The 259,752-nt window shown below is 41.7% G+C and overlaps 7 protein-coding genes across 22 annotated transcripts; 3 read left to right on the plus strand and 4 right to left on the minus strand.

Moving 5' to 3' along the window:
- Positions 1-1,058: 1,058 nt before the first annotated feature.
- Positions 1,059-17,832, minus strand: NR1H2 (nuclear receptor subfamily 1 group H member 2). Of its 4 annotated transcripts, none has more exons than XM_081932524.1 (10): positions 17,710-17,832; positions 16,083-16,304; positions 15,220-15,436; positions 14,954-15,082; positions 13,149-13,418; positions 12,159-12,400; positions 9,817-9,996; positions 8,384-8,483; positions 4,250-4,458; positions 1,059-1,700 (listed from the first exon to the last, which is right to left on the minus strand). In XM_081932524.1, exons 3-10 carry the CDS (start codon positions 15,257-15,259, stop codon positions 1,554-1,556), a joined length of 1,317 nt encoding a protein of 438 aa, XP_081788650.1. In that variant the 5' UTR covers positions 15,260-15,436; positions 16,083-16,304; positions 17,710-17,832; the 3' UTR covers positions 1,059-1,553. The 4 variants fall into 4 exon arrangements, with proteins under 4 accessions (XP_081788650.1, XP_081788651.1, XP_081788652.1 ...); XM_081932525.1 differs by having other exon boundaries at positions 15,220-15,485; XM_081932526.1 differs by having other exon boundaries at positions 14,954-15,076; positions 15,220-16,304.
- Positions 11,726-39,687, plus strand: BCL2L12 (BCL2 like 12). 2 transcript variants are annotated; one of them, XM_081932528.1, is made up of 8 exons: positions 11,726-11,740; positions 23,859-24,038; positions 24,808-25,039; positions 26,567-26,934; positions 33,598-33,759; positions 34,426-34,532; positions 37,764-38,015; positions 38,761-39,686. In XM_081932528.1, the coding sequence occupies exons 3-8, from the start codon at positions 24,885-24,887 to the stop codon at positions 38,806-38,808; spliced, it is 1,092 nt and encodes a 363-aa protein (XP_081788654.1). In that variant the 5' UTR covers positions 11,726-11,740; positions 23,859-24,038; positions 24,808-24,884; the 3' UTR covers positions 38,809-39,686. The 2 variants fall into 2 exon arrangements, with proteins under 2 accessions (XP_081788654.1, XP_081788655.1); XM_081932529.1 differs by lacking the exons at positions 11,726-11,740; positions 23,859-24,038 and adding an exon at positions 23,621-23,681 and having other exon boundaries at positions 38,761-39,687.
- Positions 39,688-45,424: 5,737 nt separating this feature from the next.
- RUVBL2 (RuvB like AAA ATPase 2) lies at positions 45,425-61,747 on the plus strand. Of its 2 annotated transcripts, none has more exons than XM_081932522.1 (15): positions 45,425-45,547; positions 49,376-49,424; positions 49,970-50,025; positions 50,912-51,053; positions 51,209-51,338; positions 51,742-51,808; positions 51,997-52,103; positions 52,610-52,703; positions 53,095-53,218; positions 54,207-54,301; positions 55,004-55,122; positions 55,740-55,859; positions 56,002-56,131; positions 60,633-60,747; positions 61,434-61,747. In XM_081932522.1, exons 1-15 carry the CDS (start codon positions 45,521-45,523, stop codon positions 61,454-61,456), a joined length of 1,398 nt encoding a protein of 465 aa, XP_081788648.1. In that variant the 5' UTR covers positions 45,425-45,520; the 3' UTR covers positions 61,457-61,747. The 2 variants fall into 2 exon arrangements, with proteins under 2 accessions (XP_081788648.1, XP_081788647.1); XM_081932521.1 differs by having other exon boundaries at positions 45,426-45,547; positions 61,431-61,747.
- A 105-nt stretch (positions 61,748-61,852) lies between these two features.
- On the minus strand, positions 61,853-87,994 carry PNKP (polynucleotide kinase 3'-phosphatase). 2 transcript variants are annotated; one of them, XM_081932516.1, is made up of 18 exons: positions 87,842-87,994; positions 86,811-87,115; positions 85,570-85,709; positions 83,664-83,710; positions 83,083-83,511; positions 81,987-82,066; positions 81,046-81,103; positions 80,852-80,959; positions 79,378-79,449; positions 79,220-79,268; positions 78,702-78,772; positions 75,038-75,130; positions 74,215-74,311; positions 72,512-72,573; positions 69,751-69,860; positions 69,558-69,645; positions 63,618-63,679; positions 61,853-62,164 (listed from the first exon to the last, which is right to left on the minus strand). In XM_081932516.1, exons 2-18 carry the CDS (start codon positions 86,957-86,959, stop codon positions 62,044-62,046), a joined length of 1,836 nt encoding a protein of 611 aa, XP_081788642.1. In that variant the 5' UTR covers positions 86,960-87,115; positions 87,842-87,994; the 3' UTR covers positions 61,853-62,043. The 2 variants fall into 2 exon arrangements, with proteins under 2 accessions (XP_081788642.1, XP_081788643.1); XM_081932517.1 differs by lacking the exon at positions 86,811-87,115 and having other exon boundaries at positions 87,842-87,993.
- Positions 87,995-90,018: 2,024 nt separating this feature from the next.
- TRPM4 (transient receptor potential cation channel subfamily M member 4) lies at positions 90,019-123,933 on the minus strand. 5 transcript variants are annotated; one of them, XM_081932506.1, is made up of 25 exons: positions 123,830-123,933; positions 123,675-123,742; positions 121,740-121,917; positions 121,008-121,188; positions 118,942-119,108; positions 118,328-118,505; positions 116,922-116,986; positions 115,912-116,094; positions 115,565-115,664; positions 111,488-111,603; positions 109,556-109,900; positions 108,409-108,537; positions 104,994-105,123; positions 103,193-103,338; positions 101,762-101,874; positions 101,252-101,350; positions 100,465-100,818; positions 100,197-100,329; positions 98,946-99,120; positions 97,667-97,835; positions 96,630-96,811; positions 95,799-95,931; positions 94,270-94,342; positions 93,118-93,214; positions 90,019-90,981 (listed from the first exon to the last, which is right to left on the minus strand). In XM_081932506.1, the coding sequence occupies exons 1-25, from the start codon at positions 123,854-123,856 to the stop codon at positions 90,977-90,979; spliced, it is 3,546 nt and encodes a 1,181-aa protein (XP_081788632.1). In that variant the 5' UTR covers positions 123,857-123,933; the 3' UTR covers positions 90,019-90,976. The 5 variants fall into 5 exon arrangements, with proteins under 5 accessions (XP_081788632.1, XP_081788631.1, XP_081788633.1 ...); XM_081932505.1 differs by having other exon boundaries at positions 100,465-100,821; XM_081932507.1 differs by lacking the exons at positions 121,740-121,917; positions 123,675-123,742; positions 123,830-123,933 and adding an exon at positions 121,372-121,426 and having other exon boundaries at positions 100,465-100,821.
- A 38,794-nt stretch (positions 123,934-162,727) lies between these two features.
- HRC (histidine rich calcium binding protein) lies at positions 162,728-171,005 on the plus strand. The gene is made up of 6 exons (XM_081932520.1): positions 162,728-164,075; positions 165,070-165,146; positions 167,532-167,600; positions 167,714-167,765; positions 168,272-168,308; positions 168,616-171,005. Exons 1-6 carry the CDS (start codon positions 162,851-162,853, stop codon positions 168,650-168,652), a joined length of 1,497 nt encoding a protein of 498 aa, XP_081788646.1. The 5' UTR covers positions 162,728-162,850; the 3' UTR covers positions 168,653-171,005.
- Positions 171,006-173,604: 2,599 nt separating this feature from the next.
- On the minus strand, positions 173,605-245,776 carry PPFIA3 (PTPRF interacting protein alpha 3). 6 transcript variants are annotated; one of them, XM_081932501.1, is made up of 30 exons: positions 245,514-245,776; positions 233,947-234,250; positions 223,784-223,885; positions 222,199-222,363; positions 216,329-216,403; positions 212,640-212,720; positions 210,938-211,156; positions 209,156-209,302; positions 208,768-208,902; positions 208,506-208,589; positions 207,967-208,098; positions 207,227-207,289; positions 206,934-207,013; positions 206,320-206,464; positions 202,664-202,848; positions 201,614-201,836; positions 199,822-199,985; positions 196,799-196,944; positions 196,245-196,338; positions 193,203-193,284; positions 192,259-192,459; positions 192,048-192,110; positions 190,885-190,911; positions 188,313-188,488; positions 187,153-187,250; positions 186,798-186,973; positions 186,190-186,258; positions 185,950-186,103; positions 183,220-183,294; positions 173,605-174,980 (listed from the first exon to the last, which is right to left on the minus strand). In XM_081932501.1, the coding sequence occupies exons 2-29, from the start codon at positions 234,181-234,183 to the stop codon at positions 183,236-183,238; spliced, it is 3,582 nt and encodes a 1,193-aa protein (XP_081788627.1). In that variant the 5' UTR covers positions 234,184-234,250; positions 245,514-245,776; the 3' UTR covers positions 173,605-174,980; positions 183,220-183,235. The 6 variants fall into 6 exon arrangements, with proteins under 6 accessions (XP_081788627.1, XP_081788628.1, XP_081788626.1 ...); XM_081932502.1 differs by having other exon boundaries at positions 185,932-186,103; positions 206,320-206,383; positions 245,514-245,774; XM_081932500.1 differs by having other exon boundaries at positions 185,932-186,103; positions 196,817-196,944; positions 245,514-245,774.
- Between the last annotated feature and the right edge of the window lie 13,976 nt (positions 245,777-259,752).

Raw genomic sequence — 259,752 nt, forward strand, 5'->3', positions numbered from 1 at the left:
CAATATAAAATGACTTGTTTTGGCAAAAGTGTGTTTTGTAGACTCAACCCTATAGATCAGCGTTTCTCAACCTTGGCAACCTGAAGATGTCCAGACTTCAACTCCCAGAATTCCCCAGCCAGCGCTGGCTGGGGAATTCTGGGAGTTGAAGTCCAGACATCTTCAAGTTGCCAAGGTTGAGAAACACTGCTATAGATGAAAGAAACCACTGTCAATAACAAGGATAGACAATTGTATTTTAACTGAGGGCTGCATTTTTTCCTTCTATAGTCCTCGCTTAGCAACTACAATTGGGACTGGCAACATGATCACTAAGTGGGAAATCACTTAGTGACGGATCATGATTGAAGCATGAGCTTACTTCCCCTTTAGTCGTTAAGTGATATAGTCACTAAGTGAAAAGTCATATGAACGTGACTTATGATTTTATTTCCACCTTTCATACTGTACAATATTAACTGCTTATCACAAGTGAAAATTGCCCAATGGTTGCAAAGCACATGAATAGCAATCATATGACTGCAGGATACCGCAGCTGTTATTAAATGTGAGGATTGGTCACAAAAGTTTTTTTTTTTTTAGCATTGTTATAACTTTGAATAGTTGCTGCATGAGACACTCAATAAGGAGTGGAAAACTGTGATTGTTTTTTGCCTTATAGGGTTGCAAAGGGTATGGAGGACAAAACTGAAGAGTTAAGGCATGTGCTTCATGAGTTTGTATTATCTTAAATTTATAAAAAAAAAACAACAAATTACTCACATAGTTAAAATCCTAATTTTGTTGCCACTAGAATGTTTCAGTGACTCACTCTTGCTTTAGCACCCAGCATGTGACAGAGAATCAGCTATGGTGGAGTACTTGTGGGTGGGTGTACACACACACACACACACACACACACACACACACACACACACACTCTTTATAAGTGATAAGTGAACTCAGTCAAGTATTAAGAACTCCGCTTCCTTTCTCTTAAGACAAGGATCCTGGCTCCCCCCCCCCCCCCTAATTAACTACAAGGGAAAATTTCTCACACAGGAAAACCAGTGAGATGCTTTATTTTCATAACCAGTTTATTTCTTCTGGGTATTTGCCCCATACACCAGGTACTATATATGGTAACCCCCTCTTATTTTCACTGTAAAACTCTTTCCTCCCTAAGGAGAAACCATTCTCAGTTGTCTTGCCACTGTTGTTAAGTGAATCATTGCAGTTAAGTTAATGAGGCAGGGCACAGCTGCTTGCTGTTCACAAACGGGAGGGAGTGCAGTCTTTGGAGGAAAAGTGTTTTCTGTTTTTTTTTTTTACTTCTCCCTCTTCTCACTCCCCCACCCTCCCCCCATATCTGAAGCAATGGAAGAAAGATGACGACTGTTCGGGAAGGAGGAGAAAACAAAAGTGCTTAGTAGCTCACTTGACGCAATTCCTTTGGCAGGATCCCAGTCCAGCCATTGTAAGGCTTATGCTGAATCCAAAGACTCGCTATGGGGAAGCGTGCCTGCTGGTGCTGCTGGGAGAGGTCTGCCTCTTCCCCAGTCCATTCAAAAGGTCTATTCGTGGACGTCCCAGATCTCAGACAGAAGTGGCGGAAGCTTCTTATCTTGAAGGCGCAAAGCAAAGACCTGCTCTGAGTGCACGCTGCTCAACGTCCTCAGGCTCACTAGCTTCATCAGCATGCGGGGGAACATCAGGTGGTCCTGTGGAAAGAAATGGAGGGCAAAAGAGGTCTGGTGAAAGGTCTGGTGACGCCTTTAGTCAGAACTGTGTCGTTTGAGATTCCAGGGCTGCAGATGGTCCGGAGCGCTCAAAAAGCTGCCTTTAAATGTTAAGTGTCTTGAGTGGAATACAAATTGATTAAATACATGGCAAACAGTCATATAATCTAACGTTTAATTTTTACATACAGGTAGCCGTTGAATTATGATAGCAGTTGGGTGACTGGGATTGCTGTCACTAAGTGATCTGGTTGTAAAGCACAATGTTACACAACCGCACAGGGTAATCCAAGCAGTCCCAGTTGCTGTTGTAACCTGGAGACACACAGGGCATTAAGAAGGAAGCAGCAGCAGTCCCAGGTAAGGAATGAGGAGTGTCACGGGGGGACGACGGGGAGGCCCAGTGTAGGGTGGACATGAGTTGGGGAGGGAGGTCCTGTGGTCCAGAGGGAGGTCCTGTGGTCCAGAGGAAAGGTAAGGGGAAAAAGGGCCATGGTGTGTGAGAGAAAAGGGAGAAAGAAGGATGCAGTGCTTGTGAGCAAAGGGAAGGAGGAGAAGGACACTGTGTGCGTGCAGGTGGAGAATGCAGTGAGAGAGAAGAAAAAGTGGGGGAAGACCAAGTAACTGGTGACCTTTTCTGCTGTGTTCCCCTTGATTTTACATGGGAAAAGCCGTCAGAGAAGGTCACAAATGGCACCCTATGACATTAGGACCCTGCAACCATCCTAAATGCAACTTGGTTGCCAATCACCCAAATTTTGTATACGTGACCGCAGGGGGCATTACAACACGCAGAATTTCAAGGAACGATTTTAAATCCCTTTGTTGAGCACCATCATAACTTTGAAAGGCTGCTGAACAAATGAACTCTGGGTGAGATGGGTGGCCAACAAACATAATAAATAAATATATAAAAATGAACGTTGAATGAGGTCTGACTTACAACCATTAATTTAGTGACCATTCAAAGTTACAACGGCACTGAAAAAAGTCACTTATGACCATTTTTCACACTTAAGACTACTGCAGCAGCCCCATGGCCACGTGATCAAAATTTGGATGCTTGGCTGACATATGACGGCTGCAGTGTTACCTTTTGCAACCTTCTGACAAGCAAAATCAATGGGAAAATTAGATTTGCTTAGCAATCATGATATTAACTTAACAGTTGCAATGATTCATTTAACAACTGTGACAGGAAAGGGTGGTAAATTGGGAAACAATTCACTTAGCAAGTAAATTTTGTTTAGCAATGGATATTTTGAGCTGGATTTTGGTCATAAGTCAAGGACTACCTGTATCTGTAAATTGAAAGCTTTTTTTTTTTTTTAACTTAATCCTGCCCATCTATCTGAAAATAGTATGTACATAGACTATGTACATACTATTCATATAGACTATTCATAGACTATGGCCTATGAAAGATACATGTTTTACTAAGATAGAACTTGAAGGAAAAAAGGAACCGGAAGAATTGGGAAAAGAGAAGGAAGGTGCTATTGGCCTACTCTTAACATGCTGTACCTAGTGAAAGCAGGACAGAATTGCACAATCCAAAAATGTTTCAGGAAGAAACTTGTCTCCACACCCTACCATTCTTAGTCTAGTCATAGGAAACTGTTAGTAGAATTGGAGGCAATATTTCTAAAGATTTCTATCTTTATGGTTGCCGGGTGGTGACATCCCTGGATAAAGAAAGAAAGTCTTTTTTTTCGTTTGATAAGAGTGGGGGTTGAAGAAGTTTTCAGTTTCAGAGCTGAAATAAATCTATTGGAGACTTACCACACTTATTTTTTTATTTTAAATTAGAAGAAAACCATGCCAAAAATTCAGACACTTTGCCACTGATTTTTGGCATTGCAATATTGGGAAAGTCTTGGCAAAAATGAACTGAAAAAAGGCCTTCTTCCACCTCTAAACCCAGCATGTTCAATACATTTTGTGTTGTTATGCTTTAAGAAGTATTGAGTCTAGTCTAGTGTACTATGCAGTTCCAGCCAACTTTGAAGGAATATGCTTAGAACTGTACTCTTACTTGCACTCTTAGTATTAAAGGCTAATCTGAAGCAAACTTCCTTCGGGATTCAGAAAATTTATCCTTATGGCTTTGTGTTTTCAGTTCAGGGATTGTTCCACTCTACTGGAACAGAAAACCATCCCTCTCTCCCTTGCAAACAAAGAATTAGCACTTCCTCTGCCTAATCAACTAAAGTGAAAAGAAAAATGTCTATGCAATACAGCCTTCTAGACACTGAACTCCTACCATTCGTGCTTAGCCTAAAAATAGTCAGTGGAGATGACAGGTGTAGTTCAGTGGATGGAGCAGGCTACCAATTTCCCGATCCTGTCCTAAGATTTATCAGGGGCACCCAAAGTTTGTTGGCTTAAACCAGCTGGGGTCTTTGCAATCTAATAAAATGTGCTAAACCATAAGTTTCGTCTTGGGCCTTAGGTCAGGAGGAATATTATTTTTATCACTTTTCCTCCACCCAATGATGCTAATCTATCCCCTTTGCTCTATGGTTAAATACCTGTGGACGATTGAGGTGGATGTAAGAACTAAGAGCCTCAATATAGGGCTGCTGCAAGGCCTCTACCAGGCCATGGTCCTGCACATTTGGCCTGTCAGCAGAGAAGATGTTGATCGCAATGAGGAGGGCATATTCAGCATCATCCAGCTGCAACTCTCGCATGGCCCGAGAAAACTCAAATATGGGGTTGATGAATTCGACCTGAAGACCTTGTTTTGGAGGTGAGAGGATTGGGAAGGAGAGAAACAAAACATTAGGGAACAATAGATGTCATCTAACTTTCCATGCTCAGACCTCTAAGTGTATTTCTTGTTTGTTTGTTTGTTTTAGTTTTCTATCCTACCTCACTTCAGCTATTTTGCACTACTAAAACTTATGAGTGCTTCAAAGTATAAATGCCTAATAATAAATTAATAGTTTGGGCTGAAGGTTGAAAAGACTTTCCAGAAGTTGGCAATAGCAAACTGCCATGTAGATGCATCCATAAAATTAAGAGCTAATTCATTATAAAGTAACTATATTTTAAAAACAGAAAACAACATGATACATTCATTAGACAGTGGTATAACCTGAGCATGGTTAGTGGCACAAAATAATGTGAAACTTTGTCAGGCAAAATGCCTACCAGAATTTTTTTTTAAAGTCGGGCCGTAGCAAGTGAAATAGATTGACACAGATCTCCTAAAGAAATTCAATAATCAAAACAGCTACAAAATGAGGAGACTCGAGCCAACTTCGCGACGACAGAACATGCGGTCTCGACAGTCCGAGACCGCTGTTGATACTTTTATCGCTGCACAGTCCAAATGGACCTAAACCGTCCCGAAGAGACGGTGAACAGGGAGACAAATCCTTGCTGGTCTCAGGGACATCGCAAAGTCCCTGATTGACCCAAGGGAAGCTCTCCAAGTCGGCGGTAAACAGACAGCCCCAGGCTGACAAAGTCGGAGATGGCTCCAGAAAGAAGGCAGTGAAAGTGAATCCATTTGGTGAGATTTTTTCTTTGAGAATGACTGTCCAAAGAAACTTTTTTAAAAAGATAAATTAGTCCCTTAAATAAAAGAATAAAGCAGTGAAATTTATCTTTATTGGACTGCCTTAGAAAGTTTTTTCCCCCTTTCTTTGTAACGATGTTTTGTGGATTGAAGTGATGGTAACGTTTCCTGTTTCTTCTCTTAAGTGAACGAATTGATTTTTTTTTTCTCCTATTCTTTGCTACCTTATTTTTTGGCTGAACTAAAACCTTTTTTACTCTAACAATCCTCCCTACTATTGCTTATTAAACTTCATTAAAGACATTTAAAGACTTTTGCTTTCCATAAGCTTGAAACAAATAGGAGAAAATCGAATCTGCCACTCAGAAGCCAGAACTTGGTTTCCCCCCACTTTTGAAACAATGTATCCTTTGTTCTCTTTCCTTTGATTTTACTGACTCTGTAACTGGAGGGTTTGCAGCTTACTTGTGGAGACTGATAAGGAGCAAGGGCACGGATTGTTTTTTTTTGCAGGTGCCTTTGTGAAATATTTTGGCAAGGGAAGAAAAAGAAAAGAAAAAGATAGAACCCTTCCTTTTTGAAAAAATTAAAAGAACTTGTACACAAAAGAGACATTGAAGGCTAGAGTGGCAGTGGATTTTAGATTGTTTTTTCTTCTTTCTCCTCTCTTTTCTTTTTTTCTTCTTGGGAATATGTATCAATATGCAGATGAGGAAACCTTAAGTTTTCAAGATTTTTTGGTTGGAATTCAAAACATATTGGAAGGATTTGGGAGATTTGAGAAGAAGTTGGATAGACTATTGTCTTGTACAGCAAAAGATGAAGGGGTTGGAGCCCCAAAAATTAAAGAAGAGAATGAAGATATAGAAAATAAAGATAAGATAACAGATGAACTTATTAATGGAGCATTCATGAGTGAAAGTGGAAAGAAGGGAATATGGAAAAGTGAATTTGAAAATCTGGAGCTCTATCCCTCGTGTCAAGATATGGAATTGATGATGGAATTAAGAAGAGAAACAGTTTCAGAAATACGTATGATAATCAAAGATACGCTAATTTCAATACCAGTTCAAGGGCAACGAGACTACCCGAGAGATCTTTTAAGCAAAAAAGTGCGGAAAGAAGTTTTTAAAAACCTTATAAAGACGTTAATAAGAAAATTGACACAACAACTGGCAAAAGAGATAAGACTGTTTTGTTACTGGAAAGATACAGGTTGATAATGAATGTTGATAATAAAAAACTTAGTTAATTTTTGGTGATTAATAAGTAGGACTTTGCAGATGCTTTTAGATTGTTTCATTAAATGTTTATTCGTTAACGAATAATTCATTACGATAATAATAATGAAATAATAATTTTAACTAGTAAAAGCAACTTGGATATAAACTACAAATAGGGACCTGGGAAAAAGATTTATCAATTTTACTAATAAATTTTTGTTTCGATTTTGTTATAAAGATGTAATCTTTCTTGGGCACTTATAAACTCTATTAACAAATTTTTGTTTAGATTTTGTTATAAAGATGTAATCTTTCTTGGGTTGGATGAGAGGAGATGTGATATAAATAGTAAATAATTTTTAGCTAACTACAATAATAATAAGGAAATGTTAATAGATAATGTCTAACGATTTCTACATGTATTGGCATTGGTAAAAGCAATTAGATATAAGCATTAAATAGTGAGTTGGGGGAAAAAGGGGGGGAATGTTTAGATATCTTATTTATTGATTTTTTTTTCAGAATATGTTATAAAAGGGTAACTATTGGAGGTTTATTGAAATAGCTAATGAATGCCAGTAGATGGTTGTGTCTTTAAATACAAATGATTCCAGATAAAAGCACATTTAAATAATTCTAGTTAAATAAGAATGGTGGTTCATTGATAGTAAAATACATAAAAAATTTGATTTAAAACGTACAATTCAATATGAAGGAAGTATAAATAATGATTGTGGTAGTAACACATGAAATTTATTTGTAATTAATCGACACGCTTTCTACAAGATGTAATGAAGGATGATTCTTTTTTTGTGTTCTTGTTTAATTAAAACAATAAAAATTTTTCAAAAAAAACAGCTACAAAGTAAGTTTTCTCCTTAACTAACTTGTCTTGACTAGCAGTAAGGTACAATTCTTCAGCTGAATTCAGGATGCTGAAAGATTACTAATAAATAATCAAAATATCAGCATTTTGAACTAGGCTTAAAAAATTAACATACAGTACAACTAAGGCAACAAATGCTTACTAGAAAGTAACTCTGGTTATAGGCAAAAAGAAAATCAGTGAAGAACACTTTTAAGCTCCTCCAATACAAGTTGCTCCAAGCTTTCTTCCAACATAGAAAAATAAATTATATAATGCGACATGTAAACAACTGTTCCTTAACAGAGGAAGGAAGAAGGAAACTAAACTAGAGAGCCTGAACCAATACACCCTTTTCACTGCACAATAAAGATCCCAGAATCAAGACTAGACATGCAGAAGATACAAAGGACAATCTGAGTTGTTTCCAGATATTTAAGTCTTGCCTTATAGGTTCACCTCTTCAAAAGGATTAGAAACAAATGTAAACTCTTGTTAAATGTGAAAGCTCAGTAATCTTTATGACACCCTTTTCGTTTGAGATGTGAAACAAGGAATCGGGAGTAATCAACCAGAAATACATCACTGGTCTACCCTTGATTTATCCCTTATTAGTATCCTCAAATATATTTTTGAAAAATAGAATCTATCTCCAGTAAGAACTTTAAACAAAACACATATTTGAAAAATACAAATTATATATTTCTAAACAAAATAGTGATTCTGCTTACATTGAGATTTACTCAAAATATATAGATTTGACTGCAAGAATCTTCTCGATTGGAGAATGAACCAATATTCACATATGCTGCATTCTCAATTTCTCCATTTTTTTATCTAATGGGAGTCATAACGTGCTAAGAATCCAAATGCCAAATGTGTTTATATCACAATTCCCATCACTCACAGCCAGCTGATTCTTCTTGGGTGGGCCAGGAATTTTTTGGGGAAGTAGCCTCTACCATTTCATACACATTTTTTATTTCCCCCCCTCTTTCTGTCTGCAGATTTCTTCCCTGCACCATCTCATCATAATTCACTTTTCACTCACCTGCACGGTGAAAATCATCCTTGCTGTATGTAAAATCTTTAAGAAACGTAATGCACTGAGTCTCATGATTATAGCGCCTGGCTGTCTCTAATAACATGATCTAAGAAGACAAGCAAGTGTTAAAGAACAGCTATTACTCTTCTTCAAAAAACTATATAAAATGAAATATGTTGACACTGCTTATGATATATAGTTAAATAAGACAATATTGTTAAGTGCGGATAACCAATTAAGTAAAATGCTTGTTATATTAAAATGGAACTTTATGATATATGCTGCATATAGAAACTAGAAATAACAAATGGAAAATGAAATGATACATTTGGTATACTTTTTCCTGAAAGGGCAAAAAATGATTTTGCTTATTTGTTAAAAAATTTTTTAAACTCAAGATGGAAATATAGGAAGAAAACGTGGGGCCGAAATTTAGAAATGATAATGTGATGTAAAATTAATTATGTATAAGAGAGAATGTAAAAAGGGGGGAAAACCCGGACAACACTTGGTTTGTAAAGAGATTTTAAAATTTGTAACCCAAAAACAAAACAAAACACTGCATATAGAAAAAAAAACTATATAACATTCATGGTGCGTGTTTAGGTAGGTAACTTTATATGCCACTTATTAATTATGTGGAAAGCTAAACTCTCCTTCCTTTTCTCTGCTTAAAAGAAATTATATCCTTTCCCATTCTGAGGCCTAAAAAAGCAGAAGCAACACACAATGCAGTACACATTGCAATATAGTAAAAGCAGTGTAACAGCAAGTATCATAAGTAAATACCCATTCTGTATTCATAGAAAACATTTTAAAGTTCAGCCCAATTCTCACAGGCAACAGCCTTTGTACCTGGACTATAAAATTGCAGATACATGTTTTAAAATTCTATTAGAAATACCCTGAATAGAGAAATTATTGTTATTTTGCTTTAGGGTCTGGAGGTAATGATCTTGTATGTAGATGAGTATGTCTGTGTAATTTTTTTTGGTGCATCATATATTAATAATAGGATTGTTTATAGTAAAGGAATTAATTTGCCCAGCTGATCTAATATTGTGTCTATCAATGTTACTCAACCGTATCATCTTGAAGAAATGGACTTCATCTCCCAAAATGGCTGACTGGGGAATTCTGGGAGTTGAAGTCTACACATCTTCAAGCTGCTAAGGTTGAAAACATGGTCTGTATCAATGGTTGCAAAAATCCCTTTGGCAGAAAATCTTTTTCATCATTTGCTATCTGGTCCTCTTTTATTGGAAATATTACTGATTAATTTTGTTTGTGCAAAACATGTGATATGCCAGATTTCATGGAGTAATTACTACAGGGTGTAGGATCTTTGTCTACACAGATATTTCCAGGACAACAGCCCTAGCCAACATAAGATTTTTAGCTCTTATAGCTATGGAGGCAAAAGAAAGATCCTTGCTCACCTCAATGGTAGAAGCCTTTAGCAGTGCGATTTGGTCTTCCCGTGAGAGCTGCAGGAAGCCGGGTACTTGCTTGGCAAAATCTACAATCTCTTGCACTGAGATGATGGCTAATTCTGTAAAATGGGCAAAGCGCTGCTGGCGAGCCTCCCGGCTGTTGGGGTCACTGCTCATTGGCCAGGGCTGGGAAGTAATGGGAAAAATAAGAGATAAGGGACGAAATAAAAAGGGAATGATGTTTGTCCAGTACAATATATGGCTTATCCAGATTAAGAGAGTTGGAAGGGACCTTGGAGGTCTTTTCTAGTTCGAGAAAACCCTATATCAGCGATGGTGAACCTTTTTTGGCTCGCGTGCCATAAGGGGGGGAGGCGCAGGGGGGTCGTGTGTGGGCGTGCCGCACCCATAATGCAATGTGCAACCTTCCCAGTGCGCATGCGCGCATGAGGTGCTCCCCCCCATTTTTCCATGCTTTTTTCGCCCTTCCCAAGCTCCAGAGGCTTTATAGGAGCCTGGGGAGGGCGAAAACAGCCCTCCCTCCCCTCCCCAGAAGCCCTCCGGAGGCTTCAGGGACCTTCAGAAGGCTTCCCTGAAGCCTCCGAAGGGCAAAAAACGATCTTACGAGCAAACAGGAAGTCACTTCTGGTTTGCTCGGAGGGTCGGTTTAAGCCCTCTGGAGGCTTCAGGGACCTTCACCCTATGAGAAGGCTTCAGGGAAGCCTCCTGAAGGTCCCTGAATCCTCCGGAGGGTTTAAACCGACCCTCCGAGCAAACCGGAAGTGACTTCTGGTTTGCTCATAGGGTGGTTTTTAGTCCTCTGGAGGCTCTAGGGAAGCCTCCTTGTTAAGTTCAATTGGTGGCAATGACGGAGGCGAGACAGTGACTCAAGTAACAAGGCTTTATTACACACAGCTAACGCAACAGCAACTCCAGAACCAACAAGCATAGAACAGTTCCTGCTTGACAGCTATTTATAAGCAAGCTGTCAGCGGGGCAGCCAATCACTGTTCAGTAACTCTTTGAAACAACACCAGGCATGGGCATGGTTCCCGCCACAACCAGCACAGGAGCTCTGAGGTGATTTCTTCCTTGAGTGCCCTGCTCTGCCACCTGCCATCTTGAGGCGGTTAACTCCAGCCTCATCCGTGTCGGACAAAGGATTTTCATCCACCTCTCCCTGATGAATAGGCACAGTCTTAGTAGATGGTAGTGCAGAGGGCGCTGAGGCTTGAAACCTCTCAATCTCAGCAGAGGACTCATTGGACATCTCAGAGGCACGAGCCTCGTCTAATGCCGATTGAAGGCTAAGCTCTGAACGGGCTAACAATCGGCGACGAAGCCTCGAATCGGTCACACCGCACACAAATTGTTCAAGTAGGGAGTCATCTAGATTAGGAAAGTCACAGTGCAACACCGCAGCCCTGAGGCCAGCCATATACTGGTTCACAGACTCCCCTCTTTCTGCAGCTTTGTCGGAATGCATAGTGCCTAACTATGCGCAATGGAGCAGGGGCATAATGGTTTTGCAGTCTTGCCAGCAAGGTCTCCCATGATAGAGATTGGACAGGTTACGGCGCGGCCAAAGCCCTGGCTGTTCCAAACATTTCACGCCCACAAGCATTCAGAAATTGGGCTCTCTTCCTCTCACTGGGCAAGTTAGTCAGATTGTTTGCCTCGAGGAAACACTCGAAATGCTCAATGTAAGCCTCCCAGGACTCTGAGCCTGGCGCAAATGGTGCGAAGTTGTTTAAATTAGGCATCCTGAAAAGGACGCATTCTGAGGAGATTGCCTCAGCGATTAGCTGAATAGCCTTGTGTAAAAAAAATTCGTTCTTACGTGACCTTCCTATGCCTCAGCCGATCCCATCTTCGTTGCCAAATGTTAAGTTTGATGGGTGGCAATGACGGAAGCGAGACAATGACTCAAGTAACAAGGCTTTATTACACACAGCTAACGCAACAGCAACTCCAGAACCAACAAGCATAGAACAGTTCCCGTTCGACAGCTATTTATAAGCAAGCTGTTCGCAGGGCAGCCAATCACTGCTCAGTAACTCTCCTGCTCTCGCCGCGCACCTCACATGCCATAGGTTCGCCATCTCGGCCCTATATCATTTCAGACAAATGGTTACCCAATCTCTTTTTTATAATCATGGAAATTACAGTCCAACTTACCCAGAAAGGATTAGAAGATGAAAGCTGCTCTAGAAAGTCATTAAAACTATTGCCTGCCTTTGCCATAGGCCCTTGCCTTAAAACTAGTCAGGACTTAGGTCTCTCTCCCCACACACACACATACACACACACATGCGCACACACACACACACACACACACACACGCTTACTGTGACTTTGGGCTGATCGCTAAAGCTCCTCTTGTTACACTGCTGTTGGGCCGCCACCAACTGTTGGATCATGCCCTCCTGCTGTGGGGTAAGAGGAACCGGCTCAGGCTGAGATAAAGCAGGATCACAGAGCAACGGAGGTACTCGAAGTACTTCACCTCCATCTCTCTCCCCAGCTGGAACCCCATCACCCTCGTGCTTAGAGATCTTCTTCTTGCGGATTTGCTCTTCTGAAAGGACACCTGGAGACAGAGAGGGAGTCTGGCATGAAATGAAAAGATCTCAAAAGTTCAACAGAGAATTCCAGATGCACTTACCGTGTTTCCCCGAAAATAAGACAAGAGTCTTATTTTCTTTTGACTCCCCAAATAAGTGCTTGGCCTTATTTTCGGGGAGGTCTTATTATTTTTGAGGTGCAGGAGGCGGTGAGTGTGGCCACCTCCTGGCTGCTGCTGTGTTGCAATATTTTTGGGGAAGGACTTATTTTAGTGCATGAGCTCAAAAGTCCAATTGGGCTTATTATCTAAGGAGTGCTTATTTTCGGGGAAACAGGGTAGCATTTTAAAGAACCATCTTTCTCAACTGTGGGATGCACTGCCCAGAAAGATTTATTTTCTGCCTCACTATTGTTTTCCGTCAGAGTACAATCCAATCCTATTGACTCAAAACTTTGCACTTTCAGCAGCCTTTTTGATGTTTGTAACTTGAGGGTTTTCTTCCTGATAAGGATTATTCGGCCTATCAAATGTGGGCAGTGCTTCAACTCCCATCATTTCTCGCTATTGGCTATTTTGGCTTACTCTTCAGCGCCATCTAGTGGGCTACAGATTCCTCATGTCTGCGGCAATGTTTCTCAACTTTAAGGCACGTAGATTTTAATTTCCAGAATTCCCTAGCTGGATTTGCTCTGCACCAGGACAGTTCCCATTCCTAGCTGGGCCCTGATAAGTAACCTTAACTGGTTGTAACGGCTAAGATCCCATTACTCACATTCTTCCCGCATGCCTGCTTGTCGGCATTTTTTCAACCGGCATTCCTGGCACTTCCGGCGCATGTACATGTCCATGTGGCACTGCCCACTGCCCTTGCAGGTATACTGAGCTCCTTTGATGAGGCTGCGCCGGAAGAAGCCCTTACAACCCTCACAACTCAGGACATTATAGTGAAAACCCGAGGCCTTGTCCCCACATACGCTGCAGACTTCGTCCCCCAACATCTTGGGGGCAGGTCCCTTTTTGCGTTTGCGGGCTGGCTCCTCAGCTGCAGAGGAAGAGACAGAAAACCAAAAATAATTATTTTAAGAGAAATAGGGATGTCTCCACCCCCCCCCCCAACTTCTTAATTGCCAAGCGTTAATTTCAATGTTTTTAAAGTGCTCACATGCCTGGCTATTGCAGAAATAATGCATTTGGTTTATTCTTATCCCCTCTAATAATCTTCAGTGGCCAATCATTTGGAAGCATTTAACAAAAATAAGCAATCAGGAGTCATAATGGAACATATAAGACTGATAGGGAAGGGATTGCATTTTATTGTGGTTAGTGTTAAGCAGTGTTTTTCAAACTTGGCAACTTTAAGATGTGTGGACTTCAACTCCCAGAATTCCCTTGTCAGCATAGTTCCTTTAATATCCCATTAGACAGGCAAACTCAACCACTCCTCTTAACCATTTAACTTCTCTTTTTCAAGTGGTAGCTAGCTACAAAGTCAGACTGTTCATGAAAACATGAACTTTTGCCCTGGATCGTTTTATTTAGTTGCTTGGTACTAAACTAGACAATCTTTGAAAACACTTTTTCAGTTCTCCTAGGCTTTTACATCATGTTGCAAGTGTTTTGATGGTATTTAGTGGTTTGTGGCTTCCATATTCCTGTGAAAATTTGTGGTTATTATCTGCTTCTTTCAGTTCCCGAAAGTCTTGAGTGCAATCTTTGTAGTAGCTCTGTATGTTGCCACATATGGATTATAATTTGTAATGAGGCAACAATGGGCAAGTTAGACATTATAGTAACTGAACCAATTAAATAACCAATTTAAGTATTAATCAAATTTCATTTTTGACAAAAACAATTATTTTTGAGAATGATGCCTCAATGTGAAAAGAGTTTGGCCTTTTGTGCCACCCATACCAGTATAGTTGCTTAGTCATTTCCACTGGATGGAGGAACAACTAGTCAGGTCAGGCTACATAAGCACATTATCCCTAAAATAAAATAAAATTCACTGGAATCTGGCTTATTATTTCATACAAACTAGCCATTTTCTTCAAATTTCCATACCGAAAAAGAACATGGAAACATTTAAAATGTAACAGCACATGGACTTTTGCTCCGAATCCTTACTACACCTGTACGGGCAGTCCTCAATTTATGACTGGTTGCTTGGGAAATGTTTGAAGCTACGACAGACCTTCCCCCGCCTAACCACAAGACCATACTTCAGATGCTCAGCAATCAGGTCACATTTAAAACTGTTTACAGTGTCTTGCACTCATGCGACCACATTTTATGTTTTTGCCCAAAATTCTCATTTAATTTCAGTTTTCAGCGAAACCGGGCCCATGGTGAAACACTGCTTCGCTTAATGACTACGGCAGTCACTTAAGGGTCGGTGCAAAAAAAGGTTGTAAAATCAGGTCGGTCATGTGGCGACCTGATTTATGATAATCACAAGTTAAAACTGTGATGGGCATGCTTATAACAGTCGTAATTCAGGACTACCTATAATAATAATTTCCTCAATAATATTCCCCTTTCTAATACACTTCAGATTGATGAATTGTTTATTTTGCTCACCAGTGCTATGCGTAGAACTTTCGCCATCATCTGTGCAAATTACTTCAATTTTCACTGTGTTCTGAGACTCTGTCTTTGCCACTGACCATTCGTTTTTGATCTGTGAAGTGGGCTCCCCACAGTCTGTTTCTTTGAAGGAAAAGAAGGTGGAAGAAGAAGGAGGTGGAAGAAGGTGGTGGTGGAGGAGGAGGAGATAATTATTAAACTCTGAAAAGCTTATCTTACTTGTTCAGCAGTGGGCCTCAGGTAGATTTTATTAAACTTACCTTGTGATAACTGAGGTTCATCAGTGCCTGTTTTGGCCATCTCAGGGCATGAGCCACAGCAGCATTATATAGCTGGCTTTGGAATCAGAGGACAAAACAGTCCTTTGGAGCTCAGCTTCTTCAGTCCTCTTTCATTTCCTCGGGAAAGACAAAAGTCCTACCATTCTCTGTCTTGTCCTGGGAGACGTACTTTACCTCAAAAGTTGTGCTCTCCTGCCTGATAGGAAAAAGAGTCCATATGCACCCAAGTGCACTCTCAACCAATTCTGCCAACAACATAGGGAAACTATTGTCACGTGGATCAAAAATAACTACTTTCTGAAACAGAATTAAAAAGATAAGCCAGATTTACTGAGGACAGATCATCAAGCTTTTATCTATGATGGCTCCATGGAATATCCATATTTGGAGAAACACATCAGTAGATTCTAGATGCTGGCAGTAATAGTATAAATAAATTGTTTCTTCATATTTTGCTTGTGATAAGGCCCTTTTAGAAAATACATTACTAGATTGCCTTTGCTCTTAATTTAGCACGTCTTCTTCAACACCAATGATGAGGAAACTGTGTACTTTCAACTAAAGACCTCAGCAAGTAAGCAAATCACAAGCAAGGAATGTTTGCCTTTCCCACTGAATAGGAAACAAATGATGTAGAGATGGGGGAGGCAGAGAGGGATGGTGAATATCAAACAGAAAAAGGGAGAGAGAAAAAACTTCCACCTACATGTAACTCTTACTAAATTGAATAAGATTCACAAGATATAACTATTAATAAACTTTTCCCCACAAATACACAAAAATGAAAAAGTTCCCTATCTTCATCCTATATCAACAGCTTCTTTTTCAAAACTGTTACTCACCCTCATGTAGTTATTTGCTCTACATCAAACATTCCATGAAAACTTTATCCAAGGTCTGGAAGTTGTCCTTAAATTCTGTCCCACCTTTCTCCCCCCCCCCCAATATGAAAAGATATTCAGCTAATATACAACCATATAGCAGGACTTATGGAGGGGGCACAACGGCAGTTATTAGGAAGGAGGTACAGGTGACCAAATTACTGCCTGAAAGTAAAATGTAGCCTGAAAGAAGAAAGAAAAAGAAGATATCAGCAAATTCCCTTATTGTACACCATAATATATGATTATGTGAAGAGCATAAGGCAGTTTGACTCACTAATACTTAGTTTTGAGAATGTTGGTAAGGGTTTCCTCTTATATGTTCAGCAGTATTAAAATAAAAAAATGAGTAATCTGTGGCTCAGAGCCACATACAGAACCTAAAACCATTTTTGGCAACCTCAGATCTCAATTATATTACTGAATTTGTTTTCCTGCTCTTTCCTGAGATTTGAAACCCATAAAAATTATTATTGAAGTCTAAAAGAAGTTAAACAACATTTTTGAACCACTAAAAATAACAACAATCTTCTCACTCTAAAGTCCTCCCTGCAAAAAGCCAGAAGGAGTCCAGAGATAACTTAAATATTTAAAATTCTGGATAGCTGTGACAAAGAAATTTGAGGAAACAAGTTCAAACAGAAAAAAAACATAAGAATCCTTGTATATCAAATTAATGTATTTATTATATTGTTACCCTTTCTTTGTGACAAACATGAATGTAATCATACATCAACCAAATAAATCTTTTTTAAAAAACCTAATTATGATTCCTGTTATAAATGCTCTTTTAAAAACTGAACTTTTAGGAATTCCTTCTTTAAATCCAAAGGCAATTTAAACACAGGTATTCATAGCTATGATGCCCAGAATTCTCATCTTAACACACAATAGTCTCTGAATGAAAGCTGATGTAAAAGTTGTAATAGTTTTGTAACTTTCAAAAAGAGAGGTGAAATTAAAATCGGAGACCTCCGGGTTTCTAACTTAATCTATTTTGTAAAGGTTTTTCTTCTCCAATAACTTCTCAAAGCAAACTTCTAGGGAGGCCTGGCATTCCTCCAAGCTAATGATCTGCCACTTATTGGAAACTGACGTCTCCTCCCACTTGCTAGTTGCACTAGCAAACGGTAACTTTGGAAACATTCGGCTTCACACCTCTTCGCTCGCTCTTGATCCTCTCCTAAATTCAGGGCTAGGGTTTCACTTTCCCAAGTTCTTTGCTTCCCAACCCCCACAACGAGTCGGAGGAGTAATCTGGGGATCTCCTCCCTGCTCAAAAGCCCCCAAACCTTTTCGACACCGTTCCAGCATAGCTCAGAAAACCTTCCCTGACCCCACGGGATTTACCCCCCCGAGAAAACCAATACGGGACGACGGAGTTAACGGGATGCAAGCAGCTGGGATCTCTACCCGTCCGCTTAACCAGGGAAGAGTGGGGGAAGTGCAGCTTTTACATCCCAGATTTGTCCGAGATTCTGCAACGTAAGGAACCGGGAGACCAGCCACTATCATTCCCATCCTCGCCCGGGTGGGTATCAACGCGATTTCCCTCTCCCGCGTACAATACTTCGAGACCACTCTTTACCTTCTGCTCTCTCGGAGTCCCACCACTTGCCTAAGCCAGTGAAAACACTTCTTTCACATACAGAAGCAAGGCGCTTCCGGGAACCCTGGGCAGGCGTCACTTCCTTTCCAACGTGGGAAACCACCCCTTTTCTGGCGGGCGCGTCTGCATCTTCGTCGGGTCTGCGTTTTGCACCGCAGTGCTAGCGCGCTGTGTCGTGGGGATTGCACAACACCGAGCGGGGGTGGACCCGGGAAGGAGACGAGCTCTTTGTGCTTCCAGGGGAAAAGGAAAAAAAAAAAGGAGTTGTGCAATTCAGACTCCATTTAGCCACATCACAAGATACTGATTTGGCAGCCGCGTTTATTATCCACTTTGCTGAGTGGCAAGTGCGTGGATTTCACATGAGATTCTTGAAGCAGCTTCACTGATGGTTCGCTCTTCAGCCACGTATTTTTTTTCTCCAGAATTTTTTAAATTTTTGTTCTCTTACCTAGCATTTTAAGTATATATTCACATAATTGTTATTTTTCTATACATTTATCATTCTTATACATTTATTATTTCATTTAATAGGTTATAATATACAGTTTGGGTTGCTTTATTTACCATCCCTTCCTCCTGTTGTAACACCACCTTATTTTCCCTTTCTTTTCTCCCTCCCTCCCTTCTTTACTTCCTTCCCTTCCTTCTTCCCTTCCCTTCCTCCTACTCCTACTCTTCCCCTTCCTACCCGCTCTTCTTCTCCCTTCCATCCTCCTCTCGTCACCTTTCTCCTTTCCAGCTACTGGGTGTACTTTTTGTAGAATCTCTAGATTGCATTTCACAACTTCATACACAAGAATAGAGCCATTAATTTGGTAACTTCTTATAAATTAAAGTTATATAAGATGCTTTAAAGATAGCATTTACCACCTGCTGGGTTAGCCAAAATATTCAAAAATTTCTAATAAATGTTGGAGATGTAACCAGAAATCTGGCACATATCTGTGGTGGACTTGTGCTAAAGCAAAAAAAAAAAAAAGAAAAGAAAAGGGGGGGGGGGGGGGCAAAAATACACGTGGCTAGAAAAGATGTCAGGAAACCATGTAGATCTTAAACCTGGACCTTTTTTTTATTAGACATACTACCAGAAAACTTTGATAAATGAAGTGTACATTTAATACTGCATGTATTAACAGCAGCAAGGATTGTATTTGCGCAGCTTTGGGAAAATGAAGAAATACAACCAGATGAAGAGATAACTAAGTTATTGGACTGTGCAGAAATGGACAGACGTACATTGAAGATTAAACAGATAGAAGATACAGATTACTACCAAGCGTGGAATTTATTTTATCAATGGCTGGAAAAAAAGGGTAAAGATTAGGAATATAATTTGTATTGTTAAGCAAACAAAACAACCTAGACAACACGATGTTTATTAAGCACTAATTAAATGTAATACTAGAGAATTAATAAAACTTTATAAAAAAAGAGTAATGCCATTAATTAAAGTTTTGTCTTCCTAAGAAGCAAACTTGGGATGTTCTAATGGAACCCATTCTGAAACTAAGTCCGATTGAATTTTTTGGACTTCTTTTATTCTCTTGGGTTGTTATACATTTATGCAATTACAATTACAGACTTTATTTGGTCTTACATCAGAATTACATCAAACAACGGTCATAAAAATCCACGTAATTTGATACATATATAGTGAGTCAGATCTGTCGTGGACTGGCAATCATGTTATAGTACACCTTTATAGGTACAGGATGTCTAACTGCTAGCAGATAATTTACATATTCATCTGAATGCGCAGGAAACATTTTAATAAAGGAAAGAAGCTTCCTTTGTTTCAAATTAGAGTGAAATTCACAGTTTAAAAGAATACATTCAATAGATAAGATCTCACTTGTCCCAGATAGGCATAAGCTTTGTAATATGGGTGTTTTATTAAACATGCATTTTATAATTGTTCAGATTAATGTATATTATAACACCACCAAAAGGAATTTATGCAGCAGTTGCTAATGAGTACAGGTAGTCCTCGACTTATAACAATTTGTATAGAGTTACAACGGGAAAGTTTTAACAAAGTTACAACTGCACTGAAAAATGACAACCATTTTTCATACGACCTTTGTAGAATTGCCATGATCATGTGATCAAAATTCAGTTATTTGGCAACTGGTTCATATTTATGACTTGCTGTATCCCAGGATCACATGGTCACTTTTTTGCGAGAAGTCAGGGGAGAAGCCAGATTCACTTAAGAACTGGATTACTAACATATCAACTGCAGTGATTGAATTAACAACTATGGCAAAAAAAGGTCGTAAAATGGGGCAAAATTCACATAACAAACAGAAATGTTGGGCTCAATTGTAGTCGTAAGTGAAGGAGTACCTGAAGTTTAAAATGTAATAAACAAATCAATAGCTTTAAACAAGACAAGATTTTTGTTAACCATTAAATAGGAGCCAGCAGTGTGCAGCAGCTGCCAAAAAAGCCAACACAGTTCTAGGCTACATAAACAGAGGGATAGAATCAAGATCATGTGAAGTGTTAATACCACTTTATAATGCCTTGATAAGACCACACTTGGAATACTGCATCCAGTTTTGGTCGCCACAATGTAGAAAAGATGTGGAGACTCTAGAAAGAGTGCAGAGAAGAGCAACAAAGATGATTAGGGGACTGGAGACTAAAACATATGAAGAACGGTTGCAGGAACTGGGTATGTCTAGTCTAATGAAAAGAAGGACTGGGGGAGACATGATAGCAGTGTTCCAATATCTCAGGGATTGCCGCAAAGAAGAGGGAGTCAAACTATTTTCCAAAGCACCTGAGGGTAGACCAAGAAGCATTCAATCAATCAATCAATCAGTGGAACAGCTTGCCTCCAGAAGTTGTGAATGCCCCAACACTGGAAGTCTTTAAGATTATTTGGGATAGCCATTTGTCTGAAACGGTATATGGTTTCCTGCCTAGGCAGGGGGTTGGACTAGAAGATCTCCAAGGTCCCTTCCAACTCTGCTATTGTATTGTATTGTTGATGTCTGTGGAGATTCTCAATCTTTCAGGTCATGATTGTCCCACAGGTGCTTTTCAAAAGGCAACTGAACTTCCCCCCCGCCCCTTGAAAATGTTTTATTTCTCATCCAAGAAGCTTCTCAGTGCAATGATTTGCCTCCAAAACTTGTGGGTGCTCCAACACTAGGTATTTTAAAGAAGAGATGGACAATCATTTGTCTGAAATGGTATAGAGTTCCCTGCTTAAGCAGGGAATGGGACTGGAAGACCTCCAAGGTCCCTTCCAACTTTTCCTTTGAAAAGTACCTTTAGGGTTTTCATTGATGTTGTTGCCATAGATGAAATGTCTGTGCATTTTACTGGAGGGATGTGTTTAGAATGGGAGAATTACTGTGAAATAGTGTACGCTATGGCTCTCTCAAAAACCAATACCGTGTTTCTCCGAAAATAAAACAGGATCTTATTTTCTTTTGACCCCTGAAATAAGCACTTGGCCTTAATTTCGGGGAGGTCTTATTATTTTTGAGGTGCAGGAGGTGGTAAGCATGATTACCTCATGGCTGCTGCTGTGTTGCAATATTTTGGGGGAGGGCTTATTTTCGGGAAAACAGGGTAGTCTCTCTCTTCCTCACTCTCAAATGGGTAATTTCTGATCAAGATTGTCCAAAGCAAGATGGTCAAGGGATTAGGGAAGGATTTATTCATAATCTCTGCTGTTGCTTTAAAGTAGTTATCTTTATTGCAAAAATTGGTTTCTTATTACTGAATACACCAAAACTGAACTATAGACTCTAAAAGCTGTAAAGTATAATTCAACACTGGATTATCTTTAGGGCTGTCCTTAATATTTTGAGGAAACCAAGGTCTGCCTGAAAATGGCTCTGCATCTTATGTGGAAGTGGAGACAAATGTAGATATTTTTAATGCATGTTACCTCTTCTAGATCTATTTTAGAGCCTTGACTATAGTTTTCATTTGTTTCCTATATTAGAATGGCAGGAAACTACCTTCAGTTTTCAGTACTCATGGTCTACATTTTTTGTTTCTGATCATTTTGATCATTTTCTTTTCTCTGGACTGATTTTAATTTTTCTGAGTACTTCCAAAAGTGAGGTGCATAGAACTGGACACAATACTCACAGTAGGATTCAACTTGCATCATTAGCCTCTACAAAAATGCATGCCCCCCTGTTAATCAAAATTTGGTCTGTTCACATTTTATTGAGTGACAACTAATCGTACTGTCACTGGCAACATATTTTGTCAAAAATATTCTGGTAATCCAAAAATACAGTGTCAGCAGGTTAATTCCCTTGCTGATTCCTTCCAAGATCTGTATTTCTATATACCTGATTAATAGTCTTTACCTCTATATCCTAGGTGAAGTTGCATGTAATTACCAATATTCCCTTCCACTTGTCCATTGTTTTCTCTAAATATCCTGTTACATTTTACATCATCTCGGTTGAAGTTGCTGTGGTATCACACTCTTCAGATAATATCCATAACTGTCTCAGTCATCTTGAATATGAAGTTATCTTTATTGAAAATAAAAAGATACATTATTTACAACACTGAAACCTTATTTGGCATCTCATCTCAGGTTATATCTAGATAAACATAAAATGGAATATGGTAATGGCTACAACTTCAAAAGATATCAAAGGACATTGGATAAATACAAACCTAAAGATCTGCAAAGGCCTGAGGACCTGGCTTTGTGCTTGCAATCCTGCAGCCATTTATGTGCAATGAAGCCATTTTCTGTTTATGCTGAATGATAATTATTGCTTTTATAATTTTCTCAGCTGCTGTGCATTTTATATTTTTTGTATATCTTATCGTTTCATCAATTTTTAATCTTGCTAGCCATGCAGGGCCATACATTTTACATAGGCAGCCATATACATCTGTGAAATAAATAATTACATAAAATAGTTCCAGAGTCAAAAGTTTTCCAATGACTAACCCGCGCACTAGCAAAAATGAGCTTGGGCTTGGTGGCATTCTGTGGAAGTGGAATTCAAAGTGTGGTTTGAAGAGCATAATCCATCTTTTTAAAAATTGTATTCTATACAGGATAAATATTTATTCCTCCCATCCTTTGAAAACAGACTGATGAGTGAGGGAGCTATAAGATTTTGTCTTCCATGATGCAGTGTTTCTCAGCTAGGGCAGCTTGAAGGTGAGTGTAATTCAACTCCCAAAATTGAAATCCATGCATCTTCAGATTGCCAAGGTTGAGAAACACTGCAAGAGAGTCATTACAGTGGTAGCTTAAAAAACACGGCTAGATTCAAAATAAATCTTAGCTGGGCACAAAGTGCCCTGGATAGCCCTGTTGGTCAGGTAGTGTGTGTGGCCTATCTCAAATGCATCTCATAACAACAACAACAAATGATTAGGACACAGCCAGAGATTCCCTTTCCTCCTTATGGAAAAAAAAGTTAGAAATGAATATAACATACTATTTTAAGATGTCTAAAATACCCTTCAATTACACATTCTAGTTTCTACATACTTCCAAACTCAATTAACAGAATATGTATTTTCTCTTGTGCCACATTAGCCTTTGCATTTAATCAGCAGGTCCCTTCTGTTTGACATCTTCAATACGATTTATTTATCTTTCTGATGGTGAATTTTTTTTAAAAAAATTGCCTGATTGCTTCAGTCTAAACAATCTAGCTGTTTCCAGCTTTGACCGTTACAATAGCGACTCAGTTCCTAAGGGGCAATCTGTGGGTGAGGGGAGGAGGGGGGGGATAATCCCCGGGATACAGAACTTGCATGCATCCGTGGCTGCAGCCGTATACGAAGGTTGCAGAATCTAATTTCTTTTCGCGGAAGACCGAGGAATGAAAGTTTGAGGAAACTGCCACTTAGCAGCGGAGAATGATGGGCGCATGCGCAGACCGGTAGGGCAAACTTCAAGAGGAACTTTTTTGAAGGAGCTGGAGAATATTTCGGGCTGAGTAGATATATATATATTCTGCTCTAGTGGTTGTGGGTTAAATCTATCCTCTTGGGGAAGAGTGATGGCCTAGCGAGCACAGTCCAGCCTGAAACGGAGTTCTTTATCCCAAAATAGGGTGGGGAGGGGCAAAAGGTGGGAGAAGAGATTCGGGCCGAGAGAGGCAATGAATGAGGAGAAGCTAGAAATGCAGGTTTCATCCCGTCTGCTCTTTCCTTGAAATTCCGCCGGACTCATTTCAATTTACCTCTTTCTAGAGGTTGGGTTTAAAGTTGAATTTCAGTTTTAGACTGAAACTGAGTTGAGGATCTGAAAGTAAATCGAAAGATCTGATAAGAAAACACCAGTTCCGGGTATTGTAAGTATGATGTATTGTTGCGGTTTTGAGAGAGTAGGAATTATGGTGGCAGGATTGAATTGTAAAGGAAGTTTTAAGAAGCATATGAAAGAGGCAGAAGAAGAGATGTATTGGCTAGAGCACTGTTTCTCAACCTTGGCAATTTTAAGATAAAGGGATGTGTATGGACCTAAAACTCCCAGAATTTCCCAACCAAATGGAGGAATCTTAAAATTGCCAAGGTTGAGAAACACTGGATTAAATGGTTGGACTGGAGAGGCCTATGTTCAAATCTCCATTTGATCACAAAACTGTTTGATATTAACTCTTAATGTAGTTTACTTCCCATGAAAGCTGTGAAGATAAACAAAATTATGTAGTCCAAAATTATGTTTCCTACCTTGGAGAAAATACAGGAAATAAATAAAAATCCTAAAAGAAGAATATCATATGTGGAGCAAAGAAGTGGCTTTTTTTCTATTGTTCTATTGAAAGTGATGCAAGTGTTGTCTGAGTATGTGGGTTTGTTTGGCACAGCAACGATCCTAGCATGATTTGATTCTGGATCCCACGGGAAGGATGAATGTCGGTCGTGGCTACCATAACCCTCAATGTTCGACTTTGGGCGTAAGCTGAATAAGTTTCTTGCAAATTCAGGAGAGAAAGGGAATGTGATTATGGTGTGTTAAGAACTGTCCAGGGAAACAGTGAAAAAGCAGGTGCATGAAAAAAAGCTGGTGGCAGAGTAAAAACTAATACAGTATTTTCTGTGGGTTTGTTTCCCTTTCAGAGGTAATGGTAGTTGGGAGAAGAAAGGTCTCTTCCCTGCTTTAAAATACCGTCCCAGCCTTGCATAGTTCCAAGCTCATGGCTGGAAGTCCAGTGCCCCCTAGGAGGAAGGTGGTTGAGGAGACACGGCTGGTGCTGGAAGCATTCTTGCAAGGAGCATTAAACAGTGGAAAGGATGGGGCCCCAGGACATGTCGGTCGTGGCTACCATAACCCTCAAAGTTACATGTCCAGGTAATGGCTTTTACGGTTGAAGATTCGATTTATCTGCAAAGAAAGGAAATAAACAGATCAGGGTTTCTCAACTTGGCAACTTGATAATGTGCGAACTTCAACTCCCAGAATTCTGAGAAAGCCTAAATAATGTCAAGCTGCCATAGTTGAGAAACAGTGAAATAGTGGGATTTGAGCAGAAATCTAATAATCTATAGATGGCAAGGGCTTCCATAGTGTTGAAGCTTGAATTCTAGTCTTGGATTCTATGGGGTTAATTTTCTGGCCTAATAGGGTTTTGATTTTAAGTAGAAGTTTGAAAACAGAGAAACAAGAAGCTTAAATAATTTGACAAGAAATGCTATGATATTCAGAATTTTTTTTAAACACTTCTTCAAGTATCTCTGCCCTCATAGACAAAATAGCAATTTGAGACTCATTTTCTCCAGAACATTATTACCATATCCATCTCTTTAATCCATCCTTTTAATATTATATGGCTAAAGTTTTTTCCCTACCTCAATATTTATCCCTGCTTCATTTTTTAAACTAATTTCCCCAACCCTTTACCATATGTGTTGTTTTGCTGCTCCTCACAAACAATTTTATTACTTTCTTGTAATTTTCTCAATGGTGAAAAAAGTAAAGTTCTTCATTTAGGCAAGAAAAATAAAACACACAGGTAAAGAATATGTGGTACCTTGCTCAATAGTAGTAACTGTGAGAAGGATCTTGGAATTCTGGTGGACAACCATTTAAATATGAGCCAGCAGTGTGCAGCAGCTGTCAAAAAAGCCAACACAGTTCTAGGCTACATAAACAGAGGGATAGAATCAAGATCATGTGAAATGTTAATACCACTTTATAATACCTTGGTAAGGCCACACCTGGAGTACTGCAACCAGTTTTGGTCGCCACGATGTAGAAAAGATGTGGAGACTCTAGAAAGAGTGCTGAGAAGAGCAATAGAGATGATTAGGGGACCGGAGGCTAAAACATATGAAGAACCGTTGCAGGAACTGGGTATGTCTAGATTAATGAAAAGAAGGACTAGGGGAGACATGATAGCAGTGTTCCAATATCTCAGGGGTTGCCACAAAGAAGAGCGAGTCAAACTATTCTCCAAAGCACCTGAGGGCAGAACAAGAAGCAATGGGTGGAAACTAATCAAGGAGAGAAGCAACTTAGAACTGAGGAGAAATTTCCTGACAGTGAGAACAATTAATCAGTGGAACAACTTGCCTCCAGAAGCTGTGAATGTTCCAACACTGGATGTTTTCAAGAAGATGTTGGATAACCATTTGCCTGAAATGGTATAGGGTTTCCTGTCTAGGCAGGGGGTTTGACTAGAAGATCTCCAAGGTCCCTTCCAACTCGGTTATTCTATTCTGTTCTGTTTCATGAGGCTTTGCAGCTCTGAGATATCTCTTATAGAATAAGTGAAGAAATATGTGCAAACAAAAAAATGACAAAAATGAACCAAGGAGGTTGAGGAGTAGAACAACAGACCACGGTTCCCATTCTCAGTGTGCTTTCTTCTGTCTACAGGTCCCCTGCGGAACATTTTCCAGAGTGTCCTGCCTGCAGTCCTGTCCATGAAGGAAGTAACTCTGTGGAAGGGAAAAAACATAGTTTCCGCACCAACATTAAGCACCTGTTGCAGAAGCGGTCCAATTCTCGGGGACCCTCGGACAATCTGCCCTGCCCTGGAGACTCTTTAAAGAAATCTAAGTCAGGACCTGAAGGGACCCACCGCAAGCGCCACTTCTCCTTCAAGGGCTTCCTGAAGAAGAAGTCTGCTTCAGCAGAGATAACCGACCCCAATGCTCTCCCCAGGCGGCCTGACACTTTGCCTCTTGTCACTTGCTATTGCAAAAAGCAGGCAGCTGAACCAGAAGAGGCCCAGACAACAGGCAGTATGAATCTTTGCTCCTTATTCTGTTTTCTTCTTGTTTCTTTGTTTGTTTAAGCCTTGTTTGGAAGGATAGATGGGAATACTGTGTTTCCCTGAAAATAAGACCCGGTCTTATTTTCATGGGCCCCGGCCTCCATTTCGCCATCAAAACCTTCCAGAAAGCCCTCTGCAGCTGAGAAACAGGCTCTGGGTTGACGCACACAGCACCTCCTCACAGGTCTGAATCAATCCAGAGTTCTGTTATTGGCTGCAGAGAGCTTTCCAGAAGGCTCTTGACATTGAAACAGAGACCAAGGGCGATGCACGCATCAATCCGGACCTCATTTTTTGGTTGCAGAGGGCTTTCCGGAAGGTCTCTGATGGCAAAACTGAGGCCAGAGGCGACACAAGTGAGCTGCGACAAGCAGCCGCAAAAGAAGTGGGCCAGTAAGGTGAGACAGGTGTTGGGGTTTGTGAGGACTGGTAGGTAGGGTAGCTCCAACACCCCCAATCCCACCCTAGCTTAATTTTTATCAGTGTGCCTTGCTGCACCCTGGGGTGTGTGGGCTTAATTGGGGGGGGGGTAGAGCTTGTATTGGACGCACATGTAAAAACCAAGCTAGGACTTACTTTAAGGGTAGGTCATATTTTCGGGGAAACATGGTATATCTTGGCTTCTTGGAGGAAGAATGAGATAAAGTTATGTTTTATCTTTCCAATGTTCATTTTGAGCAAAGATTTGAGTCTTAGTGACTCCAAGATGAGTGTTGTGGTCATTATATCACATTGGGCTTATATGTGTTTATTTTTAATATATTAATAACTTTCTTGAAGTAATGGGAACTTCCTGACTCCGGGCTGGATGCGGCCCCCAGAGTCATCTTATTAATGCACTTAGTCCAAGGTAGAAGTCCTTCCCACTTTCCATAACCTATTTGAAAGCCACTTCAGATCATTTCATTGTTCTCTGCATATACTCAAAGTTCATCTTATTCTTGGCGCCCAAAGGAACAAGAAGTTACCTATTTATAAGACCTGATTGGCAAATTATTGACTTCTCCAAATAGTCACTTCAAAAAGTCTCTTAACAAATAAATTTGAAAGCAATTTCTATTGCTATTTTGAGGGCTTCCGTTGCTAGGCTATAACTACCGTGTTTCCCCGAAAATAAGACAAGGTCTTATTTTCTTTTTATACACAAAATATGGCTTGGGCCTTATTATGAGGGAGGGCTTATTGTTTTGGGGTTGCCGGGCGGCTGCTCTCTTGTGAGCGGGCTCCCAAAGAGCCGGGCACAGCCTCATGGGCGAATGGCTGTGTTGCGCTGTCGCAGCAGTGCAACACAACAGCCATGAAGTGACCACGCTCACGAGCAGCCACCTGGCAAACCCCTTTTCCAGCCGGGCACAGCCCCATTCACTGACCTAGGGGTATCGCCAAGCTGCATGAGTGCCTGTTCAATGCCGCTCGGCTCCAGCGGCTTGGCGCCTTCAAAATGCCAGTGAATGATGCTCTGCACAGCTGGAGAGGGGGGTTACGCGAGCGGCTGTTCTACTCTCGCTCACGTGCCTCCCAGCCTCACAATGCCCTAGCCCAGCTCTCCCTCAAGAGCCAAGGGACTGCCACTTCCAGCACCACCGCCATCCCAGCATGGCTTTTTCGGCGGCTTCCAAACCAAGTCTTCTGGCAGTGGCTGCTCTGGGCATACACTCTATGGTTGTACGTTCTGCTGACAGCCAGCCCACAACCATAAAGCATATGCCCAGAGCGGCCACTGTCGGAAGACTCAGTTTGGAAGCTGCCGAAAAAGCCAAGCTGGGATGGTGGCGGCGGCAACAGAGGTGCCCTGGCTCTGCAGGGAGAGCTGGGCCAGGGCATCATGAGACTTGGAGGCGCGGGAGCGGAACAGCCGCTCGCGCAACCCTTTTCTCCAGCCGTGCAGAGCGCCATTCACTGGCATTTTGAAAGCGCCAAGCCGTGAGTGCCGGGCGGTGGTGAACAGCCTTAACGCGGCTTGGCGACACCCCTAGGTAAGTGAGTGGCGCTCTGCATTGCTGGAAAGGGGGTTTGCTGGGTGGCTGCTGTGCCTGGCTCTTTGGGAGCCCGCTCGCAAGAGAGCAGCCACCTGGCAAACCCCCTCTTCAGCTGGGCACAGCGCCACTCACCAACCTAGCGGTATCTCAAAGGCACCAAGAAACGTGATCAACCCCCTCCCCCCTGGTTTCCGCGGCTTGGCACCTTCGGGATAGTGCTAGGTTGGTGAGTGGCGCTCTGCCTGGTCAGAGGTGGGGGATTCTCTTCTTCTTTTGGGGAAACACAGTATGTTTGCTAATTTTTTAAAAACATCTTAAACCTTTAAACCTTTTTTAAAAAAATATTGTCCTGCCTTTTTTCACACAGCTCAAGAACATTTTTCATGGCTTCCCCTTAGCTAGACAGATTGTAGGCCTCATGTTGTTGAGGTCAATTAAAATTGGACAATAGGTAACAGAATTCAAGAAAATGATATTCTACATTTTTACCCTGAAACAAAGCAGTTTTAAGACTTTGGATTGACTTTAGAATAGTAATTCCTCCACCAATCTGAACATTTGAATGTTCTCCCCATGCCCAACTGCCCATGCCCATGATCAAGCTAGAAAAATTAAGAAATATTATAGTCCTTGACTTACAACTATTTGTTTAATTTATTTGTATGTTTGTTTGTCAAACATGTACAAAATAACAAGGATAGATATGAACAATAAGCATGAACAGAGGAAGCAAAACAGATAAATGGTGGCAATAAGATAGGATCGGTAGGCACATTGGTGCGCTTATGCATGTTCCCTTTATGGACCTTTTAAGAATGAGTCAGGTCTATGGTAGACAGTGATGATGATTTAAAGTTACTGCGGCACTGAAAAAAAGTGATTTGCGACCAGTTTTCACACTTACGACATCCCCCCAGCCATATGCTGAAACCCTGGGTGCTTGGCAATCAGCATGCATTTGCAATAGTTGCAGCATCACAGGTTCCTGGGCTTGTCATTTGCAACCTTCTTAAGGAACTTCTGACAAGCAAAGTTAATGGGGGAAGCCAGATTCACTTAATAACTTTAATGGTTTGCTTGAGATTGTAAAATGAGTCATGACTCATTTAACTATCTCGCTTAGTAACAAATTGTGAATTTGGCTGTGGTTGTAAATTGAGGATTACCTGTAAATAAACTGTACAACCTGTAGCAGTCTAAAAATCTTTAAAATGCCCAATTCTTGTACTAAAGCAAGATTGGATAGGTGCTAAATATGGGTATTTCAGGAAACCTTGAGCTGCAAGTAATTCTGTTGGTAGGCAAAGAACAAAAAAAGTGGATTTACTCCCTAAATCAATGGAAAATATACAATATTTTTCTCTAGAAGAAATTAATTATTGGATTAAGGAAGTTATACTTAGAGCCGTGATGGCGAACCCATGGCATGCTGGCCAGAGGTGGTGCTCAGAGCCCTGTGTGTGGGCACAGTGCTGTTGCCAGCTGCTCTTTCGGGTTCCGTTGTATTCATGAACACTGGACAGCTGGTCCGGCATGCAGGTGCACCAGCTAGCTACTCTCTTCCGGGTTCTGGCGCACCAGTGCGCATGCGCACGCTCCAGTTTTGGCACCTGGTGCCAAAATGGTTAATCATCACTGACTTAGAGCATCTTGTCCTTCAATTTCAAGTATACCATTTCTACCTCTACCTCCTACTGCTTTCCTGGTGAAGCTCATACTTGGCAATACTAGTAGTAATTTATTGAGCAAATCTGAAGTCATTCAAAAATTCCAACTGTTTCTTAAATATTGAATTTCCCCTTGAGAATATTCATATAACTTGCTTTTTTTAACCCCTAGATCCCCAAACTGATAAGTCATGATGTAAAAATAACATTCCCATTCCAATATTACCGTAATATATTCTTACAATCACTTCCCACCTTAAATATACCATATTTTTCAGAGTATAAGATGCACCGGAGTATAAGACGCTGAGAAATACAGTAGGTAGGGAGGCAGAGAAAGAGAGAGTAGGTAGGTAGGTAGGTAGGTAGATAGAGGGATATATATATAGAGAGAAATACAGTAGATAGGGAGAGAGAGAGTAGGTAGGTAGACAGAGGGAGAGAGAGAAATAGAGTAGGGAGGGAGGGAGAGAGAGAGTAGGTAGGTAGGTAGATAGAGGGTTAGAGAGAGAGAGAGAGAAATACAGTAGGTAGGTAGGGAGAGAGAGTAGGTAGGTAGGTAGAGGGATAGAGAGAGAGAGAAATACAGTAGGTAGGTAGGGAGAGAGAGTAGGTAGGTAGGTAGAGGGATAGAGAGAGAGAGAGAAATACAGTAAGAGGTAGGGAGAGAGAGAGTAGGTAGGTAGGTAGATGCATTTGCCTTTCTTCCAATTCTTTATTTTCCTCAAAATCTCTTGCTTTCTAAACAGAATTCAAAATCTCTGATATTTAAAAGTGAAAATCACTTCTTCCAAATTACAATACGATACAATACAATAGTAGAGTTGGAAGGGACCTTGGAGGTCTTCTAGTCCAACCCCCTGCCTAGGCAGGAAACCCTATACTGTTTCAGACAAATAGCTATCCAACATCTTCTTAAAGACTTCCAGTGTTGGGGCATTCACAACTCCTGGAGGCAAGCTGTTCCACTGATTAATTGTTCTGTCAGGAAATTTCTCCTCAGTTCTAAGTTGCTTCTCTCCTTGATTAGTTTCCACCCATTGCTTCTTGTTCTACCCTCAGGTACCTTGGAGAATAGTTTGACTCCCTCTTCTTTGTGGCAACCCCTGAGATATTGAAACACTGCTATCATGTCTCCCCTAGTCCTTCTTTCTCTTAAGCTAAACATACCCAGTTCCTGCAACCATTCTTCATGTTTTAGTCTCCAGTCCCCTAATCATCTTTGTTGCTCTTCTCTGCACTCTTTCTAGAGTCTCCACATCTTTTTTACATCGTGGCGACAAGAACTGAATGCAGTATTCCAAGTGTGGCCTTACCAAGGCATTATAAAGTGGTATTAACACTTCACATGATCTTGATTCAATCCCTCTGTTGATGCAGCCTAGGACTGTGTTGGCTTTTTTGGCAGCTGCTGCACACTGCTGGCTCATATTTAGATGGTTGTCCACTAGGACTCCAAGATCCCTTTCACAGTTACTACTACTGAGCAAGGTATCACCTACATTGTACCTGTGCATTCCATTTTTGTTGCCTAAATGTAGAACCTTACTCTTTCACCATTGAATTTCATTTTATTAGATAGTGCCCAATGTTCAAGTTTGTCAAGATCCTTCTGTATCTTAAGCCTATCTTCTGGAGTGTTGGCTATTCCTGCCAGCTTGGTGTCATCTGCAAATTTGATGAGTTCCCCATTTATTCCCTCATCCAAATCATTGATGAAGATGTTGAAGAGTACTGGGCCTAAAACAGAGCCTTGAGGTACTCCACTGCATACTTCCCTCCATGTAGATGCAGTTCCATTGAGAACTACACGTTGAGTGTGGTTGGTCAGCCAGTTACGAATCCATCTAGTGGTGATGCTGTCTAATCCACATTCTTGTACTTTATCTAGTAGTAGGTTATGGTCTATCTTATCAAAAGCCTTACTGAAGTCCAAGTAAACTATATCGACGGCATTCCTCTGGTCCACTAATTTTGTCACATTATCAAAGAATGCAATAAGATTAGTCTGGCATGATCTGTTTTTGACAAATCCATGTTGGCTTTTGGCTATTACTTTGTTTGCTTCTAGGTGTTCACAAATTCGTTGCTTGATTATTTTTTCCAGAATCTTTCCTGGTATTGAGGTCAGGCTGATAGGTCTGTAGTTTCCTGGATCTATTTTTTTCCCTTTTTTGAAGATGGGAACCACATCAGCTCTTTTCCAGTCCTCTGGTAGTTCCCCGGTGTTCCAGGATCTCTGAAAGATATAAATTATCCCCTCTAAATGGAATTTTCTGTTTAAGTTCATCAGAAAAAAGTATTCTTTTCTCTTACATAATTCTAATAATAATTGGAATAACTTTAAGCGCAATTATTCCTGTAATAATCTATTATAATCCTGTTTTCAATCTATGGTTAAAATGCTGCTACAAAACTGGATCTCTAATCATCTTCCTGATAAAGTACAGAAGAACAAGCATTACATAGTTATTTGACAGATAATCAAGTTATCATGGCCTCAGTAGATGGCAACATTTAGCTGGTTTGGTTGATCTCAAAAGGCTTAGGACAGGGGTGTCCAAACTTGGGAACTTTAAGACTTGTGGACTTCAACTCCCAGAATTCCCCAGCCATGGCTGGCTGGGGAATTCTGGGAGTTGAAATCCACAAGTCTTAAAGTTCCCAAATTTGGACACCCCTGGCTTAGGAGCAGGCCTGCTTAGTTCTTGATAGCAACCTATCAGGACATTTAAAGTAAAATGGGAAGTAAAAAAGATCCTAGAAGAAAGCAATGGCCAAACACTTCCATATTGCTCTATCAAAACTATACAGACTTGTTCAGGTATTACTAGAAATTCGACTTGATTTGATGGAATCTGTACTTTTATCATGTTAGTACAGTACTGTTTTGCTGTTCACTTGTTTCTGTAACCTCCTTGATATAGGATTTGATTTTTTGTGTGTGTGCACTTTGCTTTAATAACTTTCCATTCGTTTTTCCAGATGGTGAAGCTGAGGATGCTGAGTTTTATACTCTGGTGGCTCAGAAACTAGATTACTTTGTGAAACACCAACAACGGATTAGCCCTATAGCTGCCAAAAGCTCAGTTTCTCCCAAAGATCCAAACATCACAATTTCCACAGACACTATCTCTGACAATTCAGGTACTACATTTATTTTCTTGTGTGTTTAAACTGCCTCATCCAAAAACTCTGGGTATATAACAGTGATAACACAGAAATCCCTTCTTGGTCTTTGAATCAGGTGTTTCCTGTGCTCACTGTAACTTTCCTGTTTTGTTGCGACTTTAATTTCTCAATATTCCAGCCAATTTTTGGCCAATACATGTGAAAAGCACCAGATTAGAGAACTAAGTTTTGGAGGAAGTACATATCAAATCATATGGAAAGAAAGATGACTCAGAATTTAAAACAATCTTTCCCCCTGAAAAATGAAGCTTAGATGAAACAATTCATCTCCTTTTACAGCAATCTTACAAATCTAAGTAGATTCCTCCATTTTAAATTAAACTATTAATTTAATTCCATTTATCTAAATTATTTGTGGGAAAACTAGTCTTCCCTTGATAAAGAGGTAGCCACAGGACGATAGGAATCAAATGATTACAAGTACATCTTGATATCATCACAAAGTGAAATGAATATTTCCTTCAGATCTTAAGATGCATCTGACAAATTATATAATATTTATGCAATGACTTTACAATACACATGCCGTCATTTTGACATCTATGTTGCTTAAAACTGATGACTGTTCTTTCAGAGAAATACTGTTTATATTTTAGAATGATAATAATATGTTTTACTCAGTTGCCTTGGAACAAGTGCCAGAACAATTGGATGAGAAACAGAAAGAACAAATACTTCAGAAGTTGGTTGCCCTTCTGGAAGAACAGGCTGTTGTCTTCAATAAAAAGGTACACATGCAACAAAGAGTTACTGCATAAAGTATTGACATTCAAAGTGCAGAGCCAGGCACTGGGTGTTTTGTGGCTGCTGTGTGTAACTTTACACTATGTTGGGCTACTTTGCCAAATATATTCCTCCTTTTTTTCTGGCTATGTTTTGTAAATCTTGGACTTTCCCCAAGTCTTCAAATAAGTTCCTGTTATCTTTAATATTTCTGTTTTGACTGCATTCATTTTTATTGTTTGTTTATAAAATTTATAGCCTGCCCATTTTACCTCAAAGTAACTAGGCAGCTTTTCGGGATATAAGGTTCCATACTCAGATCATTTGTTTTGTGTGATACATGAAGTTAACTGGTGTATATAAACTTGCACAGCTTAATCTACCCATTTGTTTTTCTCTGTTTTGTGATTTATTGAACTTAACTTTTAATTAGGTATGTGGAGTAAGGCAGTTTGGGGAATTTTTTTTGGTCATATTTTTGGCATGTTTTTTTTGGGGGGGGGGGACTGTGTAGTTATTCAGATTTGATTTGGAAGAAATGTTTCAGAGTGAGTCAGAATGCAGCATCTATCTGCAACTCATTGGAACAATCATGGAAACAGATACTGAGACTTTATTGAGTCTCGGACTTCATGCTTTTCTACACCCTCCAAAGCATTTTTTAAAATCAAATCTGTAAAATTGCAAAACCCTAATAATTATTTAGGGATGATCTATTCTGAAAAAAGTACAATTTACTATAGTTGCACTAAACAGATCATTTACCCCGCTGTCTCTGACTGAATGCTAATCTGTGCTTTTTAAATTCGCACTATAAGACGCACCCCCCCCCAAAAAAGTGGGTGGAAATCTTTGTGCATCCTATAGAGCAAATATTGTGGCGGGGGGAGAGGGTTGGCCCTATCAGCACTGCCTGTCGCTGCTGCCAGGGAACACTGGAGCGTTCGCTGCCAAGCAACTGATTAGCAGTTGGATAAGCCTCCTGGAATACCGCTGATCAGCTGTTCTAAGCAGGGGGGATCATGGTTTGCCGCCACCGCTTGTTGCTGCCAAATGGCAGTGAACGGCAGCTATTCCTGCTGCGTAGAACTGATCAGCAGTATTCTGGAAGGCCGATCCAACCACCAATCAGTGAAGGCTCCAGTGTTCCCTGGCAGCAGCTCAGCTTGGTTGATTGGTGGGCACAACGGAGCGGAGCCCTGTCGAGCCAGCTGCTAGGGCTGCGATAACTGAAACTGACCAGGCTGTTTGCTATTGCTGCAAGGACGCTAGCCAGATGAATACTGGATGGATGCTGGGAGGTAGAGGCCGATTTTTTTTTCTTGTTTTCCACCTCTAAAGCTAATGTGCGTCTTGTGGTCCGGTGCATCTTCTGGTGCGAAAAATATGGTAAATCTTCCAATAACTAGCTGAATATAGCCATATTAATTTACTTGTTCAATTAATATATTTTTCAGTGCTTTTTATGACTACAATCATCTCAAGATGGGAAAATAAAAAATAAAAATGCAATCAATTCAAGATGTATAAAATGTATACCAGTAGAAACAATTAAGAATGAGAGAATTAACAGAACATACATACATACTTTAAAAAGAAGCATTTGTGATAAAAAGCAGCAACTATCATAAAAGTCTTTCAATAAAATAGCTTACTTCTTATTTCTTAATCCAGATTTTCAGAATACAGGGCGACTTTGGTTTGCCTTAGGGTGGGGGTGGTTTTGATATAAACTGTTTCTCAATCACTTGGAGGGTGTGGTATTTATAAATAAATTAAGGTTTTACAGTATTTAATAAAACAGTGTATGAACAGATAACATGAAATGGCTTCAATTTAAAGAAACAAAACATCATGCTTATTTATAGATTGACTCTTTTTCATAATATTTATCAGTGCTTCTCTTCACATACTGTAAACTTTCGCTCTTAATTCCCCCCGCCTGTCTTTGCTTTTGTTAGTTTTCTCCTGTCCCGCTGATTATTGCCCGTCCCTCACTGCTTCTCTCTTGTAGTTCATATAGCTCTACTTGTCTAATAAAGAAATGCCCAGTTAAGTGTTTAGTTGTCCTACACTCAAGCAACAATATACCATTTCATCATATCCACAAACTTTATAAACCAGCAAATAGGGCACTTGAACTGAAGTTCTACATTGTATAGGGTTTGTATTTTTGCAAGAGACATTGTTTTATATAGCCTTTTCTCATCATTTTTAATAGTTGTAATATTTTCCAGAAAGGACCATAGAGGCAGATAATTCAAGATTCAGAGTTGGTTTATATACCTTTGCTGGAGCTACCGCAAATCCAAAGTTGCAAATCCATTATGGACACTCCAGTGTTCAAAGCATTTAGATAAAAAGTTTCTAGAACTGAATTACATATGTAAAACAAATATTTATATTTGTTGTGGTATTGATCAGCTATGTAATTGTGGAATCTTATGCTTTCTTCATCTCACATACACAATAAAAGTGTATCTTCATAGATAAAGATTCCCCAAATATAGGCTGATTAATTTTGGGATAAGTAACCTCTGAGAATGTGTATATACCACCTGAATTCTGAAACATTATAAAAGCAGAATATAATTGAAAATAGTAGGATTTATTGTATGCATGCTATCCAATTTCTTTATTTTCCTTTCGACTGATATGCTCAGGTTTTTTTTATTTGTGAAACCATATTTTCATACTCTCCAAGAAAGGAAAAAGTGTATCAATCAAAGAAAAAAACAAACAGCATTTCACTCCAGGACTATATTGAATTTTTTAAAATGATGACTCTGTTAAGTACATATTGTTTAATGAATATGCTCTTGAGTTCCATAAACTTTCTGAGGTAGAGCTTCTAAATGAAAGAAAAGCAGTAGTAGAATGTTCCTAAGAATAGAAAGTGGTCTAGCAGACAGCTGTCCAGCAATTATTTTTTTCACCTCTACCAAGTCATAAGTCTCTATTATCAATAAGAAAATGTTCCTATTGTTTTGTCTGTTCCTTTGCCATTGACATTCATTCAATTCCTATCGGCAAAAGAAAATAACTGTACTTCATCTTTGATGCAACAACATTTCACATATTTGAATGCTCCTATTAGGTTTCCTCTCAGATTTCCAACTCAGACGTTTCTTATCTGGGGCACAGTGAATCACCTCTCTTTAATTACGGTTGTCCCTTAAAAAGCTTCCTTTAACATTTAAATTCTTGCCATTCATGTCATTTTCTTTCATTGGCAGGTTGAAGCTGACCCACTGCTACGCAACACTATCTCCCGCCTCTCCTACCGCAGCTTTACTCACCTGGCTGAAGCCTTCACATCACGTACCCCACCTGGAGTTTCTAGCCCTCAGTTAGCCAAGCTAGCCCTTACCATGGAACTCACAAGGAAAGTGGCTGGCATCAACAGCCACACAGTACATACTCTCATGGGCTACAGTTTGCAGTATATGGATATGTTCATACCTTGGCTGCAGCAGCAAGGTGGTTGGGTATGTAGAGAAACATGTGTTTCCTTGGGTTTTATTTATGGTAGGCCAGATCACATAAAAAAGGGCCCCAAAAGTGAAACAGAAAATAAATCCTGATTATTTTGCTCAAAATATAATTAAGATGACTTGAGGTCTGATTAAATACTTTGGGGAAAAACAGTCATCTCTTCTGTAAATTGTCTGCTTTTGAGGGTTACAAAATTGGAATAAGACACCCTATTTAGCTGAATACATTGTCTAAATGCTGCAGCTAAACCATAAGCATCTTAGTTCTATATTAGATCTCTCTCTCTCTCTCACACACACACACACACTGAACTTGTGTTCTCTATCCCTGCATTATCAAGTACAATTATGTTGCAGAATGGCAGCTGACAATTTATTTTTTCCTACAAAAAAAGAGAAAAGGTTCATTATTATAAATTACTACAGGGATATTTTGTTGTGATCAAGAGACTACATTTTAATATTTTTGATATCCCAATGGAATAATAGTGATGTAATAGTATTGTTGCAAATACGTTGAGCCACTTTTTTGTCTTCTAAAACAAGAGGGTTTCCCACACTATATATCACAATTCTGTCTGCTGTCAAAGTAGAAGCATGACACAATGGAAAAGGAAAGGAGGGAGGGAGGAAGAAAGGGAGAGAGAGAGAAATAAAGAAAAAGAAAGGAAGAAAGAAAGAGAAAGAAAGAAAGTTTAACAGTGAAATGAAAATGGCTGTTCTTTTTTTTTCTTAATAGGAGAACATTGTAGCCCAGGAGGAGATATTTGACTTGCAACTTGACTGAACAAACTTCCGTGCATCCGTGGCAATGCTCTCATGATGAATCTTGTTTGCAGAAGACTGAGTGCAGGGTAGAGCTGCTAGCATCTAAAGATCTTTGTGTCTTTCCACTTAAGCTAAATCCAAAGGGACATTTGTTTTAGTAGCCATGACTGAAGCTAATTCTGAGATATTAAGAATTAGCAGAAACCAACTCTAATCTTCTGTGTTTGGAGTGAATTGCAAAATTTGACCACAGTATGCCAAATTTTATTGTCAAGTATTTCTGCAGAAGTATGAAGTAGTTACTCCCTCATAAACCTTTCAGTTGTTAAAGTATTTCTTAAAGGCTGTTCTTTAGAGATGCCCACCATCAGAGGCAAGAAAAGTGATGCCCTTGGTGACAGCCTCTGTTCTTCCAAGTAACGCTTATTGAGGAAGGTTTGATTTTTTTTCACCCAAGATGAACTTTCTTTCTTCAGATTTTATACTTGAGATTAAATAGATACACTCAAATCTTATTTTATCCCTATTTTGAGATAGATGGAAGGAAATTTTTGGACGTTCTGTTGCCTTGTTGAGATTTTTTGTTGTTGTTCTGAGGTGCTCTTGAGAAATTTTGGGATTTTAGAACAAGAAAAAGAATTCCTATGACTGATTCAGTTTCACATAGGAATTAATATGAGGAGACTCGTATTAATTTCAGTGGGACTCTGTATAAATAGGGGGAGAAAATAAACTTAATATAAAACTCAGGGATATGGAACCATGTTTATTTAACAGCAATAGCTTCCCTGAAGCACTGTGATTTTTTTTAAATAAAAAATTAAAGATTATATTTCGGTGTCAAATACTTTTCTTAGCATCTGTCACTTTTCTTTGGACAAGCCTATTCTAATGATTTGATGAAACAGAACCAACTCTTCTTTGGCTGTGCTAATATGGAACTGAAGTTTGGAAGTCCTGTTGGAAGAAATATCTAGGTCCAGTTCCAAGCTGGGAATAAAATGGAGGCTGATTGGAAAGATTCAGTTTATTGGTGAACAGAACCAATACACACAACGTGCAGTTCTGGGACAGATGACAAAACGGAGTTGAGAGAGGGTGGGTTTTATACCTTATTTGAGTTTCCCGTTCCTGTGCAAGAACATATCTTGTAATAGTCTAATGGCTGTTGTCAGATTCCTTTGGGGTCATGGCTGGCTGTGGAGACAGAAGGGGAAATGCAAATCCTAGGTTCAGTGTCTGAGTTAATCTTGTGGGCCTAATTGCTTATTTGGAGTTTCTACCTGGCCCAGTCTTTATGAATGGATTACCAAATATGCATTTCTAAAAGTAGTGTGTTTGTGCTTGGGGCAGGGAGACTGATGTTGGTTCCTGCCTCAATATTTTTTCTCTCCATTTCTCCTTTAGGGGAAATATTCTGTCCTGCCTTTTTTTTAATATTCCCCAAAATATTTTATTCTCTAGGAGGGTGGTTGGGTGCTGACTTTCTACAGTCCAAGGATAGCTTTAGTGCACCACATTGCAGAGGAAAAGTTAAACTGATCTTGTTAGATATTCACTCTAACTACCATGGTTTCCACCAAGGTCATCTGTTCCGGCGGGAACAGAGGTTCAATCCTATTGGTTGAGAGGTCTGACAGCTCCCTATAAAAGGGCTGCTGTCAGACCAAGCAGTTACTGGATTGTACATACTGTTCTACCGTTAATAAAGAGCTATTGTTGCTATAAGCCTGTGTCTGCCTTCTCAATACCCAATCTAACACTGGTGACGAAGGTGGGATTGGAAGGCAAATAGGCAAAAAAAAGAACAACGAATCCAGCAAGTAGATCCAGCCCAGAGCATCGGCGCGGCATCGAGCAACCATTTTGAGCAGCAACTTCAAATCGCCCTCTGTACGAAAATGGCCATGCACGCCCCACCAACTCCATATGACCCGGTGGCCGAACACTGGGAATCGTGTATGTTACAATTTGAATGCTTCCTCGAGGCAAACGACCTTACGGGTGTCCCTGAAAGCCGAAAGAAGAACCTTTTTCTGGGGTACTGTGGCCCAGAAGTTTTTGAAACAGCAAAGAACCTGTCGGAGCCAATCCCGCTCCAAGCGGTTCCCTGGGCGGCATTACAACAGACTTCGAAAAGTCAATATGCACCAAAACCATCAAGGCACGTTTGCCGCCACGAATTTAATATTAGGAAAGGGGCGAATCAATGAGTACGTGGCAGCGCTTCATAAGGCAGCAGCCTATTGTGAATTCCGTGACCTGGACGACTTAATATTAGACGGAATAATCTGCGGTGTGCGGGACATTAATCTGCAGAGAAGATTGCTTGCCAGATCAAATCTGTCTCTGCAGATTGCAATTGATCAGGCCAGAGCGTCCGAATCAGCAGACAAGACAATGGAGACCTTGCAACGCCAGCAAACCATGCCACAAGCCGCGCAGAAACAAACATGCGTCCACCATGAGGCCGCAGAGCCTGAACATTCTGACAGCAAGAAGATGACAGCTACGGCATGAGCGGTAGCCGCACGAAGCTGGCGTGAAAATTCAACTCGCGTTTGCCGCCTTGCAAAAGCTATGGAGGAGACCATGCCCGGTCTACTTGCCATTTCCGAGACGCAACCTGTCAGCATTGCGAACAAAAGGGGCACATTGCCCAAGTGTGCCAGAGCGAATTCCCTGCCAACACATGGCAGCTAAAAACTACTCCGAGCCGCCAACAGAGGCCCTCCCCAGGGCCCTGGCAGAAACCACAAGGGCGCCCAGAGAGAGAAACAAAGGTTACCTATCACACTGCGATAGGACAAGTCCACACTAGGCGGCCAAAAAAAACGAAGATCACTGTCCTCATAGAGGACGCTCCCTGTGAGCTCTAGATAGACACTGGATCGTCATTAACAATCATGTCATAGTCGACCCTGAAGCAAGCCATCCCGAGCTTGAAAAAACAGCATCTTCGCACCCCTGACATCAGCCTACGAGACTACCAGGGGAACCAGGTCCCCATTGTTGGCCAGGGCATGTTCCGGGTGCGAGTCAAAGAATCCTGCGCAAAGCTTCCCGTGACCGTAGCCAGCAACAACCTGCAGAGCCTCCTGGAGCTTGACTGGTTCCAAGCCCTGGGGTTGGAACCAGTCAACTCCATGAAGGAAGATGGCACCGAGGCCATCTTTAAGGAGTTCGAGGATGTCTTCGCTACCGGTCTTGGTAAGTATGTGGGGACGCCAATCTCCTTTAGCTTGGACGCCATCATAGCGGCAATAAGGCTGAAACCCAGGAGAGTACCTTTTGCTCTCCGCCCTAAAATTGACAGGGAAATTGACAAGGTCGTGAGCCAGGGAATCCTACAACCAGTCGACCATACTCATTGGGAGACCCCTATTGTGACCCTGGTCAAGCCTGACGGATCAGTCTGCATCTGCGCAGACTATAAATATACAATTAACAAGGCGCTATAACAAGCCGCATACCCTGTACCCATTGTACAGCACCTACTACATTCGCTCGGCCCATGAAAAACATTTGTGAAATTAGACACGGCGCAGGCATACCAACAGTTGCCTGTAGATAGTGCTACAGTGGAGGCTCAAACCATTGTGACGCACAGGGATGCATTCAAATGCCACTGCCTACAATTTGGTGTTAGTATCGCCCCGGGACTGTTCCAAAGCGTCATAGAACGATTTTTGCAGGGGATACCAGGAGTCGTCCCCTATTTCGACGACATCTTGGTATCGGCTGCAAACGAGGCACAACTTTTAAAACGAGTTCGAATGGTTCTGGCCAGAATTAGAGAAAAAGGCCTCCGGCTTAAAAAAGAAAAATGCAAAATTAATGTACCAAGGGTTGAATTCCTTAGGTACGTGATCGATGGCTCTGGGATTCATCCGACATCACAGAAAATAAAAGCAATCCAGGAAGCCCCCCACCCCACAATCAAACCGAGCTGCAGGCGTTCCTCAGGCTCCTTAATTTCTACAGCATCTTTCTTAAACAGAAAACCACTGTCGCTGAACCGCTTCACCGTCTCCTGGCCAAAAATGCAAAGTGGTCCTGGGGCAGAGCCAAGGCTACTGCATTTGTCGCGGTCAAGCAACTACTGACAGCTGACTCCCTTCTACTCCAGTACAGCCAGACGCTGCCATTAATGTTAACCTGCGATGCTTCTCCATTCGGCGTTGGTGCTGTCCTCAGCCAGTGCATGCCCAACGGCACAGAAGCCCCTATTGCTTTTTACTCGAGAACCTTGTCTTCCGCGGAAAGAAATTACAGCCAAATGGACCGCGAGGCTCTGGCTGCAGTGGTGGGAGTCAAAAGGTTCCACAAGTACCTTTACGGCCGGGATTTCGAACTTGTGACCGACCACAAACCGTTGCTGGGACTACTAGCTGGGGACCAACCTACTCCAGTATCGTTATCACCTCGCATGACCAGGTGCACTGCTTTCCTGGCTGCACACTACTACAAACTGATCCACTGCCCCGGCTCCACTTTGGGACACGCAGATGCATTGAACCACTGTCCCCTACCAGAACTTCTTGCTGACCCCACTCCCGAGACACTGGTCTTGCTCAATGACTGCCTGGACACTGGACATGTCTCATCCAATGACGATGCCCATCATTCTGCAAAGGACTCCACCATCAAACAAATTTTGAACTGGGTGTGGAGGGGGTGGCCCAAGGGGCCTGTTGGGGCTGATTTTAAATTGTATTTTACAAAACGCGATGAGTTGCCAGTAATCAATGGCTGTCTACTGTGGGGGGACCAAGTGGTTATTCCAAGCAAACTGCGCAGGGCAGTATTGGAGGCTTTACATGTGGGGCATCCTGGCATTGTCAGGATGAAGTCCTTGGCTAGGAGTTACTTGTGGTAGCCTAACATGGACAGGGAGATAGAAGAATGAGTGGCTACCTGCACACCGTAATAGGAGTCCAGACCAGCTCCCCCAGAGGCGCCCGCTAAGGAGTAGGAGCGTCCTCAAACACCCTGGTCTAGGGTGCACATTGACTTTGCTGGCCCAGTTCATGGCCAGACTTTCCTCGTAGTTGTGGACGCTTACTCGAAGTGGTTAGAGGTAGTCCTGATGACCTCCACCACGGTAGAAGCGGTCATCAAGGTGCTACGGAGACTTTTCTCCACGCACGGCCTGCCCGATGTCTTGGTCTCTGACAATGGGCTCCAATTCACGGCCTTACAATTCGAGACCTACTTAGCAAGTCAGGGAATCAGGCATGCCCTGGTTGCGCCATTCCACCCAATGGTCAGGGGGAGAGAGAATGGTGTGATCTGCAAAAGAGGCCCTCGCTAGGATGGGCCCAGGGGATTGGCAAACACGGGTTGATCACTATTTGTTAATCCAACACATCACGCCAAGTGCCACTACCGGGAGAAGCCCCTCCGAGCTTCTCATGGGTCGCCGGCTAAGGTCACTCTTAGACCGGCTACACCCAAACTATTCTGCCACATCACCCCCTGACTCCACAAGCAAGATTCGAAACGTTAGCGTAGGGGACTCAGTATACGCCCGCAACTACGCCGGGGGAATTCTGTGGATCCCTGCCATGGTGATAGGCATCACCGGGCCTCGCTCTTATCTTTTAGAGCTCGAGGATGGTAGAAACTGGAGGAGGCATATTGACCAACTCCGTGGCCGCCTCTCCAACTCCACACTTAGAACATCAGGCGCAACTCCTGAACAAATCAGCCAAAGCCCAACCAAAAGGAGCAACCACTCACTCCTTCTACAGCCAACTCAAGCTCGAGGGTACCGAGGGACTTATCTGAATTTGTTGCAGGCCCACAGCAAGCTCCAAATGAGCAAATCCCAGAAGCTCCAGCCACGGCCTGGGAAAAGTTCCAGGAGGTTCCACAGAGCGGAGCTGGAAAGTAGACAGGCCCGTCCGACCTGCCCAAAGAACCGGTTCCAAATGAACTGTGCAGGACTGGTAGGACTAAACAACCCCCCCCACCTGCGTGATTACGTGACCAATAGAAACATCCCAACTAAGAGGGGAGGGGCGTTAGATATTCACTCTAACTATCATGGTTTCCACCAAGGTCCTCTGTTCCGGCAGGAACCGAGGTTCAATCCTATTGGTTGAGAGATCTGACAGCTTCCTATAAAAGGGCTGCTGTCAAACCAAGCAGTTGCTGGATTGTACAGACTGTTCTACTGTTAATTAAGAGCTGTTGTTGCTATAAGCCTGTGTCTGCCTTCTCAATACCCAATCTAACAGATCTAATGATTTAAAACTCGTGAGATCTTTAAATATATTTTTTTTAAGAGTAAGGATTTTAATCTAGATTTGTTCTCCTGAATGACCCCTGAATTACTCCCCTGAAATTCATCTTTGGTGCGTGATTGCTGCTTGCTCCGTTCCTCAACTGATCCAAAACGGCATACGGAGCAGTTCCAATCTTTTTTTCCAGTACAAGCAGATCATATACACACTTAAGAGAAACATTATCGAAACTGGCCACGAGGGCGAGCAGGAGGCGGGTTGAACTCGATCGTGCCAGCAAAGGACCAATGAAAGGGTTTCTGCGCACTTCCATATAGAGGCGAGCTAGAGCGGTCGGAAAAAATCACATGGAAAGAGATCATAGAAGCTCGACTGCAAATTCAACCGAGGCACTTCCTGTTTCCGGCTTTTGCTCCCGGCCTCCAGTGACTTGGAGAAGGCGGAGCGGGCTGGGGCTTGGAAACGGCGCGAGAGGAGGGTTGCATGAATAGCAGCATGGCAACGGCCGCGGTGAGCAACAGCCTCGTTTTCGTTCTAGGGAGAGAGTCGGCTAACCTCCTTTTCCCCCACGCGAGGACACTCCGGGTCCCTGGTCGTCATTGAGCTTCTGATGGGGGGAGCGAGGCGGCAGAAACCCCCGTGGGATGCACTAGTGCTCCTCCCCATTCGCTCCCTTCTAGAAAATACGAGGGTCCTGCCTGCCTGCTTTGCTTAAAATGCATTGGATTACAGCTCCCATCATTTGCCGCCAGTCTACGTGACAAAAGTGGGAACAGGCTCTTTGGGAAGACAGCATTTTGGGGACTGGGATACATTTCCATGTCGTGTGAATTGCATTTATGTATATATAACTTTAACTCCGAGGAGTTTACCTAGTTCTGTTTCGCCACTTGCTAGTTTGTCCTTTAAACTTGTTAAGCTAGGTTGGGATTTCTGAAATATATAACAGCAAGATTCTTAGCGGTGCAATGACTTGTGCTGATCTGATTTCGTTTTGAGTTCACAAAATGTTAAATCAGGTGGTTGAGATTTAGCAGTAGTCTTTGCACAACACGTGTAGCTTGGCTAAGGTTATCCTAATACATTTTTGAAATTTAACAATGGTTTAGGGTATAGATTCTAAAGATACATTAATTCAGTTACTTGTTTAAGCATGTGTGGATGTAATATTGCCTTTTAGGGTGGACTTCAACTCCCAGAACTCCCTCGTCTGCATACTGGCTGGGGAATTCTGAAAACCCACTCATCTTAACAACGTCAAGCTTGAGAAATACTGTGCTAGACTATTTACTGCACATTCTCATAACTTTCATTTTATCCCCTTTCCTGAATAAATTATACCAGGGCTGCTAGGAGAGAGTTGATACAGTGATTAACTTGTCTCCCAATGATTCTAATTAGGATTTCTACTTCTCCACTATCAGAATGGGAAAGTGCCCCGCAGCAACATCCTAAATAGTCGTTTGATGGATATCTTGTTGCCCAGCAATTATGGAACCTATTAAACACCAGATACAGGATCTGAAAAATTCATGGCAGAAATGAGGATGGGGGTGGGGTGGGGGTCATGTAGTTTGCCAAATCATATTTTGAATTATTTAAGAGTAAGGATTTTAATCTAGATTAACTCTAACACTAAACTACCATGATATTCTAAGAACATTGTTTTTTGCTCTGGCTCTCATGTTCAAAAAGTCTTCAGTTTGTGTCCTTTCATTCAGTGACCATTTAAAGTTATGGTATTGATTTTTTTTTAATGTAGATCAGTTCTCAAAGTTCTGACCATTGACGGTCCCCTGTGGTCATGTGATCACAGTTCAAGCACCTGTATGGTCAGTTTATGGCAGGAACCTTGCAGGGATCTGTGGTCATGTGATCACCATTTGCTAGCTACCCTGTCAATTTCCCACAAATAAACTCAGCAAGGAAGCCAGCAGGAAAGGTCGGAAATCATTTCTCTCTTTTTCTCCCGCTCACAGCACTTCCCTGCCTTTGTACAGCCTCTCCTGGTCATCCTTTGGCCTCCTACAGCTCAAACAGAACATGTGGTGACCCTCCCCTGCCTCCTGTGATTTGTGTGCAGTCTGTGCTGGCCCGCCCTCAGCCTCCCCACTCACATTCCTTACCTGGAACTCATACCTCTTTCTGCTTAGTGATTTTGTGTACCTTGGAGTTAGGAAGTATCACCAAGCAATGCAGTCACATGACATTACACAACCACATTGCTTAGCAACAGCAATTCCAGTCCCAATTGGCATCATAACTCAAGGACTATCTATATGTGCATTCACACAACTACAACGTTTATACAAATGTATTCTATCATTCATATAACTACTGTACTGTATTCTTCAGTTTTCCAGTGTGACCTCATTCACAGTACAATGCTGCTTCAGCTTGTCTTTTCTATCTCTTTCCTCATCTTTCTTTTTTTCCTCCTTTGTCTCCATGTTCCAATTACATTTTATTTTGTTCCATCCATTCTGTTTCATTCCATATATACCGTGTTTCCCCGAAAATACGACAGGGTCTTATTTTCTTTTTACTTACAAAATATGGCCTTGGGCTTATTATAGGGGAGGGCTTATTGTTTTGGGGTTGTCGGGCGGCTGTTCCCTTGCGAACTGGCTCCCGAAGAGCCTGGCACAGCCTCAGGGGCGAAGCAGCCATGAGGTGACCAAGCTCACGAGCAACTGCCCGGCAAACCCCCTCTCTAGCCAGGCAGAGCACCATTCACTGACGGGGGTATCCCTAAGGCGCCAAACCACGTGGTGCTCTGCCCACTCCCCAGCTCCCGCGGCTTGGCACATTAGGGATACCCCCTAGGTCAGTGCATGGAGCGCTGCCTAGCTGGGTTGCATGCCTGTTCCGCCCCCAGCAGGCATGCCTCCTAGCCTCAACATGTCTGGGTGCAGCTTTCCCTGCAGCAGCAGCCGCCACTGCCGTGCTCCGAGCATAACGTCTTCTCCGGTTCCAAACTCCAAAACTTGGCTGCCGAGTCTTCCAGCAGCGGCCGCTCTAGGAGTGCCTTCTATGGTTGTGGGTCTTCCAGCAGCCAGCCCACAACCATAGATTGCACTCCTAGAGCGGCCGCTTCTGGAAGACTCGGAAGCCGAGTTTTGGAGTTTGGAACCGGAAAAGACGTTATGCTCGGAGCACGGCAGCGGCTGCTGCAGGGAGAGCTGGGCCCAGACATGTTGAGGCTAGGAGGCATACCTGCTGGGGGTGGAACAGGTGCGCAACCCCCTTTTCCAGCCGGGCAGAGCTCCATGCACTGACCTAGGGAGTATCCCTAATGTGCCAAGCCGCGGGAGCTGAGGGGCGGGCAGAGCGCCACGTGGCTTGGCACCCTAGCGATACCCCCTAGGTCAGTGAATGATACTCTGCCCGGCTGGAGAGGGGGTTTGCCGGGTGATTGCTTGTGAGCTTGGTCACCTCATGGCTGCTTCGCCCCTGAGGCTGTCCCCGGCTCTTCGGGAGCCAGTTCGCAAGGAAGTAGCTGCCCGGCCACTGCCCCCTCTAGCCAGGCAGAACGCCACTCCCCAAACTAGCAGTATCCTGAAGGCGCCAAGCAATGTGAGCGCCTCCCCCCCCCCGGCTCCTGTGGCTTGGCACCTTCAGGATACCGCTATGTCGGTGAGCGGTACTCTGCCTGGCCGGAGGGGGGGGTGTTGTCTAGGGTGTTTATTTTCGGGGTGGGCTTATATTTTTGCCCACGCGAAAAATGTGGCAAGGCTTTAGTTTCAGGACAGGTTGTATTTTCGGGGAAACATGGTATATATTGATTATTTTATCAACTGTTTGATTGGGAGTCATGTTGGACATTTTCCAACAACATGTGATCTAATTATATAATATTCTGTGTTTGGAGTGATGTGAGATGACAAGAGAGTTCACATTTGGTATCTCAGTAGCTCAGTGTCTATGAAGATTGTGAGTCATCCAGCTCATGTTAGTCCCAAAGGTTTTTTTTTTCAAGATATGTTTTTCTTTGACGACATTTCACTTCTCGTCCAAGAAGCTTTTTAATCTCTGACTGGATGATGGGGAATGAAAGGATTTATACTCCTTGCAAACAGCTGGCCATTTGCATTCTTGAAAACACCTTTGGGAGTATTGTAGTTCATTTTGTGTTTGGATGCCACACGGTTACAGTTTATATCACTTTATATGAGGTGTTTCCAAATGAGATACATGTTTTGAAGAGATCTAGAGAGCGATCTGTTCTATGTCTGTTTAGCTCAAAAATTCAGACCAAAATATGTTACTTATTTGAGATTTAGGACAGAAAAATTTTGATATATGAGCAACCTCATCATCATCTCTTTTTTTTCTCAGGCTACAAAAGTTCCTGAAATTCGCGATGTTACCCGGATTGAGCGTATTGGTATGTTTTCATTGCTGCCTCTTCCTAGAACAATTTCCAATTTTATTCCTATGGGGAAGTTTATTATTAAATCAATAATTATGTGACAAATCTAACAAATCAATGTGCTTCTGTCTGTATGGAAATGATTGCCAAATCAAAAGCTGTTGTAGAATTAGATGGCTTTGTAATTTTGATTCTCCTGGTATACAGCAAGGCAGTCAATGCTGAGTCTCAGGGCAGATTCTTTTATTCGTGACTTCCAAATAAAATGGACAAGAAATTATCTCCTTTATTTTGAGTAAGGAAAATGAAACATTTAAATAGATCTTTAAGTAGGCTTAACTTATTAACTGCAGATGTCTAATTAAAAAAAAATACTTCAAAAAAACCTTCCAAAACTATCCATCTACCTACTTGAGGTTGCCTCAACAACTTTGCATCATTACCTGTGGAAATTGCCCGCCCATAAAAAATATTAAATACAGCTTCCAGAAAATTGTCTGCTTCCAATATACAATGTCACCAACCTCTTTTCAAGTAATCTTTCTCTTTCATGTGCACAGGAGCCCATTCCCACATTCGAGGACTTGGCTTGGATGATACCTTGGAACCCAGACAGGTACTTGAGAAAATAATTTTCAGAAAGTTTTTGGATTTATTGAAGTTGGGAGAAGAAGCAGTTTGTTCAAGTGACAGAGTGGAATAATAGGTGCAATAATTGAGAGAGGTTTAGTGTTCAAATTTAAACTGCAAGAGAAGAAAAATTATTCATTTGCCAAATTATTCAGTTAATTGGCTTTATCTGTGCTAATGTGTTTTTCAGATAAATGAATTTCATTATAAATAAATTATCTTAACTTTTAAAGAACAAAAATATGTGGAACATATATAAATATTTATTCAGTTAAGGAAAAAGAAACATGTAAGTTCTTCAGACAATTGTATTATACATATCCCAATACTGCTACGGGGAGGGGGAGCTTGGTGTCATAACTTCGAATCTGAGTTGTAATAATCTTTCAGAAGGCCATTCATAATTTCAAATGGTCACTGAGTAACTGAACATAAGTCAAAACTCAATATCCACACCCCACTCCACGCACAAGGGAATATGAGATTATTTTTGTTATTAAGATAAAGACTGGTCAGCTCTGGATTAGTTTTTCTCTGATCATTTTTATTTACAAGTAAACTCAATACAATTTACTACTTGAATGTTTTCCAGGAAATTATTTATCTTAACTATCTCCTACTGTCATAGAAAACAAGCAGGAAAGATTAAGTTCCTGATTATAATTTTGCAATCTAAAATGCAATTAATATAGGGTTAAATATATAACCCATTATATGCAGTACTTGAATAGTGTTAAACTGCATTTAGGAGAGATTAATAGGCCAAGTGTCAGAAAGCAAATGTGAGAAATATGCTTTGTAAGGAGTGAAATAAAGGAAAATAAATATTTCCCAGTTGTCCATTTCCCTCCCTTTTTTCTCCTCCCTGTTAGGTATCCCAGGGCATGGTAGGACAGTTGGCTGCTCGTCGAGCTGCTGGGGTGATTTTGGAGATGATAAAGGAAGGCAAAATTGCTGGTCGGGCTGTCTTGATTGCCGGCCAGCCAGGCACAGGAAAAACAGCCATTGCCATGGGTAAGGGGAAATTCTAGAAACCAGCAATCAGTTGCTGATATCTTGAATGATAATGGGTCTATCAACATGAAGATTCCTCATTCTGAATCTCTTTTCTTGAATAATTCTGGCTGCATTCTCGTTATGTAGTAACCATGCTATTGTCTCTCTTACAGGCATGGCCCAAGCACTGGGTCTTGACACTCCTTTTACAGCTATTTCTGGAAGTGAAATCTTCTCTTTGGAGATGAGCAAAACTGAGGCACTAACTCAGTCCTTTCGGCGTTCCATTGGTGTCCGCATCAAGTAAGAAGTTGCCACGAATTTGTATTCTCCAAGGACTGATTAGGGTCTACTGCTCCAACAGAAAGGATCAGAGAGTTAAACAACATAAGGAAATGAACAACCAGACTTTTTACTATTTATATCTAAGCAATACTTATACGCTGATTTTAGCTTGTTAGCTGCAATATTTTTTGGGTTGCTTTCAATGACATTTGGGCAATTACTGTGCAATTACTCTGAATTAGCTGTAACTAGAGTTATGGCTTTAGTTGTTTAAATGGGAAGTAGAAACAAATTAATAAAAAGGTTTCTTGATTGACTTTGAAATTATATTTCCACTTTTTATGCAAAAGTAATGTAATGAGACATGTTAACCATATGTCCTCTTTCTTTTTCCAATGACCATTTTAATGATTTTTTACAGGGAAGAAACAGAGATAATTGAAGGTGAAGTTGTGGAGATTCAAATAGATCGTCCAGCAACTGGTTCTGTGAGTTGAGCTAGAATAGAATAATATGGCGAAAATGAAGTTGAATGCCTCCAATTGTCCAGTACTGAAATTACAATTTAATTTAATTAAATTGTCCAATTTAATTGGACAATTAAAACTCTCTATAGAAGCATCTTCATTAAGGTCATGATCACTGGAGAAAGTTGATTGGTCCCTTCCTGTTGCAGGGTGCCAAAGTTGGGAAGTTGACCTTGAAAACTACAGAGATGGAGACAATCTATGATTTGGGCACCAAGATGATAGAGTCACTGACCAAGGAGAAAGTGCAAGCTGGGTGAGTTCTGAGCAAAGAAGGGGAAAGAGTTGCAAGAGACAGCAACAGACACAGATGAAAATCAAGGGCTTATACTAGATAGGTAGTGGCAAAGACTTGAATTTTTTTATTTGTCTGGATTTTAGAAAGGCTTTGTGAAAATCACTCAGTGAATTCCATGGTCAAGTACAGATTTGAATGTCAGTCTTTCTGGTCCGGTGCTTTTAACTCTTCGGTGTCCGGTTCTCCAGCAGACATTGGGATGACTTATCACTGCTATCATTGTGGTTAATGGAGATCATACAATGAGAAGCGTATATGTGTTAAAGCAAAAAGGATATCAGATGGGGAACAGAAAATAAGTTCATCCTTTAAAAAAAAAATCTTGATTCTTCTTTCAAAAGAGAAAAGATAAATTAGCTGGTATGTCTGATGCCATGGGAGACACTGAGTTTCTTCATGAGATGTCTTTCATTCAATGTTGAATGCCAGGCCCAATCCAAAGTTACCTCTGTCTGTTTCTACAGGGATGTCATTACTATAGACAAAGCTACAGGAAAGATTACCAAACTAGGACGTTCCTTCACACGGGCCCGGGATTATGATGCAATGGGCTCTCAGGTATTGCCATGGGGCAGAAGGTAAATTTGTGGGAGGCTACAAAGAGACCCGAGGTTTATTATGGGGAGTGGGGAGGTAGGAATTGTGATCTTAGATGGACAGCTTTTACAGGCATTATAGACTGTGGCCAAGATGTGGAGGCTTTGCTTTGAAGGCAGAAGTCCCTGATAAATAATTTAGTCCCTGATTAAGAATCCTAGGAAGCAGGAATTATAAAGGCATCCATCCTAGCTCTAAGAGAGTAGATAGTGTTGGGCTTAGCTGAATGCTGTAATAGTTTTATAAGTATACATTTTTCAGATGCTTTCTGTCTGAGCTTCAAATTACAGGGCTGGGCTGGGAAGCAATAAGTTAGGGAGGATTCAAGTTTAACTACATCTGTCTGATTTAGACAAAGTTTGTGCAGTGCCCTGATGGAGAACTGCAAAAGCGCAAGGAAGTCGTGCATACAGTGTCACTACATGAAATTGATGTCATCAATAGCCGCACTCAAGGATTTCTGGCGCTCTTTTCTGGTAGGAAAATGAAGTGGGAGAAAAGGGAGAGTATCAAACTTTGGTGTTTGGTATTTTCGGTCAAGGAAGAGGTCGTAGCTATTACATTGGATTCAAGTTGCTAAGATAGCAGAGGAAATAATATGCATATTTATAAGAGACATCTTCTGTTAAGTGTCAATCTAGTTTTCTTTATGCCAGTGAGATCACATATCCCATTATTTTATGGTGGCTGGAGATTGTAGAAATTGTAATTCACTATAGCTATATGATTGGTAAAAAAGATCAATAGGTTTAATACAGGACAGCAGTTCCCGTATAGTTTTTATGTCCTGTAGGCCAGCACAAATAATAGCATTTCAGTATAATGTAAATTTTGAATGGAACAATTTGGGGGGGGGGGGGGGGAAATTCCATAGCTTGTAATTCTTCAAACTTTAAGCCTATGGAATTCAAGAAACATTATTTTAAAAATATAAAAATTATGTTTTTGGCACTTTATATGCGGAGAATATAGGGTTAGGGTTGTGATATTTATGTAATGATAATTAACAGTAAGATACAATGATATTTTATTGTGTATTTTAACAAGTATTGAAATTATATCAATAGTTAGATACATGGGAAATGTATGAGCTTCACCATTTACTCTTAATCTTTTATTTATTTATCAAAACATATTTTGGGTAGTATTTTCTGAAATTATAATCATTGAACTCTTATTAACTGAGAAAATATCTACCAAGCCATAAAACAGAAAATGGCTTTGGGGGGGGGTATAATTTTGCATTTCTAAAAAATTGCTTTTTAACATTATTATGTTAATAATGTTAATATATTTTAGTAAGAAAAGAAGTGAAATAACAAAGGATAAATGATTCTTATATATTCTCTCCACTCCACTCATAAATTAATATGAGGTATTTTTAGATTCCATCTACATATAGAGATGAAAAGTATGGGTAACAATGATTCATGTTTCCTCTCATTTCTGATCCTATATTTCCAGGTGACACAGGAGAAATAAAGTCAGAAGTACGGGAGCAGATCAATGCAAAGGTAGCAGAATGGCGAGAAGAAGGCAAAGCTGAGGTGATCCCTGGGGTGAGTTGTACATTTTAGAATGTAGATTAAATCTCCAGGCCATCTCCGTCATTTTGTAGTCCTTACTGACCATTTATTCAGCAACCAAACTAATGATGCTGCTGAAAAAATAAATTTACAGCCAATTTACGAGCATTTATGACTATAGTGTCCCTCAATCATTTCATGATGATTACCACCAGCATGCATTGTGCTTGACCTGTGGGGCGTTTTCCCCATTAACTTATAGAGCAGAAAGATTGGGAAAGAAGTGATTTCAAGAGAGTAAGCCTTTTATTCTTGTACACATTAAAAACAGTGCAATTGCACTAGCAGCAAGTAAGGGAAAAGGAAAGGTTGCCTACAGAAATCACTTGCTTCCTCATTGGCAGAACAGAAAGATTGGAGAGGAAGGGATTTCAAGAGACTAGGCTGTTTTCACAATAAGAAAGATAATAAGCTCCTTGAGCAGTTAGAAAGGCAGAGGAGTGGTTAGTAGGCAAACAAAAGCCAAAGGGCGAAATTGAATACACTTTTGGCTTTCAGCCAGAAAGCACAGTGCCAGTCATGTAATTTCCTACTTAGTAACTTCTTAATTTAGCAGAGGAGTTGCCAGTCCCACTTAGGAAGATTAAGTGAGGACTACTTGTATTTTATATCTGACTTAAAAGTTCTGGAAGAGTAAATCTCCCATGTAATTTTTCCTCTCTCCCTATTCTATAGGTTCTCTTCATTGATGAAGTCCATATGCTGGATATTGAGTGCTTCTCCTTTCTTAATCGAGCCCTGGAGAGTGACATGGCACCTGTCCTCATCATGGCCACCAATCGTGGCATAACCAGGTTAGTATCAGGTGATTCAGTGAGTGGTTGAAAGATTTCATTATGGACAAATCCATTAAAACCAGCTTCTACAATACCCAAATTCTCTGAACTCTAGTCTAGGCAGCAGTTCTGTTCTTTCCCCTGCATAATTGATTGCCTTTCATGAGTTTGAGAGTCGGCTCATTACGACTCTGAAATGATTGTAATGCCTATAAGGATCATTACTCCCTTTCAATGAGATTAAAATTGAGCTGCAATGAGATTTGCTCTATGCAGTAAAGGAAGGCAATGAAATATTGATAGGCAAGGATACAGTTGAAAGAAAGATTACATGTGATCATAGTGCATTGTTGAGTGGAGAATTCTTATAAACTATTAAATATGATGGGTGTTTTCAGTAAAGTCAGCTAAGATTGCACAGAAACCATTGTTCTCAAGTAGTGACTTTTAGTGGGATAATATCAAACAGAGGTGAATGTGACAACAAATGCTGAAGATTTACTTATGTTCATTAAAGGTGCAGAAGGAAAATCTGTTGTCCAAAGATGAACTCTTACCATTAGATCTACATGCTATTCTTTCTACTGGCTTATTAGTCCTGTGGACCCCATCAATTTCTTTTCCTTGCAATGCAGGATTCGTGGCACCAACTATCAAAGCCCCCATGGCATTCCTATTGACCTGCTGGATCGTATGCTGATTATTTCAACCTCTCCATACAGTGATAAGGAGACAAAACAAATATTGAAAATCCGGTGAGGAGCACATTGTATCAGCTTCTGGCCTGAAATATATTGCCTTTATCACAGTTTCCCCCTTCCCAACTACAACAATAGTTTATTTTTCTACTTGAAATGAAGCATTTTTATGCCGATTACCACCCGGCTTCTCTTTTAGGTGTGAAGAAGAAGATGTTGAGATGAATGAAGATGCATACACAGTACTAACCCGCATTGGTTTGGAGACTTCCCTGCGGTATGCCATCCAGCTCATTACAGCAGCCAACTTGGTGTGTCGCAAAAGAAAGGTAAGCTCACACCTGGTATGGTGTTTCAATGTATTCTGACAATGGACTATGCCCGTGATGGCGAACCTCTGCCACGCGTTGCCCTGTCAGCTCCAGTGCTCATGTGCACTAGCCAGCTGACTTTGGCCTTCATTTTTCGCCATTTTTCGCCTGCCTCCAGAGGGCAAAAAACAACCCAACACAGAAACCGGAAGTTCGGGAACCGACTTCCAGTTTGCATGTTGGGTTGTGCTTTGCAACAGCTGCGGGGTCGGAGGGAGTTTGCTCAGAGTGATGCCGGCGGGGTTGGAGGGAGGCATAGCCCAAGCTCTCTGGGACGGGTAAGCAAATGTGGGGAGACGAAGGGGAAATAGAAGAGAGAGAGCTGGGCAGGAGCCAAAGGAGAGGTAAAGCGGCAGCCGAGGGGGTGAGGAGATCCCGGATTGCACGCAAGAGCGAGGGCGCCTTTAGGCTTGCAGCTTTCTCAGCGCCGTTTCAAACCACGGCGGCCCCGATGCCCAGCACCTTCCATCCACAGCAGCTGCACCCCGCCGCCTTTGGAGGCAATAGAGGCAACCGCTTTTCTTGGTGGGGTGGCTTGTGAGACCCCCCTCCTCTGCCGGGCCAAGAGCAGCTGACATGTGAGGGTGCTGTTTCTCCCCATCATTTGCACGGCTAAAAAGCTGCATGAAACAGTCTCCCACCCCAGCTCGCATGTCTCTTTAATTCACTCCTCTTTGTCTCCCCCTGAAATGACCTCATCCTCAGTAGAAAGCAATTGGGAAAGGTGAGGGTGTGTTTCGGGGTGGGGGAAATAAGGTAAGGAGGAAGACAGAGGCTTCTCGGCTCGCTCTCACTTCCCAGATAGCAGAAGTTCTATCTATCTGTGTTGGGATGCCCTGCCTTTTCCTCCCTGAACTGCTGGAGGATGGGAATCTGATGTCTGTCTGGAGGCTGATGAGCCCAGGAGCAGTGCACGCATCAAGCCCAACTGGGCAAAGGGAGACACAGAGTCCGGGGGGTGTTCTTCCTCCTTATCTTATTCTCCTCCCCTCCCCCCGTCTCTCTCTGTCTCTGTCTCTGTCTGTCTCTCTCTCTCTCTCTCTCTCTCTCTCACACACACACACACACAAACAAATCCTTTCCCAATTGCTTTGTCCCGCTCCAGTCCTTTAGGCAAAGAAGCGTGATTTAAAGAGACAGGCGAGCTGGGGGGGGGGGGGAGGCGGGGGGCCGGAAGCAGCAATAGCCCTGGCACATATTCCTCCTTGCCCATCGTGGCTGCCAGGGCTTCTCCTTCATAATGGGCTCCAAGAGGAGGAGGGAACCCCATCTCCCCCATTGGGAGCTCTGCCAGAAAAGCCATTCAGGAGGCGAGAGTGAGCGCACATACTCCCTCCCTCTTTCTCAAGTCCACGGAGGGAGATTTCCTTCAGAATCAAAATGGCTGGTGGGATGCCTCAACCCAGCGTTGCTCCCTCCATGGACTTGAGGGGAAAGAAAGCCCCCTTTTTCCCCTTCTCAAATTGCAGCATGCCTGGAGAGAGAGGGAGGGAGGAAGAGCTCATGCCACCTCCAATTAGTTCTCCAAGCTCTGTTTCTTGCTGCCGCGGTCAGCACTTCATTCCTGGCTGATGCGTGGGTAACTGCGGCATTTGAGAGAAGAAACACACACAGTCCAAGGGAGCCAGAGAGAGAGAGTGCCTGCTCCCCCGCCCGCCTGCCGGGCCGCAGCTACGATTAGGGTTCAGGGGCAGATTTGTCTCTGGATAGCCAGTGCGCTCAGCGACTTGTTGAGAGGCACCACTCTCCCGTGTGCGATCTCTCTCTCTCGCCACACGCTGCGATTTGAGAAGGGGAGAAAAGGAGGCTTTTATTCCCCTCAAGTCCACAGAGGGAGATTTCCTCTTCATAATGAAAACGGCCAGTGAAGCGCCTCATCCCAGCGCTGCTCCCATGTCAAACGGGAAACACCCCCCCCCCCCGCTGGGCCGATCTCTCTCATTCCCCCCTCCCTGGGGAACTTGTTTCCCCACTGCACACCCTTTCTGCACCGGTGGAAGGCGCTGGGCATCAGGGGCATTGCAACCGCCCGCCGGCTCCCAGGGAGACCGCTGGCACTACCAGGTGCCTCCCAGTGCAGGTGAGCCGTGGTTGGCTGGGCGGGAGGGTCATGAGGCTTCAGGCCAAGACCACATGAGCACGGATGCCCCACCAAGAGTAGCGGTTGCCTCCGTTGCCTCTGAAGACAGCAGGGAGTGGCAGGTCCTGCAGGTGTGAGTGGAAGGTGCTGGAAGCCTCCGGAGGGGCTCCGGGGGAGAGTGTTTTCACCCTCCCAGGCTCCTAGAAATCCTCTGGAGCCTGGGAAGGGTGAAAAAACGGGACCACCATGCACCAAAAGTAGGGGGGAGGGCGGGGGTCACACGCTCATGCACGAGGGTGATGGTTGCATGCACATGTGCATGGGGATCTGCATGCATAGGATTATGAGTGTGGCACACATGCCCATGACCCCCCTGCCCTCCCCCCGCTTTTGGCACGTGATGCCAAAAAGATTCTCCATCACTGGACTATGCTATTGCTCAAGGTCTTTTGATGGCCAAGAACATACATATACACATACATACATACATATCAGGAACTACAGACAGAGTTATATCACTGTTTATGGATAGCTTTAAAAATTCCCCGATACATTGGTAAGATTAAAAGTTTATTAACAAAACTTTTTATTTATTAAAAAAATATTAATAAGAACTGACAATCATAAAACAAGGACAATTTGAAAATTTGGGGTTGTTATAATTTTGAAATCTTGATTGCATACTGAGTCCAGAAAACACATTCTGGCTTGTTACTTTTATCCAGAGATTCAGACATGTAGAAGGAAATACATGTTTCGGGGTGGTGTACAGTCAAATTAAAACACAAGGAATACATAAGAATAGATATATAAATACACAGATCCTTAAATACTTAGACGAGGAGGCTATAAAAAACTGTATCTTAAAATAAAGCAATTAAAAACAGTATTAAAAAATAACCCCTAAAAATACCCCAAAAGTTAAAGTTAAAATAATGACCTAGAAATTCCCAAATTAAAAAATATCTGCCAGGAGGTAAAATAAAACTATGAATGGGCCAAGCCGGCTAATCGAAACAGGTGAGTCTTTAGTTTTTGACGAAAGGAACGGAAGTCGGTGGTGGTTCTGATGTCGGGGGGGAGGTCATTCCAGAGGGTTGGGCCCATCACAGAGAAGGCTCTACTCCTAGGCGCCGCCCGTTGGCATTGCTTGGTGGACGGCACCAGGAGGAGTCCCTCCCTGTGAGAGCGAATTGGTCGCAGGAATGTGTGTGGCAGGATGCGATCCCGCAAGTAGCTAGGTCCTGTGCCATGGAGCGCTTTAAAGATGGTAATCAACACCTTGAAACGCACCCGAAAAACCACAGGCAGCCAGTGCAGCTCGCGCAAGAGAGGTGTTATGTGGGAGTACCTAGTACTCCCGGTGATGGCCCGCGCGGCTGCGTTCTGGACTAGCTGTAGTCTTCGGGCGCGTCCCAAGGGAAGCCCCATGTAGAGGGCATTGCAGTAGTCCAGACGAGACTCCACCAGCGCATGAGTGACCGTGCGTAGGGCATCCCGGTCCAGTAAGGGGCGCAATTGGCGCACCAGGCGAACCTGGTGGAACGCCCCCCTTGCCACGGCTGCCACATGGTCATCCATCGACAGCCGGGCATCTAGGAGGATGCCCAAATTGCGCACCCGTTCCACAGGGGGCAATTGCTCGCCCCCTATGGCCAGTGATGGTGTCAACTGGCTGAACCGAGGTGCCGGTAGCCACTGCCACTCAGTCTTGGAGGGGGTCCCTTTCGGGAGAGGGGGCGGTCTAGAAATTTAAAATAAAGTAAAGTAATGTTCACAATTTCTATTGTTTATGTACTTAAACTTAAATCTTCACTTTCCCACACATTTGTTATATTCCTACCAAACTGAAAATCTTACCAGAATAAGCTAGGTTTGAATGTCAAAAGAGTCAGTGTGGAAAATGTTTGTGATATCTTATTGATTGCAATGCTCCTGAAATCCAGATTCTCATGAATTTTATATTGCCCAACAAAGTTTGACAAATCCATCCATGTTGGTTGTTTCCATGTTGGTTGGTAGTTGTCTTACACCTCCCAGTACTGTGGGGCATTATTGCTTCCTCCACTGAACATGAAAACAGTGTTGTTTTGGGAACCCTTGTTCCTAACATGTCTTCTTCATAGTCATCAATGAGGAAACTTACTTTTTGAAAGGAACCTTTCTTGGCTGTTTTGTGAACAGTTTCATATTTTCCTTACTCAACACCAATACTGTACATGACATAAAACTATCCATCATCATTAACCTATGGCAATTATTCCATATCTTCACAATAATTATGGTATTACTATTTTAATGGTGCAGTTAGTGGGGGTCATTTTCATGTATTTCTACCTGTGCACCAGGAATATTGTCTCTTTCCTTTTATGTCCTCAGGGCACAGAAGTTCAAGTTGATGACATCAAGCGTGTATACTCCCTGTTCCTGGATGAGTCACGCTCCACTCAATACATGAAAGAATATCAAGATGCTTTTATGTTTAATGAACTCAGTGAGTAAAAGTATGAGCGAAGAATAATCAGAGCTCTCCCAGTCCCAAAATCATTTTCCCTTCTAGCAGCCATTTTCCTTAATGGCAACAATTATATACTGTGCTGTTGAAAAAAAGCAATGCGCTAAATTATGATCTATCAAAAGTACATTGTGGCAATATGTTATATGAACTAATTCTATTGAAATTAAGACTTAATCAGCAAGCATACAAATTAATTGCAAACAACTGAGCTCTCTAAATTCAGCCAGGCCGTCAAAGGTTAGGACTCAACATCCTATGTTTGTTGTTCTTTTATGGTAATGTGAATGATTGAGGATGTACCAAGCTTTTCCATAGCAAAAGGCCACCCTCTTATAGTTTGTCTGCCAGAAAGTATGAAAGCTGTTAAACAGAATATGAAATGGGAATATAGAACAAAATGATCCAAGATGCAGACTGACAACTATGGGTACTTTTGATTCTAGTGCCCTTTACTTGATCATTGGTCTCGATTGCTGGAAGCTTCCTAATATAATTTTGTAAAAAGAATTCTATGATTATGTGGGAACTTCATAGAGTTAAAATTTTAAGAACAGGTCCTCTTAAACAACATCCTTATTTATTGAGGATGATCTCCCACTCGTCCCCCAAATAATCTTGGCAGAGTTTCTCCATCTTGATGTTTTGTTTTTATTTTTCAGAAGGAGATACCATGGATACATCATGATGAGATTTAAATACCCAGAGCAGATGGGAGTGTGAATCGATATTCCTTTATGTTATTAGTTTTTTATACAAATAAAACAGAATTTACTGAATTTCTGCTTGCTTTGAATTGCGAAGCCAACAAAAATCACCATTTTTAGTATTTCAGTAACTGCTTCCTATATGTCTTTACTGCTTATTGCTCTGTAAATATGGTGCTTTCCTTAAACAGATTTAAGTCTTAAATTCTGCAAGCTTTTTTTCTGCGACACAACATTTTGATTCTCATAAAAGAATTATATACAATGAGGAACCAATTCTGTTGCTGGTATTATCGTTTTCTATTCCTTTTCCCCCCCAACCTATAAAATAGTCCATATTGTTGAGTGGAGAGATTTACAAGAAAAGACAACAGCAGTTTGACTTGCAAAATTTTATTTCAGATATCTTCTGGAAAAAAGTCATCATAGGAATGTCTCTGCCCCTTTTTTAAAGTTTCTGCCAATTACAAAATTTGATCAGCAGAGAGAACTTAGGCACTCCATAAATGTGCCTTCTCTGGCAAAGGCAGGACAATAAAACAACCATGTTCAATATTATGTTGTTGGTTCATCCTTCTGAAAACTGCCGGTAAAGTGATTCCAATTTGGAGTCTGTAAACTGAGGCACAAAATTAATCTTGAGAATTTCAGAGAAACCCTCCTCGAGGGATGGCTCCACATACTTACTCCTGTCAAAAAGAAAAACAATCATTAAGTAGTCCCCAGGGTTGGGGATATTTGCAGAGCTTTGTTTAACCATGCTATTGGATTTTTGCAAGGATGGAAAGTGCCTTGCTTGCCTGAGGAAAGCAAGTCGATGGTGACAACCCCATGACCTATTGGATAATTCTTCTTTCCATGACAGGTTTGCATCATTTTCCCTCCCTTCACAGGAGGCCCAGTCAAGTCACTTCTTTCTCGTCCTTGCAGGTGGGAGGTGGAACAAAGGGAACCAGGAACTGTGAGGAAAACTGCACCCCCACTTCTCATTCCAGTGTGTCCCAAATGGGCCCCTCCTTCCAGGAGTAAGAGGCTTACCTATCAACAGCTAGTGCTCCTAAGGCAATGCTCCCCCTCCCCTTAGCGAATCCTATCTCTCCAACAAACACCCAAGCTGTTCCCTTGTCTTTCCTCACCAGCCATCACTGGCCTCAGTTGCAAAGCAGCCAATGGCTGGTTGGCCGTAGAGACCAGAGGGACACAGGAAACAGGGTGGGGTATGTCTTCCCATCTTTCCTTGCATAACACAACCTGTAGGTTCATGGAAGTATAATTGGAAGGCATAGCACTGAAGGGATTCCAACTTCCCCAAATTTCATTATCATGGGGATCATGGATTCTGGCATTCTTGTATACTGGCCCATTAGAATTACCTTAGTTCAGTGGTGTCAAATGATTTCTTCGAGGGCTGGATCAGCATTGTAGTTCTCCATGGGGCAGCATTGTGGAGAGACGACAGATGCCTCCAGCATCCTGCCAGCCAAAAAGAGTGCAGAGGGGCCACGGATGGCCCCCCCCGCGCTCAATTTTCGGCCTGGATGGCCTCTTGCAGCATTTTGCCAGCCAAATGGTGTGTGGCTGAGCCGTACACAGCCCCCCACGCGCCTTATTTTTGGCCTCCTGCAGCACTTGGCCAAAATCAGGCCATGCAGAGGCCTTACGAGACTCCCACGTGGCCCATTTTCAGCCGCCCCAGCCTCCAGCAGCAGGTCCCCATGCGGCATATTTTTGGCCAGCAGAGTGCTACTGGAGGCTGGGCTGGCTGAAAATGGGCCAGATTTAAGCACTCGTGGGATGGATCCAGCCCACAGGCCTTGAGTTTGACACCCCTGACTTAGTTGAACAATTGTTGCCCTACACTTTCCAGTTTCACACACTTGAAGCTTACAGATATGCACATTTTATTTTTTTATAGAGAAATAAAGGAGGAATTTTACTCCTTGATTATATTTGGCAGGGCAAGCTTCTTGGTAACTTAGCACCTTAAAAACTGAAAATTAGCGTTTTGAATTCAGCTTTTGGAAATAATTAGCTAACTTTCTAAATCTCCAACAAAAGTAACTTTACTCTGGGAAGAATAGATGCCCAGGAAGGACTAATTTTCCATTCCTGTTCACCCCCTTAAGGTTTTCAGAAACTTACTTATAGGTATTCAATACAATGTTGTTGACTGGCACATGTTCTTTCTCTGTCATCTCTCGGAACTAAAATGGAAAAAGGGTTCTAGTCAGCAGGGGATAGCGATGGGGAAAATAAATTGGATAACACTTAGTTTTTAAAATAAATACAGTACAGGGAGTCCTTAGCTTAAGAGCACAACTGAGCCCGTTTTCTGTTGCTAAATGAGAAAGTGATTAAATGAATTTTGCTCCATTTTACAACCTTTCTTGCAAAATCACCACCGTTAAGTTAGCAACTAGGTTATTAAGGGAATCTGACTTCCCCATTGACTTTGCGCAAAACATGAACACATGATCCCAGGATACTGCAACATTCATAAACATAGACCAGTTGCCACACATCCAAATTCTGATCACATGACTATGGGGGTGCTGCAATGGTCGTGAATATGAAAAATGGCCATAAGTCACTTTTTTCAGCAACCCAACTTCAAACGGTTGCTAAATGACAGTTGTAAGTCAAGGTCTACCTGTAGTTCTCAAATTCCAATGACAATTGGGATCGGAATTTCCACTACTAAGCGATGCACTTGAAAAGTGCCATCACATTGTTTAGTGATGATAATCAGTTGCCACTGTTAACCAGGGCAACTTCCTGCCGGCTTCTCATAACCCAAATCAGTGGGGAAGCTGCAAACCCTAGGTGGCTCGCGTGCAGGTAAGTAGCTGCTGCTGGGCGAGGGGAGGGTGCAAGGGAGATGTGACAAGGGTCAAGGAGGGAGCAAGGGGATGTACAAGGGAGGTGAGGCGAGGCTGGGAGAAGGTGCAAGGGAGATACAGCAAGGGTTAGGATGTGCAGGAAGTACAGTAGGTTTTTAAGGGCAGTACATGGATTGGGGAGGGTATGGGAAGCAGTGAAGCTCAGGAAGGGTGTGCAAGGGGGTGAAAGTGACCAGTGCAATGTGAGTGTAGACAGGTTGCGCAGTTAGGGGACACTTGGTCAATCCAATCTGCAACCTTCCCAAGTCTTCCTTAGACATTTTGGGGAAGCCAGCAGGGAAAGTTGCAAATGGCAATCATCATCATGGAGCCTTGAAACTGGTCATAAGTATGAGTCAGTTGCCAAGTGCCTACAATCATGACCAAAGGAATGCCTGGAATTTTGAGAATATAACCACTATTTTCAGCACCATTGTAACTTTGCTCACTGAACGAAGAAGGGGTCCTTGAAGTTCTCTGAGCTTGTTTTCTTGCAGACGTTTCATTATCCAAACTAGGTAACATCATCAGTACTAGTTTTAACATTACCAGTAACCTAGTTAGTGCTAATCTAACGTTACCTATGAGTAATGAAATGACTGCAAGAAAACAAGGTCAGAGAGCACTAAGGACTCCTCATGTCAACTCTGCGCTACAAATATTCTCTTTATTGGAATATTATAAATCAAGGAGTACTTGTACATATAGAGAGGGACAACAGAATATCACTTATCTACAGAGAACCCAGGTACTAATTTGGCTTGTGGGATAAATAATTTTAGGAAGGGCTTTGTCAGGTCTTATTAAGACTGCAGAATCAGATCTTTCACCTTCAAAGACAGAATACTTGTACTAGAAGAAACTGCAACCTACCAACGCTACATTCATCTTTAAGCAAAAGTGCGATTTATAGCAAAAATAAATAAATAAATTACAGGCATGTACAATTGTTCAGAGTTAATATTGAAAAGATGTGCTGGGTACACCCGTGCCATCTGTCAATGTCTCTTGAAGCACCTTCTTCAAATCTGAACTGGCACATTTCTAATCTGTACTTGCAGCTCATCTGTTTCTGAAATGCCACAATTTATACATAGTTCTCCGAAGTAGCCTGTGGGGGGGGGGGAGTCACTGATGGGTTATTCTCATGTCCAATCTGCCCCGAGACTGAGTTTAAAGTTGAGGCCACTTCTCGATTTTAATCCCAGTCTCGGCCCGAATCAGTACTGTTTTTGCTTAGGTCTTCGAATTGGACTTGAGTGTTTGTTTTTTTCCTTCTTTGACTCTCTCACCTCCTAGTGTCTCTGTCTCTCTGTGTGTGTCTTGCATAAGCTGTGCTTTGCTACCTTGTGAGGAGCTACCGTACCGCTGGGCGGTTGTGGTGGGGCTCCAGGCCAGGCGCCGAGGGGCACTGGGAGCCACAATCCCCTATTCCATCGGGGTGGGTGGGTGGGTTGCTAGATCGGAAAAGAGGCTCCTGGAGAAGCAGCTCAGTGGAGTTGGCTTGGAGGCATCGGATCGTGTGGTTGGCGGTCGCCATTTTGCTGAAGGTGGCCATTTTGAGAGACGCACATCCTCTGATGTGCGGCTGCTGTAGGACATTAAGAAGCTGATGGTGGCTACCCAGTTTTTGGCAGACGCCACGCTGGATGCAGTTAAGTACTCCTCTAGAGCCCTGTCCTCTTCCATGGCATCCAGACATCTTCTCTGGTTGCGCAACTGGCAGGCAGATACCAGAACAAAGTGGCTGAGTATGCTGGGGACAAATTGTTTGGTGCTTACCTTGATCCCATTCTAGTGGAAGATAAAAATAAATGCAAGGTCCTCCCTTCCATGACCAAGCACTCTGATCAGCTTCCAGCCCCTTATCCCAGGAGGCCTCCAAACCGGCTTCTTGACCTACACTTCGAACAACAGAGGTATTCTTCCCCAGATACTCAAGGCAGGGGGATGTACAATAGGGTCAGGTAAAGGTACCAGCAGCCCTGTAAATGGCCTTTTCGAGGGGGCGGGTGGCCGTCCCTACCGCAGAAATAAATGATTCGGATTGGATCACCCAAATGGCAGTTGCCTTACCTTGTTCTCGGATCGCTGGGACTGCATCACCGCTGATCCTGGGTCCTTCAGACTGTTAGGTTTGGTTGAGGTTAGAGTTCCGCCTCCATCCTCCAAATAGATTCCGTCTCTTTTCTTCCTCTAGGAACCAGGTAAAACGTAAGCTCATGCACAAGACTATTCAGCATCTGATGGATATCTGAGCAGTGGAGCTGGTTCCAGAGGGAGAGAAGAGGTTGGGGTTTTATTCCAACCTGTTCGTAGTTCCCAAAAGTTCAGGGGGTTGGAGAGCGATCCTGGATTTGAAGGTATTGAATACTAGGTTAGTGTATTGTAAGTTTAAGATGGCGTCCCTGAAGTCCATCCTCGAGGGGATTAGACAAGGGGACTTCCTGGCATCCTTTGACCTCATGGATACCTCCATATTATGATATTCCCAGAACACCATATGTTCCTCAGGTTTTCATATAAGGGAATCCATTAACAATACAGGGCTCTCCCTTTTGGCTTGGCGTCATCTCCCAGAACCTTCACCAAGGTCCTGGCAGTGGCTGCGAGTCATCTCCGCTCTGTTCCGGTCCGCTTACAGTGCTACCTGGATGATATCCTCATCCAGGCAGTGACTTCGGACCTGGCTAAGGAAAATCTGGGTCGCACGATTAACACTTTGTAGACCCTGGGGTTCTCAATAAATTTCGTGAAGAGTTATCTGGACCCCACCACTAGACTTCAGCATTTAGGGGCTGTCATTGACACAGTGGAGTTTGAGGTGTTCCTTTCTCAGGACCGTAGGGACAGTATTTTGGGATTGATTAAGCAGATTTGCAAGGCACGCTCTGTTCCCATAATTCTTCTCTCTCGGCTCCTAGGAAAGTTCATCTTGTGCATCACGACTGTACCATGGGCCTCTGCGCCAGGGAGCTGCAATGGTTACTACTTCCCCACCAGAGGGACGGAACCAGCAATGCCCTCTTCAAGATTATTGTGCCGCCCCAGGTCTTCCTGTCCTTCCATTGGTGGATGTCCCCAGCGCTGGCCACGGGCTCCCTGTTCAGGGAGCCAGACAGGTTGGTCCTGATGACAAATGTGAGTCTTTTCAGTTGGGGAGCTCACCTGGAATCCCAGATAGCCCAAGGCTGGTGAATACCAAGGACCTGCGAAAAAACATAAATTGGCTGGAGCTCAGGGCTATTCACCTGACCCTTTGGCACTTCAGGGCAAGAGTCATCCATCAACATGTCCAGGCCCTGATGGACAAGGTTGCTGCCAAGGCCCATGTCAACAAACAAGGTGGCACTCACTTGCTTGTACTTTTGAGACGAGGCAGTGCAACTGGGAAACTGGGTGGAATGGCATCTTCTGTCGATATGAGTGGAATATATCTCTGGGGTGGAGAACCAACAGGCAGACTGGCTCAGCAGGGAGACGGTGGACTACCGAGAGTGGCAGTTACATCCCAGCATTTTCAACGACATTTGTCGGAGGTTCAGTTGGCCAGCAGTGGACCTCTTCGCCACCCTGTCCAACTCCCAGGTCTGGAACTTCATCTCACAGTTCCCAGCTCGAGGGGCAGTAGACATTGACGTCCTGCATTGCAGATGGTCAGTGGGTCTCCTCTACACCTTTCCCCTCTCCCTCTCATTCCCAGGGTTCTCGGGAAATTAATGTTAGAGAGGACAGAGGTGGTCCTAGTAGCACCATATTGGCGCTGGCGACCTTGGTTTGCAGATCTGGTGGGGCTGTCGGTCCTTCCCCACTGAAGGATTCCACGGGGGGAGGTGGCTCTGTGTCAAGGGAACCTGGTTCATCCGGAGCCCGAGTGGCTTCAGTTGACTGCTTGGCAATTGAGCGGGAGCAATTGAGGGCGGCCCAATTCTCGGCCAGAGTAATCAAGACCATTGAGGCATCCTGGAGGCAATCTACCACCCGCATTTACAATGCGACTTGGTCCTCTTTTGTGTCCTGGTGTTGGTCCGCACAGGTGGATCCGGCTTTGGCAATGCAGGTGCTGGAGTTCCTTTAGGATGGTCTTGAGAAGGGTCTATCCCACAACACCCTCAGGAAGCAGTTTGCGGCATTGGCTACAGTCCTCGGAGGGGGACTGCGCAGCACCGAGTCATTAGGTTTCTCTAGCGCAGCACTGAGTCATTAAGAGGTTTCTTAGAGGGGCAGCTAATCTTCGGCCACCCGTGGTTCACCGGTTTCCTACATGGGACCTACCCAGGGTGTTCCAGGCACAGACCGAGGCTCCATTCGAGCCTTTGAGGACAGTAAGTCTTCTCACCCTTAAGGTTGTTTTCCTGGTGGCAATTACTTTCACCAGGCGCATATCGGAACTCAATGCCCTGTCATCTAGGGCTGACCTGTGCAAATTTCATGACAACAGGGTCATTCTCAGGCTTGATCCCTCCTTCTTGCCCAAGATTAACTCTCCTTTCCATAGGCCTCAGGAGGTGGTTCTCCTGGACTTCTTCCGGCGCCCTCCAGGGAGAGGGAATGGTCCTGGCATCGCCTGGACTTGAGAAAGCACTGCATATTTATCTGAAACACACTTCTACATTCAGGAAGTCGGAGGCGATCTTTGTCTCCTTCCAGCCCTCCACCCTAGGGGCTAGGGTGCCACCAGCTACCATCAGCAGGTGGATTAGGTTAGCCATCACTAGGGCATATGAGGCACGCAGGCTTCTGGTGCCAGCTGGCATCACAGCGCACTCCACTAGGAGTGCAGCCACATCTGCAGCCTGGTCGACTGAATTCAAAGAAATTTGCTCTCCCAAGTGAAGAAGGTATATCATGGTATAAGGCAATGTTCCTTAATCTCAACAACTTTAAAATGGGTGGACTTTTTGAAATTCTGCCTTTATTATTTTCACAGTTCAAGATGAATTATTATGAAAGATGGTGGACATGCCTAATACTCCTTCCTTTTCCTATTTTCCCTTTTAAAACTCTGTGGCAAGTTGAACTCAGACAGAGTAACTGGCCCAAAATCACCCAACTGTCTTTTATACTTAAAGGAGGACTAGAATTTGCAGCTTGCTGGTTTCTGGTGGTGCCTCAACCACTAGACTGAGCTGGTTCACTGGGAATTGAAATCCACCCATCTTAAAATAGCTGGGATTAAGAAACAATGATCCAAAGTACTTACTCTATTGTTATGCTTGGCTTGTTCCAGTGAGGCAGTAAAAAGAAAGCAGCGGCAGGGAACGCTGGCCTTCTTAGCACATTCAGTGTACCTAGATAAGGGAACAGCATTTTAATTTCTCAACTTATTTGATTATTTTCTATCTTTGGGCTTGCAGTTTAGTCATTATCTTCTAAACTTAAGGGATGAACCTTACCTGCGTCTCGATTCCAGTTCTGGGTTGGTATTATCCACTACTACACTCTTTCCTGCTTGCAATGATGTTTCACACAATGCCACACATTTCTTCCATGAACCAAGGGTGTCCTTATGGGGAGAAAGGCAGGATATAAAGGAAGGAAGCAAGCAATAAAGCAGGACGAGAAGAGTTTTAATCTCTTGTTTTCGTATCTGAGCAGTGGACGAGTGATCTGGGAATAGGGGATTTAGTTGTTACTCCCCTGTCATGGTCAGATCACTCATGTCTCCGGCTGGACTTCCCTGGCGCTACCCCCCACCGCGAGGAGGCGGGACCAGACTGTCCAAGCTGGTACCGCCCCAAGCACCTGATAGAGCCGGATAGGTTCCAGACGGAGCTTGGGCCATTACCTGTAGCCCTGACCCGCGCTCGGTCGGAGGACCTAGCGGCCGCCTGGAATAGGGCAGCGGCTGGGGCCTTAGACCGGGTTGCGCCTTTGCGACCTGTCCTGCGGCAGCGACCCACCCGAGCTCCTTGGTATACCGAGGAGTTGAGGGTGATGAAGTGCCATAGGAGACGTCTAGAGAGCAGGTGGAGGTCCTCACGCTCCGAATCTGATCGAACACAGGTAAGAGCCTATTTACGGACCTACCTTGTGGCATTGAGAGCGGCCAAACGTAGATATTGTGCCGCTCTTATTGCGTCCACTGATAACCGCCCTGCCGCCCTTTTTAGGGTGACCCGCTCCCTCTTATCGCAGAGGACGCGGGGGGCGCCCTTGCAGGGCAGAGCAGAGGAGTTTGGGGAATATCTGCAGGACAAAGTCGCTCAGATCCGGAGCGGATGGGCCCCCTTCAGTGGACCGGACGGGCCGTCAACAGTGAGTCTTGTGAGACCATTCTGGGAGGAGTTTGATTCTGTTGCCCCCGAGGATTTGGACAGGTTGCGTGGATGGCTGCGACCCACCACATGTTTAATGGACCCGTGTCCCTCCTGGTTGGTACTGGCATCTTGGGAGGTGACTCGAGGCTGGCTTCTGGGCCTGGTGAATGCCTCATTGGGTGAGGGATCCTTACCAACTGCCTTGAAGGAGGCGGTGGTGAGGCCCTTACTTAAGAGGCCTTCACTCGACCCAACGGAGCTAGCTAATTATCGTCCAGTCTCCAACCTTCCCTTTCTAGCGAAGGTTGTTGAGAATGTGGTGGCGCAGCAGTTTCCACGACACCTTGACGAATCCGATTATCTAGACCCACGCCAGTCCGGCTTCCGACCCGGGCACAGCACGGAGACAGCCTTGGTCGCGTTGGTCGATGATCTCTGGAGGGCCAGAGATAGAGGTTGTTCCTCTATCCTGGTCCTATTAGACCTCTCGGCGGCTTTTGATACCATCGACCATGGTATCCTATTGCGCCGGCTGGAGGGGATGGGAGTCGGAGGTACCGTTTTGCGGTGGTTCGGCTCCTACCTCTCCGACCGGAAGCAATGTGTGTTGACAGGGGGGCAGAGGTCGACCCTGAGGCCACTCACTTGTGGGGTGCCACAGGGGTCGGTCCTCTCGCCTCTCCTGTTCAACGCATATGTGAAGCTGCTGGGTGAGATCATCCGTGGTTTTGGGGTTGAGTACCACCTGTACGCTGATGATACTCAGCTGTACATTTCAACCCCAAACCACCCCAACGAGGCTGTCGAAGTGATGTCCCGGTGTTTGGAAGCCGTCGGGGTCTGGATGGGGGACAACAGACTCAAACTCAACCCCTCCAAGACTGAGTGGCTGTGGCTACCGGCACCTCGGTTCAGCCAGCTGATTCCATCGCTGGCCATAGGGGGCGAACAATTGCCCCCTGTGCAACGGGCGCGCAATTTGGGCGTCCTCCTTGATGCCCGGCTGTCAATGGATGACCATGTGGCAGCCGTGGCAAGGGGGGCGTTCCACCAGGTTCGCCTGGTGCGCCAATTGCGCCCCCTACTGGACCGGGATGCCCTGCGCACGGTCACTCATGCGCTGGTGACGTCCCGCCTGGACTACTGCAACGCTCTCTACATGGGGCTGCCCTTGGGACGCGCCCGGAGACTGCAGTTAGTTCAGAACGCAGCTGCGCGGGCTGTGATGGGGAGTACTAGGTACTCCCACGTAACACCTCTCCTGCGCGAGCTGCACTGGCTGCCTGTGGTTTTTCGGGTGCGTTTCAAGGTCCTGATTACCATCTTTAAAGCGCTCCATGGCACAGGACCGAGTTACTTGCGGGATCGCATCCTCCCACACACATCCCTGCGGCCAATTCGCTCTCACAGGGAGGGGCTTCTCCTGGTGCTGTCCACTAGGCAATGCCAGCGGGCGACACCAAGGAGTAGGGCCTTCTCTGTGATGGGCTCAACCCTCTGGAACGACCTCCCCCCCCGACATTAGAACCACCACTGACCTCCGCTCCTTCCGGCAAAAATTGAAGACTCACCTGTTCCGATTAGCGGGCCTGGCATAATTACAACTGTTACCTCCTGGTAGACGTATTATTAACTGGTTATTTTAGGGGTATTGCTTTTAACTTAATTTGTGTGTTATTTTTAGGGGTTTTAAAATTATATTTATATATACTGTCTAACTGTACAGTTCTATTTAACTCTATTTTTAACCTCCTCCATATTTAACTTTACATATTTAACTTTCCTATTTATTATATTGTGATGTATTCTTTGCATGGACTGTACACCGCCCCGAGTCCCTTTTGGGAGAGGGGGCGGTCTACTAGCACAGTAAATAAATAAATAAATCATTGCTTACCTGGTTGACATACGCATATCCAACTGAGACTAAATGTTTCTTCAAAAAAGTTGATTTGCCAGCTGGAGTGGGCGGGAAAAGATGGAGGAAGTATGAACAGTGGAGTAGAGCAGAGATTTCTAAAAGTCAACAGAACTCAAGGAACATCATCAATACATGCCTTAATATGTGCATACATTTCTTTAAAATAGCATCCATGTTCCTTGCAACATTCACAACTAGTAGTCAAAAGGCACGATAAAAAATCCTTAATTTCACAACACTTGGACAGACTTAACCAGTTTCAACTGGGACCACATTTGACCAAGCCAAATCCAAAAACTGGAGAATTCCAAGAAGCCTGACACTCTGGCAAATTGGTCATTAATAGATATCAACATCATCAATATATCATTAAAAAGGGGCAATCAACAAGCCAAAATGCCAGAACACCTCCACACCAGCAATCAACACCCTTATTAGCAGCAGTTAATATCAGGACTGACTAGCCAACAATCAAGAAGCAAACAATATCCCAATTAAGGAATTGCCAAACAAGCTAACAGTAAACAGCCCAATAAACCATCACCAAGGCCACTCCCACTAACACTAACAGGACAAACCACTAGAATGTAAAATGAGAGCAAAGCCCACTCTCTATTAGCAATGACAATGTTACTTAGCTCAGGTAACGTCTGCAAGAAAACAACCAAGCTCAGAGAGCACCAAAGATCCCTCACTTCAACCCTGAGCTACAAATATTCTCTTATCTGGTAGGGCTGTGTGACATTCCAATTGACACTGGAAAACAGGATTCAGACTGAATGTGGGACTCATCATAGAACTTCTTAAACTAAATATGAATTTTCCCGGCGCTTGGCAATAGTATGCATCTCACATCAGTTCCAATCACTGTTTCTCTTTTGAAACAGGATCACTGCATAATCTTCATTTACAATAATACAATACAATAGTAGAGTTGGAAGGGACCTTGGAGGTCTTCTAGTCCAACCCCCTGCCTAGGCAGGAAACCCTATACCGTTTCAGACAAATGGCTATCCTATTTTTTCTAGACATCAAGACTGAAAAGGAAATGTGTTTTTCAGAATATTCCTCTTCTACAACACAAACCTCTTCTGAGGTACAGATTATCTCATTTTTTGAATGAGATTGAAAGGTTTCTTTACACAACACATTAACTCATGATTAAATGAACTATTTGGTCATTAACTAAATTCCAGACTTCATAGTGCACTCTATACTAATCAACCACTTATTAGACAAACGTATACAACTAGCAATAACACTTAGGCTTATATACTCCTTCACAGTTCTTTACAGCACTTTCTAAGCAGTGTACAGAATCAGCATATTGACCCCCAAACAATCTGGGTCCTCATTTTACTGGACCTCGGAAGGATGGAAGGCTGAGTTAATCTTGAGCTGTTGAGATCAAACTGCCAAACAACAGTTGGCAGTCAGCAGAATTAGCCTGCATTCTAAACACTGTGCCATCCTGGCTCATCGAATGGTTGTGAGAGAAACTAGTTCTGGGCTTACCCCTCGAGCCCTATGGAAATCTCCTGGCAGATGACAAGACCAAAAGTTCAGAGAAGCTCAGGCTTTGAAGACTTCATGTATTTCATTACTACTGTTCTCCCATTAACCTTAATATTTGAAGATGACACTGCATGAATGCTGAGGTTGCAAAGATCATCACTCACCAGCAGGGAAGCCAACAGCTATAACCAACTCTGAGGAGGATGAGATCAAGGAGGCATTGGGTGGATCATACAGTTCAGCTTTAGAGTCCAATGCTCGCTAAATTAGGGGTTAAAGAGAAAAATCAGTGTTTTAATACTAGAATACAAACTTGAATTCTGGATGTGCTCTGCAAATCTTGAATGTGCCTAATTTTTTTACCTGTTCTTCTAGTTTTGCAGCTTGTTAGATCTTATTTATCAGTAATGCGAAAAACCACATTTTTCAAGAAACAGAGTGCTAATGTAATGAGACAGCATTTGTAGTTGTTGTTTTCAACAACTCATTATTTTAACCTGGTGCACTTTCTAGATGATCTCAAGTTACAGTGACAAAAAGCAAAGCAGGCTTGATCTAGTCAATATTTTAATTATCTTCAACCTCTTGCTGAACATGCCAAAAGACAATGGCAACTGCTTTTTGCCAAGAAAACCACTTGATGATTTCATATGATCATAAAAAGTCCGCAAACGGTTTCCAGTCTCTTATAAAGCTGCCTAGTCCATTATCTCTTATCAAGGCAGTTAATTTCGCCATTCTCTGCTAATTCAGTCAGTTCCAAAATCCATTCTTCAACAATCAGCAATCCTTTTTCTTTCCAGTGTTTGGAAGGTACAATCCTCACAGTGGACACCAGATGAAGGAATAGCACCTCATATTATTTTACTTTTTATGATAAAACAATACATAATATAAAAAACATTGATACAAATAAATAAATAAATGCTGGAAGAGAAGCTGGGTTGTTTTTTTGTTTTTTAAAAGAGAGACAGAGAAGTAACTCACAGGATCAAAGTCAGGGAGTGCAAATGGTGCCTGTTTCCAACCCAGGAAATATTCTTCAGGAGTGTAGAAGGGAAGCCCAGCATTCAAAGCAAACTGTGTGAATAAACAGGATAGCTTTTAACGTGGAGGAAGCAGATCAAAATGTTTTTCTGGCCTCCTGAAGATATGTGTGCTCAGATCTATCCAGTTTACCCCTGATTCTGTTCATTTTTCATCATGTTTCTAAGTTTGCTGGAAATCTGAATCTGGGACCAAAACTGAGATAATGCATATAACCTTTCACCTTCAGAGATTTCACTACTTTTTCTTGCATTTTCTTTCTTGTTTACAAACTAAGAGATAATAGCTTGTTTGGGAATAGGAATAGAATAGAATCTGGAAGGGACCTTGGAGGTCTTCTAGTCCAGCCCCCTGCTCAAGCAGGAGAACCTATACCATTTCAGATAAGTGAGTGTCTAGTATCTTCTTACAGTGATGGGGCGCCCACAATTTCTGAAGGGAAGCTGTTCCACTGGTTAATTGTTCTCACCGTTAGGAAGTTTCTCTTTAATTCCAGGTTACTTCTCTTTTTGATTAGTTTCCAACCATTTTTTTCTTGTCCTGCCCTCTGGAGAATAATTTGACCCCCTCTTCTTTGTGGCAGCTCCTCAAGTACAGGAATACTGCTATCATATCTCCCTAATTCTTCTTTTCTTTAGACTAGCCAAACCCAAATCCTGCAGCCATTCTTCATATGTTTTAGTTTAAAAGAAAAAGGTTCAGTCCAGTGACGTGCGGTGAGCTTTACGGCTGGTGAGGCTGGTGAGGTCATCAGCGGAGGAATTCCCCTCCTTCCTGACTCCTGAGTCAACATGAAGGGGACCGCGGAGCGTGCTCCGCGGGACCGCGGCTCACGCTGCGCGATCCCTCCTCCGCGATCCCTCCAGCCTCCCTCCTGTACACGTCCCATTCCCCGCCTTCCTAAGTCAACATGAAGGGGACCATGGAGCATGCTCCGCGGGACCGTGGCTCACGCTGCATGATCCCCTTCATGTTGACTTAGGAAGGCGGGGAATGGGACATGCGCAGGAGGGAGGCTGAGGCTAGAGGAGCCTCCTGCACACGTGGTCCCATTCCCCTCCTTCCTGACTCCTGAGTCAACATGAAGGGGACCACGGAGCGCTCCCATTCCCAACCACATGTGCAGAAGCTCCTCAGCGCCTTTTCCCTTTTCCCTTTTTTTTTTTAAATTTTCATGATGAGAGCGGTGCGGCTCTGCCTCCCCTGACCGCACGTCCCTGGTTCAGTCTGGCTGCCAAATTTCTTACTGGATGTTTTTTTCAATTTCAGAAGTTTATAAATTTTGATACAGAAAATAATTACTGTAGCTCTTAAAGCAGTGCTGGGAGAACCTGTGGGTCTGGCTGAATATTGCTGAATTACAAATCTGAGCACCCCCAAAGTCACAGGATTCCTGTTCATACATGAAAATGAATAAATTGGAAGGAATGATGCAGATGTGAAGACTACCAACTCATAGCTTATATTCTATGCCGATGCAATGCTAGCTCTGACTGTGGAGAAATGCATATCCATGCAACTTTTCTGCATTTTTTTCTCAGCAATAACCCCCTGCAAATTCCTATTTTTCACTGCTTAGACTGCCAAATCCTTCCTAGATCTTTAATCACCTTTGTCTGCCCCAAGAAACAGAATGTTACAGCCCTGTTTAGGTTAATTATGACTTCTAAAATTTAGCATAATTATTTTGAACTTTAGCAATTCTTACATTCAAAGAAGTGACCAGATATATAATTCTGGCTAAGTTTTCCTATTTATTTATATGATATATTAGATATTTAAAGAGGGGAAAATTAAGCGAGAGAGGTAAAAATATTTTAGTAAGTAAGTAAGAAAAGTATTAAAAGGTACCTAACATGGTTAGAAAAAATAGACTACCAATTTTTGAAATGTTGGGTTTACCTCAGAGGAGAAAAAAATAAATTCATAAACTCTGAATCAGACTGAAAGTTGCAAGCAATGTTCCCTCTAATTTTTTTTCAATGTGAGCAGAAAAGTATAGTGTTTGAGCGGCACATTTTCATGCCTGAGCACCTGAATTTTTTTCACAGATGTCACCTAAGACAACAACGAAATCAGTATTATTTGAAACTCAAAGTTATATTTCTTCAAGGTACCTGCTTAATTCAAAGTGTTATATAATATAACACTTAACAACGCTCCTGCTTAGCAACCAAAATGTTGGCTCAGAAACTCTGGCATTTGAAGCACGCAAGTCTTAAAGCTGTCAAGTTACAAGACCCTTGCACACCTAACACTTTAGAAAAAAAAACCTAGGGCTGTTCAAACTTGACAGCTTTAAGACTTGTGGACTTCAACTCCCAGAATTCCTCCTCCAGTCATGTTGGCTCAGGAACTCTGGCATTGAAGTGTGCAAGTTTTAAAGCTGTCAAGTTACAAGACCTTTACACCCCTAACCCTTTAGGAAAAAAACCCCCAGGGGTGTTCAAACTTGACAGCTTTTAAGACTTGTGAACTTCAATTCCCAGAATTCCTCCTCCAGTCCTGTTGGCTCAGGAACTCTGGCATTTGAAGCATGGAAGTCTTAAAGCTGTCAAGTTACAAGACCCTTCCACCCCTAACCCTTTAGAAAAAAAACGCAGAGGTCTTCAAACCTGACAGCTTTAAGACTTGTGGACTTCAACTCCCAGAATTCCTCCACCAGTCATGTTGCAGCAACGTCATCTGCGTGGATCTGCTCCATCTTTGGTTTCTTCATCGTGGGCAGGGCTGCTGCTGAAGATGCCGACGAGCTGCCACCAGAATAACTGCTGCCACCTCCTCCTCAAACAGCACCACCACATTTGCACCTGAGCTCAGCGCCGCGTTACCCCTGCCCCCTCCTCCTCCTCCGCCGTGCTTTTGAGGAGCCAGGAGGCTTTTTTTCCCCCTGCTCCCACCCCTCCGCCTTCCTACTGTCTCCTGCAGCCTTATGGCTCCTCAAAAGCACGGCGGAGGAGGAGGGGGCAGGGGTAACGCAGCACTGAGATCAGGTGCTCTGAGCGGAGGGGAGGCGGCGCTGCCACGCGCAGGGATGCCGGCTGGAGCTTTGGTGGCTTTAATTCAGCCGCAGCGCTGGGCGCCAAATCCGGCAGTGCTGTTAAAGGAGGAGGAGGTGGCAGCAGTTCTTCCAGTGGCGGCGGGGGCTTTGGGGCTTCACAACTACCCTCAGTCGCCCCGTGCTCCTCAAAGCAAGTCCGGGGAAGTCCTTTGCAGGCGGCCCGTTCTAGCTGCCTGCAAAGGACCTCCCCAGCTTTCGGAACCTGTGGCAATAGAAATCACTGCGCGGCATTTGAAAACTGCTGCGCGGTGTTTTCTTGCCACGTGCGCGGCCACGTGGCCGCGCACCTTAGAGGGAACATTGGTTGCAAGGCAAACCCATTGTCACACAGAATTCTGCACACATAGTGCTTGTGTCAAACTATCATATAGACAACTAAAGAGACTTATTAATCATCTTGAAAACTGGATTAAAGACAAAAGAAACAGCAAGGGATATGGATGTTTTCAAATTAATTATATTTTCATCCCAGAAGTTCAATATGATTAATCCCGAGACAAGAAATACTGTAAGACGTAAGAAGAAGTAAGTTTTCTCTCTTACCAGACGGTCACTGCAAGAAAAATCTTTCTTCTTCTGTCCAGGGGCCCAGTTTGCTGGACGTCCAGCAGCATCTATGAAACAGAAGAAAGATATGAACACACCCATTGCCATGAGATGGGAAACTGATCACTTGGATATCAGTAATAAGTTTAAAAACTGGGCTTTGATTTTGAAGGCTTAGAAAGTATCATTGGCCAGGATAAGTAGTTTCTGGGAGTGAGTCAAATCTACTCTCTATTGTTATATCAAATGACCTTCCTGGTGACGGAACTCATCCTGGTGGCATATGGTTAGAATATAGTACTACTGGCTAACTCTGCCCACAGCCAGAAGTTTGATCCTGACGGACACAAAGTTGACTCTGCCTACCATTCTTCTGAGGTGAGTAAAATCATGACCCAGATTATTGGGGGCAATATGCTAACATTGTAAACCACTTAGAGAGTGCTGTAAAGCACTACAAGGTGATTTATAAGTCTATGGTGCTATTGCTATTGCTTCCTTTATGCTTGACTCACCTCCTACATAGACACTTTCTTGCAAAGACACTTCTAAGCCACCATTTGCCTTGAAGAAAGGGGAAAGAGAGAGAGAAAGGGAAAATCCAGACATGGAATAGCAGACTATGATTTTGCTCCTTCCCAGCCCTTTTCATACACACACCCTCTTTTAGTACCTTTTTGCACAGATAATCCCACATGCCAAGGACAGGTTTGCGGTACATTCCTGAATGAGTTGCCACAAAGACCTGCGGAGAAAGGGATGTAATAAAAGTGAATATTCCAGTTGGGCCTGGATTCCATCCTTCCTTCAGAAGCGGATTCTTACTTTTAGCAATTACCATTTAGGACCCAGTCCATGACCTGAGTTGAATCTTACAATAGTTATTCATTAATTATAATTATATAAATAATTATTTAATAATTACTGCTCTACTCTCAATATTATAATAATCATTCATTAATTATAATTATATAAATAATTATTTAATTGTTACTAGTCTACTCCCAATTAATGAATTCCACTCAATTCCTCACAGGTGAACATAGATGAATGAGGAGTTGGAACATTTCTGCAAGATTACCCATTTGGGATATCTGATTCATCTTTTATGACTTCAAAATGACAATGTATCTGTAGCAACTGTAAGAGACTACAAGTGCGCAAGCAGCAAACATACAACTTTAAAGTGAAGGAGCAAAGCAGCCATTATTTTAACTGGGTCAATGGCTATCATTATTTTCTTTCTTTCTTTCTTTCTTTCTTTCTTTCTTTCTTTCTTTCTTTCTTTCTTTCTTTCTTTCTTTCTTCCTTCCTTCCTTCCTTCCTTCCTTTCTTTTTATGCAACCAAAAGAAAGGCTGTAGGGGAACATAGCTTGGAGAGATAAGAAACCTCCCCCAATTTGCCAAAAACAATTCTACATAAAAACCTACGTGCTACTTGAAAATATTGTGGTATAGTTTTCCCTTAAATCCTAATGGATCCACAAGACAGCTTAATAACAAAATAAAAACCACACTATTAAAAATATAAAATGGAAGAGAAGCACCTGATAGTGGTATGAATAACATGCAAAATAAAACATACCAAAATTAGCTACAGGATAATGGTTACTTATTACCTTTAAATTTTCTCTGAAATAGAATAGAGTTCCCTAGAGTTCCATGCCAAATATTAGGAATGATGGAGTTGCAAATTCAACCCATCTAAAAAAGGACAGCAAATGAGACAATGCAATGGAAATGTCATAATCTGCTGCTTGAATTCTTAATTAGAAAGAATAAAGCAAACCTCTCTTCCTAGAAATTGCTACAATTTTGGTGCTACAACCTAGAAACCCTTGAGATATTTTACACATTCTCTTAATGCTCCTCCATCTTTGCCTTCTGGGTCCAAATCTTTACTGAAACCATATTTTCTCTTTCACTTTTTCTTTATTCTATGTGTCATGTTATGCAGCATAATGGTTATTTAACTGCTCTTAGCTCTCTAAAGTTGTCATGATGAGATGAGCAGCCAAATAAATGGAAAATGAAAAAAAAATCATGAGATTAACTGGACTTTGCCATAAGCATTCAAAGCCCCCCTGTTCAACCTGCATGCTTTGCCGAGCAACTTGGGCGACGTATTGTCTCTCCTCGCAACTCACCTGCAGCGAGACACCCAATCGCTCAATCACAGCTTCCACTTTAGCTTTGAAAATTTCAGGCCTAAGACGGCCACGGCCAATGCCCAGTTGATTGGTAAAGATCACAAGCTGCCGATAAGATGGGAAGATGAGAGATTACTTACAGTGAGAAAGGGGTAACACAGAAAATGGATTTGAGACAAGAAGGACCATACCTTGTATCCTTCACTCTGAAGTTGCTTCAGCTTGTGAGGTACTTCAGGGTACAGGATCCTGCAAATCAAGGGGAAATTTAAGGTTGCTGTCTATATGCTCATGCTATTATCGCTAAAAATATGTAATTCTTAACTCAGAAATGTCACTATAAATTCACTTTTAGTCCTCTACTCTGCAAAAGTGCTAAGTATTTCTTATAGTATTTCATCTTTCCTCATGGAAGCATAACTAATCCCCATTCTTTTTTCCATTTAAAAAAAATATTCTATCTGACTTAAAGGAATTTCAGGTGATGTAATATCCTTCTTCCTCCAATTACATCAATGAAAATCCTGGCATGTTAGGTCAGGGCTAGAGAATGAGATAGGCTTAAGTCTTCCAATGGAGTCAAAGTTGGCTGAGGATTTCAATTTTTCCTGGCAGAAAACTAGCGACTTCAACGGCCTGATATTTAAATGGCTCTCCTTTAATATTTATGTTCTCTGGAAAAGTGACCAATTATCAAGACAATCAAATGAAAGTATTAAAAATACAAAAAAATACAAAACAAATGCAAATTAAAACTGTTTCTAATAAAAACGGCTCCATTAATAACATAGATGAAGAATCAGGGTTTCCTTTACAACAGCTTTCCCAAATTCTTTTTGTAGTTAAAAAATATGAAAGGAATCCGTTTGGAGAACAGTGACTTACACTCTTTTCCCTTTCCTTGCTCCAAGGAGCTAAAGATATGGCAGCCTGCTGCCCTTCTTCCTCAGGCCTCATCTGCTGAGTACCGTAGTTTTGTAACATTAGGTTGAGAAAGATTCCACAGGTTTAGAAGAAAATAGATTTTCAAATCTAGCACTCACTTTCTTCACCTAAGAAAGAACTTCCACGCCAACTAACTGGCTGCTTACAAATCATCTCTGCCTTCTACATCCCTTAGCTCTGTGCTTACCTCCAATCATCAGGACTTATAGGAAACACTTTTCCAGATTGTGTTGTGATAAGAGTTCCATCCAGGTCAAACCCTGCCACCTGGGTGAAAAAGCACCAAAAAAGCCTCACATCCACACTCACCAACCACCCATAGTCAACACTATTTGCCTTATTTTTTATTCATATATTTCTTTATTACATTTTATCCCATCTTTCATTCAAGAGCCTATGACAGCATATATAGTATAGTGTGTTCTTCTCTTCATTTTTTACATAACTCTTATGGAGAAAGGTTGGGCTGAGACAGCGACTGGCACAAAGTCACCCAATGAGCTTTCATGTATGAATGTAAACAAGAATACCAATCCACTACTTTAACCAGTATGCCATACTGGTTTGCTAGACTTTTTGCAGACAAAAAGCAAAATGTCCAGACTTTGAAAAATCAGGACATTGCTTGACAGTCTCGGTGATTATGAGATCTTGCAAGATATTCTTTTAACAACATCCAATCACCCAAATATACAAATTCCCTGGACTTCTTGGAATTATGGCAGTGTAGTAATAATTGAAATTGGAGCTTCCTTCAACAGAAATGTATGTATGTATTTATGTATGTTATGTGTATGTATTTAATTAATTGAAACACACTGGATAAAAGGTGCTTCCCCAAAAGTGATACTAAGCTTGTTTTACTCAATGGAACTTGCAACTAAATATTTATGGGGTCCTTGGTTCTTGCTGAGCTTAGTTGTTTTCTTCTACACATTTTATTACCCAACTAGGTAACAAGGCTAGCAAGAATCCCAACATTCAATCTTAGCTACAAATATTTTTGTCTATTAATAAATACTTTGTTTACTTTGTGCAGTAATCTGTGCATTATTCCTCTGCATTTGTAAACAAAGAGCAAAAATAAAAGAAACTGTTTTACTTTGCTGTTAGAGAGAGATTTATATTTGATTTGCATAACTCTGGATCAGTTACATAAAACTTTATTTTATATTTCAAAGAACTGGACAGAATGCAGAAATAGTCTTATTTTTTCTTGAGCAACACTCGAATAAGCAGTATTCTTGAAGCTGAATTTCAAAGTAACAGGCAAGGAGACTTACTTTAGTACTTGATACTATTCCTTTTTTGGTGAAGACCAGCAGCTTGCCATGGTCCTCCCAGGAATCAGAGGGCTGGGGGGACAGTTTTGAAAGAGGCTTCTGAGAAGAGTGTGCTTGTGCTGCTGTCTCTTGCAACTGCTTCAGTTTCTCAGTTATAAATGAGTCATCATCATCCTCTTCTTCAGAAGGACAGGAAACTTTGAGACGTTTGACTGTAGGGGCTTTGCCATCTTCTTCTGCCTTCTGCTGAATCTGCTTGCTGCAGAAGAATTCCAGTGGGTTCTTCTTTGCGGAGTTGTCATCTTGCTCAAAGCGGATGCAATAAGGATACAGTCCGTTTACCAGGCACAGAGTCTCTCCTTCTTGGAGCGTTGTGCTGTCTCCACAATGCAGGTGTATCTCTTCCACAGATGTGGGATTTATACCTCGCTGCCAACACATAATAATATGAGAATGTCATGCTTGGTCAGTTGGCTCTTATACCCAGGGGATGGGTGGTTAATTTTGAAACTGCCTCTGCTCCTGTACAAAAAGCTCCCTTTGGAATCAAACAGAACACTCCAGATTTCCCCCTAACTCACCTGTGTGACTCGAACTGAACGGTAGGCATAATTTGCCAGCAATTCCACTATGAGAACAGAAAAAGAGAAGACGGAGTTAATTTTCAGGCTTGTGAAAAATATTTCAAGGTCAAAGCTATTTGATTCTAAAACTATTCAGTTCAACATTTCCCAGAAATGTTCCAACTAATCTTACACTCTGCTTCAAAGCTGGGCCAAGATAATTTTATGAATGAAAGTGAATATACGTGTCCCAGGATAAAGCTGCAGGGACCAAATTGGGTCAGTCACCAGGACCAATGGTTTCTGAGATTTTGGACTCATGCTGGAGCCTATCTTCAGGGAACTTCTTTTCAGCAGAGTGTGTGCTGTTCTCTGTGTGGTATTTGCAGTGCGTGTTGTATGTGGCTTTTTAGATGTTGATTGATATATGTTGATTGCTGTTGTTTGCTTGTGCTGTCCATCCCTCGCCTTCTAAGTACTTAATAGGCCTGTGGTAAATCAGCACTTCTGTTGACTGATGAGAAGCCTGGTTCCCAGGCTTCAATCTCTTCACTGGCTGTTTTTGTACCTGCACGTCCAACAATCTTAGTAACTGCAAAATTGAATGTGTGTCCATGTTCAAGACTGGACTCTGCAAGATACTTTTCAAAATTGCTGTTCAATGTATAAAGTAATTCAGGAAGAAAACATACCGTATTATAAGACAATGCCAAAAGAACTGGAGTGATAGTGTTTTAAAAAAAGAAAAGAATGGTGAGCATGTTGGGGAAGAATGATGGGGAGAGAAATAGACAAAAGGAAAGAGAAATGTGGAGAATAAAGGTAGAGAACAAGAGTTATTTATCTTACCAGTATTTACTCATAACGTCGGAATCCTTAGTAATCCTGACCTCAGTTTTACCTCTGTCTTCTCATTCTCTTCAACAACTAGTTAATAGTGATGAAATTTATATTGCATTTGAAAAGATAGTCAAAATAAGAAAAATAGAGCACAAAAATATTAAAGCTTTTGGATTTCAAAAAGGTAAAACATAGGGGAAAGATGAAAGATGTAACAGCCAGAGAATTGAATCTTAGCTAAATTTCAACATTCCTCACATGGTTTATATAGAATACCAATTCTTTTCCAATTATAATATTGCACAGGGAGAATTCAAAATATGGTACACAACTTCAGCCACACCAAATGTTATGACTCAAGGTACTAATTATGACCTTTAAAACGCTCCATGGCTTAGGCCCAGGGTACCTGCGAGACCACCTACTGCCACCAATAGCCTCCCACCGTCCAGTACGATCCCACAGAGTTGCCCTCCTCAGGGTGCCGTCGGCCAGACAGTGTCGGCTGGTGACCCCCAGGGGGAGAGCCTTCCCTTTGGAATGAGCTGCCCCCGGAGCTTCGCATAATCCCTGACCTCCGGTCCTTCCGACGCGCCCTAAAAAGTTGGCTTTTCCAGCAAGCCGGCCTGGCCTGTTAATTTTATTTAATTTTAAAAATGTGAGTGTTATATAAATTGGATTTGTTTTTTGGACTGTTTCTAATTTCCTTTTAACTTTTGTACTATGTGTTTTTTAATGCTGTACGCCGCCCTGAGTCCTTGGGAGAAGGGCGGCATATAAATCTAATAAATCCAATCCAATCCAATCCAATGACAGTCAGTGAACTAACTGGGGAAGTAGAAATACCACACACAAAACAACACAAAGCACACACTCTACTAGAGAGAAGTTCCTTGAAGAGAGATTCCAGTATGAGTCCGAAGAGTCAGAAGACAAAACTGCTGGATCCGGTGATCGACCCAGATTGGATCCTACATTATCTGGGACACATATATTTGCCTTCGTTTGTAAGAAAAAAAACTGCTCCTGAAGGCAATTTTTTTGTTAACAGATACCTTTTCAAAAAAAGAGAAAACCTACAGACCTTGAGTTCGGGAACATTTCTTATCAGTGACAAGGGTTTCTGGACCCCTGCCTAGAACTACAGTCACACCATCAGGCAGGAGAACTGGATCATGTCGCTTATCTTGACTGATGAGAAAGCACTGCATACTGGTAAGCATCCTGAAAGTAATGAGAGACAGTTGGCTTCCAAGCAACACAGTGCCATGCTTAGTTCTCCATGATCCGCTATATAGAAAATCCCACTGAAAGCATGCAAGAAATACATCCCGCACTAAAACCTTGAACTTTGGGAGTAGGTTGAGAAGTTGTTGCATGAAGAGAAAGCTAAATTTAGAAAGTATTGTTCTCAGAGACTTTAAATCAGTGTTTTCCAACCTTGGCAACTTGAAGATGTATGGACTTCAACTCCCAGAATTCTGTAGCCAACATGGCTGTCTGGATAATTCTGGGAGTTATCCCTCATCTTCAAACTACCAAAATTGAGAAACATTGCTATAAATCAACTAGAGAAATAAAAAAGTGGTAGGCAAATGAAAATAAGATAGATATCAACCCTTACAAGGAATATTCATTAAATGTTTAAATTATCTGAATATATTATTTAAATTAGTGTTTCTTAAACTTTTTGCACCTAGGATTCCTTCCCACTTTTACAAAAACTATGGTGGACCCCAAAACACTTTTGTTTGTATATTGATCAATGTGTCCTATTATAAATTAAAATCAATGCATTTCCAGAGTATTTATTGAATCATGTAAAAATAACATTAAACTCATGAGATGTTAACAAAGCATTTTTCACAAAAAAAACCCTATTTTTGAAATATATATATATCTGTGAAAGCAAAATGATTTGTCAGATATTGAAAGTACTTGCAAACATTTAAAGCACATACACACACACATATATACACATACATACATACATATACACATACATACATACATATATGTGTGTATATATGATGTTTTAAATGTTTGTAAGCATTTTCAATATCTGGCAAATCATTTTGATTTCACAGATCGCTAAAGAATCTTGGGGAAGACCAAGGGTCTTCACACCACACTTTAAAAATACAGTTCTAAATGATCTAAAATTTTGGGTAGCAGCCAAGGAAAGACTGGAAAAAGAGAGGAAATAATTCAACAATCTGGACAGGGATTATATACGTTTACGCGTTTAGAAAGAGATCTTCTTTTTATGAAAGGCTTTCAGGTTCTGTCGCCCACGTGAAGTGGGAAGCAAAAGTTCCACCTTACCAAAGGCTCCTAACTAGTAAATGGGACCATAAAAATCTTATTCTGCATCCGTAGAAACATGAAGACCTAGCTGAGACGTTACTCCAGAACACGAAGTCCGAAAGGCGGAACAACACCTTCCACCGTTCCGAATAGGAAGTGAACTTCATCCGGCCTCGGACGGAACAGTTTGTGTAGCTTTCCTCCGAAATATTCCCCTCTCTATAGAGGTAGGAAATTAAGAGAAAGACACTCTATCTTCACTGGGAGGAGAAAACGAAAAGCCATCCAATTTTCATGTCCTAAGGATGCGGAGAGTTATAAAGCTGGAAGAAAAGCAATTTGCTTTTAGTGGGAGATTTCCATTAGACTCTAAAGCTGCGGCCCCGCACACTTTTGCCCAGGACAAAGCCACACTAAGTGAGGGCACATCCCCTTTCGGAATTCAATCCTTTCTGATTCATTCTGTGTAGGGAGGAGTCCGTCCGTCCATCCATCCATCCATCCATCCATCCATCCATCCATCCATCCACACACACCCCGCAGGGAATGATTCTTCATCATTAGAATTTACGGGGGTTTTCTCCCCCACCGCTCGCACAAACGCAGGTGTGGGAAAGCAAGAGTTTTCCATGCAATTGATTGGATCGCGAAGACATATTGCAGGGAAAAGATCAAAACTCCTTTATTCTCCTGTGTCCTTGCTGCCACCCACACTGCAGCCCCCGCCCTCCTCCGCCATCAACATCCCCCAACCTGGTGCTCTCCAGATATAATGAACAGTTCCCACCAAGTGTTGTCCGCCAACGGAGGGGGAAGAGGTGGGGGGGGGGAGGAAGGAGGGAAGTATATCCAGCCACGGTGGAGAAGAAAAGCCACTGGTTATTCGATTGTGCTCAGAACGATAGGGTTAGAAATTGCTTGTAAGGATAGATCGTCATTGAGAAAATCTTATCTGTGGAATTGCTAGGAATGGTTTGATGGCATGTAATAGTTTTTTTTTATAAAAAAAAACTGCCCATCGAGCAACAAATCACCTTCCCCAAACACACCTTAGGCTGCGGCAAAGGTCGATCTAGTCAAATGGTTTTCCCGGCGGCCCATCCAGCCCAAATTCGGTGCTGAGCGAACCGCAGAAGCAACAGCTTCATACTCCACGGACTGGTTGGCGGCAGACCAGCAGACTTTGCATTTTAAGTGAAGCGCGGTCGCAATTTGGGCCAAGTCGGAAATAATATATGAGTCTCTATTCCTATCTCTACGGTAGCTCGGTGCTTTGAATAGGCCCCCTTCCGGGGGTGCACGAGGAGGACTGGAAATGAGTTCCGGCAACTTTGGTTCCCTTTCACGTTGTTCCCTGGAAACGAAGGGGCTCCTATGATAAAAGGATATGTAATTTGCCAGAAATGATCTGGGTCACTCCTAAAGAATAACCGGTAAAATAGCGGGTTTTTTTTAAAGCTTGCTCTTACAAACAAAAAGCAACATGGGTGGGCAGGAAAGCTTACCTTTTTAAAGTGAGAATTGGCGTGTATGAACATATCTGTATAGCATACTAGCTGAGTGGGAAACACTGAGCTATGCCTTTCTTTCTGCCCCTTTTTGGTAATATGTGATTAGATTCCACGTTAAGGTTATTCTAAATCTGAACCAGTTTATTTTGGGGAGGGGATTTCGTAGGGGTGATGATCAGGAATTATTGTACAAAAAGATTCAAAGGTTTCTGAATTTTTAAAAAAATATACTTAACTTTATGAAATGCATTTAATTAAAAATATTATAAAATACCACATGATTAATAGCACGAATTTCCTTTTGTTTATTACAATTCCAGACATTATGTATTTCTAGCAATGTTAGAAGAAGTAATATTAATTTAACCATAAAAGTGACATTTGAAAGAAAATTGATTTAGTATAGACGACTTGATTTGTAAATATCTTTTAATAAGCATTTGATTCACAAACAAGTTCACAGTTTAAAAACCCTAAAAAGACTGAAGGCTAACATTGATAACTAAATGCTATAATTATTCTCTGGAACAAACTTTATCTTCTAGCTATATAATACCATTCTGCAATTATCTGTAACTGATCATAACTACTGTCTCCCCCCTCCCCCACTTGCTAATCTCCAGAGTCCTGGGAAGACACTCATTATTAAAAACAAAGCTGAGAATCAATATTCCATTAAGAGAGCAGCACATTTTTTTGACCTCAGGTCAGGGCATATCAAATATGATGGAGAGCTAGGATCCTCTTTGATAAGATTGTCTGCTGGGTTTAAGAAACAAACATAAAAACAGCTGTGGAAATGGGCAGGAAGCGGCAGAGCTCAAAATTATTGTCCTCATAAAGCTGCTCCTAACATAGCCAGGAGGAAATATATGACCTGATACAATGAATATTGATTTCTCAATGAAATTAGCCATATTTGAAACAATTTTAACTTGGTAATGGTGCAGGGGAAAGACTAAATGTCTGATTCTCAGTAACTCCTTTGTTCACTTAACTTTTGAGCAGTTCGGAGAACCGGTAAATACCACCTCTGACTGGCCCCGCCCCCATCTATTCTCTACCTCCTGAGTGCCAGCTGATCAGGAGAGAATGGGGATTTTACAGTAACATTCCCCTGGAGAGGGGAGGGAATGGAGATTTTACAGTATCCTTTCCCTGCCATGCCTACCAAGCCACACCCACCAAACCACGCCCACAGAACCAGTAGTAAAGAAAATTGAATCCCACCACTGCTCCCCTGCATATAAAGGATATTTCGTCATGGGCAGGTTTAAATGGATACAATATTCTTTGTATTTCCCAGAACTGAGTGGGTTAATCAAAAGTCTTGGGTGATCTTACCTTTTTTTTAAACCTAGAATCCTAATTGTCTAGTAGGTATAATTTAAAAGTATAAACAAATCAGGTTTTCTTCTCAAGCAAGACACAAAGTAATTACATGATTAGGAGAATGTCCTTTTGGCTTGCAAGTGTCAACCATGCTGTTCGCTGTGAATCCAAGCCGTTAGAACTGATGAATGTTCTAGAAAAGTTCTAGTTTCTACTCATTGTTATATTAGAAAATGGTATCACACATGACTTCATTTACTCTTCTTGTACAGTACCAAGTGCATAGGCCCCTTGGCTGATTCAAAGACAACTAGGAATGAGATGTCAAGGAAACATACACTTGAGAAATTAATGTCAGCCTGAATTGTCCATATAAAGACTTATGGAGGTAATTATCTTAAGAATGCAGAAAGCTGTTTTGTAATAAGTCATACCATTGCATTATCTATTTTCATTAATAGCTTTAGCGCTTTCAGGCAATAAGAAAACCTTCCTATCACCTATTACATTAAGATTCTTTTGATAGGAATGCCATGGACTGAACCTTGGGCCTCCTGCATATGAGGCATGGATTTTAATTAATTACCATTTATTCCTTTAAGGCATAACATGTCTTACCTATTCCCATTAATATTATATCAGGTGTATCCAGTAATAAGACTTCCACCCCAAAGCTCTGAGCACCATACCAGAACCACAATTTTGTACTAATTTAAGTCAGGAATCATGGGGAAACCAAAGTACAACCAATAGAAACAAAGAACATTTTCCCAAACACCCCAGAAAAACTAGTCTCATCAGGTTTTGGATCATATTATTTCTTTTTGAACTTCGAGGAGCTGAATGTAATTGTGGCCTAGCCATGATAAGATTGTCCACCTCAGTATCTACACAAATATATTAATGTTTTAGCAATAGCATTTAGACTTATATATCACTCCATATAACAGCACACTCTGAATGATTTACAACATTCTTAGTCTTCATTTTACCGACTGCAAACAAAATTAGCAGCTGATTCAGTTATCAATGTAAGTATAGGACAGGATTGTTATCTATTGTTTTTGCATGTCTGGATATCAATTTTTTAAATTGTCCACATTTCATTCTCATTGAAATGCTGTGAGATAGATAATTCATATTTCCAATGAAGGGAACTAAAGTTAGATGTAGGGTATTTGTAACTGAGTTGAAATGTGATCCTGGATTCTCTCAATCATTTCCTGCTGAAGCCTACATTTCAATTCTCTGAGGCATCAAGTGTTGAGGTACTTTTGGGATTTTGTAAATAGCAGCAGCTGACACTTCTTCGTTGTCTTTTTTCATGTGCCATGGAAAAGTTCAATCTGTAAAAAAAGAGATCAACAAAAGATGGTTAACTCCTTTATTATTCTGTTACATCCAAATAATCCACTAGGGGGCAGCGATTTCATTAGTCTAAACAAGTTGTAGATGAGATAAATTGTACAGATACTCCTCAATTTACACAGTTCATTTAATAACTGTTCAAAGTTTTTTTACAGTGGCCTTAAAAAAGTGACTTATGACCATTTTTCACAAAACTGTTGCAGCATCCCTATGGTCATATGATCAAACTTTAGCTACTTGGCTACTGACTCATATGTCCTGGCATCATGGGATCATCTTTTGCAACCTTTTGACAGGCAAAGTCAATGAGAAGCCAAATTCATTTGGTGTTACCTACTTAAGAATGGCAGTGATTCACTTAACAACTCTTGTAAAAAAGATCATAAAATAGGGTAAACTCACTTAATAACTGTCTCACTTAGCAACAGAAATTTGGTGCTCAATTGTGGTCATAAGTCAAGAGCTACCTGTACTTTGTTGGAGTGTGTTTCTTCCGAAATAAGTGGGATTTTTCTCGTCAGAAGAATAAATCATTTGATTTTCCACATTCCCTACTTGGAAACTAGTTTGATAGTTAGCAACCCCTTTTCACCCCCTCCAACTGATGCTACTTGGTCTTTACCAAAAAGAACTTGTGTGAGAAATAAAGAGGACTAAGGACCAGGAAGATTTGGGATGCCATTGCATCTAATTATTGTTCCCTTCAGGAGCTTTAGTAATCTAGCTGTAATTTGTCACATTCTGATATTGGAACTCAAATTGTCCAGTAATACTAGAAAGTCTAGTTAAACAAGAGTGCATGCTATTTGCATCCCCACAGCAGTTGCTGTATTCCTTCTCACCACAACTTACACCCATCTTTGTTTTGCATGGATTTTAATTAGGCAAACGCAGAAAATCCAGTGCAGCTGCAATTAACTAAAAAAGGGAGATAATTTTCTTAAACCTGTATTTCAAGCTCCACTAAACATAATGTCAAGAATGTGAATTGTGATAGCATAGAAATTAAGTAAATAATAGCATCAATTGAATGTACAATTAAATCACTGCTTTTTAATGTATATTTGGTTTTTTTAAAATAGTAACACTTTTTTGGAGGTGAAGAGCAGGTTAAAGTAAAACTATCTCTAAATCAATGTAGCCCATCATGCTCCAGATTATTTTTTCACCACTCTTTTCTTGCAAGAGCTGTGAAAGAAGACTACTTCAGAAGGGGAGTAGTGTTAATACTCTCTGTGTTCACAATGAGACTGTGGGAAGACACATAGTGATTCTTTATCACTGTTAGAATTCATATAATTAATTCTGGCATAAATAGCCCAAAAAGAAGCTGTGTAGAATGTGGCCAAAAAAGAAGAAGTAAATCATGTAAATCTATAGCTATTGTGACACACCTTTCCTAAGAAGGCTGATAATAAAAAAAGAGGAGGGATGCAAATAAATATAATGACATCAGTGAAGTACGGGAACAATTTAGCCTAACCCAACAAAAGAAAAGAAGATGCTCCATTCTTTCCTGTCTGTTTTGTTGATCTGAGTGTGATGGAACTTTGGAATAATACTAATTTCCTTCAGCTCTGGATTTCACTACCCTTAACTAATAAGGAAGCTTCCCAGAGGAATGTATTTATTGAACCCAACATATTTTGCATAACAGAATAGAACAGAATTCTTTATTGACCAAGTGTGATTGGACACACAAGAAATTTGAGAGGGGTTTATTTAACTTGAAAATAAATTTAACTTGAGAGTGGTGTTAAAATTACATCTTGGTTTCTAATTCTCTTGCAAGATATTCTTTTGCATGGCAGCCTTATCAAATCTAGAGAAGCCTTGGACCATTTCCCCCCCCCCCCCAATTTTTTGCCCTCTAGATGAAAATATGAAAAGGAACTAAGTATCCCTATGCCTATGAAGATTTTCTTCAGCAATTTGCCAACTTTTTTGTAGTTTTGTTCTTCACAAGTTCATTCATGGCAAACTTTGCATATGACTGTGTAAAATACATGCACATTGAGAGATCTGCATAGATAAATACTATTCTTTACCTTAGAATAATGCTTATCTGTCCATTAAATATCCTTAAGTATTTCTGAATTTTCCTGTCTACTTACCTTTTTTCTGAATAGGTGGAACTTGTTTTCCTTTTGCTATGTCACTCTGGGCCAAGATATCTACCATCCAAGACAAGGCACTGGTACAATACTCCATCTAATGGGAGTAAATGAAAGAAACCTATTTGGGAGGTAGTGTTTTTGAAGATTCGTGTGAGACAGTTGTCATATTATGCCATATTATGATTTCCTTGTTGCTGGCTTAGCATACCAGTGTGTCTTTTAAAAAAATAAAACATTGCTGAAACCAATTGTGATTTCTTTAGATGTATTTAATCCATTTAGTGAAAAAAATGCAATTTTAGTCTTAGAGGAGAAATCTGTGGTTGGTGAACTACAACATCCAGCAGCTCTGGTTGGTATAGGTCCGTTATGGCGAACCTATGGCACGTGTGCAAGAGATGGCACATGGAGCCATTTGTCAAGGCACAGGAGGCGTTTCCCTGTCAGTGGCCAGCTGACTTCGGCCTTCTTTTAAGGCCATTTTTCACCCTCCAGAGGCTTCCTTGAACGTACTTCCAGTTTGCTCGTAGGGCTGGTTTTAGCCCTCTGGAGCCTTCAGGAAAGCCTCCAGAAGGCTCCTGAAGGCTGCAGAGGACACAAAACAGCCCTAAGGACAAACTGGAAGTATATTCCTGAACTTCCAGTTTGCCCGTAAAGCCAGTTTTTCACGCTCTGGAGACTTCAGGGAAGCTCCTGAAGCCTCTGGAGGGCCGCGGGTGGTGGTGGCGGGGGGTCTGTTTTCGCCCTCCCCAGGCTCCTATAAAGCCTCTGGAGCTTGGGGAGGGTGAAAAAAGCAATCCAAAAATGGGGGGAAACGCTGGTCATGCGTGCATGCACATTGGAGTCGTGCACATAACATTATGGGTGTGGCACACCCGCGCACGACCCCCTTGCACTCCCCCCGCTCTTGGCACGTGAGCCAAAAAAGGTTCGCCATCACTGGTATAGGTGCTGCAGAGGAAAGGTCAACAACATGTTGAAGGCCAAATGTTCCTCCATGCCCGAATTTTCTCTGTTAACATGACAGGCCTTTTTTCATCTACTGCTGCTACTTTTCACCTTTGCTACTACCCTGAAGCCTTTGTCCTATCAGTTCCCAAAGGATTCTATTTTCCTCCCATTCCAAAGGATCCATTACTGTTCCCATACCTGCATCTCAAGGGTCTTCAGACGTCGCTCTGATTCTTTGATATCGGAAAGCTGCTTTAAAACCTGATCGACTCTGCAGAATTAGAGGTGTGAGGCAGTTACAAAGAAAGGAAACATTCACCCTTCCTTTTCCTCTACAGGGGCATGAGACAATCTTTTATCCTCTCTGATACAGAGGTGGTATTCTGCCAGTTCTGCCAGATTCTGGAGAACTGGTAGTGGAAATTTTGAGTAGTTTGGAGAACCGGCAAATAGGCTGGCTCCGCCCCCCTGCTGCCTCCCAGCTGATCTTTTGTTGCTCTGAACAGGAGAACGGACCTGGAAAGCCGGTTAGTGGGGCAGGGAGGGAATGGGGATTTTGCAGTAACCTTCCCCTGCCACGCCCACAAAGCCACACCACGCCCACAAAGCCACACCCACAGAACAGGTAGTAAAAAAAAATTGAATCCCACCACTGCTCTGATAGTCCCTTAGATTTGATTCCAAAGTTCTCATTTTCCCCACATAAGGATACTAGAAGTGTTTCAATAAACTTTGGAAAACCTACTCTTAATTCATCTAGGCAGAAAGATTGGATTTTAGGAATTTGTACACAGTCTTTTTTAGAAGGAACGGTGAACACTTTCCAAAGCTATTGGTTTATGCATGCATTAAGGTTAATAGTTCATACTTAGAGCCATTGAAATGAATAGGACAAAGTGGTAGTAGCTAATGTGGATCTTATGGTTTATAGTGGGTCTTCCTAAATATGGGAATTTCCATATCATATCTTGAACACAGGCAAGGTGAAGAAAGTGTTCTTACTTAACAGAAAAATGCACCACCCAGAAAGTCTGCAAAGCAACAGCTCCCACCCCTACACACACACACACACACACACAAACACACACACACACACACACACACACACACACACAAACACATTTGCAATGGTGATAGTTCTGAATGAAGCCTAAGGCAAAGCTGGACTGCATTTTACCATCTTATTGTTGATTTTAGAAATGGTTAATCAATAAATTGGGAAGATTCTCCAGATGCAGTATGCATAGAAACTTTGTTCTCATTTCCCAAGCAATATCTTTGGAAGAAGCTACCCAAAATATCTAAAATAAATCAGGTTTAGGAAATCTGTCTATAACACGCTTTTCTTCTGTGCCAATTAAAGATGAGTATGAAATTTGGTCTCAAATTCCAGTGTAAATTGATTTGATCTGCACATTCTGATCAAACGTGGTGGGATTGTAAATGCACTTATATTTTGGATTTTGCATTTCTTTGCATTCAATGAAATATTCATGATTCAATACACTTTAAAATGCACATTTTAAAATTAAATGATTAAATTGCATTTTAAAGAAAATATTTAAATGCATATTTGATGCTATTTTCACAAACTTTAAAAAAAACCAGTATGAAAAAAAACCCTGATAATTAACAGAAAATTATTCAAATTGGATTTAAACTGATCAGTCCTTCCCTCATCTCAACCTCCTCCTTTCTCTTTATTGTCTTCTATTCCCCATTCTTACTTTTGGGAAGTTCTCCGGAGTCGCTCAGTGTCGCTGTCACGTTTCTGACGAGCCTGGGTTACTAAGTAATTTTCTTTCTGTACCGATTCCCACGTCAATAGTCGCCTATTTTGGATCTCAGAGAGTTCTAGCACTGTCCAAAATAGATTAATTATCGGTTCACAAAATGATAATGATTCAGAAGTCAGTTTAGTAAACAGCTACCTGCAAGTCTATCTATTATTGGTAAAAAGAAATGGCTGCTCACCAATTAATGTAGAATACATGTCTCTGCCCTAATGGATCAATGGATCAGTTAGCTATAAATCGGAAATAGTTCCTTATCTCTCTCATCTCAGTAAACCTTATTAATGATTGTCACAGAGGGAGAATCTTGCTTGGAAGAAGTGGAAAACTTGGGAAGCAGCCAAAAGTCTGACAACACATTAGGTGCAGAACAAAGGAGATAATGATTGTTAATGACATAGAGTTACAATTAATCCTTTTTGATATTCACAAAGAGCTGATGTAGAACAGTGATTTCAGCATTATGTTTGGACTGTGGAGTCGCAGATCCCTCAATTAGAGAGTTTACTACTTAGTGCTGAACCAGTTACTTGCTCCCCATCTGTAAATCTATTTTGTGGAGACGAACATAGGAAAGTCTCATTTATGCCACCTTGAGCTTTCAGTTGAACGGCAAAATATAAAGACAACAAACGAACAAATGAATGAATGACCTTGAACAATCTTCCCATATTTGATGTTCTGTAGGTCGATTAACATTGCAAGAGTTCAGCATTCCTAGGTAGGTTATCTCTTATCTATTACAAAATTGCCTATAGCACTCACAGAAGTCACGTTTCTTTGCTGACTGCACCTTGCGGATATGACGCTTGAACAAAAGATGTAGGTGGCTGATCAGGATGAAGGGTGGAGCCAATGCAGGCCGACTATGATACTCCAAGATAAGGTTGTAACGCTGTGATTTCCAGTAAATATCACTGTTGCCTTGCACTTTGGAGAACGTGTAACTATTAGTAGGAGAAACAATATGTTAGTCCTACCTTGCTCCAAATTGGAGGAGTCAACTTCAAACTGAATGGCTCATCCCTACGACCATCCCTACTGGTAGGTGGATTCCTACTAGTTCGGACCAGTTCAGCTGAACCAGTAGTGGTTTTCCAATCTGGATTGCTGGGACCGGTGGTGACCCAGGCCTGACACACCTCTAAATTGGTTCTCTGGTCAGCGCGGCATGTCCCCCCCTTTTTAAAGCTTCTTTTCATGCACAGAATGAACCGTTGTAATGCTGGCAGCAACCCACCCCAGTCTACGACACAATCGTGGACGGCATATGGATGGAAAAGAAACATGAGCCAACATAGACTGTATTTCTACATTTCCTTTTCTACATGAAAATCTCAACAAAAGAATTGGGGACCACACTGTTTAATCAGAACAATTAAGGGTGGGCTAAAGAAAATGTAGAGGTGCAGCTCTCCTGTTCCATCATCCATGGCCATTATATTTGCTTATCAGAAAATATTTTTCAGCTTCCCCCTGAACTTGAACCACGGAAAGAGTTGTAAAAATATTGTGAATGTATTTTCACAGATATATGACACTGCCATGTGTGAAATACGATCATATAATTAATTCAACTGATCTTATTCTTCAAATATTTCTTTTGAAAGTACTTTGTTGAAAACTGAACTTGAAATGGCTAAAATAGATACAATCTAAATTACGTTTGAAAATTATAATGTCCCATTGAACTAGGTTTGGACCATAATCTTATTCCAATTTTATTATTATTTTTACTATGGAACTTTGTTGTACTTTTTTTTTTTTTTAACCCTGCGTTGGTAGAATTGAGGTAGTGATACCTGAACATTGCAATCAGCAAGTTGAGGAGCAAAATATTGGCTACCAATAGGAAGATCACAAGAAGAATGAGCACCAGCCAGTTAGCATAGGTATTGGTACAAGGGTTCGCGTCCTCAATCAAGATGGCTAAAGGGTCGTAGGTGCAATTAGACTCTGTAAACTGGGTAGCTAGGGAAGAATATCAAAGAGGAAAAAAATGAGATGAAAGTCATAGATTGAAGAAGAAAGGAGTGCACAGAATTCTTGCATAAAATTGTTTTAGCCCTAGGCAGTTTAGTGTTTACCGTAATTACTTTTCTCAAGATTCGGTTTCCCTCAGTTCTTTGGGTTTACAGATTATTGTATTGGGCTTACAGTTCTCACCAGTCCTGGACCATGGCTATATTGGTTGGGACTGATGGGAGTTGTAGCCCTAAAGTTTTGGTTTGAAGAGGCTGTTCTGGAATGAAAGGTAAAACCCTAAAAAATATCTACTGGATCAGATTAGCCTGCTGAATGCAGAATCCCATTCCTATCAGTGGCCATCCAAATACTTTACACAAGGTATAGGTTTCTCAAATAGACCCCTTCATAAAGATGACACCGTCTCTCCTTATTTGCCAACTAGCATTTGATATTCTGAAATATGCTGCTAAGCTTGTGTAAAAATATGAAGGGGAAAAAAAGAAAAAAAATTAAAAATATTTCCAATTATTTCCTTTTTTTTCTCCACAGGTTTTTACAGCTCTAAACTTGAAGAGACTTCTAAATTGTCGTGGCCAATAGCTCTTGTCCAATCTCATTCTAAGGTGATCTAAATAATTGGCCAATGTTTCATAGTTAATGAATTCCTTTTATTCATAATGCACAATATGAAAAACTCTTTCTTTATGTCCCTTCAAAAGCCATCTTTATTGTTTCCATCTTATTTTTTTTTAAAAATTAACACTTTCAATATTGTAATTGCCTTGCTTTTTATATTTTCCATTCTAGGCTACCTGTGTCATATATTTGAGAACTAGCTTAATCGCCATAGATAACCAGACATTCCATGCAGGTGAGGGAGCAGACTGTCAAAGAGAGATGGAAAGCACTATCTTTTTTCTGCATTCAGCACAGAAATCAAATCAAATGAGTCTTTGTAAGTAAATCAGAAATAAAGGAGTTGTTTAACAATCCTCAGCAGGCAATGGCCTATTTGGTGCTCTATCCATAAACCTACACTACTCTTTCTTGGGTTTCAGCAGACCAAACTGGATGAAAATCAGAAAAGTCAGCAAACAGTCCCAAAATACACACCATCAATTTCACTGAGTGGGATCTGTCCGAAAATTTGCAAGTAAGGTCGGTAGAAAACACGTCGAAATATCCAAGGGATTCTTCTATCGTGGGGGAGGAGGAGACCCTCAGTCGTGACCCCATAGGCTACCAACCATACTCCAAGAAAGAAGAGAAACAGAAATACATCCTTCATCTAGGAAGAGAAGGGGGGAACAAAGGAGATTATGCCATCCATCTCACCCATCTAGGTTACTTGCAATCAAATAAAACCAACAAGATAAAACACTAAAACAGGCATGTCCACCTTGCAGCCCTACAAGATCGTAATTTTTAAACATTATGTGATTTTTTTGAGCCATATTTACTATATTATTGTTGTTACTAAGTTTATTTGCTGCCTCTCTTACCATGGGCTATTCTAGACAGAACACAACCATAAAAAACAAAGAAATAAAAAGTAAATGTAAACAATGGAAAAATAAAATAATAGAACAATAAAAAAATTATATATATATATATAATGGTATGCCCAAATATGGGAGGGAACTCACTACTCCCCCTTTCTGTCTATCGGCTCACTGCAGGAGACCATCCAGGCAGAAAACCATATATTTAATGTTGCCTTTTTATATTTGTGTTGTGTTTGTGCTGATAAATAAATAAAGGGAGACTAGTATAGATCTATTTCAAGCTATTTAAATTATGCAGCCCAAGCCTCTTCATTCAATGTCGCTCAGGCAAGCCAAAAGTTTGGACATGCATGCATTAAAACATGAAAATAAATAAACGTTAATTTTAAAATTGACATAAAAATTAACAAAGATGGCATGAAAAAGAATGTATGTGGGAAGGCAGGAAGGCAGTGTCACTTCCATTATGACATGCTCCTCAGAGACAGGTTGTCAGGCCTTTTTGGAAGGCCAAGATGGTGAGGGCAGATCCTATCGGAGGGTGGGGGAGGACATCATGTTCCAAAGGGCAAGAATTATGACAGGATGGGTTATTCTGGACCCAGCCATCCAGAATTCCTTGATCAACATGGTCCTTCTGCCAGCACAAGTGGGGTGGCCAATTAATTGCCGTAGTGAAAGACAATTTGCTCTCCTATGTTAAACCCAATAGCCTTTGCATTCCTATTTCATTTGCACTTGGCTTAAATTTCTTTGGACACTCTCCGTTCATTCTTAAGCAAACAAACAACCCTCCTGCGTATTCAACAATCCTCTTTCTGTGTATTATTCCATGTGCATCAAAAATGCACCTTCTCACCATCCTGCCAACGATAATCATCTTGGGTCCCAACTGTTTGTTGACTGCAAATATGTGGATGAGACGAAGTGTGAAGATCATGAAATCCAGGCACAGAATGGTGCGTCCTGATTCATATGATGAAGGAAACAGCCTGTGATGTAGACAGTGGTATAAAGGGGGAAAAAAGAAACCGATTCTAAACTGTACAAGTCATTCCTTTTTATCTCCAGGGGTATTAATCGCTGATCTCATCAGCTCAGTCTCTACAATACAGAAGACCACTTACCTGCACACTAGCCCTATCATGAAGAGTAGCAGGGCCGTGATATCAAACTGGTTCCATGTGTCCAGGAAGTACCGCCGTACTCTGTGCAACAAAGGATGGGAACCCACAAAACATCCTTGACGCACCTCTTCACAGACTAGTGTGAAGACCCAGATGTACAGAACTATCTCAGTGCCAGATGGACCTTTGGGAGGTGGAGGGTCAAAATCCAGCAGCAGAACGTAGGAGAAGAGGAAGAGGAAGAGCAAGTACATCACCACGTTGCCCAGGAATGCTATCACAGGTGCCACCCAGAATTGATGCCATCGTCGTAACCACAGTTGTCGAACAGAAAGAGGGGATGGAGGTTCCAAACTTCTGAGTCAAGATATGAAAAGGAAAAAAAGAGAGAAATGTTTGAGTTCCACCGATAAATTGACTCCTATTGCTGTGAGTAATTAATTCACTAAATTGGCATATGAATAAATGTTTGTAAGCAACTTCAAAATGTTCTGAAAAGAGGCAATTTAAATAGATAAGAAGTGTGCTTAAAAAAAAAAACCTAGGCAGTGGGGAAGGCTAGAAGTTGTAGTTCACCTAAATTTCAAGGACCACGGTTTCCACTCCCTGGTTTTACATTACATTTTGACAAAAGCTGGATATTCGTAGGGGAAAAACCTAGAATATCCTGAAGAGATCCAGGCCACCCATCAGCCCCACTGCATCAACTGTCTTCATTTATGATAACCCATACTTCTTCCACCCTCCCACAGGCCCAAGTTCCCAAGATCATGACCATTCCCCCTACTCAGACAACATGTCTCCGATGGTACTTTTCACATCTGTATCAAGACTGTCCAGTTCAAACTGTTCCAAGGAATCCAGCCGCAGATCATCCTCCATGCTCCTATTAAAGATCACATTACGGATCAGAATTACCACCTGGCCACATTTTAAATGCAGATGCTAAAATTTAGCCATAAAATCTAATGCTAGAAATTATATTTACTGCTAGAAATTCCAGGGACAAGGACTTAGGTTTTGAATATATTTGTTCCATTTGTACTGGCAGGTGGACTAATCGTCCCCTGGCAGGTCAATTGCAGGTTTTGAAAGGTCTGCTCAAAAGAGAATGGCTAACCTGGAGCTAATACTTATTCATGCTCTTGTTATATAAAGAAACACTCGGTACTTTTGATATTCAGGTATTGCAGTTACTAAATAACTACGGTAACTACATTGTAGCCTCCCAGCAATGCGCAACTCCTCCCTTTCTGCAACACTATTAAGTGTAAATCAACCACATTGTAGCACCCACCTGAATTTAATGAGTTCAGTAAAGATGAGAGGCGGGCAAAAAAATGTGAGAAGTAGCTTCCAGACAGAAGTACTTCGGTCCATTTCTCCCCACCAGTTTTGGGTAAGCAGGGACTATTAGAAAAACACAAGAGAAAGGGAGCACTGAAAAATACAGAGACAAGCCATAATGTCAGTACTGAACTGTAATTCAATAATTAGCTTAAGAAGGTGCTTACTAATATTTGTACTAGTTGGTTTCTCCCATAGTCAAGGCTTGTCAATTGAGCGAAAGGCAGGGATAAGGTGAATAAAATTGACAAAGAGGTGTTTTGTATGCCTATTGGTATATTTTTGAATAAGAGCCTTCAAAGTAGTGCAGTGGTCTACCGTGCTATGTACTTTCGGAAATCCTGCCTGATCTGAAGAAAAAGTTTTATTCCTCCTTCCCAATCTCCTGGTTTTAGAAAACGTCTAACATTGAGCTTAGAATAAATGTCTAGCTGATTAATTGGGTGGTAATTAAAAGGTTCCTGTTAGTTGCCCTTTTAAAAGATTGGGCATGTTATGCTTTCAGTATGTTGGTAGATTGGGTATGTTATTGTTTCCAGTTGGGAAATTCAACACATGTTTTATCTATTTCTCAGAAGAGTTTAGTCAGGGTGGGGATCCACCAGGAATCATTTGTCACTGGAAGAATCATCTTCCTGAGGAACTTTCTCAAGATTGGAATCAGCTGCTGAGACTCAGATTTTGAGACACCTGGCCATCTGGAAATATGCTTAATTCGGAAGAGACTGTTGCTAGCTCAGTATGTGGGCAGCTATAAATGGAGGAAAAATATTGGTCCAACTTTGGAGTGAGATATCTACATCAACATGATGTTGTGTGTGGAAATACCATTAGCCACAATTTCCAAAGTTTCCTCTCATTTTAAAGCTAAGGCCAAGTTCCCTCTATTGATCTCTATAGTATGGTTTTATAATTTTACTATTTATTGCTTTATTGCTATGTTATTCTATTTTATGCCATTCCTATGTTATATGACCTCTGTTTATAATGATTTTATTTGCTTACATTCCACTATCCTCCCCCCAACATTATTAGCATTCCATGTAGTACTTAACAATACTTGTGCCCTGCAGTTTATAAATCTAAGCATCCAGAACCTAAGGGCACCTAACTCATAGTCATCAATGGGAAGTAGTCTCTAATAAACACATTCCTATTAATGTGTTATTTGGGATAGGAACCTATGATTCTCTGCAAGCCTTTTGCACCATTAATTATTCACTAACTTCTGGGGACCATAATTCCCTTCTGAACACATGCTTTAAGAGTTCCAAGGGGACATAATGCAGATCAAATACAAGATGGAATCCCGTGACAATATTCATCCTTAAACACCAAGCACATTCGGAAAGTAAATAGCTCAGTGAATATCTGTGAATACCTGCACACCATCCTGTGCAAAAAAGAGACGGGCATCAGCCTGGTGAGCCAGATGAAGGATAGTGGCTCCAACCCAGAGGTGGGAACAGCGCACCAATAGTTTGTAGGCCCGTGGCTCACTGTTACGGTAACATTCACTGAATACGCCTAGAATTGTAGAGTTAAGAGGGAGGAGAGAGAGATTTGAGTATAAAAAGTCAAGGAATTACGAACATTTGCACAATTCACAACTCTCCTTAATTTAAGGAATTGTTAATAATACAGCAAGATTAATATCACGGTACTACAACACTCAAAGCCTTCCAAAAAACCAAACCATCAGTTTGCTAAGACTTTGCAATTCATGTCCACATTAATTGGTAATAATTCTGAGTTATCTTTGAATCTTTCCCATATTCATACTGATATTCATATTGTTAAAATCTACCCTTTTGCTAGTTTACAGCTCATAGAGAAGATCAAAATCAGCGGTTTTCCCCTTGCTCCTAAATAGGTCAGTAATCAATTGTCCTTTATACTCACTAAAATGTTCTTGTTCTCAAACAAGAACTGTTTGAGTTTTCCAGTTCACAAAAATGATAGAAAATCATTGTCACACAGTACTCCCAATACACACATTCCTATATATTTGCCTACATTTGTTTGCAATCATCTAAGAAACTTAGAAATGAAGGCAATGAAAAAATAATTATAAAAATAAATATTGCAACTCCATGGATATGGCAGCTCCATGATAATATAGAAATTACCTTAAACTCAAAAAAAAAAAAAAAAAAGTCAAGCAGACAATCTGACACCAAATCTTCATTCAAAAACTTCTGCAAGTAACTTTTCATTAAAATTTTCCCAAGTAACTGACAACATGACATCAAAACTTCACATATAAATTCTTTCAAGTGATGAAAGTAAGGAAATGGGTCAGTTGTAAAAATGCGAAACTTTCCCTCTTTTCTAAAAAATATGAATCGCTAAAGCTAAATCGGAATGTTATGGTAAGAAATTGCTCCTATAGAAAACATGCATTTGTTAGGATGCCTATATAATGTATTGCAAAAGGGTTTTTTCGCAATATACATGATAGGGGGCTAAGAAACATTGGATTTGAGATGGAGCAGCTTTGACATCATTCTACCGGTCAGAAAATAGGGCCTTCTATTGGTGGACTAAAAAAGAAACCTGAAGTATGAAAAATACTTTTCTCTATTCTCACCAATTCCAAAATTTGTCCATTTACGTCAATTTTACAAATTAGTGGAGACTGTCAATGCAAAATTTAATCATCTGAAACTAACCAAAAAATTATTTTTGAGTAATTAGGGATTTAAAATCTATTTCAAGTAAATGCCAAACTGTACAATTTTCAATTTTCAGGAAAACCTGGGAACCTATCACTGGGTTTCTCCATAAAGTCTTTTATTTCATGAGCGTTACAACCTACTTTTTTCTCTACTCTGTTATAACTCTTTCCTCTTCCTATATTCCCCTGTATGAAGAAGTGCATGTTGTATTATGCCAATAATCTCTTACACTAACAGATTCCATCCTATTATACCCTTTGGATGGCTTGAAAGTCAATTCTCATATGCCTGTTGTCATGATAGGTTCACTAGGTCTGTATATCTAGATTGTTGGTCTAGACCAGCATTTGTCAACATCAGAAATTTTAAGGTATATGGAATTCAACTGAATTTTTGAAGTTGAAGTCCAAACAACCTAAAGTTACTAAGCTTCAGTTATGTCGCAAATCATCCCCTATCCCCTAAGCAGTCATTTCTCCCATTACCTCTTTCCCCATCTCTCACCTATGGCCAAGTTTTCAAAGTGCATTGCTAAATCCTTCAGGGCTGCTACTTCCTCTGTCTCTGTCTCTAGATGTGAAAGTTCCCTCAGTATTTTTGCTGCTGCCAATGCCCCAGCCACTGCATCAGGTGCCTTAGGTTGAAAGAAAGAGAAAATGCCTGGAGAAGATTTGCATGGGTTTGTAACCCATCATAGTGATATATCTCCTTTGACACAAAACAAATGGCATGTGTTCCAAATATCTTCTTGCTGTATATTTATTTTTCTAACTATGTTTACAAAAAGTGTTTTGAGCAATTGTGACATCCCTGCACTGTGAAACACTGTTTGTCAAATATTTTAAAGAAGAAATTAACAGTAGCTACTTGTAGAAACAAAGAAAAAAAAATCAAAAAAATATAATCAACACCGTGAAACTGACCAAGATTTCAGAAATTGAGTAATATTAGGCTTCATCTAATTATGAAACTGACTAAAGAATGGTTTAAGTATCAAAGAAACAGTTGGAGGAACTTGCCCCCAATCTTTTCTTCCTTCAGGAACTTTTATGTCTGTAAAATAAACTGCAATAAATGCTGAAGGAAAAAATGATTATTCGAGTTTGCGTATAATTGCAGACAGGAAACTGGGTAAAAATAATGAGGCAAATACACCAGCAACAGAACTCTGCCATTGCAATGTTATTTGTCACCAAAACATACTGTTCTTTTAGCATTTTCTATTCCTTTGACAATTACAAGGTGTTTTTATTTTATTTGCACTTGCTTATTGAACAGTTTCAATTTCAATTTGGAAAATTATCACTTCTGCAAAACCTCACTACTGCAAAACCTTCTGTGCAATGTTTCTGTTAAGAAACATAGACAACATTGGCATAGAAAATAATTTCTTAACTTTCATTCTAAGCATATTCTTCTGCTTTTTCCCTTATCCCATCCACTCTGTTCCCAAGACAGCAACTAGATGAGACCCATAGAGTCATAGTTAAAACAGACACATTTTTAAAGGTAAGAGCAGCCGAATTAATTCACTAGCAAATTGGCTTTTTCTCTTTTCCTCTGTACCATTCCTGGATTTCACTTACTCTCCCACCTTCTGACTACTACTTGATGATGGAGCTACAGAAACTCTTTTTAAAAAGAGAGAGAGAGAGTCAGAGTCAGAGGGAGGGAGATACTGTAATTAGGAATGTTTTCCTGAATTGGTTTTACTCATCTACACATCAGTGCCATGCTAATTTGGATCTGGCAATGTGTTTCTATGATTCCACAATACTAAAGGCTTGGATGAACTTTGAGAAGGGAAGAAATTTGGCAACAATTATTCTGGAGCTGTAGGGTAGGGAGTTTCCCACTGTTGGAAATATTTAATTTTTTTTATGGCTTCTGGATTCAACTCTCTCCCTTCTGTGGCCCAGGTGTCTCATAACTATCCATTACCATCCATTGCCAGTCATTTCACCCCAATCCATTGTTATTCCACCAGCACTATGACAATTGTGGGTGGCATTGTTTCCTTGTTTTTGCTCCCCCCCCAAAAGGAAATATAGCATGGGATGAATGACTGCCATCCCTATTTCCTTCTAGTCACAGCATCCACATGCCTCATTAACCAATTTGGGACATTTTTAAATTGATGTCCCAATGACATTGATTTTGTCTCATCCCTAGCCCAGAACAGAAGCAGTTTAAAGTTGTCTTAAAGTTATTCCACTTTTATTGTAGCACTTTCCCTCTTCTCCTGTGATATGGCTTTTGCCATGGGTGTTTCTAGGATGCTTCATCAGCAATGTAGTTGATAATGTGGCCAAGGGTTAGTTAGGATCGCCTCTGCTCTTACTGACTCCTAGAGTGACCTCCTCCTCTAGCCATTGGGTGCTATTCTCCAGGGTGATTTTTTTTTAGCTACCGGAGAAAAGAAAAACCTAGGTTTCATGGTGGATTCTGCCCCTAATGCTTGCCTGATGCCTTTCAAAAGGCTTGTGGGGTCTTTATATATGCATATATAAACGTGTAGGCTCTTTATACATGGGTTTAGTGTCTATGAAGATTCTCAATCATCCAGGTCATGGTTGTCCCAAAGATGTTTTTCCAAAAGGCAAATGGACTTTCTTGATTTTCCTTGAAAATGTTTCACTTCTCCTTTAAGAAGCTTCAGAACTGAAAATGTCAAGTTGTCTTTTAGAAAAGCACTTTTGGGATATGAGTTTTTGTGTTTTTTGAAAGAGCACTAGACCTGTAGTCTTGCACTGCACAAGAAAGTCAACTTAAATTGAAGTAGGAGTTGGGTTCTGCTAGCTACAAGCTGTTGCCACCAGTAAGTGTGTTCAATGAAATTTTATTACAGTGCCGACCAGCAAATCAGTAAGTGTGTAAACAGATTTTCTTCTGCTTCTGCTGACAAAGGATTTCCATGCAGTCATAGTATTCACTATTTTTATTACTTTAGGAAAGGATAGTCATGTTATTTTACCTACTCCACGGTTGCTTTTGGTATTATCATTTGCTGTTGCAATGCATTGCCATTTCTTTACAACATTAATTAAGGAAAGAACATGTTTGATATTGATTGGCCCTTTTGCTTTACCCTTACCAAGCTCACAAGTCACTAGGGAAGTACACACTTATGATGATGAAAAGAACTTTACCAGATAGGTGGTAAGAGCTTCCTGTTGCTTCATCTCTTGCTCTTTCTCCATATATGCAACCTGCCAGACAACCTTTTATTTAAATATGAGTTTAGCACTCTTTCAAAAGAGCGCTAAACTCATGTTCAGAAATAGGCTGATTGACAGGTCACGGGCATGGAGGGCCCACAGTGTCTGTTAATCAAGCAATTTGACAGTTAACCAAGCATGATTCCCACAATATCTGCCTACATTCCTAATCACACCCTAACTTCTATTAAAGAAAGCCCACCAATTACTTTGCTTAACTTTTTTTGAATTTAAATTGGAAGGAAAGCACTGGTGTGATTACTTAGACAAGAAATCACATTCTTGATGGCTCAGCAAGCCATCAAGTTTCAATCAGGTTCTGTGTTGTCAGAGGAATTCATAGCAGTTATATCATCCTTTCTATCAGGAGTGAAATCCAGCAGGTTCTGACAGGTTCTGGAGAACCAGTAGCGGAAATTTTGAGTAGATTGGAGAACAGACAAATACTATCTCTAGCTGGCCCCAAAATGGGGGAGGGGGAAATGAGGATTTTGCAATATCCTTCCCACTGGAGTCGAGTGGAATTGGAGATTTTGCAGTATCCTTCCCCTGCCACACCCACCAAGCCACACCTACAGAACCAGTAGTAAAAAAAAAATTGAATTTCACCACTGCTTTCTATGCATTTGCAACATGTTTCTACGATATTCTGTAAGAGACATTGCCAAGTACTATTGATAGATTCATATCAAAATACAGACCATTTCCCAGAAGTAAATTGCCATCTCTTTTCGATTCAGCAACACTGCCCAGATAAATAGGTCAGTCCATGGGTTTGGTGACCGTTCATTTTGGTATGTGGAATCTCCATTCGGTAAGAATCCTTTTTTCTAGGCAGAGAAGACATCTTGATCAACATGAGAAAGAAAACATCCACAGACACACATTCTTGTCTTGGATTGGTTTCATACATTAATCAAAATTCATTATCAAAATTGAAACAAAAACTTAACTCAAACTTTACCCTTAGCAACATCAGAAATCCACAGAGATTTTTTTTGGGGGGGGGGGGGAATTCAATATCTAAACCCCCTCAGGCACTAAAGCTGTTTTTAAAACATGGCCTGTTTCTTTTCAAACCATTTCCTCACAATGAAACTGGAAACTATTTTTAAAACTCACAAAATCTGACATTAAGAATTTGTTTCAGCCACAACAAGCATTGTGAATTATACAGCCTTGAACTTCTACTAAAGATAAGATGATAAAATATATCTATTTTTCAATTTTAAAATCAATAATTATTTTACTAAACACTTGGAAAAATAATGCAGCACCGTAAGTGATTTTTGAAGCAATGCATGTCATTTAAGTTCAAAGGGTTCGATGCCTCTCCAATTCAGCCAGGATAAGCCAGTCCTTTTAGAAGCATTCTCATCCTTTTGCTGATAAGAAGAATGTTATAGGGAGGAAATGGAAACTGGGAAGATTTCCTGAGATTTGACTCTTGGGGAACCACATTCCTTTCCCATTTATTTGAAATTGTTTTATTTAAAATAATGCCCTCTTCTAAATTAAAATTGGCTTAAAGCAGCAACCATAAGAGAAACATATTTATTTAGTTTATCTCCCACTTTCCCTCAGAGAGTCAAGCTGAGAAATGAACAGGGTGTAAACTCCACGCATATTATCCTCACAACAACAAATCTCTGAGATAAGCTGGGATGAGAGAGACAACTAGTGAACTGCGTGGTTGAACAGAGTCAGGAATCTTGTTCTTTCTGTTTTCAGTCCAATATCTTAACGACTAGAGTGCCTTGGTGTTTACGCTTCCCAGTTCTCAAAGCATCCTACTTGTCTTCACGAACTCCCTAACTAATCGAATGTACACAGAATATTATTACTTACCCCTATCCCTCTGTGGCTAATAGGGAATAGTCCTGCATAAAAAGGAGCACAGACATCCCCTAGTAGCTCGTGCAGAACAAGATCCACATGAGATAAATGGCAATCAGGCAAAGATCGTTCCAGCAGCAAGTCTTCGGGAGGGGAAGATGGCTCAGAGCCTGGCCCTTGGCATCGCTCCAAAAGCTGGCGCAGCAGCGAGACCTTGGGGGACCCAGCATACAGCTGTTCCAGCTTTCCCCATGTCAGGAACTGTCCTACATCCAAGCCATTCTCCACAAAGAGGCGCACTAAGTCAGTTCGATTACCTAGCAATGCATCACGCATTGGGTTCTCCAGCAGGCTGGGCTGCAAGAAATGATAGAGGAAGAATAAGAATAAAATATTTATGTCTCAAGAGAGTAGATGTTTGCAACTACTTAGAGATCAAAGTGGGTACTCCATTAGCTAAAGTGTGATAACAACAATTTGCAGGGTTATGAGGAGAACAAGTTATTCTTTCATGAATCCATGACTGCTCTCTTCTATCAGAGAGCAGTCTTTTCACACAGCACTTAATAGACTGTTCCTTCAGCTATGCTGGAAGACATTATTCCATCACCAGGACTGAGATAAGTTCAGCCAGTTCTGTTTCTGGGTACCATTCCATCCTTCACCTTAGCCAGCAACATTTGTTGATGCAGCCCTGATGATCCTTGGCAATGTGTCATTCTCGAAGTTAGTAAGACTTTTGACAGAGCAATCATCACAATTTAGCCATTCTGGAAAGGTTTTGGGCTGAACAATGGGCATATTCTGCCTCTCAAATAAAGGATTTACCTTGCATTGCCTATTCTCTCCATATTCTTCCCAAATAATTTGTGGCTAATGTTCAATTCATTTCCTTCTTCCTTGTTACTTAATATAGCCTCTTCACCCCAGCATAAGGGAAAGAATCCAAGGATCCATAAAATGGGCAGAGATTTCCAAATGCAGCAACAGTGGCTTACCAAATCTCAGAATTTATTGAAGGAAGAAAACATTATGTCTGAAATCTAAAATAATTGAATGGCATCACTGTACTTACAAAAAATATTATCTTGCAAATATGGACATTGTGGGATGAAAGCCAAATATGGACATTGTGGGATGAAAGCCAAATATGGACATTGTGGGAAGAGAGCCTTCTCCCAAATCAGGGAGTTTTCCAGATTCATGTTGTTGTTGTTAGTTGCGAAGTTGTGTCCGACCCATCGTGACCCCATGGACATCATGACCTCCAGGCCTGCCTGTCCTCTACCAACCTCTGGAGTCCATTTAGGCTCATGCCTACTGTTTCTGTGACTCCATCCAGAACTCATAGATTTTATTAAAAGGCACATATTTTTGTGAGCTACATACTACCAACTGATGAAAACTTTTTATCATTTTTTAAATGGGAATTTAGGAAAGTGCTACCAGGCTCATCTTGATTTTCTAAAAGTATAGGGAATTTTGTTTAAAACTGGAGCACTAAACAATATTTCTGAGCAGGTCTGGTGTACATTGGCACATGCTATGCACACCTCCAGCCAACCTTCCACAATCAAATGACCCCCATAAGCATCTGCTCAACCCATATGTTACTTTGAAGTTATGAAAGCCAGAGTCCACTAAAAGCAAAACATAGGAAAGGCTCTTTATATACCCAAAACAACTTAATTCAAGGCTATTTTACTCCATTCCACATTCCTCATACACTTTTTTTTTGGGGGGGGAGGGGTATGTTCCAGTAATGGATTAAAAACTAAAGCAAGTCTGCCAACCCACCAGAAGTGGTATTATGCCGGTTTGCTCTGATTTGGACAAAGTGGTACTGATGGCGGTGGAAGGCTCTGCCCACCTGCCCAGATGTCATCATGGATTCTCTGCGCAAACCAGTACTAAAAGTAAGAGCATTTCATGCTTGCAACCCACCTCCCAGAGAATGTCCCCACGGAACAATTCTGTGCTGGCAATGTCTACCCGATTCCAGGCTACCGCCAGGCGTAGCTCATCCAGATAACAGGTGGCCTTGCTTGACCGCTTACATGCTGGCATAGAGGAGAGAAAAGAAGTACAGCCATCATTGTTCATAGTTTTGTTATAATTTAAATATCAGTTATTTTTCTGCCTGGCTGACTATTGATAAAACAGTTAGTGCACTTTTAAGTCAGTTTTTGCAATGTTTATATGTAGTTCTAGACTTGCAACCTTACAATGCTTAGTGATGGAGTTTTCCAGGGATAATTACGACCCAGTTCTGAAATTCCAACAGGCACTCATCCACAGTCACATGACCACATTTGGGATACTCGACAACTGATCTGCATTTATGGTTGTTTGTAGCATCCCGCAGTCACATGATAGCATGTTATGTTTTTTGTCAAAGCTGGCAGTTACTCGTTTTCAATGGAACCAGTCCTTACTGAACAACTGGTTTGCTCAGTAACTGCTGCATTCGCTTATCACTTGTCTCAAAAAAAGTTATAAAATCAGGTTGGTTAATTATGACCACAATGAGCAGGCTTCATCAGGATCATAAGCTGAGGGTTATCTATATCTTCAGTGAGAAAGAGATAGAAACGGGTGCCTGCATCTGATGTAATCTATGCATGACATCATCTCCAAGATTTCCTTTCTTTTATTGCTAGTACATTCTCCAAATCACCATTGTCAAAGGTGTGTCATAACATAGTCACTGTCTAGTCATATAGGAATGTCTAACCAAGCTGTTGAAATCATAATAGTATGTTACGCCAGATTGATTTCCATGGATTCATATGATGCTATCTCATCAATTAATCTCAATTAAAAGAGGGGCTTCATGAGAAAATTGTATTTTAAGACAGCTATAAAGATGTTTGCATATTTAGGAGCCATGTGTGTTCTTGGCTGTGCCACTGATTTGAAAATAGCAATTTATACCTATATACTACTTCACAGTGCTTTACAGCCCTCTCTAAGTGTTTTACAAAGTCAGCATATTGCTCCCAACAATCTGGGTCCTCATTTTACTGACCTCGGAAGATGGAAGGCTGAGTCAACCTTGAGCCGGAGAGAATCGAACTGCTAAATTGCAGACAGCCAGCAGGCAGCAGAAGTAGCCTGCAGTACTGCATTCTAACCACTGCGCCACCATGGCTCTTAATAAATAACAAATATAGGTTATTGCCAAAGTGGCAATACATGGCAGATAAAATGGAGTAGTCAGGAAGATTTCTTATGGAGTTCTATCATGTTAGGATGTTTGTGATATTTCTTATGTAGTTGGGGACAGCAATTCTAGGAACAGGAATCTTAGTGAATCCAGAACTTTGGGAACAAGCGCCCCTGAAAACTCTCATGTCTAAATATTCCATATAACATTAACTTCCATTATATTAAAATAAGAAGACATAATTATCGTTCCTCCTAATCCTAAAAAAAAAAGTATAACTGATTGGAACTGAGTTTGGTTATTTAAAAGGAGGGATAATCATTTTTTTTACTGAAGCTCCCAATTTACCTGCCAAATAGTATGTGGAGGGTGGGCATGGTGCATTCCTTTAAAATCAAGAAACTGAATGCTTTCTGCATATGGTGGGCTTAGAAACTACAGTAGCTTCATGCCAAAACAGAGTACAGGTAGTCCTCAACGTATGACCACAATTGAGCCAAAATTTCTGTTGTTAAGTGAGAATTTGTTAAGTGAGTTTTGCCCCATATTATGACCTCCTTTGCCCCAGTTGTTAAGTGAATCACTGCAGTTGATACATCAATAGCCTGGTTGTTAAATGAATCTGGCTTCCCCATTAACTTTAATTTGACAGAGGGTTGCAAAAGTTGATCACGTGACCTTGAGACTGCAACCGTCATAAATATGACCCAGTTGCCAATCATCTGAATTTTGATCACTTGATCATAGGGATGCTGCAAAGGTTGTAACTGTGAAAAACGGTCATGAGTCACTTTTTTTCAGTGCCATTGTAACTTTGAACAGTCACTAAACAAATGGCTGTAAGACAAGGACTACCTGCACACAGAATGAAGCTCATAATCATTTCACCTGATTTAAAATTAGAAGGAATAGCATCTGACTAAAATATCTTATTAAAATCCATAGGCTCTTCTGAGCTGCCCACAAAAGCTTAGGTCTTTTAATAAAATATGTTAGTTGGAAAAAGTGCTCCTTCCAATTTTGCGCCAGCTTAGGCTAATATTGTTCTCTTCCTAGAAGGCCTCCCTGATTTAAGTGCTTTTCTTTTTAACTACGTACAAGATTATTTACTGTATTGTGTTTATATTTATAATTGATGATGGCGTCTATAAGGTGTCTTCATGGGATCTGAATTATGAAATATGGGATGTAACAGAACAGAATAACAGAGTTGGAAGGGACCTTGGAGGTCTTCTAGTCTAACCCTCTACCATTTCAGACAAATAGTTGTCCAACGGTTGTCTTAAAAACTTCCAGTGTTGGAGTATTCACAACTTCTGGAGGCAAGTTGTTCCCCTGATTAATTGTTCCAATTGTCAGGAAATTTCTCCTAAGTTCTAAGTTGCTTCTCTCCTTGATTAGTTTCCACCCATTGCTTCTTGTTCTGCCTTCAGGTGCTTTGGAGAATAGCTCAACTCCTTCTTCTTCTCTTTGGCAGCCCCTGAGATATTGGAACACTGCTATCATGGCACCTCTTTTCCTTCTTTTCATTAAACTAGACATACCCAGTTCCTGCAACCGTTCTTCATATATTTTAGTTTCCCCTAATCATCTTTTTGTTACTCTTTGCACTCTTTCCAGAGTCTCAATATCTTTTTTACATCATGGCAACCAAAACTGTATGCAGTATTCCAAGTGTGGACTTACCAAGGCATTATAAAATGGTATTAACCCTCAAAAAAGGTTTGATAAAAATGGGAAATCAAGCTAACTAACTAAGTCTGGCATTATGACTCTTGGATACGATATGTTAAGTTAACACATTTTAGAAACACACACATCAATAAATCAAGTCTTGATTTCAGTTATTCAATGAGATTCCAGTTATAAGACTGCTGAAACCTTTTGGGGTTTGATGATGTAAGATGTTTTTTTTTCTCTTCAATTTAATCTAAAAGTGTCCAATGCACCGTATGAGACTGCATATTTGTATCCTTAGCTATTATGCAAAAAGCTGCCTATCTTTGATTTAGGGATATATGTTGGATCTTGACAAACTTGAACATTGGGCACTATCTAATAAAATGAAATTCAATGGTGAAAAGAGTAAGGTTCTACATTTAGGCAAGAAAAAAAGAAATGAACTGGTACAGTATAGGTGGTACCTTGCTCAATAGTAGTAACTGTGAGAAGGATCTTGGAGTCCTAATGGTCAATCATTTAAATATGAGCCAGCAGTGTGTATCAACTGCCAAAAAAGCCAACACAGTTCTAGGCTACATAAACAGAGGGATAGAATCAAGATCACATGAAGTGTTAATACCACTTTATAACGCCTTGGTAAGGCCGCACTTGGAATACAGCATTCAGTTTTGGTCACCACGATGTAGAAAAGATGTGGAGACTCTATAAAGAGTGCAGAGAAGAGCAACAAAGATGATTAGGGGACTGGAGACTAAAACATATGAAGAACGGTTGCAAGAACTGGGTATGTCTAGTTTAATGAAAAGAAGGATTAGGGGAGACATGATAGCAGTGTTTCAATATCTCAGGGGTTGCCACAAAGAAGAGGGAGTCAAACTATTCTCCAAGGCACCTGAGGGTAGAACAAGAAGCAACGGGTGGAAACTAATCAAGGAGAGAAGCAACTTAGAACTGAGGAGAAATTTCCTGACAGTTAGAACAATTAATCAGTGGAACAGCTTGCCTCCAGAAGTTGTGAATGCCCCAACACTAGAAGTCTTTAAGAAGATGTTGGATAGCCATTTGTCTGAAACGGGATAGGGTTTCCTGCCTAGACAGGGGGTTGGACTAGAAGACCTCCAAGGTCCCTTACAACTCTGCTATTGCATTGTATTATGTGCTGAACTAATTACCTTTCACTAGAGCTTTAAGCAGGACAGTCTCAAACTCTTCCAAACCTTCTTGGTCTGAATAGACAGTCACCAATTCCCTCAGATTCCCAATGCTTTCCACCTGAGAAGAAGACATGTAGACAAATCAGTACACTTATCTTGGAAGAGAGAGGGGGGAGGGAGAGGAGGGGGATGGACAAATAGACAAAGAGGGACAGATTTCTCCAGAGCCAATATCTTTTGAATTTCTGAGTTCTGAACTATAGTCTAGAACAGGAGGAAATAGGAATGTAGTGATATAAAAAGAAACAAGAGATATAAAAAGAAAGAAGAGGAGAGATGGAAAGGCATTACATACTAGGTCCTACCTGCTCAGCCAACTCATCTAAGTCATGGCGTGGGAATTTCCCCTGCATTTTCTTCATTGCCAGAGTTTTCAGGGACTCTCCAGGTTGTGTCTCTTCCAACAACTCAGCCAAGCAGTCTGCTGCTCCCCCAGATCCAGCTACGAGGAGGCAGGGAATTGAGGCATGCACAGCCTCTGATACACGCTTAGGAAATGAACAAGACAGAAGCAACTGATATGAGTAACGTGCGCTTTAGGAAGGAGCTACAAAGGCAGCCTTCCTCAATCCAGTGTTTCATCTTCTCTGATCATCCCCAACCAGCTTCATCAACCCCAGCCATTCCTCATTGTCTTTCTCTTCCTCTTCAACCTCTGAATTTTAATTTGTTCACATCTAATCAGGTTGACTGCTGTTCTCAACTCCCACAATTTCACATCTTTAACTCTCTCCTCTCATTGTTATCGTCCCACCTATCTTTAAGAATTCAAAACCTGGATATATTTTCCCTTCACACTTTTTTCCATAAGGATAATTGCTATCTCACATTTCATGATCCTTCTCTCCATCTCTTGGTTTGTTTCCAGAATGCCTTGTCTATATTCTGTTGTCAGAATCTTTCCTTCCTCTTCATTTTTTTTTAACACAAATGAATTGCGTCAGAGATTTTACACATTTTCCCCATAGTGCATATTCTATGCATAGGAAAACCAAAGTTTCCATCTTGGTCTATTCATTTCTTCAGTTCTGTGTTTCTTCTTTGTCTTCCTAAGCCAGCAGATTTAGGTAACTGCAACTTTGGACAATGATCTTATTATTGCTTTCTCCTCAAATTAATTTTGTTCTCTCTCCCAAAAATTTTATGGAGCAAACTTTCACTGGAAAAAGAGGGTTACATTCCTTCACATCCAATGTGGTAGCTTAACCCTCTTATCCTTGGAGTGGAACTATGGACCACTTCCCTAAAGTCTGATGATGAAACTATTTCAGTTCAAGACACTTCATCTTCTTCCATAACATCCCAATTCCTTTACCTTGAATATGGCTGAGTCCCCACTGATGAGCAGCAGCAACACAGGAATATCAATGCTCCCTTCACCTATAGGGTGGAGGAATGGCAAAATGGGGGGGAAATTAATTAAGTCCGAGTAAAACGATCTTGGAAGTCCAAATGCAAACATTTTTTGCTACCACTCGGGCAAGAAAGTAAGGCCAAGATAATGATACCCTCAAACTAAGTTGATTTTGAGCTAAGCTGATGAATGACATGGATACATCATATTGTTTTCTTGCCCTTAGTATGAAAGTAATTTGTCACTGCTTTCTATCGGTGGTGCTTTTTTTCCTACTTTTTCAGTCTTGCCTACAACAAGTGGATTTTCTAGAGTCTCTCGTGTAAGTGGTGATGCAGGCTCATCTCTTGAGCGGTGTGATGGCTCAGGGGTTAAGAAACTGGGCTTGTCAGCTGGAAAGCCGACAGCCCAGGTTCGATACCCAAACATTGAGCAACAAAGTGAGTACCCATCTTCACTTAGGTCCTGACAACCTAGCAGTTCGAAAACACACAAATGCAAGTAGATAAACAGGTTACTTGGGGGAAATAGCTCTCACACTGACCACAGAAACATCTTCCGATAGGCCTGGCTCAACGGCCTTGAAACGGAGATGAGCACGGCCCCCTGTAGTCAGCACTGACTAGCAGAGTAAAATCTTCCTTTCCTCGTGTAAGTATTATCCCAGTTCAAAACTGCCTAGCTTTTCAGGCTCAGTGCAGAAGAAAACAAATTTCTATGAAAAAAAAGTTAATCTGGGGCATAAAGATATAGGAGAACAATCCATATAATTCTGAGTAAATATGGATTTACCAGAGCAGCTCCCTGGTTGTGGTCTGGCTTGGGAGTAATTAATAGAATTAATATTTAGATGCAAAGTGCATGTAATGAGACTTGCCAGTACATTGTATTTCTTAAAGAATTGGAGGAAAGAGTAACCTCTGATCAACAGGAGAGATAAACTATTGTTGTAGACATAGTGGAGTCAGCAAGCAGATTAGAGTCAGAGATCTATAAAACAGGAGGGTTTTTTTCTAATAAAGTAAAGATGCAAAAATGAAGGGAAGTAGAACCAGAGGAGAGTATAAAAGTTGAGTCTGGACTCTGGGTGAACCCTCCCCTCCAGGCAGGCACCTGACCCCAGAGCTTATCCTGAGAAAGCTAGCTTTTTGGCCACATTTTTAGGGATGTAGAACAGAACACAGAAATCTGGTGATTAAATTGCAATTCATATGTTCTTTAGATTTAGCTATCTAAGGATTATAGAAACTGAAGTCTGATGCATCTGAAGATAAGAAAATACTATTAGTCTGTTGCAGGAAGCATGGTAAACAGGGTAACTTCCTGTTCCATGTTTTATGTTCCTGTCTACATAAGAAATTCCTCACCGCCAGCTCCCACTTTCTGCTGGGCAATATAGCGTTCCAAACGGGCCCGGAAGGCGGCCTCTCCGCCTGCTCTGCCCAGTGTCCCATTGTCCACCAAGAAGAAGGCGGAATGGTTGGCATCTAGAGGGCAGAAAGGGCTCACAGGGTTTGTCCTGGGGTAACGTGCTGGGAAGGAACCCTTTAGGATAAAAAAAAAGGAGCAGATTAATCAAACGAGGTAAAAACAGGCATTATTGTCTTTTGTCCCTTTGAGCTAAATTAGGAACTCAACTTTTGAGAGATCAAGAATTAAGTGGGAGATATAGAACATGCGGTGCAAGGGGGAAAAATTGGTAAAGCCAGCACTGTGATAATTAATTGGATTAATTTAATCAAATTATTCAAATGCATTTAAAGTAGTTCACTCTTCATGTATTATTTTCCTATTTTTTTAATATTAAATGTGAGTGGGGGGCTCTTGTGGACCATGTCTATAGGTTCCAGGAGGTACCTATAGGTTCCAGGAGGTACTTATGGTCTTAGGACCCCACCCACCTCAACCTGTAACTCTGTGTTAAGCTTCCCAGCCTTCATTCATTATCCCTGTTAGCATTTCCCTTCTCCAGCCCTCCTACCTTGGGGTTCACAAGAGAATGGTGCTGCTCAACGATACCCCATGGAGCAATGCCCATTGCTACAACATGAGTGCTGCGGTTGGTACTGGCCATAGCATGGTCTCTCACTGCTTCTCCCACATACCGGCCCACACCATCTTGGAGACCACTTGTCATAATCCAGGCACCTGCATAGGAGCAATAAATACAGTAAGAACTATATAAGCATATGGGCTAAATTAAGTATTATTCTTTTTTTTTTTAATGATCACAAGGCAGTTTAAGAAATCATGATGAAAAACATGATCAGACTTTTTGGCCACACTGTTAAATCCTAAACCAAGCTATCAGAATTATACCTGAACATTTCCCTTATTACTATCAACCAGTTAGATCTGTTATAATAGCTCACATAACTGAGAAATGGCCATGTATGACCATTAAACAAATTACAACCTTAGTCCATGTTACAGTATAAACTCTTATCTCAAAAAGATACCCATTAAAGGATCAATCAGGTTAGAAACAGCCTTTTCAGCACCCACCCATCCATAGATTCAGTGTTATCTTTTCAAACATGATTGCTATTTAACAAGCAGAAACTCCTTTATTATGCATATAAAGTCAGCATTTTTTTTTAAAAAAAGGCACCCTTAAGGGAGGGAGAATTTGTCCATGCAAGTGTGCTCCCTGCTGAATAATTACACTATCCTTCCACACCTTTCTTTACTCATGCAATAGGTTGTATCAGAAAAGTCTTGATCAAATGCATACAACTTGCCAAGCATGGAACAAAGATTATAGTATTTTTCCTGCATATCTTGTTAGTAGAAGCAGCTAGATTAAGCAGACATAATTCACCACACAGCAAACTAAAGACTTTATTGTTAACAGCAGTATATACAGTTCATAAATTAAATTCTGTGTTATGCAATGTCCTAGAACTTGATTTTTATTCATTTTTTCCTCACAAAAGAATTCAAAATTTTAACTCCTTTGTAAATCCAATATAAGAAAGCTATCCACATCACTCTTTTAGTTTGTTATTAGCATATTCCTTTTAATTATTAAAACATCACCTAATTTTATTTATATATCCAGTGTAGAACCTTTTTGCATATATTCTTATAGCCTTTCATTTTTAAAACCACTTTCAGATCAGTTTCAATCTTGTCCGGTGAATCTTTTTTCTCTTCCATAATATCTTTTAAAAATTATCTATAATGGTAACATTCTTACAATCAACTTCTGGGTCCATTGTTCAAAATATCCTTCAATGTGTCTAGTGTTAAGTATTTTGTTTCATTCTGCATTAGTAAGTCAAATTTAAGTGTTCTTCTCTTTTAAGAGTAATGTTTAGATTCTTTGTATTCCCTCAAGTATTCAACCTTTCCATCCTATCGTTTTTTTTTAAAAATAGAACACAACAGCACAATCCCACAGGAAAGATGCTTATAAGAAATTTCAAAATCTTATTTCAAAGCCACCTGGATCCTTATTGCATTTGCAAGTTTGCAAAGTCAACATTCTAATCACCCTTTGGCTGTGTCTAAATCAAGATTTTAAATCCTTAAATTTGTATTTTAAAACTTCTTTTGCTAAAAAAAAAAAAAGAGAGAGAGAGAAGGAAATTCACCCAGTGCTATAAAACTTATCTTTCTTAAGGCTTCTAATAACTGCAAAGCAGTTAACCAGCAATTTCCATCTGTGATTAAAAAAACTATGCAGTAGAACAGAACAAGTCAGGTTCCCACAACATTGAAAATACACTATTATAAAACATGCTAGATATTCCTATTATTTTTATATTCAAGAAACTTAAACTAAGAAGCATGTTTACCTAGGTTTACCTAGTTGCTGTGTAATATGCACACATATCTTTCAATAACTTTTCAAGAAAGCCTTTTCCCCCTAACTGTTCCAATAGCAAAGATACGCTAGCATACCCGATCATTGTTATTCAAATGTATCCCACATCAAACTAGCTGTTGGCTTCCCAGCCTTTCCTTCAAAAGCTTCAGCCCCTTGTTCTGCAGTGATGTTTAAAATGGTTAGTAAAATTAAATCAAACCGCAGGAAGAGATTACCTGTGCTCTGAGCTGCTTTAACCAGTCCCTTTCTCAGAACATCTTTGAGCCAGGCCCTTACAGGCCCCTCACCTTCACCTCCCACCACTGATACCACCAAGTTGGGGTGTGGGATTTTCCAGTGATGCGTTACTAAAGCATAAGCATTTGCAGGATCAGATGAGTCAGAGAGGCGAATGAACTGCAACGGAGAAAAAAGGATTAGACCAAAGAGACTAGTACAAACCCTGAATAGTTAGAGTTACACTCCATGTATCTTTCTCTCTGGACTCATTGTTTTTCTTCTTACATAACTGTTGTCCTATATGGGCCACTTTAAGAGACTTTGCCAGGTGCTCCTTTTTAAGAGGTCTGGGATATTTACCTGCGAAGATAGCCAGTAGGGCAATTCATTGCCAAGAGCACCCATTCAAACAGCTATCTAGAGAGTGGCCGGTTCAATAGCCAGGCACAAGATATGGTCAATATAAGGGTAAATTTGGCAGGAGGAAACAATGAAGGGAATCATGGATCTTCATCCATTCAGGATGTCGCACATCCTTCTGAGCTGCTCCTGCTTTATTCTGCAATATCCCATTGTTGGGCCACCCCTGACTAAATATACTCTCCTTCTTGTCATTACATTTAGGGTTGGGAAATAGTTGCTTTGTCTTTAGCTCCACAATCTCCTGCCATAATCCTAACTTCACCTCTGGGATCCTTAGTTTAGCTCTTGTCCTATCACAAGCTCACCTTGCTTGGTCTACGGCCAGTGCCTAGAAATTCTACCTCCCCATATGCATCCGTTGGCCTCTCTGTGGTATGTTGTGCTGAGTCCCATTTGCTGACAATGGCTGCTCCAAAAGCATCTTCTATGGCTACTGATGTATGGTTTTTGCGAGGGCTGCCACACTGGCAGAAATCGGAGGCACTGTGAAACAGATTGATGGAGAAGGGATCAGAACAAGGTTGCACCTATACCTCTGAGACCCAGGATAACAACTTGAAAAAGATGGGTGGTTCAGAAATATGAAGCATCAATAAATGAATAAACAAACTCTCCTTTATCTTTTACATATTTTAATGCTTAGCGGAGTGAGGTTTTTCTTTGGGAGGGGGTGTTCTGTTGGGTCAATGTTGAATCTGGGAGACTATACAGAGTAGTCTCTGCAATTTTTAAAGCAAGATTTTGGAACTGGTTTGCCATTGCCTCCTTCCTAAGGCTGAGAGAGAATGACTGGCTCAACTTTGTTCAGCTGGCTTTGGGCCAAAGATAGGACTAAAACTCACGATCTCCCAGTTTCTAGCTCGGTATCTTAATTACTATTGCAAACTGGCTTTCCAGTTTGCTCAGTAATTCAGTAATGTTCAGATATAGGTAACTCCTAGCAATAGTCAGTGGGGAATATATATAAGAGGAAAGGTCTGGAACAAATGCACTAGTTAATCAATCTGCACTGAATCAGTTGTTTTGCACTAGGCGTACTATGTTCAACTTTGACTGTGGCCTAAAGAACGATATAGAACAAACTCATGGCCTGTAGATATTTGGCTCTAGTTCCTGGCATCTCTGGCTACTGGCCAAAATGGTTGATGCTGAAGGAAGTTGGTTTCAAGAATTTGTGAAGGTGAACAAATCCCTTATTCTTGATATAAGCAAATTGAAAGATATTCGGGAAGGACAAAGTATTTGGAGAATTTGGAAATTTAAAGGAACGATGTAAGCTTAACTTCAGAAAATGAAGATTCAAGGTGCACATGCTCAGAAAGTGATATTTGGAATATAAACAATAAAATAATGACAAAAAAAACACAAAATACATATTTAGGGAGCTATGCAATGTAATGATGTTTATGGGATAGGATAGTTGTTGCCAAATATAAATACTTCTGAACGTTACTGCACCTAGCATCTTTCAGAGGTGTTCGTTCATGCATTTTAAAATGTAATTCAACAATTTCAAAAAGATAAGGGATGAAGGTAAAGCATTAGAACAAGGACAAAGGTGAAAGAGAGTCATGGATGAAGAAACAAAAAAGCTACTAGGAATTGAAGCCATGGGAGAGTGAAAGTGAGCAGGGGGAAGAGAGAACAAGAGAGAGCAAAGCAGAGGGAATCTGTGTGGAAGGCTGGTTAGAAATAGAATTTTATTACAAAAAGACAAGATGACAAGATGCCATTTCACATACCCATTTAAAAATTGATTTAATTTGCATATTGTTTCGGTATCAACAAAAATCATTCTCCATGTCACCTGACTAAAGCTGATTGTTTTAGGAAGCCAATATAAGGATTCAGGCCACCCACAACTCTGTTTTCCAAAACAGAGGGATGCCCAGGTAAATAGTAGCTAACGTTCTCTCACAACTCACTAGCCAGATCCTGAGGCAATGCTTTAATTCCAAAGATGACTAAACCAATGGTGAGAAAGAGGAAATAACTGGAATAAAGCATGGCACGTAGGATGCCCTGCATATATTGAGCCAAATGTTCTACCCGGAGTTTAGCAGTGCTGAAATGTAAAATATGGTTAGCGTGAGTGAAGCTCAAGTCTCACATGGGGATCAAAGTGCAGATTTGAGAGAGAAACTAGAAATGCTAAACTGTAAATGAGCCTCAGAGGGTGTTAGAAGTGCCCGCTTACATATATTTCAAAGAACAGAGAAAGAAAATCAAGCTTTACCCACCCTATATCACTAGGTTGCTCAATGAAAGTTGTGCAGACTTTCTTCTTGAAATATTTGGGGATCCATGCCTGGAAATAAATCACAGTTACTATCAGCATCTTCCAGAGGTTTAGGTAACCCAATCCACACCAAACATCTGATTGAAGACCCAGTACCTGATCTTTCTGGTCGGAAGTGGCCATGGAGCAGAGCAATCAGTCACAGCCACAGGCTGCTTGGAGCAGAAGTCCCAAACCACAGTGCCTACTGTCTAATCTACTGTGTATGAGTGAGAGAACAAGCAGGAAGAACAGCTTTAAAATCCAGCCTCTTGGCAGCAGCACCGCACCCTATGCAGGAACTTGTTGAACTGGATAGACACCACCCAGTGGGTAGAATGAAGTTCCCCAAGAGCTAGATTTTCAACAGTTATCTCCCTAGCAGTATTTGTATTATTGGTGGGTCTGTGTGTTTGTCAGGGTGTGGGCACTGAGATGTTCAACAGTGAAATTCTACTTAGAATTATCCAGTTCATACCTTCACTCTGCCACTGCAATGTTCATATTCATAATAGGGGGAGGGAAGGAGCATTAGGTATGCTCACTGCCTTGAGTTATTTATAAAAATAATAAGGGTGGGATAAAAAAACCTACAAAAATATGTTAATCAGCTTCTTTTTGTACGGGCAACAGATGTGCTTGAAAGTCTGGAAGTGTTTTTCTTCCCCTGCATTTAAACAATCAAGTCCTGTAATTTGCTTTAATTGGACCTGGAGTGTTGAGCTATTAATGGGTGAAGAACTGAGGTGAGTTGGTTCATTTTGGAGGTTTTCTCTCTTTCTGTTGTCATTTCTAATTCCTCTGAGGGTGGAAGAGATTTGCAGCATATCACTTTGTTATTGCAAATGGAAAAGGACGACAGTAAAAGCTTTATAACAAGGGTTGGGCTTTATTTATTTATTTAACCAATTACATTCACTCTAGGGCAGTATTTCTCAACCTGGCAATTGTATGATGTGTGGACTTCCCCAGCCAGCATATTTCTATTTACTTCTTTCTTTTTTTGTTCTTTTTCCTTCCTTCTTTCCTTCCTTCCTTCCTTCCTTCCTTCCTTCCTTCCTTCCTTCCTTCCTTCCTTCCTTCCTGTTCTTATCCTCTTTCTCCTCCTTCCTCCCCTCTTCTTTCTTCTTTCTTTTCCCTATTCAGGCACTGACTTTATGCATATGTACCTATTTAAATGAATAGATATGTAAACAAGATATAACCGCTATATAATTTGAATAGAAATAAAACACAGTTCCCCATCATTTTGAAAGCTGTAAATAGGTGCCCAGTTCACTTTGATTTTTGATGGGTTCCCTTTGCAATGTCAGCTGGGAAGTTCTAAGTTTCTCTTCTTCAAATTCTGCAGTTTTAAACCCCAGCCTTGAAGTGGGAATTCTTCAAATACGCAACTCAAAAGCAACTATTTAACATCCCCAAGAAGATTGTTTACTGCCAACATGCATGTATCTACCCTGACAAGGAGTATTAGTAGCACTATCAGGATAAGCTGATCCCCCGTTCTCCATTCCATTTTTAAAAAGTGGTGTGTGTGTGTGAAGGATTAACAACAGAGGTGACGTTTTTGGAAGTATATGAACACTCTAGAGAGGAAGTGCTTTCAATAAATTATCCTGTCCTACAAAAATTATTGGTTATTAAATGCTCAGTTATTAATTAAAGTACGGGCAAATGCATACCAAAATCTGGAGGGAAAGGCTTCAGCTCCCCATAATACAGGATTGAGTTCTTACTCTAAAACCTTTATTCATCTCACCTTTGAATGCTTGCTCTGAAACAGGGATCAGATATGTTTTTCTTTCTTTCTGACAAGTTATGGAAAATATGCAGAACTTGGCTTTCCAATCCAGTTGAAACAGGCCAGGGAAAGGAAGATCTTAAGCAAAGCCATTCCCACCCAACTTACTCATCTTTGGATGATTTCAGGACTACAGATACATTTAAATATGAGCAAAAAGAAATGGATATCTATATACTACTATAATTCCTTTAACTGGGTGAAGCAATGGACCATAAGCCAAAATGTTTTGAACCAAGGTGCCTTAAATGAGCTAACTTATAGAATGAGTCCAAAATCAAGGACCCATAGCTCCCAAGAAATTGAAATGTGACAAATTTTATAAAACATTTTATGACATAAATATTATCATAAAGCAGCTTATGATAATATTTATGTCATAACACGGGATTGATCCCATGTTTTCATCATTTTAATGTTTTATGTTTTATTTGGTTGTGTATTTAAATGATTTTATAAATCTTTTAATCCTTGATTGGGAGCCATTTAGAGTTGGTAGAAAAATGTATGACTATATAAAAGTTATAAGTAAGTAAGTAAGTAAGTAAGTAAGTAAGTAAGTAAGTAAGTAAATAAATAAATAAATAAATATCCTACGTTCATATTTCACTGTGCTCTACAGTTTAACATGGGCTATTTTCAATATAGGTATGGTAGATATATTTCATTTTTTTCAGTGAATATTGTATACTAGAAGTTCTGTCATTATTGAAAGCATTTAGAAACCTGGTAAATAAATGTCTCTGAATTTATGACCCAACAGGCATGGGTTGTCTAATCTACATACTACTAAAACTCTGATTCCTGTAACTATTAACCAGGTGAAATAATGCACTATAGGGCAAAACCTTTAAACCAAAGAATTTCAAGTGGAGTAATAGAATGCACTGAAATCTGGGACCCATGATTATTGTGGGATTAAAATTTGACATGACATTTTTTTTTAAAAAAAGACCAATATTATCATAAAGCAGTCTATGACATAATACAATATATAATACAACATATCCTATGCTGATATTTGACTATAGTATACATATCAACACCTGTTATTTTCAAGGCAAATACATCCCTGAATATATTGCAGTTTTTCCGGTGAAGGCTATGCATTACAATCTGTGTCATTGTTGAAGGTAATAAAGAATCTGATAAGAAAATATCTCCAAAAGGATGACCCAGGGTCATGATTGCGAACCTATGGCATATGTGCCTGAAGTGGCATGCGGAGCCATGTTGTCTGGCATGCGCGGCATCGCCCATTCCTCTTCCGGGTTTCTGGCACACAAGCGCACACAATGATCAGCTGCCCTTTGTGCATGCGGCAATGATGGAAACCAGAAAAGCTGGTCTTCCATTTTCTGGCGTGTGCATGCAAGCCGGACAGCTGATCAGCGTGTGCGCATGTGCAGCAGTAATTGGAAGACTTGCTGGCCAGCATGCATGTGCATGCTGGAAACCAAAGTTCAATCAGAAGCTCCTTTTCCTGGTCACGGCCCAGACGAGCAGATAAAGTACTCTCTTTTCTGCACTCGGTGCCGAAAAGGTTCACCGTCACTGACCTAAGGTGTCATGGATAGATTATCTAGTTCAGGGGTGTCAAACTAAATTTCACTGAGGGCCGCATCAAGGCTGTGGTTGACCTTGGGGATGGGTGGGTGTGGCTGACTGGGTGGGTGTGGCCAGCTTGACGCCACTCCCCAAACTGCTGGCATGTTTCCTCTTCACATTGCGTAGTCCGGACTGAAGCAATGCAGGCTGTCTCCTTACATTTTCCAGGACAGCCCCACAGGCCAGATCCGATCACATTGTGGGCCAGATGTGGCCTCTGGGCCTTGAGTTTGACACCCCTGGTCTAGGTGCACATATAATCATCAACAGTGACGTGCAGTCAGGGGAGGCAGAGCCTCACCACTCTCATCATGAAAAGAAAAAAATATATATAAAAGGGAAAAGGCGAGTGCTGAGGTGAGGCTTAAAAAAGCCTCTAAAAAGCACCCTCTACTAGGAGGCAGGAGAACTGCATGCTTCCCCTAACTCAGGATTTTTTAGGCTTTTAACCCTCGCTTAACCTAATCTTAACAAGCGAAGGTTAAAAGCCTAAAAAATCCCGAGGTAGGGGAGGCATGCAGTTCTCCTGCCTCCTAGTAGAGGGTGCTTGTTTGGGCGGGGCTTCTTCAGAGAAGCTTTGTGTGTGTGTGTGTGTGTGTTTGTTTGAGAGAGTTGATTTGAGTTCGAGAGAGAAGGGGTAGGAGAGGCAGGGAGGGCAGCCCACCTTACCCGGCCGGAGGGGCTTCGGCGCCTCCAGCTCCAGTCCAGCCTGCAGTGCTTACAGCCCTCGCCAGCTCCTCCAGGGACTCCCAGGCTCGGCACTGGGGAGCCGCCGCGAGAGAGGCCGGCCAAGTTGCCCGGGCAGTGCCAGAGGTACCCTTTGTTCTTTCAGGTGGGAGAAGCGGGGGGAGATGCTTCCTCTGCTCCATCCGTACCCCACCTGTGCTGCCCTCTCCCGACAAGCACGCCCCGGATGCCACGCAACTTTGCCAGGCGGTGCTGTGGCCAAATCCTGAGGCGGAGGGCAGCAGGGAGGCCGGGCTGGGCTGGACTCTTCATGTGGTGGCTGGCCTCCCCTGAGCCGGACTGGCCTTGGTTGACCCCGACCGGAGGGCTCGTGTGCCGAGGGCACAGTCTTCTCTGCAGAGCAAAAGGCAGGTGGCGGCAGGTAGAGGCTCAGAGCCCCGGGAGCCCTTCCACCGAGCACAGCGCTCCCTCATAGCTCCCATCGCCCCATCTTTGTGTGTGTGTGTGTTTGTTTGAGAGAGGGGGAGGGAGGGAGAGAGGGAGGAAGGAGGGGAAGGGAGAAGAAAAAGAAAGAAGGAAAACAAATGCTGTTGCGTTAAACCAGAACTGAGCATGCCTGGCTGTGGAATTCTGGGAGTTGAAGTCCACAAGTCTAAAAAAATTGCTGCCTCACCAGCCATAAACCTCACTGCACGTCACTGATCATCAACCTTTATTTGTCAAGAGAAAGTTGATAGTATATTTGCAAAATGGAACTGCACCAACAGGGCAGAGGTGGGTTACTCCCCGTTCAGCCCAGTTTGACTGAACCGGTAGTAGCGGTGGTGGGAGGCTCTGTCCACCTGCCCAGACACTTCTGCACATGTGCAGAAGTGTCACATGTGCAGTGGAGCACACACTGAAGTGTGCCCGAACTGGTAATAAACATATTGGCAATCCACCATTGTAACAGGGCCCTTAACTCTTGAGGGTTGTAGCTAAGGTCCAATGCTTCATGCATTTGGTTTGGAAATCTTTTTAGATTAAACATACCAAATGACACAATATCTTCATTTCCCTTATAATCTCTATGTAAAATACATTATTATCTGTCAGACCCATGTAGATTCTGTGATGTCCATTAATTTGTTATGCCAGAGACTTTTTAATAGCCCACTTGCAGTCACCCAAGAGCCTTTTCTTCTCCCTGCTCCCAAATGTGAATTATAGATTGATTACCAATCAAGATCTAGCTAATTTTTAAGTGGCAATGTCTTACATATATTGAACCAAGAGTGGCCATTTGTTTGAATGGGTCACCTGGAAGGCATTTAGGGGGTTCCAGGGAGGGTTTTAGGGTAGGGGGGGAGGGGAATCTGTCCAGGAGGGGGGCCAGTGCCAGGCGAACAGGTGAGTCTAGGAGGGAAGTGAGTGTGGTGGAGGGGGGGGAGGGGAAAGAACGTTCCAATAGAGGGTTGTCTTATTACATTGGTCGTGGGGAGGAGGGGATGCGAGGACAGGAGAAGACCACAATGTCGGTTGGGAGACCGTGGTTGTTGGTTACACCCGGTCGTTTGTACCAACCCCCGCAATCTAGGTGGTCAGGAACTACAGAGCCAGGGCCTGAGGCTGATGCTCTGCAATGCAAGGTCCGTGACCAACAAGGCCCCCCTCATTAATGAGTTGATCTCAGAGGGGGAGCTGGACCTTACAGGGATAACGGAGACCTGGTTGGGCCACGAGGGTGGTTTACCCCTCGTGGAAATGTGCCCACCGGGTTTCCGTGCATTCCATCAGCCCTGGGCCCTGGGTAAGGGTGGTGGGGTGGCGGTAGTTATACGGGAATGTCTAGAGCCGAGGGAGTTCACTGTACCTCAGATACCCGGATGTGAGTCCCTTGGTGTGAAATGGGGCCCAGGGAGGCAGTGGGGTCTGCTGATTGTATACTTGGCTCCTCGCTATACGTCAGCAGCCCTGCCCGAGCTCCTCGAGCTGATCTCAGAGACGGCAGTTGAGACCCCCAAGCTTGTGGTTATGGGGGATTTCAACTTGCCGTCGACGGGGGAAGCATCCGAGGTAGCTCGGGAGTTCATGGCTTCCATGACAGCCATGGACCTGACCCAATTAATTCAGGGCCCCACACACGAAGGTGGCCACACTCTGGACCTTGTTTTTGTATCTGAACAGTGGACGAGTGATCTGGGAAGAGGGGATGTAACTATTACTCCCCTGTCATGGTCAGATCACTCATGTCTCCGGCTGGACTTCCCTGGCGCTACCCCCCACCGCGAGGGGGCGGAACCAAACTGTCCAAGTTGGTACCGCCCCAGGCGCCTGATGGAACCGGATAGGTTCCAGACGGAGCTTGGGCCATTCCCTGTAGCCCTGACCCGCTCTTGCTCCGAGAACCTAGTGGCCGCCTGGAATAGGGCGGCCACTGGGGCCCTGGACCGAGTTGCGCCTTTGTGGCCTCTCCTGCGGCGACGACCCACCCGGGCTCCTTGGTTTACTGAGGACCTGAGGGTGATGAAGCGCCATAGGAGATGCCTAGAGGGCAAGTGGAGGTCCTCACGCTCCGAATCTGACCGAACACAAGTAAGAGCCTATTCACGGACTTACCTTGTGGCATTAAGAGTGGCCAAATGCAGACATTGTGCCACTCTTATTGCGTCCGCTGATAACCACCCTGCCGCCCTGTTTCGGGTGACCCGCTCTCTCTTATCACAGAGGACACGGGAAGCCCCTTTACAGGGCAGAGCAGAGGAGTTTGGGGAATATCTGCAGGACAAAATTGCTCAGATCTGGAGCGGATGGGCCCCCTTCAGTGGACCAGAGGAGCCGCCAACAGTGAGTCTTGTAAGACCATTCTGGGAGGAGTTTGCTTCTGTTGCCCCCGAGGATTTGGATAGGTTGCGTGGACGGCTGCGACCGACCACATGTTTAATGGATCCGTGTCCCTCCTGGTTGGTACTGGCATCCTGGGAAGTGACACGAGGCTGGCTACTGGGCTTGGTGAACGCCTCTTTGAGCGAGGGGTCCTTACCTGCCGCCTTGAAAGAGGCGGTGGTGAGGCCCTTACTCAAGAGGCCTTCCCTTGACCCGATGGAGCTAGCTAATTATCGTCCAGTCTCCAACCTTCCCTTTTTAGCGAAGGTTGTAGAGAATGTGGTGGCACAGCAGTTTCCACGACACCTTGAGGAATCCGAATATCTAGACCCACGCCAGTCCGGCTTCCGGCCCGGACACAGCACGGAGATGGCCTTGGTCGCGTTGGTCGATGATCTCTGGAGGGCCAGAGATAGGGGTTGTTCCTCTATCCTGGTCCTATTAGATCTCTCGGCGGCTTTTGATACCATCGACCATGGTATCCTATTGCACCGGCTGGGGGGGATGGGAGTTGGAGGCACCGTTTTACGGTGGTTCAGCTCCTACCTCTCCGACCGGACGCAATGTGTGTTGGCAGGGGGGCAGAGTTCGACTCTAAGGCCACTCACTTGTGGGGTGCCTCAGGGGTCGGTCCTCTCGCCCCTTCTGTTCAACGCATATGTGAAGCCGCTGGGGGAGATCATCTGTGGTTTGGGGGTGGAGTATCATCTGTACGCTGATGATACGCAGCTGTACATTTCCACCCCAGACCACCCCAATGAGGCTGTCGAGGTGATGACCCGGTGTTTGGAAGCCGTCGGGGTCTGGATGGGGGACAACAGACTCAAGCTCAACCCCTCCAAGACTGAGTGGCTGTGGCTACCGGCACCCCGGTTCAGTCAGTTGATTCCATCACTGACCATAGGGGGCGAGTAATTGCCCCCTGTGGAACGGGCGCGCAATTTGGGCGTCCTTCTAGATGCCCGGCTGTCAATGGATGACCATGTGGCAGCCGTGGCAAGGGGGGCGTTCCACCAGGTTCGCCTGGTGCGCCAATTGCGCCCCCTACTGGACCGGGATGCCCTACGCACGGTCACTCATGCACTGGTGACGTCTCGGCTGGACTACTGCAATGCCCTCTACATGGGGCTTCCCTTGGGACGCGCTCGAAGACTGCAGCTAGTTCAGAACGCAGCCGCGCGGGCTATTTTGGGGAGTACTAGGTACTCCCACGTAACACCGCTCCTGCATGAGCTGCACTGGCTGCCTGTGGTCTTTCGGGTGCGTTTCAAGGTGTTAATTACCATCTTTAAAGCGCTCCATGGCTCAGGACCTAGGTACTTGCGGGATCGCATCCTACCACACACTTCCCTGCGACCGATTCGCTCTCACAGGGAAGGACTCCTCTGGGTGCCATCCACTAAGCAGTGCCAACGGGCGGCACCTAGGAGTAGAGCCTTCTCTGTGATGGGCCCAACCCTCTGGAATGACCTCCCCCCCCCCGATATCAGAACCACCACCGACTTCCCCTTCTTTCGACGAAAACTGAAGACTCACCTGTTCCGTTTAGCCGGCCTGGACCATTCATAACCTTACTATACCTCCTGGCAGATATATTTTAATTGGGTAATTTTAATTGGGTATTTTTAGGATTGTTGAAATATTGTTTTTATCTACTTTACTTTGTACAGTGTCTTATTGCCTCCTCTTCTATGTTTCTATGTTTATATGTCTGTATTTTGCATTTTATGTGTTTTATTTGACTGTACACCGCCCCGAGTCCCTTTGGGGAGAGGGGGCGGTATAAAAATCGAAATAAAAGTAAAAGTAAAAAGTAATGAGTTAGAGCTGAATACATGCTGCTTAGCATCATGTGACTGGAGGAAGGAGGAGGCTCAAAACGGAGAAATTGCCAATATTCCAAGCAGCTATTTAACAGGGTTGGTGGGCGAAAATTTCCAGCCTCTTTTTTTCTATTGCCCAAAGACAAAACTGCACTGCGATTAAAGTGCTGGATCTCACAGGGTAGAGAGAACTTGGTTCTAGCCTGCCCTTGGCCATGGACACTGATTCTGTTTGATTCGGGTAGCGAGAGGACAGACTGCGGACACGTAGTGACTTATCAGCTCTTTATTAGTAGTAGTAGTGATCCAGCTTGCTCTGTGGCCAGAGGGTTCCCCTTTTATAGGAATCGGGTACGCCTCTCGACCAATCAGAGCGATACCTGTTTCTCGCAGTAGCAGCGGACCAGAGAGGAGACTTGCTGCGATATATGCTAATATCTAACACCCCTCCCCTCTTAGACGGCGCATTACGGTTGGTTACATAGTCCTTAAGATATGTTGGTGTTTGCCTTACACGGGTAGAACGTCGCAGTTCTGGTTGGTCTGGAGTGGTTTCAGGATCGGTTGCTTTCTCTGCTTCGCGTTCGGGGATCTGCCGACTTTCATTGCTTTGGCATTGTTCGGGTTCTCTTTCGACCTCTTGTTCTACCCTGGGCTCGTAGGTGTCGTGTTTCTCTGTGTTGGGGGTCTCGAGTGGCTGACTTTGTGCTGGCAGGTAGTTTCCGTCGTCAGCCCGCAGGTCTGAGTGTGCCAGGCGACCCCGTAGTTGATCGATGTGCCTTTTCCAATTCCGTCCATCTTCGAGCTCTAGCAGATACGATCGTGGACCCGTGATGCCAATGACCCTTGCCGGCATCCACAATGTTCCCCCTGCATAGTTGTGGGCGTATACTGAATCCCCTATGCTAAAACTCTGAATTTTGCTTGTAGAGTCTAGGGGCGCTGTGGCAGAGTAATTAGGGTGAAGATGGTCCAGGTGAGACCGTAGACGGCGGCCCATGAGTAGTTCAGCGGGGCTCCTACCCGTCGTTGCGCTGGGGGTAATATGTTGAATTAGTAGGTAATGGTCAATGCGTGTTTGCCAATCACCTGGACCCATCCTAGCGAGGGCCTCTTTTGCGGATCGCACCATTCTCTCCGCCTGTCCATTTGATGCCGGATGGAATGGTGCGATGAGGGCATGCCGAATTCCCTGACCTGCTAAGTACGTTTCAAATTGCATGGCCGTGAACTGGGGCCCATTATCGGAGACCAGTAGGTCGGGCAGGCCATGAGTGGCGAAAAGTCGCCGTAGAACCTTAATGACAGCCTCTGCTGTGGTTGAAGTCATTAGGACTACTTCTAGCCATTTGGAGTATGCATCCACAACTATAAGGAAAGTCTGACCTTGGACTGGCCCTGCGAAATCGATGTGTATTCGCGACCAGGGTGCTTTAGGCTTCTCCCATTCTGTGGCTGGCGCTTCCGGGGATGCTGGCCTCGATTCCTGGCATGGATCGCAAGTGGCTACCCATTCCTCTATTTCTTTGTCCATGTTGGGCCACCAAACGTAACTTCTTGCTAACGCCTTCATTCTAACGATCCCCGGATGCCCCACATGTAATGCCTCTAATACATTTCTACGTAACGCATACGGAATAACAACTCGATCCCCCCACAATAAACAACCTTGCAATACTGAAAGCTCATCGCGTTTCCCCCAAAACAACTTGAATTCCGGGCCCATGTTTCCCTTCGGCCACCCCCTCCAAACCCAGGTTTTGAACTTGCTTTATTATATTGTCCCTAGCAGAGAATCTGGCAACGTCGCAGGAAGAAACCGGTCCTGAATCCAAACAGTCAATTAACAACACCGGTACCTCGGGAGTGGGGTCTGGCAAGAGATCCGGAAGTGGGCAACGGCTGAGTGCGTCTGCATGTCCTAGAGTGGAGCCCGGTCGATGAATTAGCTTGTATGAGTACGCAGCCAAGAAAACAGTCCACCTGGTCATGCGTGGAGAAAGGGAGACTGGTGTGGGGCAGTTTCCCACCAAAAGTCCCAACAGTGGTTTGTGATCTGTAATCAGTTCAAAATCGCGGCCGTAGAGGTATTCGTGGAAATGTTTCACTCCAGCTACAGCAGCTAACGCTTCCCTGTCCATCTGGCTGTAATTCCTTTCGGCTGATGAAAGAGTCCTGGAGTAGAAAGCGATGGGTGCTTCGTTCCTGTTTGGCATCCTGTGGCTAAGGACTGCGCCGACTCCAAATGGTGATGCGTCGCAGGTCAATACCAGCGGTAGCGTCTGGCTGTATTGTACTAGCAGCGAGTCAGTGGTGAGCAAACGCTTTACTGCGGCAAAAGCTGCTGCTTCGGATCGTCCCCATCTCCATGTTGCGTTCCTCCGGAGTAGTCGATGTAATGGCTCAGCAACGGTCGCCTTCTGTCTCAGAAAAACGCTGTAGAAGTTAAGTAGTCCGAGGAAGGCCTGCAACTCGGTCTGATTTCGTGGTGTGGGGGCGTCCTGGATCGCCTTAATTTTCTTTGAAGTGGGGTGTATTCCCTGACCATCAATTCTATATCCCAGGAATTCTACGCTAGGCACGTTAATTTGGCATTTCTCCTTTTTGAGGCGGAGGCCCTTTTCTCTGATTCTGGCCAAAACAGTTCTGACTCTTTTTAATAGTTGCTCCTCGTTTGCAGCGGACACCAAGATGTCGTCAAAATAGGGGACGACTCCCGGTATCCCTTGCAAAAGCCGTTCCATGATACTCTGGAACAGACCTGGAGCAATACTCACACCGAATTGTAGCCGGTTGCATTTGAATGCTCCTCTATGCGTCACTATAGTTTGGGCCTCCGCTGTGGCGCTATCCACGGGCAACTGCTGGTAAGCTTGTGCCATGTCTAATTTAGCAAATTTATTTTATTTATTTATTTTATTTATTTATTTTATTATTCATATTTATAGACCGCCCCCTCTCCCGAAAGGGACTCGGGGCGGTGTACAGTCACTAAAATACGTTATAAAATACATACAAAACAGTTAAATAATTAAATACGTAGGTGGAGGAGGTTGCAAGACTGTACATAGAATAATAAATATTAAATATAGTATATAGTGTATTAAAAACTTTTTAAAACCCCAAACCCAATTAAAATGAATAAATCCCCGGGAGGTAGAACTAAGAAAGTGCCAGGCCAGCTGATTGAAATAGGTGAGTCTTTAACTTTTGCCGGAAGGAACGGAGGTCGGTGGTAGTTCGAATGTCAGGGGGGAGGTCATTCCAGAGGGTTGGGCCCATCACAGAGAAGGATCTACTCCTAGGTGTCGCCCGCTGGCATTGACTAGCAGACGGCACCAGGAGGAGCCCCTCTCTGTGTGAGCGGATAGGTCGCAGGGACGTGTGTGGTAGGATGCGATCCTGCAGGTAACTAGGTCCACTGCCATGGAGCGCTTTAAAGATGGTGATCAATACCTTGAAACGCACCCGAAAGGCCACAGGTAGCCAGTGCAGCTCGCGCAGGAGAGGTGTTACGTGGGAGTAACGTGTACTTCCCATAATAACCCGCGCGGCTGCGTTCTGAACTAGCTGCAGTCTCCGGACGCGTCCCAAGGGAAGCCCCATGTAGAGAGCATTGCAGTAGTCCAGGCGAGACGTCACCAGCGCATGAGTGACCGTGCACAGGGCACTCCGGTCCAGTAGGGGGCGCAATTGGCGCACCAGGCGAACCTGGTGGAACGCCCCCCTTGCCACGGCTGCCACATGGTCCTCCATTGACAGCCGGGCATCAAGGAGGACGCCCAAATTGCGCGCCCGCTCCACAGGGGACAATTGTTCGCCCCCTATGGCCAGCGATGGAGTCAGCTGGCTGAACCGAGGCGCCGGTAACCACAGCCACTCGGTCTTGGAGGGGTTGAGTTTAAGTCTGTTGTCCCCCATCCAGACCCCGACGGCTTCCAAACACCGGGACATCACTTCGACAGCCTCGTTGGGGTGGTTTGGGGTTGAAATATACAGCTGAGTATCATCAGCGTAAAGATGGTACTCAACCCCAAAACCACGGATGATCTCACCCAGCGGCTTCACATATGCGTTGAACAGGAGAGGCAAGAGGACCGACCCCTGTGGCACCCCACAAGTGAGTGGCCTCAGGGACGATCTCTGCCCCCCTGTCAACACACATTGCTTCCGGTCGGAGAGGTAGGAGCCGAACCACCGCAAAACGGTGCCTCCGACTCCCATCCCCTCCAACCGGCGCAATAGGATACCATGGTCGATGGTATCAAAAGCCGCCGAGAGGTCTAATAGGACCAGGATAGAGGAGCAACCCCTATCTCTGGCCCTCCAGAGATCATCGACCAACGCGACCAAGGCTGTCTCAGTGCTGTGCCCGGGTCGGAAGCCGGACTGGCGTGGGTCTAGATAGTCGGATTCGTCTAGGTGTCGCGGGAGCTGCTGCGCCACCACATTCTCGACAACCTTCGCCAGAAAGGGGAGGTTGGAGACTGGACGATAGTTAGCTAGCTCCATTGGGTCGAGCGCAGGCCTCTTGAGCAAGGGTCTCACCACCGCCTCTTTCAAGGCGGTTGGTAAGTATCCCTCACTCAGTGAGGCGCTCACCAGGCCCAGGAGCCAGCCTCGTGTCACCTCCCAGGCTGCCAGTACCAGCCAGGAGGGGCACGGGTCCGTTAAACAAGTGGTGGGTCGCAGCCGTCCACGCAGCCTGTCCAAATCCTCGGGGGCAACAGAGTCAAACTCCTCCCAGAATGGTCCCTCAAGACTCGCTGTTGGCGGCTCGTCTGGTCCACTGACGGAGGTCCACCCGCTCCGGATCTGATCGATTTTGTCCTGAAGATATTCCCCAAACTCCTCTGCTCTACCCTGTAAGGGTGTCTCCCGCGCCCCCTGCGATAAGAGGGAGCGAGTCACCCTAAACAGGGCGGCAGGGCGGTTATCCGCGGACGCAATAAGAGCAGCACAATGTCTACGTTTGGCCGCTCTTATTGCCACAAGGTAAGTCCGCAAATAGGCTCTTACCTGTGTTCGGTCAGATTCGGAGCGCGAGGATCTCCACCTGCTCTCTAGACGTCTCCTGTGGCGCTTCATCACCCTGAGCTCCTCAGTGAACCAAGGAGCCCGGGTGGGTCGATGCCGCAGGAGAGGTCGCAACGGCGCAACCCGGTCCAAGGCCCCAGTCGTCGCCCTATTCCAGGCAGTCACTAGGTCCTCGGAACGGGAGCGGGACAAGGCTACAGGTATTGGCCCAAGCTCCGTCAGGAATCTATCAGATTCCATCAGGTGCCTGGGGCGGTACCAGTTTATAGAGTCTGGTTCCGCCTCCTCGCGGTGGGGGATAGCGCCAGGGAAGTCCAGCCGGAGGGATGAGTGGTCTGACCATGACAGGGGCGTGATAACTAAATCCCCTATTCCCAGATCACTCGTCCACTGTTCAGATACAAAAATGAGGTCCAGTGTGTGGCCCCCTTCGTGAGTGGGGCCCTGCACTAATTGGGTCAGGTCCATGGCCGTCATGGAAGCCATGAACTCCCGAGCCACCTCGGAAGCCGCTCCCGTTGACGGCAAGTTGAAGTCCCCCATGACCAGAAGTCTGGGAGTCTCAACTGCCGTCGCTGAGATTAGCTCGAGGAGCTCGGGCAGGGCTGCTGATGCATAGCGAGGAGCCAAGTATACAATCAGCAAGCCCCACTGCCTCCCTGGGCCCCAACTCACAGCAAGGGACTCACACCCGGGTATCTGAGGAACAGTGAACTCCCTCGGCTCTAAACATTCCCGCATAACCACCGCCACCCCACCACCCTTACCCAGGGCCCGAGGCTGATGGAATGCTCGAAAACCCGGTGGGCACATTTCCACGAGGGGTAAACCACCTTCGTGGCCCAACCAGGTCTCCGTTATCCCTGCAAGGTCTAGCTCCCCCTCTGAGATCAACTCATTAATGAGGGGGGCCTTGTTGATGACAGACCTTGCGTTGCAAAGCATCAGCCGCAGGCCCTGGCTCTGTAGCACCTGTCCACCTAGGCTGCAGGGGTTGGTACAAGCGACCGGGCGTAACCAGCAGCCACGGTCTCCCAACCGACCTTGGGATCTTATCCTGTCCTCGCATCCCCTCCTCCCCGCGACCGTTGTAATAGGACAACCCTCTGCTATCGTGACCTTTATATTCCCCCCCTCCACCGCATCCCCGTCCTTCCTGGACTCACCCGTCTGTCCGGCTCTGGCCGTCCTCCCGGTCTGATTAACCCTCCCCCCCACCCTGGGACCCCCTAAAAACAGTATAAAACATTTTACTAAAAAGCCCCTCAGCTTCCTCTTCTTCCACCTCTCGGGGTTCACGAACCCGTCATCAAGGCTGGCCCTTGAGAGAGCCAAGGGCCATACCTGCGAGAGAGGGGCCTCCCGCAGGCGAAACAGGTCTGTCCTCGAGTAAATTGGTAGGTTGTTGACCATCCCGATAAGGTAGGGGTGCAGATGATATAAAAGTTAATAGTTGAAAACCAGTGGGCTAGAGTCTCAATGGAGGGCAGAAGATTTTTTTCAATGTCCAGGTGGTACTCAGAACTTGGAGAGAAAGGGGGGGGAGAGCAAGCCATGATTAGATGTCCCAGATGGTAGGGGGAAAGGCGAAGGCAAATATCTTTCCTGGCCCCAACGAGTGCAATAAGTGTTGTACTACTGGCACAGGATATGCGCTTTGTTGTAGCGCGACATTAATTGTGCATTTATAGTCTGCGCAGATGCGGACTGACCCGTCTGGTTTAACTGGGGTCACAATGGGAGTTTCCCAGCGCGCGTGATCCACCGGCTCAAGGATTCCTTGCTCTACTAACTTATCGATCTCTTTATCTATTTTTGGGCGGAGTGCAAAAGGCACTCGTCTTGGTTTAAGTCGGATTGGCGCCACCTTGGGGTCTAAATTGAATGAGATTGGTTTACCCACATACTTACCAAGACCGGGGCTAAACACATCCTCGAACTCCTTAAAAATCTGTTCAGCGCTGCTGTTCTCCACGGCGTTGATCCCGGTGACTTCTAACCCCAAGGCTTCAAACCAATCTAGTCCTAGAAGGTTCTGTAACGGAGCGCTGGCAATGGTCACGGGCAGCGGGGCTACGATGTCCTTGAAGCGAATTTGGAACGTGCCTTGGCCCACGATGGGGACTCGGTTCCCCTGGTAGTCTCGTAGCAGGATGTCTGGTGCGCGTAGTTGGCTCTTTTTGAGGCTAGGGATAGCCTTTTTCATGGAGGCCCATGAAATGTTCGTCAAGGACGATCCTGTGTCAACTTCCAGCTCTCAAGGAGAGCCCTCCAAGAGGACTGTGACTTTCAGCTTTTTAGGCCGCTTGGTGCGGACCTGACTTATTGTGGTGAGATACGTTCGCAATTCCTCTCTCTGGGTCAACTCTATCTCAGCGTCTGTATCCTGAAAATACTCTCGTTGAGCGTCTTGGTAGAACGCTCTCTCAGCTCTTTGTGTATAATCTCTCTGGGAATATGCCCTTTCAGCTCTATGGGAATTGTCTCTCTGGGTAAACACTTGTGGATTTCTCTCTGGGCGCCCTTTATGAATTCGCCAAGCCCCTGGGTTGGGCTTCTGTTGGCGGTACGTAGGCGGCTGCCTTGAGGCAGGGACTTCGCTCCGGCACACTCGTGCGATGTGCCCAAGTTTGTTGCAGTGTGAACAAACAACGTTCCTGAACCGACAGGTAGACCGGGGGTGATTCCCTCCGCAGCTTGCGCAGGGTGGCAAACGGAATCCGGGTCTCCCCCCAGGTCTCATGTGACTGCTCCTCATCAGGTGACTGTCCTCGAATTCGGGATCCTCATAGTCGGGGCTGGTGTCCTCGTAGTGGACTCTGGTGTGTCTGGGTGCTGGCTGGCTTACGTTGAATCCGTGTTGTATGGTTTCCGATAATCTTTCTGCTGACTCGGATGCCCTTGCTTCGTTTAGTGCTATTTGTAGGGTTAAATTCGGGTTTGCCAACAGCCTTTTTTGTAGCGAAATGTCCCTTAACCCACAAACAAATTGTGCCAGGATATGCTCGTCCAGATCCCTGAACTCGCAGTTAGTTGATGCTTTACGTAGGGCTGCAACATATTGGTTGATTGATTCTCCCGCCTTCTGGTTTCGCGTGTTGAATTCCTGGCGGCAAACGTGGCAGGAAGGTTTTGGCGCGTAATGAGTCTGTAGAGTCTGTTGCAACGCCGTCCATGATACCGCTTGTATCGGAGTAGGCGCGGTGAGGTCTCTGGCCGTGTTGAATACTTCTCGCCCACAGTAGCCGAGGAAAATGTTTTTCTTTCGGGCATCTGTTATCCCCGTGTATTCGTTCGCTTCGAGAAAACACTCGAAATGAATCATGAAAGCCTCCCATTCGTCGTTCGTTGGGTCGAATGGAGCGGGTGGAGTGTGCATCGCCATCTTCTCTTCGTTTGAATTTGCCGCGCTGCGGTGTCCTGAGATGGCTGCCGGAATTTCTGCCGAATTCCTGGGCTGGATCGAATCCTGAGATTCTGAAGTAGCTCTCTTCGTCCTATCTCTCTCTCGATCCCATCCTCGTCGCCAATGTTTGATTCGGGTAGCGAGAGGACAGACTGCGGACACGTAGTGACTTATCAGCTCTTTATTAGTAGTAGTAGTGATCCAGCTTGCTCTGTGGCCGGAGGGTTCCCCTTTTATAGGAATCGGGTACGCCTCTCGACCAATCAGAGCGATACCTGTTTCCCGGACCTGTTTCCCGGCGGACCAGAGAGGAGACTTGCTGCGATATATGCAGATTCGATGACTTTAGGTGAGATTCTCTCCCCCTCTCTCTGTCTCTCTCCCCTCTCTCCTTCCATCCCTCTCTCTTTCTCTCCCCCTCTCCCTTTGTCCCTCCCTCCCTTTCTCTCTCCTCAAATTATTCAACTGGGTTGTTGTTATAGAGGAAAATAAGAGGAAAAGAAATGTAAAATCATTTTAGTTCCTGAGAGAAAGGCAGGATGTAATTCAAATAAAATAATTGGGCAGCTGTATGTATTTGTACCATCCAAACAATAAGTTGGCTGTCCTACTATAGTTTAAAAAATAAACAGCAGCGTAATAAATATTTGATGCATTGTGTAGTTTTGTTCTTGGACTATAACTGCTGCAGCCAGCCTAAGAAATAATTATACTGAGATTATGCATTCAGCAGGATGTGGTGAGACTTTTGTACTATGGAATCATATTTTTAAACACTCCCCTATATTGAAAGTTTTAAGAGAAATGGGGGAAATATATTTTAATAAATATATTTTAATAGCATTTATATGATATTTTTTTGCCTGCAGGAAGCTTTATTTCCCTGGAGAAATTCAGTTAAAATGGTTAACTGCAATTGTGTTTTAAACTTTAGCACTGCAGGATGTTGTATGAATTTGGGCATGTGACTGAGGGATTTGGTGTGTGTTCAGGGGCGGGGGGAAGGGACGCCCATTGACTGGACAATAAAATATCACAGACAATAGGAATGGACTATATGTCAATTTCATTTTCTCTCCATTTGTTATTTTTGTGAACTGCAGGATATTGTAGCAGTTGAAAATATCCTTCCATTGTGAAACGCCCCAATCACTTGACTGCTAGGCTCTTGCAATGGTCATAAATGCAAAGACTGATCTTAAAGTTATTTTTTCATCCCAGTCATAACTTTAAATGATTACTAAGTCATTAAGCAAGTACTACCTGAATATACATGAATTTATAATTGAGTATCCATATGTGGGCTGTAAGAATCCAATTATCACTAGATGGGAGCAAAGAGTTATAAGATATTCCAATTCTTGGCTCTCTAGTAGTAAGTGTGCCACCATTTGCTAAACCTATTTTTAAGGGAGGTAAAAGGTTATGATGCGGAAAAGTTATGGGTAAAGCCAGAATTGTTCAGATTTTTTCTTCCTCAAGGTTTGTACTTGCCTGTTTTATTTTATTTTTATTTTTTAAAAAATGGTGTTGCTTGGGATAAAGCTAGAGTATTTACAAGTTTCCTGCCTCAGAATATCAGGTATTAGAGTTGCTGATTTTTTTTTAACCTTACTACTTTTTTAACCATTTGGCAAAGCTGGGAGAAAGCTTTGAGGATTGGAAAATAGAAATGTACAGGCTGTTTGGTGCTTCTCAAATTAACACCCGTCTGTCTAATTTGAGCAATTCTTCTCTTAAAACTGTTTTTAACCAGTCTGATATATAATCTGCATGTTTTTCTTTTCCTCACCAAACTTTCTGGATTAATATTTTTGAAATATGGCAGCACTGAAAGTTATGTTATGTTGCTGTTTGGCCTAGCACTGGGCTATTCTGATTATCAGAGAACATATTTCTCTTGTGAAACTTCCTAAGGGGAATTATTACTGGATAATCACTATGCTCTACTCCTGAAATATTATGATCAGGAAAGGGCAGAGCAGTGTTTTTTAGACTCAGCAGCAGTGGTGGGATTCAAATTCTTTTACTACCGGTTCTGTGGGCGTGGCTTGGTGGACATGGCAAAGGAAGGATACTGTAAAATCTCCACTCCCTCCCCACTCCAAGGAAAGGTTACTCCAAAATCCCCATTCCTCCCAATCAGCTGGGACTCGGGAGGCAGAGAATAGATGGGGGTGGGGCCAGTCAGAGGTGGTATTTACTGGTTCTCTGAACTACTCAAAATTTCCACTACCGGTTCTCCAGAACTGGTCAGAACCTGCTGAATACCACCTCTGCTCAGCAGATGTAAGATACGTGGACTCCACCTCCCAGAATTCCCAGCCATCCATAATGGGAGTTAACTCTGCACATGATGAATCTTGCTAAGTCTGAGAAACACTGGGCTAGTAAGATAAGGCACAATCATTTTTCCTTTGTATCCTTCCCCATTTCCCCAATAATTATCCCATTTTATTTCTTATTATTGTTAAAGTGGGAAGACTAGCTCCTCGGTGTATTTTGATTGGCAACACTGGGAAAAATTTGCCTTGGAGCATTCCTGAGGTTTTGTTTTATTTCAGGCAGGCAGTGTGAGTCTACCTTTAAATCAGGGGTATCGGTCAGGCTATGGAAAAAACATTTTGTTCTACTGCCAAGAATGCTTGGAGATGCCCATGTGTCTAAAAGAGGACTTTCAACTCAGTTCTGTCCATCTCTAGTTAGAAGCTAATCTAATTGGTTTTGATGGGATCTATTGCAAATTAAGCATGAATGGAAGTATAGTTTTCACTCAGCCCCTAGCATTTCCTTTATACTTATATCACTGATTTACTTCAGCTTTAATGACCTCACAGGAAATGATTATGATTTGAGAAGACATGAAAGGTGTACAAAAACAATACTAACAAGCCAGTGGCTGCCTCTCAGGGACACATCCTGTGCATGCTCAGTGCAACAAAAATTGCTCTGCACATGCACAGAAGGCAAAAACAAGGTGGCAGTGCCTACGAATCAGTTCCAGGGCATGGCAAGCCTGGGTCACTGCTGGTACCAGCGACCCAGGCGACCAACCTCTTTTCCAAGAATACACACTACATGCCACAGCTATCTGATACTGTGGATTACTTCAAGTGGGTACTGTCTTCTGTTGCAAATTCTCATTGGAAGTAGCATCTTCCAAAGAAATAAGGCATAATTGCAATTCATGAAATTCTTTGGGATAAGATTTGCAGCCACATTGTAACCTTTTGTCTTGACAATTTTGTCAAGAGAAACCCAAGAAAAATGCGAAACACGCTACATCTCCATGTAGGTAGTTCATTTCAAGAGAAAGGAATCTGCCCTTGAAAGGTGGCTATAAATGGGGGTACAGAGGCTAGAAATATTTATAGAGAAGGTGATCTTTATAAAAGTGTAGTATATGAGTATGTATGTGTCTTATATGATATTTAATTTGGTGAGCATGTAACTTTGGTGAGTAAAATTTTTAATTAACTTTTCTTGTGGTTACAGATACTTTGGTGTGTGGATTAAGTTGGGGTAACTCATTTGTGAGTTTAAGAAAGTTTGTGTAAAGGATTTTCTCTTTTACTTGATTCAATCAGTTTTAGCTCTGTTGTCAATTATTTGGCCCTGACTCAGCAATCTTTTGCAACAATGTATTTACCTTTGAGGGACATGGTGGCTCAGTGGTTAAGATGCTGAGCTTGTCAATCAGAAAGATCAGCAGTTCGGTGGTTCAAATCCCTAGTGCCATGTAACAGGGTGAATGCCCGTTACTTATCTCAGCTTCTGCCAACCTAGCCGTTTGAAAGCACATAAAAATGCAAGTAGAAAAATAGGAACCACCTTGGTGGGAAGGTAACAGCATTCTGTACACCTTCGGCATTTAGTCATAGTATAGTGTAGTATAGCCTTTATTGTCATTGTACAAAATAAATGCGATGAAATTGGTTTTAGCCCACCGGTGCAATTCATGACAACAAATACAAACAACATAAACATAGTATAAAGAATAATCCCAATGCAAATAATTAGGGGAAAGGAAAAAAGAAAAAGAAAGAAAAAGAAAAACTAGTCATATGTTTCTACATGGAGTGATTGTGGCTGTGTTTAAGAGTCTGATAGCCCAAGGATAGAAACTAATTTTAAACCTATTTGTTTGGCTGGCTATCCTTTAATGTCTTCTGCCCGATGATAGAAGTGCGAAGAGACACTGACCAGGGTGTGAATCACCTCTGAGTATCTTCCTTACTCTGCTAAACTGATGTCATCCAGTGGTGTTAGTCATGCTGGCCACATGACCACGAAGACGTCGTCGGACAGCACTGGCTCTTCGCTTAGAAATAGAGATGAGAGGCTTCCGGTAGCACCATTGGCGTTGGAAGACACTCCCTAGGGAACGCCAACCCCATGATTGAATAATAAACTGCTAGAACAGCGTAAATCAGCTGTCTAGTGGTTTGAAAACTCCCCCCTCGGGAAAAGAGGAGGGTGAGCAGACGGGCAAGGGCAGAGCTCCCCGGGACCCCCAGGAGTGATCCTGGCGTATGAAAGGTGAGAGCTCCCCAGAAGCCCGACATAGCTCCTCATCTGGGACGCTTCTGCTTTTGCAGAAATGAAATGTCACGACCACCCTTGCTGCCAATGTTTAAATTTATATTTGAAAGATACACAGACAGAACGAAGCAGGAGTGAATATAATTGTAAGTACAAACCTTAATTCCAATGTAACATACTTCCCTCTGTGAAGACAAAAGGACTCAAAGATGGCGATTGAATAATAAGGGGTGTGTTGAAAGTGAAACTTAAAAGGGACAGCATTTGTTAACTGCAGTGACGTGCAGTGAGGGTTACGGCTGGTGAGGCTGGTGACATCATCAGGAAGGCAGGGAATGGGACCACGTGTGCAGCACACGTGGTCCCATTCTCCGCCTTCCTGAGTGAACATTAAGGGGACCGCGGAGTGCACTGATCTGCGTAGCATTGCTTCCTCCACCGGGCCCAGTCCCCTCCCCCCCCACTCCTTCAAGGTCTCCCACCAACCCAAAGCCCGATCCCCAGCTCCCTCGGGCAAGGCTTGAGCGGGGTGAATGGGAAAGCAACAAAAGGGGCTGCGCTTTCACCCTGCTCAAGCCTTGCCGCCTGCAGCCACCGCCCACCTCTAAGGTGCACCAAAGCCTCCTTCGTCCCCCCCAGCGTGCGGCCTTTTTATTTCCCGTGACACCCCCCCATTTCGGGAAAGCTTTCCCCATTGCCTGGGGGTGAGGGGGGCCGCTCCTCTCCCCCCACTCCCTCCGTCCCTGCCTCTCTCCTCAGCCCCAAAGCTCCATCCGCGCGACTCACTTCCAAGGCAGTGGCTGGAGAGGCGCGCAAGAACGGCGAGCGGTTTACCACCAAAGCGGCGTTGTGCACGCAAGAAGGAAAAGTCCGCGGTGAAGCCCTTGTCGCCCCGAGAACTTGTTTGCACTTCCACCCCTTTTTCTTCGCTCTATCCCGCTCCGGCTCTGGAAGGGCCGGCGAGGTTGGCTCCAGCCGAGAACAACAGGGAGGAGAGGAGCGGGTAGCCGAGGCTCCGACAGGCTCCCTGTCGCTCTCAAGGGCTTCACCGTGGACTTTTCCTTCTTCGCGCACAACACCGCTTTGGTGGGAAACCGCTCACCATTCTTGCCCACCTCTCCAGCCACCGCCTTGGAAGTGAGTCACGCAGACGGAGCTTTGGGGCTGAGGAGAGATCTTGTTTGCACTTCCGCCCCTTTTTCTTTCCTCCATCCAGCTCCGGCTCTGGAAGGGCCGGTGAGGTTGGCTCCAGCCGAGAGCGACAGGGAGGAGAGGAGGCGGCCGAGGCTCCGACAAGAGCGAGGAGTGAACGCCAGGGCCGGAAGGTAGCCCGCAGCTACCCCCTCCTCTCCTCCCTGTCGCTCTCGGCTGGAGCCAACCTTGCCGGCCCTTCCAGAGCCGGAGCGGGATGGAGCAAAGAAAAAGGGGCGGAAGTGCAAACAAGAGCTCGGGGCGACAAGGGCTTCGCCGCGGACTTTTCCTTCTTGCGCGCACAACGCCGCTTTGGTGGGAAACCGCTCGCCGTTCTTGCGCGCCTCTCCAGCCACCGCCTTGGAAGTGAGTCATGTGGATGGAGCTTTGGGGCTGAGGAGAGATCTTGTTTGCACTTCCGCCCCTTTTTCTTCGCTCCATCCAGCTCCGGCTCTGGAAGGGCCGGCGAGGTTGGCTCCAGCGACAGGGAGGAGAGGAGGCGTCCGAGGCTCCGACAAGAGCGAGGCGTGAATGCCAGGGCCGGAAGGTAGCCCACAGCTACCCCCTCCTCTCCTCCCTGTCGCTCTCGGCTGGAGCCAACCTCGCCGGCCCTTCCAGAGCCGGAGCGGGGAGGAGCAAAGAAAAAGGGGCGGAAGTGCAAACAAGATCTCGGGGCGACAAGGGCTTTGCCGCGGACTTTTCCTTTTTGCACGCACAACGTGCGCGATCGGTGGAAAAGAGTGCTAGGTAGCTGGAAAAGACAGCTGGGTAGATGCGTGTTTGCGTGCTTTTGTCATCCGGAAGCGCCGACAACATTTCTGCCTCCGCAGCTCCCGGGCACGGCCGGACGAATGTATATAATATTATATATATATAGTATATAATATTATATACTATTATTTCATGAAGAGAGGTGAGGCCCTGCCTCCCCTGCCTCCCCTGACCGCACGTCACTGGTTAACTGTCTGTTAACAATGTTAAAAGACTCAAGAGTTTAAGATCAAAGAAAACAGTATTGGTTAAGAAACCTGGGGGAATAGGTGGACTTTTTCGACTTAATAAACTGGCCACTGAAAAGTTTGTTTGAATATTTCAAAATGGCTTCAAAACAAGCAAAATTAAGCATTTCCAAGAGTGCTGGCAGTTCCCCAGCCCAGACACAAAAATTACAATCTTTATTACAAAAACTCTGACACTTGAGGATCTCCAAAATGCATTAAAGGACCAAGCCGTTGTTTTGGAGGAAAAGATTTCAAATGCTTTTAAAGATGTGTCTGATGAAATGTCTGGAATTAAGGACTTAATTCAAACCTGTAATCAACAGATTAGGGAAGACATAGTAGATGCATTTAAAGGCTTACTTGGTTATGTAACATCTCTGGATGAGAAGGTGGAAGAAATTAATCAGTCTAACATTAAATTGGAGAATAAAGTTGAGGAGGCACAAAGCAAAATTGATAAATCAGAGGCAGAAGTAACAATGATACAATATAGAACAATGGAATTTGAGGTTTGGAATTGGAGGTTTGAAAGAACATAACCAGGAAGATCTGCGAGATATTTTTGCCGAAGCTTTCGCCCAATTAATTGGTGAACCAAAGGTGGAGTGTGCCTGGCAGATCGATAAAATTTACCGTGTTAATTCATGGATTGCCAAACAGAGACAACTACCAAGAGATATTGTAATTTATTTTGTCACCAGGCAAGCAACTTACAAAGTTAAGTTACAAGTGTCAGGACAAGATGTGGTAGTATTGAAGGAAATCCCCCCCAAAATGTTGAGATCCAGAAAGGATTATGCATTTTTAGTGGATGAACATAAAAGTTGCCAGATTCAATTTAGATGGGAGGCCCCAGTCGGATTGGTGGTGAATTCTCAATGACAAAGATATCGTCTTAACACAGTTTGGAAAGCAAGAGATTTTTATAGTAATGTATTAAAGGCTGGATGTCCACCATCCCCAGGGCCTAAAGGAAGAAAAGAAGCAGGTGAGAACAGACAACAAGATATTCAGGTACAAAGGGGAGCTGCTCAAGCTCTGGATTTACATGAGGAGACAGAAGAAATTATGGAACAAAGACAAACTCGAGCAGCCACTAAACGCAAAGAGCAAGAATTAAAGATGCAGCAAACCCAGACAATAATCCAGGAAATTACAAACAAGAACAAACAGAAGCTGTGGGGGGAGCAAGACCGAAGGTGAAATTCCAGCAAGATTTCCAGGCAGCTCTAAGAAAGCTTCAGGGAGCTGAAGATGACAATTAAATTTCTAAGCTGGAATGTTAATGGTTTAAATTCACCACAAAAAAGGTAAAAAAATATTTCACTACTTGAAACAATTTAAAAATGATATAATTTCCCTGCAAGAAACTCATATTAGAATACAGGATCAGAAATACTTGATGAACACAAGATTGGGATCATACTTTGTGGCATCTGCTCCAGAGAAGAAAAATGGTATAGTTATATACTTAAGAAAAGATTTAAAGGCTGAATTAATCGAAGCAGATCCTCAAGGAAGATATATTGCAATTTAATTATTAATAGAAGGAAAGAAAATACTCTTAACAGGAGTATATGCTCCCAACCAACAACAAGAAAAATTTTATAAGTTGCTTCATACTAAATTAATACAATGGGATTATAGATTGTGTATACTATTGGGTGACTGGAACGGAGTAATGGACACTACCAAAGACAAGAAGAGACTATTGCAAAATACTCAAACGCGAACAAGACTACCTAAATCCTTTTTTGAGTTGATGGATGATATGGAACTGAGAGATATTTAGAGAGAACGGAATGTTAAAGAACGGGACTTCACATTTTTCTCCAATAGGCATCAATCCTTTTCCAGAATTGATTTTATATTAATTACAAATGATTTATTTTCTAGGGTGAAGAAGATGAAGATATGCTTGAGAACCCTAACAGGTCATAATCCAGTTTGGATGGAATTGGAATATAGAGAGGGATCTAGGAGATCTTGGAGGTTAAATGAAAATTTATTTAGATATAATAATAATAATAATAAATATTTATTTCTTAGCCGCACCCTCTCCCGAAGGACTCGGGGCGGCGTACAATGAAACATATGAAATAAATATGGACAAAACAAACATATAACAGAGACATATACCGAGACATACACAAGGAGGAGGTCGGCTGATAAATAAAACAATTAAAATACAATATTTAAAAACCCCTAGATAATTAAATATAATTAAAATACCCAGTAAAAGCCCGTCAGGAGCGATATGGTTAGATCAAAGTTGAGCCAGGCCAGCTGCTTGGAATAGGTGGGTCTTAAGCTTAATACGAAAGGAGCGGAGGTCAGAGGTATTCCTAATATCCGGAGGGAGGTCATTCCACAGGGCTGGGCCCGCCACAGAGAAGGCTCTACTCCTAGGCGCTGCCCCCCGACACTGTCTTGTGGACGGCACCTGGAGGAGGCCCTCTCTGTGCGAGCGGATTGGTCGCAGGGATGTATGGGGCAGAATACGATCCCGCAAGTAACTAGGTCCTGAGCCATGGAGCACTTTAAAGATTATTATCAAAACCTTGAAACGCACCCGATAGACCACAGGAAGCCAGTGCAGCTCGCGCAGGAACGGTGTCACATGGGAGTACCTAGTACTCCCCATAATTACCCGCGCGGCTGCGTTCTGGACCAACTGTAGCCTCCGGGTGCATTTCAAGGGAAGCCCCATGTAGAGAGCGTTACAGTAGTCCAAGCGAGACGTCACCAGCGCATGAGTGACTGTGCGTAAGGCGTCCCGGTCCAGTAGGGGGCGCAATTGACGCACCAGGCGAACCTGGTGGAACGCCCCCCTTGCCACGGCTGTCACATGGTCATCCATGGACAGCCGGGCATCCAGGAAGACGCCCAAATTGCGCGCCCGCTCCATGGGGGCAAGTTGAATGCCCCCAATGGCCAATGATGGAATTAATTGGCTGAACCGGGGAGCTGGTACCCACAGCCACTCCGTCTTGGAGGGGTTGAGCTTGAGTCGGTTGTCATCCATCCAGATCCGTACGGCTTCCACACACCGGGACATCACTTCGATGGCCTCGTTGGGGTGGTTCGGGGTGGAAAAGTACAGCTGAGTATCATCAGCGTACAGATGGTATCCCACCCCGAAACCACGGATGATCTCACCCAGCGGCTTCATATATGTGTTGAAGAGGAGTGGCGAGAGGACTGACCCCTGTGGCACCCCACAAGTAAGGGGGCGTAGGGTTGACCTCTCTTCTCCTGCCAACACACGCTGCGTCCGGTCAGAAAGGTAGGAGCCGAACCACCGCAAAACGGTGCCCCGGACCCCCAGCCCCTCCAGCCGGCGCAGCAGGATACCATGGTCGATGGTATCAAAAGCCGCCGAGAGGTCTAATAGGACCAGGATAGAGGAACAACCTCTGTCTCTGGCCCTCCAGAGATCATCCACCAACGCGACCAAGGCCGTCTCCGTGCTGTGACCGGGGCGGAAGCCGGACTGGCCTGGGTCTAGATAATCATTTTCCTCCAGATGTCGTGGAAACTGGTAGGCCACCACACTCTCTACAACCTTCGCCAAAAAGGGAAGGTTGGAGACAGGACGATAATTGGCCAGCTCCAAAGGGTCCAGGGAAGGCTTCTTGAGCAAGGGTCTCACCACCGCCTCTTTCAAGGCGGCCGGGAGAGACCCCTCGCTCAGCGAAGCATTCACTAGGCCCAGGAGCCAGTCTCGTGTAACCTCCCAGGAAGCCAGTACAAGCCAGGAGGGGCACGGGTCCAATAAACATGTGGTGGGTCGCAGTCGTCCACGCAATCTGTCCAGATATGAGAGAAATGTTTTAGAATGTAAAAAACTATTGAAAGAATATTTTGCTTTTAACATGCATAAGGGGACATTGATGGACATGGTTTGGGATGCAAGCAAAGCTTACATAATAATAATAATAATAATTTGAATTTATTAGCCGCTCCCTTTCCAAGTAGGACTCGGGGCGACGTACAATGGAGCATATAAAACATAGAAGATGTATCAAAACACATAAACGTACATGCATACAAAACACACATACACGGAGGAGGTAACAAATTACATCATTTAGACAGTTAAAAATCAGCATTAAAATACCCCAATTGTAGGAAACCCAATATGCAGTTAAAAAATTTGACATTTAAAAGACAATTTAAAAAACAGTAGGAGGAATAAGAGAGATTACGATTGCGATTGAGCCAGGCCAGATAATTGAAAGAGGTGGGTCTTCAGCTGTACACGGAAGGAGCGGAGATCGGAAGTAATCCTGATGTCACGGGGGAGGTCATTCCACAGGGCTGGGCCCATCACAGAGAAGGCTCTGCTCCTGGGTGTCGCCCCCCGGCACTGTTTGGCGGACGGCACCCAGAGAAGTCCCTCTCTGTGTGAGCGAATTGGTCGTAGGGATGTGTGGGGCAGGATGCGATCCTGCATGTAACTAGGCCCTGTGCCATGAAGCGCTTTAAAGATCATAATCAAAACCTTGAAACGCACTCGGTAGACCACAGGAAGCCAGTGCAGCTCGCGCAGGAGAGGTGTTACAGGGGAGTATCTAGTCCTCCCCATAATCACCCGCGCAGCCGCGTTCTGGACCAACTGTAGTCTCCGAGTGCATCTCAAGGGAAGCCCCATGTAGAGAGCATTGCAGTAATCCAGGCGAGACGTCACTAGCGCATGGGTGACTGTGCGTAGGGCATCCCGGTCCAATAAGGGGCGCAATTGGCGCATCAGGCGGACCTGATGGAACGCCCCCCTTGCCACGGCTGTTACATGGTCATCCATGGACAGCCGGGCATCTAGGAGACCGCCCAAATTGCGCACCTGTTCCATGGGGGCTAGTTGGACGCCCCCGATGGCCAGAGATGGAAGCACCTGGTTGAACCGGGAGGCCGGAAGCCACAGCCACTCCGTCTTGGAAGGGTTGAGTTTTAGTCGGTTGCCATCCATCCAGACCCGTACGGCCTCCAGACACCGGGACATCATTTCGATGGCCTCATTGGGATGGTTCGGGGTGGAAATGTATAGCTGAGTATCATCAGCATACAGATGATATCCCACCCCAAAACCACGGATGATCTCGCCCAGCGGTTTCATATATGTGTTGAACAGGAGAGGCGAGAGCACCGATCCCTGTGGCACTCCACATGTGAGTGGCCTCCAGGTCGAACTCTGCTCCCCTGCCAACACACGTTGCGTCCGATCAGAGAGGTAGGAGCCAAACCACCGTAAAACGGTGCCCCTGACTCCCAGCCCCTCTAGCCGGTGCAACAGGATACCATGGTCGATGGTATCGAACGCCGCCGAGAGATCTAATAGGACCAGGATAGAGGAACAACCCCTATCTCTGGCCCTCCAGAGATCATCGACCAATGCGACCAAGGCCGTCTCCGTGCTGTGCCCGGGTCGGAAGCCGGACTGGCGCGGGTCTAGATAATCATTTTCCTCCAGGTGACGTGGGAACTGCTGTGCCACCACACTCTCTACAACCTTCGCTAAAAAAGGAAGGTTGGAGACTGGACGATAATTGACTAAGTCGGTTGGGTCCAGGGAAGGCTTCTTGAGCAGGGGCCTCACCACCGCCTCTTTCAAGGCGGCCGGTAGAGACCCCTCACCCAACGAGGCGTTCACCAGGCCCAGGAGCCAGTCGCGCGTAACCTCCCAGGATGCCAGTACAAGCCAGGAGGGACACGGGTCCAATAAACATGTGGTGGGTCGCAGACGTCCACGCAACCTGTCCAAATCCTCGATGGCAACCGAGTCAAACTCCTCCCAAAGCGGTCCCTCAAGACTCGCCACGGGCGTCTCTACTGAACCACTGAAAGGGGCCCATCCCATCCGGATTTGAGCGACTTTGTCCTGTAGATATTTCCCAAACTCCTCTGCTCTGCCCTGTAATAGGGCTTCCCATGGTCTCTCAAACAAGAGGGAGCGGGTCACCCGAAACAGGGCGGCAGGGCGGTTATCTGCAGACGCAATAAGAGCGGCACAATGTTGACGTTTGGCCGCTCTTAATGCCACGAGGTACGTCTTCAAATAGGCTCGTGCCTGTGCTCGGTCAAATTCGGAACGGGAGGATCTCCAACGACTCTCTAGGCGTCTCTTGTGGCGTTTCATCACCCTTAGCTCCTCGGTAAACCAAGGTGCCAGGGTGGTTCGTCGCCGCAGGAGAGGCCGCAAAGGCGCCACCCGGTCTAGGGCCCCGGTAGTCTCACTATTCCATGCGTCTACCAGGTCCTCCACTCGGGGGCGGGTCAGGTCCACAGGAGGTGGCCCAAGTTCTGTCTGGAACCTGTCTGGTTCCATCAGGCGCTTGGGGCGGAACCATCTAATACCTTCCAGTTCCGCCTCCTCGCGGCGGGGGGTAGCACCAGGGAAGTCCAGCCGGAGAAGTGAGTGATCCGATCATGACAGGGGAATAATGTCTAGATCCCCTATTCCCAGATCACTCATCCACTGGCCAGAGACGAAAACAAGGTCCAGGGTGTGGCCTCCCTCGTGAGTAGGGCCCTGAATTAACTGGGTCAGGTCCATGGCTGTCATGGAAGCCATGAACTCCCGCACCCCCTCAGACGCTTCTCCCATCGACGGCAGATTGAAATCCCCCATCACTAAAAGTTTGGGGGTCTCAACCGCCACCGATGAGATCAGCTCAAGGAGTTCGGGCAGGGCCGCTGAGGTATAGCGAGGAGCCAGGTATACTATCAGCAGGCCCAACTGCCTCCCTGGGCCCCATCTCACGACGAGGGACTCACACCCGGATGTCTGCGGCACGGTGAACTCTCTCGGCTCTAAGTCTTCCCGGATAATCACTGCTACCCCGCCGCCCCTTCCCTGGGCCCGAGGCTGGTGAAATGCTCGATAACCTGGCGGGCACATTTCCACAAGGGGTAGACCTCCCTCGTGGCCCAACCAGGTCTCGGTTATTCCGGCGAGGTCCGGCTCCCCCTCCAAAATTAGATCGTGGATGAGGGGGGCCATGAGAGGTGTCTTAATAAATTTGAATAATTTATATAGGCATAGACAGGGGGAAAAACAAAGGGAATTAGAAGAAGAAATAAAAAAGAAAGAGCAGAAAATCCAGACAATAAGAAGATAAGAGAAGCAATTACTTTACTGTGAGGACAGTTCAATATGTTGATGTCAGACCGGGTAGCCACAAATCTGATATATGCTAAACATAATACTTTTTGTAATGCAAATAAACCAGGTAGATGGCTAGCATACATCTTAAGGAAGAAACAAAAATCTCGTACTATAGAGAAAGTAGAATACAAAGGTAAAGAAGTTTATCAACAGGATATGATTAAAAGGGCTTTCTCAGAATTCTATACTAGATTGTACGCTGGTGATAAGATACAAGGTTTAGATATAGATAGATATTTGGAGAAAGAGAAAATATCTATAGTTACAGATGAGCAAAGGGAAAGATTGAATCAACTTGTAACTACAGAGGAAATTCTCCTGGCAATTAAGCAATTAAAAATTGGGGAGGCCCAGGTACAGATGGATTGACAGCGGTTTATTATAAAAAGTTACAATTAGAAATGGTAGATCCTCTTAAGGAATTATTTAATAAAATTCAAATGGAAGGAAGGGTACTGCCATCTTGGAGAACAGCCTTTATTTCCCTGATAGCAAAAGAAGATCAGGACCACATTCAGCCAAAAAACTATAGACCTATTTCATTACTTAATACAGATTATAAAATTTTTGCTAAAATATTAGCAAATAGGTTGATGTCAATTATACAACAAACGATTCATAATGATCAATCCGGTTTTATACAGGGGAGACAAATGAAAAGTAATGTAGGACAAATTGTTAATATATTGGAATATCTGGGGAAGAACAACCAAGTCCTCGCAGCGCTTTTATTCTTAGACATGGAGAAAGCATTTGATCAAGTGAATTGGCAATTTCTAATAAAAATAATACAAAAGATGCATTTTGGAGAGTATTTTACACAATCTGTCAAGGCAATATACCAGAAACAATCAGCACAAATTATAGTTAACGGTAGTTTAACAGAATCCTTCAAAATTGAAAAAGGAACAAGACAGGAGTGTCCCCTGTCTGCATTATTGTTTATCTTAACCTTGGAGTTATTGTTGAATATAATTTGTGGGTCAGGTGACCTACAGGGAATTAAGATTAGGCATTATGAATATAGACTACGAGCATTCACGGATGACATGGTTGTAACTTTAACCCAATCCAGGAAATCAGCAAGAGGTTTAATGAACATAATTAATCAATATGGTCAAGTATCTTGGTTCAAAATAAATCTAGGAAAAATAAAGATTATAGTTAAAAATATGACCACAAATCAAAAAGAAGAACTACAAAGAGCAGCAGGATGCGAGATAGTAGAAAAGGTTAAATATTTAGGACTCTACATTACAGCCTCAAATGGAAAATTACATAAGTATAATTATGAACCATTATGGCATAAAATACAGTTAGAGTTAAATAAATGGAAAAAATTACAATTGTCATTGTTGGGAAGGATAGCAGCAGTAGAAATGAATGTTTTGCCTAAGTTTCTATTTCTCTTTCAAATGATACCAATACTTAAAAAAGATGCAAATTTGGAAGAATGGCAGAAAGGTATTAATAACTTTGTCTGGGTGGGGAAGAAACCAAGAGTAAAACTTAAAATAATGCAAGATATACGGGAAAGCGCAGGTTTGAAAATGCCCAATTTAAATTATACCATGAAGCAGTAGTTTTATCAACAATTAGTGATTGGATTAATCTAACAGAGGATAGAATATTGAATATTGAGGGATATGATTTGGTATATGGTCGGCATGCTTATTTAATATATGATAAAAAGGTGGATAAGATTTTTAAAAGCCATATATTAAGGAATGCCCTATTGTGTGTCTGGAAAAAATGCCAATATAGGTTAAATGATAAAATACCTATGTGGGTAGTACCCAGACACGTGATAGAGAATATAAGTATAGAACAAAAATAGGATGTAATTACATATAGAGAACTTCTTAATATAGAGAGAGGTGTACTATAGTTAAAGCCTTTGAACGTATTTAGAGAGGAAAGGGTAATTCAAACCTGGTTCCAGTATGGACAGTTACAAGCTAGATGGAAAAAAGATCAGACAATTGGTATCATGCAAAATGAGGATAGTTTGGTAAAACAAATTAGGGACCAGAGTCAAATGCGTATAAAAAGATTGTATAATATACTGATAGAAATAGATTCTGAAACAGAATTAGTTAAAGACTGTATGATAAAATGGGCACAAAATTTCAAAGAGCCAATAATGATGGAAACATGGGAAAAGATTTGGGTAAGAAATGTAAAATTTACGCAAGCTCAGAATTTGAGAGAGATTTTTTATAAGATGTTGTATAGATGGCATTTAGATCCCCAAAAGTTATCTTGTATGTATTCTTGTACATGAATTTACAACCTAAATGTTGGAGATGTGATTGTGCTGATGCTACGTATTACCATATATGGTGGACTTGCAAAAAAGTTAAAGCATTTTGGATAAAAATATGGTGGGTTACTCAAAATATACTTAAAAAGAGGATAAAGTTCACTCCCCAGTTGTTTTTGTTAGGTATGATTACAGACTGTACAGTTATAGAGACTAATTTGATTTTGAACTTAAAGACGGCAGCAAGATTGTTGGTGGCGCAGTACTGGAAGAGGGAAGAATTGCCTACTATTCAAGTATGGATGCTAAAAGTAGTAAATCTAGCAGAGATGGCCAAAATTACAGCATATTTGAAGGACCATTCGGATGAGAAATATAAGTTGGAATGGAGAAGATGGATTGACTATATTCAAAATAAATATCGGACTAAAAATTTCAATTAGCTTATGAGTGAAGGCACAAAGTATGTTACAATTTACCTAAAGTTAGCTCAGCGGTTCTCAAATAGTGGGGCGTGCCCCCCTGGGGGGGCGCGAGGCTCCGTAAAGGGGGGCGCGAAGGCTCCCTTTCCATCTAGGTGCAACGGCGGCGGCGTGGGCGAGGCATAATATATCCCGGCTTGAAGTGGCAGCGCTGGGGACTGCTCAGAGACTCATCAGAGCCGCGGGCTGGAGCTGTGCAAGAAGCCTGCTCGGGCGGGGGTGGGAGGGAGGGAAGCATGGCTGTCCCAGGCTTCCCTCCCTCCCCCCCCAGCCCAAGCAGACTTTTTGCACAGCTCCAGCCCGCGGCTCTGATGAGTCTCTGAGCAGTCCCCAGCGCTGCCACTTCAAGCCGGGATATATTCTGCCATGCCCTCGGCGGCGTCTTTATGCAGGTAGCTCGCCTCCCTGCCAGCAGCTCCACTGCCAACATTCCGTCTGGAAGCGGAAGCGCAACAGCCGCTGTTGGGGAAGGGACAAAGGGGCGGCGGTCACCCGATCTTGCCACCGCCACCCCTTCGCCCCTGGTAACGGCGACTGTTGTGCTGCTGCTTCCAGCTGGGATGCTGGAGGAGCTGCTGGCAGGGAGGGAGGGAAGAAAGGGAGGAGGGAGTAAGGATAGACAAGCAAGAGGGAAAGAGGAAAGAAGGCAAGCAGGCAGGAAGGAGGCAGAAGGAAGGAGGGAAGAATGGAACTGGAAGGGAGGCAGGGAAGGAGGGAGGGAGAAAGGAAGGATAGGAGGATAGGGAAAGAGGAAAGAAGGCAGGCAGGTAGGGGGAAAGAGGAAGGAGGGAACTGGAAGGGAGGCAGGAAGGAAGGGAAGGAGGAAGGGAGGGTGGAAGGAAGGATAGACAAGCAAGAGGGAAAGAGGAAAGAAGGCAAGCAGGCAGGAAGGAGGCAGAAGGAAGGAGGGAAGAATGGAACTGGAAGGGAGGCAGGGAAGGAGGGAGGGAGAAAGGAAGGATAGGAGGATAGGGAAAGAGGAAAGAAGGCAGGCAGGCAGGGGGAAAGAGGAAGGAGGGAACTGGAAGGGAGGCAGGAAGGAAGGGAAGGAGGAAGGGAGGGTGGAAGGAAGGATAGACAAGTAAGAGGGAAAGAGGAAAGAAAGCATGTGACTACGGTGGGAGTCGAGGAAAGACCGGTGTGCTATGTTATGCAGAGGTGTACTTATAACAATTTTATAGACAAATTATACTATTTACAGTCGCGCGGGGGGGGGGGCGCGAAATGTTTTCTTCTTCCTAGGGGGGGCATGACAGAAAATAATTGAGAAGCACTGAGTTAGCTTAACAAAAGGGAAATTAAAGCACAGGAGGAGGTAGGATGTTAAAATCAGTTAGCTTATGTTAGTGTATGATTGTTAAATATTTATACCCTGTATTTTGCTCTGGGAGGTTGGGGGGAGGGAGGGTCAGAGGGTGGGGAGGGGAAGGGGTAATATTTGTAAAATTTGTTAAAACCTTTAATAAAAAAGAAAGAAAGAAATGGAGATGAGCACCAACCACTAGAGTTTGGAACAACTAGCCCATATGTGCAAGGGGAACCTTTACCTTTATCTATTTACCTTTGAGGGGTCCTTAGTACTCTCTGAACTTGGTTGGTTTTTTGGTGACATTTCATTACCCAAACTTGATAACAGCATCATTGCTTATCAGCTTTCATTTCACCCTAACTTACAATATTTTCCTTCATTGGTATTTATCTTTGCTTGCAACATAGTTTCCAGTCTTATCAATTTTGGATTATGCTAATGGTTAAGGGAAAATTAACAACAGTGCAGAGATAGTTAATTTGATTATAAAATATTTTCCCTATAAAAGAATACTTTTCATACTTTAAAATGTGGCAAAAGGGAGAAATGATGTGGTTTAATAGCATGCTGGAATGACTCTGAGAGACTGGAGGGAGAGCTGTAGAATAGACAACCAGTGTGTTGAAGCTTTCTTAGTCCACTGAAAAAGGGAGGGTGTGCAAAATATTTCAGTAAAGTGGAGTGAAGTGGAGTGGAGTTAGGTGTCCATTTCAAGTGCTGGGAGATTATAGAACTCAGAAAGCTCTCTATTGTTGAAAATCTCTATTATTGATACTGTGTTGTCTAATATTGTAAGAGGTGGTAGAATAGGAGGGCACCTCCTAAAATCTATTACTATCTCTACTGTTTTAAGTGTGTTCACTCCAGATTGTTCCAGCTGCACCACAGGGCCAATCTCCCATCTATATGCAATTCACCATCATCTCAAATGAAACCAATGACTGTTGTCCCTCTCTAGCTTAGAAGGAGTCTTCTCTAGTTTTCTGGAGAATAAAATGAGAGGAGAAATACTTTCAATCTTGCAAAATTCAGTTAACTTTGCAATAAATATAGAACTAGTACTCCTGGTTGTGCTTCTTGTCTGAACCAACTTGCAGGCTTAATACATGGGGAATGATCATATTAACTAAATCAAATTTCACTTTTGTCCAGATTTGGTAAGTTTTTAGCACACTTTCCAGCGTACAATCTAAAACAGGGTGTTAAATTTGCGGTTCTGCTGGCCACATGCATCACACATTGGCCATGCCCACACCCGGTTTAGCGAAGGGGGGAAGTCATGATATGTCAGTGACAACTCCATGACAATGCAAGTTTGACACCCCTGATCTAAAGGCCAAATGTATCCCATGCCACTCAAAATCCTACTGTTAGAATTTTCCTCTGGTACCATCACTGGGGCAACTCATTTATTTTAATTCTTCTACTTAATGGCAAGCAGTCTCACTTTGAAAGACTGTGTATTATTTGTTGTGGGAGAAAATATACATTTTAAATAAAAATAAAATCTGCCATTTGAAAAACTTGAAGGGATTTGTTGTTTCAAGAATGTTTCCATTTTGATGAAGAGCATTGGTTTGAACTAAAAGTTTGATCTTTTCCTGACTCTCATTCATTCCTTTAGTTTAGGAATTCTTGCAAACTTAACCCTAAACATCCTGCTTTGTGTGTGATTAGCAGAGATGCCAAAGCTAGCTAAGAACTCAGATCATTGGCATATAAACTACAAAATGTAGCTAAAATTATTCAGAATCAGAGAGATTATTTGCAGAGTGGGATCTGTTGGCAGTTAGTGCTTTCCCTTTTGTACCTTCAAAGAGATCTTAAATTCCAGGTCTAGACAAGTCCTTGATACTCAATGAGATTGGTGATTTTCTTGCAGACATTTCATTACCAAACAAGGCAACATCATCAGTGCTAGGAGGGAGTGGGTTTTGCTCTTATTTTTATATACTAGTGACCTGCCATATCACTGTAGGTGGGAGTGTTCTTGGTGGTTCCTTGGTTAGGCTGTCATTTATTGTTAGTTTGTTTGTCTTGTTGATAGTTCCTTGATTGGGATATTGTTTATTTCTATTGGTCTAGTGTTCAATCTCTGCTCATCTGGGTGTTGATGGGTTTTGAAGAGTGTTTGGATCTTTTTGATTGTTTCTTTTGAGGCTATTGAAATTTTGCCTGAACTTTAGCATGTTTATTAGATGGGCCTGGTCTTGGTTCTTAAAGATTAAGAAATTCCTATCTTTAGTAGAATAGGAGTTAAAACACAGTCTCACTAGGTGCCAAAGAAATAGGATTATCTGATGAAGCAAGCACAGACAGGCTAATTCAGAAACTTGAGCAAAAAGAAAAGAACAAAAGGAAAAGAGAAGAGACATCAGGTCCTGTCACAAATCAGCCTTCCCTAATCTGGGTGTTTTATACATGTGCTGGGAACCCATTTAGCTAAATAATGGGGGAGTCTTTATGGAGATTCTCAGTCACTCAAATCATGGTTGCCCCAATGATGCTTTTTCAAAGACAACTGGACTTTGTTTTTAAAGATGTTTCACTTCTCATCTTTCAATCAGAACTGAAGGAGCTTCTTGGATGAGAAGTGAAACATCTTCAAGGAAAAGTCCAGTTGCCTTTTGAAAAAGCACCTTTGGGGTAATGTGGGAGCAATATTCCAAAGATATCTGAAGAGTAGCGGGTTATGGAAAAGAGCAGACTGTTCATCAGGTCCTGTTGCATGAATTTTGGTTTGCGCTTTGTGTTGATATTTGGGTATAGCATATATACCTGAGTAGTTTCTCCCCGTGCCTAAGCCCAAAAGACACTACGTTTAAGTCTCTCCTAGAGTCAGGTGGTGTTCAAGAGTCTGATTGGCTCGACACAACCTGCTATGGGCCCTTCTTCCACTCTCATAGAGAGAACAGAACACTAGGATCAGAAGGAGTGTGGGAGAGCTGCACAGGTATTTATAGATCTCAGGCGGCCCTTTGGATTCAGTTTCAGCTCCCAGGACCCATCAGCACATTCCTGAGACTGCTGAGAATGTGTGTCCCTTCCAGGTCACTCTCTCCCTCTTTAAATATCCTGGACCACCTCTTTAACTTCTGACCACGTGATTCCCTTCAACCTCACCCTCCAAATCTTTTTACGCCATACTCCAGTCTTTTCTTATTCATGCACTTCACTATTTTGATTATCACAAACATACCAGCCTTGCCCTTCATCCAATACCAGGGAATCAAAGAAGGAAATATTGACAATGTATCTATGTTGTTTTATTTTAGTGCAAGCTTAACTAAAATGGTCATGTTCCAGCATTCCAATGAAAATAATTGCACATATACACAATAGCACTTGGAACAAGCTACTTGTTGTTGCTACTCTTTTACCATCTTCTTTAGCCCAATTTCTAGGCTGTTTGGTTGAATGAAATTCCGCTATCGGCTCTAAATCCACAAGGTCCTTTTCTCATTTCAAGGACAGATTCCTTTCGTCTAATCCCAGACAATCAAAGAAACTGGGATTCTGTTAGATTACACACTTCTCAGTCTGGTACCCACCTAGTAGCTGTAGCTCATGTTTCTCATTGCACTAAAACTTGCTGGCTTCTACTTTGAGGGACTAATGTGCAGTTGCTCTCAGCAGCTAATAATAGATTGGCGGTATGGCAAAGAGTTTAGTTCCCTAATGTTGCTTCCCAACTCATTCCAGCCCAGTGTTGTCATATAAGGGCATGGCAGGAAGCCCATGGCTTGATTTTCTCATCTATCCTGGAGGACGAGCCAGGCAGCCATTGGCTGTGAGCTGAAGGGCTAATCTAGGCCAGCTGCAAACGTCACTCACATAAGCCCTAACTGGAAACAGTATTCTACCCCTGAGTTCTCCTTGTGTGCTGTCTGTTTTTCCTGATTGCCTGTCTTCGGGATCTCCACTAAGAATTCTGGGTGGAAGCAGCAGGGCTCTTACCATGGCTTCTTGGAAAGTCTGTATGCTTGGCCTTCTTCTGGTCCTCCTCTGTTCATTCCAGCTTCCTAGAACACAGGGTCAACAACAGCGTCACCCCAGCGATGTAGAATACCATGGAAATGAACATCATCATCCCAAAGAGCATCACCATGATGCACATGATTATCAACATGCAGAAGAGGATGGTGGTGATGATGACCATGCTCACCATCATGCTGCTCAGGATAAGGATGCTGGATATTTCCAAGGAAGTCATCATTCTCAATATGAAGATGATGACAATGAAGAGGAACATCCTCATCCTCATAGTGCTGATCACCACATTGACCCTCATCACCATGATGATAGTAATGATGATGATGATGACAGTCATGATAAGCATCATCATGATAAACATCATGGAAATCATCACCATGATGACGACGACGATGATGATGATGACCATTATCATCAGGAACATCATGAAGACCACCACCACCATAATGATGAAGAGAGGCACCATCATGGAGACCATCAGCATCAAGAAGATGATGATGAAGATGATGATGATGAACACCAGCATCATTACCATCATCAAAAGCATGATGATGACAACGACGACAATGATGATGATGACAATAAAGATGATGATGACAGTCAGTCACATCATGACCATCATGGCCAACACCAACACCATAAAGATGATGACAGTGATGACAATAATGATAATGAACACGAACACCACCGTCATAGACATCATGAAGAGCATGATGATGACGATGACTCTGATGATGATGATGATGATGACGACAATGATGATGACGCTGATGACGCTGATGATGATGATGATGATGACGATGATGATGATGATGACGATGATGATGACAATGACAATGATGTTCTTCATCAGCAACGTCATCACCAAAAGCATGCTGACGACGATGATGACGATAAGCATCACCATCAGCATGATGATGATGATGATGATGATGATGATGATGAAGAAGAAGAAGAAGAAGAAGAAGAAAGCAATGATAGTAATGAAGATGAGGATGATGAAGATACAGCTCACAAATCGCATCACCAAAGTAGCCATCATCACCATCATAAATATGATGATAAAGAAAAAGAGTCTGATGAAGTACTTTCTAAGGAGAAGGATGAGCATAAGCATGAACGACACAGACAAATGCATCACAAACATGAGGCCCAAGAAAAAACCAAAAAGCACCACAGAGAGGAAGAAGGTGAGAAATGTGTAAATATTGTGGGGAGGTATATGATTGGTGGGGAAAATTTTGTCAACCTGTTCTCAAGCCATTATAGAAAAAGAAATTTGATACCTACAATCTGGAGAACAGCTGGTTGGGGAAAAATGTGTTGGGAAAAGCAGATATAATGAGGAAAGTCAGCAATACATGTTTCAGTTGCCATCATAGCCTCCTTTCTCAGAGAACCTGAAAATGTTGTTCCAATCAATCCAATCTCCAAGACCCTATTCCAGCTTTTCTCCACTTGTCAGCCCAAGTGTAAAGGACTACAGCATCCATAATAGAATTACAGAATAACAAAGTTGGATGAGATGTTGGAGGTCTTCTAGTCCAACCCCCTGCTTAAGCAGGATGCCCTGTACCATTCCAGACAAGTGGCTGTCTAGACTCTTTTTAAAAGCCCCCAGTGATGGAACACCCCAATTTCAGAAGGCAACTTGTTAACTGTTCTCACTTTCTTAATTGCAAGTTGCTTCTCTCCTTGATTAAGTTTCCATCCATCGTTTCTTGTCTTGCCTTCTGGTGATTTGGAAGATAAGTTGACCCCTTCTTCTTTTTGGCAGCCCCTCAAATATTGGAGCGCTGCTATCATATTTATAATTGCAACAATTGTAGACTTGCTATAATTGAATTATAATTGAATTGAGTTATAGCATGGAATTATAGCATTGCTATAATTCGAAGGTCACACTATCTGTAAATAATATAAATTAGATCTACCACAGTACTGTGGTAAGGTGAGGTAAATAACCTAATTCTTTTATTCTTGGCTTTCAGCCTCTTTTCAGATAAAATGAAGTTTATACTTTCTTTAGAAAACTCAAAAATCCAACCATCTCCTGTTCAGTCCCTACTCTGAGGGTCCCATTTCTTTACTCTCTTAATAGTCACTCTCTAGAGCTAGCCTACCCAAAACAAAATCAGAGAACAACCATAATGGAGCTGTCTCTGTTTCTCTTTTCATTTGAAGATGAGGATGAAGAGGAAGAAGGTGAAGACAATGAGTATGAAGCAGGTTCTGTTTGTCACTACTGTGCCTTCTGCAAGGTAATGCAGGAAAACCTTTGCATATGATTTTGATAGTTTATTGTTCCCGGTTAGGAATCTACTACAGGTTGCTGACCTGTAGTGCCCCCACTAATATGGCCCATGGTGAGAGCTGGTAAAAGTTCTCATTCAGGAAATTCTGAAGGATCACTGGTTCTTTATTCTTATTCTAATCCCAAAGTGGTATGGCTTTTCATTCACATTAAACTAATTTGGGAGCATTACATAACACACACTTCACAAGGATGACTTTTGTGCCTCTATCTTTCCACCAAAGCATTGGGAAATGCACTATGGCATGGATTCTCCCCCTTTTCTCTCCTTATTTCTGGTTAGGTCAGGTCTATGCTGAAAGTTTATTCCAATTGCTTCTTATCAACGAAGAAGGTCTGGCCCTCATCTAAACATTCTGGTTCATAGGCAGTAATTTGGCAGGCGAAGATCAAGTCACACAGGAATGTGGCACATGTAGCTTGTCCTTCTCTTGCCATATGCACTCAGTTCCTGCTTATATAGTACCCATATATGAAGTAGATGAGCTCAGAATTTTCTCTAAAAAACAATAAAATGGTCTTATATGTCTGTGTATGTCTGCATACAACCACATCTACACAACATTTTCTCATAATTCATCAGGCACAGATTTACTGACCATATTTCCAAAGATTGTTAAACTGTTGGAACACCAGCAAATTAGCTTGTTTCTCCCCCGCCCCCCCACGCTTCATATTTATTCTAGAAAGCTGCTGAAAATCTTTGGTATATATTGATGCTATTTAAAAGGGTATTAAATAGCATCAGCAGGAAAAGAACAAAAAGAAAAGAAACTTGAAAAATCCTTTGGTTCAAGACTGTTTTATTAAAATTAAATTTTACTTACATTATTTACTAACAGATTACATGTGAGCATATGTATATATATATGTGTGTGTGTGTATAGACATAAAGATATTGATTAGGTAAAGAGATGGAGAGAGATTATAGATGATAGATACAGTAGAGAGATAGAGAGAAAAAGATCAAGAGAGAAACAGACGGACAGAAACTCTGAGCTATATATCAGGCTGGATTTGATGAAGAAAAGATTATTCAGCATGCATGTGGCTGAGCATGTCAGCACCTCTTTAAATCAGATGTGAGACCAAGAAAAAAAATGCAGCTTCCTTAAGGCATTGCCAACAGGTGCAACTTGATAATTGCAGATCCTTAATATATACCTGCAATTTGGATAGATCTGTTGAATATGGCTTTTAAAGATTTTTTTTAGTATACATATCTGCTAAAGCACTAGCATATCTAAATTTAGAGTATTTATTTGTATGTGTGTATGTACACATGTACAAATATACAATATTATAATAATGAACTTCCCTGCTCCTCAACAAATGCTTATACTTCTGAAGTTTAAACAGTACGTCAGTAAGTGTCTATTCTAAAACTTTTCTATTATTATAGTTATGTTATTGATTTCCTATACTTTGGGTTTGTGTTATTTACTGTAAATTGTTCAGAGTTTTGGCAAATGAACCAGTATATAAGCTGAAATAATTAATACATCAATTCTGCTGCCCCCCTACGCAGCAGTATATGCAGGCTGCCACAAAGAAGAAGGGGCCAACCTATTTTCTAAAGCACCAGAAGGCAAGATAAGAAGCAATGGATGGAAATTGAAAAAACAAAACAAAAAAGCAACCTAGAACTAAGGAGAAATTTCCTGACATTAAGAGCAACCAACCAGTGCAATGGCTTGCCTTCAGAGATTGTGGGAGTTCCAGCAGCAGAGGTGGTATTCAGCAGGTTCTGACCAGTTCTGGAGAACCGGAAGCGGAAATTTTGAGTAGTTCAGAGAACTGGTAAATACCACCTCTGGCTGGCCTCACCCCCATCTATTCTCTGCTGTCCCAAGTCTCATCTGATTGGGGGGAAATGGGGATTTTGCAGTAATCTTCCCCTGGAGTGGGGAGGGAATGGAGATTTTAAGGTATCCTTCCCCTGTCATGCCCACCAAATCAGTCTACACCCACGAAACCATGCCCACAGTACCGGTAGTAAAAAAAATTGAATCCCACTTCTGTCCAGCACTGGAAGCTTTTAAGAAGAGACTGACAGCCATTTATCTAAATGGTATAGGGTGACCTGCTTGAGCACAGGGTTGGACTAGAAAACCTCCAAGGTCACTTCGAACTCTGTTATACTGTCATTTTGAGCATTGCTCCAACCATTTTCTTTTCAATTCATCTTCCAGGGTGAAGGGATGAGGGTTAATCTATAACCCTTGCTGGGTTTGGGGTGATCTTTGCAAGCATTTCAACATTTCATTTCCCCCTCCCCTTCGAGCTAAGCATCCTACTACCTCTTTTCTTCCTCCCCTTTCTTTGTTTTCAGCATTGTGGGGAGTGTGACAAGTGCCCTTGTAAAGATGGGGACAGCAGCGACTACTGTATGAGCTGCCAGGTTGGTATTTCAGTTTCTCTGCCTCCATCACCTCTTCTCTTCTCTTCTCCTGCAAGTCTGGCTTCATGAATGTTCCGTAATCTTATCACACTTGTGTTCTTTTCTTCACACAGTATTGTCATTTCTGCTACATTTGTCCTGTGTGTGATACAGCCTGTGCACCAGGTGAGCAGTAGGTTATTATTATGTTTTGTTTAATGGACAGGATGTCAAATCCAGTCAGGGTGTAAATTAAACCTGAGTTCAAATCTTGACTGGTTCAATTGAGTTGCCATCTCTCAAGTCATCGAGAAGAAACCTAATCCTAACTTTTCCTACCCCAGACATCTCCATAATTGAATTCACGTACTGTATCACACTAAGCCATATATTTTATTTAGCTTAGCATCTTACATTGTTGCAGCCATTGCAGTTTTTAAATGATGGCTAAGAGTTGTCTGTTATGCAAATTCATTCAATTGTGGTTTATTCAATGAACTACAGTATGTATCAGGCTGGATTTGATGAAGAAAAGATTATTCAGCATGCATGTGGCAAGGTTTGGTGTGATGTATGAACCCAGCCTATGTATGCTTTTTGGAGACAAGATGATGCAAATTAACAATCAATCTCCTTGTCTACCTAAACTTGTTCTGGAAAACTGAACCTCTGATTTGTTCTGTTTTATGCAGGAAGTATCGTAGATGAATTATCTGGAGCCTTATTTCAGTAAGTGAGAACCTCCTCCTTCCACAGTAGCACAAAGTCCTTTTTTTCCTCTTCAGATCTGATTTTGCAGGCTTGGTTTTAGTTGATTTGTTTTAATAAGCTTTCCATTTAGAACTTAGGTCAGCCTTGAGTATGATAAGTAATGTTCCTTTACCTGAGTGTTGCTCTGATGATTTCTAGGAGGAACAGGATGCAAATTTAAGAAGTCATTGCTGCATTATAATAAAATTATGTAAAATTATAGTAATAACAATGCAGTGGGAAATTACCACCATCAAGAACAAAATAATCTTCTTTCCTTTTGCAGGACAATCACTACCATATTTGAGCAGCAGGAACACTGAAGCGCCCTCTTCTGGATAAGGCAAAATTAGGGGAGATGATGACACCTTGACTTTTAGAGCCAAACAGTAAACAAGGGCAAATATATGGCTGTTGTTTTCAGCAATGTTTTCCTCTTCCTCATCTTTGCAAAAAGCTTCCTAAGATTGATTTTGTCCTTAGGTGGGGGGAGGTTTTTCTGTCTTTCTTCAGAAGGCAGCAAAGAAGCTTAGAGTTGATACCAAGTGAGCTAAAAAAAAGGGGGAGAGGTGTAACACTACACTGCTCCTTTATTTGCTGCTAAAATCTACCTTTTAAAATTGCTTTTGATTAAAAAATAATAATAAATTTCCTTCTGGGATGAAGACTCATAGAACTGTTGTCTTGTTGAGCATTTGGGTTTTTATTTGGGCAGGGAGATTGTCCTATGCAAGCCAGGGCATGTTAAGTGAGATCAAATTTTAAACAAGATATTTCACCTTGAGTTAAGGAATACATATTGTCTATTGTATTTCCTTGGCTATTAAATGTTTGAGAACCTCATCACACTTTAAGCTTATTTCTGAGCAATAGGTCGACTACTTATCCTAAAGTTGTTTTCCCTCACTCATGACCTCCAGATTTGTAAGAGTGCAACTTCAATGTCAGCTACAAGAGGAATCAAACCTGCTACCTCTGAAAAATACCAGATAGAGGAAGTCAGTCAGAGGTCTTCAAACTTGGCAACTTTAAGACTTATGGACTTCAACTCCCAGAATTCTCCAGCCAGCTATGTTTGAAGACCTCTGGTCTTAGTGAATGAGCCAGAATAGGAGAGGATTCATGCTAGTGTGAGTTTGCATCAATGTTTGTTTCTGAATTGTGATTTGGTTTGGTGAAAAATATTCTGCCCAACACTCTAATGAAAGATCTATTTGAATTAAATCACATTCATTTTTACAATATTTACTTAGTTTGCAATTCTGCCCATAGGGTCGTCCTCAATGTTTGATCTGTGATAATTATTTTGGGATAGGAACACTTAAAGCAGCCTTCATCAAAAATTATAGGACTACCTAACCCAGCTTTCTACTCTGCACAATCTTTTAAATATTTTATCTATTAATTAATTATTATTTTACAACAGTTTGTTTGCTACTTAATAGCAATAATTCTAAGTAGCTTGCCTTAAACCCTATCCTACTAATCTCTCCTTTCCCAACTCTCAGTTCTTTGAAAAACTACTATTTTCATGACTTATTCATAGAATAACAAAAGGCAAAACTGACAACATAAAACTGTATTGATATTGTATGATTTCTGTCCTTTGCCCAAGAATCTCTGAACATTTGTAGATTTTATGAAGATACCAAAGAATCTGGCACAGACAACCGTTTCCTCATACAGCAGCTTTCATAATCTGGGATCTTCCCAATATACTGGCACTATGACACCAGCTAGAGAATCTTTCCTGGAATGCCATCACAGCTAAACTGGTTATAGTACTTCCAGGAACTAGGTTTCTAGTGCTACCACTTTCAAGATATCTGGTCCATTTCTTCTTGCATAACTGTACAAAGAAAAGATAGGAGTCGGAAAAGATGTTGCTATTTAAGTCACCATTAACATTCTGTGCTTCAGGCAAAGTCATGCACAATAAAAATGCTGACCCAGAAGTAACTTTCTTTTTCCCCCCCCCAAAGGATCAGCCATAGGCTATATACCCTATTCTTTAAAAAAATTAATTAAAGAATTCTATGCAATCTTAACCAGGTGCTAAGAAATGAGTTATTTTACAACACACACCCCTTATATTCCATTCTCAGCCATTTTTGCTTATATATTAGCTAGCATCCCTCACTTGACAAATAGTACAAATGATCTCTTGTATCATCTTTCCTCTTCTTGCATCATACCATTTTTCTGCAACTGATGTCTGGCCATTGCACTGAATCTCAGGAAGCCAAAATTGGATCAATTAAACCAAATAGGGAACTCCAGCTGAAGACTGAATCCCATAGACTGAGAGTGAGGATAAATTGCAAACAGAACTTGACTGAGGTTAATTAATGGTTTGTCTCACTTGTTCAGATGTAGATTTTCGAACAAGATCAAAACAAAAGAAAGAGTGAGTTTGGTCAGGGGGTGTGGATAGAACCTACTGCTTCAAGAATAAACAGTGTGAATAGAATCGGGAAACAAATGTGCTAGATAGACTCCAAGCTCAAATCTGAGCTTCCTTGTGACCTCAGATTTTGAGACTCACCTGCTTTGGTTCAAATAAAAGTAATCTTCTCTCTCCACTTCAATGATGGATACTCTTCTCCAGACTTTTTAAATTTAATTTATAGCCTTCATTTTGTCTTGTTTTCATGAACAATAAACGTTAAAACTTGCTTCTAAACTTGCTGTGTGTTTTCTCCATAGCTTTCACTTTGATGAAGTGGCCTTAAGGGATTTGGTCATCCTAGGAGATAACATTTTAGGGAATTGGGAAAGGGGCATCTATTTTTTCCTCATTAAATGGAGGAAACCTTTGGGATGCCATGAATAATAGGGCAATGTCTTGTTTCTGTGCTTTTTGTCTTTGATTAGTTCTTCCTTGGATCCTCTGTATTGCATAAGGAAAAGAAAGCCACCCCTTATACTTTAAAATTCTGTAGAGTGGCACCTTTTAGTGAGTATTGACCACTTAATGTGTTTTAAAATAAAACTGCTTCCAATGTGGGTTTAGTAGGACTTCTATATCTAGGCAGATCCTGACAGCCATTGGATACTGGAAGCAAAAAGATACTGCACACTCTTCATTTTGCAGCCTATATCTGATATATCCACAATAGATCTTTCTGCAGATGGTACCAAGTTACCAGAATGCACAATCTGAGCACTAATGCAGACCTATGATCTGATGGGAGCAGATGTGGAGGTGCTACTAGGAAAGCTGACACAAGGCCCATCCTTATTATGAAAGGAGCAGTGTATTTATAGAAAGAGAGTTGTAGAGACCATGAGCAGAGTTGATTATGGGGAGAAAGGGGCCTAAACATATTGGTGTCCGGTGGTAATAGAACCCAAGTCTGTGTTTCTTGGGCCTCTCTTTTTCCCCTCTAATATAAGAGGAAAGTAACTGTCACTGAAAAGGTGAAGAAAGCAATGGGTTGAGTCTTGGACATTAAGAGAGGCTGGCAAAACCCAAAGCCTTTGGATGAAAGGCTTTTGACTTCTATGTATCCTGTTTTCAAAGAATTCAATGAGCACACAAAGTTTTAACCAGATGCCAGGAGGAAAAAAAACCCGAAACCTCTTCTTATTGCTCCAATTATGTTAGTTTGGAGAGGTAGATTATTAACAAGGGCACTTCTAGATGGATGGGTCCTCCACAAGAAATCCAGTGGCCTTATGGAACCATGCATCCTGGTAAAAAGGAAAAAAATAAAACCATGGGAGTTTTAGAAGTAGAGGAATAATCATCTGAACAACATATGAAGTTCATTAACATTAAGTGATTGCTTAAAAAAAAAATCAAGGTGATTGCTTAAGAATTGCTTAGTCTGGAAAGACACTAAATTTCACATTCTGGGTGCTTCTGTACTTACTTACCCACTGTTCAATGGATTTCAATTTTAATAGACTTTGGATTTAATGGACAAGGCCTTCTGAATAGGAGATATGGTACTGAAGCACAGCTGAGGCAGGGAAGGGAAGGTCCTATGAAAACCAGGGGAGCAGACAGAGTGCATTGAGACATTAGTGGTGGAAGGTAGGAGAAGAAATGGAAAAATAAAACTATGGGAGTATTAAAAGTGGAAGGGTTAATTGGGGATGGGAGCTCTTGAAATATGCCATGTGGAGAGTTGGTGACAGGAAAGAGGGGGCAACACACACCCTTTTATTGCTACAACATTCCTGTAAGTTTGTCTGGGTTGAAATGGCAAGTCGCCCCAAATCGCCCACTGAACTCCATTGCCAAGTAGGAACCTGATCCTTGGTGCTCCCGGTCCTTTTGTATCAATATTGAGATTACATCAGAGAACGCACCGTATTATTAGTAGAGTGATGGCATGCCAGGTGGAAAGGCTAACACTAGGAAGGTAAAACAAGATTCTAAAGACCAGAGCAAGATGCAGTTCTGGTGCCCTTCCTTTCAAAGACTAAGAAATAAGGGGCAAGAAGTCTGTTACCAAATAAAAGTGGAAGAAAAAGACCTAAGATTTAAATTCTGGCACTGTTATGTACTGCATTTCTGGATCTGTTGTAGCTGCTCCACATTATTAGTTTCCTGTATCTACAACAAAAGCAATATATGTATCTATAAGCCTTATGCTTCCCACTGCTATGTTAACTCTTAAATGCTGGTTGTATTGAAAGTAGTTTACAGTATTGCAGTGCCATAGGCGAGGCTCTGGGTGCAGGATCTGAAAACAAGCAGTGCTGGGCTAAGCAAGAGAGCATTGTAATCTTGCTCCAACATCTGGTTCTGTTAGAAGAAAGGTGGGCTCTCAAAGGCTAGAATACAGTGGAAGCAAAGAATGTCAGGAACTGCCTCACAGAAAGCAGACAGAGATCCTGTTGTCAATTCTGTACCTTGCTCATAAAGAAAAATCTGCAGATCCTAGAAAACGTTTTCAAACTTTGTTTCTTTTTTTCTTTAAAAAAAAAACATTTCTTAGCTCACTCCCCTTGTAACCCTCCCTTCTCTGCCTTCCCTGGAAGCAAACGGGAACGAAGGGGACCAGAAGATAACTCCTCCAGTACCTCAGCTTCCTGCTTACCCCTCACAATCTCCCTGACAGATTTGATTTCCAAGAATGTATTTTTTCCCCTCCCCTACCCATTTTTTTTCATGCAAAACTACCCCTTTGCTTTGCCCCCTCACACCCACACATTCTCCCTGGAGGGAACAACTGAAATAAAAATGTAAAAAGAAAGGTGAAAATATATAAACATCAAATAAAAATTATTGGCGTGCAGGGCAGAGGGGTAGCTGGACACATTATTAAATTAACAGAGAACCTGTAATGGCGGTCGAAAAAGAAATTCAATTTACACGAGATTCCACAGCACAGATATACACAGAAAATACAACTCTTATATTACAATAGTCTTGGAGGAAGGGAGATCTGTGTGCCATATCAATAAAGTCCAGAGTCCTAACTCCAGTGACCATCACAGGCTGAGGTCTACTCTTTCCAGTTTGAGCATCTCGGACTTGAATTCCCCACTCTCTGCTCTCATAAAAAAAAGAAAGAAAGAAAAAAAATCTGATGCTCCATCACACCAGATGGACCACCTATCTACTGGGACTGCTTCATGCCAGCACCAAGAGAGTTTGGGTGACAACTTCTAGTCCCCTTTCCTCCTTCTTCCTCCTCAGGCATTCTCTCATCTGGAGGAACAGGGAGCTGCAAAGGCAAGGGGAAAAGAAGAGAAAGAGGGGATTCTTTTTAATTGTTGACTTGTGCCGAGAAGCATCTGCTTCTGGACAGAAGAACCAGGCATCCAAAATTTGAAGCTCTTGTGTATCAGGCCTGGGGGAAACTTGCTCTTTGGGGTGGGTGTGAGCAGAGGGAGGTACACTGGCTTTGTTCCTCCTGGCTTCCATGCTCTTCCCTTGTTGAGAAGAAGGATGGGAAAGGGCAGGGGGGGGAGGGGGGAAAGGGAAAAACTGGCCTTTGAACAACCATCTTTTTTTTGTCATCAGGAGATGAAACTGGACCCCTTCATAGCAGCAATGCAAAGGAAAGGAAAGGAAAGGAAAAGTGCTGGCGGAACATTTAGCACCTATGGCAGGGCAAGGAAGGGGAACTGGCCAAGATGGGCTGCTTGGTCCAATATGTGGCACATGGCAACAGGAAATAGAGGGCTTCTCCTCCCCCTGCTCCACCAGAAATATCTGGTGGCACAGCAGCGGGATAGGATGCCTGGGCAACCACATTTTCTCATTCACATTCTTACGTCCCTGCCCTGAACAAACAACAACAATAAATAGAGGCCGAGGTGGAAGGCCATTTCCCTCTGCAATTGGGGAAGGAGCCCCTCCTTGGCTTGAGTCCTTTGAGTTCATCATTGACCATCGGCCACTGCTGCTACTAGGAAGAGGGCAATGGGGAGGAACACGGTTGATTGGATGGTTGGTTGGTTGGTTGGTTGGTTGGTTGGTTGGTTGGTTAGTTGATTGGTCGGTCCGTCCAGGATCTCCCATCCATATATTTTCTTGGCAACAGTGGCAGCAGAGGCGATGGTGCTAACAGCAGCAGCAGCAGCAGCTCTTCATACCTTCATGTGAGCACATGATGGAGAAGGAGAGGCGGCGGCAGCAGCAGAGGGTCTACCTGCCCAAGGCAGGGAGGTCAGACATAACTGGGACAGCAGCTTGCAAGAAAAAGAGAAGTAAGGAAAAAAATGAATCTCAGACCACTTTAACAGTTCTGAAAAGGTGTTTCTTTCATTTTTGATCCTAATTTCCCTCATGGCACACATGTGACCCCATGGCAGTGTTTCTCTACCTCAACAATTTTAAGCTACGTTGGTCTTCAACTCCTAGAATTCCCTAGCTAGAATGTTAGGTGTAGGAGACTAAGGATAAGCCAAAGATAAGTCTGGGATGTCCTGGGTTATGGTTGCATCGGCATTACTCAGTGCTTTACTCAAATTTATATTAGTCCTCTTTCTATATTAGATTTTAGTTGGGAAAACAAAGCAAAAAATAAAAATAAATCCTATCCCATCCCCTGATTCATTTTGCAGAAAACTTTTTTCTCCTTTTATTTTCCTATTTATACGAGGGAATAACATAGCTAGCTGAGTTACATTGCTTAATTAATACATACGGGACGCTTAGCCTGGCTAGTAAATCAATTCATTTTATGGGTTTTCACTCAGATGGTGAGTTTACATGCTCATATCCTGTATGCAGTGGTGGGATTCAAATAATTTAACGATCGGTTCTCTGCCCTAATGACCGGCTGGGTGGGCATGGCCATGGTGGGTGTGGCCAGGGGTGTGACAGGTAGCACTCAGCCTCCTGCACCTGCCTGGGAGCAAAAAGGGGCCGCAGGTGGGATGCCCACACACCCCATTTTTGGCCTAGTAGGCCTCCCTGCAGCCACCTGGGAGCAAAAATGGGCCATGGTGGTGGTGGGGGCACTCCCCTGTGCCCCATTTTGGGCCTAGTAGGCCTCCCTGAATTTACCTGGGGGCCAAAACCAGGCATGTAGGGACTTGAAGGGGCGGGGCCAGCCAGCTATTTAACAACTGGCTCACCTGTACCAGCCTGAACTGGCGAAATCCTACCTATGCTTGTATGTGAATGTTGCTTTCAAAAAACAGAAAAATACATTTGGACAATACCATTATGGGGACCAATCAAAATGCACTGAAAGTTTGTAAGTTTTCAGTTCCTTTAGCAAAAAGTTACAAAAAATATAGAATGGGAAAAACCCAAATTTCCAAAAAGCTAACAATTTTTTTCTAGCCTTGAGGTCTACAGTTAGCCATGCTAAAGACAGAGGTTATCAGCTATATGCAACTGTTAGTGAGAGGTATTACTGATGTTAAAGTACCCCTATCTTTCAGGGATAAAGTATAATGGTTGCTACCCGCAACTGTGAAAACATAGAGGTAGTAAATTCTGCCTGTTGCTGTAGATGAAATTCACAGGCTCCTAGCCTGGCAGAAAACAGAAATAAAGGAACATTAACAATTTTTGTCAAGAAAGCAAAATATATATATTATTTGCTCTATGATAAAAAAGTATTCATTTTTAATGTGTAGCTTTTACTATCTAGAATTGTATGTTTGTTTGTTATCCTCAGTACAAATGGTGTTGAGAGACAGATAAATTATTTGTTTAGAGAGAAAAAAGCTACATGTATTGATGATTGGAAACTACTTATGGACTTTCCCCCCATAAAAATCAAAATCTGTGATTTATGGTTTTGAAGATTAAACCAGAATATATTATAGAAAGAATAATAATATGATGTAACTTAGAGAGGTTACAATATATTTGTACTTATAAATGCTGTGAAGAATATCAGAAGAAACTTTGTTATATTATTTTTCTTTCTTTTCTATTTTTCAAATTTTTTCTTTGCACTTTTTGCTTCTTTAATGTCTTTCTTTTTTCCTTATTATACATTAATTTATTTTAGTTTTATCTTCTTGTTTAAAAGATTTAATAAAGATTATATACAACAAATAGTGGTGAGAGACAATGCAATCTACTCTTCTCAATAGCAACAATGACTTTCAGTGCCAAGGTCCTAAATCAACAACCCCAAATTGCTACCCAGCAGCTGGGACTGAACCTTCCCATAATTTACAATTACTGTACAAGATTGTGTATACTACCATTCTCTTACTCATGACTGGCAGAGGCTGGGAGGTGGCAATGAGAATCTGAAGACTGGGAAGCAAATAACTTACAAAATTATTAGAAAAGTAAATGAAAAAAAATAGATTATTTCATTTTGTTGATTCTTTACTGAAAAGGTCTCTGCTATCCAACAGCAATAATATTAACATGGGACAGTACCTAATTAACTTTGGTAGAGCTTTAAAAAAATTAAGAAGAGTCAGATCTGATTAATAATTGGATGGCAGGACGTCCGGTTGACGTTGCGGCGGGGACAGCTGGAAAATAGCGAAGCTCTGCCAGACTCCATGAAATGCAGCCAGCAACTGCTTGCTGGGAGTCTCTATGGGGTCAAGCTGCCCTGGAAGGGTGGTGAAGAAAGGAGAGGTGCTTCGTCGATCACGAGGAAACCGCAATTTCCTCGATGATCTGAAGAAAGTTCTTCCGAATGGTAGCAGGAACCACAGCCATTTTGGTCTGTCACAAGCTTGGACAATCAGGACACTAAAATCTTGTGCTAGAGCAGTGAGTGGACAGAGCAGTGAAACTGGATGAGATAACTTCCACCTTTTACTCCAAAGATTTAACCCAAGTTAAAAATGATAAAAAATAATTTTCAAATAGTAAGAAAGTGGTGATTGGATTTATAGAGAAGGATTAAAGTCTAAAAATCAAAGAGAAAGACTAAATACTCTGATGCAAAGAAATATTTAAAGGATGTTTTAAACCATAGATAGCCTGGAAAAAGTTGAATATTGTGAAAAGTGATTATTGGGAGAAACTGCTTTTCTAAACTCTATCTTTAACCCCCCTGAATGGGTGACAGTCAGCTGTTTTGACGTTTACACTCTGTTGAATGCTGGAATTGGAAGCTGGGGAACCATCTACTGGAGGAAAAAGATTACTAGGAAATTTGAATGAAAGTGATAAAAGGAAAGAAAGTAAACAACACCTGGAAGACTATTTGACCTGGACTTTTATCTTAGTAGGTGATTTGGGGGCTTGGAAATATCTACTGAGCTGTTTGAAGATTTTTAAAGCAAACTGAACTATAAATACCAAAACCTTATTGAACTGTTAATTGAAAGGTGGATTTGAAAAATTTGAGGAAACCTGGTGGGCCAAGCTGGATTTGATTCACTAGCATTATTTGATAGATCATCCTACGAGGCAAAAGAAGAAGAAAAAGAAGAAAAACGATAGAAAGAGGGGGTAGAAAAGGGGAAAAAAGAGGAAAAAGAAAAGACAAATAAGACTTTAAAATTTGGACAATTGGGATGGTGTAAACTGGAAATTATAAGGACTGTAAAGTATAAATTTATAGCTTTTAAGGACAAGAAAGCTAGGGGATTTGGAGGAATAATTTTGGGATTGATAAATTTTATTAATAATTGACTTTTTGGAATTTTTAGATATTGGGATACTAGAATATTAGAGATACATTGAGGAATTTTTAATATATTAATTTGGTACAAAATGACCCAGCGGGCGACAATAAAGTTATAGGAAGAAATGTTAATGATAAAAAGTTTTTATGAAAGTGTGACAAAGACTCATAAGGAGATGATGGGATTGTTCAAAGATAAAATAGTGAGTGTAGAAGACTCTCAACAAATGGTGGGAAAAGATGAACAAAATATTCAGAAGACAGATGAGAAATCAGAAGGAGTGGGGAAGGACACAAACCAAAATAAGCTACAAGAAAACAAAAACAATGAAATGACAATAACAATAAATACTAAGAATCAAAGAGATAACCCCTTACGAGTTTACAATAGCACAGAGGGGAAAAAAGGAAGATTTCCCAAAAATAATGAAAGCGTTATGGATGGGTGTCCCAATGATGCAGCAGAAGGAGATAAGGGGTAAGGCAGAGGGAACATTGAGTCTATGTAAAAATGTTAGAAAGAATATAGGATCCCAAGAGAGAAATATAAAAGAATCACCAAAAAGTCAATAAATGATGAAATTCTAAAAAGGCTGAGAGACGACGGATAGAGTCATAATATTTTGTATTGTATTGTATTAAAAACTAATAAAAACAAATAGAAAGTATAAATTGGGAAAATAGTAACAAATATATAGATATATAATAGAATTTACTATAACCACAAATATATTAAGGTTAGGAGGTGGAAGACTGTTATTAGACATGTATAGATGTATTATTTATATGTATTATGATTAAGGGTGTGCAAAAATATATTGGAATCTATAGCTTTTAAGGATTACAAATTCAGAGGAATTTGCGATACAATGCCGGGATCAATTAAATTTTATTAATAATTGGATTTATTGGTGTTTATAGAGAACTAAGATATTAGAAATATGGTGGAACTTGAGTAATACTTAAAATATTAAAATACTGGTGATTTAACAGGTGTCAACAAACCCATTGTATGAAGAAATGTAATTGATATTCAAATATTTTTTTTGAGAAAGCAATAAAGTATCATTAAGAGGGAATAGTACTGTTTAAAGATAAAGAGGTAAATATGGGGGGGGAGTACAAATTGAGGAAATAGTATTATACATATTGATACATAAAATAATATATTATAATTATAATGAGCATATTAAGGTTAGAAGTTGGAAGATAAAAACTATGTAAATGTAATTGTATTATTACTGTGTAAAAATGTATTGACTCAGTCATTATACTGTTCACAAAATATGTTAGTTGTTAAAGGAAAACTGCAAATAAAACAGATACAAAATAATAATAATAATGATGATGATGATGAAGGAAAATGTGATGACAACTTGACGTGGACATGGCTTAAGATGGGAACTATCAAGAAAGAAATGGAAGGTTTAATACTGGCTGCTCAAGAACAAGCACTACAAACTAATGCCATGAAAGCAAAGATACAAAAATCCACTGACAACGCAAACTGCCGACTTTGCAATAACAAAATCAAAACTGTTTCACATTTAATATGTGAATGTAGCAAAATTGCACAAACTGATTACAAAGCTAGACATGACCGAGTTGCTGAATTAATCCACTGGTCATTATGTAAAAAATATGATTTACCTATATCCAGAAAGTAATGGGAACATAAAGTGGAAAAAGTTATCGAAAATGAGAAGGTGAAGATCTTGTGGGACTTTCAAATACAAACGGATCGTCATTTGGAGCACAACCCGCCAGATAACACAGTTGTAGAGGGCCGAATTGTACAGTTTATTGATATCGCTGTTCCTGGAGATACCAGAGTTGAAGAAAAAGAACTAGAAAAAATAATGAAATATCGCGACCTGGCCATCGAAACTACACGGCTATGGATGAAGCTTGTAACAGTGATATATGAACATTGTCATTGGGGCACTTGGCACCATGTCCAATAATTTTACAAGATACATCAACAAATTGCAGCTTCCTGCAATAACACCAGCGGAACTGCAAAAAACTGCACTACTCGGAACATCTTATATTTTAAGAAGGTACTTGGTGGATACCTAGGATGCTGGCAGCAATCCATATCAACCATTAGCACCAGTCACTGGTATCTGTAATGCATTTTTGAATGTTCAGTTGGCTGAGATTCATGTTTAATGAATAAAGTAAATAATAATAATAATAATAATAATAATAATAATAATAATAATAATAATAATAATAATAATAATAATGGTACCTCGCTATTTGGAAATTCTTAATTTATCGGACTTGAACATTCTGATTCTACAAAAAATCACCCTACTTGGAACAGCTTATATCCTCCAGCGTTACCTTAACAGTTCCTAGATCCTTGGTTAGGACTCGAGCTGTTGAGCTACCAACCAGCCCCAAAGACTGTGAATCTCACCAAAGATTAACATAATAATAATAATAATAATAATAATAATAATAATAATAATAATAATAATAATAATAATAATAATAATAATGCAAAAATTCAAGAGGAACAAAGGAACAACTGCTGATTGACAAGCTAACCCTAAAAATTCAAAGAAAAGACGAACCAAGCTGTTCATGGTTTGGATAGACTATAAGAAAGCGTTTGATTCAGTTCCCCACAGCTGGATCAAGAAATGCCTGAAAATCTTTGGCACCAGCAGCAACAACATACAAAAAATCATGGAAACTTCAATAAACCTCTGGAAAACGAAGCATGGCTAATGGAGAAGAACTGGGTGAAGGTGAAATTAAATGAGGCATTTTCCAGGGTGATTCCCTTTCACCCCTATTTTTTATACTCTCAGTGCTACCACTGACAATCATTTTGAAGAAGGTGAACTGTGGATACTAACTTGCAAAGAAAGGACTGAAAATTTCACACTTGGTGTACATGGATGATTTGAAGTTGTTTGGTAAAACAAAAGCTGAACTGAATTTATTAATTGAAAGCACAAAAGAATTTAGCCACGACCTTGGTATGCAGTTTGGATTGACAAATGTGCAACAATGGCAACCAAGGCAGGCAAGGTAGAAGATGATGGAATACAACTTGAGAATGAAGAAATGATAAAGGCAGTAAAACCAGAAGAAGGCTACAAGTACTTGGGGGTTTTAGAGGCCTCTGACTTAATGCATAATAGAGTCAAGGAATTAACCTCAGCCAAGTACATTTGACGAATTCGCAAGTTATTAAAGTCCAAACTGAGTGGAGGAAATATCATAAAAGCCATAAATACCTAGGTGTCGAATACCTGTAATTCGATACTCTGTAGGAATAATTGACTGGACCAGGTGGAGTTGGACAATTTGGACAGGAAAACAAGGAAGCTTATGACAATGAATGCTTTGCACCCTAAAAGTGATGTTGACCGATTGTATCTACCAAGAGCAGAGGGTGGTCGAGGACTCCTACAAGTAAAGCAGACTGTGAAAGAAGAAAGACACAGCTTGAATGATTACATCCAGAAAAGTGAAGAACCAATGATTAAGGAAGTAAAAAGGAGGTCTTTTGAAGACAACTAAGTTAAAAGCTGAATATAAGAAAGAAGTAATTGAGAAGTGAGCTGAAAATTGGAAAAACAAAGCTATGCATGGCCAATACTTGAAAAGCTGACCTAAAACTAATTTGGAACTGGTTAAGATCAGGAGTACTGAAAAAAGAAACAGAAGGCTTTATTTTGGTAGCTCAAGAACAAGCCTTAACCGCAAACTGCATGAAGGCAAAAATTCAACATGTTACCACCAACAGCAAATGTTGCCTCTGTAATGAGAAAGATGAGACAGTTGACCACTGGGACCATCAGATTGAGAAGATTTTAGAGAATGAGAAAGTCAAGATCTTGTGGGACTTCAGAATCCCACTTGGCCTACAACACACCTGACATAACAATAATTGAAAAGAAAAAAGTATGGTTCATTGACATTACAATACCCGGTGATGCACGAATTGAAAATAAACAGCAAGAAAAAAATCACAGAATACCGGGACTTGCAAATTGAGGTTGAGCGACTGTAGAAAAAGAAATCAAATGTTGTCCCAATTGTAATTGAAGCCCTTGGAGCAATACCTAAATGGCTACCTCTCAATTTGGAAATTCTAAATTTATCGGATTCTACAAAAAACCACCCTACTTGGAACAATTTATGTCCTCCGATGTGACTTTAACAGTTCCTAGGTGCTTGGTTAGGACTCGAGCTGTTAGGCTACCAACCAGCCCCAAAGGCTGTGAATTTCACCAAAAATTAACATAATAATAATAATAATAATAATAATAATAACAACAACAACAACAACAACAACAACAACAACAACAACAGGATGGCAGGAAATCAGGAAATCCTAGAAATATAGATTAGATCCGGGGCTTTAAAAATTCCAGAACACAGCAACAACAAATATGATCATACTGATGTCAAGAAAGCAACACAGATATGTTCATGTAGTCATCAAAAGTGGAGTAGATCCAATGGATTATTATCTAACTTAAATGTGGATTGTTTCCAGTAGAAACTAACAAGTTTTTCTTCATTTTGAGGGTGTGTCCTTTATTTGAAAAAAACTGATTATCTCATTATACTGAGATATAACAGAATCCTAATAACAATAATACATGTCAATTATTGGGTTCTGGTTATTGCATTTTCTCACTGACAAACATAGTGCTGAAATTTTTTTGGACAGATTCCTTCTAGGTTGTTTTATCTATATGTTGTTCAACTGTTGTTGTTTTTAAATAAAAAAGAAAGATCAGAATTCAAACTATGCTAATCCATCCTTTGGACATAGTCACACCATATGGATGTATTTTGCATTGTATATTTGTACAGTGTCCTATTAAGCAGTAGCCTACCTCCTCCATCTTGGCATTAACAGGAATACGTTCTCACTGACATACTGTCTGTCCGTTGGCTACCTAATGAGTTCCCTGAGGAGAAAAAAAAGGAGACAAAGGCATTCAATAAATATATCCACTAGAGTTTTAAAAAATACTTCTTGACCAAAGGTGTCCTGAACTTCTAATGCCTTAGATTATGTGTGGGCCAAAGGAACAGCCTACATGTTTTCTCTTCCTAACCCAATGACGTGCGGTGAAGTTTATGGCTGGTGAGGCACTGACATAGTGGTGGGTTTCAAATATTTTTAGACTTGTGGACTTCAACTCCCAGAATTCCACAGCCAGGCATGCTCTCAGTTCCGATTTAAAACGACAGCATTTGTTTCTCTCTCCCTTCCTCCCCCTCTCTCAAACACACACACACACACACACACACACACACACACACGTTGGATTGGACTATCTCTCCTACCCCCTTCCCTCTCTCACTCACTCTCAAACAAACACACACACACAAAAGTTGGATTGGATATCTTTTCCAGTGGCTTGAAAGCAGCTCCTCTGCCACCACCACCACCCCCATTCCCCTGCTGCCTTCCCCAAACACCTCCACCATTGCAAATGCAGCGTGCTGTTTGGGTGGGAAATGCCTGGAATGCGATAAAGCCCACCCACTCACCTCCTGCTGGCAGGCTGAGGTGAGAGGAGAGACAGAGAAGCCGGAGGGGAGCCGATCCGAGCCTTCCAAAAGAAAGAGGCTGGGGGAAAAGTGTGTGCGCTACACCATGGCTCCTTGCCTGGCTTCCATGGATGAGTCTGCTTAACTGCTTAAAAAAGCCTCTAAAAAAGTGCCCTCTACTATGAGGCAGGAGAACTGCTGCCTCAACTACGTCGGGAATTTTTAGGCTTTTAACCCTTGCTTAACTCTGCTTGAGTGATCATAAAGCGCCTAAAGTCAGACTAGAGGAGGCATGCAGTTCTCCTGCCTCATAGTAGAGGGCACTTTTTTAGAGGCTTTTTTTTAACAGTTAAGCAGACTCATCCACAGTAAGGCAGCAACTAGCTCAGCTTTTTCCTTTTACATTTTTTTTTTCATGATGAGAGCGGTGAGGCTGTGCCTCACTTGCCTCACTTGACTGCACGTCACTGTCCTAACCCATAGATAACATGCACTCTCCCGCCTTGTGGTCCTCAGCCTTGCCATTATTGTTGAGAAGTCTCATCCTTTCTCACTGTTCTGTATTAGGAAATACACAAATATTGAATATAAGGACTAACACTGCTTTTTAAACATTGGCTCCTCTCTGTAAATATAAGAAAGAGAAAAGTAGCTCCACTTATTTGGTGTCATTGTTCAAGCAACTGGGATTGGTAGGTTCTCTAGGAAGATGAACTGCTTCTTTCAACAACTAAAAGTTTGTTAACTTTATCCTGTTTTATGCCACAATGGTTCTTGTCAAAGACAGTGGTCTTGACAGTATAAGGCAGTGCAGATTACAAGTGCCTTTTTCACAAGTATATACAACAAAATTGAAGAATCCGCAGACTTTTAGATTGTTACTGAATCAGAATTCCCAGCTTGCGTCACCAATGGCTACACAGATGAAGGCTATTGTGGTAGTAGTATGGAGAGCCACAAATTTCCCAACCCCCAGATTAATTTGCTATGATAATGTGAAAGAAATAAGTGTAGCTGAACTTTTTTTCCTCATCACAACAGGAATTCCTTATGCATAGTAATTGAAGGATACATCAACTCCCATGATAGAGGAAATGGATGGAAAATGTGATGGAGCTAGCAGAGATGACAAAATTGAGGGTTTTAATAAGAGAAAAGAATATATTCAATTTTGCTTCTATCAGGAAACTGGTTCTGGACTTGGTGGTTGAGATAGAAAAAAAATAAAATCTTCACTTTTGGTTTTGCTGATTAAACTGTTGTTATATAAAAGGCTTTCTTGTTAAGTTATTAAATTAAATTTTTGATGCTATTCTTTTCCTTTACTTATCTTCTTATTCTCCATTTTCCTACTACTTTTATTTTCATCTGTATTTTATAATCTCAATTAAAAAGGAGTAAGTTCCAGAAAAAGAGAACACTCTATTCCTTATTAGCTTGGGAATAGAGAGTGGGGGGAAAATAACATACTTTCCTGACAGCAGGAAGCTTCTAATTTTATGGTTTATTCTCTTATGTATTTTTTTTATAAGCAGCTTCACCAGATGGCAGCATTTAACTATTATTGTCTGGATTTGAAAGCTAAGTAGGGCCAGGCCAGTACAATATTTGGAGGGATGACTTCCAGAGAATCCCAGAGCTGTAAAATAGATTGAAAAGTTGAAAAAAAAAATTCCTGGGACAAAAAGCAAACAAACTATTTCTATATAATTATTAGGAAAACCATATGGACGTGTCCACTAAGCTTGACATTAAGGAGACTTTAGGTTTGTATTGGATTAGTTGCCTAAAGCAGTGTTTTTCAACCTTGGCGACTTTAAGTCCTGTAGACTTCAACTCCCAGAATCCCCCAGCCAGCATAGCTGGCTGGGGAATTCTGGGAGTTGAAGTCCACAGGACTTAAAGTCGCCAAGGTTGAAAAACACTGGCCTAAAGAATATTTTGATACATAAATGGAAGTTAAAGAAACACGATTCCCTACCCAACCCCCCATTGTGTGCTCTGGTTCAGAACACAGGCTAGATAGCCTAAGAGTTGTGCCTAAATACCCTCTGGTTGCATCTTACGAAGCTGCACCCCGGGTGAGGTAATGGAGGCCACGGAGGCTGTGCGGAAATTGGCTGGCAACATCTCGGCTGAGTCAGGGCTGACACCACGGAGGTCTTTCTCCCGGAACATCTTCCGCCAAGATGGGGAACGACTGAAGGTCTTGGCACTATCCTAGAGACAAAAGTGCAACAAATATGGGCGAACAGCAAAGCGTGAGGATGTCTTTCAAGGTTAGAGACTCTGGTGAAAGCACTCACCTCATCCAGTCGCCGGTCTGTTCCCATGGTGATGAGGTTCCCAAATTCTTTTTCTAAAATCTGCCGAGCCTAGGATTTTTTTTTTAAAAAGTAGATTATTTTAGTCTTCCTTTCCATTGCTTTGTTGTTCTGTAAAGCGCGGTGTTCCCTTCGGCCTCCACTTTTTTCCTCTCTCCAAAAATGTTAAGGAATGGAGAAAAAGGGCCTTTGGGTGCAATTGCTAGGACAGTGTGACGCGACTTAGGAATATGCATTAGTGTCCATGGTTCCCAGGCAATTCCAATTAAATAAAAATCAAAGCAATTGAATAATGAACAAAACGTGGAAATGTGTACATGCTTCCCCAACTAACCAAACACAAACATCTCATCAGAGGTCAATTAAGAATTCAGAAAGAAAAAAATTAGGGGATTTTGAGTTTATGACTGAAGTCAAAGATGCGTACTTCTCATACTAAAGCATTAAAACCTAGAAGGTTATTGCTGCACTGAAAAAGGCTCAAGATTCCCTTTTTCTTCTCATGGAAGCATTAGGCACAGCTAAGAGAATCACAGCTTGATTCTCTTCCCTCCCCTCCACTATCCAGCTTCCCTATGCTTACTCCTGACCTGTGTGTTTTGGGTTGGGATCTGCAGCAGCAGGGCCAAGTCATTGCAATCAAAGGTGTCGTCCAGGGCCAGGAGGGCTCCGTGCACCCCACTTTCAACTAAGTTGTTGGCAAACTCTTTCAGCCCAATAATTTGCACCCAGCACATCACGCGCTCGTTGGACCACACCATCACATCTAGAAAGGGATGGGGAGGGGAAGGGAAGGGAAGAGACAAGCTTAGCACTGAATTCAATCCTATGATCCACCCACTCTAGCTATTTCATTTCCATCCCTTATTTACTTTCCCCAATTCAGATTTGTAGATGCTGCTCAATGGCAACCCTTGCTCTTATCTTTTCTCATCTATTATCTACCTTTGTTTTGGTTCTGACTCTCCTCTCGTCTTCTTTCCAGTTCCTTTCGGTCATAGTTAAGACGTTTCAGGCACATGATTCCATAATGAAGGCTCACCCTTGGAAGATATATCATAAGTTACACCAGAGAAATGGCAAATGGCTCACTCAGGATCATCTACTAAGTTCTCAAGGGCTGGTGGAGTTGCAGCAGTAATACTAATTAATGCTGGGTAGCTTGATCATGGTGTTGGAGTTCCCATTCAATTTCCCAAAAAGAGGCATCGACTTGTTGGGGGAAGGGAGTCAAATGATGAAACGTGTGTTGCAACATTGCGACGCAAACTCTACCCCTTCTGTACATGCACTGTGATATTGCACACATGTATATAAGAGGTGGAGCTTGCATTGCAATGCCACTCTGCACATTTTGACGAAAACTCCACATTCGGCAGGCACTTCTTTGAGCACTGGGTAGAAATTGAAATGCTTTCCCTCAGTTCCAGCATTGATTGGAAATGTAGCAGGGCAGGACTTTGAGACAAAATCCAGGCCTCCACTGAACAGAAAGACCACAAGTTGACATACCATATTCTGAAGCAATCAATTATATAATTATATATATAATTATATAATTATATATATAATTATACATATATATAATTATATATACACACACACACAAACACACACACACAGTGTTCCTGTCAAGATCATTATATCCATTGTCTACTGTACATTTCTTAACTGCACCATTGAGAATGATGTTGCTAAAAAAAAGGCAGGATTGCAGCAGATGCCCAACAGGATGATGATGATGATGATGGATCCAGGTTAAGTAACGGAGGGAGTCCTGGTAAATTTTCAGTTCCCATGTTGTTCGTACCGAGCTTTTCCTTGAAGATTTCAGTGCTAAGTGTTCCGTTTTATGGCTAAGAAGAGCAGGTGATATTCAAGGCAACTTCTCATAGCTTTAATCTTAATATCCACATGAAACTGCAATTCCAGAATCTTTTGTAAGTGGGTGAACGTTAATAAATAATGTTATATTTGGTTGAAATTACAGACTTTGCACACACACATATATGGATGCATGACTCACAAACACAGTGCTGTAAGTTGTGTCAGTAACATGAATCTATTCTTTCACATGGAAGGCTCAAGCTATTTGCTCTTCTCACCTATGGAAGCTGTCCACCATCTTGAGCTGGCCCCGTAGTTCCTTTTTGTTAAGGTGGTCCAACATCCGGGCATCAACTAGAGATTCCATAAAGTAACTGCGGTACTGAGGCAAGCCGAGGCTGGGCAGCCAATCATTTCCAACCCACTCATGGTTCATATCTCCATATGCCAGGATCTGGAAAAGCAGAAAAGGGACACCCTGAAGGGCTATATTTGTATAATAAACCTAATCCAATCACTGAATTGGCCTATTTTGGGGGAATCCACAATATATAAACTACCAAGGAACAGGCCAAAGCTTAGTGTGCTTTAAATGCATCTGATGTGGTAAAGCATCTTGGGTTAACAAAACATCTGAGTGAGAACATATGTGTTCTCTTTCCTTCCATATACTGAAGATTTGCACTGTAGTTTTTTTCCATTTTCTTGCTCTTGCAATATTTGAGCATTTACTATAAATCCATATCTATTAATTTGCAATATTTGCTTCAGATAATTTCAGTAACTAACCTGATATTAGCCCAAATATCTTTTTGCGAACCTGGGGCAAGTCAATGTCTTATAGGACTGTTATGAGGATAAAATGGAAAAGACTTTGGAGTTGGTATATGTTTATGGCTTTCTCTCCCTTTACTGTATGAACTTGCCTGTGTTTTCTGTCTTGCTGTAGACATTTTCACATTAAGGCAGTCTTTTCTAGATATAATACATGACAATTCTTTCTCCCTGCCATAGGAAATAAGGAAGTGTAACTAGGAAGACTGTTCCAAGTTTTCTCTTATTACAAGTTGTCCATCATAGAATATATCCTTGATGGCATTCTAAGTGCAATATACGGTACCTTCCAAAAACAGGTTTTTCATGTTCTTTTTGTATTCCAGATGCTGAGTTAAAATTATTCCATTTCATCACATAACATTTTAGCTGTTAGCGTTGCCTGATAAATGCTTGTTTTAAAATATATTTGGGAAATTGGAGGATTATTTTTGAATTTGGTACCCTTCACTGTGGATATAAGAAATCCTAAAATGTTGTTGCCATCTGCAATCCAGATGGTATTGACGCAAATGGACTGTATATCTGACTCAGCGGCAGGCTCCAGATACTGTGCTCTATGAAATGTTGCTCGAAATGGTGCCGTGTGAACCCAGTCATTAGGGCTTGAAAACTATTCTAGTTTAATACATTGAGAAAATTCAGGAATTGTTGTTTATCCAACAAATCATAGTTAAAATTATGTTTTATTACTATGTAAAATCCCAACAGCGAGTCACAGAACAGTAGTGTAAAAAAATGTTGTGGGCTTTGCTAAACAAAACAGAAATCTTAAATAAAAGCAGAAAAAAGTTGAGAGAACAAGTTTCCTGTCAGGGTTCAGTACTGAATAATTTTCTAATGTGGGATCTGATATGAAACAGCTTTTTCATGAAGCTCTAAGATTTATTTTTAGTCTGAAATCTTACTATGGGAAACAGTTGCTTCTAGATGGGGTCACAAACTGTGAAGGCTGTAATAACAGAAGCATAGAGGTAGGAGACCAGTGAATTTAACCCTTTGCTCAGAAGAGAAATACAAGCTAAAAGCATCACAAAGAGGTGTCTTGTCTTAGCCTGTGCATATATTTAGCCAGGGAAGGGAAATAATCAGATCCCTAAATAACTGGTTCCATTGTTGAACTGCTTTTCTTGCTAGGATCTTTTCTTTACATTCTAACAGATCCCCTCCTTCTAATTTAAAATCACTATTCTGTATGTTTACACAATAGAGAATAGATCTTAGCCATCTTCTATGTAGCAGTCCTTTAGTTACTTGAAGGATGTTATTATATTTCACTAACGTCTCTGAGCAAGATTTAATTTCCAGTTTTTTATTGCTTATCTTCCCTTCCCTTCCCTCTCCTGAATCAGTTCTAGTTTGTTCAAAACCTTCTTAAATTATAGGTATTCAAAACTTAAGGTACAACCAGTGAAGAGTATTTTTTCCAACCAGCACACAAGAGGTTTCAAGACATCTTTCTCCTCTTCACTTATTTACTGAAGAAGAGAACTTCTAATTAATTTATGCAGCTGTCCTCAGGCAAGATTCTTCCTGGCCATGAGAAGATAGAGAAGCAGAGGATAGATAACCACAATAAGTGGAAAGCAGGACAAAAAAGGGTGGAAATAAAAAAGATTCATATAATTGTTTTTCTCTTCCAACATTGCCACAATCGCTGATTACTATAATGAAATATCAGATGCACCTGAGTAAATAATTCAAATGAATATTTATATAGAATTTCTTTAAATAACCAATACAACAAACACACCTATTAGAGCTAAAAGAATTCTACTGAATTTATGAATTTCAGCACTGATTTAAGGCCAATTTGTAAGAAGTATGTTTTTGATACATGTATTTTCCTGTCACCTTTATTCATCTAGCTACATATAACATTCTGATTATATTATCCATTCACTTAATGAAGTACAAGTGCTTTTAGCATCAGCCCTGCTCTCTAACCATAAAAGGAAATAAATACATAGAAACACATGCAAATTAAGAGAGTCAGCATGTGAATCCCGCCCATACCTGCTCCCAGCTGATTTCCTTTGTCTCCTGTATAGTGATTAAATGGAAAGCAAGAAGGAAAGTAGAAAGGAATCATTAAGGCAATCTTGAGATGTACTTTTTTCACAAACACACATCACAGTAGCTCAAAGCTAATGGAAATGTCTCCATTGTGGTAAGCAATTTCCAGTTGGTCTTAAATAAATCTACACATGCAATAAAAAGAGATGGGTGAGAGGTATGGATCCCATTACATTAACCAATGAACCCAACTATTGTCATGCAAAAGAGAGAGAGAGAGTCTTAAGAAAAAACCATAGAATCATAGGGAGAGAATTGGGCTACAGCCGCTACACTGTTTCTTCCTACTCTCTTCCAATAAAAAGGTCTCCTACAATGTGAACCAATATAATAATCTCCGTTGATTCATTTTGCTGCATCTGGAGATCCAGTCTCCAAACAGAAGCATTTGCAGAGTCCCCAAGGAAATTAGGATTAAAGGAGCCAACCACATGAGCTCAAGAAAGAGTGATTACTCTACTCTGCTCTATAAATTACTTATGTTGCCATTCGTGTTTCCAGGTAATAGACCAAGTGCATCATTTCAAATGGTTTCACTCAATGATAGGTTGTTTGTTTGTTTGTTTTAAAATTGGCAACTGTGCGATCCCACTGCAGTTTTTAAGGAATTCCCATGGGGACAAAGAATGATAGATTAGCTCGGTGTTTCTCAACCTCAGCAACTTTAAAATATGTGAACTTCAATTCCCAGAATTCCCCAGCCGGCATGAAGTTGAAGTTCACAGATCTCAAAGTTGCTGAGATTGAAAAACATTGGATTAGTTCAAGATAAGGGACTAGTCAGAAAAGGCTGGCCTACATTGAATTAATGTTTATTACTAGTTTTTCCAAATATAAAAGGAAACTTGAATGCTTTCACCAAGTGAAAGCATGGATTTCCTGCCAAATCAATAATAGGAAGAAAATTGTAAACTTTGATAGGAAAACTACTGACAAGATGCAATCAAAAGATAGTGCCATGTAATCTTCTAATCATGCATACATATAAAATCACACAGAGGAAACTGCAGTATAAGATCCTGGAAACAGCCACAACATGGACCCTAAGAGGAAAGGCAGCTGATTTGAGGGACACGGCTCGTAGCAAAAACTCAAAGACTTACTGGCTTTGTTGTGGCTGTGAGAGATTCCATCTCTTCATGTGTCATCCACACATTTCCAGTAGACTAGCAAGAATAGTAAAGGGAGGAAAAGAGAGGAGAGGAAGGAAGCAGTTGTGAATCTTAGCGTGTAGAGAAAAGGAAAGCTATCAGATTCCCTGCTAGTCAAGAGAAGGCCCAGCAAAGGGCAGTGCATAAAGAGCCCATCACTTACTGTACGTGAAGTAGCAGGGGCTGAGGGACTGGTCAAGGAAACCATCTCCTGAATGGCAAGACGCAACTTAAGCCGGTGCAAAGGATTACTGATGCCAATTTCTCGCTGGATTTCTGTGTCAGACAGGTTGGCCATAATGGCACCACTCTTGACATTGGCACGGCAAGCAGCCACATACCAGGCTGGCATGCCCACCCACAGCTGCCAGAGTAAATGGGAAGAGAGGTTAAGTAAATACTTATGCAGCTCTGAAGGAAATCAATCCCTAACCCTTGGGTCTCACTTGGCCCTGGTGGAATTTCATGCAATTGTTGGTTCTTGGATGAGCAAATGTTGCCCTTTAATCCACTGTTAACAGGTGGGATTTAATGTTTACTGGCTCCGCGGGGGGTGGGAAGAAGTTCACAGCTCCATGTTCCTTTAATCACGATGATATACTGCATGTAATAAAAAAGCAATCTTTTTCTCTGAAACTCCTGGCTGCTTCAAAAAGTATTTGAAAAAAAAACTGCAGTAGAAAGAAAACCCTCTGCTCCACTAAAGCAACCATTAACATTTTTTAGGCTCAAGTGGAAGCATGAAAAAATACAGACTGCTTTAATGAATAGAAAGAAGGGAAGGCAACTGGTCCTATATGGCTTGTGCCACGGGATACATCTAAACCAATCTGAGATGCATCTTCCATTATTCACTGAACATGTCATATAAACTAGGGGGTTCTAATGGCTTCCGCTGCAATTAAACCACAGCTAAAAGTCAAGATTTGATTTTAGCTTTGAATTCTTGGCTTATTTTGAATACTGAGATCAGGGAACCTAATTTATATATTATGCTACACAAACCATAAAAGGGGTTTCTGTAATTTGCTCATGGTACAGAGTTAGTGTGATTTTGATGCAAGTAACCATCTTCCCAGAATCTGACTTTTCAGCCACGCTGTTTACCTCCAGCCATGAGACAACAGTAGGACCATCCCAGGCAGCAAAAGGCAACCCTTGTCGACAAGCTTCTTCTAACAGCTCATGCCTGGGCACAGAAAATACAGAAACAAAGAGAATTAGGGGGGAAGAAATAACCTCTGAAAATCCCAAGATTGTTTTTCCTTCTGATCCTCAATTTTTTTATGCCTGTCTTGACAAAAAGACATAGCTAGAGGATTCAGAAGACAGTAAATCCCAGGATGGAATGAAGAGACTAAAGGACTCTATCAGACCTTCCTACAGACCAGTGATCTTAAGTTCCCTAATGATCTCTTACTCAGCTTGGTTGCAACGTAACGTAAGATGTGGAAACAACACACAGAATCACTAAATTTCAGCAAATCCAACAGGAAAGTATGGAGCCTATTAAAGAAACTTACTGGAACTAGACAACCCACACAACAAACACCCAATGTAATGCCTGACCTAATAGCCTCTCAATTCGTATCTCTCTCCAAGGGTGAAAGGACACTCCACTCTCATCAAGAAAGCACTTTCAGTTTTTCAGCAACTGGGCCGAACACATTCTAAGTTCTCTTGTCCCTTCTCTATAAAAGAAATTGAAGCTGTCATTGATAGCCTGAAACACGGTAAGCCACCAGGCTTTGATGGCATTCATCCAGAATTCCTAATAATACCGAGTTTCCCCGAAAATAAGACAGGGTCTTATTTTCTTTTGAACCCCCCCCCCCTGAAATAAGCACTTGGCCTTATTTTCAGGGAAGTCTTATTATTTTTGAGGTGCAGGAGGTGGCGAGCGTGGTCACTTCATGGCTGCTGCTGTTGCAATATTTTCAGGGAGACCTTAATTTCAGGGGAGGACTTATTTTAGTGCATGTGCTCAAAAGCCTGATTGGGTTTATTATCTGGGGAGGTGTTATTTTTGGGGAAACAGGGTATCAGGAGGCGCACACGGAAGTAGATTGATAAATTTCTCTCAGCTGTAGTTTTCAAGTAGTTCAAGTAGCAAAGTTCCAAAAACCTAAAATAATATCACTTCTAAAACATGACAAACCACAAGAGAGAGTTGTAAGCTACCGCCCAATGTCCTTTTGAGTTTATGTTACAAACTCCTGGAAAGATTAAACAAGATAGTCCTATAACAGATGAACATCTGCCCATGGAACAAGCTGGCTTCCAACAAAACCAGAGCTGTGTGGATCAGGTGCTAAATCTAACAAGTTATATTGAAGAAGACTTCATCGAGGCCTAAAAACCACACCACTTTGAAGAACTAATTGTGCGGCATATGACCCAGTATAATGGGTCATATGTTATATACTAAGTGTGCCGTTTTATGTCCTGCAAAAGTCTCTATCAACTAATTAATAAAATCTGAGTAATAGATCTTTTCAGATAATAAAGGGGGACAATGTAAGTAAGGTAAGACTAAGTAATAGTATCTCACAAAGCTTTCTAATGGCACCTACACTGTTCAATTTATATATATCAAATATGCCGGTGACAAGGGAGGCACACATTTGGAAATGCTGATTATTTGCCCAAAGCAGTACAACCAAACACATGGTAGATAGCCTCCTGTCCAAAGACCTTAAGATATTGGGGAAATTATTCACTGACTGGAGGCTTATTCCTAGCACAGCAAAACAGTAACTATGTGCTTCCACCTTAACAAATTAGCATATAAAGCCCCTAAGGTCTACTTAAACAGCAGTATGTTCCCCTATAACTAACATCCAAAGACTCTGGGAATAACATTGGGCTGGACTCTCTCCTTTACTATACATCTACAGAATATGGTGGCAAAAATCAATACTAGGAACAATATACTTCAGAAATTATGCAGAACTAAAAGGGAAGTTTCAGCTGCCACTCTCAGGTCATTAGCACTAGGGCTGGTCTATTCCACAGCAGAATACTGTGCCCCTTTATGGTTTAACAGCTGCCACACTAGTAAGTTTGACGCCAGACTCAAAGACACCATGAGGATTATAAGTGGATGTATTCATACTTCTCTAACTTCTTGCCTTCCTGTTCTGAGCCATACAGCACTGTCAGCTTTATAAAGGCAAGATGCACTTGTGACAGAATACAGAAAAATTATGAACAACTCACTCCTACTGGTGCATGCTGACCTTCCTCATTTGTCAGCAGGAAGACTCAAATCCAGGAAGCCCCACTGTCACTTCTACAACATCTACTCAACAACTTTAACACGGGTTGTCTGAAAGATGCACTTCACTTCTCATCCAAGAAGCTTCTTCAACTCTGAAGAAGCTTCTTGGATGAGAAGCAAATTATCTTCAAAAAAAAAAACCCGAAAGTCCAGTTGCCTCATGAAAAAGAACCTTTGGGACAACCACGAACTGGATGACCGACATTTAACAGATTCCCAATAGAAAGCCAAATGGATTTCTGAACTTCCAAACATAGGAAGACATATAAATGACTCCACAAAAAAACCCTACCAAGCTTTGAAACTACCTACCATGCCAGCAATGGACAATCCTGAATAAGATTTGCACCTCACACGGCATCTGCCAGGACTCATTATATAAATGGGGCATAGTATCCTGCCCTCAGTGTGATTACGGGGTCCCATGTCAAACTCTATATTATGTTGTGAACAGCTATAAGCTGAGAGCATATACTGGTGCTAGATCTGATTTTTTTCATATAAATAATGCTGCACTTAAATAGCTAAATGGCCTAGACATTGGTATTTGAATATAGATATTTTTAACATTTATATTTTATTGTGATTTATTAATCTAGATGAAATGTTAATATATATTGCAAGTCCATGTATGATATGCCATATGCTAAACAAATAGGTTCCTGAATGCCAACCAGTTTAACATTCAATATTATAATTTTACATGTAGTTATTCCCATTTTACAAAGGCAAGTGTGGGGCTGCTCAAAGCGCAGTACTGCTTCCTCTGGGTACCACCCAGTGACTTCACAAGCCAAGCTAGTTTTGGAGTCTTGCAGGTGAAAATCTATGGAGTCTCTATCAGACCTCCTCTTCATCCCCTCCCTTACTTCTTTTTGTTCCTACGATCCTTGTCCACAGGTCCTGAGAGTTTGGAAAGGCCCAGGGGGTCTGCAGGTGACATCTCATCAGATGGTGTCCCAGCTGTCAAGAAAGATGGGCAGTTAAACAGGGAGAAATAGAAACACATGATGGCCGCCATTGGCTGTCTTAACTTTCAAGAGAGAATTTCTATGCAGCTACTTCTCCATGTGGTGAAAATCACAGACTGGAGATAGCAGAGACTAATTTTTGGGCAGCATCTATGTTGCTCATTCCAGTGCAACCAAAAGTTAAAGGGAGTGAGGGTGGGGGTTTCAAGAAAGGCAAGAGGTTGGTTTTTCCCCCTAATTGTTTTAGAGTGTTTTTGACAAGAGACAGAAAAACCAAGTTATGAGTAGTCTTTCTGAACTTGATGTGCTCCAGATGTTCTGGATTATAATTCCAAATAGAGGCCTTGGTCACAAGGATATAGGTATAGAATTACATTTACAGGGAAGAAGTTGGGCTTGTTTTAGTGGGAGGAAAAAAGATCAAACTGAGTCTGTGGGTGGGGAAAGCATACCAAGTGAGGGGGACTCACGGCCCAACTGCCCCAGCCTCCCTTTCTCTTTCTTGCCGAAGAGTCGCCCAATGGAAGATTTGATGCTTTTCTTCTTGGTGGACTTGTGTAGGGAATCCTGACTGCTATTCGTGCCATCTGCCCCCAGACTGTGACAAAGGAAAGGATCAGAGTTAGAAATACTATACGGATGGTATATAAGTAGGGCCTTCTCTGTAGTGGGCCCCACCCTTTGGAATGACCTCCCCCCAGACATCAGGACTACAACCGACCTTCGCTCCTTCCGTATGAAGCTGAAAACCTACCTGTTTCGACTAGCTGACCTGGCATAATTCTACAACCTCTCCAGCCCAGGGCATTTTTAATTGTAATTTTAGTTTTTAAGGGTTAATTTCACTGGGGTTTTAACTTTTTTAAGTATTGTAACTTATTTATTTATTCTTACCTCCTCTGTACACTATATAATACTTTTGTACGTCGCCCCGAGTCCCTGTGGGGAGAGGGGGCGACTAATAAGTTCAAGTAATAAATAAATAAATAAATAAATAAAAAGGGACAGCATTAAATTGTCCCAATATTAAAATTGCCTCCCGGATTGGGTTGGTATAACATACTATTCTAAGAAAATAGGTAGGCTAGTGTGCTTGGAGACTCAACTAAGATCAAAGCATATAAGGTAACACTATAACCATATTTATTTATTTAGACATGGTATGGTATATAAACTAAAGTTTGTACATAAGTGTCTTGAGTGAACTCAGACCTTAAAAGTCTTGCTTTGTCTTTGTATCCCATTATCTTTTACTCAAAACTTATCATCTCTTTTTTTCTAGCAACTAATTCTTTCTTCAAAACAGATATCTTCCTGAAGCTCTCAGTTTCAGCTATACTGCATTGCCAGAAGCAGCTGGCTGGTATCTAGTATTAGAATTTAGGGAGGTCTCTAGTAGGTCAGTCAAAGATTTCCAATACCAAACCTTTAGAAAAATAAAAACAATTTGTTTTGAAAGCCCAAATTAGGCAGCTGAAACCAAGAAAAATAGATACATGGTAATCCATGTATGAATGTATGTCCAGTCATTCCTTCATTCATTTAATGTATAGTTTTATAGGTTCAATTCAAAGGTTCTGTGCAGAATTCAGTAGAATATAAGTAGGCTGTGGAAAAAACAGAAATTGATTTTCATGTGGAATGTTGTCTGTCTGGCTACCTATTTTGTGAGGAGCCTGCTTTATATAAAAAGAGCTTTTCCTGGGTCTCTTGGGGTTTGGGATAAGATGCCTGGAAGAACTAAGAATCAAACTGGCTAGAAATAGTGATCTACCAAGCCAGCAAGCCCTATCCATAAGATGCCAGGAAAACAAAGCTACTGGAAACAGCTGAGCAGCAGCAGCAACAAGGATGATGGACCAGGTGCTGGTGGAGTAGGGGAACAACTGTTTGTCTGAGGTCTGAGACCTCTGAAGAACCTTGCTACCAAGCCCAACTGATGAACCACCAGGAAATGCCAAGGACTATCAGAACCATCAGGAGTAGCTGCATGATGGTGGTGGCAATCAGCTGGATGGCAGCATAGCAGAGAAACAACTTGACAGTCTGAGGCCCAAGATCAGTTGGGGAACAAACTGAATTACTGACCACCTAGAGGGAAGACCTACATAATTATCTGACCCCTGGAAGAATTCATTGGAGAGATTAGCAGCGGTAGGGAGCTCAATGACTTGGCATACGTAAGCAAGGAGCAAAGCTGATGGTGGATGGCTTGCAGATCAGCTGAGTAGCCTGCCGGAGAAGCGTGTGAGGGTCAGCTCAAAGAGCAGTAAAATGACCAGCCTGATATACAGATAAGAGGCTGATTCCAAGAGAAATTGAGGCCCAAGGGATAACTAGGCAGCCAGACACAAAAACCGCTGCACTGCTGCAAGCACTTGGGAAAGCAGCTGAATAAATGACTTTGGGCCAATATCAGACCACAGAATCCCAGTAGGTGGATGGACCCACACCAGCCTCCATTAAGGATTGTCACCAAAGTTCTCCTACAGATCGGACCAGAGTGCAGATTCTATGCCCCTGGCAGGAAGCAGGGCAGTCTAGGAGGCCCCTCCACTGTGTTAATGGTGGATCTTCCTCTCAAGGGAGAGGGACATGGTGGAAGCCCAAGAGTCGGTGTTGCTGCATGTGTTGTATGCATAGTTGTATGCATAGTCACTCTTTTCCTGAGTGAGAGCCAAGAAAAGAGGAGTAGTGAGTCTGGTGCCCCTCCCACTGGTCGGTGGGAATGTCCAAATAGGACGATACAGTTTCATGGGGGGGGGGGTGTTAATAGTTGGATCCCCATTGGGCTGAGAGTGAGAACTGAAGCACTACGGGACCCACCCCTGTCCTCAGGTTGACTCTGAGTGTTTGCCTTCATATGTGGCCAGTTAGGCAGAGAAACTAAAAGACCAGAGATGGGGCGAGCAGAAGAGCACGCAGTCATGTGATTGGTTAGTGCCCTGGAAGCCCTTCTCCCACCTTTTAATTAATTTCTAACATTCCTTGCTCTTTAAAAAATTTACATGCTGTTTTATGCTTTTATCGTACCTTGACCACTGTGAGGGAGATGGACAGTTCTCAAATATGATAAATAAAAACATAAATAAATGACTATTAGCTTGATTCTAACCTAGCATTATTCCTGCTCATTGTAAGTCTGCTATGTCACAACACTATATTTTTATGTATTTATTTGTATTTTGCCTTTATTATTTTTACAAATAACTCATGGTAGGGAACACATCCAATGCACCTTTATTTTGGTTGAGCTTTGCATTTCTAATAAAGCAACAGTTTTGAGCCTAGAAGTTGGACTTTGACACTTTGTTCTAATGTAATTAAGTTCAACTAGGTACAATTGAAATAAATCCACCTGTCCAGGTGGTGGAGCTCAGCTGTGGACCTCTTGGAGGCAAGGTACCTGACTTTCTGGCCTGTTTGTTCCTTTCTGTCACATCCTTAAAAAAAAACATAAAATGCCAGCCCCTACCTGGTCCTCAGGTCCCTGCCATCTTCCAGGGCTCCAGCCTGTAGAGCTAATGCTTGAGTCATACGTTCAAGACGCATTGTACGGGGAGTTGCAGGTGTTGGGGGTTCGCATAATGCTAAGGCCTTCTCCTCAGAGCTTCGCATCTCTTCCTTGGCAACATGGTTCTGCCGGGAGGAGAAAATGGTATAAAAACAATCCATTTGTCATTGTTGTCTGATGAGGAGGAAGATGCTGCTCTCTGGGAGCTTCTCAAGTTGCATAGGAGTGAAGGTCACAAACTCTTGGGACTAAAATTGTGCAATGTAATATCTCATTTTTGAAACTCTTGTTTTAAAATTATGGCAATTACTGCAGATGGTTTTGATTCCTTGTTTAACAACCTCAACAAGAATTTGAGAGTATTGCTCTAAAATTGGCTGCTGCTGAAGTTTATGAGAAAATCAGGATTTATAGCCAGAAAACCAGAAAATTAATTCTGCAATTAGATCATTTTATAGACTGAACATATGTTGAGGGGAACCTTATTCCTTATTTCTATGTCCTACACAAAACCCTTACTAATTTAAGAAGCATAAATTTAGCCACATCTGGGCTACAAACAATATAAAAGTAATTTAGCTGAACTAACTGTTCATAAATTAGGTTTCTCTTTTATATACCTCTCTTTTGATGTCCTTCCGATTATTGCAATAACAATGACAATAAGCTCTAAACACACATGCACCACAAGTAACTGACCAATTAAAAAAAGATTTTGTTTTAAACAAGTGACATTTGCCCACAAGAGGAGAAGGCTGAACAAAGCAAGCCAAAGGCCTATCTAATCCCTACTGTTTCTAATAATGGCCACTTTAGATGTCAGGTAAACTTTTATTATTGCCTTCAAAACCAATATCTGGACCCTTGAAAATTGGGATTTATTCCCTAACACTTGTAGCTAAATGATAGTATGGGGAAAGGTCTCTGTACCATTGAAGAACTGGGACTACACTGCATAATCCCAAATGGACAACCTGTGACTTGGACACCACATGCAGCCCTTGAAAACAAAATATGTGCATTCTGGGAGTAGAGAGAGTCCTGGCCAGTTTTCTAGTAGAGAGTGGATGAACAAGATAAAAGGAGCCACCAGAAGTAAACCGGTATTTTCTTTTACTATTGATAGCAATACCACTTAGACTTATACACCGCTTCACTGTGCTTTTACAGCCTTAAGTGGTTTACAGAGTCAGCATATTGCCCTCAACAATTTGGGTCCTCATTTTACACACCTCAGAAGGATAGAAGGCTGAGTCAACCTAGAGCCTGGTGAGATTTGAACTGCCAAATTGCAAGCAGCTAGCAGGCAGCAGAAGTAGCCTGCAGTACTGCTCTCTAATCACTGTGCCACTGTGGCTCACTGTGATAAACATTGGTTCAAGCAGAAGATAATCAAACAAATGCTGGAGAATAGATCGCTACCTTCTTGCTCCTATATATCTGCAGTAGGTTGGGAAGAGGAAGAGGGATGTGAAGTGGGTAAAATATTTGATACGTGAGTGAAAGGAAGGATGTGCTTGTGTTATGGCCCCCTTCTCCCTTTTTCTGTATAACAACAACCCTGCGAGACTGAGAAATAGTGACATGGAACTCTACAGCTGAAGATGGAACCTGGGCTTTTATAGTCCTAGTTGAACCTCTTATCCGCTACAGTACACCCTTTGGTGATTAACATCAATGTTTCTGCAATGAAACAACTGTATGAATGCAGCTATGTGCAGCCATCTCCTGCCTAGATCTATTTACAATGTACCATTTTTTCTCCATCACGAGCAGGACTGTGGGGTGCCAAGCGAGGTGTAGAATGGCCACTGCTGGGGGGAGAAGGGCTGGCAAGAGTTGAACTGGTGACAGAGGGAGGAATGGAAGTGCCTGAACGGTAGCGCCCCAAGGATCCATCCAGACTGGCACTGGTTACTCGGCTCTCAATCTCCTCTGCTCGCTGTTCAGTGGATTCTTTCTCCTCTTGGATCAGTCTTGTATAGCCAGCAAAGAAAAAATATGGTAACTTGTGGGTGATCAGCGTAATGTGTTTTACCTTCTCTTCTAAAAATTATACTTGCACTATACTCTACCATCATGAAATTAAATGGAGTAACTGTGTTTTGTTTAGTCCTTAATCCACTAGCTATTTGCCCTTGTGGTGTAGAGCAATATATAAATAATTCTAAATAATAATTGTAAGTAATATTTGTAATAACATATCTTAAAATTGCTAGTTGAGAAACAGTTCCATATCCTATATATATATAAAATGGATATTGCTTTTGATATTCCTCTAGCACAGGGCTGACAAACTCCGGGCCCACTGGCCAGATGCATCTTGCGCTGGCCAGGCCCACAGCCAGTTTAACAAAGGGGTGGGGGGGACAGTCCCAATATGTCACATGATGCCACCTTGATGGCGTGAGTTTGACACCCCTGCTCTAGCACAATCAATACAGGGCTGGATGGAAAGAGACCCTCCCTTTGGTAGCAATGTAGGGTGCACATTATCATACCACCTAAAGGAAATGTATCATTTAAAAGCAAAAAAATTGGTCTGTTCAGGAACTAAATCGGTACTCTCTTGATATGTTTATCATATATAGATGAGCATTGGGACATGGGCATTGGGACATGTGCTGAAAACACAGGGCATTGTACTTAGGAAAAGCCTTAAAACTGTGAAATCGTTTCAAGAGAAAACGTAGGGCACAAAAACACCTGGGTCAAGCAAGCAGGAATGCAGAGAGTTATAATTCAGGAAAAAAGAAGTTGCACATGCATGCTGCACATGCTATGTCTGGGAAGGACAACTCACTTGATCTCTTTGTTAATGGCTTCCAGTTGCTCTTGTAGCATGATGGCCAAGGTCTGTACATCAGCCTGTCCGCTGGGAGACAGCAGATCAGCTGAGCTGAAGAGAGGATCACGTTCATCCTCATCCGAACCATCCAGCCCACCCTCAAAGGAGCCTCCAGCTGCCTGCTGAGCCCTCTCCCACTCCTGAATTGGGGTGGGGTGGTGGGGAAAGGACTGTCAAGAAAGAAAAACAGATGGTAAGAGAAAGTCTAATCTCATCTTTCTTGGTTAGTTAATAGAAAGCAGGAACCACAAACGGACACCCATAAGAATCAGGATGCTCACAATGTGAAGATCACACTGAAGTCTCCCATCCCACCCAAAATTTAAAACCACAGTTCATGAGATTACATGAAATTGTACAATTCCACTCTAAACTGCTTTTATAACATGATATTGAACCATGACTTGCTTTGTGTTATTCCATCTTCTGTACTACAGCAATACAGAGGAATTATTTTGACTTTACTTATGGCGCATTTTCATGGACTTGAAAAATGCTATCATAGCCCTGCATACCATCTTCTCTCATTCCATTATTTCTCTATAAGACCCAAACATTCGTTACCAGAACTGCATGCAGTATTTGAGACTGAATCTGACTGATACAGATTGCAATAGGACTATTATTAGTGCCTCTGATTTAAAATGTAAATTTTATTAATGCAGCCTAAAATTGTGTTTACCTTTTTTTGACAGTTGTGTCACAGTGCTGATTCACATTCAACTTGTGATCACTTATAACTCTAAGAAGGTCTTCATTGTACTTTTCATTCCTATTTCTATCTCCTGTGCTTTTAGTTGCTTTTTCCCAAAGAGTAAAACTTTACATTTGTCTCACCTCTCCTCTCCTGTCCCCTCCCAACCCCTCCTCTCCCCTTTATTTTATTTTTCAGTCCACCTTTCTAACATACAAAGAAAATTTTGAATTCAGCTTCTATTTTCTAACCTATACCCTATTTTGCACCCTTTTGTATCATCTGCCAATTGCTATGCATGATCCTAGTACAAGACCTTATGAAATTTAGCACCATCAGATGAGCTTAGACACTTTGGAAAAAACCTCAGAAGGACAGGTATCTGGTGCTTGAAAAGATTAACAATTCCTACTACACAGACATGAAAAACACCGATAAAGGCTATCCAGCGTCAGTAGATAGCAATATGCCCATAAGACAGCGGCCCACAACTTTTTGGGCACCAGGAAACAGTTCTATGGGGACAGGTTTTCTCACGGACCAGAGGGGATGTAGTTTCGCATGCTGCCTGTATCTAGTGGATAGGGCTTTGCTTGTTTGCGCAGCCCAGTTTCTGGCATGCTGCGGCCCGGTACCAGTTCAGGAACTGGGGGTTGGAGACCACTTCCATAATCTTCTATAAGATTACCCTTTTTCCAATTGCCAGTACTGTTTTACTACTCATTCCTCTAAAGGAAGATACTTACCAGGTGTATGTCCAGTGGCAGATGGAGTACACACACACAAAAAAGGAACAGAAACAAAATAAGAATGAGTACAGCATGGAAAATGGAAAGCAAAACATTACAATTATTGCTATGCTCTGTGCACATTGTCCTATAAAAGCAACATCTACATACTTAGATTTGGTACTATCTTCTCTAGCTGTGCTACCTATTCAATGAAATCAATATCTTTTCCACTGGAATCTATGTCTACTTCTAAACAACAGAGCCTATCACTTGACCATGGAAAGAAAGCTCAGTAATTCCATAACATTCTTTCTTCATTTCCCTGTTTTAACAGCTTTAATTATTCCTTTTTCAGTTTAATATATTTCCCTGCAACATCAGTGCCCCATATATCAGCTGTTATTGGCAATAAGGTATTCTCTACTTAGGCAAGCAACATGAAACCCCAAATCAATATACTACACATATATGAAGGGTTTGATATTCTACAGGAAAATATTTAATGTTTGTATAATTATGGGTTATGGGAGATTGGATACCCATATATATTTCAATTTAATTACACTCCATATGGAAAAAAAATAAATATTTTATTCCAGAGTATGATATGCAACCCTTCAATACAGCTAATATCCCCAAACTGGGCAGTAGACTGCCTGATTGATTCCTAGCTGTAAAGAGCATCTGGGAGCCCCCAAATACATTTTTACCTCCATGATGGAACAAAAGCTATATATTCAATGTTCCAAAAGTATAAGAAATCCTTATGTGTCTAAAATGCAGAAAAGACATGCAGATTCCTGAGATGCCTCCAAAAAGAGCCCTTTCTTATTCTTCATCCAGCATCTTCCCATATCCTATTGCAGTGAGTGTACTCGACCTAGACATTAGTTGTACAAATCTCAATGAAATAAATGACAAAATAATTACTTCTCAAGTCCCATTGATTTCACTGGGCATTAAATGCAACTGACAGAATAAATATAAGAGAGGAGGGTTGAAACAGATTTAATTCCCAGCCTTGCTGAACCATTCCTTTCGTCATTTCAATGCTTTCCAGATGCTGCTGGGGGCTTATAGGGGTTTTACTGCAACCCATCTAAAGGGGATATCTGTTTTAGAGTCATGAACTGGCAGAAGGCAATGCGGAGTATTTTCTTTAAAAAGTTGGATTGCTAAAACTTCAGAATGAGTGTGGCCAAGAATTGTAGGGAAGAGAGTTGTTGAAATTTTCTAAAAGGAACTGCAATAAAAGATGTTCTCTGACACATGGATTCTGCTGTAGTGTGAGCCATAATTGTCAGCTGTCCATTTCCAAATTAACAGCAATGTGATGTTCTGGTAAATCTAGAATCTTAAATGTTTCATTTGCAACTTATATATTTTCAGGTACGGCACAGAAACATCCTTCGCAAAGCACCTTTAGGTTACAGGCCAAATAAAATGCCTCTTCTCAGTTTCCACTTTGAATGGATAATAAAGACCAGACTTCATTCGCAATAGTGACAAATATCTGTAGCTCAGGTGTAGGATTACTTCATATTATTAGGAACTTTGATATGGGATCTAATGAGCTTAGGTTCTACTTGCTTCAGTGTACAGAATAGCTAACATCCATATTTAGACAAATTGTGAGACAAAGTTCATTTGACAGTCGAAATAAGCTTTTTTAGTGAAAATTTACATTTACAAAAGTTCATTTAGTGACCATTTGAAGTGGCAACTGATTTAAATTTATGACGGTTGCTGTGTCCTGGATCATATGATCACCTTTTGTGACCTTCTGCCAAGCAAAGTCAATGGGGAAGCCAGATTCACTTAACAACCATGTCACTAACTTAACAAGTGCAATGATTTACTTTACGGAGGAAAAGTCTTAAAATGGGGCAAAATTCACCTAACTGACTGACTTAGCAACAGAAATTTGGGTTCAGCAATGGTTGTAAACTTAGGACTACCTACATTAAGTTAACCAGATATGTTGGGATACCTATTCTCAAATTTTTCAGCAAATGCAGAGGCTGGAAATTTATGTAAAGTAATCACATTTGGAGGAATTCAGGCTAGAGAAAGTTACCCTGAGCAAACATCTCACAAATACCATCTCAAAACTTCCTGATAACCCCTTTCATTTTGGTTCAGTTTTTTTTCATAAGCATATCCATTTGTCAGCAGACAATCCATACCTTGGTAGCCTCATCCTTGACAGTCCAGCGCCCCTTCTTTGAACGTCTTGCCACACCAGCACTGCTGTAATGGTCCACGTGGGTCCCTACCGGCAGCGTGGGTGCTTGGAAGTAACGCAACTCCAGCACGCTACCTGGCAGAGACCTCCGTGGAACAGGGAAAAAGAACTGTGAGCAAGAATAATCAGGGAGGAAGAAGAAAAGATCTATTCTATTCATGTTCTAGAGCTCCCCTTTTAATCAAAACTTCAGCCCTTTTTCTACACATGGTTCCACCAACAAACACTAGCCCCATTCTTCAAGAACTCTGAAATGTTGTAATCATGGCACAGAATATCATCAAACTAGGGGGTATGAGAGGAAGTGCAAAGGAGTAAGCCAAACATATTACAAAAGGCATTTTTACGATAGATATAGAACACTCTTTCTAGCTTTAACTAACAATAACACTAAAATAATTGGCTGGATTTGCAACACTAAATATTAGTTTAGAATAGACTGAGAATTAGTGGTTCAGCATGTTGTGGGAACCCAGCAATTATCTAGCAGGGTTTGAGAACTTGGATATTGACAATGAGCACTGGTGGTTTTCTGAAAGCATGAAGCCTCCTTACCGAGAATAGGTAGAGACTGGGCGTCCGTGTAATTGGTCTATCTCCATTTGCATCCTCTCAATCTCAGCCAATAGTTGCTCCTGCAAGTCATGGTCAAAGGAGGAGATCAGTTCTGGAAAGCAACCTAGCTGACCTTCCATTATACCCTTTAAATAACTTGGAAACTTTCCTCATTATTAACCCAGCCCCATACCCCATGTTTCTCTCCAATTTTAATCTTAGAGATTCCCAACACACCGACACACACACACACACACACACAGAGTTCAATTATCATCTGCCATCTTCCTCACCTTGTTTGCCAGTAACTCATCCTGTACTTTCTTCATGTTGGCAATTTCCTCACTTAGTGTATTCTTAAGGGGGATAAAATGAGAGAAACAAAAGAATTTAATGAGAGTAAACACATTGTAAATTTTTTACATTTTACTCAACATACTTTCCTCTCTACAGATGCAATATATTTCCTCTGTTCGTCAAGAGAGAACCAATCTGTGTTAGAGCAGTTTATGAAATGAAGGATAATTTCAGATTTTTTCTACCAGTATTTAAGCTTTTGCCTTATGACCATTTCTGCCTCTTCTTCTGTCACAAATACCCACCCATCAATCAAATCCCACCTAAGATTAGAATTCCCAACTGACAATCAGTGGTCTCTAAGCAGCCTTACCTGCTGGTTCTCAAAACATTAGGCTCTTTTTATTCAAGAACTTGGATGATCAGTTTCTTTAGCAGCTAGAATAATGGCTATCATCTTTATGACTAAACAAAACAAAAACCATCCATAATGGCCGCTAAGAGATTTTGTTTTGTTTTTAACAGCAGTTACTATGCTTTTACCTATAATACCTAAGCTCCAAAATATCCAGTACATTTTATTTTAGAAAAATAAAGATTGTGGTTACTATTTTGTGTTTCACGGTATGATATTCCTGACCTCTAGCAGTTCCTTTAGTTGGATTCTCACTCAGCTGATTTATAGACAGCTGATTCCCACGTCAAAAATCTAATTCATGCCTACAGAAACATGTACCTTCTCTTCCAGTGCCCCCATTCTTTCTTTCAGATGCAACTGGAGACGTTCATTGGATTCAGATAGTAGCTTATCTACTGTTTCTGAGAGGCGCTTGTTATGTTCATCATTCATTTTCTCCCTTTGGCGTGCCTATTTTTTTTAAAGAGAGAACAAAATTAAAAGGATTGTCCGGAGGTCATTCCTCCATTCTACTATCTTACTCTCTTGTTCTATAATTAATGATTCCCGTGTCATAACACCTAGGATCCCTTTTTTCCATATACATTTCAGTTATGTTCCCCTTGCACATGAAATAGAACATCAGAAGCTGTCTTGTACCAAGAAAGACCATTTGTCCATCTAGCATATTATTGTCAATACTGACAGGGAACAGTTCTCCAGGATTTGTAGCAATATCCATTGTTTTCAATCAGACATGAGATTAAATTGGAACATTTTTCATACAATGCATGTGCACTGAACTATAGCTCATCAGCAATAGTCTGGCGCTTCCAGTATCCATCTAATTCTACCAAGTTTTTTACTCATGCCCTCACCCGCTGGAGCTCCTGATTCTTCTCTTCCAGCTGTGCTTCAAGTTGACGCAAACGCTCTTCAAAATTGCCATGCCTCTCCTCTGCCTAGATAAAGAAGTGAATGAGAGAATTCAGCCATATTTTGTTTCTCTTAACACTCAAAATCCTCCCACTTCTCCAATTTTCACTTGTTCTCAAACATCAGCAATCAGTCTTCCATTGGCCATTCCCTCCCTACATATCTTGATGGTATGTTCAATTTCTTCTCTGTTTTGCACAGTACCTTGTTAAGGGCAGCTACTCGCTGTGCCAACTGGGCCTCTATCTCAGGTAAAGTCTCAGCCTTCTGAAGAGTCTGCTGAAGTTTCTGCTTGGCATCTTCCAGCCAGTCTTGTAGCTGCCTATTTTTTTCTTCACTCTACACAGATAAACAAATATTTTTAAGAGATTGTCAAGAAACAAAACATTGCAAGGTGAATCATCATATAAGTAACTGAGTATTACCCACTAGCAATATGCATGGAAAAGCAGGGAGGAAAATGGGCAGCTACCAACGTATCTGCAGGATATGCAGAATATGCATATTAAGATCAACCAGACATTAACAGGGGGATACTGGAGCCAATAATAGTAATAAATAGAATGACAAAAAGGCAAAAGAAGGAACTCACTTGTCTGTAAAGGGATTCCTTACTGGCCAACTCATTTTCCAGTTTGTCATTGACATCATGAAGGGATGTTGCCTCCCGCTGAGCACTTAAATAACGTTTTTCTAGTGTGGTAATTCGTTCCTCCATATCTTCTCGTTGAGCTAATGCCTGTTACCCATACCACATGAGAGAAGGAAAGGATAAGAGCCTTGGTGGCACAATGGCTAAAATGCAGCATTGCAGGCTAATTCTGCTGACTGCCGATTGCCAGCAGTTCAATTCACATCAACTCAAGGTCTTCCATTATTCCAAGTTCAGTAAAATGAGGACCATTTGGGGCAATAAACTGTAAGCTGCTTAGATAGGGCTACAAAGCATATGAAGTGGTGTATAAGTCTAAGTGCTATTGCTCTTAAAAATGGCAGGAGGCGGAGAGAGCTATACTCTCTCCAATTGTCTGGAAATATAATAAACCTCTGCCCAGATTCTCCACTTATTAATTATGAATGAAATTAAGATTATATTTTGTATATTTAGATTACATTCTTACATATTCTATTACTTTTCAGCTAATTTGCCTATTACATGCAAAAACTATACATTTCATGACATGAAGCCACTTAGCATACAGTTAGTCCTCAATTTATGACCACAATTGCAATAAGAATTTCCATTGCTGAGTGAGGTGGTGGTGAAGTGAATTGATGACCTTTTTGCTAGAGTTATTAAGCAAATCACTGCAGTTGTTAAGTAACTCATGAGATCATTAAGTAAATATTGATCATTTTTACAATGTTTTCTTTGCTTTCTCTAAAGCTTTATGAGATTCCACCTATATACTACTACTAAACCTCTTGTGGCTGTAACCATTAACTGGGTGAAAAGGTCCACCATAGGCCAAAATGTTTTTAATCAAAGTACTTCAAATGGGCTAATTTATGAAATGCGTCAAAGATCCAGAATCTGTGAGTCCATGCTATTAAAATTTGTTAAATTTTATAAAATGTTTATGACATAAAAATTATAATAAAGTATTTTGTGATATAATACAAAATGTCATAAAGCATTTCCTGTAGTCCACTACTAATATTTGACTGTGCTATATAGTTCAGTATGGGATATTTCAAGGGGAATATGTTTCTGAATTTTAAAGAATTTTTCCAGTGCATTAGAGCTCTACTATTGTTGAAGGCATTGAGGAATCTCTGTCCCAATGGGTCATAGGTTCTACAAGCTTGCGGACTTGAACTGGAGCTCATCTTCAAGGAATTTCTCTCCAGTATGAGTCCAAAAACTTGGAAGACAAAACTTCTGGTCCTGGTGACTGACCCAGATTGGATCCTGCAACATTATCCTAGGACACATATATTGGCCTTCATTCATGGGGTTGTCTAGTATTTTATGTATAGATGCCACTTAGCTTCATATACAGCCTTACATTATTGGCTATTATAACACCAATCCCTTCTGAAAAACTCCTTATTATTATATTGGCCTCCTCCATTTTCATAACCTGTTATGCTGTAGGAATCCATTAGTTGAGTAACATGTTTCTCTGAAAAACTCTCTCCAAATTATTCCCATCTTCTGAATTTCATAAGCTGAGACATTTGAGTATTTGTTTATTGCAGACCTGCCTATCTTAGTGCCCTCTTGATAGGTCTAGATTGCCAAAGGTCTTACTCATATTAAGTAAGAAAGATGCACTTTCATCATACCCATAAGAGGTCAGATTAAACACTTGATCTAGATAAGAGGTAAACTGCCATAAAGTATAATGGAATACCAATTATTGCCTTTTACCTCCTTGAGATCTCTTTGTAACTTGGCATTAATTTCTTCAGACTTAATAACATCTCGTTGAGCTGTGGCTAACTCTTCCTCCAGCTCTGCCATCTGCCGACAGAGCATGGTAAGTCTTTCTTTCAACTGGGATAGTTCTCCTCTCTGGCGCTCCAAAACCTCTTCTAGCTCAGATTCCCGACCTCCACGCCCCAAATCAAGAGCCCCAGATCCATTGGCCTAAAGAAAAAAGAAAGTAAAAAGAGATTCATGTATTATAAATTAATTCTGCTTGATATGAACATTTCCCTCTCCTCCCCCCCCCACTCTTCATGTTCACTGCATAAGTGAGGCCTATAAATAACATATAATGATCATGCTCTGTATGCAAAAAAAAAAAAAAACAACCTATCTTAAATCAGTGACATTTCTGGGGAGGCAGAGGGATTTTTTTAAAAAAAACTCATTTATATGATTAGATTGGTGTCAGAAGAAACAGCACTGCCACATTATCTACACACAGTCACATGTTAAGCTCACATTTTATAATCTCCTTTTGACTTTCTCACATGAAGCACACTAAAAATCAAGATGCCTTAAAGCTAAGAGTAATCCCCAAGGTCCCTTTGCAATTCCTGGAGCCCTAATGATTCACTATTAGTGAAACTTGATGTTAGGAGGAAGTAAGGCTGCTCTCTACATGGGGCTTCCCTTGAGATGCACTCGGAGACTGCAGTTGGTCCAGAATGCGGCTGCGCGGGTGATACTAGGTACTCCCATGTAACACCTCTCCTGCGCGAGCTGCACTGGCTTCCTGTGGTCTATCGGGTGCGTTTCAAGGTTCTGATAACGATCTTTAAAGCGCTCCATGGCATAGGACCTAGTTATCTGCGGGATCGCATCCTGCCCCATACATCCCTACGACCAATTTGCTCGCACAGAGAGGGACTTCTCCAGGTGCCGTCCGCCAAACAGTGTCAGGGGGGGCGACGCCTAGGAGCAGAGCCTTCTCTGTGGCGGGCCCATCCCTGTGGAATGACCTCCCCCCTGATATCAGGATTACCTCTGATCTCCGCTCCTTCCGTGTAAAGCTCAAGACCCACCTCTTCCAATTAGCTGGCCTGGCTCAACCATAGTTTTATCCTATTGCTCCTGACGGTTTTTTTAAATTTTGTAATTTTAACTGAGGGTGTTTTAAATAGTTATTTTAATTCTATTTTATATATATTTTATGAGTGTTACCTCCTCCATGTACATGTACGTGTATGTGTTTATTTGTATTTGTATATGTATTGTATATATATGTATATTGTATGTGTTTTATTGTACGCCGCCCCGAGTCCTTTTGGAGAGGGTGCGGCTAACAAATTAAATTTCATTTCATTTCATTTCATAAAGAGCAAGAAGGAACTTAAATTAAAAAAAATGTCCAGAGCAATTAGGGACATTCAACAAACAAAATACCTCACAATTGCTATATAAGAAGTTTTCATAACCCAATAAAAATTAAAAATGTCTCCATAGAAGGGCACAATGAATATGCATGCTTCATCTAACCAACTTTTAATAGAATAACAGAGTTGGGAAGGGATCTTGGAGATCTTCAAGCCCAACCCTCTGCTCAGGCCCTAAACCATTTCAGCAGGAAGCCCTATACCATTTCACCATTCTTTCTACTATCCTTTTCTGATTTCCCTCAAATTTGCCTTCTAGATCCACTTACACATAATTGGGCATCTCCTTCTTTGCTGGAATCATCTAGGCCAGATCGGCGTCGGGCAAGCTGCTCTCGAAGGGAAAGAGACTGCAGATTGGAAAGAGGTAATGAAATTTTTAAAAATGAGATATGTAGAATTACATACAATTAATTTTAATGAATAAGAAATAGATGACAACCAGGACAACCTTTCAGTAACAGTGAAGATTCTTTTAGCATGGAGAATTTATTGCCAACATTACATACTGATTACTACCCATACGTTCCAGCATAAAATGTTATGTCTACACTGTTTCATTATCATGAATTTTCATCTAGATTCTCTAACTGCATTCATCCATAGGAACATGTCAAGATTTTATGTAACGGTGATTTGTTCAAAAAGTCAATGTGGCCAGTTCCCACAAAGTAATAAACAAGTGTCTTCTGGTACCCATGATATAACTATCAGGCTTTGTAATTGTACCATAACCCAATACTTTATGAAATCTTCCTGAAAGTTGCAGTATAACTACTTTAAAACAATTCTCAAAATTGGTCTACAAGAATATCAACTTCAATATGTAGTGGAAATCAAAAGCTCCTAAGAGATCAAGGAGGATCAGTGAAGTTGCATTTCTTTTGTCTTTTTTCTGTAAAGGATTATCTACCTATCTATCTCAAAACTGAAGAACTTAACTGAAAAAGGCCAACACAAGTGGTGTCCTCCAAAAATATCTGCAGCAGCACAAATTCCAATCTCTCAAGCATCTTGCTCAAAAAGGCTATTTGTGACTGAACAGTTGTTACCTAAAATATGAATATCCAAAGGTGAACTCTTCTGGAATGGGCAGATGATTGCCTCCAACAGTCCCACTCTATCATACAAAGATGAAGACATTCGTCCCTTCAGTTCTTCCAAATAAGCCAAGATAAGCAATGATCAAGAGCTCATGTAGAAGGCTAAACAATGATACATCTTGTCCTTCTTCCCAAGTCTCAAATTCCATGTGAATGTTATATTTTCAAGAAAAGACCATGCAACAGAAAGTATGGCAAAATGTGACCATATTCATCAGATGATGATGTGGCCATGACAAAGGAGAATTATAACTCAACATGGTAATTCCAGGCTGCTTCTTTCTCAAGGAGAGATAAAACCCATGTCACAGTGTACTTTATTTTATGTCTTAAGTCTAATAACAGTTTGAGATAGACTCAGATAGAAATTGTCACTGAGATCATGAAACTTTGAGCTAACCTTATGCAAAGTACCTTAGGGTGATTGCTAAAATCCTCTAAAATACTACCCTGGAGTTTTCCAACTTCATATTTGAGACTACATACTTCAAATGAAGCTGAAGCACAACAGGATGGTGACTTACCAACAATACCCTTAGCATGTCTCCTTAGTCAAGTGTTGGGTAAAAGGTCTTAGAATTAGGGTTGCCAGGTGTCCACTATTTGAACAGACAGTCCGCTTTTTTCACATTATGTTTATTATTTTTTTCACAAAATAGTGGACATTTTTTTTTATTTAAAAGCTTTATGATGAAATGGTACGCAATCTAAAGCTGTACAGTCTAAGAGAATAAGGATAGGATAATCGCGTTTTGTCTTTTTTTTCATAAGTTAGAATGAGACAAAGATCGAATATCCATTCAACTCGATTCTCCGAAAAAATTATTAATCATACTCAATTGTTTCACAAGACATTTAATAAAAGTATATAAAATTATTTACATACTGTTTTTCTTAACTCGCATTTACCTATTATTTTTATATTATACTTTTTTCTTAGTTGGATAGGTATGTTTTGAAACACTCAGTAGCGGTATTATTGGTAATGCAATATTAAGTTAATGAAGCAAATTTTTGATGATTCAGAAATTGTAAAAAAAGATGTCTTGTGGAAAAACCAAATCATCAGCTATTGTCAATGAGGTTTTGTATCCTTTTTCTATTGAGTTGGTTCTCAATGATCTTAAAACTGGAATTCTATTTTCTCTCTCCACTGACGCATCAAACAAAGGACATCGCAAAATGTATCCCGTTGTTGCACAATATTTTACTTGTGAAGAAGGACTGTGTGTGAAAATTTTAGACTTTTGTGAGGATTCTTTCGAAGATTCTACATCAATAAAAAATCAGCTGGGTCGACTTCTTAGTGATAATGAATTGGAAATAAATAATGTTTCAGCTTACTCAGCAGATAATGCATTGGTCATTTATGGAATGAACAAATCTGTTCACCAAAAACTGGATACCTCTAAAATCGTATTTTATTTCTCTTGGATCTGATGAGTGCCATAAGGTTATCTGGAACCTTATTTCGGATCAGGAAAATGAACTCGCAAAGGACAAGTTCCCTCCCGCTTGTCCGCTATTTTTTTGGAAGCAGACCTGGCAACCCGACTTAGAATCCTTCCCAGATTGGGGAGTTTTTCTAGGAAGCAAGATAGCAATCTCTTGGCCCATAGCACCTTCCCTGCTTTTAGCACTCACAAGCTGGATAGATGCTGCACTGAGAATTCAAAGAATCATAGCTGAAACAGCTCTACAATTCTTTCTCTGCTACCCAAATTTCAACAAAGTATATCAGTTTAGCTTCTGAATAGGTTTCAATAAGATTCTAAGCTAAACCCAAACCACGTTATAGCTTAGTGCAGGGGTGTCAAACTCGAATACCTTGAAGGCCACATCAGGGTTGTGTTTGACCTTAGGGGGCCGGGGTGGACATGGCCAGGGTGGACATTGCCAGTTCGACATCACTTGTGTTGGGGGTGCATGTGGTGGCCCGAACATTCTGCCAGCAAAAATGGGCTCCTGAGCTCCATTTTTGGCTGTGACAGCCTCCTGCAACCCTCTGCCAGCAAAAATGGAGCTTGGGACTACAGCTTGTGGCCTTCGCAAGTTCCGTTTTTGGCTGTGATGGCCTCCTGCAAACGTCTGCCAGCAAAAACAGAGCTAAGGATGGTAGCCCTCTGAGCTCCATTTTCACTGGCAGAGGCATCGCAGACTGGTCCTTCACTGTTTGCAGGGTGCCCCACTGACCAGATCTAAGCACCCTGTGGGCCGGATCTGGACCCTGGGCCTTTGACACCACTAGCTTAGTGCAAGAAATGAACTGTCCTCTAAAGTCTATAAACTGTATTTCACATTAACTACTTGAATTATGGCTTTAGAGATGAGATAAGTCAATAACTGAATTTTTGAGATAATTCTGTGGTCACAGATCTACAGTTGTAAGTATAAAAGTAAAGATCCGGCTATCAGATACTCTGTAGAAGTTGACTGGAATAAATAAACATCTTTAATAGCCAATGATATTTTTTTAAACAAAGCATCTCAGCCCCATAAGCCTACATAGAAAAGCAAGTTCAAACAATAAACACCTGGACATGATTATTAAATTTGGACCTCTGGAAATACTCTGAAAATATATTAAATAATTTGTTTTCAAGTAATAAGCCTCGGGCAACAACCCAATTTACATTTATGTGCTATCTCGCCTTCCATTATATTCACAACAAAATCTCCAAAGAAACAATTCTCTTGTGTAATCACTGATTTTTCATGTGAAATCACTGGTTTCTCATGTGAAATGACTGATATTCAAAGACTCCCCAGATTACATTTGTATGACAAAGTATTTCTGGAGTATTCTTTAGGTGCCCATAATATCCCTAAAGATAGAAAGAAGACCTCTTTCTTACCTCTTGATTAGATATTTCCAGCTCCTCCTCTAATACTGCAACACGCTCTAATGCCACTCGCAGCCGTTCTCGAACCTGCCATGAATAAGATAGTTACAATTAGTGAAGTAATAAAGGAATAGCTGGACTTCCAGGTGAGAAAATGGTGAACTAGATGTCTCTGAAACACCAGAAATGCCACTGTGGTGACAATATATGGACTAGCTCAATCCAATAGAACCTATCTGAACAAGAAAAGGACAAGAAATTACTCTCTTAAGTGCCACATAATTGCTTTCACAAGATCACAGACAGCATTCATCCTGCAGGTCTGAGCACTGAGAGACAAGGAAAGTCATTAACCTCTGGTGCAGCCTTTTTAAGGATACTGGGTTTGTCTAACCTCACTTTTGGATTTACAATGATTTCATAGTTAAAAGAGATCTTCCAAACAAAAAGTTTGTAAATCTATATGGTGAATATAACTTAACCTAATTATACTTCATTCCCCCAAAAGAAGAAGAATTAATGAACAATTTAAACAGTTTAGAGTATAACAAATAAATCAAAAAGTTAAATAAAAATGTAATTTAAGGAAGTTTTAGCAATAGCACTTAAACTTATATACCGCTTCACAGTGCTTTACATCCCTCTCTAAGCGGTTTACAGAGTCAGCATATTGCTCCCAACAATCTGGGTCCTCATTTTACCGACCTCAGAAGGATGGAAGACTGAGTCAACCTTGAGCCTGGTGAGATTCGAACTGCCAAATTGCAGGCAGCCAGCAGGCAGCAGAAGTAGCCTGCAGTACTGCGTTCTAAACACTGAGCCATTGTGGCTCAGTTTAAATGAATTAAGGGACTACATAAAAATGGAATCCAAATAGTCCTCAACTTATGATCACAATTGAGACCAAAATTTATGTTGCTATGCAAGACAGTTGTTATGATTTTAACCCATTTTACAACTTTTTTGCCACAGTTGTTAAACACTGCAGTTGTTAAATTAATAACATGATTGTTAAGTGAATCTGGCTTCCCAAATGACTTTGTTTGTCAGAAGTTCGCAAAAGGTGATCACATGACTCCAGGACAAAAGGTGATCACATGACTCCTTCATAAGCATGAGTTAGTTACCAAGTGTCCAAATTTTACATGACCATGGGAATGCTGAAATGGTCATAAGTGTGAAAAATATTCATTTTTTTTTCAGTGATATTGTAACTCTGAATGGTCACTAAATGAATGATTAGAAATCGAGGACTATCTGTAGGATTTTTGTTAAGTTTTTTCAAAAACTGAGTACACAAAAATATTTTTGTGAGAACATGAGACGTTTAATCAATTAGGAAAGAGATCATTGGCAGAAAGTTGAAAGTAGGATCAAAGAAGCATGAGGTTTTATGAATACAGAAATCGGCACTTTTGGGAACTAAAATTCCAAGCAGGAAAAAAGAAAAGTAAAATTTACAAAAGTATGACATTTGAGATATTTCAAGTTGTTAGATACTTATATCAACTACAGTGGTTTCCACCAAGGTCCTCTGTTCCGGTGGGAGCAGAGGTTTAATCCTATTGGTCAAAGGGTCTGACAGCTCCCTATAAAAGGGCTGCTGTCAGACTCAGCCTTCGCTGGATTGTTCTCACTTGTTGAACTTAATAAAGAGCTGTTGTTACCGTTAAGCCTGTGTGTGCCTATCCATTACCCAATCTAACACTGGCGACGAGGGTGGGATTGGAAGGCAACTAGACGAACTGAAAAGAGTGTAGCAATCCAGCAAGTACATCCAGCCCGGAGCTCAGCGCGGCTTCGAGCAGCCATTTTTGAATGGCAAATTCAAAATACCCTCTGAACACAAAATAGCCATGCACGCCCCACCGACTCCATATGATCCAGTCACCGAGCACTGGGACTCCTACATAGTACGATTTGACTGCTTCCTCAAGGCATACAACCTCATGGGCCTTTCTGAAGGCCGCAAGAAGAACATGTTCCTTGGGTACTATGGCCAGGAAGTGTTAGAGACGGCAAAAGACCTCTCTGAGCTGACACCGCTCCAATCAGTTGCCTAGTCCGTGCTCCAGCAGACGCTTAGGACTCATTATGCACCTAAGCCGCCAAGCACGTTCACCGGCACGAATTCAATATCAGAAATCAGAAGGAGGGAAAGTCAATTAACGAGTACGTTACTGCACTCTGTAAGGCAGCAGCGTACTGCGAATTCAAAGACTTAGATGAACTGATTCTGGACCGCATAATATGCGGCGTTCGGGACATTAATTTAGAGAGGAGGTTGCTCACAAAATCAAACCTCACTCTGTAGATTGCCTTGGACGAAGCCAGGGTGTCAGAATTAGCCATCAAATCGACTGAAACTCTGCAGCGCCAAAGTGCACCCCAAGAAGCGCGGAAAAGCACACACGTTCATCGTGAGGCCGCAGAGCCCAAGAGTTCTGAAGGAGAAGACGATGACAGCTGCCGCATACGCAGTAGCCGCGCCCAGCCAGCATGCACTTTCAAACAGCATCTCCTGCCTTGCATGAGCTGTGGAGGAGACCATGTCAGATTGGCTTGCCATTTCTGCGATGCAACCTGCCAGCGCTGCGAGCGAAAGGGGCACATCGCAAAGGTGTGCCGGAGCAAATTCCTTGCCACTGCCTGGCAGCCTAGAGGCGCACCAAGCCGCCAACCAAGGCCCAGCCAAGGGGCCTGGAAGAAGCCACCATGGCTCAGAGGGCAACGACAGAGTCACCCACCACGCATCAATCAGACAAGTCTGCACCAGGCGGCCAAAAAAGCTGAAAATCGCAGTTCTCATCGAGGACTCTCCATGTGAGATGGAGATTGACACCGGATCATCACTGACCATCATTCCGTGGTCTACCCTGAAACAGGCTATCTCTAGCCTCAAGAAGCAGCACCTTTGCACCCGACATCTGACTACGCGATTACCAGGGAAACCGGGTCCCCATCGTGGGCCAAGATACCTTCCAAGTGAACTTCAAACAGTTCAGTGGGAAACTCCCAGTGACAGTGGTCAGCGGCAACCTTCAGAGCCTCCTAGGGCTAGATTGGTTCCAAGCCCTGGGCCTAGAGGTGACCGGTAAGCCATCTTTAAGGAGTTCGAGGACGTTTTTAGCACCAGTCTGGATAAGTATGTGGGGACCCCAATTTCATTTAATTTGGGCCCAATAAAGCTAAAACCCAGGAGAGTGCCTTTTGCTCTCTGCCCCAAAATTGACAGGGAAATTGACAAGCTCGTAGGCCAGGGAATCCTAGAGCCGCTCAATCATGCACGCTAGGAGACCCCTATAGTGACACCTGTCAAATCTGATGGGTTTGTCCGCATCTGCGCAGACTACAAATGCACAATTAATAATGCGCTACAACAAAGCGCCTACACTGTACCCATTGTACAACACGTCCTCTATTCATTAGGCCCCGGAAAAATTTTCGCTAAATTGGACATGGCACAGGCATACCAACAATTGTCTCTAGATGGTGCTATGGCGGAGGCCCAAACCATTGTGACGCACAGGGGTGCATTCAAATGTCACCGCCTGCAATTCGGCGTTAGTATCGCCCCTGGACTGTTCCAAAGCATCTTTGAATGGCTTTTGCAGGGGATTCCAGGAGTCATCCCCTATTTTGACGACATTTTGGTATCGGCTGCAAATGAGACACAACTTTTAAAACAAGTATGAGCAGTTTTGGCTAGAATTAGAGACAAGGGCCTCCATCTCAAAAAAGAGAAATGCCAAATTAATGTGCCAAGGGTTGAATTCCTAGGGTACCTGATTGACAGCTCTGGGATTCATCCGACCACACAAAAAATGTAAGCAATTCAGGACGCTCCCACACCTCGCAATCAAACCGAGCTGCAGGCATTCCTCAGGCTCCTTAATTTTTACAGTGTCTTTCTTAAACAGAAAGCCACCATTGCTGAGTCCCTACATTGTCTCCTGGCTAAAAACGCAAAATGGTCCTGGGGAAAAGCTGAGGCTGCCACATTTGTCTCAGTAAAACGACTCCTATTGGCGGATTCTTTCCTCGTCCAGTACAGCCAGACCCTGCCTTTGGTGCTGACCTGCGACGCTTCACCGTTCGGCATCGGCGGCATCCTCAGCCACTATATGCCCAATGGAACCGAAGCCCCTATTGCATTTTATTCCAGGACCCTATCCGCCACAGAGCGGAACTACAGCCAGATGGACCGTGAGGCTTTAGCTGCTGTGGCAGGAGTAAAAAGGTTCCACGAGTACCTTTATGGACAGGACTTCGAACTGATTACAGACCACAAGCCGTTGTTGGGTTTACTGGCTGGGGACTGTCCTACCCCAGTGTCTTTATCACCCGCATGAGCAGATGGACTATTTTTCTGGCTGCCTATTCCTATCACCATATCCACTGACCTGGTTCCACTTTGGGGCACAATGATGCTCTCAGCTGCTGCCCGCTGCCTGAACTTCTTGCTGACCCTACCCCTGAGATGCCAGTCCTCCTCATTGACTTCCTGGAGACTGGGCCTGTGTCGTCCACTGATGTTGCCCGTCACTCTACGAAGGACTCCATCATCAAGCAAATTTTGAACTGGGTGTGGAGGGGGTGGCCCAAGAGGCCTGTTGGGGCCGATTTTAAAATGCATTTTGCTAAACGTGATGAATTATCGGTGGCAAATGGCTGTCTACTGTGGGGGGTCCGGGTTGTTGTTTCCCCAAACTGTGCATTGCAGTATTAGAGGCTTTACATGTAGGGCATCCTGGAATAGTCAGGATGAAGTCTTTAGCTAGATACCTATACCAACTACAGTGGTTTCCACCAAGGTCCTCTGTTCCGGCGGGAACAGAAGTTTAATCCTATTGGTCAAAGGGTCTGACAGCTCCCTCTAAAAGGGCTGCTGTCAGACTCAACCTTCGCTGGATTGTTCTTACTTGTTGTGTCATAATAAAAAGATGTTGTTACCGTTAAGCCTGTGTGTGCCTATCCATTACCCAATCTAACACAAGTGATATTTGAAAAACTGCAAAAGAAACTAAACTGAGAGCAAAACAGATGATAATCAGAGTGGAATTAAGAAAAAATTGGAAAAATGATCTGTACAAGGATTTATTGCTGGATGTTTTTAAAAAAAGGTTTCTAAAGCCTTGAAGAGGAAGAAAAGCTTGAATGGAGATTCCCACAATAGCAACTTGATGAATTAAAGATTGTTGGAACAGAATATAAAGTTGACTTGATCAAAGTTAAAATGAGAATTATTTCTATAAAACTCTGGAAACCCTGTATGGACTTTTATCAACATTTGGATATAAACTATAATGATTTTCAGATTTATGAATGGGTAAGGTGGGATTTGGGAAGAAGGGAATTATGTATGTAACCTCATAGGAGGTGGAGAAATATTAATTTGCTTGTACTTGTTGCAAGGAAGACTGGGAATCACTTCATATTTTTTTTCAATCTCTTTTCTTTCCTCTCCTGTTTTTTTTCTCTTCATTTTCTTTCACATTTTGAATTTACATTTCTTTCTACTCCTTTCTTTCTAATTTCAGTTGATATTATCCTTCAGTACTGTAAAACTTTTAATAAGCATTTTTTAAACAATAAAAAAGAAATAGTTATGCCTTTGTGTCCTATATTTGACTGTCTTTGCCTTGTGCCTCTGCTTGATTCTTCAGTCAATTCAGTTTTGCATCTTGAGAACAATTCTTATTGAGAACAATAAAAAATAATTAATCCCATAAATGCTGCTTCACATAGTGAGGGCTTCTACATGAATTTTAGCCAGCAACACTCTTGCTGATGATGAAGGAAATGTTCAGGACAGTACAGGTAAAGCTCCCTGTCTCCAAAAGCCAGGCACTCCCAATTCCCCCAGTCAATAATGTTTTCACCTTCTCATCCAGAGCTTTGTGATGTTCAAAGAGTGACTTGAGAGCCTTCAGCACCTCCACCTCACTGGAGACTCCAGCTGGGGACTGAGCTTGACGTTTCACTACAGTCATGCGAAGGGAACGCTCATGTCGTGATACTAGACATTCTAGATGTTCCAGCAGCAGCTAAGGAAAAGCAGACAGATGAAGAAGATGAAAGGCTGAGGAAGATACAATTCTGTCATAGTGGATTCACTCAGAGTCAGAGGAAGGAACCTACAACAAGCAGTCAGCTCCAGAGCCAGCTCCTGAAGTGCTGACAGAGAGAAACAGCCAGCTCCACTTCCACCAGTCAGATTGCTGTTTGAGAAGGCAAAGGAAGTGGGCCAACCTCAGCAGACAAACTGCCATTGCACTCTGATGATGAGGGTACAGAATTACTGGCCCCCACCCAAAAAAAAACCCTTAGCAGGCTGCAAAGAGAGAAGAGCAAAGGTGTGCTGCAAGACTGCTTGCAAAGAAAGAGTCTCAACCCCACTCGGATTGCTTCAACTACTGCAAAATAGCAAGTTTTCCATTGACAACTATTACCTATTAACTCCCACTCTGTGCACCTTGACTCATGAACCTCCCAATCCTGACATTGAATCTGGCCAGCTGACAAATCTGCTACAAGCTCTGACCTCAGATTCCACTTGACTATTCTCCTGATTTGGAGATCTTGTTCAACTTTGGGGAGAATTTATCTCTATAGTGCAAGCTCATGTTTGCAAGCCTCATTTAGCAAAGAACAAAACTACCCCTCCACGTATTTGTGTCCTGGGATAGGACAGTCACTGGAAGGATAGCAAATGCCAAAATCATCAGAGTTGCAGGACTCTGCACAAACGTTCATTTGTTTTGCAATCTTTCCTCTTTTCAAACATTCATTTCCATAGGTAGATAAATTAGCGCCAAGATGGTGCCATTTTCCAACAGCAAGGACAGAAAGGCAGTTTTGCTTTCAGATACAGAGGGAAGCTCCATTGGAGTGGGGGGAAAAGTAGCTTTTGGAAGCAGAAGGAGCTAAGTTCTACTCTGATGGGAGACTAGAAATAGGGAGCAAACAAGAAGATAACTTCTTAATGAAAATTTTAAAAACAATTTTAATGTACAACTAATAAGTAAAATAAATAATAGACATTAATAATCACAAAATCTCCTTTTGCCTGTACACACATCTGCATCAAAATTATTTTTGTGTAGCATTTTACCAGTGCATATACACAGTTATATAAAATAAAATAACATAATGATAAAGGAAAATTGACTGGGTACAAGGCTTTAGTCCAGTTATTTAGAGTGGTGTCTAGGATCATATACTGTATGTTTGTATCAATAACATAGGACATCAAAGTAATCTTATAAAATACATGGGATATGTCAACAATCTGTTTTGAGGAAAAGTGTTTTACATCAATAAATATATTTGTTATATGAAAGTAGTAGACTGGGTTTGGGGAAAGTTATCGTTTAATATTACCAATTAATATACTAGAATCTGGAAAATTCTAGACTTCAAAATAAAGTTGGAAAAACAGAGTTTTGTATTCCTTGTAGATCTTACCCGTGTGTTGTTCCGTTCTGCCTTAAGTTCTGAGATCTCCTCCTCACGTTCTGACAATTGTTCCCTACATAAATTCAACTCCTTAGTAAGTGCTGCAAATTCCTAGTAGAAAAAACAGATAGTTGTGGTAAAGAGAAGCATTGAAATGGAGAAAGAGACTCTCACCTCATGCATTGATTGTACATGTTATAGTATATTTTTCTCCTTGAATAAATCCCTGGAAGATTGAGAAAATATCCTATTTTTATTTTTCTGGCCTATTCTATAATACAATTTGCTGGCAGCTTTTGGAATTCTCTTGAGAGTCATACTCTGGGAGTGCACACAGCTCTGGAACTCAGTTTAAGCAACTTGGCCTTGATTATAAACTAACAGTTTAACCAGGACATGCAAATAGGACCAGAAGTAAGTCAAAGATTTAAAGTGAGCACAAAGAATAAAAAAGCAAAATGTTCCATAATGCAGCATACATAACAATCGTGAAAAGTCTAAACAAAGATGCATAGGAATCTAAGGATCACATTCACAGGTAGTACTCAATTTACAACCAGAATTGGGACCAGAATTTCAATTGCTAAGTAAGGCATTGGTAAGTGAAGTGCCTGATTTTACTTTTTTTGGCATGCCATGGTTGTTCAATGAATCACTGCAGTTATTAAGTGAATCTGGCTTCTTCCATTGACTTTGCTTGTCAGAAGTCATCTGAAGTCAGAAATTGTGATTATGTGACCCTTGAATGCAGCAAGAGTCAAAAATTCAGGTTGGTTGCCAAGCGCCTGAATTTTGATCACCTGATTATGAGGATGTTATGAGGATCAGTTGTAAGTTACTTTTTTCAGTGATATTGTAACTTCGAATAGTTACTTAAACAAATGGTTGTAATTGAAGGATTACCTATATAGCAGTCCAAGGAAAGTGGGCTGTACATCTAACATTAGATGGTTGAACAGAATGAACAAAGGTGTTTGCTTTGTTTTGAAACCCTAATGCTTAATAATATCCTGCATACCAACAGTTGAGTTTTCTAACTGAATTTTCATTTGGGTCAGTACTTTCTTCAGCCACCGGATGGAAACAGACAGGCATATGGACCAAGTTTGCTAATTTATGAAAAGGTTCCTGCTTTGATTAGAGGAGGTAGAATAGTCTATTCCTTCTAAAACAGTGAGGTCAACTTTTAAAGATCTACTCTAGGCTAGTAAGTACATAGAAAAAGTGTGATGGATAACATTCTAAAAACTATTGGTAGGATTCATACACCCAAGTAAATAATCATTTCTTTTAACAATATTTTGCTTATTGTATAAACCACCATGCTCTGTCTCAGACATGGTGTTATAATAAAAAGATGTTTTGCTAACTGCAGTAGCTGAGTTCAAACATATGCCCAACCATTTTTCATCGGTTTAAGCATAATGTGTGAATCCATCTATTAAAGCAACTCAGGCAAAAAAATGAGAGAAAAGTCAGCTTGGAGTATCAATATGTACCATATTTTTTTTCATAAAGTATTATTGTAACGAACCAAAATTTTGCCTTCTTTGCTTTCATATAAAGTAAAAATACTATGCTCATAGTATAATGACTTATACATATTTTTTTTCCAAGCAAAGCCAAAATGTAAGTAGTGTTTAGTTCTGGAAAGACAGATTCAAGACAGCAATGGTGAGAGAAAAAATTAAGTAGAGTTACCCTTAAGTCACTGCTTAGTCTCTTTAAAAGTCAGATCTAATCATGGTTTTCTGCTCGATCTGTTCTGGGCTATTATGTAATGAAGATACTGTAAAATAGAATGCTGTCTTTAGTTTCTTTCCCTTCTCAACTAGAAATAACAGCTGCAGTTCAGTGTACTTGGAGGGTACCAGGTTGCAGAAGCTAGTTATTTCAAATAAATGTATTATAGCCCTTTAGAATTTTCATTAGAATAAAAGAACCATAAGACCAAATGTCATTCTTTTTCCCCAAGAATAGGATGCTGGCATTGTAGTCAGATTGTTAAATATAACAGATCATCTCTACACATTTCTGAAGAAAAGAAGTATTTGTTCTAATACAGAACACACAATTCATTTTCTTTGGACATGTTCAACTTCAATGTCTCCAGGATGTTTCTATTAACATTTTGGTAATTATTTGCTTGCAGTGCTAAGATCTGATTGTTCACACTGGTGTACTTTAAAACAGAATTTCTGTCCACTTCATGAAGAGTCCACTCTCTCTCCTGCCCCTTGTGCCTTTGGATACATTTGGCAAATGTCATTTACAGAGTATTCATATATTGATGTACCCATTTGCACATTCTTTCTCCATAGAGATCACCTGCTCTTTTACAAAGCATAACTTGCAACTGTTTCAGTGACTGAAGGAACTAATAAATACTATAGCTTAGACTGAATTTGGTATTTCTGTCCACCTATCAAATCTTTCCCAAAGATACGGGATGGACGGTGTTGTTTGATAATGTTAAACGTATCATTGCAGGATGTCAGCTGTTCTAAGTAAAGCTGCCTTTTGTAATTGATTGATGGGGATTTTGTCAGTGTCAATGGGATTCAAGGTACTCCAATTTGGGGACTGAACTCAAGATGCCTATTACAATTGTTGCTACCTTTGTTTTCTTTTGCCATCGTTGTTCTATTTCTATTTGTAAGTCTTTGTATTTTGCCATCTTCTCCAGCTTTTTCTCTTCTATTTTACTGCCTCCAGGTACTGCCATGTCCACTAGACATTGTCTTTCTTATCAAAAATTGTTGTGTGACAAATACTTAATTGCTTGAATTTCACAGTCCCAGAGCACTTTAGCATCTTCATTTGTTGATTTTGTGGTTCTATATTATTCCACTATTTATTTCATTTATTTTGCTCATCATCTTTAAAAAATAAAAAGTGTTTGGGTGAAGAAGCTCTGCAGTGTAATAGGTTGCAGATGATCTATGTCAAATTAAACAGTTTTCTACTACAAATATAAATATGATGTTTCTCCAAACTGAGGTACTCGTGTTCTTTTCTTTCTCCTTCTCTTTTCTTCCTTCTTTTCTTCCTCACTTCCTTTTCTTTCTTTGTTTTTCTTTTTTTCTCTCTCTCCCTCCCTATTCTTTCTTTCTTTCTTTTCTTTTTCTCCTTTCCTTGTTTCTTTCTGCCTGCCTGCAGGTAGTCCTTTATTTATCATCATTCATTTATTGACCATTTAAAGTTACAACTGCTTTGAAAAAAGTGGCTTACAACCAGCCCCCATACTTACAGTCATCAATGCATTCCTACAGTCACACAATCAAAATTTGGATGTTTGGCAATTAGTGTGTATTTACGACAGTTGCATCCCAGAGTCATGTGATCAACATTTGTGGATTTGCCCAGCCAACTTCCAAAAAGCAGAATCATGGGGGGGATTTGGATTAGCTTAATGACCAATGATACATTTAGCAATTTTGATGATTCACTTAACAGCTATGACAAGAAAGGCTATAAAATCAGGTGCAACGCACTTAGCATACGCCTTGATTAGCAACAGAAATTCTGGCCTCAATTTTGATCACAACTCAAAGACTGCCTATACTGTTTAGCCACATAGACATCCTGTGGGGCTTCTGGCAGTAGCTTCAATCTTTGCACAAATGTGCAGTGCTGTTCTTCAGAAACTTCTTTTTTGAAGTAGTATTGCTAAGAAGTCCCGAAGAATTGGTAAAAATAATAATAATAATCAAGATGGCAGCTGCAATTATGTGAATGAAGCCCCGCTTTGTTGATCATGTAGTTGCTATCTTGACTTTTTAAAAATCCTTCCTTGCAGATACCCCTATTAAACTGTCACATCTTTAATATACAGCTGTTAATATCACAAAGTAATTCAATAATACTGATTCTCTACACCAACTAAACCTACTGAGTCTAAATCACTGGTTGTTCCTTCTTTTGTTTGGGTATGAATTTATATTAATCTGTTTGATTTAAAGATATCCAGAATTTGCTTGTTATGTAATTCAAATATCACTCTGATTTTTTTCATTTCAAAAACCCATGTTTTTAAACTATGGATGGATGAGGAAAGAAAGCAAGTTCAAACAAGATGCTTTGTAATTCGTTCTATACTGATTTATATACAATTCAGATATCCAACAATTCTAGCATTGTATCCCTTCTTATCATGGCTTGCCTGTTTACCCTTCACATATTAATTGATTCTGTATTGTCTGTGACATTTCATGTTTATTATGGCTGAATTTCATTCATGTTATCACCAATTCATTTCTCCATTGCAAAGAGATTATTTTGCATTATTTTTTTTATTTCCTTTCCCTACTTAGTTTGACATGCATGATTTAGCATCATACAGAACCTTTCATGTGGAAGGATGCGAAGAGAGTGGTAAGAAACAAAGTGCAGTTACCCTGCTATTATTAATATTAAATTATTTCTTTTTGTATAAATGATTGACATTATTGGGTTTACTCTTTTTATTGTTTTGGTGAACAGGGATATTTATGTCAATTTATATAGATATGTGTATTGTATAAATTAGAATTATTTTAAGCCAATATTGTTTAAATGCAATACAACATAAATTTAAATAAAATGCATGAGTTTTTTTTATTATAACCTTACTGCAGATCTGATAATCCTTTATCCACTTTGATGCCTTTTGAAAATATATTGATTCAAAAGCTGATTAAGTATTAAAACTATTTTATTTTTACTATGTAAAACATTTTACTATATGAAAATGAAACTCTGAATTTGTACTGAAGGCAAAAGCCAAAGACAGTTACAATGAAATGTTTTGCTTTATTTTTTATGTATAAAAAACTGCAATCCAAACAAGTCAAATCCAGCAAATGTGACGACAGTATGGTGTGCTTTAAATTATGCTTTTGATAATTATTCCAATATTTTAAGAGCTCAGAAATAGGAATCTTAAATCGTACAGCCAGATTTTCTTCTTTACATTATTTTTTTTTTCTTAGCAAAAGCTTCCAAAGTCTCTTCCATATCCGGAATGTTTGGATTTAATTTAGAGCAAGGCATGTGGCGGTAGGGAGAAATTGAGGAGGGGGAGGGGGAGCAGCCTGACATTCACAAAATTCCAGTCAATCCACTCATTTCCATCTTAGATGTTGGGGACCACATGTCAAAATGGCAGCTATGTAGATTTTCAGGACCCTTATGGCTAATAGTCAAATATATCACTATAGCTATGTTATTGTAATGTATGTGATAATAGTAGGCAGTCAGGTGTCATCCAGATGTTAATCCTCACTTCCTTTGACTGATTGAGGACAGCTAAAGTATCAGGCAGCCTATTTTTAATGCTACAATTCCAGAAAAAAATGCATATATATTCTAAACTAATAATGATTTCATAACTTTCCATATCACCTTTTTCTTCTCAATTGGGAACATAGAGCAGCAAAATATTGTTCCTTACACAAAACAATATATATGGCAATGAATACTCACATATACAGGATCTTAACAAAGCCTTGTTTTTTAAAACTTTGTAAATGATTTTATCTTTAACGTTATTAAAAAATGGCAGGAGTCCTACAGCAGGGAATAGTGACTGGACAATTACAAAATGCCATATCGTAGCAATAAACATCTGCTTACCTCTTAAAATATATTTTTGGAAAAAAATATGAATAGTCGCATTAAAATTGGGTAAGCTCAAATTAGCATTTGCAATAAATATACACATATTAAATCGGCAATATATTTAAAGAATCATTGTTTGAACAATAATTTGTATCCAAATGATGAATTTACATTTTCTCAACTCCTGTCTTGAGAATAAAATGTCAGAGCAAAAGGACCTCAGAACTACCATGGAAATGGCCTTAGCTACATCCTCTGATTATCACATTTCTTTGCATGCAGAACTCTGCTCAAAAATGATATAGAATTCAAGGGGCCAGAACAGAAGAGTGCAAAATGCAATGGATCAGAACTGTTGAGAATCAGGCAACATTCAAGTTTAATAAATTAAATTATCCAGAATATTTGTGTTTCCACTTTTCAAATTGGACCAATTTCATTTCATCTGCATACATTTTTATTTCTCAGTATTATGTAAATAAAAGTTATTATCTGTCAATCCATTACTGTCGACCTCATGGGGTAATCCAGATAGGAATCACAGAGAGACAAGATAATTCTACTTTAATGTAAAGCAAGAATGAAAGTATATCTCTATCCTGCCATCTCCTTTACAGCCCCAAAAACTTTTCTGGGCTTCTTGCCCCACCACTATCCAGTTGCAAGCTGTGCTGTCTCTGATCCGACCTTTTCCTTTTTAAATTTCTTAATCCAGTTTCCCACATATCATCAAAAATTACAGGTAGTACTCGACTTACAACACAATTGGGACCAGAATTTCGTTGCTAAGCAATGTGATTGTAAACTGCAGAGTCACATGACAGCATTGCTTATCTATGGCAAATTAGGTATTCCCTGTTGCCAACATAATCACAGGACATTATGCAGCAAGAGGCAAGAATCCCAAGTAAAGAAAATGGGAGGACATGGAGGGGGTTAGGGAGGCCTGGGCTGGCCCACACAGAGTGTCATGGTATAGTGGAAAGCTGGATAAAGTATATGCTGGGGCTCAAGGGTTTCTTGGCATGCTATGGCTTTGGAGTTACAAGCTTTTTGCAAAGTCACAGTGCACCACAAAGCCCCTTTGCACTATGAGGAAAGGCTAGTGTTGCAGCATCCCAGGAAGGCTTTTTGAACCACATGAAGCCCAGTTTAAGCCTGGCCCAGCAGCATGGCACAAAAGTCACTGAGCCCTAGGAAGCAAGACCAGCCCAGGCCCAGCCACAGTGGCCCTTATTTCCATGCCGTCTGAGGCCCCTGCTGCCCTGCACTCTGCTGCTCCAGCTCATTTTCATCAATTTTGTGATCCTGCTGCCGCTGAGGCAAGCCCGCCACAGTCCTTCATGAGGTAACTGAAATTTCCTGACAGTTAGAACAATTAATCAATGGAACAACTTGCCTCCAGAAGTTGTGAATGCTTCAACACTGGAAGTTTTTAAGATGTTGGATATCCATTTGTCTGAAATGGTGTAGGGTTTCCTGCCTAAGCAGGGGGGTTGGACTAGAAGACCTTCAAGGTCCCTTCCAACTCTGTTATTCTATATGAACTAGCTGTCACGTGAGGCTATCGTCCCCTGATCTCACAAGGAATCTGTCATGCGTGATCTTGGGAAAACAGCTTGTGTGGCCAGTAGTAGGAGCAGGCCTGTCATCTTTGGTCAGCAGCAAAAGCAAGAAGTCAGGAAGAACAGATAGAGGATGGGTGGGGGCCATGGGCAGATGAGGAGAGTTGAAGTGCCTCTGCGGTCGTAACTGTAGGCAGGTTGCCAAGCACCTGAATTTTGATCACTGGTTGTTAAGTTCCTTTGTTCGGTGCCATTGTAACTTCAGTTCACTGAATAAGTGGTTGTTAAGTTAAAGATTACCCATATGTCAAGAGATGGGAAGTCTGCAGACTTCCATAACTGTTCATTTCAAAATCTATCATTCTCCATCTCCATTTGTATGTAGATAGATATTGGTATTTATATCCAAAAGATATAAATCCACCATGAATTATAGTAATCAGAGCTACTCCTATTTCACTATAAGCCAATTAAAAATCGCCATTATATAATGCAGGGGGACATAAGTGGGGAACTACTTTCTGTCAGAAATGTGCCAGTTTTCTTTGCTGTTGGTTTCAAGTAGACTTACCAGATATTCAGCAAAAGGAGAACATATCCTATTTTTTGTCCTCAGTTCCTTTGTCCCACAGCCACAGCATTAAAATCAATTGTCAAGCTTTTTGAGTTTCTTCAGGGGTGGATTTCTTCTGAAAAGGATGCTGTTTCTACACTAGTCATTCAATTTTTTTTAATACTATGGCTCCGTAAATTGTCTTATTTGTTTCCATAGTACATCGATAAACTTGACAGCCTACATTTACATTATTTATTTCCTGATTCCAGCAATTGGCTTCAATCCAGCCCTTTCAAATCTATGATCACTGTAATCTGTAGATCACGTGATTTGCCATACATTTCTATGATTATATTTGGAAAGTGCATCATTGTCAATTCTATATTAATATAGAACCAGTAATATAGAGTGATCTTGAAAATGAAGATTTGTTGGAAAGTTGTTACTGAAAAACTAGTCCTTTTGATGCTGGAAAAATAATATCCTATACATGTAGACCTATTGTAAGTACATTTTTTGCAGTGTTTCGTGGTAATTTTTCTTTCTAAAGAAAAATAATTAGTGTCTCCTTATCTTAGCCCCACCCCTACCTTTAACCTCTTGTCCAATTGTCTTGTCTTTTTCTTTTCTTTTCTTTTTATATTCAAGTATCTGGCACCTTAGTTTCAAAGCATAATATCACAGTATTCTTATTTTGTGAAGCATTTTCTGAATTTTACTGCTTTGAAACTGCTGGCTTTTACATTTCCTTCGTTTCCTTCTAAAATAATTTCATGTATTAGAGTTCTATCTAATTGCTAGGAACTGCACTGTAGGTCCTTAATAGGAAAAGAAGATATCAAAAGAAAAGAAGATATGAAAAAGAAGTTATCAATACATGCATTATTTTAAAAGAAAAAGGCTGTTACATAGTTTATTTGCACAATCCAATACGTGCCCATATGTGGCATCAGACAGGATACCCAAAGTGATACTTTCAAAAATTAAATATTCTTAAATTTACTCTAAACAAAATTACAATATGAATATAGGGTATATTGAGCCCAAGGAGAACAGATTTGCACTTTTGTAGTTTTGAACTACATCCTCTGGTAGAACAAAGAAATCACTATAATTTTTATAATCAGAAACCACTGGTTTTTATCTTTCTTACCACTTATAATTGGACCCCCCAAATAAGCAAAAATACACTTCTGACCTACAGTTTTCTTTTCAATCTGTTTTCCTCTGACACCAGGAAATTGTTATTAGCAACTCTTACAACGAGCAGAAGTTTGGTAGTGATAGTGGTTAAGGCAACAAGTTAGAAACTGGGGAATTATGAGTTCTATTCTTGTCTTGGGCACAAAATCTGCTGGGAAACCTTGTACCAGTCACTCTCGCTCAGTCTTGGAAGGAGGCAATGGCAAACCACTTCTGAAAAACCTTCTCAAGAAAACTACTGTTCAGTCAGTTTCTGAGAACAGGTCACAACTTAACAAAAGGAAAATAAAATCCTTATAGTGGCTTTCCAAATCTAAATTATACAAATGTTTCAGATCTGCAGATCTTCGTGTGTCAGGGAGGAGAACAGTCACAAACTGCTTTCCTCTTTTGCTATTCAACAAGATCATTCTCTGCCCTTCACAGAAATTAGTAGAGGCACTGGAATAAAAAGCCAGCACAAAATCTTTACAAGGTGGTAGAGAGAGAATGTTCATAGAGCATTACCCCAATTCTTCTAATCATATCTTATATCCAAGTGATATATTTTCATTGGGTTTTTTTTCATTGAATCAATTTCAAAATAAGCTGTAAGTGTGGGAAATTTCAATGTGCAGAAATAATTCTTGGAATTTACATTTCCACTGATTCATTTCTCTGCCTCAAATGAAAAGTTCTGGCCTCGAATTTCACCTCTGGTTTATCTGATTTTTCCAAATATTGAACCATATTTTGGAGGGAGTTGCCTCTGAGTAATTGCCCAGAGCAACTCTATCTTCCTCCAAAGACTTCTGAGCCAATGCAATAAACTGCCATCATTGCCTTCTCTTAGGAATGTGCAAAATACAGGGTTCTATTTCTCTTCTCCTCCCTCCTCAATCACCAAGCAGGCTTGTTTCTCCTCTTGAAGGTCATTATGATCCACTATCCAATGAGAAAGACAGGGAGGGCAAACATCATTGTCATTGTTTTTATGTCTATACTAATGGCACATTATTATTATTATTATACAGAATTTTCTATCAGTCACTCTAGGAGACTTATCCAGTAAAAAGCAGGATAAAATATTTCAAATTAATAAACTGAATGAATTACTTAATGCAAGAACCAAATTACAATTTGGAAAAGCTATAAAAGAACCTCAGAAACTGTGTACATTCAGCCTACCAACTGGATGCCAGTTTTTCTAGGCAGCAAAGATTTTGAGACTCCTATTACCAAGACATCCCCAAGACATCCCCATTTCTGACCTGTGGGAGGGCAATGTTGAGCTGACGTTGAAGTGACTCCTTCTCATGACCCAATTCACGTAGGCGGAGTTGGGAGGTAGCCAAACTTTCCTGGGTGTCACGCAAAGTCTCCAGTAGCCGTTCTCGCTCATTCAACATGTTGACCATGAGTTGCTCGAAATTGGCATCATCGGCCCCATAGGCCGAACCACGGCGGTTGTCCTCATTAATGGTTGGCATCACTTCGCACATCATCATGCCAAGTAAAGTGGGGAGGGATGCCCTGAGGGCTCCTCTAGAAGGAACAGAAGAGTACCTCTAGATTCTGAAAAAGAAAAGAAAAAATATCAAATATTACCTGGGAAAATGAGAATCTGTAGGAAAAGAATCAAACCAGAATGTTGATTTCAGATAGCCATTGATGGAGTGATAGTTTAAGATAAGAATATTTACTTTGCACAATGAGAGTCCCAAGTTTAATTGCAGACTATTTGATTAAAAGGACTGACTGAATAGAAACTAGTGGAAGAAGCCATTCCTTAAAACGATGGGCTATTATCATCATTTGGGACAATTACATTGACCAAGTTGAGCTACAGTATAAGAATTGTAAGTGGACTTCTCCAAATGGTATAGGCTACAATTTCCAGCATTCCTCACTATTGGTCAAGCTAATGAGAACTGTTGGAAGTTAAAACTGAACAAAATCAAATAGGCCATATGATTTCCTCCCTGGTTTACAAAAAGAACTTCTCAGCACCTCTTGAAGAGAAGATTCAATGATTTTCCCAAATAATTCACAGTTAACATGAGAATTGTTTTGGATTTGTTGATAATATGATAATAAAGGCAGATGGGCCTTTCTGTCCAATCTGTATTTAGAAGAAATGCCTTAAATTCAGATCATTTCTTGACAGTATTAGGATAGTCTGAGCTAATGCAGGAAGCAGAATCCCAAAGCGGTAAGAAGACACTCAGAGGATATTTTAGAGAACAGGAAAAAGGGTTAAGGACCCTTAAAAAAGGATGGCTTGAAGCCTGTTGCCAAAACACACCATAGCTTCAGGCATTTGACGTGGCAAGATAAATTGAACTCAGACAGCAATAAATTCTAGTTTGGAAGTATAGCTGGTGGGGCGGGGGGAGATGGAAAAGCAGCTTACAGACACAGGGCCTGGAATCAGCAGACAAGACAACACACATATTCTGCTAATTTATTACAAATGGAAATAATGGGATCATGGATGTTACCACAGTCAGTGCTGCACTTTTGTCACCACTTCCCAAGTGAAAATATCGGTCCCCCTTCAACACTGAGCGAAGAAGAACATTAGTGTTCTCCAACACTAATGGAAAAGAAGAATGGAAAGATAAGAGAGCCTGAAATAATTGACTTTGTGAGCAGATGGAGAGAGGCAGAAAATCACGTGGCAGGCATGAAGTTCAGCCGGTTGGGGAACTAGAGATGCCAGAAACCAGTCCAGCCTCACCCCCGCCTTGATTTCCAACCCCATTTCAGGGCAAGTCATCTTTCCATCCTGTGTGATGGCTTTGAACAGCAACTCTTATCACTACTAACTATTGGCTATAATACCTTGATTGGGGAAGTGTCCTAGAGCCAATTCTATCTCAATTCTGTATGCCACAAATTAATCAATTTCCAGCCACTCCTTCACTTCTAGAAGTATATAGACCAGTAGCCATATATCTCTAAATTCATAACTTAGTTCAGCAAAGTAAGGTTAAAACAAACAACAAACCAAACACTCCCTCCTTATCTATTGCAACAGGTGGATTGCTTAGGATTCATATGTCTTTTTAATATTCAAAACATGATGTGTATTTTATAATAGTAATAATTATGCCTTTCTATAGGATAAAAGCTTAGAAAGGCAAATAAGATGGTCAAGGAACTGAATATTTTTGTTTAGCATATCACAGAGTTGTAAATTTTGTACTGAGTAAGAAATATTGTGCAAGATGCTTACTTATTATCCATCAAATTAGTTTTATTCTGTACTTAATCTTAAATTTATTCTAATATACTGGATTCTGCAAAACATTGCAACAAGCACTCCACATTATTTGGATTGGAGGACTGATACTTCTTAGTTAGTAAGAAAGAACCAGAAATATGTCTTTTTTTTATAAAATTCAGCTGGTTTTTTTAAAGGATTGCTATTATTTGGTGATTTATGTGCTACATATCTCATTTGTTTTTTTTTTTCCTATTCAGTTTTTACCATTTTACATGTTACTATTTATTTATTTAAAATATTTACTCCCTATCAGATTTTTAGGCTTTGTATATTTAAAATTAAAAAATTAAAATGCAACACGTTATAAATAGAACAACAGTCAAAAATAATTCAATTATGCCATCATAAGCTCTCAAATTCTAAGGTGAACAAAAATATTAACCTAAGCCTGAAAACGTAAAACTGTATCAGCTATTGTAGAAAGTAAAGGTAAAAATGGCTGTGTTCATACAACTCATAGAACCATAAAATCACTGAGCACAATTTAATCAACATGTGCAGCAAATTCAACCAACCCATCTAGTTAATTTATGACTCTATGTACCATGTAAATTCAAACTTATCAAAATCTGACAAGTTAATTGTGGGTAGTGTCTACTGTGTGAACATACCTATAAGTAAATAGTAGAAACAAGGAATGTGGAAAAAGGAATGACTGAAAATTACAAGGGTCTCCATGTGGTCTCTGGTGCAATATTTTTATTACAGACGGAACAGACACCTATGAGAGTATAGGGAAGTTTCCAGGAACAGTGTAGCATATTGTTGATTCAGAAGTTTGTACAATTTAATCCTGTGCCAATTATTTGGATAGAAAGCTGCCAATCCTGTTCTGTGTGTTAGTACCAGGCACATAGATCAAATATGCACAGAAGGTAGAACAGGATTTACTTGTAGGTCTTTGGATGATATGCAGTAGATCAGCAAAGTTTTTGACTTATCAGCAGTTTAACAAAAGCAAGTAAAATGGAAAATTAAACAACATACACTGAAATCTGCAAAGTGTAGTTTTATGCTAATCCTATATTACTAAAGATACTAAAAGTACTACTTAATTATTTTTGGAATTCTACTAAAGATTAGAGGAGTCTTGTGTTCAAATCCCACTGTCTATATAATTTAGATGTAGTTTCTATTCACACACAAAAGTACTAAAATGGAATACAAGTAGTCCTTGACTTACAGTTATAATTGAGCATGGCATTATGATTGTAAATTGTGGCAGTCATTAAGCACGTCACAATATGATTTTAACTATTTTTGTGCTGGTTTATTATTAAGCAAACATTGAAATAGTTAAACAAATCTATTTTATTCAATAGGAGTTTTTTTGCTGGAAACTGTAAACAATGGAAAACAGCAAAAAGCAGCAAAAATCATGATTATGTGTTGGCCTATATACGAGCCATTTGCCAAGCACTCAAAATACAATCATATGACTATGATTGTAGGGGAGCAGTATACGGCCATCAAAATTTCAGAACTACCTTTTTGGGACGCATTATAACTTTGAATTGTTGACTAGTTGCTAAGCAAGGACTATCTGTAAACCTTACTATGCCTTTTATTTCCCTCCTGCTATCTAATGTTTAGTCAGTCTTTAATCAATGGATTTTATAGTAAAATGTAGAAACCAAAAAGAAGTTATTAAGCATAAAATATGTCTACTTCTGATCATAATGAATTATACCAACAAATATTCCAACACAATTCTCTCTCTCTCTCTCTCTCTCTCACACACACACACACACACACACACACACACACACACACACGATGGCCTCCAAAAGTTTATTGGCCATTTGGGGGACTGAAATCTAACTCCTCTGGAAAAAAGTAGGTTGAGGTAGAGTGTTAGGACAATTGTCTTATCATAAACTTTAATATTCTTATTTTCCTTTACCACAGTTCCTTATAATATAGGAAGTGGGTTTAGAATCAGCCTGCACATAACTATTAAATCAAAGAAACTTCAATTATTGGGCGGGTCAGAGATATTATTAACAAGTCATAGCTATGTTTTCCAAGCCCAATGTTTGCAGTCATACAAAATGCTTAGCCATATATGAATTCAGTCAAGGAGAAGGATGAAAGGACTAACTCTCATCTGTTACATCTCTCTAAACTATTTCCTCTGCCCCACAAGAAATTCCTTTTATTTCTGCCCTGTATCTTCTCTTCAAGGAGGTGATGCTTATATCCTACAAAAGGAAGGAGACACATCATAAAATAGAACAGACTATTCAATTACTAACATATTCTAAATGCAATCTAAAAAGAATTGGTATAATTTAAATAAACATACAAGGCATCTTGACACCAACGGAAAGACAAAGTCAGTTGAGGAAAGTATCCAAGTCCTAGTAATGGCAGCTTCAAAGATTTTATTTTCGTGCAAATCTTCCCATGTACAACCAGGTTGGGACCAACAATCCTTGAAAAGGTAAGCGTCTTCTGTGAATTAGGACAGATAGCCTCTTGTTATCAGTATCCTCCTTTTCCTTTTATTTATGTGATCATTGGCACTCTGGATAGGGAACCTAATTCATTGTAAGCATGGCACTTCTTCTAAAGAAAGATAGCTATCTCTGTTGATGCTGAATTGAGTCTTTGTCTTACAATACCTCCCATTTTGTCAGTTCACACATTTTCTCCAGCACCATTTCTACGATATTCCTGCTTCTTCACCTTCTGTCAAGCTAAGCTCTAGGCCTGGAACATATTCAGGCCCTTCCCAAAACCTGTGTCTTCCAGAAAACATACCTGAACTAATGTAGAAACTACATCTTCATATCTTTTCCTTTTGTTTTGTTTGCTTCCATGAAGAGCTTTTGATTCAAATATTACTTTAACTGGACCAGCTAGGTAATTTCAGGCCAAGCCCCACAGCCTTAGTTAGACAGAAAGATATGAGTGCACTGCATCACAGGATATATTTTTGTGATCTTTTTTGCAAAGACACGAGAGTATGCATGCACATAAATGCTGACCCCAAGCAGAATATTTTTCTAGAATAATGGAGATAAAAATATTAAGCAGCTATTTCCAAGGGGAATAAAGTAGATCCCGGCTGGATTCACTGAACAGGTTAAACCCTTATCATTGTAGGTAGGACATGATAAAGCAGAATGGGGAGTCAGATAGCTAATGGGAACAGGGGCTCTGGGAAATAAGAGAAGGACACAGCTGTAAATATAAAGCTTTATACATATACACAGAGCTGTAGATATAAACTATAGTGCAATAAACAGAACAAGGATGACTCTGAGGAATAGCGGGTTCATTTATTCCTCCCGCCTTCAGTCAGAGAATGGATGGGGTCACACAGCAAACTAAAACCAGGTTAACAAAACACAACTGTTATGTGTTTTATAAGCTTTCAGTCTCCAAATACTATGGCTGAATGGATGGCCTGGTTCCCACAGCATGCTGAATCATAACCTATGCTACTCAATGTTAGCTTAGACTAGTATATCGTGCAAAGCCAGCTTTAAGGTTTTAAGCAGACCAAAAAAAGAAAAACTCCATATAAAATTAAAAAATAATACAGTGCAATATAATAAATAGTATGGAGCTTAGCAGATCCCGCTGCCCCTCCATTTGCCTCTTTTCAACACATCTTTGTTTAACACACAATAACCTACATTTAATACCCACTCACACCATATACTGTAAGCAAGGTATTCACAATCAACCCCCCCCCCTTCATCTAAAGACCCTTTCTATAAATCATGTTGCTCAGAAATCTACTTCAGGTGAGAGAAAGATGATCTGCCTCTCTTCAAAGCCAGAACTTCTCTCCAGCTGGCCAAAAGAGTTATAAGATTTAGCTCCTGATACTATTCTGGCCAATCAAATGAATTTCAGCACTTTTATTAGGGATCCGATTTTCTTTTGGTGTGATGCATGTTGCTGGAAATAACAAGATTCTTGTTAATCCTTGAAATAACAAGATTCTATTTTATGATCTTCCAAACCTGCCTGAAAAAAAAATGCAGGGAGAACTAAGAAGGGAATGCACTTGTTTTAGTTAAGGATACTTTGGCTATTCAAACCCAGTTCCTCCTATAAATCATAACTACTGAAGCCAAGTTCAGAGGAAACCAAGAACAAACCCCATCAAAAGAGAAGCGGAAAGCAGTAAAAATCAAAAGTGAGTCTCATTGGCTGTACTTCACCACAAGCCAATGAAAGAGCTCACCAAAGAAATTTTGGGATAGTAAAGCTTTATGGTATCTTGTTGCATACCAAGGCTCATTGCATATAGTCCCCCTTCTTCTCCTCCAACATTAAGAACCCATGTAGCATCTGTAGCAATCTATAAGTGAGACACCTCAGTTGACTACTTCAAATAATCAAACATTGCCCATCAGGACATATTGTAGGGACATTCTATTTTTATTTGGCATATCAGAACATAGATAGATAGATAGATAGATAGATAGATAGATAGATAGATAGATAGATAGATAGACAGAGAGAGAGAGAGATAGATGATAGATAGATAGATAGATAGATAGATAGATAGATAGATGATAGATAGATGATAGATAGATAGATAGATAGATAGATAGATAGATAGATAGATGATAGATAGATAGATAGATAGATAGATAGATAGATAGATAGATAGATAGATAGATAGATACAAAATAAAGATGGATGTGTGTGTGAGGTGTAATAGTGTAAAATAGAGTAATAAGTAATAAGGGACGTGGTGGCTCAGTGGCTAAGAGGCTGAGCTTGTTGATCAGAAAGGTCAGCAGTTTGAATGCCTAGCATTGCATAACGAAGTGAGCTCCTGTTACTTGTCCCAGCTTCTGCCAACCTAGAGTTTGAAAGCATGTAAAAATGCAAATAGAAAAATAGGAACCACCTTTGGTGGGAAGGTAACAGCTTTCCATGTCCCTTCGGCATTTAGTCATGCCAGCCACTTGACCACGGAGACGTCTTCGGACAGCGCTGGCTCTTCGGCTTTGAAACAGAGATGAGCACTGCCCCCTAGATTCGGGAATGACTAGCACATATGTGTGAGGGAAATCTTTACCTTTAGAGTAATAAGAGAGGAAGCTTTGTCTAGTGGTTAAAGCTCCAGGTTAGAACCAAGAGACTCTGAGATCTAATCCCGCTTTAGGCATGAAAGCCAACTAGGTGAGAAGTCAGTCCAACTCACCTGACAGGATGGTTGTTGTGGGGAAAATAGGAGAAAGAGGTATTAGGAATGTTCACTGCTTTGAGTTATTTATAAAAATAATAAAAGTGGGGTTTAAAACAACTAAAAATAGCAACTTTCAATAGAAGAGCATTCTCTTTGTGGCTCAGAGTTGAATTGGGAATTCTTGGTGCTCTCTCAACTCAGTTGGCAAGCTCAAAGAGGACCAAGGACTCCACAATGGGAATGTATGCACAAAACTATAGCAATTGCAACCAATGGGGAAGACCTGGCAAGATGATTCTCATAGTCTCCCTTCTTTAGATTTGCAGACAAGAATAAGTAAAAGAGGATTGCAAAAGTGTATTACAAAAGCTGTGAAAGCCAAATCATTATCAATAGTAAATGTCTGCTACTATGTCAATACATTGAAAAACTTAGAATTATACTTGAAATATGAAAGGGGACATTCAGGGAACCTCTCACTCTTTTTTATTCCAAAAGCAACAAATTTGTAATCTTCATGACTTTATAAGAAAGTGAATATTCAAGAAATAGAGAGAACATGACATCTAATAAAAGTATTCTTGCACAGCATTCATTCACTCAGGAACTGCATCTTCTTGTTTGTCAACCCACCTGAGCAAAATCTAGAGACTTTTTCCTATGGAATTATAAGTGGGGGAAGGGGGGCAATGGTAAAATCAACCCAAACCATGGTAATCTAATATAAAAGCAACATAATATGAGTTTATTGTGAATGAAAAATTTCAATATATTTGAAAGTTAATATACAATTTCATCATAGACACATTTAGCCTATAAAGACACTGCTAGGATTGGGACAGGAATGGAGGTGCTCCAATCTTGTGCAATAATGCTAACTTCCATTTGCCTCCATCAGAACATCTTTGCTGTCACAGTATAGGCTGGATTCATAGCCACATGTGGCAGAACAAAGATAACACCTGTGAAATACAGGAACAATCTTCATATTTATTTGTGAGTTTGGGGAATCATGTCTTGGAGAATGTCAACGAAGTCAAGGGTCATTGCAGAGGTATAAAAACAGAAGAATCCAGGTGGGTCCGGCCAAGAGCACATTTTAGTTCAATATTGTGTGTCAACCAAGGGCTAAGCTAGTGCACTGGAGACGATCAGAAGTAGTACCACAAAGCAATCTTCTTCCATTGTTGGTCTCCAACAGCTATTATTAAAGGTATGTCTCTGGTGCTTTAAGAAGTGGTATAACAGTCTTGAAGATTACTAGTTGTGTTAACCTCCCCCATGAAATTGTCATCTCCTTTAAAAGCCATAACCATAGATGATGGCAATTAACTTCATAGTTTAACTACACTTTTGGTGAAGAAGTAAAACATGAAAACTATTTTATGTAGTTAGAAATAGTATATTTATTATGGGAGAATCTATCCATTGCTGTGATTCTAGACAAATGCAAGAAACAATGTTTGATTTCATTAACCAATTGTTCAGAACCAAATATCATTCAATTACATGAACCTGGAACATATTAATAAGATGTATATCACACTTAATATGAACATACATATGTAAACATGTATATTCCAGGACAAATATGCACAGGAAAAAGCTTTGAACTCCTAATACTGTTTGTATTTTTTAAATATTTTCCAATACCTCTGCTCATACATGTTATAACAGAGGTCTACCTCTACCATTTCATCTCCAACAGTTGGTAAATGGATATGTAAATTTCATTGTTTGCAAGTATGTAAAGGAATAATTCTTCTGTTCAGAGATGCACATTCAAACACTTATGCAATATTATTGTGTTACTCTACAACACTGGTCACTGTTGTACGCAAGTTTGAATCTGTGTATTGTGCCCACAAAATTGAAAAATGCCCCCCCCACTATAATTACATAAACATTTCTATAGGAAGAACTGAAAAACTCCCCTAGAAATATTTATTATCAAAAACCTGTATGAACCCAGTTGCCAATAAGAGGTGGTGCATGAGGTACGCTTATGAGTCTGTCTCAAGTGTCTACACTACATGGTATCTTCATTTGGGTCTTATGGGTTTATCAAAAATAACTATAGAAGGCTGTCAAATCTTTGCCTGCAAAAATAGGAAGCAGACAGCAAATCCATCAACTCCTTCAATAGGCACGCAATGAGGATAGAAAGTGTAACTCCCTGAGACCACAAGATGAGACACTCCAACTTGTATAAAGAATTTTATAAAGAATTTTAGGCTTTGGACAAGAGATTGTGATCTATTGGTTGCAAATAGATATTTTAAGTTTTAATACAGACCCCATAATATTTTGTGCTATCAAAGCATCATACATATTCTTTTTTCTATATATTATGGTACTATAGCCTGATAGATAGCAAGAGGGAGTCTTAGCAGAAGCAGCTCATCCAACAAACACATTGTCTGATTTGTGGATTTCCCAGGCAAACATCTGGGAAATAGGAATGACATCTGAAGAGAATTCAGTGCAGATGTTTGAGAGATGAAAACATGAATAGGCAAAATGAATGAATGAATGAATGAATGACCAAAATATTGATCTGATACAATACATATGGAGAGTCAAAAGATGAAGAGAAAAATGAACTAGTGGGTGGATGTTGTGCTGGAAGCAGAGGCTTTTTTTAAAAGAAAGAAGTAGATGCAGGTATGGATGTGGAATCAAAAGTTGAATTGTGTTCATACATCATACTACACTATAATTAACCATGGTTTATTATATAAGTAATTATTGACTTATATAACACACATCAAGCAACACAGCAAATCATAAACATGGCTTACAAATTACAATGTTTGCATTCATCCAACAGACTAAGGTCAACCAAGCAAATCATATAATTGCTTAATGTGGTGTACATTTCCTGCCATCGGGTAGAAGGCAGGATCATGTAGGGCTACATGTCTTGAATGGATGTAATCTTGGGGAACAAATAGTATTGGTAATTGTGGAGTACTTGGAAAAAAGTTGCTGAAATAGACAGGAATAATGGACCATCATGAAAACATGGGATGTGCTACGAGTGCAATATCACTTGGACTTGGAGATTATATGTGTAAGAAGGTGTAAACTGAAATAGATTGCAGACTCTTTGGCAAAGGACACAGTGGCTGCTAAGGCATAAATGTGGGTGTTGCACTTGAAGCCAAATGGATGTTGGAAAGTAAGGAGATGTTGGCTAAAGTGAGAGACAAAGTATAAGTAGTGGATAAGTATGAGATTGAAACTTGGGTATACCTTTCAGTCTTGGAGGCTTTGGAGGCCCAGATAAGATGACATCAGAAAAGGGGAGTGCTATTGGGGAATGCAGTTGCGGGGTAGAAACCAAAAGTTCTCTATGGAGGTAGGCAAGAGCTTAGGGGTTGACTGCTGAGCAGAACACAGGCAAGGCCGGTGAGAAGATAGTGAACAGCTACTGAAAAAGCCTTCTTTTCTCATGGATTGGACACTACAGGTAGATCTAAGGGGATGTGGAACATGAGAGGCTGCTGTGAAAGATACTTTGGATGAGCCAATGACATGAGGCAAATGGGTGGGATGTATAGCACTTGGGGATGGTGATTCAAAGGGCTGACAGCGGCAGAAGCCCCCTCCCATAGAGGACCTTGTGAAACTGACTGGTTGGGCCCCTGGGTCCAAGCTGGTCAGCATCCGTTTTAGGAACTAGAGGGCCTGCGTAGACAGAGAGCTAAATAGGAAAATGAGGCTGGGTTAGGTGCTAGGGTTTTAGAAGCTTCCAGGAGAAAAGATGTTGGGAGCTGTTTGGGTGGGAGGGGGCACCCAGAAAAGGATAGGAGGAAGTAATAGACAACGTGGCTGGGGGAGAGCAGGTTAAGCAAAAGAGAATAAACAAAAAGCAATCTCATGGGAACAGGCTCAGAAGCCTTGGTGGTTGATTGGACAGAAAAATGAGATGCCCAGAGCCTGCTGGAGAATCCGGATGGCTGTGGGGGAGGGGGGAAGACTATGGATGCTATGGCTTATGGGATCTCCTCTGTATATTGGGGGTCTTCCTGAGGCTCAGTGCAGAGTGCGTGGGAAAGACGCAGGTGCTCTAGGTGCAAAGCAAGAAGGGTGAGAGTGAAGCGGCGCGGGTGGAGAGCAATGGAAGCCGTCGGGAGCCCGGGGATGCGGAAACCAGTGAGACATTGAGCCAAACGAGCTAAGGGAGGGGGGGAGGGAAGCAGAGATGCGGAGCCGGACGATTTCGGATAGCGCTGCTGCGAAAGGGAGAAGAAGCAGAGGTTTCAGCGGCAGGCAGGGAACAGCCGGTACTAGAAGAGGTGAAGCATCCTAAGAAAGGACAGAGAGGACGGAAGCAGCGGGGCGCAGCGCAGGTTTCCAGGGAGGAGATGGGAGCTCCCGGTTCTTACCTGTCTTTGCAGCAGGCGGGGGAGGCGGCGCTGCTTCTGCTGGTGATGGTGCTGATTCAAGAGGGATGCAGGAGACAGCCGGGGGGGAAGCGGGCTGATGCCTAGCCCCTTCTCCCGGCTTTCAGGGATAGATCCCGATTCCCGTCCCCCCGGGAGAATCCACTCCCCAGCTCCGGCATCCCTCCCTCCCGGCCGGCCGGTCGGCCACCGCCTGGCGCCCCCCTCTAGCCCGCCCAAGCAGATCCAGAGAGCAAAAGGAGGAGACAATCCCGCCCCTTTGCCCAATGCAAAGCTACGGTGCCCCTGCCCCTTTAAGAAAGTCCTGACTGACGTGTACTCTGCCCAACGAGCTACCCGCATACTTCGGGGGAGACCCTGAGTTACGACCCACTCGTGGAGATGGGAGGGGAAGCCATACTCCGAGTGGCAAGGAGGCCAAACCAATGGATGGAGGAGCTAGTGGGCGGGAGGGGAACACGAGAAACCAATTGGGGAAGCCTAAGGGCGGGGCTGACTTTTAGGATGATGTCATTCAGTGGTTCTTCAGGAAAAAAAAGGGTGGGGGGGAGAGTAGGAGAAGAAAAATCAGATGCATCGCAGGTAAAACCGGTGAGGGAAGTAACAAAAAAAGCAAGCAGTCTTTGGGTTCTGGCCCAAACAAATATTCCAGCGCTTGTTAACTAATCGAAGGGAATCCGGTGGTGAGATAAAAAGAAAGAGACGTCGACCAGTGTACAAAATGCACCAAATACTTCCATTGGCATAAAAAACACAATTCAGGAAGGGCCTGGCTACTTGCATTACCTGGAAGAACACCTGAACCTGTGAAAATGCAGCAGTTTGGAGAAAGCATCAAGCGCATTACTTTATCCTGAAGATGCACAACTCCACCCCAAAAAGAGGATCGTTTCATGCATGTATTATGAAGAGGGAAGCAGCAATCGAGGAAATGCACCAGTCCATGCGACATCAAGAGAAATTAATCAAGCCGCCCACTATGAAAGAAAATGATGCATCAGTCTGTTTAACCGAGGGGAAGTCCTGTGCATATACCTCAGAGGAGAAGAGGATTATTTGAGAAAAGCATGGATGGAGAGAAGGAACTAGCTCAGGGAACATGTTTTTTCATCTTCTGGAAGAAAATTCATTTAGGAAACTATAGCAATCTTCTCAAGAACAAAACATAAACCTATAGCCCTGGAAGGGAAGGTGTTCTTTGCTGGCACTGTGGATGAAATGTGCTAGCTTAGGGAAACCAGCCCAGAAATGGAAATATGTCAAGAGATGCTGTAGGGGAAAGTGCAAAAATCAATGCATGAAGCCAAAGAACTGCAAATCAATGCAACACAGAAGACAATCCAGAGATGGAGAGGCAGCACATGCATCATTAAAGTCCTTTCCAGATGGTGAGGTGGAGGGGAATAACACATTTTATTTTTGGTGCTATATAAATGCTAGCGCTGAATCAACAGCAGTACAGCACACTACGTTCTCCCCACATAAATGCTTTGGAAGCCCAGAGAGGTTAATTTTCCTGACATTTTCTTTAAAAATGGGACAAATGTGCACTTCCTTCCTTCATTAAATATTTTTAAAGAGACAATGAATGCAAAACAGGCAACAAATGACAGGACAATACTGCAAAAGGACAGGTGTATTATGTTTAATTTTGTCTTTAAAAGGTTTAGTATGTAGTCAGCTTTTTAAATGTAATTGTTTAGTTAAAATTCAGTGGTGCATGACTACAAGCCAATTGGGTACAGTACTTATGCAGCCACAGACCTTGGTGGCATTAGAAGACAGCATGATAATGCAGTAGTGGGTTTAAGGATTGGTGCTACGTGGTTCCCTTTTAAAGGAAATGCAATTTAGAGGAGAGATGACTAAATAACGACTAACACTTTTAATAAAGTCTACAAAAATCCCAAGATAATAATCAACAAGATTGTAACTATCCAAGCTATGTTAACACATGCAAGCAAAAACAGTATGATAAACGAAGCATGCCAGCAAACCTCAGTAAATATTAATTCACAAACAAATACATTAAACAGCAGAGTTCAAAAGGATAATTCCATATAGGAAGATAAACCTGGGAAAGAACAGAAAACTTCATTTACAGTGTGTGGCCACATACAGTGACATAGCAATAAAATAAAATACACCTTTCCCTAAAATTTCAATTACAGGTGCAGAAAAACCAAGAAAACACATTAATGTCATACAGTATATTGTGCAAGTGATCATAAAAATAATCAGCATCCCCCTACTTATACAATCATCAACAACAAAATATTCTAGGGAACTATATACATACCTTGGATTCATGCATTTATAAAATTCCCATAGAGCTAAAAAAATGGGCAGTGCATAAATGCTGAAAGCTATTCTTTAGAATCTACTGAAATCTGGATCCACTCTCCTATTATTATACGAAGATAAGAAATTTTTGTAAACAATAAGGTAACAATGTAGATATTTCTCAAACATGTATTGGTTGTTTTCATAATGAAGGATCATTCCAGAGGAAGTTGATTTCCTCTGTGATGGGAATGCGTCCATCATAAAGAGTTCCTCAATCAAACTAGAATTCCCTCTAGAAGCCTCTTGACATCTCTTGCAGGTTCTTGACTTCTCTTTTAACTTTTGTCCCCCCAAGTGCCTTTTTCCTCATCTATAAACGGGAAGAAGGTAAATTTTGGATGGAAATGCAGTTTTCCTTTTACTGCACACTTGACAGGGAAAAAGAATATCACCTTGACCTAGTCCATCATTGTGACTTAAAACAGACAAGCGGTTATAAGATATTTGCCAGGAGGGGACAGAGGGCCTTATTTTTTTAAGAATGTGTATAAATTAAGCTAAAGTGTACTGCCTCCATAAAATGACATTAATTAATTAATTAATAGCACATTGCTGATAACATAAGCACGTTTCCAAAACTGAACCAAGCCAAGGAAGAGAGGGCTTTGGACACCCAGATAGAGTTAATTCTGGAAGATTGTACATCCCATGTGTTGTGTGTCAAAACAACTTGTCTTCCTCATTATTAGTGGGAAGTAAGCAACAACACATTGGCTTATAAGATAGATGGTACTGCTTGAAATAAATCAAATTTTCATTGTGTTTGTGGCATAATGGCCAGAATGGGCTTAGAGTGCATATAATAGCTGTACACCCAAGGATTCATCCCATGCTCCACCAATTAAATGGCACCAATTAGGATGCCATTGAAGCTGTTTTAAAAATAGATGTCTACATGATACCACTTTTGTCTTATCCCAGCCCACTGCAGAGGCAGCCTTCGGTGTTTGAATACTCTTATTACTTTCTCCCAACCCAAGTCTTGCTGGATTGTTCATTGTAGAGGATGCTGATGATGTGGCTCTGCGTGTAGGATCTGCTCAGTTTTATTGGCCATCTTAGGCTGCTTCAGGCATGCCTGTTTTCACTTTTTATTTTAAAAAATTGATAAAACTTCAAAAATATAGCAACTGAATTTCTTTTAGAAAAACACAACCAAATATAACAACTGCTGTTTTATGTTATTATTATATGAGAGAGCTGTGTAAGTTAAAAAAGAAATCTAACCTATCACTGAAAAGCTATATAATAAAAAGGGGAAAGTTAAAAATCTTATATTAAACTAAAAAACAAAATATAACAAGTACTACAGACAGAGAGACACAGACACAAACATTTCTACCGGTATGTTGTGTTGCCCAGGGCCAGCAAGGCTATATGCTTAGTAGTATTTATCAAATATTTTCTTCTACACAATCCTGGGTCCAAATAATGGCCTATTAGCCATGCTGCTTTATTTTTTAAGAATATATTTCTATAACACTTTTCCAGGCAAGCACCAGGTTCATGTTTAGCAATAGTGCAAATGATCAGTGCTCATGGAACATTTCCATAGCAATGACCTATCACTTAGGGCAACTTGAAAGTGATAAAGTCCTTCAGCTGAGGCTCATCCCCTTAAACCATCTTATGTTAAAAGTTGCAAAGACATCATAAGTGGCAAACCTTATTGAGGCACCATATTTTATGGGATATTTTTCTTCTATGTCAAGTCTTGAAGAACCCTCAAAGAAAAATTAAGTCTGGTCTGCTTTGCCAGTGAACGATAATTGGAATATGCTATTATAGAAATAATGTAAGTTATTGATAATTTTAAAGTAAGAGATGGATGCCTTTTTACGTATATCTATACCGAAGACAGTTGGAAGTCATTTTTTAATGCAATTTTTCTTTTCTTTCTCTTATTACACTTCTATCTTCTTTCTGCTTGACTTTGCTTTCTTTTCAAGTCTCGTTTTTCCTTGTTTATATTTTACTCTGCATGTTTTTGAAATTTAAGAACATCTTTTTTAAAAAAATACATTGGCACTGAAGGAAGCTGTGGATTGGATAAAAAGCATAAGATAAAGATCTTATAAAGAAACAGAGAGGAGGAGCTTCCTGGAGGAAATGGCGGTCTGCTACAGAGCTCCGTAGATCCGCAGCTCTTTAAGGGAACAGGGGGTGCTGCCGGCCCCCCTCTTCCATCATGGGGGCCGGGCGTCCAGCAATCAGCTACCCTGGATCTTTTTACGACCCAAGTGGGGGTCTCCCAGGGTAGCTTGACGACAAAAAAGCCTGGGAAGTGAGCCGGTAAACAGCTGAGGGGAGACGCCGTCCGAGACGCCATTGAAATCGGCGGGGAGCGCCGTTTGAAACCAGAGGAGAGCAGAAGAGAGCAGAGGAGTTGTGTAAGGACTGCGCAAGGCTCGGAACGGTTGGAAATGGCTGCTGATGTGTGTGGAAACGTACTGGTGCTGGCAGTGCCGGAATTGGAGGTTTTTAATCTACAATCCGACTTGGGACCGGGGCCAAAGCCGGCGGTGGGTGGAGAGGACGACTTTGGAGCGACGACGACCTGAGCGCCGGCGGCGCCAGCTGAGAATGCCGAACGCCGAATCCCCGGCCTGCTGTTAACTGCGTGAACCGTGGGAGGCGCAGAAATTGAAAGGAAGGCTGGAGGCCGGTAGGAATGGCGCTGGGATTTGAAATGGCGGGTTTTGGGTGCTAAGGACCTAGAGGCAGGCCATGGTAAGAACTAAATACCGATGGCCTGGTAGGAGGAGGGCTATGATTCAGAAGGCTCTCGGAGACAGGGGGGGGACTTGCTGAAGACGGACAGGAGGCTCCAACATCAGGCTGGGCAGAGGAGTTATCCACTGCTGCCAGCTGCCTCCTGGTCTATTACCATCTACCCCCCCCCCTGCTGACTGCTGACTATTCATCTCAACTTGCCCCTGTTTCCATCTGTTTTCATCTGTGTGCGCCCTGGAGGATTACCCTCCATCCTCTGTGACCCCATTGCCTGACTGACCATCTTCCCTTACCCATTATTAACAACAGCTTGACTACCCCTCGCCATCCAGCATTGACCATCATTGACCTTCTACCTACCCCCACCATTGACCATCATTAACCATACTATCCCCACTTATTGTCTGTCATCTGACCAGCCTACTACCATCACCCCCCCCTCATTTAGGACTGGACAACTCTTTTTATTCACTGAAGCACGGCTTTTTTAATTTCTTCAAACTAGACTGGAGCATGGTACGTTGGCGGGAACATCCACAGCACAGTTCCTAGGCCCTGGCGAATTTTCTTTCCACCATTATATGTACTCAAGAGCAGACCTCATCCTACTGCGGGAGTCCCCCCTTTCACAGGTGTGGCCCTCCGCCCTTTCGAGGGCCTGCCTTGATGACGGATTTATTAATCTCGAGAGGTGGAGGAAACAGAGAGTTAGGGGGTTTTTAATTAATTGTTTTTTAAAATTGCATAGGGGTTCCGGGGTTGGGGGGCGGGTGGGTCAGGTCAGGAGCGAGGACAGAGCCAGGTCTCTAGGTGTGGTCACAAGCAGAGGGAGCGGTAGGGAAGAGGAGAGGGGAGGTTGTCGTTCCTGTGCAGGGCCTTTTGATTCCAACGGTCATAGGGAGGGGCAGATACGAGGACAGATTGAAAACTTGCAGTCGGTTGGGAGACCGTGGGTGCTGGTTACACCCGGTCGCTTGTACCAACCCCCGCATGCTAGGTGGTCAGGAGCTCCAGACCCAGGGCCTGAGGCTGGTGCTATGCAATGCGAGGTCCGTTGTTAACAAGGCCCCCCTCATCTACGATCTAATTTCAGAGGGGGAGCCGGACCTCGCAGGAATAACGGAGACCTGGCTGGGCCACGAGGGAGGTTTACCCCTCGTGGAAATGTGCCCGCCAGGTTATCAAGCATTTCACCAACCTCGGGCCCAGGGAAGGGGCGGTGGGGTAGCAGTGATTATCCGGGAGGACTTAGAGCCGAGGGAGTCCACTGTGCCACAGACGTCCGGATGTGAATCCCTTGTTGTGAAATGGGGCCCTAGGAGACAGTTGGGCCTGCTGATAGTATACCTGGCTCCTCGCTATACATCAGCGGCCCTGCCCGAACTCCTCGAGCTGATCGCATCGGTGGCGGTTGAGACCCCCAAACTTTTAGTGATGGGGGACTTTAACCTGCCATCGGTGGGAGAAGCATCCGAGGGGGTTCGGGAGTTCATGGCTTCCATGACAGCCATGGACCTGACTCAACTGATTCAGGGCCTGACACATGAGGGAGGGCACACCTTGGACCTTGTTTTTGTCTCTGGCCAGTGGTTGAGTGATCTTGGAGGAGGGGACTTAACCATCACTCCCCTGTCATGGTCAGACCACTCACTCCTCCGACTTGACTTCCCTGGTGCTACCCCCCGCTGCGGGGAGGCGGAACCGGAAAATACTAGATGGTTCCGCCCCAGGCGCCTGATGGAGCCAGATAGGTTCCAGATGGAGCTTGGGCCACCTTCTGCGGCCCTGACCCGCCCTCGGGTAGAGGACCTGGTGGTCGCGTGGAACAATGCGACTACTGGGGCCTTGAACCGGGTGGCGCCTTTGCGGCCTCTCCGGCGGCAACGCTCCACCCTGGCCCCTTGAGCTAAGGGTGATGAAGCACCGCAAGAGATGCCTAGAGAGTCGTTAGAGATCCTCCCGTTCCGAATTTGACCGAACACAGGTATGAGCCCATTTAAGGACGTACCTTGTGGCATTGAGAGTGGCCAAATGTCAATATTGTGCCACTCTCATTGCATCCACAGAGAACCGCCCTGCCGCCCTGTTTCGGGTGTCCCGCTCCCTCTTATTTCAGAGGCCGCGGGAGGCCCCTTTACAGGGTAGGGCAGAGGAATTTGGGAAATACCTGCAGGATAAAATCGCTCAAATCCGGAAGGATTGGGTCCCTTCCAGTGGTCCTGCAGAGGCGTCCGTGGCGAGTCTTGAGAGTCCTATCTGGGAGGAGTTTGACTTGGTTGCCATCGAGGATTTGGACAGAGTGCGTGGACGACTGCGACCTACCACATGTTTACTGGACCCCTGTCCCTCCTGGCTTGTACTGGCATCCTGGGAGGTTACACGCGACTGGCTCCTGGGCCTAGTGAACGCTTCGCTGGGTGAGGGGTCCCTTCCAGCCGCCTTGAAAGAGGTGGTGGTGAGACCCTTGCTCAAGAAGCCTTCCCTGGACCCTACGGAGCTGGCCAATTATCGTCCTGTCTCCAACTTTCCCTTTTTGGCGAAGGTTGTAGAGAGTGTGGTGGCTTATCAGTTTCCACGACATCTGGAGGAAAATGATTATCTAGACCCGCGCCAGTCCGGCTTCCGCCCTGGGCACAGCACGGAGACGGCCTTGGTCGCGTTGGTGGATGATCTCTGGAGGGCTAGAGATAGGGGTTGTTCCTCTATCCTGGTCCTATTAGACCTCTCGGCGGCTTTTGATACCATCGACCATGGTATCCTGTTGCGCCGACTGGAGGGGTTGGGGGTCGGGGGCACGTTTTACGGTGGTTCGGCTCCTACCTCTCCGGCCGGACGCAACGTGTGTTGACAGGGGAGCAGAGGTCGACTCTGAGCCCCCTTACCTGTGGGGTGCCACAGGGGTCGGTCCTCTCGCCGCTCCTGTTCAACACATACATGAAGCCGCTGGGTGAGATTATCCGTGGTTTCGGGGTGGGATACCACCTGTACGCTGATGATACTCAGCTGTACATTTCCACCCCGAACCACCCCAACGAGGCCGTCGAAGTGATGTCCCGGTGTGTGGAAGCCGTACGGGTCTGGATGGATGGCAACCGACTCAAGCTCAACCCCTCCAAGACGGAGTGGCTGTGGGTCCCGGCCCCCCGGTTCAACCAGTTAACTCCATCTCTGGCCATCGGGGGCGTGCAACTTGCCCCGGTGGAGCGGGCGCGCAATTTGGGCATCCTCCTTGATGCCCGGCTGTCCATGGATGACCATGTGGCGGCCGTGGCAAGGGGGGCGTTCCACCAGGTTCGCCTGGTGCGCCAATTGCGCCCCCTATTGGACCGGGATGCCTTGCGCACAGTCACTCATGCGCTGGTGACGTCTCGCCTGGACTACTGTAACGCTCTCTACATGGGGCTTCCCTTGAAATGCACTCGTAGACTACAGTTGGTCCAGAACGCGGCCGCGCGGGTAATTATGGGGAGTACAAGGTACTCCCATGTGACACCTTTCCTGCGCGAGCTGCACTGGCTCCCTGTGGTCTACCGGGTGCGTTTCAAGGTCTTGATAACGATCTTTAAAGTGCTCCATGGCTCAGGACCTAGCTACTTGCGGGATCGTATCCTGCCCCATACATCCCTGCGACCAATTCGCTCGCACAGAGAGGAACTCCTCCAGGTGCCGTCCACCAGACAATGTCGGGGGGCGGCGTCTAGGAGTAGAGCCTTCTCTGTTGCGGGCCCAGCCCTGTGGAATGACCTTCCCCCGGATATTAGGACTACCTCTGACCTCCGCTCCTTCCGGATTAAGCTCAAGACCCACCTATTTCAAGTAGCTGGCCTGGCTCAATCATAGTTCGTTCACACTGCTCCTGACGGGTTTTTTAATTCTGCGACTTTGGGAATTTTATTAGGGGATTTTAAATTGTGTTTTAACTGTTTTTACTCATCTTCCTTCCTCCTCTATGTATATGTATTCGTTTAGTTGTTTGTGTATTTTTCGTATTGTTCCTATGTGTTTTGTTGTACGCCGCCCCGAGTCCTTCGGGAGAGGGTGCGGCTTAGAAATAAATTTTTTTATTATTATTATTATTATCTTGTGTAAGAAAAAAACATGAGAAAGAGATAAAAGTATCTACTCTATTCAGAGAGAAGAAAACAATTGCAATATAATCAAAGAGATCAAGAAGCAAAATTAAGAAGGACAGAAAAAATGCAGAGCAATATTGAGGGAAATAATATTTGCTTTGGAAATAGGTAAAAGGCTAAACAAAGAATTTCCAGCAGAGTGAATGGAATTAAAAATGAAAGGAACGACATAGTTTGGAATGAAACTACAGTGAGGGTATATGTTGAATAGTGTAAATATACATAATAAACCAATGATATGCTAATGCTATGCTAGTGCTTATGCTATGCTATTATGCTATGCTATGCTATGTTACATATTGGTGTTGAAGAAAAAGTTATGAAAAAGTAATAAGTGTTGTGAAGAAGTTAAAAAAGAAAAAGCTGCCTACGAGGCTGGTATGACTGGAAGAATACTATAAAATTGATGTCATTTGCCTACAGAATTGACAGTTAGTTAATATGTATGAAGAGTGCATCTGTGCCTAATATTGGAATTAGTGCCAATGTTTCTGTGTATAAGGAGAAAGATAGCAAGAACAAATACAAGAATTATGGTACTAGAAAAAGGAAATAGTTTGGTAAACATATCTGGAAAAGTGTTTAGCTGAATTGTGCCTTAAAAAATACTGGAGATAACTATGAGCAAAGGTTGAAAAGAACTGCAATACATTTTTTCCTCTTTAGCAAATATGTTAATATGAGAAAGTTGTGTGGGTGCATGTGTGTGTGTGTGTGTGTGTGTACACAGAGGAAAACTATGTTTTTGGTCGATGAATAGATGGAGACATTTTAAGACACACAAATGCTTGCAAAAAGGTAATGAGTAGTATGTAGTATGTTACTTGTCAGAAAAGGGTTGTAATAGATGTGCTTCTGCTTATTTATTTTTTTACCCAAGGATGGCAGTTGAATATGACCTGTATGCAAAATGACTAGTATGAAAGAAATCTATTGAGCTGGTTTGGTAATATGGAGAGAAAGTATGATTCAACTGCAAAAATATATGTATACAAATGAAAATGAATGGGTCAAGAGTGTGCTTGGGTAGAATTGATAACATCCTCAAGAAAACAAAGATGAAAAATTTAAGGAAGAAAGGCAATGTATGAAGCCATGCATAAATGTGGAAGAAGCAAGAGTGATTTGCAAGGATAGAAAATAATAAAGAGAGTGAATTTTTTAAAAAATATTTGTCTTTAAATTCTTTTACTTGTTATTTCTTTTCTGCGCTTTACATAACGTTGCTTGCTGAAATGTGAATAGCATCATGAGTATGTATGTACGTATAAATAATTACTTTATACTCTCACTATATTCTATTCTTCATACAGACTCTGAGCTGCTGGGCTTGTGTTAATTAAAAAAGGAACCTTATAATCATCATCTGCAACCTGAGCTATAGGGTTGAGCTGTAAAATCCTGACATTTTGAGATAAATTGTTTGAATCTGTGGAAAGTGAAACCTATTGTCAGGCCTGCAGTCATATTCCTTTTAGGATTTTTGGCCTGCCACACACTATTATTTTCCTATGCTGTTTCATTAGTGTAGTAATTGGGAGGGGGAATAGTAAGGAGTAGAATTGTAGAATGTGTTGTTGTCATTCCTTTCTAGAAGCCCAAGGTCATTCTTTGTCTTCGCACCTCTGCATCTGACCGGAACTAGATGGGTGGAAATGCCAGTGTGGCCGAAGAAGATTGGACCATGTGATGGATTTATGGGTGTGGGGATAAGATCATGAACTTTCAACTGGGTGGGAATCCGAGGAAGCTTTTTGATTTGGGATTCCACAGTTGTGCCAACATGTCTGTCTTATTAAATTGGGACTTTAAAGATAGCTCTGCCTTGGACACTGATTTAATTCTGCATGATATTTGGAACACTGACATTATCCCAAATCTCCCATTAAAATAGATCACCAGCAAACCTGCACACGGGGCTGGCGAGGGGTGCTGATTTCCCAACGCTGACTCACCCGGTCAGCGTAAAATATCAGCGAAGAAAAATGAGCTGGACAAGACGCTTCTCTGCAAAACTTCAAAGTGCAGAAGAATTTATGTTTGAAGCTTCTTTGCAAAGCCTCGAAGTGTGAAGGAGTCTCTATTTGAAGAGTCATAGCGTCTGGAAGAATGCTGCCGAAAGGAGCTGGAAAGGTTTATTCTACACACGGCTGGAAGTGACAAGATGTTTGGCCTCCCAGACCAATTCAGACAACTAAACATGAGTGCATACCCCCCTCCTTCCCCAGCCAAGGCTTGGAAAAAAAAACTGGGGTGGAGATTTTGATTCCTTCCAAACAGCGATAAATGAAATGACCCATTACTTTGCAACTGAGTTGAAGGTAGATTCCCTATCAGGATGGAGAATTCAAATCAGCCAGCAAGAAGGGATTTGGCCAGTATCTCTCACTAATCAAGCACCACCAGGTTGAGCTTTCTTCCCAGGTCATGGATGGCAGAGATGCCACTGGGCAACATGGGAAAATCCTCCAAGCCAGCAGAGGGTTCCTTGGCCCATAAACCCCCCTGCCAGCCATTGATGGTTGAACTGCAACCTATGGATCAAGCAACCCCAGGTCATAGATGGGAGAGATGCCAGTGGGCACCTGCTCTCCCTCAGCAGATGGCACCATGGCAGATAACTGGGCAGTGGCCAAACCAGGGATTGACCTCCCCATTGGTTCCATATGCACAAGACCTCTAGCCTGCTCCATTTGGGTTGAGCAGGTAGATGGAACCCTAATTGGAGGGGCCCCAGCCACGCTAATAACCAAGCTGGTAAAGTTACAAGTGGGCCGTCACTATGAGCTTCTCAGATTCATTCTGGCTCCAGAGATGCCCGAAAATATTATCTTGGGGCTTGCATGGCTTGACAAGTGGAAGCCTACAATAAAGCGGGAAGACGGCGGTAGGAAATTGATGATTGCGTTTGGGTCGCTACCATCGGTGGAGGAAAAGGGCCACCCTGTGACGATTGAACCCAAGAGCCCAGAACCTGCAGCAGCTGCAGCAGAGACAAAAACCCAGGGGTCCAACAAGTACAAAAACCTTGTTGGGGGATGTTTTGTCAAGAAAACCGCAGGACGACAATAAGAAGGGAGAAGTTGTTCACCCCATCATTTCTTCCTCCCATCAAAAGGCAGCCCAAGTCACTAACCTAAACCAAGATAAGCTGATGACAGCTATGAAATTGGCATTCCCAACAGACCAGTGGCTCAACAATAACCAGTATATCCTAAGGATGGAAAATGGATTAGCCTGGAAGGGGTCCAAACTGTACATCCCTGCAGGTTTGAGGCTGGAAGTTCTACAGCGAGGCCATGAGGTGGAACTAGGAGGCCACTTTGGATTCCTAAAAATGCTCCACCTCGCCAGGCATCAATTTTGGTGGCCAAAGATGAAATCTGAGGTGGAAAATTACGTAAAAAGCTGTGCTACTTGCGTAACGATGAAACCAATGCCGGAGAAGTCCCCTGGACTACTACAACGAGTGGCCAGCCCTAACTGACCATGGGAAGAGATCGCAATGGACTTCATTGTCTAACTCCCAGACAGCAGTGGAAAAAGAGTAATCTGGACAGTTATTGATTTGGTTTCCAAGCAGGCACACTTCATCGCTTGCTCAGGGTTGCCGTCCACGAAGAAATTAGTGAAAATGTTTGTGAAACACATTTATTGCCTGCACGTAGTTTATTTTAGACCGTGGTGTCCAGCTCACAACCAAGTTCTGGAAAGAGGTTCTGAGATCCATTGGGTCCACACAAGAACTGAGCTCAGAGGTTCATTCCAGCATGAACTGCGCAGCAGAGAGGGCCAATACGGTGGTGGAACAATACATCCGGTGTTATGTGGACTAACAGCAAGACAACTGGTCGGACTTGCTACCCTTCGCCGAAGTGGCATACAACAATGCAGTCCACAGCAGCACTGAATTAACTCCTTTCCAGATTACCAGTAGCATGGAATTTGTTCCCATGCCTGAGCTGCCTAGAGAATCTCCCTCCTCTATGTCTCTGAATGAATGGATGGACACACTAAAGAAAGGATGGGAGAATATGAAGAAAGCTCTAGCAGATGCGGCAGAAGCCTACAAGAAGCAAGCTGATAAACATCACTCCCCCCAAACCCTTTTGTGTGGGGGACAAAGTTTTTGTATCTACCAAATACATGAGATTAAGAATGCCTAGTAAGGAAATTGGTCCAAAATTTCTAGGTCCATTTCCAATAGTGAAGATACAGTTACAGTTCAACTCAAGTCTACCCAGAGGTCTGGGGAAAATTTACCCGGTATTCCATTGTAGCTTATTGAAACCAGTAATTGGGTCCCTCATAAAACCATCCACCCAAGCTTTCTCTCCTCCTGTAGTGATAGAAGAGGAAACACAATCTGAGGTGGAAAAAATTGTAGACTCCAGGCTGAATAGGGGTTGCTTACAGTATTTAGTGTATTGGAAGGGTTACCCTTTGTCTGAAGCTACTTGGGAGAAAAGTTAGAACCTAAAAGTGGAGAAGTTAGTAAAACAATTCCATGAGAAGTTTCCCGATAAGTCAATAGTCCCCCTGGGGGTGGGGGAGAGGTGGTTAATTTTGTTATGTTAACTTTTATGTTATTCTCTTTTCAGGAAACGTTTTTCTTCTGAGGAGAGACCGCCTGTCAAGCCTGCGATTATATTCCTTTTAGGATTTTTGGCCTGCCACACTCTCTATTATTTTCCTATGCTGTTTCATTAGTGTAGTAATTGGGAGGGGGAATAGTAAGGAGTAGAATTGTAGAATGTGTTGTTGTCATTCCTTTCTAGAAGCCCAAGGTCATTCTTTGTCTTCGCACCTCTGCATCTGACCGGAACTAGATGGGTGGAAATGCCAGCGTGGCTGAAGAAGATTGGACCATGTGATGAAATTATGGATGTGGGGATGAGATCATGAACTTATCCCAGGATAAGTGTATCCCAGGAAGCTTTTAGATTTGGGATTCCACAGTTGTGCCAACATGTCTGTCTTATTAAATTGGGACTTTAAGGATAGCTCTG

Source organism: Natrix helvetica (genome assembly GCF_964273705.1).
Source record: "Natrix helvetica genome assembly, chromosome: Z".
NCBI classification, from domain to species: Eukaryota; Metazoa; Chordata; class Lepidosauria; order Squamata; family Natricidae; genus Natrix; species Natrix helvetica.

Excerpts from the sequence above, each read along its gene's own strand:
- NR1H2 (XM_081932524.1), bottom strand. The coding sequence starts at position 15,259 with ATGGCCAAAACAGGCACTGATGAACCTCAGTTATCACAAG. Across the intron at positions 15,083-15,219 it reads TGAACCTCAGTTATCACAAG|AAACAGACTGTGGGGAGCCC; the intron begins GTAAGTTTAATA and ends TTTCCTTCAAAG. Across the intron at positions 4,459-8,383 it reads GGATGATTTTCACCGTGCAG|GTCTTCAGGTCGAATTCATC; the intron begins GTGAGTGAAAAG and ends CTCCAAAACAAG.
- BCL2L12 (XM_081932528.1), top strand. The coding sequence starts at position 24,885 with ATGGCTGGAAGTCCAGTGCCCCCTAGGAGGAAGGTGGTTGAGGAGACA. Across the intron at positions 25,040-26,566 it reads CCTCAAAGTTACATGTCCAG|GTCCCCTGCGGAACATTTTC; the intron begins GTAATGGCTTTT and ends TTCTGTCTACAG. Across the intron at positions 38,016-38,760 it reads TGCAGCAGCAAGGTGGTTGG|GAGAACATTGTAGCCCAGGA; the intron begins GTATGTAGAGAA and ends TTTTCTTAATAG.
- RUVBL2 (XM_081932521.1), top strand. The coding sequence starts at position 45,521 with ATGAATAGCAGCATGGCAACGGCCGCG. Across the intron at positions 45,548-49,375 it reads GCAGCATGGCAACGGCCGCG|GCTACAAAAGTTCCTGAAAT; the intron begins GTGAGCAACAGC and ends TTTTTTTCTCAG. Across the intron at positions 51,339-51,741 it reads TCCATTGGTGTCCGCATCAA|GGAAGAAACAGAGATAATTG; the intron begins GTAAGAAGTTGC and ends GATTTTTTACAG.
- PNKP (XM_081932516.1), bottom strand. The coding sequence starts at position 86,959 with ATGAAGTTCACTTCCTATTCGGAACGGTGGAAGGTGTTGTTCCGCCTT. Across the intron at positions 78,773-79,219 it reads AGAAAGTGTCTATGTAGGAG|ATGCTGCTGGACGTCCAGCA; the intron begins GTGAGTCAAGCA and ends TCTGTTTCATAG. Across the intron at positions 69,646-69,750 it reads GAACTGGAATCGAGACGCAG|GTACACTGAATGTGCTAAGA; the intron begins GTAAGGTTCATC and ends TCCCTTATCTAG.
- TRPM4 (XM_081932505.1), bottom strand. The coding sequence starts at position 123,856 with ATGGCCACTTCCGACCAGAAAGATCAG. Across the intron at positions 118,506-118,941 it reads ATTCTCTTGTGAACCCCAAG|GGTTCCTTCCCAGCACGTTA; the intron begins GTAGGAGGGCTG and ends TTTATCCTAAAG. Across the intron at positions 111,604-115,564 it reads GCTTAAAGCTCTAGTGAAAG|CATGTAAGCGGTCAAGCAAG; the intron begins GTAATTAGTTCA and ends CCTCTATGCCAG.
- HRC (XM_081932520.1), top strand. The coding sequence starts at position 162,851 with ATGGCTTCTTGGAAAGTCTGTATGCTTGGCCTTCTTCTGGTCCTCCTC. Across the intron at positions 167,601-167,713 it reads ACTACTGTATGAGCTGCCAG|TATTGTCATTTCTGCTACAT; the intron begins GTTGGTATTTCA and ends TTCTTCACACAG. Across the intron at positions 168,309-168,615 it reads TTATCTGGAGCCTTATTTCA|GACAATCACTACCATATTTG; the intron begins GTAAGTGAGAAC and ends TTCCTTTTGCAG.
- PPFIA3 (XM_081932499.1), bottom strand. The coding sequence starts at position 234,183 with ATGATGATGTGCGAAGTGATGCCAACCATTAATGAGGACAACCGCCGT. Across the intron at positions 208,903-209,155 it reads AGGAATCCCTTTACAGACAA|AGTGAAGAAAAAAATAGGCA; the intron begins GTGAGTTCCTTC and ends TTATCTGTGTAG. Across the intron at positions 202,849-206,319 it reads TCAAGGATGAGGCTACCAAG|GAGTGGGAGAGGGCTCAGCA; the intron begins GTATGGATTGTC and ends ACCCCAATTCAG.